The 288,358-nt window shown below is 39.0% G+C and overlaps 1 protein-coding gene across 1 annotated transcript; it reads right to left on the bottom strand.

Moving 5' to 3' along the window:
• Positions 1-4,972: 4,972 nt before the first annotated feature.
• Positions 4,973-207,281, bottom strand: ANK3 (ankyrin 3). Its single transcript, XM_051619726.1, has 48 exons — positions 206,795-207,281; positions 150,105-150,206; positions 149,542-149,640; positions 149,066-149,164; positions 144,103-144,201; positions 140,523-140,708; positions 139,944-139,967; positions 138,646-138,744; positions 125,673-125,771; positions 118,384-118,482; positions 113,608-113,805; positions 111,514-111,612; positions 109,501-109,599; positions 108,139-108,237; positions 105,904-106,101; positions 105,291-105,389; positions 104,450-104,548; positions 100,558-100,755; positions 98,248-98,346; positions 88,179-88,277; positions 87,991-88,089; positions 87,501-87,596; positions 84,346-84,418; positions 84,082-84,144; positions 76,766-76,889; positions 73,755-73,857; positions 68,884-68,990; positions 64,912-64,944; positions 61,235-61,459; positions 58,033-58,187; positions 51,323-51,534; positions 49,383-49,590; positions 48,720-48,816; positions 47,312-47,540; positions 46,626-46,751; positions 45,787-45,909; positions 45,262-45,288; positions 43,461-43,542; positions 31,759-39,459; positions 31,040-31,114; positions 30,079-30,210; positions 28,920-29,063; positions 25,879-26,551; positions 23,925-24,303; positions 12,296-12,379; positions 12,115-12,174; positions 10,237-10,329; positions 4,973-6,371 (listed from the first exon to the last, which is right to left on the bottom strand). The coding sequence occupies exons 1-47, from the start codon at positions 206,906-206,908 to the stop codon at positions 10,261-10,263; spliced, it is 13,806 nt and encodes a 4,601-aa protein (XP_051475686.1). The 5' UTR covers positions 206,909-207,281; the 3' UTR covers positions 4,973-6,371; positions 10,237-10,260.
• Between the last annotated feature and the right edge of the window lie 81,077 nt (positions 207,282-288,358).

A 288,358-nucleotide genomic window follows, 5' to 3' on the forward strand; every position in this document is an offset into this window, starting at 1 on the left:
AACACACATGTGCTCTTGGCTAATCTTACCTGGCAAGTCCACGGCATGCTTAACCTTAAGCCACTCTTCAGACCTATCAATGTTAATCTTGAGTGGTTTGCTGATTTGGAGCACTCCGTTTTTCCAGAGGAGGTGGCCACTGCTCCTTCAGACACCAAAACTAGCCTGAAAACAGCCTGGGAGGTGCAGATGACATCCTCAGTCCAGCAACCAGGACAGTTCGGCTGAGCCAGGGGCTGCATCCCCAGGATCACACCGTGTAGCTGCAGGCACTGCCTCCAGCAGAAGATTCCCAGAGGTGTTGCAGATGGCAGGTATGGAGCAGAGGGATCTTGCAGTGAGAGGGGAGCTTCCCCCAGATGCCTCGCAGTCTCTCTCTGCTGGAGTTGCATTGCAGGTCTCTCTCCCAGCCAGCACGCCGACTTTCATAACAATAAATTATAACTTGGCACTTCTGTAGCACTCTCCATTTCAAAGCCATGCTGAAACATTATCTAATTAATTCTCACAATAGCCCTGGAAGGCAAGAAAGGGAGGCAGCGAGGTGCTGTACTTGCCCAATGACAAACACTGAGTCAGCGGGGGAGTGGGAGGAAAATTCAAGTGCCCTTGATGTTTAGATCTGAGACAGCATCCTTCTGCTCATAACAGCATCTCAGTCGTTTAAGAAATAGCACCCATATATTTAATTACAATTACAGCCAATGACTCCAAATTAATAGATTAAACAGGGAGAGAAAATTTTATCCTAATGAGCACCCCCAAGAAAAATCACATACTTTGCACATCTGTAAGATGTTAACCAAACCAATTAAAAAGTGTAACTATGTGGTGTAAGCACAATTAGCAGAACCCCCTTTCAAAGGCTTGGGGCACACGGCAGGGGCTGCCCAGCACCACAGCTTCACCCAGCTGCAAGGCTGCTCAGGGCACCCCTGCCAGGACCTCTGCCACCACCTATAGGTACTTACTGTATTAAAAAATCAATGCAAAACTGCAAGGGGAGGGCTTGGTCCAAATAAAGAATCTCAGAATGTCACCAGCACTGTAATAGTAGCGGAGCACATACTCATGTAAAGAAGAAGCAATCAAAAAGCAGGAATTTATGCATGGTAACTACCATTAAAGGAGATACAGGGCAATTAGAAACAGTATCTTCTGAACTCACATCAACAGTAGAAATATTTGTATGAAATACTTCTAGGCATGAGGGGTTATAAGAGGTACATTCAGAGGTTTAATATAATCCCCTTAATATAATTTCTGAGGTCCATTAATCAGCTGGAAGACCTTCTATAACAATACAATGTCATTAAAATATTCAGTAGTTATAGACTGAAGAGAAAAAGACCAACTGGAGCTAATTAACCCCAGGAAAAATTCTGTACAGTACTCAGAGTACCCGACTGAAATAGTGAGGGAGAAGATAAAGTTGCATTAAAATGGAAAATATTGCTGGGAAAATAAACTGAAGCAACATTAAAAACAATTGTGACCTGTATACAAGGGATTATTCAAAGGGGAAAATGAGTGCATATGTGGAGGTTTTGCCAGTGCAGAAGGGTTGCTGCAAGGGAGAAACCTCATTTTGAAAGACATTTATGTGAGCAGAAAACTCACTAATATCATGGATTAAGGTGTCTATTGATTCAGAACACAACATGTTTTCTAACAAGCAGTTCAGATGAAAATAAAGCCAAGCTGTTTTGCCTTTCTGACCAACAATGATTTAATCAGAAACCTGTACTAGAAAAGAAATACCTCTGCAGGACTGAGAATCTGAAAATGACATTTTGCTGCACGGAAGCAACCCACCAGCTAATACAACTTCAGCTCTGGGGCTTTGCCTTTGTATCCTTGTTTTCTCTGGGCATTTTTTTCAGAGTTCATACTAGGTGCCGTAACATTATCCAGCCTCTGGAAGCCTTCCAAGGAAGTTGGTGAACAGAGGATCGCTGTGCCTTGCTGTTTTATAGCCCAAATGGCTCTCAATAACTGAACATAAGTGTGATGGGAAAAGTATCAATGAAATTTTTATTATAAATCTTTGCCTTCCGCCAGGATTTAGGGTCAAATAAATAAAGCCATGCACGATTAGCATACTGTTTTTAGCATCAGCAGTTATGAAAAATGTGACACGTACATAAGATTTTTCTTGTGCAGCTCATTTTTCTGTCCTTCACTAACCTTTTTCTCTCCCAGTAATGGACTATTTTTATGTCAAGCACTTCACAGCAGGCTGGGTCTAACTTTCCCATCTCCCTCTCCCTACCTAGGCCTGCATCTCTGATGGAAAACCACTGTGCTCTCAACAAAGTGAGAATATTTTCCTCCTCACTGTCACTGTGTTTTCTCTCCCTTACTCACTCCAGGGTTAGAGGGGAGGTGAGCCAGGAGACCTTTCTCTTTCAGCCCTAGTTTGGTGGGATCTGCCCTGCAGACAGAGGTCCTGTTTACACCCACCCCATCCTGCCACCCCTTGGCAATCCCAGTGCATACCCCCAGGGCCAAGGATGCAATGAGTTGGTGCATTTGCATACACAAAAGATTAACTGTTTGTGGCTACCCTGCCCAGCATCCCTGCACCAGCAACCTCTTGCAGCAGCCCCCAGTAGAGCTCATCTCGATTACCTGCACAGTGCTTGCATCAGACAAAGCCTGTGTTAAACAACCCTCCAGGAAATTAGTATTAATAAGCAGGGTGTTGCAGTCCTGCAAGCAACTGCCATTTATCCCACTAATGTCAGCTCTGCACCACAGGAGCTCTTAGAATTTCTGACATTAAAACTATTACCAGCCACAAATAAAATGTAATTGATACTATTTCAGAAATGGGAAAAGTACAGGAGGATAATCCACAGCATTATTATTAGGAAATGCTAAATTAAATATCAAAAGATTAAAAGAATGCCGTATTTAGCATTCAAGTTTAATAGATTCAATAAGAGTCCCATGACTTACAATTTTGCCTCTAAGGGGAATGTTCTCTCTGGAGAAAATATGAAAAGACAAAAGCACACAATTAGAGGCAGAGCCCTCACTCACTCCAGGGCTGTCTCTGCTGTTTGTAAGTACTGGCAAGGTTTCTGTTTTCCTTCTCAAATGACTGTTTATGCTTCAACCTTGTTTTTCCCAAATATCCAGAGCTACTGTTGGAATTAATACCCTCAGTGCAAAACAAACCAACATCCAGAAAATCCTGTTTGTGTAACATTTAATGTGAAATTTCAAACTTTGCAAATTCAGCTACAGTGTTCCCATGCTAGCCTTTGCCATCTCCATTATATCAAAGCTCCAGGGGAGGCAGCAAGATGTGCCATGGCTGGCCTGCATGGCAGGAGCTGGAGGGAGGACTGGGAGCTGCCAGCAGTGAGGTCTGTCCTGCCTGGACAGCCTGAGAGGAGCATCTGCTGTGGTCACAGCCTGCTCGGGTGCTGAGCATTACCCATGGCTGGACCTCTCTGCAAAAAAGTCCTCTAGAGCTTCAGGTGAGCCAGCAGCTGCTCAGGGCTGCTGCCATGGTCCAAAACAACTCCTGAGCTTGAAGGTGCCTGCAAAGGCAACCCCACTTTTCTGTCCACATAGAGAGCTTCTGCCTGCCAGAACTACCATTCCAGGTACAATCACCACTTTCTTCCTCATCAGCATCAATAACTGGCAGGGGACCGGGCAGAGGGGAGAGATGAGTCAAATGAAACACTGCCTTTTGGATGCTGTTACAGGAAGGTGAAATGAGGCACTTACAGAGTGCTGCTCCTGCCTTCCTGCTGGTGGTCATCACAGCCTCGGCTTCCAACTGTAAAAAACGCCATATGATATTAAATACATACATCTGCACACCATTTACTGAAAACATTATTTTTCATATGGGTACTTGTGAGCAGTAGTGAGGCCTCTGGACAGCGAGGTCTCCGGGAGGCTGATCACTGCAGTTAGACTGCGACCTGCAACAGGGTGTATTTGTTCTCCAGTGGAGTAAGTGGCATTTGCCTTCCAGATCCTCTGGTGTAAGGACCTGAGCCTCCCTACTGTACCAGCGATATCTTGACTTAGGTAAAAATCTGCATTGCAATACAGACTGGCTGCTAAAATGATGAAAACCACATCATTACTGCCACTGCTTCAAAAGCTGGCAGCCCTTGTAACTCAGAAACACTGCCAATCCAACCTGTTACACTCTCCTGAAGCCAAGTGCTGTTCTCGCTTGAGAGAGCTTTGCTGACTGACCAAGGTGAGGACCAGTTCCCTGCATGGATCAGCAGATCAGAAGCAGTAGACTGAGCTGGATCTGTAGCACCCGTGCTTCCTCAGGTCCCAGGCTGGGGTAAGATACATCATCCTCATGTTGCCTTGAAAGCCAGGTAAAAGTGAACGCTGAGTAATAGGAACGATGCGTTGCAGCCGAGCAGAAGCCTGCAGTCCAGAGGAGTGTGTACTGATGCTGCCTTAAAACTTTGGCCACATTTATATATATATTTGTGTGTGTCAGTATATATATATAGTGGTCCATCACCTATAACATACAGGAAACATACACTTTATTTATACCATCTGCTGGAGGTTGGTGATTGGTCTGACTGATACATACTGGGGAGAAAACTGCTTTCAGCAGTGCTTTTCCTGGTTCTCAATGGGGCAAACAAAATAAAAGGAGGTCCAGAGTTAATGTGGGTTAAAGAAGACACTGTGGACACCCCTGTTGCACAGGTCCTTTCCCCACGCCTGAGGAGGTCTCCTGCATCCCAGGGAGGAGAGTTTTCCTTAGATTTGTCGAGGATGTGCTGGCTGCTGTGTTTTCCTCCCATTTCTCCCACCTGGGGACAGCCTGCCCAGTGATGGCCTGTCCCACTGGGCAGAGGAGGAGGTGGATCAGAAAAAAAGAAACAGAGAGGAAAAGAAGCAAAAAGCTGGTTCAGGGCTCTCCTTGTGAAGCTGCACATCCATACGGTACAAGAACACTGCCCAATACACATTATCCAAGAGTTTTAACACAATTTATTTTATGCTTAAATAATCAACTAGATCATCCAGTGTTTGTTGTTTTCATACATATGTAATTAGAGCTATTATCAATGAATGCTGTTTCCATATGAATATAATCAACAAATTAAAGTATTTCACCAAAACCCAAATAAAAATGCCCTTTAAAACACAGCAGCCTTAACGACCTAATATTACACTGCTAGGATGATTACAGATGATTGGCTTACTGAAAGATTCTACATCTTATAGCCAGTACACAATACAGTAATAATTTTACAGCGTGCTGCCAGTCTATTAGCTAATAATTTCTCTTCAGTTCATTTAAAAATATCCCAAACTTGTGCTCTTTAGAGCACCAACCCACTTCTAAAGCTGCAAGCATTACCCCCGTTATAAAGCGAGAACAGATAGCACCCCCCTCCCCATAATGCAACTACTGTATATGTTATGGGGTTTAGGTCATTTCATTGAAAAATTGGCAACAGCAACAAATATTAGATGAAGGGCTTTGTGTTTACAGATAAAATCTTATTTTTCATGTTGCAGTATAGTGTTTGCAAAACTGGAAAAGATTTAATCAAAATAAGGTGAAACACATGCATCAAAATATTAGTACTCTGAAGAAAAAATTTTCACAGAACTACAGAATTCCTCATTTTGGGAATCATTTAAATTTGCAGCAGATTTTAAAGATTTTTTTAAAATCAAGCTAGCGTTTTTGCATATACAAACATTATAATTGCTAATATACAAGAATCTGTGAAGATACACCCAGAATATCCCTGTAGGTGCAGCCATTTGAGACACCTATCCTGCTCAATGCATTTGCAATATTCTGTTTGTGATCGAAAAGGCAGTGCCTTATCAACATTTATTCTATTTTGTTAGAATTTATACAGTGTTATTTATTTACAGCAAAACTACTGATGTTTAAAAAAGAAACAAATAGTGTTTTATACCCTGACAGTTTGGGTCCAAGAAAAATAAGGCGAGCTGTTGTGGATTTTAGTAATTTTAGTGTCTTTCCATGGTTTAACTGTTTTGTCTTCATACATCCCTTCTGGCCACAGGAATTTATTTCTTTTGAGATGACATCAAACTGCTTGAAAGAAGCTGTTAACAGCATGGCATCTTGTATATACACTGCATTGGTAACTGTGCACCCTCCAATCCTGTGAATGAACGTGAATTTCCATGCTCTGTAAATTGGCTCATGCTAAATTAACTTTTTTGTGGGTTTTTTCTTTGTTTGTTTTTGCATAAAAACCATGCGGTTAATGTGTGGAAGCAGCAAACACACGCACACTTTTATAGGTGAATGTATAATTCCTGTTGATTTTTCTTCTGTGAGTGTCCCTCTAGAATACTGGCAGTAAAAGCACACAGTCCTACGGAAAGAAAAGAAGCACAAATCATTCAGAGTATCTCGTTAGAATCAATTCTGTGCCTTTCCCTGACTAAACAGAGAAGTTCTAATTGGCACTGTGGAATTCTGGATAAATCTCACACTTCCTAGGTAGGTAATGGCATCAGTTGAGCTCCCAGCATGAAGGGGAAGTGCAGCTGCAGATGTCCACGTTGCTTGTGAACTGATTTTCAAATACATTTAAAGCATGCTGCATTTCATCACCCCAGACAAAGCTCCAGCTCGTCAGATCCCGTGATGACAAGGAACAGGTACTCTCCACAGCAGAAGAAATGGCATCATCTCCAGAATTAAAGAGCTGCTGCTTTCACATGTTTATTGTTTGGTAGCATTCCCACAGTGGTGGAAAACCTGCGCTCCTTGCATGTCCACCTCTGCCAGTCGCTTGGGGAATGTGAGCCAGGAATGCAGAGTCCAGCCTGTAGGAAGCTTCACAAAGGACAAAGGGAAGAAGAGGAGCAGCCCCATCCATCTCCCACCTGGCTCACATGAGCAGCAACTGAGGAGACAAGGGGGGCAGCTCGTGCTGTCTCACCCACCCCAAAACAGTCGTCCAGCCATGCACATAAGGAAAGCAAGTGTGTTACATCTGTTGTACCCCAGGGGTGCCTTGCAGCAAGGAAGCTGGAAGCAGGAACACAAACACACTGCCCAAAGGGAGCTGAAAGACCTGTGGGCTCACCAGCACCTGGGCACAGGGAAGCCTGTTTGGGAGCACAGCTTGCACAGTGCCTGCGGGATCCAGGCTGGCATGGACATGTCTGGTTAGTAATCAGGTCACAGGTCCACACACATTCCTCAGGAGTGCTCACACTCTTCTCCTTCTATGTTAAAACAATCTGTCCTTGCCCACACCTACGGTTGCCATAAATCTGTCCTGCTGCTAAAAGCCACCTATTCACATTGCAGCAGTCACGCTGGCTCGCATAGTGCTGTCCTCCAGAAGTGCATGCAACAGTTCTTGGCTTTTCCTTTCAACCTGTTGTCCTGGTTTTAGCCAGGATGGGTATTACTGACTTTTTTTTTTTCTTTTTTTTTTCCCCAGTGAGCTCTCTTTTAAGTAGCAGCAAGTTTTCCAGCTAGTGGACTGATAACATTGGAATGTTTATACTTTGTGCCCAGAGACCGAGGACACTTTGTTCTGCCCGTTAAATCTAGTGCTTTTGACACTAAAGGAGCAGAAGACTCCTATCTACAACCCTCCCATAGGGAGGAGCAGACTAGATGGACAGCAAAATTGGTCAGAGATATTTCATATATGTATGTATATAACTGCATAGCTCTCAGTATAAATCCAGGGATTATGGAAGTCAAGCCTCTTCCTCCTTCCTTCTTCTTCTTTCCATCTCTTCCACCCATGGCCGGCATCCAGGGAGGACTCCATCTACCCATCACCATTGATCCCCAGGTTCATGCATTCCTGACCCTCACAACTCTCCCCTCAGCTCCTCTCTGCTCTGCCGCTCTCTCCAGCAGCTCTGGGACATTTCGGACTGCTCATAGCTCAGAAGATGCTGTGGGAGTTGCTGGGGTGGGGAGAGGCAATAGAGTTTTGCACATTCCTGCACATACATGTATATATTTGTACATATTTCTTTTATCATTAGTATTTCATTAAAGCTGTCTAGTTTAGGTTTCAATCCAGAAAGTCTCTCTTCTTGTTCTCTCTCTCCTTTCCCTACCTGGTGGGGGTGGGATTGAGAGCATTATTGTTGCTGGTTTAATTGCTGATCCTGAGTCAAACTATGACACCTGTATTTCACAATGGGTTTATTTGAAATGGTGACAAAGATAGAAAAAAAAAATCTAACTAAAATTGTGATTTTTTTTTTCAAACATTCAAAGGAAAAGCAACACCTTTGCCTCCCTAACAGGATTCTTTTTGTCTTTTGGGATCAAGAAACAAACTGGTTTTCTATCAGAATTCCCTGAGCAAATATATATGCTTTTGAATTCAGATAAATGGTCTTCAGTAGACTCTTGATAGGGCTCACAATTACTTCAAGCACATTTGGTCATGCTTATCATATCAAAGTTTGGACCGCAGAGATTCATCTTACAGGAGAAAGTTTCTCTCTGAGCAAAGATTTATTATCCAAGGCAGACTCTCTCTGAGTTTCTCAGGGCTCTAGCATGGAAGAGTTGCCTACTAGAAATCACAGGAAAAATGCATCAGCAGTTGTGGGAATTAATCTAGTTCTGAGGAAGTCAGACTCCAGCTTTCTGAAGGTCAGAATGGATTTCATACATTAGGCAAGGACTGCCTTATCAATATCATTTTAGTTGAAAATGAAATGCTGTTCTCTTATCCCCAATGGATGTTGCACCATGCTTGTATGCCAATAGGCTCTTTATTATCTGCACTGCTTATAGGGTTCAGTGCCCTGCCTTGCCTTCAGTGCCTTCTAATTCGCAAATTTCCACTGTTTTCCTCCTGCAGATTGACAGTGGAGAAGCATGGGACCAAACTTGGGACACAATTTCATATAAGCAGCACCATCCCTTTGGCTTTCTTTCTTTCTGTATCCTTGAGCTCCACGAGGCAGAAAGGCACATCAAAAGAATCACCTCCCTTTTCAAAACGTTGAATATTTTATGAGTATATTGAGCAGCAGGCCACGTGAAGCAGTATTGTTCTATTAGCACAGGTGGGGGGGCTCTCAATAAAAGCAGGAATTCAGCAGTTGTGATAGGTGAACGCAGCAGGTGCCCACCAGATGCTGAAAGCATGCCAGTCACCTCACAGCTCTTGCTCCTTAGGGCTTGATCCCATGAAGCCCTCAGGTAGACCCCACACAGCTGGTGGCCACTGGTCTAAGATGGCACAGCTCACATGCACAGAAAGCCCATACAGCCAGGTGGCTTTAGGGGCTACCTTCAGAAGGGTCTGTCTAGTGCCTCAGGAGAGACTCTGCTTCTGTTCTTTACCTCCACATCGCTATCCAGTATGTCTCCCAGGATCTGTTTATCCTGTTCTTAAATCCTATAGTTAATCCTATATAGAAGGATAGCACATAGACTTGCGTTTCATAAACTCTTCCTCTGCCCAATTCCTTAGACCCACCAAAGCTAAGAAAAGTTCTGCGTAGAAAAAAAGACACGAACATGGTAAACATACGCACTCGAAGCCATGACTGACTGACCAGCATTAACAGACACAGGCTGGCTCCTCCCATATTTGCAGGCACATTTGCTGTGTGACTACAACTCTGTGATCAAGACAAAGCAGCTTCTGGCTTCATGGTGCTCCAGCACGCTACTACAGAGCCCCTGCAAGGGTGTCTTAGGTTGTGGGTTTTAGTTTAGTTTTTTTAGTTTGGGAAGCCCTTATAGTGTCAGCTGCTGTTTTGTTAAAATCATTAAGGCTGGATCAATAAAATTCACAAAAAACAGTTGGTAAGGATTATTTGTTGGCAAATCCTGAGACACTTCAATGGCTCTTACAAGGACTTTGACTTGTGTAACTGCCCACAGGAGCAGAAGATTTACTTGTGTGCAGCTCCTTCCCCATCTGTGTTTAAGTTGACTTTTAGGAGTAGAAAGTGTCATGGATTACTAACACTTGACTTTAAAACTCCCCAAAATTTTGCACATGCCTCAGTATTGCTTTCCTTTATGTTCCAAGAAGTAAAGCTCAGTTTCTATACATGAACTCAAGGTAATTTTCTGCTTACAAGGTCAAGGGCCATCTGCTCAGCCTTGCAGCTCGAAAGGAATGTCAAGGTAGCAGAGACAAGCCATTGTGCAGCCCAGGTGCTGGTGCCCGCACTGCACAGTGCTGTGCTGGTAAAAGGCTTTAGCAATGGAAGAAAATTGATCACACTGACCGTTCAGTAGTTGGCTTTCAGCTTTCATGAGTAACTTTTCTTCTCCACATGTCTGATTTCTTTCTTTGTCTTAACCTTATAAGCTTCTCCCTGCTTTAAAGGAAAAGTATCAACATTAACACAGGCTGCAGAGTGCTCATAAATATAAACCTGCTTCCAAAAAAGATTCCACATTTTGCTGTAACAGGATAAGTAAAAAGCAGTTAAATCACATTAACACTTCATTTCAAAGATACACACAATCTGCTTATCCACTCTGCTGAGCTGCAAAAGCACAGGCTTGAAATATCAACTTCAAGCAGAAAACACAGGTCTACAATTTCAGCATGATCCCTGGGCTGGAGTGCCTGGCTGGCAGCTCTCCCTGCCACCAACTGCAGCAGGATTCACTGCCACCATCAAGGAAAATCTCCTTCCCCAACCAGCCTCCTGGGTCAGCCAGGACCAACAGACATTTCTGACAGCATAGACCATGGCTGCTGTTATGATGTTTCACAATGTCTGTGCTTTAAAGTGAGCAGGTTAGTAATGGAGTAAAGGGAAGAGAAAGAAAGCCAGCAAAAACCACCACCAAAGCAGCACAGAAGTAAAACCAACAACAGTGACAAGCAGCACAGGTTTCAGTGTCTTTAAAACAGTGAACCAGAAAATAAATTTCATCTTTGCTCATTAAAAATAGCTCAATAATAATCTAAAAATAAATACTCTAGTAATCACAAGCCTCATTCACATCAGAGATAGGCATCTGTTTATGGGTGGTTATCGGCAGAGTTTACCCCTCAGGGGATCTGCATTGATGTATTTGTAACTATTTGTAGTTTCCAAGTAATCTAATCTGGAGCAGCAAACTGAAAATATTTCCCCCTCACGGGGCAGGATTTGTTTTTTCCCTGATAAAGGATTACAAAAGATGGGGTGGAAAATATGTTTGTTTCATCTCTCCTATTTCTGTGGTGTCATCACCCCTTGATTTATTTTTCTTTTTTTATTACAAGCAGGTAAAGAGCATTTATTATCTTTTTTTCTGAATCTGTTTTCACTCAGACAAAAATTCCATTAACCCAATGACAAGTTTACAGGAGCACAACCTCCCAGGGCCATGTGCTGGGGAGCAAGGCATGAGCTCCCTGGAGCCATGTGTCTCCAGAAGCATCCTGGGGACAGAGGACATCTCGAGGGACAACCTATCCATGCCTTCCTGAGCCCCCAGGGCCCCCTGCAAGAGGGGCTCAGGTGTGCTGGGGCACGACAGGCCTGACCTTCCCACTGCCCTCCCTTCTTTTGGGGGTGCTGAAGCTGGGCACAGTCCAGACCTTCTGGGCTTCTGATTTTAATTGCCAGAAACAAAATCCTGCCTTGGTGTTTGCTTGTAAAGGATAGCATTGCTTGGTTACGATTCCATCCCCCTGAATTCTGCAAAGTCTCATTCTCTAGCACGGGGACATTATGCAGGTAAGCGAGAGGCTGGAGGGGACCAGACTGTGGCTCGTTCCTTTGGGCTGGTGACAAAAGTAAAAAGGTACACCTATGGGTGTAAGGCACAAATTCTGCAAGGGCTTAACCATACCCACAGACAAAGCTCATCTGGATGTTACAGAACAGGCCCCACATGTATGGTTCAAGTCTGCTGCCTGTTATACAGAATGAGACATTAAAGCATAAAGAATTCAGCCAGGCCCCCTTGACACAGCCCTTGCCCACACATAGCACAGAGACTGCCCTGTTACCCTCCCCCACAACTTGTCAATAACCACAAGCACTGCACTTTGCCAAGGCTTCTTGTTAAATGCAGACCTCCAGCCCTTTAGCAGCACTTTCTAGCAGTCAACACAACCCTCCGTGTCTACCGTTATTTCCTGGCAGTCCCCATTCCATTACCATTTCACCAGCTTTCCTCTCATGGGGAATAACAACACGTCTTACTACCTTCCGGGTGATCTGCGGGAAGCAATACATGAAAAGCATCGGTTTTTTTCCCCTAGATTCTAAACGGAGAAAGTATGTTAAAAGAAGTTACTTGAATGCAAAGACTTAGAGCAGTGATGTAATTCATGATTACTTTTCTTGTGATGACGTTGCCTTCTTCATCAGTAAACTGTTCCTCGGTTACAGTTTCACCAGGAATGTTTTTTGCTTCCTCACCCTAAAGAACGTGTGATAAGATTAGCAATATAACCTATATTCTGCCACACATATTTCCACACCAATCCAAGCAACAAGCACATGCTAGCTTCAACTTTATGTAACAGGTTGCTTTATGTCACACACACAGTATGAAAGCCTTGCTCATTTAGCATGCCAATACCTGCTCATTTGTTCTACAGAATGTGTCCTTGAAGCCTGTAGTGAGCTTCTAGCATATTGCTCTTATTAACTAACTCGTTACAAATCATCTTGTGGTCAGTCTGAGTCCTATGAGATGGAGGCACAAATTCATGATGATTTAATTTCTAATTAGATATCCATCAGCTTTTCACAGCTTCTCAGTGCCCAGCACACAGAAACAGGGTCTAATGCCAAACTAAGGTGGGATTTGATGTGGGAATTAAAAGGACAGCTCTGCCTGTAGCTTGCTAAATACAAAATCTTAAACACACACAAAAGACAAGACTTCTCAGCATTTACAAAATGGAGAAAGGTATCTTACATGGCACTTTTCCTGGCTTGATACCACCTGCTGACCTGCCGAGGAGGCTCAGCAGCCTGGAGCACAACTCACTGACATGGACAGCCCCTCCTGCCATCACTGCTCATAGCATCCGCAATTTATAGACCAGCTTAAACAAATCTCAAAGCAGTTTCCTAACTGCTATGCGAGTGACTTACTACAAGAATTACTGTTCACATTATAAACAAATGACATTACTTTAGGGTTAGCTGGCAGTCATGAACTTAAGTTCCAGAAGAACTTCAACAATTTTACCTCATAAAATCATGTTTCCAAACCCAGATGCTGAAGTAAGCATTGTATTTGATGCTTCAAAAATATCCAGTCTGCTTTTTATTTCATATAAATAAAACAAATATAATAATAATGTAGTTGGCCTACCTATCAAAAATTTCCACATGTAGATTAATAACCATTTAAACAAAACAAAAAAAATCCTTACAACTTTTCCCCTCAAGCCACTTTGGAAATAATGGCAAATAGAGGGAGGAAGTAGAAAGAAACATTGTACAAAACATGTTACATCCATACAAACAACAAAATAATACTTGAAATGAGATATTACAGCTCAACATCAGCCTTTCATAATGCTTCCACATAGTAAGCAGCACATGGCAAATATAACTCCTGTTTACTGTGGTGTATACAGTACAGAGTGGTCTACACAAGCTCCTGGCACTGCTCTATAATATAGTGATGCCATGTTTACTTTAAACTGTTTTCCATACAACCACAGCTTTTTTAATTCGTACATTACTTGTTTAGGCTTGTATGCTATTTCTAAGGTCTAAAGCAAATACACTTTCCCTTTTGTTTACAAGCCATTTGGTTGGTTCCTATAACCAAGCTTTTCCATTTTCCTCACTTTGCAGGGACTGGAGCAGGCAGGAGCCAGAGGGGAGTGCTGAGTAGCAGAGTGCAGCTCTCCCACTAACCAAGCTCCTGATCAACATTTGTCATTAGTCAGAAGTACAGAATCTTTGCTTATTTCATATTGAAAGCTGTATGGAAATCACCACTTGATAATTAACTAATCTGTTAACTAACAGTTTTGGACATTTTACATGTTTTTTTCTCCACGCTTCCACAGGCTATAAAACTTGTTGAACTTTGATTCTTTAGAAAGCATCACTAAAAGAAGGGTGGGCTCCCCAGCCAGGTGGATGTTGATGCATAGGGACATAAGGATGAGGTCCTGTGTCTGAGATACAGCTGGGACTGCAGGGAGCAAGCCCAGGCATGGTGGCATCCCTACAAGAAGAACAAGCAGCTGTTGAAGCCTTCAGATGAAGCCTGGGCTGGGCCCATACAGTTCATTCTCCAGAAGAACTCTGCTGAGGAGTCATGGGAAGGAGAAACTGCATACCTGCCTAAGCACCCATGTCAGGCTACGTGCAGGAGGAGGGAAGTAAGAGGCTGAACCCCTGGTGAGCAGGGCCCCAACAACAGGAGGCTGCTCCTTCCTTTCTCATGAGTGAGAGAGCAGAAACAAGAGGAGCAGGGGGACTGCTGCTGCAGCAGTGGGGCGATGGCTGGGTAAAGGTTTTGGGAACTGAAAGCTGTGGGGTTTCCTAGCCACAATGAAACGGGGGAAATACTGATTCTGGAGGCTTAATAGTTTACTCAGAAGTAGAGCAGATGGGGAACTAAGAGCACAGTTTCTTTCCTGGCCCATCACCCATGGGCTCTGTGACTCTTACGTGGGCTGCTGCATGGTGCTCTAAGGGACAGAGGAGAACCCTGACCCAGACATCCCTCTCACACAGAAGCATGGAGAGGTTCCCTCTTGTCAACAGGGTCTCCAAAGCCACTACAATAAAACCCACTAAAAACAGAAATAAGACGACATGGCCAGTACCAAGGTCACCAGACTACCTGGCACACAAGTACTGGTTCTGTGTACTGTCCTTGGACTTCTTCCTGCCGCTACGAGCAAGGTTTTTCCTTAAAACAAGCTAGTGAGAATTACTGTGTTCAGCTTGAAAATGAAAAATGTACTGATGCACTGAAAGATGTCTCCTGGAAGAAAATATACTTGTAAAGGTATGGCAAACCTTGGGTTTTAATTAGGTAAATGCTGCTTTAGCACAATTTCAGGATAAATGCTGTAAATACTCAGCAGTCAGCATGCATGAAATCCAGGTTTCACAATTCTCTTGCTGGTGGGTAGTTAAACAAATTGCAGGAGGGCTCACATTTGGCAGGAGGTAGATCTGATTTACTGACATTTCTAACCTATGCAGTTATAAAGATGGATGTTTGTTAGGGACAAAAAAATCCACACCTTACCAGCTCACAGTTTTACCTGCCAGATCTCAAACCTGCTTTGGGTTAGAGCAGCACATTAGATGACCTTGTCAACAAAAGCTGGTTTTAAACATAAAACTGGTGCATCTGCGTCACAGATAAAGAATTAAATTCTTTCTGCTGCATCAGACTTATGTGGGCTTCATTTTACCCTTGACTGATCAAAATCACTGTCACAATATCAAGAGCTTTAGAAAGACAGGGAGAAAACGCTGTGATTACTGCAAGTTCAGTTATATCCCTGGGACTAAACCATACAAAGGCTGCAATCTGCAAGCCTCAGCCCTAGAACATGCCAGGAAGCTTTGCAAAGCAGAGTGCTTTAATGTCACCCTGCTCATTGGAGTGTAGTCCTGCCAAAACCAGCTGGTATCCTCTCCCTGCTGCTCTCCAGGGCAGGAGAAGCAAAGAGCAGCTTCTTCAAAGCCTTCCACCAGCTCCACTGGTTTTCTTAACAGTTATTTGCAGATTATGGGTGTTCCCAGGGACCTCCAGATAAATGGAGTTACACAGTCAGTGCTGCAATATTGTGCCAAAGTTCACTGCAGATTTGTTAGAGCTCTGGTTTTCTCTCATGTTTTGTTACTAGAGGGATAATATAATAGTCCCTTTTATTTCTCCTATATATCTACTGTTCTAATAGTGGAGAAAAAAGGTGCAGCTGGATGTCTCTTACCCAGATGAATAAAAAGGAATTTAAAAGCAGACAGAAATAAGCAAGGTGGAAAGATCCTAAATATTTAATTTTGCCAAAGACCAGGGGCAATGCTGCAATGGGAACAGGAGCTGTACAGACCTCTTCCCTTACTGGCCTAAGCTGCCATTAAGTCATAATCCTTTCAGTCTCAAGATCAGATTCTTGTAATGCATAAACAGCAGCTGTGCCTCGGTCTCCTTGGGGTCTCAAGCCTCTGTGACAGTGGCAATAGAAATAAACATCTTTCATTAAGGTCATTTTCATTAGTGAGTTCTGCCTACTCAGGGAGACCTTGTTAATCAGATGCTGCAACTCTCTGCCTGCGCCTGTGCTGAATCCGTACTTGCTTGTTTGCAGATGTATTGTTAAAGCCACGGGGGGGGGGGGGAACCCCAACAAACCAACAGGCAAGCCCAGGAGACCTGAAAAGAAATGGTGCTGTAAATGGGGCAGAGAATAGTCCAATATTGGGAACCAGGTCAGCAGGTCTGTTGCTTGTCGCATGGAGCACAGCATGATGAACAGACCTTACAACAGCACTTGTAGTCTGTGCTTTAATTTACCTCTGCATTCTCTTACTGAGGCCAGCAGCTCTGACCTTGGCAGTCCCTCCTGGGGAGAGGCAGGGTGAGGGCACTTAGGGAGCCGCTCAGTTCTGCAGCTCTAAAGCCTGGGAGGGACTGCAGTGGACAGGCTGTGCCAAGATAAATACACAAATCAAAATGCTTCCCATGTGCCTCTCATGGGGCACAGGCCCTTAATTATTCTCACCTACAGGATGGCCACATTTTCTCTTTCCATAAATAAGTTTCCTCTGAATAATAAGATAGTGAAAGCTGCTGGTTCCCGTTCTGAAAGACTGCTGCTCAGGCTCCTGTGCCACTCCTCCAGTGCAGGCTGAGCCAAACCCTTGGCAGTCAGTAATGGGGTGTTTCACGGTCAAAATCCATGGATAGGAATAAAAAATGGCAAGAAATAACAAAAATACAAGATACAGAATTACATCAGATTTGAATAACCCCTGCTTAGAAATCTATTTTATTTTCCATTACAAAATTCTACCATAAACTTTTTGGCAAGAATATTACTAAACAGTTTTTGCCAAAAATTTGTACCCATGAAAGATTTAACAACCTCTGAAAAAGCATGAAAAATTATACACTGATTTCTGTCAGGGCTGAGTAAGAGGAGCTTTGGGTCAGGCTCTGAATGTGCACATTGTAGCAGCAATCTTATTTTTCCCCTGTGTGCTAATTGCTTGCATTCCTGCACTACCATAAAAACCCATTTCTTTTGCAATGCACCATCCCATCAGTCCACCATTTGAAGAGAAGAGGGGAAAGGAAGCAAAAACAAAAACATCTGCACTACCTTGAGGTTAGAATACGATCCTATTACATGTGGAAATGGGCATCAGTCCTTGCTTGTCTGGTTTTATGGGCTCAGCCTTCTGAAGTGCTAAATCCCATGGGAATGTGCTCAAGAGCACGGAACACTTGACAGGATTCAGCTCTTGGACTTCTGGGAAAATACCAGGGGGGGAGAAAAACCTTTCTCCGTATTTCAGCTAGGACAGAGAACTAAGGTAGCAGTTAAACAGAAATAACAGAGTTAGCAATAACACAGAACAGCACCAAAAGGAAAAAAAAAACCAACAAGTTGGGAAAGAAGAACAAAGGTAATGAAGCAATTCACCCCCAACAGGAGCTGTAAAGGCACATAGCAAATTCTGTTTTTCCAGACGACTCAATTTATCCTCAAGATTTTGGCATTACCAAACTTTATCCCTGCAGGCTACATGAACTGCTGTTAGTGCAACACACAGGCAGTAAGGAACATATCCTTGGTAGATTCCACATGCAGCTCTGCCCAGTGGAGCCCCCACTGCCATCCCCTCCCCACTGCTGCTGTTGGCTGGCAGGGTGGGCTCACAGCATGGGCACAGCACTGCCATCCATTTACAAAGTCTGGGCCCAGGTTTTTCTTATTCCAGGGAATGCAAACTCAACAAAGATTTCCAGGGCTGGCTCCTAAGTAACCATGATGTAAGACAGTATAGGGTAAGTACTCCCTAGCCCAGGCATGACTGCAGAAAAGCACTGGGGCATTTCACAGTCAGTGTGTGGCAGCCTTGCTGCCTGGGGGACAGGAAGGCTGGAGGGAAAGCATCCCTGCCTCCTACTCTGCATCGCCCCTTAACAGCTATTTGGCTAACCAGGAGTGTGAAAAGACAGCAGAGTAGGAGAGCCTGAGTCCCCTCTTGCTATTGCCCCATGCCCGTGACGCCAGCCCCGCTCGGTGTGAGCCCCAGAGAGGGGCTCTGGGGCCGTGGGGTCGGGCCCAGCGCTCACTCCCTGGGCCCCCGGGCACAGGCAGCCGAGCACCGGCAGCTCCTGAGCGCTGCTCGCAGCCCTGCGGCAGCCACGCGGGAGTTATTTTCACTCTGCAGGCTGAGAACATTGCTCTGTGCCTTTCGGCACTGTATCCTGAGACCTTTTCCCCACCTGAGGAGCTGTGCCTCAGCTTGTGCAGACTCTCATAGTGATTTCAGTCCACCCAAAATGAACCTCTGCTCCCAGGAATGAACAGAAATTAAAGTCCAGATCCCGACCAATGTTAAGGATTCATTCTTCCATTTCATACCACCTTTTTGTGACCTTTATGTGATCAAAATATGCCTTGAAATGGTTGTTTCCACTATCAAACTCTTTCTGTAAAAGGCCCAGTGATGGCTGCTTTGAAATTTTTTCTTGTTCTAAGATTATCTTGAGATGCAGAGTCAGGGACAAAAACACCCCGATATATCATCAGAAAATGACAGAATATTACATGTGTTTTCTAATCAGGAGACAGGTACAGCTTTAATCCAGTTCAGATCAGACACATTCCCAACAGAGCAGGTTCAGCTGCCTCCATTCACCATGCACACCCTCCCAGCCACAACTGCACTAGCTGCCCATTACAATGCAGTATATGCTGCTTTACCATTACTCTGGTAAAAGTTCAACCCCAAATTATACCACCACATTTAAAAACAATTTTCTATGCCTTCCCCTAAACACAGCGGATGTACTTGGAAGCAAGTGAAGGCTGCCTTTTATATACTTTCCCTTTTTCTGCTCCAGCATTTCCTGACTCCAAACCAGTGGACTGTAAAATAGTTCAGACATCAGCTGGGTAGAGGACCTCAGCCACAGGCCTTTGAAACTTTCAGCCAGCCTGTGGATACTGCATGTTTTACCAGAAGCTCTCTTACAGCATTCAAGAGTCTGCTATTGCCCACAAGCTGCCTGCCCCATTTGAAAATAGAAACCACTCTCCTGTTTCTGACCAGTCATGTCTTATCTGCAGAGGGAATTCCTGATGAAGGGCTGTACCCCAACCTGAACAGGGCCCTTCATGGAAGGCAGCAGGTTCTACCTGTAAAGATGAGGCATTGGACACAATATTAACCTCTGCTGAGCTCATTTTTGCAATTCCTGCCTTGTCCTACACAGGAGCATGAATGACATACTGAAGAAATTCAGGGTGAAGACACTGAGCAATGTCCTGCCTCTTCTGAAAGGGTCTGTAGATCATTAGCTGTGCAGAGCAGCCTGCCTGCCACCCACATCCTACAGAAGGTGCAGTGCCTGTGTACAAACTCTGCTCCTCAAAGCATGCAAATAACAGCAATGTACATATACGCAGTGTGACGGATCATTCCTAAAGTAAAAATTGCATCTTAGACAAACTCAGCTAGTGCTGTAATAGCACTATGGTGGCTGCCTGTCTTTTTCAAGGCTTAACCATACAATTTTCTAATGAGAATCTAACAAATCTTGCAGATTACCAAGGGATTAATATAATGGTTTCTGAGGTAGAATTATTTTCTTACACTATATGCTGCAGACAAATAATGCTGTACTATATGACCATACAAGAAAAAATAAGAGGGTAAATGTCATTATGACTATGCCATTGTTACCAGTATGTAAAGTACACTGTCCTGTAAATAAAGAATTATCTGTAAATGAATACATTAAAGTCTACTAAAGGCAATGCAGAGACTTGTATTAACCTCAGTAGGTTTTAAATAGTGATCACTTGCTGTTTTCAGGAGGTTTTCCAGAACACTTTAAGCACTTAGGACCACAAGTTTCAACCAGAGTACATGGATTATACTCTCCTATATCCCACTCATATACATTCCTGCAATTTTTTAACTTGTAATTTAGAATTTTTTTAGAAAATAGAATTAAAAAACAATGTCACCCATACTTGTCTGCAAGTAATTTTGCTCTACATCAGTTCAACACACTGCATCTAGCTGCAGTCTTTAAGATGTCATGCAAAACAGTATCAGGGCAAGACACAACATGCCGTGCAACACAGTTGTTTTCCAGCAGAAGACAACCATAAACCTCTGGTTAAGCAAGGGAAGGCCACCTAGCACTTGGTTATAAATACATACTGACAATGAAAAGCACACTACCAGAGGGACTCCAGTATGCCAAACTGCCATTCTGACACAGCAGCCCAAACCCACACCGATGCCGATGTCGCCTCAGCGATGAAAATCACAAAATACCTTCAGAATAAACCGCCGTCGATAAACTCTTGTAGTAATTCTCTGCTCTTCCTCTGAGCTGGAATCACTCTCAATCTCACTGTCACTACATTCCTAATAAATGCAGTTTTAGTACATTTGAACAGCACATTTGCAAGACAGAACATGCTGATCAGGACTAGGAGAAGAAAACAAGTTATCATGGACAGTGTTTTTCCTGTCTATTATGTACATAATGACTTGCAGTCATTACTTTGCTCTTAAAGTATATGGTGGGAGGAGGCATTTTTTGCTCCTTGGCATGCTGTAGCATGATAAGAATATCCCAGCAGCTCTTAAGACTTAGAAAATGGTATTTGGAATGCATCTGTCCTGCAGAATTTCAAATGTTATGAAGGTGCTAAAAAATTTGTGTAAAAAAACCCCCACCTTGCCATAACTGCTTGCTTTTCCTCCTCAAGAACTAATGTTTCAAATAAATTGTATGGATTCACAAAGCATGGGAAGTGAATTCCCTCATAAAGAAAGAGAAGGGTCACACAGAAAGATTCAGTGAAGCACCTCCATGTAGAAGATTGCAAATAGGCCTTTTGAAGAACTTTTTCATGTAAGTGGCTTTCCTGCTCATATTTATCTTCTTTTAAGTTGCAGACTGTAGTGTGAAGTACAATAATTCTGTATTTTTTGAGAGGAAAAAATTCTCAGTAATTACTCACTGACAGCCCAAAAATTATTTTAAAGCCATGAACAGTGGATATTGCTAACTGCATCTCTGTTTCTCTCTTTGAATCTGGCCCAAGACATCCCAAAAAAGAAGTATTTCTCAGAAAATAAGAGTAGGCATAGGTGGGTGGAGGAGAAAAGGACTATACAACAAAAAGCACTGAGGCAGGATGACAGCATTCATCTGCATGTAAAGCCTCCTGCTGTCCTCTGATACTAGCTAAATATATATACAAAATAATTATAATCCAACCCTGTCCTGAAAAAGTAACAGTAAGCAGGAGAAAATTCCCAGAGGGCACGAAGGATTTGGAGGAAGAGTTATTATTAATAAACAGCTTCAAGAGGTTTATTTGGGAAGGAATTCTGAGAGTGAGAGCCACCTCGACCACGCAGTGGACATCACCACCTTTGGGATAATAGCACAATTGTGCTGTACTCCTTTCACTTAAAAAGATAATTGGAATCCAATACTTGAGTATTTGTAAAGAATTACATGGCCTACACTGTCACTGCACTGCTTCTGTAAACTCTGGGTAATTTACGTGGACTTGGGACAAGGCCAACAATTTGTTACATCCACGTCACAAGGCAATGGCCCAATATCAATTGTCACAGTTTATCTCTTGTTGCAAACCGCATGCCAGAACACTGACGCAGCCCTCACCCTGCAGGTGAATGTCCATTGCTTCTCAGCTCTTCCCCAAGGGACACAGAAAAAAAAAGATCTCTTCTTTGGGAAATAATTTTGTTTCCCCTTTCTTTCCACATATATAAACCTGCTTCTTCCATGCTTTCCTCTTTGTGCATAATTTCTGAAGAATGCCTTGCAGAAAGACTGCAGTTGAAAATAACTTTGTTTTCACAAGAGGGCATGAAGTGTCTCACCAAGAAATGAACTGTCTTAGTAATTGAACTATTGACTTCAGTTTAGGTTGAATTAGAATATATTCTTGAAGAAATATCAACCAGATATTAGAAGCAATTTGTTTTGTCATTCTAACAAACATATGGGCTTTGTGAGAGACTCATGTTTAGAAATCACATTCTTTCCTCACACCAGTTTATTTAAAGAACATGTCTATTAAAAGACTTGTTACTTAGAAGATAAGATTATCACCCTTTACTGATAAAGTAAAAGAAGTGAAAAAGCACGCAAAGGAGCAGTACACACTTAATCTTCCCAATCCAGATGGGCTATCCAAAAGTGAAGAGCACAAAAAAGTGGATGATAGCTTAACCTTCTCCCTGATGGCAATCCACAGGGGGAGGTGCACACCCTCAGCACATTACAGGGTTCATCTACGCTTATCCCTGCATTTAAACTCAGCGTCATATCATCAGCTGAGGGCTGCTGCAAAGCCTACCAACTCTAAAGGAACTCTGCCATCTGCCTTCAACTGCCTCTGCAGAAGGCTCTTTCTTACATTTTTTTAACTATTCCAGTAATTAGTGAACTTTAGGAAAGATTTTTACTGCTTTAACTGTGTCATGAACTAATAACAAGATAATAACAATCATATGCTCCGTAACTGCTCAGACTGATTATGTTACCATCTCATAAAAGAGCTTTAGGTTGTATAATCAAAATAATAGTTTAAAATGAACTAATTTAAACTGGAGTGATTTATTGCAGCTCACCATAGCCCAACATTTTTATTGAGCTCCAATTAAAAAAAAAAAAAAAAAAAGCTGTACCATGTAGAAGCAATTCTACTGAAATGCCTTGCTTCTAGAAGTTATAATCTCCTCCAGTATTACATCCAGGAAAAGACAATCTCAGCAGAGAGAGGAATATAGCAGAAAGTCTGCAATTCCCTTTTTCAGCCTTGTTCTCTGCCTGCCCTGTGGTCTATTCCCTGGCAACCCTCCCACTGCTGGTGTGCGAGGTGCATGCAGCTACGGGGCTATAAGCCATTCTTTGAACCAACTTTACTTTTAAACTTCTGGGAAATAAATCAAAGCCACTGAGAAAATGATTTAAAACTTCCTAATAAAAAAGCAACTTATAACTGAGATTCTGCAATTAAAGATGTGCAAGCTGAGCAAGGTAGAAACAACAGGGAGTCCCTCAGCAGTATTTTAGGAAGAAAGAACCACCACCTGGGAAGGCGCTTTGCACATTTGGAAATCTTTTGATTTCTTTTGGCTGGATGCACTTTGGAATAGGGATGAATGATGTAATGAAACAAAAGCATAAGAATTACCTGAAATTTATTTTCCTGCAGCTGAACAGAGTTAAAAAAAAAAATGCAGAGGGTGTTGGGGACAAGGAGCAGATTCTGGGCCAAGAGTGTATCTCTTTGCTCGCTTCAGTGTCACAAAAAGAGAGGACATCAGTGGCATCACTTTACTGGAAACAGATGGAGGACTGCTGAGGTGTTTGGCAGTGTTTGCACAGGTGGTATGTCAGGGCAGGAATGCAGCCTGTTCCCCAGGGGCGAGGGACAGCAGTCCCAGAAGCTGCTCTTAACCTCTTCCAAGGCTTGGGGCCAGTCAGGTGAAGGATTACACAGCTCTGCTTGGCTCCTCTGCCTGCCGAGACTCTCCCTCACTATCCACATAGCAGAATATAAATTTCCACTAACTTCCATTTTTCTTATTTTATCAATAAATCAAAAAGAAGGATTAAAAAAAACCAAACCTGTGACAAACAACATTACAAGTCCTACAAAAATTTGTCAAGCACTATGTCAAGCAACAGGGACTCGTCACACAGTTAATAATTACAGGACTCACTGTACCTTCTGTTCAGACATTACTGCTCCCTCCTCGTCTTGGATGCCTGTTCTTGGCTTGCCATCCTCAGAAGTACTCCAGTTCATCTTCTTCACACTGACAGGCACAGATGTTTTGTTGCCTTCTGTTGTTGGCTTGGTAGTCTCTTCCAAAGATTTTTGATATGCTGCTGATGATAATGTTTGCTCATCAGTACCAGCTGAAGTTTGGGGCTTTGTTCTCAGGGCTTCTTTGTCACTCTGTTTTCCTACGTCATTTAAAGATTCCTGGATGCAGGATTTAGTTTTTCCTTCTGTTGTGGATTCAGAGAGGCTTCCATTTGTTTCTGGCTTCCCTGCTTCTCCTTTGCCATATGAGGTAACAGAATCCCTACATTGGTCCGAGCTACAAGAAAAAAAGAACAGGCAGCTGTTCAGTGCTTAAACCACACGCAGAAGGGCAAGGCTGTAGCCTCTGACTGAGCCTTCCCTCTTAGCACAAACTTTTCAAGTAGAGAAAAGTAAAATTTAATTTCAGTTCACAAATACAAATACATTTAATGGTCTCATCTTCTGCATCATGATATCTTTTCAGAAGCAACAAGAATATGGTGAACCATGTAAGCAAGGCCAAATATTTTATATTAATTCTGTTCCACTGGGAGGAGAGAAGGAAAAAGAGGAAGAAAAATATACAAAACCTACCATTTCTCTCCTATAATCACAAGACAAATCCCCAAGGCACTAATTTTTTAACCTGCTCTCTAACCAAGGAGGTGATGGAAGTATCTGTTACTGTGCAATTACTGGTAATAACCAAATCATTGATATTATTTTTTCCCCAAACTACAACATCGATACTCCAGACAAGTCATACCTTTTTGAAAAATACTGGTATCTGAAAACAAATCCTTAGACAGCGCAGAGTTTCAATAATACACAAAGCCAAAGGCAGGTAAGGTTGTTATGATTACCCACAGACAGGTTTAACCCACACTTCTGATGCAAAGTTTTCTTCTCTTTCTCTGCATTTTTGGTTGCTTTCAGATAGGCACTACAACAGTACGCGTGAAAACACTGTAGCTATTTTCTGGCAAACTCTTATTAAAGGCAGCAAATTGATTACATCTAGTTAGAAATGGGTATGTAATCTTCTTAAGAAAGCCCTTTTATTTCTAGAAATCACCTATTTTACTAATTTAACACAATATAAATTGCAGATTAACAATGCTTGCTTAACAGAGTAGAAATCACACCAGCAGTAGATTGAGCGCTTTACAGTTCTGAAAGACAATCAGTTTGCTGTAATTAATGGCTGAAATCCCTCTGGATTCAATAAGAGAATATCTGATGCTACCTGGAACCTTAAAATATCCTGAGTGAAAGCTGCAAAGGATGTAAACTGCTGACAGACCAATGATTGCTCTGCAGATAATAATTCTCTTCTGCTTTACAGCTCAGGCAGACCTGGCTCCTTCAACTGGTAATCATGGGAGCCACATTCAAATCAAAAGCAGGCTTATGGGAAAATTAACGACTATCTGAGGGAAGGCAACAAGATGCAATGAAAAGAATGACTGCTAAAAACGTACATGAGAATTAAGAGCATCCTGATTTCAGATAATGCACATTTTATAGTCCCCCATTCCAGTTACATCTACGTATCACTTAGCTGAATTAAAAATGGAAATACACATGATTAAGAACACGGAAAGTAATTTTACCTACTAAACATAGTATAAACTAATTCTGAAATACCTATATTAAGAATGAAACCTGATAAATACACATTTGTAAAGACAAATGTCTGAGGCCAAGCTGAGTCATCTATTAGTTTTCTTTCAATACATACATACATATATACATGCATATATACATCTTCTCATAGAATAGTAAAACAGCAGCCTCAGTGCTGCTCCTGAAGGTGAAAGCAGCATGGGAAGGCTTCCTTGCACACACACTCTGACATCAAGGTGCTCACCTCTCATCCAAGCGATCCAACAGGCTGCCACCTATTCTGCGTCCCGACGTTGGGGGGTCGGTGACACTTGACGAGTCAGGCTGCCAACCTGTAATTGAAGACATTTCATGTTCTGCTTGTTGAACACTTTTAAGAATTGACCATACTCTTTCTTCGGTCATCTCCTCAGACTCAGCTCCTTCTTCCAGATGAATGTCCTCAAACAGAGATTTAAGCTTTTCTTCTGTCATCTCCTCATCAGTACCAGACTTTTCTCTCTCAGGCTGTTCAGTCCTTACTCCTCTTTTACTAGTCTCTTCACTCTGCCTTTGTTTAGCAACTTTTGATATCCCGCCATAACTACCAAGATACCGTGGAAAATCCTTAAGGTCCACTTCCTCCAACTGGCTCTCGCCTATGGAAATATCTTTAGGTGTTCCTTCTCTAGGCTCTGAGAAATCGAGTTTGCTGTCATCCAGTGAAGTGTCTTCTTCAGTCACCACTGGCGGTGCGGCTGCTGTACCATCTATGTGTCCCTGGGAGGTCACTAACACGTCACTCAGTCTACTGGGAGTTCTAAGGGGTGACTCTAGGCTAGAGGTGTCGCTAAAGAAATCATCCTGATGGAAAGGGGTGGGCGGCACGAAGTGCAACCCAGTGGGAGTTTCCAGTTCCACTTGAATGGTGGGATAACCTAAAGAAGACAGCACATTTGGACTGACTGGGATGAAGCATGGAGCAACAAGTAAGCAAATGTCAAATGATTCATGAATTACTTGAAGTATGAAAAGTACGAGGAGGTGCAGGTGTGTAAGAACAAATGCAGTTCTGACAGATTTCTTTACTTTGTCCTAAACAGATGGAACAAAAAATGAGCACTGCCAGTGAACAGTACAGTGAAGCCAATACTTTTGACTATTTTGTAAATAGTCTGTAAAGATTTCAGCAACTGTTTTTGCAGCCATTTTAACATTTTCAAGCCATAGCAGATTGGCTCATGAGCATGCAATAAATCAAACGTGGACAAGGGTGGTTGTCCCTTTATATCCAACACAATCTCTTGCAGTCATATTGTGCAGATCTTTCTTTGCCAGTTGTTTTGTTGTGGGTTTGATTTTTTTTTTTTGTGGTTTGTTTTTTTTAGACTTGGAAATTTAATAAGTATCTTTTAAAGACAGCAGTAGATCATAATAGAGGACAGCCACTTTTTTTGTCAGTAGGTATAATTCCTAAAACAGGTCCACATTCCTAACATACTTTTATGTAAAAATACACAATATTAGCAATACAATGCTCTAATATATATATATCACCAATTTAACCACAGAGCCACACGAATGTAATAAAGAATGAGCAACAGAAATGGATCCTAATAAGGATACTAAAGAGTAAGAAATCTAAATACAGAGCAGGATAAAAAACTAAAAAAGGAAGTTAAAAAAGGGATAAGAGAACACAAACACAACAAGGGAAAGCTATATGAATATTTCAGGTACAGTAAAGTTATACAGGTGAGAGGACTGTGGTGAGAAAGGAGATCTTGGTGATCTTGGAGAGTGAGGCAATCTTGGTGACATGGGTACAATCAGATACACTGATCAAATAAAGAGAGAAAAGAAAAAAAGATGAAAACATGGAAAAAAACATAGAAAAGGATTACATTGAATATAAACATAAAAATGACAACAAAATCTGAAGGTCACTTTCCAGCCAATAGTAGGCTGGGTAACCTACAAAAGCAAAAAATACATGCTGTGAGGTTAACTTGACATTGTGCTGCCTGCAAAGGGAGGTACATTAATAGGGCTTGATGTTTTTCTTTCCTGAATCAGCTGAGAGAAAGGCAAAGGTGGTCTGGTCTTGGTGAGGAAAGGAAGCTTGAGGAAGGTTCAGAGAAGAGGAGAGACAGAAAGCAACGGCCAGGAAGCGTATTTTTTCATAAAAACATTGTTGCTACTATTAGAAGGCACAAGCAACATTTCAAGAGCAACTTTCTTAAAATGTCAACAGAAAATTATTTCTGTTATGCAATGATTCAATGACCAGCAATGCTGCTCAATAATGGAGGTACACTAAGCTTATATGCTCTAAAGTAAAAAAAATCCTAATAAAATACAGAGAAAGCCAAATACATACTTGAACAAATTACAAAAAACAAAGGAAATGTTACTTACAGAAGATAAATCTTATTTAAGGAGCTATTTATAATACATGTGAGAAAAATCAAAGTAAAGCATGTAGCAACCCAGTGCCTGTTAACTAACATTTAAAAGAAGAGAAAACAATATTTAGCATCTTTAGCATATTGATAAGTAATAACTATGGCAATTCTGTTTTACAAGCAGAATTTCATTTATCTTTTTAAATCTGGCTCATAATTAACCTGCACAATTCTGTTCTCAGTTGGCATAGCTTCCATGTGAAAATTATGACACCATTTTACCCATTAGTAGAATGAAAAAGATATTATCTCATGCACTAGTAAAATATTTTCTGTTTTTCTACTGCCATTGTAGAAATGGTCCAAGTGAAAATCATAAAGTAACTCATCGTCACTTGTCTCAAAAAAGCTTTGTAGTAAATTGCACATTAATTTATCCAATGCAATTACCAAACACTATTTTTTCTTATTCTTCTTTTTTTTTTTTTTTTAAGAATTCTTATTGCTACTTATCTAGACAGGAAGTCAAAAATTAAAAAATATTTTTACCTAATTTGCAAAGCATGTACATTACGTGTACATTAAAAAAAAGTACGTGGACAAGCCTCAAAGTACAACTATTCCATGAGAAAAACACTCATGTCTTGTCAGCTGACACTGAGGCTGGTAGGGGCAAGCTTCTTCAGGCTTATGTCTGTGGGATCCTGGGCTTATTCTTCGAGATATGAACATGAAACCTACATATCGTACCATGAACCTGCTTTTAGGAGAAGAAACCTCTTTCATATTAAACCAAATTATTTCTGTAGAACTTTGTCTTTTCTTTTTAAGTCTAGTTATACAACATTGCTGTGCTACTGGACATGTCACTGAAATAAATACAATCATGGAATTCAATTACCATCAACGGGATCATGAAAAACGTTATTTTCGTCTGCAAAACTTCTGGTGCCTGAAATATTTCCATAATCAAATATTGGTCCTTCCAACAGGGTCACAATATCTATTCGATTAATTTTTGTCAATACAGAAGTTAAGGCATCAGCTGAAAAACAATCAGAAAAAAGATCAGCATTGCAGAACTGTGTAATTGTCTTTCATAGGTAAATTCATAATGCATTAATTATAAATCGCTGGCTTATGTTTCTGGCCCAATGCCTTTGGTTCTAGCAAACCCCATCATTTGTCTAAGCAATCATTCTGCTGCCTACTTACTCAAGATATACATCTATTAAGAGTCTTACCTCCCCTCCTCCCCCTACGTATTGAAACACAAAAGGCACAAAGAATCAGGTCAGAAGTTCGTAAAGAACACATTTGCTTGCTACCAAAATAAAATACCCATTTACTGGAGCAAAAAGAAGTGTCAAAATCCTTTTAACATTCTGTTTCAAGGAACAACAGAATAGGTAGCCAGGTAGGGAATAACGCATTGTAGGGCTACTCATGGAATACATAATGAAATCTCATTTACAGTAATCTTGTTGTGAGAACACAGTAATACTGGAAATTACTTTTACAGTGAAAGAGACCAAAGAATATTCAAATACTGTGTAGGGTTGTGTGGATTAGAGGCTGGTAATGAACACCACTGACCTAACAACCTCTCTTTCCATTTGAGCAACTCAAGTAAAACACACAGATAAAATCAGAAGAATCAGCACAAAATCAGCATCTTCATCACTCCTCACAGAAGGGGATTTAGTCTTTTCTTATGATCTTCAATACTACATGGCTATCTAACTTTTCCAGGCAGCTTATTTCCATGTTTTACACTCCTTGCTATTGGAAAGTTTTCCCTAATATTTTCTTTGCTGGAACTTAAATTCATTATTTGTCCCATCAATTATGGATGTGGAGAACAAATTCCTTCTGCTTATATACTGAATAAATTAAGACACATTTCTTACTTCTGGTAAAAATAGAACTGAAACTTTCTTTTCCACTAGTGTTTTATGAAAGACATTTATAATGTTTTCTTAAATTTATCCTGTTTAGAGCAGGTAACAGATGAAATGTGCTATAACTTATAAACAAAAAAAATAACTACTTGAACTTACTTGTAGCATTTTTTCCATCTCTGGTAACCCACTTTTTTAATAACATGAAACTTTGAGCAATAAGGGAGTTTGGGTTTTCTACTCGGATTTGATTAATTTCATCCACAGAAAAATTCAGTTCTCTTGCCAGTTCTATAAAGACAAGAAAAAAAGCAAGAAAAAAACCCCCAACAACAAAAACACCAAACAAAGCACAAAATCTTCAATCATCCTGTCAGGCTTAAAAATATTCTCTTTCTTGGATCACACAGATGTCAGTAAAACTACATGACACAAACTTTATAGCAAACGATGAACATGATATTATATACTCATACCTGAATTCAATAAGACAAACAGAATTTTGAATTTCCATCATCTCTGTGAGCTATCATCATATTTATATTCAGTAAGCCACTTAAACACAGTAAAAGAAGCTCTGTGGAGGCTAGCTCATCACCACTAATTTATAAAATCTATTTTCTGGTGACTTACTCCTTTGTAAGCTCACTGTACAGCTCAGCCCTGGTGCTGTTGTCACCTGTGCACAGGTGAGCTGGCTGCTGCTGCAGCTCTGCCCATCAACATATGGAGGCAGGGCAGTCATACAGCTGGGCAACCTCACACCTTGCTGGGCTCCCTGCAGCTTCCAGAGCTTTGGGGAAACAATTGTCCAGATACAGAGGCAGCCCTGAGCTTCAGTGGATAGATCCTTCTCAGCACCTAGGGTGAATGTCTTGAGAGGAGAGATACTTTAGTTATTTTCCCTAGAAGTTTGATTTATTGCAAGACCAAGGGGTAATTCTTCACAGCTATTTCCTATTTGGAATCTCTGCCCAGCAATGTGTTGAATGTTTTGGGAGGCTGGGGTGCACTGTGGATTCAGAAGAGCACGATGCAGCCTTGCTGCTGCTTTTGGTAAAAGACTACCTGAAAATGTAATAGCAAAGGCTACTTGCAATATTAAAATAGAAAAGCTTACCTGTCCAGCTAAGTCCTAGGTGATCAGCTACAATTGCCATCCTTATATCTGTCCGTTCACATGGACTCTGTGGACCTGTGATTTACAATTTCTTGATTAAAAAGGTTTTGCACAGAAAACCACAACACTGGACAATACTTCATTATAGATAATAGCTTTAATTTGACTAAGTTGCTGGTGCTTATATTGTTTACTAGAATGCTTGTGTCTCCTAATAACCTATAAAGTAATTTTTTTTTCACAGCTTTTATATTTTCACCTGTGTAAAGCCAAATGTCAAACTACATGATGTCGTGTAATGAAACCAAACATGCTGACAATCTAGCTGTGAGACTATACACAAGTTGTTCAATTACTGGTGGGAACCACCAAGACCAGATTATCATCTCTTTTCTCTAAGAACTTTGACAGAATAAATTTGCTGTCACAAAAGAAATCTTTCAATTTCTGAGTTACATTAATTTCTGAGTTACATGAATGTCTTTGGCATGCTTGACTAGCTTTCTACAGTAACAGGATTTATTTAAAGGAAGAAAGAAGAGTATAAGACAGCACATACAGATGACAATGACAGGATGAAAACTACAGTTAAGTCACTCCACAGGCAATCACAACAGTTCATGCACTAAGATCAACAAGTTGAAAGTTTTACAAACTAGGCTTGATCTCCACGAGGTGAGCCATGAGAGCTCCAGAAACCTGACTGCCTTCATTCTCACCAGTCCTCTTACTCCTCCTCCTCTCACTGTCGGCCTTTTCACTCTTTGATTTTATAGATGCTGCCTCTGTTCTCATGTCTCTAGCAGACTTCGATGTAATGGAAGGCTGGTAAACTTGAGTAGCTTCTGACAAGGATGTGTTCCTTGATGTACTGTCTTCTTCATCATCATCAGAGACCTCTGACTGCATCTTTTTCTCTTCATCAGATAGACGATCCACAAGCTTTAATGTCTCACCACTAATTCCCTTAAAATATTCAATAGAATGTTTACATACCTCCCTAAGCTGATTTTTCCTTACTTTAACTGTTGTCATGGTGACGGAGGTAGATCTTACCTTTACTGGCAATTTAGAAGGAAGCTGTTTTGGTTTTTCTTTCTCTACCTGCTCTTGTTTTGGCAGGGCTGGAGTTCTTCTAGCTAGATTACTCCTATGGGTATTTTTTACAGGAATCCTAGACCTTGCTTCTAGACAGGGAGAAGTATTTTGTTTTGTTTTGTCAGGCTTACTAGCCCCTCTCACTTTACTCCCTGTATTGTCTTGGAGATTATTTTGTGAAAAGACTTCTTTTACTGAGGTGGCCTTTACAGGAAGCTTTGATTTTCCTCTAGCCCCTCCCAACTCTGTTGACTTTTGCTGCTCTCCTTGTGGTTTTTGCTTATCTCTTACTCTGTGTCCTTGTGTTGTCCCTGTACCTTTTCCTGAAGTACATTTTGCTTGATTAGCTTTCTGGAGGGAACATTTCGGTTCCAAATGTTCTTCTAGCACTACATTACAGGTAATATCATCTGTAGGGACAGCAGATGAATCCAAATTGTTGTTGTTATTAAAATTATCTTTTGGAAAATCAGTGTTTTCTGCTTGCCTACAGCTTGTCTGGCTAGAAGCTGTGCTCACAATCACTGCTACAGTTTCATTTTCTAATCCCTGACCACTTGGCATCACAGCTTCTATCTTATCTGTAACTTCGCCAGGGCCATCTTTCTTCAGAGTCATGGTGGAAGCAGAAATTCCCATTTTAATTGGTGTGCGCAATTTGGGATCAACTTTAGAAGCGTTTATTGCTGCCGATGATTTTTCCAGTGAGTTACTACCAAGTGTTTGTTCCATGCAATCTCCACTGGCCTGGATGATGGGCTTATGTTCAACTGCTGTTGTCTCTACTGGTCTCTCTAGGTTTGTTTCTACAGTGCTGTCCCCTGCCTGTGGCTGTGTGATGGCAGTGATTGTACTTTTATCCCCTTCCCCCTTGTCCCCTGACTTCCCTTCAGAAGTATGCTCACCAATCTGAAAAAATTGGAGTCTTTCTTCAACAAAATCCCTCTTGCTCATGTCAATTGCACCACTGCGAGTCATCTCAAACATCTTCCCTTCATGAAATGGGAAGGGGTTGGGCTCGCTAGTTGGCGTACTTTCATCTGTTGGAGTTCTGGCTGGAGTTGTATCAGGTGTTGTTGCTTGAGATCTGTCTTCCACTGCCAGACCAAATGGCTTAGCCTCATCATCCCTTGATTTAGTCTCAAACACTTCATCATCACCTCGGTTACTGGACCATGGATCAAAATCTAGACTCTTGGTGGCCACTGTTTTGAAAGGTGTTGCAAATTCTTCATCTACTTTGTAACTGAAATATGTATCAGGAAATACAGTCCTATCAGGGTGTCTGCCTTCCAAAGTGAAAAACTGTGCCCCTGACTTCTGTTCACTCTTATCTCCAGCTTTTTCAGAAGTTGGACCCTTGGAAGGCGCCTTGTCTTCTTCAGGGCCTACCTTGCCTTCCTCCTCAATGACTTCAAGCTTACTCTGGCTAAAGCAGCGATCAGTCTGCTTTAGAATGCCTTCTGTAGTCCATACATCCTTTTTGGTTTCAACTGCCGGACCTGCAAGTTTAGAATCACTCTCAGTTAAACCATCATCTTCATCTTGCAAATCATAACCATCAAGAGAGTCAATCTCGGTTGCATCGGTATCATGGGAGAATTCTGCAGTGGTTGCTATGGAACACTCTGTGACAGACTGGTCATTATTATTCCCATTTTGCACTACATCATTCTGGGGTGAATCAAGCCCAATGTCAAACTCATTAGGCTTCCCTGAAGTGGGATGTCCTAACTCTTTCTGCTTCTCAGTTTTTTCAGGGGTTCTGGGTTTTGAGGTTTCTTTCTGATCATCTTCCAGTTCTTTCAGTTTGAATGTGTACTTTTTAAGTGGTATAGGTTGATAGAGAGATTCATCATCACTGGAGTCACTGACATCTGCTCCCGGTGGCACAGGAGATGGTGGCTGCACTCTTATGACAGGTTCAGCCAGTTGGCATTTGTCATGTTCATCTTGCAAGTTCACTTCTGTCATCTCCATTTCACTCTCAGTGGAATAGTGAGGCTTCTTTTCCGACTCGCCTTGGTCTGCATCCAGTGGTGGAGGAGGAGGGAATTCAATGTAGGCAATTCTGTTACCTTTGGGTCTTTTGTTAGAGTCCTTATTTATAAGGTTAGGTAATGCTTTGTCAATCTGTGGTTCCTCAACTTCTGCCTGTTTTACAGATGCTGACTTAGCCTCTGCTTCCTCTTCTGATTCCTCAGATACCTCAGGTATAGGACTGGGCTTGCCTGGGATATAAGCTATTAGTGAGTCGGGTGTTTTAGATGTAAACTCGTAACTCACTTCCTCTGAGCTTGGTGTTTCTGGTGTCAAAGGGCTTTTACCAGAGCTATCTATAAAGGACACTTGTTCTAGTGTGTCATCTTCTGGACTACCTTGTGGAGAAGGAGGTTGTTTCTGCTGTCTAGCTGCATGAAATGTCCCTCTTGACTCTTGAACTGTCTTACTCTCTTGACTGACAATTTTTTTAATACTTCCTTGTTGCACCTCTTTCTCATATTGCTTTCCTACTTGAACAAAACTGACATACACAGGTAAGGTCTTAATGTCCTTTCCCCCTTCAGTGCTTACTAGCGGTGCAACTTTATTCAAGTAATCACTAGCACCGGCATCAACTAACTCACTTGAAGGAAATTCCTTGCCTGGACTACATTCTAAGGAGTCTGGTGATTTGCTAGGGGATATCTCAGTTTCCTCAGCAGGAGGACCTAGACCTATTGAGCTCTGCTGCTTGGTGACTTTTCTGATTTCTGAATGCTTTGTTTTTTCATCTTCCACATAATCAATCTGCCTCTCAACTTTCTCCTTAATCACAGCTGATTGGGATACTTTAGCTGAAAGTTCATATACACCATCAAGCATGGTTCTCCTCTCTTCAACAATTCTGACTGGAATATGGGATACAGCAATTTCTTCTTTCCTTTTGGTTATTTTATCAGCCACTTCACCATTACGTTCTCCCTCTCTGACAACAAATTCTCTGTATAAAACCCTTTTTGAGGGAGATTTTACAGTCAGTTCCTTCACTTCTTCTGAAAGAATTCCATTTGTTGTTGGTTTGTGCTCTGTCACAGTGATGAATTCACTTTTTTTGTCAGCTTTAGCTTCAGCATGATCAACATGGTTTTCTTTTACTGTATCTGGAACCAGCACATGTGAAAGTTTTTCTTTTTGTGTCTTATGATTAGAAGTTCCAGGACTTTCCCATGTCCTATAGATTTTTTTGTCCCAGTGTCCCTTTGTTGTTGAATCTAAGCCATACACCAGGTCTTTTGCCTGTGGTTCTGAAAAGTGCTCTGGTGTGCCTCTACTCGTCTCAGTTCTTTGTTTTTGTGTGTCTGAGGCATGAAAGTCTTCAATAGCTTTCCCTTTACTCGGAACAAAATCTTCCTTTGCTTTCACCTCTTTCTGTAAAGCTGTGCTCCCATCAGTGAGCTCTACTTGTTTGGCATGTTTCTCTCTGGAATAAAACTGATACACTGGTAACTTACTTTCTTGCAATTTCTTTACTGGAATTTTGGACTGACCATCCAGCTTTTTTTCTTCTTGAGTTACGTCCTTACTCCTTGGACTTATACTTTGTTCAAATTTAAGCCTAATGGAACTGAGCTTTGATTGCTTCAGTTGAAATCCAGTCTGTGAAACCTCAGGTGCTCCAGTCTGCTGAGCACTTCCTTTGTGTTCCATAGTTTGTTTAGAGTCCTCTGCAGGTTGCACAAAAATCCTTTTTTCAGGACTGCTGGGCAAACTGGATGCTTTTCTTTCATCCACCTTGGGAAAGCATTTCCCATCACGTGCATAGTGCTTCACCTTATTCCATTCGTCACCAGACAATGGCAATTCAGAGAGCAGAACTTTCTCAGGGCTGCTGCTGTCAGAGCTCTGGCTAGAATGTATTTCTTTGCCATTTTTTTTATGCTGCTTTTTCTCTGGAGACTGTAGCTCATCATTCAACTTCTCTGTTTTATCCCGAAAAAACTGTGATACTTCAGTCAGTTTTTCTTCTGCCTCCTTAACAGTCCTGTCCACCCTGTCTTCATATATCAACTTTTCTCTACCTCTGTCTAATCTGTCCTCAGTAAAGCGCATCCACATTGCATGTTTTGGACTACTAACATCTCCAGTGTAGTGTAACACTGTCACTTTATCATAATGATCATCTTTAGACATTTTACCTATGCCATTTTCAGATACATCTTTATAGATTTTGGAGATAATCTCTTTTTTGGGGGCAGTAGCTACTTTTTCTCTGCCTCGTTTATCAGACCCCTGTAACTCTGAACTAAGGGGTAGAGCATGGTCAGTAACTGACTCCTCAGTATCAGAATGAGACACATCTAGCTTTTCTGAAAGGAGCATTTTCTCAGCAAACCTGTAAGACTCCCCTCTTAGTTCTGACAACTCATCATCATGGTATTCTATTGAGTGCTGACTCAAAAGCTTCAATGTTTTGTAAGAGTCATCAGACATGAGTTGAGCAGAACTAGGGCGACTGTCTTCTTCCTGGGACACAGGAGTGTTAACTCTAGAGGATTCCAGATAAGAAGGAAGTGACTCTTCAGCCGTGAGCTCCTCTTCTTCTTGCTGACCTTGTTCGTCTGAACAAGGAAAAGCATCATGTTTTTCCAACTCTTTTAAGTTAATATCTCCCCGAGGTAAGTCTTTCTGATATACATACATTTCTTTTTCTGGATGCTTTTTTGTTTCTCTAATAATGACTTCAGTAGGTTCAGCCTGATTACCTTTTTCAATATGGACCTCTATTATTCGCTCCAGTTTGGGTTTCATTTTGCTGTCCTTCTCTGCATGTTGTGGTGAAGTTTCAGCAGACTTGCTAACATCGGATGTTACTGATGATTTATGTTCAAACAGACCTGCCAGTTCTTTGGAAGGGTCACGTCCAGACTGAAAGGCTTTCATTATGTCATGAACAGACATTGTTTCCTCAATTCTTTCAGACGTACTTTCAGTGCATGGAGGTTTATGATAAACCATCCTAGTCGTTGTAGTTATATGTGTTTCTTCTTTTACTCGGACACCTTTACTAAGGACACACTTGTGGTCATCATCTTCACTGCTGCTGGCTTTCATTTGAAAAGCTTTAACCTTCTCTTTAATAGACGTAGCAGGCTTTTGCTCCAGCTCCATAAATGTAGGGGCAGGTTTAGAAGCTGGTAGCTCCTCTGCTTTCTGCTCTGGAATTTCTTCAGATGATGGTTCATAGCTGCGGATCACATGAACTACTTCAGTTCTTGTTTCTGTGATGACGGGAGGGATGGGTACATCATGGAAAAGTGGTTTTGGCCCTGTGCTTTCAGCACTTTGTGGGGCAGAAGGTGTCTTTTCACTCCTGGTTTCAAAGCCACTGTCAGATAAGGGACTTTTATCTTGATCATGTTGTGAAAAGTCATCTGGAGACTCTAAAATAGTATCTGTTCCAAAAAAGGAATCTGCAATTTTACATAACTCCTTTTCTGATGTTGAAGGCCTCATGGAGGCTGGAGGCATTTTAAGTTTATGTTCCTGCAAAGCAATAGCTGGTTTTAAAACACGTTTTTGTCTCTCTTCACCTTCTTTTTTCCCCTCTTCAAACTTGTACTTTATGTTTGTTAATGAACTGCTACCGATATCATTTGCTAAGTAATCAATAACTTTTGACAAGTTATAATCCTTTTCCGACACCGTTTTAGTTTTAATTTGAACCTTCTCTGGAACAGACATAGGAGGGCTTGTCAAAGCTTGCTGTCTCGCTTCATTAATCTCCTCTGTACTGAACTCTACCCAGTCATCCTCAGATGGGTGTCCTTGATCACTTTTGGATACTTTAGCCGACCCTTTACTTTCTAAACACACATCTTTTTTCAGAATCTCACTAACTTTTACTAAGTCCTCTTTTACTTTCTCAACAATTTTAAAGGGCTCTTCATCATCAATTCTACCCTCTTTCGGTATCTCAGGTTGGAATGGTTTGTCCTCTGTGACATCTGTCTGCAATATTGCAGTCATCCTTATAAGATCCTCTTTCATTTCAGCAACATCTTTCAGTATCTCCTGACTGGACGATAAAGACGACGGTGTGGACAATTTGAGAGCAGAGGGTGCTAAAAACAAGGATGATTTTACTGGAGATGAAGTTCGATTAAAGGGAGGCTGTGTGCGTGGCTCTGTAGTCAATGTTTTAATAGGTGACAGTAATGCAGCAGCTGATTTTGTAAGTGAAGACGACTCTGGGAGCTTCTTTAATGCTGGTTCAGACAAAACATTGACTACAGAATATACTGGCACTGTTATTGTTGATGAAGTTACTGATGAGGTAGTTGCAGATATTGACCCAAGGGCTGTGTACAAAGCACCTGCAGGAGGAGTTCTTATTGACTGAAAAGCTGATGGTGCTGAAGACACAAATGACCTGAGTGGGGAAAATGACACTGTTGTAGCTGTTGAAAACACTTTCTCAGCTGTGTCAGCAACTGCATTAGCAGCACAACTTGCAGAATGTGCAGCTGCAGCAATCTTGTCTTGAAAAACAGCTGCAGTTTTGGATCCATTTATTAAGTTGGCAGAAGATGGGTATTTCAGAGGTGACACAGATCCATTAAGCAATGGTACATCTGTGTGCCCAGCTACATGTTTTGCTGGCGACGAGAGAGATGAGGCCATCATGACTTTAGAGGATGTAACAGTATCAACTGCTGCCTTAGCAGGTGACACCACTGACTTTAGAGGGGACGATAAAAGTGAAGATGCTGATGTGATGACTGATTTAAGTGGCAAACTTGAAGAGTACATGTTAATGTTGGATTTGGGCGATGCTGGAGGCGTCATGGTTATGGATGATCTCTCCAAAAGAGATCCTGCTGTAGTCACTGGAGATGTCCGAGAGGGAAATGTGGTAGTGGATGCCAGCCCTTTTAGACTAGCAGCTTCTGTGACTGCAGGAGCTCTGACGAAAGAGCCTGAAGTAACCTGCATATTGTATGGAGGCTGTGATACCACAGTTTTTATTGGTGAAGAGATTGTCCGAAATGATCTAATCGGAGATGCTACATCACTAACAGATTTAACTGAAGATGTGGTAGAAGCTCCTAGTGTGGATTTGATTGGAGAAGCAGAAGAAACAGACCATATTGATTTTAATGGGGAAGCTGTAGGAGTGTTAGAGGAAGAGCTTGATAAGGAAGTGAAGCCTGATTTGGTTTGCCCAGGCACTGTAATTGGAGCTGTTGTCCATGACTGATATGGCCGTGTTGAAAAGAATGGCTTGTATGAATAAGTAGCAGGTAGGGATCTTGTAGCTCCTGCACTCCGTTCAACTGTTTCTTAAATTGTTAAATTAAAATTAAACATAAAATCAACAAAAATGATTGAAAAACAGAGAGACCAGAGAAGAAAATTGGTCAGTATACGTTGTAATATTATAAAAAGCAAGTACAATTGTTTGCGTGAGTTAGGATGAAGGAGGCAAAAGAAGATTTATAAAAGGAAAGAAAAAAACAGGAGTGAGCCATAGACTGATGACTGGTCTAAACTAAAAAGCAACATGAAATGAAAGACAGAAAGCACAGAGCAACCAAAACTGCAACCAATGAAGAACAGAAAACACAAAGAAGGAATCCATATGGGAAAAAAAAAAACTACATCAAAATTTCTTCTCTTACTTCCTATTGACTTTCTGATGTGCTACTTCTGAAATATTTGTATCGGTTCTATTTTGCCTGTTCAGGTATGTCTCTGCTTTGCATAACTATTAGAATTATCCTTTTAATAATTTATACTGTTGTTGTTCTATTCAGCTATTGAACCTATACAAAATATGAAGTTGTATAAAATGACATTATATAGCTAAAATCTTTTTTTAAAACCACTCAGAGGTATTTCATGCAGAACCCAAAATTTCATTAAGTGACAGGCAATCAATGTGCAAACTGTGAAGCAACTGGAATAAATTCAAATCTGTATCTTCCATGCACAATTCGGATATGCTTCACACTCACAAAGCCAATAAGAGCAAGAGCTTTTCTGAGTCAATATTTTGAAAACATATAAAAATAAATAAATTAAAGGAACTTTTGCATTTGTTTCTCATGCGATACTACTATTGTTTGGTAAAAACTAAAGTAAAACTTGTCGTGAAATGATTTTAAGAAGCATATGTCATACATGAAATATGGAAAGTATGATCTATGATAAACGTGAGCAAGCAAAGCAACTGAATCAGTTTTTATTCATGCACAGTAGATCATGTCAAAACGAGCACACAGATTAATTTTTATGCTGTATTAAGCACAAGTATATAAACCTTACAAAGTCATTTCACAAGAAGCCATTAAAAGAAGAGTACACTTTTTCTACAAGATGTAGTGTCTTGGTACCTTTTGAGGAGATTTCTTGTATCAGCTCAAAGACAGACCTGTTTGACTTTACATTTCTCAAAAGGTAACATTAGAAAAGCAGTCAAAAACCGATATATTATGCAGAAACTTCCTGGCAAGGACAAACCTGTTGACTATTATCATCCCCCAGAACGCTCAGCTTATTCATAGGCATTTTGAACAAAATTATCATCAACCACATTTTCATTGCAGCAGGTACTCATGCCAGAAGCCAGTATTTCTGGGAATCCCATTGCAGCATACATATCCTCTGACACAGCAAGAACACTCAGAGAGTTGACACTGAAATTAACTTAGAGAGCTTTTTTTTCTTTAAAGTTGAGTTGTAAATGGAGCTAAAATATCCAAACAACTTATTCAACATACCTTTCTCTGAAATTACACTAATAATTTGTCAAACCTCCTTGATCTGTCTTATAGACAGACAGTAACTTACAGTGAAAGAAGCTTAACAAGTCTAATACTAAACTGTTAAACTTAAAGCACACACACTCTTACAGAACAGTGAATATTCAGTATACCACAGGTTCATATCCTGCAAGGAGCAATGTCCTATAGAACCCAATCAAAGCCCAGAAGACAAAATGGATGGCTGGGGATATTGCAGTATGATAACATTTAAGTTGAAAAGAGCTTGACTAGGCCTGACTCGCACAGCCTATGTCAAAAAACATCCATTTTTCCTTGCAATTTGATTTTTAAGTGCAAACATACTTCTTTTTGTTTCACCCAAAGAAAAAAAACATAGTGTACTTCATTAAATGAGCTAGACTCTATTATGAAGATTAATTAGCAGCTGTTGACATTCACCAAAAGTACATACAGCTCTAAGTCCAAGAAACAAACCCCGAAATCATTCTGCAAAGAACTAACAGCAAAGCAACTTGTTTAGCAGTTTAAGTTTGGAAATGTGTTCAGAGGGACTCCACTACACTGTGATGAGCCAGGCTATGGCAACTGGCTGGTGAGGTAATCAAACCAACAGGCTTCCTTCTTAACTGCTCCTTCTCCTTTTAAATCATGGATTCAGGCATGTTTAAGATTATTTTTCTGCACTCTTTATTGCAGATGAGAAGAACTGGTGCAAAGAATACTGAGTAATTTACCAGTGTGGTCAGCTATGACATAATTCAAACAGTGGGGAACTGGGCAATTTTACTATTTTGAAATACTACACAAATTCCCACAACCATGCAAGACTTTTGAGTGGGATAATATTCTAAAGAGTGGTTTTCTATAATGGCCCTTTTTGGCTACTTGACACTCTTGGCCTTAACTGTTTCCATTACTCTACATCCGATTTTATCAGAAAACAGATGTTAGTTATTACCTTCTGTGCAACAAACTACACTTCCTTGCTTGCAGTGAGCAATTGCAAGCATGGAGTGAACCCAGACAAGTAGCCCCAGATTAGCATTGCTCCTCTTCAGCTGCAGCCAGTCAGGACTGAGCAGATTTAACCACTGCTGCACTCCTTTTCTATGAGGACCTCGTGGCTGGGAAGTTGAGGGGCCCTTTGGTCCTTTTTTCCTGAGCAGGGGTAAGGACAGGGAGGCAAGGGAATATCCCACCTACCTCACTCTCTTCTGCACCAGCGCTGGCAGGGGTGCAGAGAGAAAAAAATCTCTATGTATGCATATACACTGATGCATGTGCTTATGCAAGTAAAACAGAGCAACACTTGCTGCTACCAAAATGGTGGGAGCTGTGCCATCAAATTAATGGGAAATGAGTAGAGGTACATCACTCGTATCCAATCACTGGAGCAAATCCCCAGTGGTGTGAAGCAGCCACAGCAACTGTCCTGGCTCTGTGCTGGGCAGTGTGTGCTCTCTGGAAGAGCTGCACCTCCAGGATCACATCCTCCCCTCGCACCAGCACGGCGTAGGTGGTAATGACAGTTGCTGACCAGATGCTCAGTGTGCACAGGAGGTGGTGCTCAGGCTGGTGGTCAAAACACTATCTACAGTCTTGCCCAGCAAGCAATAATTTTTGCATACTCTTTTGGGTAGCCCACAGCCTTAAGCCATTGCCAAAAGGGGCAGATTAGTTAAAAGAATGGTCAGGAAGTGAAGTCCTCTTCCAGGCCTGAGAAGGGCAATATATTCTGGAGCACATCTGATCCAAAGAAGCCACAGATCTTATATGATAATTGAACGGCAGCCATCCAGTGAGAACTCTCAAGACCTGATGAAGTCTACAGAATTTATGAGATTATAACAAAGGGTCTGCTGCAGGGTAGCAACTAAAAAGTCACAAGGGAAAAAAAGGCAAGAAAAGGCCTGGGAATGGGAAACAATAGCAGTCAACCTCAGACTGGGAGGTGAGGGAAGAACAGCTATGTCAAACACATTATCTATTTAACAAGGAAGGAAAGCAATGCCATAGGTCTGGTCAAGGGGAACATCAGGTTAAGAGCAAGCAATGTTCCATGCCAGGCAATAATAAGCATCTGCATGGAACAGAGGAGAAAGAGAAGGAGAGGAGAAAAATGAGGGAAAGCATAAAATATGAGAGAGCCCATTTTGGCTGAGCATCTGAACATATAAGCACCTATTTTTCCAGCCTTGCTGAACTTCTGCATATCACTCCCTTCTACAGTAGCTCTTTGTGATCTTTCAAAGGGAATAGGAACAGATTCTTTTTGAAAGGAATTTGCAATCCTCTGGAACTACACAGCAGTTTTAAAAATTATTATATTTTTATGTAACTGACACATATCATTTGCCAGTCAGGACTCTTCAAGCTCTTACAACCCAAGAGTTCACAGACCATCGAAGAGTTTTGTTTTCAATAGGTGGGGTTTTTTTCTTTTCTCTTTTTTTTTTTTCCTAAAGTGACACCAAATACAACATTTATAGAAAAAATGTCTCTTCTTATGAAAAATCACATATATATGGTTTAGTACTTTGGCAAGAGCAACTCACTCATTCCAGGCTCAGTCAGATAGCTGTAGCGCTTACGTAAAGCAAGGGAGACAAAATTCTGGCGCCGGTCAACCTTCTCCATCTGCAACAAAACACAGTACTGGTCAGTGCCTTTAGTATCCCCATCCTGCACCTGAACAGAGCAATCATCAAACCTCAGCATGATGGGCCAGTTTGCTGTACACATCCCCACCAAGGAGAACGGATGTTTCCGTTCAGCTTCAGGAAGACATGTGGAAGTCAAATTTGGGCAAGCAGGGAGGGAATGGAGAGAGTCTGTCTCCATTCTTGTCTGCCATATAATGAGTGTCAGGCATTGTGGAATGGGAGCATGGCTATCAGGGTGGCAGAAATCTGCTGCAAATGACTTCCCTTCTGCAGCAAGCAGGGAAGCGACTGCAACCCTAAGAGATGGCCCCAAGGGTTCATTCCTGCTCACAGGATCTCTGCTTATGGTGGAAAAGCTCAGACAACAGATGTAGCTTAGGATCCTGACTAAAGTATTTCAATACTGTATTATCCCATTATCACTCAATAAACTGCTTCACACTAATAGAAATTGTATGCTATTATTTATTCCCTGTAAAATAAACCACCTAGAAACAGATCAACACAAAAGACTACAGATACAGACATAAAACATTCATAAGAGTACAGCTTAGACTCATCAAATATTTCTCCCCAAATTAATTTGTCCTGAAAGCACATACACCACAATGTACACTGGCTTTAAAGTGAATACATTAAGGACAAAAAAAGGCATGGGGGGCCATTTTTTAATAGGGACAAAATGCAAAGATGCAGATTAGAAAGCAGGCTACTACTGTTAACTAATCAGTTGCATTGCAAGCTGCTGTGTCCAGTGGCGTAGCTGCTCGTGTGGTGCCTTACATATTAGAAGTCCTTCAGAGATCAGCTCACTTGATTGTGTGGCTAAAAATATGGCTTGTTTAGAAAGAAAACTATTGTTACAGCTATATAATAGCTCACTGGGAATAAATCCTGTGGAGACAAGGTGATGTGGTTGCTATTACTATTTGTAACACGTAAGGAGTGTTTTGGTAGGGTTTTTTAATTATTATTTTAATCAGCAGGTGACTATTGTTACTTATTTGCCACCAGGAAGGGAAGTAATTTTTTGCTGCTAGGCAAATGCATACATCCATGTAGGTTTTTTTATAAAGTGATCTTATCTACTCCAATGAGTAGAACATACTCAATTTCCTTACAATCTAACATTTAAGTTTCCAGCAAACAGTGGATTTTTAAGCTGCAAATATCTGAGGTTTATTTGAAAACAGATTTGTACACAGTATTTAGAAATCACTCTTGTTTTTTTTTCAGAAGAATCCAGTTTATTTCCAGGAGTAAAACATTATAGGTCATTGCTGTGGCCTCAGCAACACTTCTTTCTTTCTCAGAACTACATGTTACCAAGGCATTGTTGGTATTACTTCAAGAGGGAAAATCATATCCACTGAACTCTTCTTGGTTTTGCCAAAAATGGACTTTGTTCAAATTTTATTATTATATCCTTATTCAAAAGAAAATTAATTAAATTTTAGACTGCTATTATTCAATGCTCAGTTTAATTTCATAACATGTAACTATGTTTTTCCACATTTGTGCACTTCTGCTGCTTCGTAACAGACTATCAAATATTGAGGATATGGCCAGGCTAAGGATTCTGTAGGTATCACTTTCAATGCCATAGTTAAAAATAGTTTGTTTTTACTATAACATATTACTTTTCTTCACTAAATCTGAAGGAAATAAAAACAGAAGACAGTGTTTATATTACCTCATCATCTTGATCTGACTCTGTTTCCTTTTGGTCCCAAGATGCATTGCAGAGACAAGGAATATTATAATGGACAGCAGGGAAAAGAATATCAGGATATGAAAAGGACCAAATTGGGAGCACAAAATGCAAGCTGGTTTATAAGGCAAAGCAAATCCAAAATGTCAACACAAAAAAAAAAAAAACAAAAACAACTTACACCCAATGCAAATCAACACATGACATTACTGAAAGCATAAACCTATGACTTGCAGGCTGAAGCATGAGCTGTAAACAGAATTATAAAACTATAGAAACTTGACACCACAGTAACAAGAGACTTTAAAGCGTTCTACATACAGGAAACTAATAACACATCCATTTAAAAAGCCTTTATCTTATTCCAAAGCATTCTCATGAAAGGGGTTTTTTATCACTAACAAGAAGAAAAAAAAACACAACAAAAACAAAAAATAAAAGAGCAAAAATAAAACCAAACCAACCCTTATGGAAAAAGTTTAATTATTATTTTTTTTTAACAAATACCTTTTTGTGTGCTGGCAAAGTGATATTCAAGTTGCAAACAGCTGTTTGTGGCAGTCCTTTTGTAGTCTTTGGTTCTTTCAAAAATGACAGTCGACCACAAGGTTCCTGGCTGGTGTCTCTTACCTGGAAAATAAGTTTTAGTACAGTGTAGTAGTATGTAGAAATTCAGATGCCTAAAGGAGGTTTTTGAAGAGTTTCTTTCCACAAGAAGCTATCTAATGGGCAAAACCCAATGTTACTGAGCTGGAACTCAACCTGAGTTTAGATCAGTCTGAAACTCTCTGATGGTAAATCCATGCAAGACAAGATGTTGAGTGTTTCCAATCAGACAGTGTCATACTGGGATATTACTGAGAGACATTTGCTGCTCACCTTCTTATTTTCTGCCATCTTTCTCATTTGTACTCAATAAACTGCTTAAAAACTTCTTTTGCATAGCAGCTATGACGAGGCTAAGGAAAGTGAGTGTCCATTCATAGTAACTTAAGAGATGAACAGTCTGTGCACATTTTTTTGGAGGCTGTTCTGCTGTACAGTGTGTTTTTGAATCCAGCTCCTTTACTTAGTTCCTGGGAATTAGTGATCTTCTGGTAGTATTCTGGAGGTCTAACTAGAGATATAGTTTTAACTAAAGGCTCTGAATCCATACTGGTCCCAGCTCTGCCAGCAGCTCTTCATGTTCAGTGACTTCATGCAAGGCTCCCACTTTGTGTTATTCTTATATTATACAATTACACTTATATATCCTTTGGACAAGTTAGTTCTATTGGGTTGAAAAAGTGTTATCATGAGGCAGTGGGGAGGAAATAGCAGAATTATTTGTCTTGTTTTGCTTTTACCTTGATAGAAAATGGCAGTCTATTTTCTTTGAAAGCATAAAAATTAAAAACAAGCTGCTGTCCTCCTTTAGTCAAAGGGGCCAGATTTCCATAGCAATCAACGTAAATAGGTTTTCCTTCCAGAACCTATCAAAGCAATAAATAAAAGTTAATAAAACCTCTTTTTATAGTAAATCCATGCATATAAGTATATTATTATATCCTCCATCATAGTTCCCAAGTTTAGCACAAGCCCCTACTCAGATTAAATTCAACAACAAATTAGAAAATCACTGTGCAGGCAGTTTGGGAAACCAAGAGATACGAGCGGCTTTTCTGGAGTAAGAATGCACAGATTTCCTTCAAGAAACAGTGTGCTGGTGTCTTCCATATTCACCACAAAACAGCCCTACTCACAACTGTGTGTCTGTGTGGCCAATAGGAAGAAATTCCAGGTTAGCTAACTGCAAAGCACCACCAGGGCTCCATGACAGCTGTGCATGCAAAAGCCACTGCAGACTGGCCTGAGGCATCCTCTTGGAGAAAGGTCCTCATCCTCTCATTGCCTTGTCCTCTTTTGGCCTCCTTTCAAGGTATTTTTGGCACAGCCTTGCTGTGAAACTTTATTTCACTAGGCTTATCAGGACCTGTTGCCACTTGGAAAACATTGTCCATTTACAAGGGGAAGCTATGAGTAAGAAACATACCTCAATGTCTTTGCTTCTTGCAACTTCTTCGAAGTTCTCTTGTTGCTCCAAAGTTTTGTCCACTTTGTCATCAGTCATGCAGAAGCAACGCAAATTAGATTCCACAGGGTCATTCATTTTGGCAAATATCACAAACTTTGCCATGTAAGGAACGCATATTAATTCTCTGTATAGCTGTGTTGCCAGCCCAACAGTCTCTAGTACTTGATGGCAGTCAGCAAGCCAAAATCTGAGTGGGAAAATGCAAACTATTAAATCAGCTTTTCATTATGCTCAAACATTGCTTAAGCTTTTAAAGAGAAACCATGTCCTTTGATCCTTGGCCATTTTTCATGTGTACTGTCTTTGCAGACTTCCCAAGTAATTTTCCTTCTACTTTCAGTGGATTTTTAACCATCCAAAAATGGGAACCCCCGGCAGTGAATTGTTGATATACTTAATTGACTCTTCTCATGCTGGTATCTCATAAAACTGTTTATTTTAAGCCTCCTTTGAAGTCAAAGAGGAGAAGCTCTATTTCTTTGTAATGTGCTGATGCTTCACTGTAGATTTGATTTGCTGAAACAACCTCCCTGATAACACATGCACACGGCAAAATCATATCACCTATATAGGGTGAAACCCAAAATGCCCACAGTGAAGTTTCCCAAAGAGATAGATGTTATACTATTATTTTCTCATCTTATGATTATGAGTGAATGAAAATTTGGTTACAAGCTATAAATACTCTAATTTGCAGTTTGTATGAGTCTTTCCCACAATATTTCAGCCCTGATCTATTTGGCTCATTTAACAATTCTCTCACTTTATAAACCTTTTTATAGATGCAAATGTTACATACCAATAAACTCTTTACCTGGCTCACCGTGAATTTTCTGCACTAGGACACATGCTTTGTACAGATCCTATTGAATGTCTCCAGTCAGCATATAAGTCCACTAAGTCCATCAAAATTAATTTCAAACCATGATTATTTTTTTTTTTGTAAACAATATTTTTGTGGAAGTAGTTGTCAATGAAAAAGCCCATAGCCAGAAACAGAATGTCTTTAAATTTTTAAACAAATATGTTTTTATTAATCCCTCAGATGTTTTAATTGCATTAATTTTTCATTCTGTTGCTCTTTGCAGAGAAATAAACCTCTGTGTGGTACTGGCCTTTAGAGAAACAGCATGTGTGATTGCCCAGAGGTATCACCAGAGCAGAAAACGCAAGGACAAAAGCTTCGTGTGCAACCCTGGCTGTGTGGGATGCTGATACACAGTGACAGAGAAGCATGTGGTCCATTACTGCTTCATCAGTCTTGCAAAAGTCTTACAGGAAGCCAAAAAGCAGCCCCACAACTAGGCACTTTGTTAACCAAGGGAAACTACTCCCTAAGTGCATTTGGCAGTCTCTGTTACCATACCTGGCTGAAACATTGGTTGTGAATGAGACACAGTCATTTGAGAACGTCAGCGGAGTGGTGCCTGTGATATCCTCCCACTGCGCAGGTGAAGTACCTCCTGTGTAAACACAACCCACGGAGATTTTCTTTCAAACATCCAGCATATACAGAGTACATAAGTATCTTAAGTTACTTTGTTTCACATATAAAAAGATAATGTGTCCAATAATGTCCTCCAACTTCTGAGCTACATGTTATACATTACATCATATGTTGCGCACTAGAAAGCGACGCTGTTGTAAGTAAAATACATGCCCACAAGTCAATAGCAAACCCCACCTTGATATCAGCTAGGAGAGAATTATTTCTGCAAACTACTTTGAGTGACAACCATGTTTAATAGCCCAGGCTGAAATTCTTTGTCTGACTACATATAAAATAGCATTTAATATCTGTTGGCAGAGTTCTTTTACAATGGCATGAGACCAGATTAAAGCCCAGGGAATTAGTAGGAGCCTTCCAGATGACCTCAGCTGGCTTTGTGCTGGAGAACTGATCTGAACTCTACTGGACCAAGGACACCAATGTTCCCTTAGTGGAAAGCAAGAGTTGTACAGTGATGAGAATGAGTGCAGAGGCATTGCTGTCACAGAAACCTGTGCAAAGTGCACGATTTTCTCTGACCTGTAATGCTACATAGAAGTCGAAGGCTGGGTGTTGTGTCTCCTTTGTACCCATTGGTTACACCTTCTCCCGACGGAGGTGGCACAGGAATTGTCATGGTTATTGGCTTATGAAATTTTCTTCTTCGTGGCTCCACAGTGACAATGGGACTGAAAGTTGCTTTATTTCCAAGGATTTTTTTGACGATCTCCTCTGGAACTGGTTGAGCCTGTAAACACAGGTAAAGTATTTAAACTAGAGCTACAAACTGGCTGAAGACATGCAGAACTGTTCTCCAAAAGATAACTCAATTTTGCTTTTATTCTGGTTTGGTTTTTTTCCCCAGATAACCTTCTCCTATAGCTCTCAAGGGTGATTATTAGTCCAATTCATATTTAGTATTTTTTCTCAACAACCCACGTACTATTTCCTAATAGGTAACTTGTAGAGTAAAACTATAAACCTCAGTATTTTGAGAGAGGTTTTCAGAGGATGTTTGATTTTGTTTTTAATTTACAGTAATGGGTGATACTAAATATAAAAATGCAAAAAGAGGGCTATTTTTTCAGTCTTGAGAAGTGAGGACGAGACACACTGTCTTGGAGAGGCTGAGTAATTCTCACATCTCTGCCAAACAGAAATTCATGCTCCTGAGGAACACTGTGTACTCCAACATACCTTTGTACTCAGTGCTTCCTATGCTATTTCACTACTGATTATTAGGAAAGAAATATGTTTGGGTCAAATTCACAGAATGCATTCAGCTACATCAGAACTAGAAGCAAATTTCAGACTTTCTACCTCCATTTTGTGCCTTGAAAGGTTTCATAATTTTATATGGAATAAAGGAAAAATAGCCAATATGGAAGGAAATACTATAGACTTTATGTAGTTTTTACCATGTAAGACCTGAACTTAAAAGTGACAGACATCTTACAGGAAACTTTTTTTTTCAAAGCTTTCAAGTCTGTTTCAGCCAGGCTGATCTGTGACTTAGTGACTTGCTGCATTATTCAAACTGTACGAAGTATTGATATGTATAGAATATGGAGCTACATTGCAATCTCAGCAGTGACAACACTGTATGTAGAGACATTGTGTCTCCCTCACACTGGATAGCTCTGGAAAGGCAGCTGTATAACCACACTAGCAGAGCTTCCATCCTCTCAAGATTAATCTTCTCTAGATGTGAAATACCATTATTAACAGATGACAAATGTTCCAGTGTGAATTCCAAGCACTGGAATCCAAACCAGCATCCCTGTTTCATGAACCCATCAGGCTTGTCAGGTTATTATGTAATTTTAAGTGATAATTAACAGAACTCAGAGAAAAAGATATCTCACATGGAATATTTCTCCACTTTCTGTGCGATTTGTTTAAGGAGAGCTTAAGCTATTTGTTCTTCCCAGATTCTATCCGTTCCTAGAAACACAAATGGTGCATGCCCTAAGCTACAACAGATATATATGGGAGGTCTTTCACCCAGAAACAGCTGGCAAACAGCTGCATGAACTCCTTACCAAACAGATTGCTATGGCAAAGGACAGTCCAGTAAAACTAATCACAAGTTACCACTTGGCCACAGGAGGCTGGGGCAGCACAGAGGCTGTGCATCTCATAGCCATCATGATGATGGCAGACAATACCATTGAGGCTCTGGTGGCTCCAGGCCTCTTCATTTCTCTCCACTCTTCAGATACTAAGCAATACTCAAGGTGACAATGAAAGGGGAACTGGGCTTTTGCCATGGAGAGGAGATCTGCCCCTCACCTGCACCAGAGGGGCACTGAGAGGCAGAGAGCGTGCCCAGGCAGCCACATGCCAATTCAGACCTCAACTGAGAATAGTACCCACCTTGCAAGCCCCTGCTAACGAGCATCAGGTTCCTCAGCTGTAGGCCACTAAGATGGCTGACACACTTTTACATGCTGTGGTTATGAAAAGGAGGGCACCCTTACCTGGAGCCCCACGCGGATCCTTTTGGTTAGAGCACCCTCGGGGAAGGACGCCTGGACGCGCGGCACTGTCGTGCTGCTCAGCACGCCGCCCTCTGGGCCGATCTGGTTACTCTCCTGCTTGATCCGTGAAACCACTGCGAAGTACTGAGGGAAGTCTTTTGTGACGATCCTGCAGATCCGTTTCTTCTCCAGCTCCTCAACACTGTCCAGCTCTGTTGGGAGAAGACAAGTTAAAACATTAGGGCATTACCTGACCTGGTTCATACCAGACACACATCTGTGAGTTTGAGGGTTTGACCGTGCCTTAAAATACTTCAGAAGTTTCATTTTTATTTACTACAGGAGAAAAAAAAAAAAAAAACCACACCACACATTCAGTGCTATTAATTATCAAGCCTTAGTTTGGTCTGTGAACTTTTGCATAATCTCACCAACAGCACCACACAAACAGATCTGCCAGGACACCTAAGCACTAGTGTATGACAATCTCTGCAGCAGCAGCTGCTGCAGGATGGCAGGTTTGTCACACAGCACAGGAGTCCAAGGAGATCTGGAGGAGATGCTCAAGATTTCCTCTCATCTGCAAGCAGACAAGTGCACTGAACTTTCTGTGCACATCTTCAAAAGACATTTATTTCCAGCCTCTTTCCTCACATAGCTCTGACATGTAGAAAACCAAAAGACATCAAAGCCAGTTCATGATCTAACTTCATGTCAAGTTTGTCCAGTTCAAGGCACTTGAAAAAGTTATCTCCCAGACTGGCATTCACACAATCCTGACCAGACACTGAGCACTCTGGTAAACTGTCAACATGACAGAGCTCTGTTTGCCAGCTCTACTTATGAAAGCACATCAAGGATCCCTTTCCACATCAGGCTTTCAGCCATTTGGGTATCTGCCCCAAAAACCAGGTCATCAACAATTAGTGCCCTCAGACACATTCCCAGCTTGTAGGGTCATCAGGGCTTAGATAGGTGCATGAAGTATCTACCCATATTAACTAATTGACTAAGGAAATGACATAAGCATATATGCACTGAGGAAAACTCTGTGATGTGTCACAAATATAACTGATTATGCAATTATACGTATGTGTGTACATGTAAACACTAGGGAAATACCTGTGATATAAACAGTATTCATAAATGGAGATAATTACACCACTGTCATACATTTACCCTGTAATTTCTTGCACTTGGTCTTTTTAACTATTGTAACTGAGTTCCATTCCAGCACTCTACAAGTTTCCACTTATTTTCCTCCTTTAAAAGGGCACCACGTTCCTGAAGAAGAAAGTCCATTCCTCAAAAGACAGCTTTTCTATCAGATGCAGCAAGACAAGGCAGGAGGATCAGAAGTGGCAGCAAGACAAAAGATGCTTGTAAAATACTTTATGTGACAAACATTTTTCTCCTCTGAACATGTAAGCTCAATTACAGCTCCAAAAGAATTAGAACATAAATTCAGTAAAATGTCAGTTTTCCATTTTGAAAGTTTCAGTAGATAATTTGAGTTAATTGCACATTGTTGCTGTGGATCATATTTAGCTAAAAGAAGAGGGTAATTTCTTATCATAATGTCAGCTTCCATTTACTTTGACTCAGAGATTAATATCTGAAGACCTCTAATGAATTAGGTATGCTGCCTGCAGCATCTGGAAGCAATGGCTTGCACAGGAGACAAACTGGATTCTTAAACTCCCAAGCAGGTATAATCTTGACTGGTAAATCCTATGCATTCTCCTGTTTGTTGCTAGTTTGTTGCCACCATTAAATATTCACAGAGATGAAGGATAATTAAAATTATCCTGAAGTAGAAAGTTGGTGTTTTATATAAGAACATTTCAAAATCTTTCAGCCTGGCAGGCACTCTCCTTTAGAGGAGGAAGAAGATGTGAAGATTAGAGTGGCAGAACAACAGGTAGGCATGGAGATGAGTTGGACTAAACACAGGGAGATTGTTTGGTTAATACATATGTAATCTTCTATATGAAGTTGCCCAGTTGCCCTCTAACAAAAGAAAAAATATGATGAGCAACCAAACCGCCTCTCTGACTGCAATGAGAAATCCAGAATTAACATGGCCAAATTAATAAAACAGGGAAAACTAGTCCTGGGAGAGATCACGTTTCCTGAACACACCTCATGCATTTTATAGAAAGAGCTCTCAGCATTACCATTTTCCTCAGTTGCTGACGTTTAATTCCTATGCAATACTCCATGTACGCATACTCCATGTATATGTCTTCCCCTGCCACTCAAGTGTATGGTGCATTTGTCCTAAGGTGGCTGGTGGGAGTGATGGAGGAGAGATGAAATGGAAAGAAGGGAAGGAGGGAGGGAAGGAAGATCACTCCTCCCCACTCTCTAGTCCATGCTGTCCCATTTTCATTATGTTAAGGCTCCTGGACAGGAGAAGAGAAAGCCACCTTCCAGGGTCAGAGCGGGACCTCAACTAGGGTGGCTCAGGTCAATGAAATCAATCACACCAGTTTTGTCAAGTGAGAGGCAGTTGTAGATCAAGTTCATTCCATGTCTAATACCTTATTTTTACTTTCAGATAAAGTAACATGGAACAAGTGTCTTGTGGCTGAAAACTGAATAGAGAAGCCAGAGAACATTTGGTTGTTTCATGAGCTTCAGGGTGTCTCTGTGTGATCTGGTATATGACTTCCCTTGTGAGGCCCTTGGAAGCAGGTCTTCTAGCACTGAAAAGGCAAATCTCACCTGTAGCTAGCAGACTGAACAGCTCTCTGAGTTTTGCAACACTCTTGCAGTACCAGCTAGAGTAAAGCTGGCATTGTCACTGTGCAGAGACTGAAAGGTGGGATGAGCACAGGAGACCAGTTTCCCCCACACAGGGTGTGCCCACTAAGAAACTGTTGCTCTAGAAGTGGGGCACACAGGAGGCAGTGCTCCCGTGGAGAAAGGTACAGGAGAGAGATGGAAGCAGAAAGAGCACATAGGAAGGGGCAAAGAGAAGTAGAGGGCCATGAAACTTTTCTTAAAAATGCTGATAACTAGACCCACCCTCCAAGCTACAGTATTCCATATATGTAACTAAACACTCCCAGTGCCACAAGGTCTCATCCTGAAATAAGGCAAAGAGTCCCTTTTGTGCTCTTTTGTCTATTTTTGCACAGTCTCTTATCTTGTCATTCACAACATGAAGTTTAACAGCAATATGTTTACAAACTTTTCTTAGAAACACATCAAATTCACTGCATAGTGATTTATGGTAGTATTTTAAACTTCAAACATAAACAAGGTCATACTCTGGTTTGATCTGTAGATTCAGAGAAGTAGTTATGTAAAAACTCCTGCTTCCAGTCTGAAACCACACCATGCAGCTGCAAGAGTATTGTAGCCACAAATATTTGCATTTGCTGGCTCGCTCACTAATTTGCAAATGCCTGTCAAAAGATGCACCCTAGTGCATACATTTATACCCACAATTTGTCTACAAAGGTGGACCCTTTGTCTGTAAAGGGTGCAGGAATGTAAAAAGCAAATACAAGTTACAACCCAAATAAAAAACTAACAACAACAAAAAAACCCCAACAAAACATTATTTTACTTGATTCAAGTTTAAATAAACATAATATGGCCACGAGCTGTGAATTGCTACCCTTGTGTTTGGAACAAAACTCCTCCTGTTCCTAAAAATGCCAAGTTTCCTGCATTCCCTCAGCCCTGTATTTGCCTAAGCACAGCACCATCTTTAGAACAAAAAGTATTTATGCAGAAACCTGATGGCAACAAAGAAAAAAATCACCCTTTAAATCACAGGTCATTGTTCTTTCATGATAATAAAAGCAAAGTTCTGCTATTATTTAATCCTGCATTTAGTGCCCTGAAGTGTTGCCTCCTGCTCTCGGTTATTTTTCCAGCAGATGGTGCTGCTTCCAGTAAAGAACAGACAGGTTTACAGCAGTTGCCAAGGAGGGCAAGGAGCAAAGATGTCCTCCCTCTCATCCCCAGTAGGCTAAGTGGAAGAGCAAAATAGGAAAAACGAAACAGACAAACAAACTGTAACTTTTAAAATTCGTCACATTAAGGAGTTGAGAATATAAGTCTGACTGCCCTCCTTCGCTACACTGACAGGAAAGAACAAGTGAATCACAGCAGGTCTAACACAAAACGAACCAGCTGCTTTTAAAAGAAAACAAGGCACTCCTGCAGCATGCTACAGCACTTAGAGATGACTGTGTAGATGAATTAGCTTGCAAAGACACACTAAGCTTCTGGAAAGTACTGAATAAGTGGCTGCTTTTAATTCCAATTTAAGATAGCTTCTGTCTCCAGGGTTTGTACCTGGAATAAAACTTCTTCCAGAGTTACAGCTTCTGAGATGTAAGATACTGCTTCAGAGCCAAGTCTAATTATGGCATTTTACAACAAACCAAAAAAAAATCAGATTAGAAAACCCTAACACACTCTTAATTCTACAAATTTGTAATTTTGTCATTGCTCAGAAGACCTTTCACACACTAAAAGTGCCATCTAACCAGAGCAGAATTTTGTCAAGACCTGTATAGTGCTTTAATGCAGGGGTTTGGTTTTTATTTTCCTAGCTAGAAAAGGATTAAGCTAAAATGAACTGAAATAATAATCAACACAATGCTCTGGGTCTGCCTGCAGTATTTTTTCTCCTTTGCCTCATAAATTATTGCCTGGATTGGTAAAAGGCATTTCTGCAACTTGGCTTATAAGGTGCCAAATATTTCCACTCTAAGGGACAGTCCAGTGTCCATCATACTTTCTGTGATTCACTGTCTGTACACACACTCACTAACCTCAAAGAGCTCTCCAGAACAGAAGAGCCACCTGAAACTCTCAACAGAGCAGAAAGTTGTATTGTGGCTTCAAATTGTGAGGCTCACTATTGTAGGTTGCAACTACTGGTGGCGTCATGCCCACCTCTCTCAAAGCAGTTTTATTTCTTGAGCTCTCTTCTCTGTAAAATGGGAATTTGTTCATATGGCATCTCTGCAGAGCTCCTTCATAAGCAATGCAAGTTGGAGCACTTTAGAGCAGTGTTTTTGTGCCCAGATTGCCTGTTCCAAAACTGACCTAAGCTCAGCTTGGAAACCACATGAAGCAAATAAGGAAGCTGCTGATCAGTTCTGACAAAGCACTGATACTTCACCCAAATGCCAAATCATTACTTCCTATCTCATGTCAGTGCACAGAGGGGAAGGGGGTAATGGGGAGATTTTCCTTTCAGAAGGGCTGCAACTACTGCCTTTGATCCTGAAGCAATTTTTACCCAAGCAATACTACCCTGTCCCATGGTGGTTCTTTTGCCTGTTCCACTGTTTTTAGGGACTCTTCTTTGATGAGATTTATTGTATTTTTCCAAACACACTGATGGAAAATTTGCAGTTTCTCTCTTTCTGCTTGATTGGTTCTACTATATTTATTTTAAAATAAATAGCTACAATAGATCATCATATAACAAGCAGGTCTTTGCCATTAGTCCATATTTGATTGGTTCTATTATTTTTATTTTTAAATAAATAGCTACAATAGATCATCATATAACAAGCAGGTCTTTGCTATTAGTCCGTATTTTTACAAGCTCATATGCAGCTCAAAATTACTTCAAAGTGAAAATACTACACAAGCCCGTTCTGTTGCTTCCATCCCCAGGCAACCAGGAAATCAGTAAAAATGTTAAATCTCAGACGTCCAGGGAGCCCCTCACAACAGCACTACTCTGCTTTCCATGCTCTCAAACCATACCTTTTGCTGAGGTCACCCTCTTCATACAAGCAGGGGCCAAGATCAAAGGAAGACCCTGCTCACAGATGCCTCTCATAGGGGCCATCCACAGCCTGATCCTTTGTTTCAAATGCTTTTGCTGATAATGAAATAACTTTCCTGTGGCTTGTACCCCACCACACTGTGACTTTCTGCAGGAGCTTATCCAGAGAAAATCCTGTGGATAAACCCTTATAGAAAATCGAAGTCCAACCCAAAAGCTATTTCATTCACACTTGGATGCAAAGAGCTCAGGCAATGGTTTACCAGGACAAGTACTGAAGAATACTTGCTAGTAAAAGAAAGCAGTGGCGCTGAGGGATCACTGCAGGCCCAGTCTGGCTTTGCCCAAAATGTGTCCACAGGGATCATCTGCCACAGCATCTTCTGACAAACAATGTACAGCTGAGTCCTCTCATCTTAAGGGACTCCCACATAAGCAGCAACATCCAAGCAAAAGAAGGGAGCCAGAGTTCCCAGATGGGCAGGAGGAAGGGGGTTGTGTACTTGTAGAAGGCAATCTCTAACAATACCATTTCAAAGAAGAATGGACTATGGGCTGAGGTCTACATCTGTGGGAAAGTCTAATACAACTGGTATTTACACTTCATTGTTGGATTGAAATAACCTTCACATGGCCCTGCCTGAGCAGCAGAATGCTTGTCCAGCTGGGAGGCTCTTCTCAACTTCATTCTGTAAAACAACTGTACAACTTTGCTTAAACTTGGCAAGGTTTCAGACCAGAACTTACCTCCTTTCAGGATGTCTCTAGACCACTGCTGAACAATTTTTCTTTACACTCTTTCCATTAGTTTAATATGCAAGGCACACTATATTCCCCCAAGTTAGATATCCCCTGCACTGTTTTACTTTAGGTTGCTTTAATATGCTCATGTGAGCAAGCCTGCACAAAGGCAAGGCTTGTTAAGGTTTGAGAAAATTTTTACCTTCATCCATGCCATTGAGTATTTCAGTTAAGTCTTCATGTTTGCTGTCATACTGGTGCTCCTTCCACGTTTCACCATTTTCACTCCGAAGGACAATTAGTTCTCTTTCTTTTCCTCGCATTGATCCAAAATGGGGAATTTCCACTATGACAGGGCTACAGAAAAAGGAATCATACTCTTTTTGATCCTGTATCTCCTCACTGCCCTTAATTTCCTATGGACATTAAGTCTTTAAGAAAACTAGAGTAATTTTAAATGGTTAGCACTGTTACGGTAAAAATGCTTTTAAAATTGCCAAAGCTGCACAATTCTTTATCACTTAAACTATAATTAACAGATAGCTTGAAAATACTAATATATAGTTCATTTTTAATGTAAATTTTCTGCCTACACGAAAAAAAATGATTACAACTTTTGCTAGGGAGAGTTCTGCCTGCTCAGGTATGCCAGAATGTAGGCAACCCAGCCTGTCTCCAGCACTCAGAGCACTGCTGACTTTTAACTGGCATTAGCATAGTCAAAATTCAGAGTTGGCTCAAAAGGATTTACAGGGGCAAAGTCAGCCCAGAAAGAGTCCAGCTATCCAAATGCATGCAACAGCTACTGCCTGCAGAGGTTTTAAACTTCAAACTAAGTCCCAAACTTTTCAAAACTCTCCCTGGCTCTCTGTTGATGCAGCTTCTGCGAAACACAGTAAGTTGTTTCTCATTAGCTTCATTTTCTGGTTCTCATGCCCAAAATCACAGCTGCAACACCTGCACTGTAAACATCACTGGGGAATGTGTAGATTCTTTCAGAGTGGATTTATCCAAGTTAAGCAACACCACAGGCACATTTATATTAGTCACTGTTGAACATTTTGCGGGGAAGGAAAGGGAATGAGAAGGTGGTTAAATAATACACCTGTGTCGCCAGACAATGTACCTTCAACAGAGAACTACAAGTGCAATACTGAACAGTTATTGTGAACAACCAACAGAAACCACCATTCACTTCATGTGCCATTCCTTAACAAAACAGACACTTTTGCCAAACACTTCACAGCCAGGATATGCATTTTAAAGTATGCTAAGACAAACTGACTGAAATCACACAGTAAGTGAACAATTATGGATTATGCAGCTTTAAGACATTTAAATAGACAGTATCGTTATTTTCCTACAGAGGTTGTAAAGGATTTCACTGCTTTGTAATAACTCAGCTAAAAGTAGCATCATATGGTGGGAGAAGTATGCAGCACTTCTATGGTACTGTACACCTGCAAGGTGTTGGGGGCATTAACCAATTCATTACCTGAGCATGGAAATCATAACAGCCATCATGAGGACTAACATAAAACTAGTTGGAGGTCCAGGTTTCACATTAACTACCAAAGGGGAAGAGTTAGTATTTTTTCCCATGAGAACAGAAAAAGACAATTCACAATTAATATGCATTTTAGGTGGTTTTTAGAACACTCAGGCTATTACTCTAATCTGAAATCCTTTAACATGAAATAGGAATGTGGCTGCTGTCTCCCATAGTGTACAGCAAATAAATACCAAAAATTCAAATACATTGCTTAGGATATTTACTGTCTAGTTCAAAAAGAGTATACACTGAAAGTTAACACTGTAGTACAATCTTTGCAGGCTAATATTTCAGATACTGTCTCTGAAAATATTTAGAAATCACACAATTTTGTGCATGACATTTAACAAGAATACTCAGTGAGAAGGTATTGAACAGGTTTGGAACACCAAACACCAATATTTTGAAAACTTAATACAATAAATTTCACAATATGGTTTGAAAACAACAGTCAAAAATATATGGAAACATTCTTACATGTTTAGACTATACACTGCAATTCCTTTGAGTAGCATACTTGGCCTTAGAAATTTATTTTAACAAGATGCCTCTTGCAGGTTGAAAAGATTAGCGTTTCTCCAACCTTGTTGAATGAAGTCATTCACCCAATGACATTTTTTTCTAAATTATGTATATATAATATACTTCATGTAATCAGGTTTTACAAATGCTCTTCCCAAAACAACTCACTCAAGGCCTGTAAATACCTTCTCTACTACAGGGTTGAACTTAAAGGACTGTCACTGTGTATTAAAATGCATTTGATGCAGTTGAAACACTTTAAATTTAAAAAATTACAAAAGCACAGAAGTTATGAAAGCAGAATGTTGGCAGTGAATTTTACATGCCTATAAGCACAAGGTAGTAGCAGAGCTATATTAGATCAAGCCACTATGATTTTCTTTCAGTGACATAAATCAACTGAAAGCTTTAGAAAACTAAAAAAAATAAAATGGGAATAACAAAAAATTGGAAACAAAAGAAAACTGTAGACATTCTGTATCTTTCCCATACATATCCTACCCAATAAATTTTGTTCCTTGTGGACCAAGCTGCAGGATTCGGCTAACCATGCTCTCACCCTCATTTAGAGAGGGAGGAGTGTTAGGAAGATGCAGTTTACTGAATAACATCCATGCAGCAGGAAGAGAAACGAGAAGGGGAAATTAGGAACAAGCTGTCATTCCCAACAGAACCGGCAGTTTACACCAGGGTGCCACTCATGGTAATGAACAAAATTTATAACTAGAAAAAAAAGAACCACATCATAGTGGATTGTTTCCCCTATAAGAAGCTTAAAAAAAATGGTCAGTTCCTAGCATTTTTACTACTTAATGTCCTACAGTAAGTGCTCCACCATCATTCTCAGTGGCTCTGTTCCACAGGACAGAGACAGGCAGTAACTCTGGCAGGGACCCTTCACGTGCCACGGCATAGGGATCAGAGCTCATTATTTGGGTCTTTGTGACTTTAGGACACTTTTTGTGACAGTGATGTTTCACTGATTCTCTATGTGCCAGAGGGTCAAACCCTGCTCTGGGTTACAGGCATGTGACTCTCCTGACTTTAAAGGCAGGTTGCATGAGTAGAATGGGGCAGGACCTGGTCTTTTCATGGCTTTCCTTACCTTCGGCTCCACCCTGCAGTCACCATAGAGGCAAAGCTCCCCTTAAAATTCAAGGGTGTTTTCTGGAAGGAATGGCAGGTTGGCATTTTTGCATATTTCCTGTCAAGTGACCTATTTACATGCTCAAATGAGGCAGAGTCAATGTTTAACTATTTAGATCCACAGGATAAAGGAAATGAAAGATGCAACATGAGTGCAAACAATGAAATTCAGGGAACAACTCACCCCAAAAATTGTGCCCCTGCTGGCCCCATTTCCACAAGTCTACTCGCTAATCCTTCTCCTTCAACCATTGGTGGTGGGCTGGCCAGTTTATGCCTCTTTACCAAGCGGCAGGTGATGCGAGTTGGTGCTGTACACTTGCGTGGTGGGATAATTATTCTCATTCCATGATGGCGACTTCCCCTCATCGAACCCCCACGTGCATCAACCATAAAACTAACCAGGAAACTGTAGGAAAAGGAAACACATCAATGAAAATGGTCACAAAAGAAGCAAATGATCAGCAAAAAGCCAACCGCCAGTCTTAAAAAAATTATTAGAAAAGTCCTCCCGATCCCAGCTAAACTAAAAAGACCATGAAGATTCTTTTAAAATTATACTTACATATTAAACTGTTAGTTATCAAAAGCAGGAATTGCTAAAAGTCTAGTAACATCATGGTGAAATGAGTAGGTGCTACCAAGTAATTAGGATTAAGGGAGTGCACAAGTAGTGTTTTAGTAGTACTTTATTAGTATTTAAAAACATCCCTTCTATTACTGCTAGCTTTACTGTTCATAAATAAGAATAATTAGCCTCACATGCAGAAAGGAACCAGTGTGTAAGAGTTAAAAAATGCTTATTATTTTTGAGCTCTCAGTCTCCAAAACCTCCTCACAGTCTCATTTCCAAACTTTCCCAATGGCTGTCAGAGGCACCATGAGTGACAGTTAAGACAGGCTACTAAGGGCTTCCTCTGATGGAGAGTGAGTGAGAACATCAAATACATAATTTCTTTAGGCTGCTGGCATGGCACTGTGGAGGAAATTACTCTTCTGTGAAGATGATATTCATTAGCAAGAAACTACAATAAAGAAAAATCACATTTGCCAGTGTCATTCCAACGCATATTTTTCCATTTAATAATAGAAGGGCAAACACTTATATTTAAGTGGCGAATGGCAGATTTAAAAATGAAATTCTTTTTAATAGTAAGGGAATTATTATTATTAACAAGAATAAATAGCTGTGCTTTGTTCCATCTGTGAAATGCTGAGAAGCTGCACACGCAAAGTGTTACTCTCTTTGACAAAATGGTGACAGGAAAGTGGGGTCTCCTCCCAGGGCCAAAACCAGACTGCATCCTGTTTCAAAACTCCTCCCAATTTATGGGGACCAAAACATAGAGCTTCCTGCAGGGCTAAACAGTTATCAGGGGGAGGAGGGTGTCTCCTCTGGTACTCCAAAATATCTTCCTTTTTCTCGTATCAAAAGCTGCTGGGAGAGAAGAGCGTCAGACAGAAGATACCGTAACAGGGCAGTATCAAGAGGGACAGGGCTTATCAACTCAGTCTTGATGCCAATACATTTTTTGTTTGCTTCTTCTGACTGATCCGCAGACTCCGACACAGCCAGCACATCTGCAGTACACTTTCAACATTTCCAAGGTTGTTGCCAAAATTTTCAAACCTTAAGAGCTAAACTTTCATATGATTAACAGGTGAATCTTTTCAATTTCCTCATTCCCTACTGTAAACTGAGCTAAAGGTAAGAGACAATAATCCAAGGGGAGTCATGAAGATTCTTTAAAAGAGCCCCCAAGTGCTCTGAAGTATGAATGGGAATTTGTGTAAGATGGTTTCATTTGCTTTTGAGACCAGCAGGGTATCAAGTGTAACAGCTGACAGGCATTGGCCAGGCATGCAGATAAGCTGCATTCAGAAGGGCAGCCATTGTGGGTGGGAAAAACCTGCACAAAAGCAGAAGTGCAATCAAAACCTCATATTTAGTGGCCTGCATGAGACAGGCAGATAGGGACACAAGCTGTAAATTTATTAAGCAGGACAGAAAGATTGCCCAGCTGAATTCCAGATTAAAAATTTGCTACACTGCCTTTCTTCCAGCCAAATTAAAATCCATCCACCATTTAGCATTTCAGACACTTTACAATACTGAAGCACACAAGAAAATTCACATTATTTCACACAAATAAATGGTATCTAACTTTCTCTCCTAGATAAACATTGTACACTAGGGCAACCCAATTCCTCATAAGAGGAATTATTTCTGTGGGGCAGGATCTTTGCTGAATGGCTAACGAACAGCTTTCTACAACTATTAGACCTATAACAAAACCAATATGCTCAGTCTTTAAAGTACGGAGTATATAAGTTAGGTTAATCTTAATGTTTATAGATCACAAGATCTTACATGTCTGTAAGCCCTGTTGACTGGAACACTTTTCTGTTTGCTGACAAAAGGCTGTAACAAGCAGAGATGCCAGCTCTAAAGAGCCTGGACCTTTGGGTTTACCTCTGCCTTCTGCTCACCAAGCACTACTAACCAGTCAGCATGTTTATGTTGTTTTTTGTCCCTGCAACTTCTCTATATGGTGAGTGGTGAAGGCTGGTGGTGGGAAGGACATGCCATGTGGCATGTGGAAGGGTAGGCCAATAGTTGGTCTTGACTAGCTGTGAAGTGAGTTCAAGACAATCTGTTAAATTTACTATGAAGAAAGAAAAATACTAAACAGGGACATGCAGTTTTTGGCCATGGAAAGGAGAATACAGAAGGAAATCTGTTACAATTGGTGCTTTGGCGACCTTTTAAATATGTGTACATTTTTCATCTGCAGAGAAGATGAGGCCATTTCAGACTCCATGCCTATGGAAGGGTACAGGGTGGAGGGGTGGCTGGCTGGTGCATCCCTTCAGGGCTGATGCAGCAGCAGCTCTGGGGAGGCACATCTGGTCAGTGCACCATGAGGAGCCTCCCAGGGAGCTTGGCAAGGCTGGGCTTGGCCTTATGGCTCCATGCAGAGCAAAGTTTTGGAGAGCTGCCTATCCTGTACGTGATTACTGGCATGTTAAGCCAGCTCATAATTAATAAAAAAGGAGTTTTTCATCTGATGCAAAAATGCCAAAGCCTGCACTCAGATGTTTTCTCTGTATCCAAACTATGACGCAAATATGTCAAAGTGGATTTTCAGAACTATCCAGGCACCTAAATCAACTGACTTAAAATAATACATAAACCAATGAAAGTTAATACTAAATAGCTATAAAAATCAGTCCCCAAGTTCTCAGGTACATTTAGCCTGTAGATTTCAAGGTCGTGCAGAGATAGCTGAGTTGGGTTTGATGACAGGCACTGATATCAGTCCAGCCTTGGCAACCCTGGGCAAATTAGCACTGCTAATGCACACTGCTCCCAGCAAGGGCAGATTAACCCTCTACTAGAATTTATGCCCCACCACAGGAACTAGCCCACTACAGCCAGTTTTGGTGTCTAAATCACACCGCAGCCTTCAGTGAAGACAAAACTTTTATCAGAGCAGCCCTTATGTATATTGCTCCCATACAGAAGTAATAATAATCAACAGCATATTAGTTATTTCCTTGCTTAGTTTTCAAATTAGTAATGTACCATTTAAAACATTAACAATAACTCCAAGCAGTATTTCATGCACTTTCTATCAAAAAGATTAGTAGCTGATGCTTACCTAAATTAATGCTGCACTAATAATGGAAACTACAATATGATCTCTAAAACACAACACTAAATGCTAATGAGCATTTCTACTTGAATACATGGAAGGGATGAGGATATGGGTGGATGCACTACAAACATCTACACACACTCTGTGGGAAAAGAGTTAAAAAAAATAAAAATGAGGTTCACAGAAAGCACAGAGTTATCACCTTGAATCATACTGGGGAAGTGGAGAGGAATAGCTGCAAAATAATTTAGAAAGCAAATGGGAAAATTAATGTAAGATAATTAGAGGCAAGCAACAGAAAATATCAATAATAAGCGCAAAGGAAAAGTAACAATCAGAAAAATAACAAAAGCAACATATTTGAAGGCAAACTTTAGAAATTATTTGGCTTTTGCTTTGCATATTGTGACTTATGTCATATAAAATATGCTACACATGGAAAAAAAAATCCAAAAGGAAGTATTTATTAAATTAGTCAGCACAAATCCACAATTTCTCTAAGAAATGCAAAAGCACATGGAGAAAAAAGCATTTGCAATTTACTTGGGTCAACAGAGAATTTATTGTAACACAGATTATTTAATTTCCACTGTGCCATGGAAAATAAGTTCTTGCACTTTTCTACAGCTGTTTATTTTTCAAAGTACAATGTATGAAGATATGTATGGCAGGATACCTTAAAGTAATATCAGTCTATGCCATTCTTTACACTTTCAAAAATGAGTTCTCTGTGTACAGGAGGTTGGAATAAACTATAATTAATCTGATATATTCCACCTCGCAAGACAGGATCCAGTATTTCTGAGTTTCTCAATATGGAAGGCATTGTAACATTGATTTCCTTCTTTCAGCTAAGAAAACCAAGGAGTTAAAAAAAGACAACATAAAGTGAGCACGCCCACATTTTATTTCAGGAATGTAACCTTACATCTGGAATCTGAAGGTCATTTTGGTGAAGGGTCTCTACCCTTCCAGAGGCCTCAAGATTCATGACACATTTCACTGTGCTGCTTATAATGGACCCTATTCAAAATATATGCTGGCAAAATAACTTTTCTGAACTCAAAAAGAGAAACATGAAACATTCTCTTGGCATAAAAAAAGGAAAAACCCAAAGAGCCAAAATGATTTCCAACAATTCCTTCTTTCTTTCCCTTTCACTGATTTATCGCTGGATCTCCACATCCAGCTCCCGAAATTTCCTTCTCCCTCAGTTAAGAAATAGGAACAAACTTTGATGCCCTCTTCTGACAGTGGGTAAATGGGGAAAAGAGCAACCCGAGGAGCAGGCTGCAACGGGGCTCCCCAGCAGGGCACAGTGGGGGGCCCGGGGCAGGATGAGGAATGCGAAGGGCGGCGGGGTCGGGCCCTGGCTGCAGGGCGACCTGGGACACAGGGGCTGCTGGGAGCAGGCAGCCCCAGCCTCAGTACCTCTGCCTGAGGCCACAGAAAGAGCTGGGAACAAGCCAGGGGATGAAGGAAGGCAAACAAGCAGAAAAGGAGTTGCTTTTCAGGGGAAAGAAAAAAAAAAAAAAAGGTTTAAAAAAAAAAAAAGAGAGAAAGAAAATGCACAAAAAAACCCCTAAACCAGCAGAAAAGTCATGAGCCTTTGCATATCAGATGTGCTCAGTTACTGGAAGATGTGAAGGGAACATCTGTTGATTGCCTCTAGATTAAGATAACATGGAACACCAAATACTATCATGCTACGGTATGGGGCTACAACCAAAAAGAAAATAAAGGATGAGTGAGCTTTTGTTTCCTTAGAAAGAAACTGAGTCATCACAGCACCATTTCTGATGGATTTTATCTGTCACATGAGAAATGTGACAGGTCAGAAAGACTATACCTCTCTGGAGAATATTTTGGTGCTCAGTTAGCAAGAACTGACATACAAAAGGAGAAGATCTGAAGTAGTTGATGAGAAAGAGCCTACATCCACAGAACGTATGTTTTGGAGGGTTGAAACAATGCCTTAGTGAGCACGCTGGAGAGCTAAGGGCAGACAAGTATTGTCCTAGAGGACTGGCAGGATGTACACATCAGGCCTATTTATATCAGGATGAAAAGGAATCAGAAAATTCTAGATTGGTCTACCCAAATTACGATAAATATTCAGGAAAAGATTATCCAACAGTCAATCTGTAAGAGCCTAAAGGCCAGCAGAAACCATTGCCACCCAGGCCTCAAAGTAAAAACAAGCCAAAATATAAGTGGCATGAATAACTCATGTCAAATAAGTTTAACTTCCTTCTTTGACAGAGAAATTAACCCAGTGGATGTGTGGAACTACTGTCTTGGCACTTCAGTAAGCTATCAAGGTATAGTACAGTTAAGGAAAGTGTACAATCATCTGAGAAGTTACCTCAAAAGAGATACATTCAGTGCTTTACCGTTAAATTGAAAGGAAATTTCAAGTGGAGATTATACTGTACTGTCCTGGGCCAGGTACTAAGCTAGTATCTTAATTCATTATTTGAACATTGGACAGAAAAAAGGTCTGATAAGTCTTTGGGAAATAGGATCAGAATTAAAATTATCTTGCATATAATATGGAAAAAGGGTCTGGAACCAGTGAACTGACATACAATAAAGGTAAATGCAAACAAAGGGAGGAAGCCAAATGTGTAAGTACAAAACATAGAAAAAATAACCAGACTGCAGAATTTCAGAAAATAAACAAGAAATTCTAGTAGATCACTATCATCAGTCCACAGAAACTCCAGTAACCAAAATGATAACTCTCATTGTGGGATTGCTTAAGATTAGGTGTGCCATGTGTGAGACCAAAGGTAGGAATCCTGGCTTAGAAATAAGATACCATCAATGAGGGGAGAGCAAGGGGACAGCAGGAAGAAGGCACTGAAATGAGGAAAGCACTACTTAGGAGAATCTGGGACATATTAATCTATAAAAGAGAAGACTACATATCTTCCAACATATAAAATGATGTTAAGAGACCAATAAGATATTGTTCTCCATGATTCCTATGGATATGACAAGAAACAGGCTTAACCTGCAGCAGAGAACTTTTAAATTGAATATCAATTGAAGAAATGCTGCAACAAAGGATGGTGAACTACTAAAGATGGAAGACTGGAATCTCTTATTTTTAGTGAGTATGAAGAAATTAAATGTAATTCAGCAATGGCTTGACTACATTTTATCCTGCTGTAATGCAAATGCCTGGACTACCAGCTCTCTGAGGTTCTTTGCTGACATACCTTTCCACAATAAGCAACAGACTTCAGGTTTTCATTTTGCAACTCTTGACATTTCATTTTTGTCACTGACCATATGCAGCATTTTATCAGCTCAAGTCCCAAAAATCCCCCATGTATAGATCTGTTCAGCAGAAGCAGGTGTTTACATGTATTGTGAGACTGTAGCTTTAGATTTGTGGGACTTGCTGCTGGTTTGGAGCTGAAATCTTTAAGTATGTGCTGCACTCATTTTCATTATAAGAATTAACTAGTCACAAAATGGAGAAGTAAATTAAATAGGGTACAAAATTTTATGTCCTGATGTTGAAAATTAAACAAATATTTATACTAGACAATCTCATATGCAATTATTCCTTTCAATTACACATTTGTAAATGTTTACAAACCACATTCAAACTTTACTACTATTGCATTTAAATCAAGTCTATGTAGTACTGTTGAGAAGCTAACTACAGTGATGACTCACAAGTAAAAGAATAGTAGCACTAAAATACTACAGATACCGGAAAACAGGCAGGAGTTTTGAGGTATAAATAATAGGTTAAATTAAAGCCCCAATTTTTTCCTCTATGAAAGAACAGAAAACATAACAGTATATCTCTCATATTCCAAGTAATTTAATGCAATTTAAACAAAGTCACCTTATAACATTTAAAAGTGCAGCATAAGCAACAGAAAAAGTAAAACAGGACTATTAAAGAGAAGGCTGTGGGATTACAAAGTTCTGGCATTCAAAAAATTAAGTGAAGAAGTAAGTTTTTGGTTTGATATGCAAGAATTTAGAATGACTCCTGTTATTAAGCATCCTCATTGAAGTCAGTGTGAATGTTGCCACTGGCTTCAACTGGAGCAGGAACAGGCATGTTATCAGCTGTTAGAGCAGGCTGTATTCTTCAGCTAACAATACACTTCCACATTTAAAGATAAAGGAAATCTGTTAAGTGACCTACCCGGAATGGATGGGACTTGAAACGAGGTTAACATTGTCCAAGGTGTCTGCAGCCCAGCTATAGTGTCTGAGTGAATCAGAATCAAACTCCCTTTGAAACGTCAGGTGCTTAAAAATATAATTTAAAAAAAAAAATAAATTAAAATTAACGTTAAAAACACTTGTCTTAAGTACAAACTTGGTAATCTAATTCTATTAAATTTAGATCTGGCCCCTTTCTGGTTAACAGTGCTGATATCACAGGTGCTAAATTACTGGAAATCCCACAACAGAAATGTGGAATCCACAGACAAATTAATCTTACATATCTTCAAACACTCTTTTTGCCTGCTTCTCCCACTTCCTTCAGTTACAAGTATGTCTCTCTCCAAACTTTACTTAGATCTTAAAAAGATTGAAAAGAAACCAACATTACCATTTGCACTGCAATCATAAACCATATAGGCAGGCAGTGTAATATTCCCCCACAGAAAATGCCATTGGACAGATCCTTATTCAAGCAGAACCTGTGAATAACTTCGCTGAGAGTTCACTGAAGCTGTGAATGCATGACCAAGCTTGCAGTGTTTAGTTTGTCTTTATACCCCTACAACCAAAGGAACACTGTTTTCTGGAGTGCCACTGTCCCTGCTCATCTCTATAAAAATAGCTTTAACCCTGTGAAGTGCTGGCACACTTGTGCTATAATTAACTGCCCCATCTGACAGACATTGAGATGTAATGTTGTTCTGGGCAGCCCATGGACATGCGCATGCACACTCACCCTGCAACAAGGCCTCACACCAGAAATCCTCTTAGCTGTGCAGCAAAGCCATTCTAGTAAAATGGTCTTTTTTTTTTCTGCCTCTTTTTTCCCTAGGAAACTAAAATCAAATCTTAAAATACTGTATGTCCCTATTTCCAGGGTGATACGAAAGCTTCTAAACAATTTAAGATGCACCCTCAGAAGTCATGTCAATAAAACTAAGTCAAGAAGCTGTCATGCATTACACATAGACTATCTTCACCAAAGATGTTGTTAAAGATGTCAGTGTTTCCTGAAAGTAGGTTGTTTTCTGCTTAAAGGCAAATACATCTAGAGAGAACAGAGTCTGTCAAAACTAAAACCAAAACCTCATAGGCTGTTTTCAAGTCAAACTCTATGGGTTCAAATCAAACCTGAGCCAAGCAGACACTTCTACACAGGTAAGTTTTATTATTTCCACCTATTTTTTTTTTTTCATGTACTGGCACATAGAGTTAGTGCAAATGAATTCTATTGAATGGAAATACCAGCATTAGCAGTAAATCTGGCAAAGTCTGTCATAAACACACAAAAATACTTCTGTTGAGAAGCTTACATAAGGTAAGCAAGCAGATAGTATCTGTTATTGGCTAGATCCTGCAACCCTCCCACCACTCTGGGGTGTCCAAAAAACTCTCTTTAGACATTTCTTTTATTTCAAATAAGAGCTCATACTGAGTACATTCTTACTTTTGACAACAACAGTGTGCGATCCAGACAGTTGGTCTCAGAAGTTGTAAAAATTTAAATAAACAAAAGTACTCCTTTGCTCAGTGATTTAACATTATCATCAAAATAGGACAAAACAAAAAGAAACAGAAGAAGTGCCATAAAAAGAACAACATCATTTAGTGTTTGTCATTCAAATGCCAGCTAAGCCATAACAGTGTCACTGCACTGAGGCCCAGGCATGCACCAGGGCACACATGGCAACAAGGAAACGTGGCATCATGCTTGCTGTGACAGATGAAAAATGCTAAAGTTCCTTCAGCAGTGTAATATGGAAAACAAAACCTAGGGTCACACTTTCCAAGGAAATATCACCACTCTAAAGTAATCTTTGCTAGATAGAGATGCTACTATGCTCACCAAGTTGCTTACATGCATACATTGGGTTCCTTGGTCCATTCCTGAGATACAGTATCAGGTAACTGTATTTTTGATGCATGCCTCTGACAAGTGCGCCGGAGTAGATCTTTCAGACACATTAACAGCCAGCAAAAGCACAAAGACTGCAGCCAATAATTTTGGCAGGGAAAAGCAGGAAAAGCTAATACCCAGGCACATGCATCTTACACACAGCACACATCTGTTGATCTAATTTTGTCAGTCTGTCAAGGTGCTGTATTTTCCAGGCAGGCAAAAAAAATCTTCCTATATAAGTTGCAATATAAGCAGTTCAGATGATGTTACACCATCAGTGACACCAAATCACAGGATTCATCCTGTGTTTGGTCAGGCCCCAGTGTTCCCTGCCTGGACTATGGGAGATTTAATATGCATTGCTGAAGGGAGTGGCATTGTTAGATGCAAATGTATGTGTGAAAACCACTGATAGGTCTGCTGATTGCATAACTGAGGACCTAGGCTGTGTAATATTCGGAGTTCAGCAAACAGAAGAATTTATGCTTCCTCCCAGATGAATTTATCCAGACAAGAAGAGATTCAGCAAGCTGCTATGTAACAGACAGCCTGATTCATCCTGCCTTTGGCCGATTAAATTCAGAGCCTGATGTAAAGTCTTCCATGGAGAAAGTCAGTTGGATTTTGTCTGAGTTGCTGTATCCATGGTAATGCATCAGGACATAGAAATTTTAACTTTGCTCCAACCAGGTTATGAGGCACAGTATGGCCTGGACTCAGACTTCTGTGCTTATAGAATCATAGAGTGGTTTGAGTTGGAAGGGACCTTAAGGTTCATCTAGTTCCAACCCCCCTGCATGGGCAGGGACACCTCCCACTAGACCAGGTTGCTCAGGGCCCCATCCAGCCTGGCCTTGAATGTTTCCAGGGATGAGGCTTCCACAGCTTCCCTGGGAAAGCTGTTCCAGTGTCTCACCACCCTGACACTAAAGAATTTTTTCCTTATGTCTAACCTAAATCTCCCCTCCTCCAGCTTTAATCCATTACCCCTCATCCTGTCACTACACACTCTGCTAAAAAGTCCCTCCCTAGCTTTCCTGCAGCCCCTTCAGGCACTGGAAGGCTGCTATAAGGTCTTCTCTTCTCCAGGCTGAACAGCCACAACTCTCTCAGCCTGTCTTCATAGAAGAAGTTGAACAGGGTCATCAATAAACCACTGAGTACAAACAATGGAGACAATATCTCAACTTCTTGAGGAATTCTTCAAAACTCTTATCTAATGCCCAATGTGTCATGTCAGGTTCAGTAAAGACTAGTTTCAAACCTTCCTCATTTGACTCTTCTTACACTCCCAAGTCTCCCAGTGATCCTGGGGAGAGTTTGCCCTGAAGTAGAGCTCCTGTGCATACAGTCATGTCACTGCGACACAGCCATGTACAGTAAGTACTTCATATTTTTCTAGTGGAATTTTGCAATACAAAACAGGTTAACAGTGCACACTTTGAACAATGTTCTTTAGGAGTTATTCAGCATAGTGCTAGTTTTAAGTTTTGCTATTTGATCAAGTGCTCCATAGTTGCTAAATCAATGCCATCTACTTTGATGGTAATCACAAAAACAGCCAGAATCATAAAATGATGTATTATGTTCTCAGACTTAAAGGCATTCCTCTCCTGTGAAATTTCCATCATACCAAGAAAACTTAGTGAAGGATTAGGAGTAGGAAGTGTCAACGTAACTCTAGGTCCTCAGCCCTGAAAATAATTTCTTGTTCCTAGTGGCAGAAGTCGCAGAGTTTATTTTCTAACTTAAAAAACAAACAAAAGCAACAAAATTACTTCTAAGCAATGTTCAGAAATTCTCCCTAGCTGGCTGTTGCAAATCAAGGTTATTGGAAGTTTACAGCATTTCACTTGAAAACAAGAACCTATTAATAATTCAATTGCTAAAGAGAGAATCCAGTCTCTGCCATTGTCATAATGTTACCAAAACTGTGCAAAAGCTGTAGTAAAACTGAAGAATTTGTACTTCACTAGAATTCACAGACTAATACAATCAAGGTTTAAAATGCCTGAGTCCTGCTCTTTGGGTCCTCTCCCCCCATGAAAGCATCCTCTGAGATCAATAACCCCAGGTGCAGGAATACTTGCTGCTGCTGAGAGATACAGAAAACCTTTGTTTCATTACAATCCACGTTACTCTCTTCCAAGACATGAACAATACTTGGGAATTAAAGGACTGTGGAGTGGAAAAGATTTTTAATCTAAATTTTTATTCAACTTCCAAGCAGATCTCTGGCTTCTGTGTATCAAGAAACTCTTAAGAAATTCAGTTAGATTTGAAAACCTGAAGCAGTCTACCAAGCAAAATGCTGAGGAACTCACAAACAGAGCATGCAGTACACCCTACAACCTCCAGCATCAGCTTTTAGGAAGACTTTCCAACACTAATCAGAGCAAAAGATTCTGCTTTTGTTGTATTAGTCAATGCACAAATGTTTGGAAGGTACACGAACTGGTTAGTGCATAATAACTTAATCTTTAAAAGGCCAAATTATTCCCAAGGGTGGGGAAAAAAAGGAAAAAAAAAAAAAAAAAAAAAAAAAGGACAGCAGTTGGAGTCCTCTCCATGCAGCTAGAAAGGGGGAACATAATCCTGGGCTATACAGCAAAAGGTTGCTCAGTGTAAAACACCCTGCTCACAGCTTACCAAAGCTCATTGAGGATGCACGTAATATTAAGCTCACAGATGCTCCCACTGACTTCTGTGGACAACCTCTTACTCAGAAATATAACTGATGCCTTAAAAACTCTTTCTGGTTTGGAACTCTACCACCATGTCTCTTGCAGCATAAAAACCACAGTGTGGTAAACCCACCATTTCTCTCTCTCAGCTCCTTTCTTCGCATCTTTCAATAGTTAAGAGAGTAGCAATAGTCTCTGCAAGGGTTGCAGACTGTCATCCCTTGGGACCCAAAGCCCTGGTGTCAGAGATGCAGAACGTACCTGATCCTTTGCTGGTACCAGCAGTTCTTCAATCATCATGCTGTCTCGGGCATAAGAGCTCCTGTTCAGCGTGTAGGACCTATCCGAACTGAAGGAGCGGAGGCTGTTGTATTTACCAGTTATCATAGAAAGTGCAGATGACAATGAGATGAACAAAAAATAAAAACAAAAAAATTAATACATGCAACTTCCAGGGACAGCATAAAATGGCAAAATGTACATAATCTGTGAAATAAATACAAGGGAATAAATTGAATACAAAGTATTTTACTGTAGTTAAGTATCTCCTTTCCTACAATATACATAAGCAAAATCACAACAGATGTTTACTGCTTTGGCAGTATTGCCATGGCTTTAGAATAAATCCAGAACAGTGTATTCTAGCATTTAGATGAACTTTGATAAATGTCTTCATGCCCTAATCCTGAAAGGAGACCCATGAGGGCAGGTCCCAGGAGAGCTGTGGGTAGGCTACAGGCTCAGATTGCTGAAGCAGGTTTAACTAACAGCAAATTTTACGTGTTGTTCTCTTTGTGGCTGAACCACTTTTGACTTTGTTATAAACACCTTAGTAGTTATTCCTTTAAGTTAGAAAAAAAGGACAATGATTTTGAAATGAGAGAAGAAAGAAATTTGCTTATTGATTACTAAATAGAGATTCCAGTGCTTTGGGGATTATTTTATGCATGTTAGACTATTTAAAAATACCAAAGAACACTCTGAATATGTTGCAATTAAATCAACGTAGGAGTGCATTACATTTAACCCTGGAAGATACATTATGGTATGTGCTAAAAACATGCTGCAGGCCTAGACATGCTTGCTACGTGACAAAAAACAAAGTAATAAAAATGTGAATAAAAAGCAACATCCGACAACATATTACACTTCTGAACTAGCAATAACTTTTCAGACTCAAAACTCTAAAACTAGTTTCATGCATTTTGTAGCTGTTAATCAAACTTTTCTAGTCCCTTAGCACACGTTCCTCCTTGTGCTGGAAGGAGGACTGGGATCTTAATTACACACTGTAGGCATATGTTAAGCAGATTTTAACATGACAAATGACATAAAGAAATCAAGCTATATTTGTTATAACAGAGGGATATTCTCCCAGGCTGAGCCCACCCCCTCATCCAAAAATAAAAGCATGTCACTTTCTAATGCTGAATAAAATGGAGATGAGAAATGGCAGCAGCAGAAAGATGTAACACGATGCCATGCCTTCTTACCTGACTTTTGGACTAAAGCAATTTACAGTGGAAAAGAAACAGGAGAAACAGAAAGCAAAGAATCAGACGGGAAAAGCAAGATGTTATGGCTGGATGGCTTATATATTTCATGTGTTTATTTCTTAATGTTACACTCAGAATCAGTACATCCACAAAATGCTTTTTGCTAAATAAAATACTTTGCAGGAAAAAGGCTGTATTTGTCTCCTCTGAGCATAACATGTACAACGTAAAAAAATGAATTACGCAGCAACAAATAGTAATGGCACTGCTAAAATCAGAAGCATGGGGATATTCGATTTCTCTCAAAGAAAACATGAGGTTGAACCTCAGATCTACCTAACATATCTTGCCTGTGAAATTCTGCTCTCCCACTTGCACAGTGAGAATTTAGACATGTGCAGGAAGAGTACTGTAATGAGCAAAAGGTGTCCTGTCAACCTGTGCCCAGCTCTGTACACCAAGTGCACTCCCTCTCCACCGCCACTGTGCTACTTCAGACCAGACCACGGCTGATAGTGCTGTATGATCACCTCGCTCACGCCAGCTTGTGTTTGGAAGCAGCATGTCAGCTCTGTTAATTAAGTTTACAAAGACATAAGATTCTCCTTTTAGATCTGTTTTGCTGATTTTCTAGCTACTGGACTATTTAAAAGCATTTTGGCATTCCTTATGAATGTATTATCACCTAAACACTTCTTAACTTACCTAAAAATTGTAAGTGAAGCAAATCATGGCTGGGCACTGCTAAAGAGCAAATTTACACTGCATGCTTGCATTTCTAACGCAACCATAACAAACAAGACTGAAGAGTAGACATCTAAGCTTTACCTTATGGGAGTTGCCATTCACTGCCAGACAATGAACTCCCTTTTTAAAACAGATCTTTAAACTACAGCATAGGAAAAAGTCCTCAGGGCTCCAGCTTATGAAGTTTAATTATTAGCTTCAGAACGATTCAACTGTCAGTAAATACTCTGCAAATCCACAACTGTGGAAATAATCTCTGCTCATACAGCTTTAATTGTTTTGAGCAATGCATGCTGCAAGGCTTTAGCAAGATTCAAAAATGAAATCTAAAATATAGATCTAGAAATACTTGAGTTGAAATCAACATTAGTCAGATATTAAGATTACAATATTTCATCAGGTTCACAGAAACTTTGCCCTGCTTCTTGTAACACAGAATCTGCTCTCTGTCAAATGGAACCCTATACCAAATTAAGGGTACACCTGCTTTTTTATTTTTAGGAGCATTTTTCTTTAGTATCAGCTAGCTCAGTTGGATTACTCACTAGCACCTTTAAAGAAATAAAAGCATCAAAATAGCAAAGTGATCATAATTCAGTTTTTCTGGCATTTACATTCTTCAGCTAAATTAGTCCATTAAGGAATACTCTAATGTGATTATCAATCTGACCAGTAGTAGTGAAAAGCAAACTGTTTTGGCTGGCAGTTCTAGATCAGTTTCTAGACCAGTTGCAAACTACTAGCACAGAGGTGCCTTGGAGATGGTCACAGCATGATCAGATACCAGAAAAAGTGAATAGTTAGTTTTCTGTATCACTGCCATAAGAAGCCAGCATGAATAAAGAATATGAAACAAAACTGCAATGAACATACACTTTAAAGGCACAGTATTACTGTAACACACAAGTACACCCCCCTCTACTTCGTTTGGAAACAGACTCTAGCTTTGTGTGAAGGAGTGTGCTTGGTTTGTAAAAAACCTGGCAACTGTGGTGACACACAAACAAGGAGAAACAGCAAAGACATTACCTGGCGGAGCGGGCTCCCAGGCTAAAGCCCATGTATCCCTCAGCAGGCAAAGAATCATCTCCCAACTCTTTCAGATCCTGGGGTCCGAGGTATTTGTCCGTATCACCTGTCATTGCATCCTCACCTGCCAGTACAAAAGCCAGGCTGAAATCAGAAGCTACAAGTATTGTAAATGTTTGTGTGCTTAGTAAGTCATAACGCCCTTCTCTGCTCTCCAACCAGGAATCAATCCTGACACCCCCACTTTCCCCAAGGCTCTTTTCATGTAGGATGTCAATCATCCACCCTCTGAATAGGCCTGATAAATGATTTTATAGGGGGCAAATGTAAGAAGCAAAACTCCACCTCGACGTAAAACCAATAAAGTTATATGAGGGATACTATTGCCCAATCGTTTAAGCAAGCTAAAGGGTTCTTCTGTACTTTGCACTATTGCACTTACTTTTGCTTTCTTTACCAAGACGCCCGAGCTGACAAACTAAAGCCAGGTTATTCTATCTGTATGCAAAATAAAAAAAAAATAAAAATAGAACACTTGTGGTGAAAGACAGCCTGGGTGCTCATCAGTACTGAAAAGTGCAGCAAGCTTGAATGAACGCTGAGTAAAAGAAGAGGCCGGCCTTCCACCCCAGGTGTTTCTCAATAACTCAGGAACTTTTGCATGGCCTTTTTTTTTTTTTTTTTAAATGAACTGCTTCACCCTCCCAGGTTGATTTTCCGAAGGTAAGTCCATGAGGCAGCCCCTTGGCGGCCCCGGCAGGGGGGCGGGCAGGGCTGCGGCGGCCCCAGACCCGCGGAGCAGAACAAAGCCCGGCGGCGGAGCCGGCAGCGCGGCCCGCCCGAGCCCCGCGGTGACTCCCCGAGAAACGCCAGACCGGGGATACGCGGACATCGACAGACAAGTAGGTTATTAGGGTTTTTTTAGAAAAAACACCAAAGGAAGGAAAGTTAAATCTTATCAGAGGACAGATGCCGCAAAGGGTTAACGGGGCAGCTCACTCTCGCTGGGAGTATTTGCATACCATTACATCATGCAAAACTACATTCCTGCACTGACAGAGCAAGTCCAAAATATGCCTTTTGCGGTTGTAGGATTTTTCCCCCCCCGTTCCCTCTCCATCACAGAGCAGAGCTCCCCGTACGCGCATGCCTTGCCTGCATTCATGCTCTCCTCCTTTGTTGTGAGCGCGTTTTAGGTGTGTAAAGTTGCACAAGAGAACTTTAGCAGCGCGTTCTAGAAGGTAAGTGACTTCGCAACCCCAGCTATACGTTTCCCTCTTTCATTCATGGAGTTTAGACCAGTTTCCATTCACTTCACTCAGGAAACCACAGGCGAGCTCTGGTTTTACACTAACAATCAATTCTAAAAATACCCCTTCAGAGACTGCTCTGCAAGCGGCAAACAGGCAACTTTCTCCTCAAGCCCCAAAACACCCAATATTTTAAGTAACAGTTTAAAAGCTAAAATGTTCGTAATATACCAGAAAGCATTAAACAAACAAACAAACAAACCACAACCAGAAACAGAAACATTACATATGAAATTAAACTTTAAAAAGTCTTACTGTTTTGGAAAGCCATTTTCACCAGTCTGGTCTATAAGAATTTTTTCCCTGATGTTTCCAGAATTCCTATTAGTCCTATTAGTCCTTAAGCAGTGATTTAGAGTTAATCTCCAAACCAGCACAAGCAAACTAATCCCTGTGGGTCATATTCGCTTTCCACACAACAACTGAGATCTTCTTAACATCTTGATCTCTTCGTATGTATTTTAGGACATGTGTATCTTTGTCCTCTCAACTCAGATCAAAGTTCTTTGCAAATATGAAACAAAATAAAAAATAATAACTACAGTTTAAAAAAAAAAAACTATCTCCTTTTAACACTCTGCAGACATCCTTTTAAAGCTTCTGCTGATTGGATTACAGCCTCCCTTGGCAAGCCTCTTGAATGGTGACATAAATGCAGGCACTCCAGTTATTTGTATGTAAATAGGGGTGCTGCGAGGGTGTAGTTTTTCTGTAACTTGATACCGGGGCTGAGCAGGGAGCGCGGGGCTGCGGGGCAGGCGCTGCGCTCCGCCCGCCCAGCCGGGGCTGGGCCCGGTGCCTCCCCTCGGTGCCTCCCCCCGGCCCCTCCCCCCGCCCCCGCGGCCACCCCCGGGGACAGGAGCGGGGGCCCGGAGGAGCCCGGTCCCCTGGGGACAGGCGCGGAATGAGCCACAGCTGCTCCGTGGGTGCCAGTGGCGAGGTCTGGGTGCTGCCCCCGCTCCCGTCCCGCACCCCCCGCGTGAGGAGGTACTTGTGTCCAGAGAGAAAATTCAGGTGCTTGGGGAAAAAAAGCTGCAGCTCGGGAGGGAACGAAGCGGCCCAGAGAGTGTCCCAACTACTAACTGGACCAGTAACATTTGGAAACTTCGGCCTTTGCAACACCTGAAGACGAGCGCTGCGCCACTGTAAGGAACAGAAGAGGCATTTTCTTTAGCAGCATCATTTGTCAAATCAAGGTGGAAAATGCAAAAAGCCACCCCAGTTGAGCTACAAAATACATTAGATGTTATCCTGCTCTGCAGCTAATCCAGCCAGAGCAGGATTACTCTGATGAAATGCTCTCATCAAAGGAAAAGCTGCATCTAGGAGTGGTAATTTCAAAGAATTCCAGACATTGTTTTGTGATCGTGGGAGGCTGGAGCAAAATGGGTGGTGCACGTTTCAGCAATCCTGCTCTGTTTAATTAGGTGCCACAGCCTAACCCTCTGTGTTTCAGGTAACCAACAGTGTTTGCTCACAGCACACTGTATTCCTGCAGAGAAATATCCCACGGAAAAAGTGAAGGCAAAATTCATAATTGAACACAAACGACAGAGAAATGCCCAAGAAGTAACGCACTGAGGAAAAAACACTATAGAGAATACTGTATTGCTTTGCTGCCGTTGCCATTCTTCCCTTCATAATCTTACATGTGGAAAAAGAGATGATGTCCTCCTCACCAGTGGGCAAACACAGCTATCACAAGCATGGGAAACTGTTGAAAATCCAGGAAAGCACAGCAAAGCTGGGTCAAAGCCAAGGCCCATCAGTCCTAGTATACCCTGTCTCTGACAGCAGCCACACTTCACCAAAAAAATATAAGAACATGAAACAGTGGAAGTCCTCCAGGACATTTTTCTAGCTGGCAGTGATCTGAGCTCACGTTTCTAAAGCCACAAGAAGTATAGTCATGAGCTGCTATTTCCCCACCACCACCTTTTAAAATTCTTCCAATTACATTTTGAACTCATGGAAACTTTTTGCATTCCCCCCACCAAAGGTGTGCCAAGGAGTCACACAATTCAATAGCTGTTGCAGGAAGAGCAGCCCTTTCAATTTAAGCTGAACTGCCTCTTGCCAATTTCACTGATACACTTCTGGAGAGGAAGCAAGCATCACTGCAAACTTGCCACCGGCTGTTTTATACATCTAGTCTATTCCTCATTCAGTTTTGTTGGGTTTGGTTTTTTGTTTTGTTTTTGTTTGTTTGTTTGTTTTTTTCTGGGATAGACAGTCCTACTCTATTTACTCTTTTCTCTCCAATAAACTTTTCCATACCTCTCATCACCTTTTCCCATGTTTTCCCCATTTTTCTGGGTACCTTGGTGTGTCTCCTACTGCTGGGAATTCCGAGAGTGCAGAGTAAGTGCTCTTTTTAAAGGCCAGTGACAAAATACAGGCTGGCAGCAGGAGAGAAAGCATCATGTGTCTTGGGAAAATCCCAAACAAAACTTAATCATAGCCTGGGATCCAAATAGGCATTTGTCGCTGGTTTTGCTAAAGATCCCCAAAGCTTTTGCCACTCCCTTGTCAAAGCCCATCCAGAGCTGCCTGATGGCAGAAGAGATAAAGCCACAGGGAAGAGCATGATGCTTCCAGTAGTAGCTAAGGTTTTGGTTTGGAGAAAAGCCAGTACCAAACCACTGAAACTTCCATGAATCTGTAAAATTTTCTGGAGACAAAGAAACTGAAAAAACTCTGAGCGTAAAAATATTGATTAATCAAACCCTCATAAAATGATCAATAACAGACTTTTATCCAATGGGATTCTCTGTCCTGTCTTAAATGCACTTAAAATGTTGTACCTCAGCACCTACTCAAGGATCAGGCAGTGTGCACTCATGTGCTGTTAGGACATCTGTCTAATCTGCCAGGGTTTCATTAACATGATAGTTAGTCCTACTAAGAGGGATCTCCATTAAATGAGCTTAAAACAGTGTCCTTACTTACACCCAAAAGTTTGTTATCTACTGAAGACCAAATTAAAAAACAATAAAAGATCAACAATTAGTGTTTCTTGACAGTGACTGACTTAATTCTCAATACCTGAATTATTTTATTCTCTTCACTGCTCACATAGTCTCACACCACTCTTTGTACCAGCTTCCATTGCTTACTGTCCCTTCCCCTCTGAGACAGCAGTGACAGATTTTGAGGGAGACTGTTGTGACAGAGCTCACTGCTAGGTTGTGGCAGGGCTTCAGCTTCCTCCAGCAGATTACAGCTCTTGCTCTTGCCTGAAGGAATGCTCCTAGGCCAAGCATGCCAGGAGGTTCCCTCCAGGCCTCCTGCAGATGTCTGGAGCTGTGCTTCAGCATGGCTGATTCCTGGCTCCCCACCAGCCCTGTGGCCATGGGCACACCACTGGGGCTCCCAGCAGCTGTGCAGGGTGTGGGCACACACCCTGAGACAGTAAGAGGAAAGACCTGGTTCTTGTAGTCTTAGGTTTCACATTTATAAGTTTTGCAATCTCTTTAAAAATAAAGGCAGAGCACATGTTCAGTGTGCATCAGAATTGTTGTATATTCTTCTACCAACTTTCTGCTACATATGAAGATGAGCCCACAGAGTCATCTTCACATTTTTTTAAAAAAAAACAACACTATTTCTGTTTTTGGAGTGTAGCAGTTTCCCAGCACTTAACCTCATTTGGGCAGAATTGCCAGAGCTCTCTAGGAAAAGGTCTCCTCTCTCAACCAGTCTGACTCCAAACCAAACTGTCCTTAGCAGGGAAGAGAAATTACATAGTATCCATGTACATACTTATTTGGTGGGCACAGCAAGACACACAAAGGAGCAGTTTCCTGATTTTTGTCTGAGCTCTGAGAATCTACATTTCGAGCCTTCAATTCTCTTATGAGAGAACCCTGAGGATTGTGGAATATCAAGAAATCATTAAACAAGTTTCTCTCACTGAAGAATTTTGGCTGATAACATGAACATTAGCCAAGTGAGGGACAGCTTGGATTTGTGTGGCAAATTTGTGCCCTTTTCTCACTTGGAAATCAGTAACCCAGCTCTGAAATTTGTCAGAGTGCATTACCACATTTATTTCTACTGGCAGAAGTGGATGAATTGCACGTAAATACTCTAGCAAGCACTGAGGAGTTGTGGGGGTGGTATATGCAAGTATATATATTGGTATATGCAAGTCAGGGAAGAGAGAGGCCAGTGGTTACTACCTCAAAGCCCGTAAGTCATCGCATGCCTTGCATACTGGAAAGCTTCAGCATAGATTAATAACATTATATTAATTATGTGATTTGAGAGCTCTCTTTCAGTGTTAGGTTTGAAAATTACCCTGTTATACATAAGCAAGCCTCTTAGCTATCCTAATAACAACATGGATGCAGAATAATCTCTAGGCAGGAAATTAATCATACTACCTGCATTCTCAATTTTTTTGTTTGTCTGGTTTTTTAGTTAGTTACTATAAAAATGTTTCTCAGATCACACACACCCCTGCAGGCTTTGTATTTGGCCTTAACAAATGATCCCATATATTGGAAGACACATTTTACATCATTGGTTCTAATATTCACATTCCATAAACAAGTGCTTCTAATCTGTCCCTTGCTGCATGCTGTGCAGAGGGACAGGACAATAGTTACTGCTCTGTTAACTAACACTGCTATGCGTCAACGTTCCTGTCAGTTAAAACAATACAGCATTTTGAGCAGTGCAACAGCCTAAGAGTTACTTGTAACACTCAGGTGCCAGGTAAGAACACTGTCCACTTGCCAATTGCAGCAAAGGGAACACAATGACAAACTGGAAACAAACCAAAAGCCACAATGCATTAATTAAACAAGAGCTGTACACAATGAACACAGCTAAGTAGCTTTTCCACCTTACTGTTTAAATGCCATAAAATTTTAAAGCAAACCTATCAAAAAGGAAGAAGAAATATTAAACACACAGAAGAAAACTGAACGCAGTCACTTTTTTTCCTACTCAAGAGGAAAAAACTGCAGCTCTAATGCAAGTGAATTGGGACACACAAAAAAGCCTTCAGGTCACTGCTGTTCTCTTCCTCAACTGAAGACCTTCCTTTTTCTGAATGTCACCTGGGAACCTAATCCTGCTGTGGCCTCTGGCAACCTGCAGTTCATGGTGAAACTCACACAGACTCCTGCACAAAGAAACCAGGAGAGGTCTGATCTAACAGGGGATGCTAATATAGGGGAGGGAACGAGTTCCTAAAGTAGTTTTAAATACTTGGGGACCACAGAAGCCGTATCAAGCCTGCCCAGCACCAAGGAGTAATGCTAGGATGGCGTGGCTGCTAGCACAAATAGCTCAGGAGACTTCCAAAGAGGCACTGAAGAGAGGGGTTTATAGCCACTCTCAGATTTCACATCACTTTGCAGGATGATACAGATGAAATCTCAGCTACAAATTACTTCCTTAACACTAACAAACACCAGTGTGTTGAGTCCGACCCAGCATCTTCTTTATTCAGGACAAGAGTAGTCCCATTCGGTTTTGCTGAACGTCATGATTGAAATATTATATATATTAAAAAAACCCAAACAAAACACAAAAACCCCATCCTGAAGGTACTTCTTTCTAGGCCAATTCCACTACCAATGTTAATCAACCAGCTTAATCCACATCAGAATTTAAAATTACAACAACAACAAAATAATTTCTCCTGCTGCTCACTTTCATTATCAGTTATTTCTTCCAAAGTGTTTTGATATTTGGCCATTTTGTCTGATATTTTATTTTTCAGTTACAATAATAAAACAATTATCCACTTTTTAGAAGCAGCAGCAAAAGACAAAACCAGAGGCAATTTGATTAAAAATTGGGAGTAAGAGATTTAGAAGAAATTAGAGAATAAACAGCATTAGCTCAAAGAATGTTAGAAAATGTTCTTAATTGTAAAGCAGAAAATGTTAGTGGGATAATAAGAACATTATCTGAAAGGATTTATTTTCAGAAAGATGAATTAAAGGAAGAAGCTTAAGTTAAATATCACTGCAGTAAAAAATGCACAAGTACCTTCTTCAACATCTGACAAATATTCAGCATCGCTGAGTATTTCAGGGGCATTGGCTTTACGAACTGCATGATTTAAATAAACAAAATAATTAAATAAAAGCATAGACTATCAATGAGTCAACAAAACAACCAATGTAAAATAATAACAAATGTGCAAAGACCCAATCAAACAAATACTGCTTGCTTGTTGTTTTGGTTATTTTTATACAAACATTTCTTAAAACAATGGAAGACTGAAAAAAACCAGGATTTTTAATTTAATACCTTCATCATCAGACATATCAAGAACTTCATTCATGGTTTCGGGTACATTCATTTTGTGCTTTTCTGTAACAGTCTGTCAAAGAAAAAGATAATTTCAGAGTAGAGGCATAATTTTTCTTAAAATTATGGCTGATTTAATAATTAAATGCAAGGTAGGATATATTTTTATCTGCAGTTAGTAGAAGATGATTTAGTTTTTTTAGCTTATTCAGTTCCCTTCTTACAGAAGCATTGAACTATACATTAAAAAACTACATGAAATCATACAGAAGGAGGCAACAATATATGTGTTTTAAACTATATTTGAATTTTCACAGCAGGAAAAACATGACCTGAAAGCCTAGAAGGTGATGATATCAGAGAAGAAACAGATAGACTGAGAAGAGTTTCATGTCAAGGGTTCTAATACGAGCTCTTTAAATAGCCCTTTAAATTTTGAGCAGGAATATGTCATCTCTATTTAAACTGAACTCTTGGAGGGATGTATTTCTCCTTTGTCATTAGAAAAATGCTGCAATTTGGGAGCAGGCTTAATCTGTGGGAATTTTTTCAGAGGTACCTCAGCGTGAATTGTGTGGTTTTCCCACAAGTGAGAACAATTGTAACCACATGCAGGGCTAAATGATACCTCTTAAGGAATTTCTGCATGAAAAACACTCAGAAGTGGTTGGTTGATTTTCATTCTGATGTTTATATTGATTCAGACTCAAGGACCAATATAAAAAAAAAAATTAGAAGCAGAAAAAAATGTTATGAATTCCTGAAATTTGTTCCTACAATACCTGTGTATCCCACAAATGACATGCACATTTTAGTCTCCAGCTGGGGTATAGTGCAACAAACACTGGTAAAGTTCTAGATCCTGCAGGAGACCCTGCAGAAGTACCATTCAAGAAACACAGTGAATTTAAAAACAAAACAAAAAAGCCCAACCAAACCAATCTCAGAAAATAAAGCCTATGCCAAAAACCACTCCCATCTTTACAGGGCTTTTATAGCATATTTATTTTAGCCACCATTACTTCTTATCCTTCAGATACAAATACGAAATAATTAGCAAATTCAGGAGGACAAAACAGCTTTTCCGTTTTCGTTTATTTTAACATGTTTCTGTTTTTCTCTGGCCTCATAAATACTCAGTTGGCAGTTCATGTTTCTTGGGCTATTGCCATCACTTCACATAGGCAGAGCAGCTCCTGCATGCTTAAACATCACAAAAGTTATAAAAATCCTTACACTTCTTTCATTTTGTGGGAATTATCTGCAAAGCTTTTTAGCACATTGCTGTTAAACTATCAAAATCAGAGGGCCTTTTTTTTTTCTTTTTTTTTTTTTTTTTTAGGTACTACTGGTTTTTTTTATTGGTGTTTGAGTATAAATTGTAGTAAAATTAGCTATGTTCATCCCTGGTTTCATTAATTTTACCTTTGGGAGTTGTTTAGCCAGAAGCCTCAAAAAATAAGTCTCAGCAAACTGAGTTTTTGAGAGTCTCAGTTGTGAATCAGATTTCATGTCTAGACTTCCAAAGTCTGACAATTACACACTTGTGAATGATGTGCAGCATATTTTTATTTTAATGGAAATTGTTTCTGGAATTGAGAGTAGGTACTTGGGGTACTATAGTCCTTTCAGCATCTAACATTTCTTCTAGCACAATCCACAGCCTGACCCACTGTCTCTCTGCTCTTCATCTACAGAATATAACTGATCAGTCACATTGTGCAGCACTAACTCCTCCAGCTTCTTGGTTCTACAAGCTAAGAATGACTTTGTAATATTAGGAGTTCTTAAAAAGTGGGGTTTTACTTTATTTCAGCTTCCTTGTTGTACATTAGGTGATCACTCAAGTTTATGCTACTCCATATAAAATCTTCTCTATGAAATTTTTAAGGTTGTGGAAAATTATTCTGGAATCTTTCTAGAGATAAAAGTTTTTCTCAGAAAACCTAGAGAGAAGCTATGAGGAAAAAAAAAATAAATTCTGGCATATTCCCTTATATTTTATTGTTCTGAAATTTGTCTTTCGTGTGGTGTATTTTCTGTAAGCTACTGAATTATAGACCACAGCCAGGAAAATCAGAGGAAGAAAACGCACATGCAATAGCAGAGCTAAAATCTGTTCGTCATCCCAAATGCTCATCGTATTGCAACCACCTGCTTGCACTGACAGACCACACAAATGGGTGATGACAAAACATGGAACACACAGTAACTGTTTTCCTTCTCTAATACATCTAAAAATACCTCTGCACACATACTTAACTTTTTCTTTTTAATCAAGAAAAAAAGTTGCAGAAAGGAAAAAGCAAATTTAGAGCCAACGCTCAGAATTTATGCTCCTAAGAACCAATTCTGGCTTTACTGGTGTGGTGGTACATTGGAGGCTCCTTGCCTCACAAAAATGTTTTCTTCGCAGAGCAATTTGGCAAAACATAACTGAACAGAAGATCTTTGAGGAATATTTTGGTTCTATGAATCACCATTTATCTGATAGCAGGCAGTATTCGACCATTGCTAGTCCCTTTAGTCTCTCCCGGCTAATGCTGCAATAAGTCTTTCTGAGATGCAAGAGAGACAAGCTGGAGTTCAAGTATATGTCAGTGAAGAGATACCTGGGCTTGCAGGAGGTGACTGTGGCTGCTTGCAGAGGGCAGCCTTTCACCACCTTTAAGAATATGCCAGAAACTACACAATGAGGTGCTTTTAAGTGAATTCCAACCACTTCTTAGGTTTGAATAGGTTCTCTTAGCCCAAATACAAACCATGATACACCAGTCCCTTGGCAAACCCTCTCAAAAGGCAGAAGGAGCTTCTATTTACAGAAGACTGTAGGAATGTCTTTTCAACTACAAACCAGCCTGTGTTCCTGTGGTTTGTGCCCTAAACAGCAAGATCTGAGGAAAAACATGGCAGCTATGACCAGTCAGTTACACATTCTGTTTGCTGCTTGGTTGGTACTTTTCCTGCATACATCTAATAATGTGTACTGCCTTAAAAATATATTGCTCATATTTGACTTAATATCCACTTTATACTACTAAAAGGAAATAAGTGGAAATTAAACTGCAGTCTCAGTAGGCATGTAACTAAACAAAGCTGAATACACTGGCTTAGGAGAAATTCTTCCATTCACTGCTGAACTAAGCTGTACTTACAATTGTAGTCATGGTCTCTTCTGTCACCACCTTCAATGTGTCAACGACTGAAATGTAGCCAAGTCGCTTAGCAATGGCCAGGGCAGTGTTTCCATTCTAGCAATTGAAACATTTATAACAACAGTTGAATGTTAGCAAGGCTAAGTGTAGAAACCGGTAATTGAATGTGGAAAAATGCACAATACAAGTAAAATAAATATTTGCATTTTGGTGATTTAAATAAATATTTTGAGAAGTAGGGTATATAACTAAGTTTTTAAATCTTTATGGAAATAGGATGAAAGTGAAAAGATTTTCACTGCTTGCTGTTCTAGTTTTGGAAGAGATGATGGCATAAAGGATGCAGGGGCAGTGGGAATAGCCTTCCTCTACTCTTTTCCTTTCCCACCACATTTTTTCCACGTTTCCCTTGCTCAAATGCTCTGTGGGGGGTGGGACAGCTGAGCCTGAGAGGAGAGGGGTGGCTGGGCAGCAGTGCCCCCACACTTACCACAGTGAGTTCGTTGGGCGCCGCGCCGTGCTGGAGCAGGACGTTGATGATGTGGGTGTGCCCCTGCTGCGCAGCCTGGTGCAGTGGCGTGTACCCGTTCTGCGGGCAGAAGAAAAGGGAAAGCCTGTAGTGGGCACAGCACACAAGCTGCCTCCGCAGAGCCAGTGAGGCAGAAGTGGAAAACTAACCTTTGTTTTGGCATTAACTTTTGCAGAATGTTGCAGAAGGAAGTTCACAATTTTTATGTTTCCGTAGTGGCAGCCAACGTGCAAAGGAGTGTATCCCATCTAGAACAAATGTAAGCAATTAGTAAAGGTGACTATTCCCCACATCCCCTGACAAAAAAAAAAAACAACAGACAAGACACAGAAAAAATCCTGCTAAGCTTTAACTTCTTTGGCCTATGTTATAAACTTTGCAACCTTGGAAAAAACCCACACTTCTCATTAATGTCAATTCAAGTCCCGTTCTTTGTGAACCTCTTGGAAAGCCTTGTATCCTGCACTCTTCAACACGTGCAATGCTGATTCAAGATTTGTTTTCCTCTCCAATGTCAGACTGTCAGGTCTCTAGGGCAGAGCCCCACTTCTTGTGTGCAATGCCTTACACAGTCAGGTTCACTCCAACCATGTGATAATAAACAAATAAATAAAGTAAGTAATAACAACTTGCTAAGAACCAGGCACAGCTGAGGGCTGCCTCAGCCACAGTGCAGTTTGCAGCCCATCCATTCTGACTGAAACACCCGGAAGGCAAATCTTAAACAATGCTAATATAAAACTCTGCCAGAACAATATAGTCCTGCAGAAACTGGAACACCAGCTGGTGAATTGATGCTCTAAGACAGAAAGGTCTAATTTTTCATGTGTCTGGCCTCGTGTGATACAAACTGAAAGAATTTGCTTTTTCTTGGCAACCGCAAATATGAGAAAGTTGAATGTATCCTTTTTGTACCTAATACTTATTTTTCATTACCAGTGGACAGACTAAAAATATTTGTGAACTTTGGGACTCCCCCGCCAAATGGTCTAAACACAACTAAATGGCAATTTATAGTAAAGTATACACATTTTGGGAATTTTTCTAAAAAAAAGTTAGTACAAGAAGAATATCACTTAAAAAACTGACAAGATTTTTAAAAACAACAACTAGTTCTTTAAAACTACTTCTGGTAGCAAAGCAGGAGTCATTACACTGACTCTAAACTCATTCACTTTTAAACTCATGTATTCAAATTAAGTTGAACAGCATGTTGAAACCTGTTAATCATCATAAACACTTTAATCAACAGTTAACACTTAACATACAATGCAACAAAACTAAGAGGACCAAAGCTTGCTCTTGCTGCTCTTTTCTTAATCTGTTAGTCCATGGGAACATTTTTAGCAGTTCTGAAAAAGTGGGACTTGCTTGAGATGCTTTAACATCTTGGAAATTATACTATCTTTCTTGAAGTAATTACCTTTTCCTGCCTCATTCTCCTGCAAGACAGTACTGTGTTGTCATCTTTAACAAAAATAGTCAATTTAGAGCTGCACAAAGGACAGTTGAGGAGACAGCTCTAAATGGGACACCTGCTACTTTTCTGCATGGCATGGAGAGAGGCAACTTTTCCCCACACTTTCCCTCCACTCACACTAACAGCTTGATGGCTTTCCAGCAGAGTATTTGCTGGGCTCACAAAGATCGATTAATGGTCTTTCCCCTCTCTTGAGGTTCATTAATGAGATCCCTTTGCCCTTTAAACATCAGGTTTCATGAGCACACTTGATGGGCTCTGTAATGCCATTTTAGATCATGCTCACATGTGGCTTCACTATTTTGCAAGCAGGATGAAACTAGGCTGCCAGCATATTATGTCCTTTTGCTATTCTGAGGGACTTCCAATGTGGTATCAGCCCCACGCTCCATTATCAATTTTTATGGAAAAATCAATCGCTAGGCTGTGAAATTCATATCTGATATGAGGAACACAAATACACTAAACACATGGTAAAATGCACTGCTGTTAATCTACAGGAATTCTGCTTTCAGAGAAAAGGTAAGAAGTGAGGCAGTCAGAGACTGTTAATTCCAGCAGCAGAAAGGAAAATTATAACATATATGGGGAAACATGGCCATAGTGCACGTCTTGTCCAGGTTAGACAACTTGGTCAAAAGCACTGAGGAGGCAAGTCTAAAGCCTGAGATTCAAGAGCCAGTACTACACCACATGTTAGAACCATGAGGTCAAAGCTGCTCTGAAGAAAGGAAAAGTAAACCTGAAGTATTAACTATTTCCAATACAGGGTAGTTTCAAGGGCCCAAGAGTTTAGACACACCATTTTCTTCATGTCACTTTGCCTTTCATACTACTTTACACAAGCTTACCTAATTTCAGTTGTATTAACACATGCTAGGATATGGTAGTTGTGCCAGTTACTTTGAGTTTGGGTGTGTATTTTTTCTGCAGTTAATTATATAACTTTTGCCATCTAAAGAATCTACTAGCTTTGACAACCAGCACAAGTTAATCATTGAAAAAACCAGCGCTGGATCCAAATTCCATTGGCATCAGCAGAATTAAACTTTCCATTGACTTGCATGAACATTGGAGCAGATGTCAAATGACTACAAGGAACTTTCCTGCAGAACAGTTGTACACAGTGGAAAGAGCCTGAGCACCAGCTAAAATATAATTATCATGAACTGAACAATGGGACCTCATTTTACAGTTACTGTCAGTTTATGGTTGGCCTAATAGCTTCCTAGCTGTGCCCAAGGTCTGAATCTGACAGGGCTCCCCATAAGCTGGCCAGAGTCTTGAGTCCTCAGCAGAACACTGAGCATATTCACGCAACCAAATGCCTCAAATACCACTTCTGCAGTCCCTGTTCCTACATGTCCAAAGATAAACTTAGATTAAAACATTGCCAAACTACCTAACATCAGTTAAAAAAATAATAATGTTCCTCATACAAAACCTTAATTCCCTTCTCTCCCTTCAAAATACAGGTCTCTTAACATGACCTACAAGGTCAACAAAAAACAGACTTCATAAAACCAAATGGACAGAGGAAATCCAAGGCAAGGCTCACATGCTGGGGACCCCCTACTAATAACCCAAAAACATTAAAATCTGGGGAGTATCAAAGAGCCAAGACCAGCTATTTGCTGCTTCCCCTTTGAAGTGATCTGTAAAGGCTTCTCTCTACAGACTGTAGCAATGAATATTGATGAAGGAGCTATCACACCCATGATACTGCAGTACAGCAATTTAATTCTACAAATGGTATATATGAATATGTGGTACCTTCATAAATGGCTAGAGTAAGTAATTATTTTTGCCACCTCTGGCCAGCCTGCTGTTTAAGTCAGACAGCAAGTGAAAACTTTTCCTCTTTCCCCTCCAAATGCATGATAGAATTCATGGCTTTTCCATAATGACACAGTCACTATTCTCCCTGCTACAGCCCTTGATGTCTCAGAGCTGAAGCTGAAGGAGGCTTCCTCTTGGTGTTGCTAGCCTGGTCAGGTATGGCAGCTGGAGGCTTGTGCACCAAAAGGCAGCTTCTCTGCCACAGTCATCCTGCATGTCCTGGGTAGTGACGTGGGCACCTGCTAGCCTGGTGGCAAAATACTAGTTTCATGTCTGAACACCCTGGAGGGGCCTGGGAGCTCTCTTTTAGGTTTGTCATACCCTGTGGTCATCTCAAGTCATGTCATGTTTGATGAGGCAGTGCCTAATGCAGCACTCAGTCACTGACAGCAGACTAACAGAGATCTGACACGGCCAGTCACATCTCACAGGGCATGAATCCTCCTCAGTCACCAGAGGACAACTTTCACATTTATAGTCAGCAACATTTGTAGTGAAGGCATTGCCCAAAATAAAATTTATTATCAAAATGTCTTTTTAATGCCTGAGACCCAGAACAGATATCCTTTGCTTCTCAGCTACAATACAGATTCCTGCATTCAACTTTTTCTAGCTCAGGAAGGTATAACTTTTATATTTATATCCTAATATCCTAATGGAAAACAGATATTCTGTTACTTTTTCTGAAACACTCTGGAAGATTCTACAACTACACAACCAAATTAATTACAAAAGTACTTGTTCTCATGACTACTCAAGCTTGCAGGTTTCATTCTCTATAGAAATGTGTCTAGGAGGCTGAAACATTTTGTTTCAAAAGCTATTATTTTTAAAAACCCAACAATCAAACAAATCCAGCCCCACAATTATACACATCTCTGCACATCAGTTAAGGTTCAGGATTATATTTACTGGCAAAGTGCCAAAGCATCCTAATATTAAAAAAATTACTACCAAGAAAACCAGGGCTTTTGTTTAATGCTGCTCTAATTCCTATCACCCTCTGGCAGTCAGCTGCCATGCTGCTTCTAGCTGTTTGAAAGAATGAGCAGCAATATGGGAGTTAGCAGCTGGGAAGGGCTTATCAAAAGCCACAAGAATAAGTGCTAAAAAAATAAATCAGAAATACTGAGCTTTTCAATTCAAATGGATAAACAGAAAACATTCCTTATTCTCTCACTCTTAATTTTTTTTTTTTTTTGAGGGAAATTATCACAAGCCTTGTATCCTTGTATATCATGTCAGTGAATTACTTTAATATCCTCCACTGGTAATAACCATAAATCTTAACAGCTTGAATTACTGCATCTTTCTAGTCATGCTGACTCTCAAGCTGCTCTGTTTTTGCTTTTCTGCTGTAAGTGTCAGGCAATACAGCTACAATATTATTGTTGACAAGGATAGAAAATGATCTAGATCCAGAGATCACAAAGACATCCAGCCTTGTTTGAACGAAACGGGCAAACATATGTGTACATACACACTGCACTGCTTTGCTGAATCAGGGCTTAGCATGTTGAATGATCTTGCAGAGGTTCATTATTGCACATTATTGGGTTGGACATTTCCATACAAATGCCCTGATAACATCTGAACACATAACAAGTGCCAAGGAGAGAGAAAGGTACCATGAAGAGATACTGAACATATCTGTATATGAGCGTTTGTTTGGTATGAAAGTGATTCTTCTCAGTAGCACTTCCCACCCTCCCCATCTCCTTCCTATTTCTTTCTGCATCTGCAAATTGGATATTCCAATGGAAAAAACTGATTGCAGTTATGAGCCACTCAGGTTGGTATGAGGCTCCTCTCAGAACAAGGCAGGAGACCTGAATTAAATCTCCCTTAATAAATTTGAAACGACCTTGCAGTCACCATTATCTCCTATCAAGACTACAGTTTCAGGAACAAAAGACAGTTTAATACTGGCTTTTTTTTCCAGACTGTCATCAACCAGGGACTGTGAGAGTTCCCCCTGACAAAGGCCCAACACCAAGTGCAGTGTAGCAACCATCTGACTGAAACGACCTGCACTGAGATCAAAGCTCCAAATCCTGCTCTTCATCCTTGTCTGGACCAGCACTCTTCTCTTGTCAGTCTTCTGTTTCCAGTCCATCACAGTAATGCTGTATGCTAAAGAACACTATCCAATGGGATAAACAGTTGCATAATGACATGTGGAGAGCTGCTGAACCATGAAACAACATCTACTTGCGCCAACTCTCAGCACAAAAGCCCTGCAAAAAAAGCACCACCACCTGTACCACTACAGCTTTCACACAACGTGACCACCCGAGAAGGAACATCTGCTCACAGCCATGGCTTCGGATTGACTTTTAACTCCCAATATTATGTGTAAGATGAGCACTCCTTGTGTTAAGCATGATATTGCATAGCACAGTTTCAGCATTGAAAACTCTTTAAAATACCTAAGTTCAGACATAAAAATGTAACATGAGAATGGTCATAAACTGCTGCCTTTGCAGTGGGACCCTATTATGCCTTCCATAAAAACTACATTCAGATTTTAAAGCTTTCTAAACAACAGGGGTTTTGAAGCAGCTCTGAAGCTTCACCACCTAAAGTGCATTTTAGTCTTCCTACTTTTCTACCATTCTATTATTTGCTTCTTGTGTATTAAGGTGTTTTCTGTGGTTTATCAATTGGAGCTCAGTTTAACATAGCTAGGCTTAAAACCACATAACAAAATTCTGTCTTCAAGTGGCAGGAGCAGCTTTGTGGCCTTCTAAGCACTAGTTCTGGCACAATAAGCCAATGTTGTTTACTCTTCAGTGTTGACTGAGACAGACTCCTGCAGCTCTGGGATTAGAAGCTATTTAGTTAAGTGATGCAGCAGAACCAGACGGGTCCCATAACACCATCAATAAATGGACTTAAAAACCAGCAGCTATTCATCCTTTCATGACTTTTTCTACAACAAAGCTCAGGAAGAAATTTATTGGGAGGCAAACTATCCCAGGAATGGACCAATGGTTCAGGTCTGAGAGAAATTTTGAAAATGCCCCTAAGTTTTAGTGCCAGAACTTATCTTAATCATGCAGACTAATCTCCTGCACAAGAGATTTTCTGCAGTATTGGATTTTTTATTTCCCTGCTATAGCTTCAAGGTACAGAATATGTTTCTTCCCAATCTTCTCCTCTAAGCACCTGAAAAACCCCAGCTGTGCATGGCTCTCAGAGCTTGAGCAGGAATAAGAACTCCCATGTGTCAGAACTGCAAAGTCTAGAAGTCTTCACAGGCAGTGTAAGTTATATATAAATGATGATTAAAGAACATGTACCAGAGGTGGAAGATGATAGCTTGTTGGTCTCTACCCAAGAAGTTGAATGACCTGCTAAGATATTAAGTGTCCTCCCTCTATTGACAGATACTGTGCTGGAGTGACATAACTGATGCTTACTTAATCTGGTAAAATTACAAATATGATAAGGACAGAATTCAAACTAAGTAAAAAAGACTACTGAATAGTCATCTAGACCGCAATAACTGAGGTAACAAAAGTGTATGGACGTGAAATGGAGAGAAGAACACAGAAGGTTAGTGGTGACTCTCTGGTATCAGAGATCCCCAGTATAATGTCAATCTAAGCTGTGCAGCTTTACTGACATTTAAGGCACAGATGACCACATCTCTGCCACTGTATGTCCAAAGTCAAGAATCTGAACTGGACAATGCTGGATGGTATTGTGCAAATATGCAAGTGTAGCAACAGTGCTTCTGAAGCCGAATCAGCTGTTGCTGTATCTTGCTCCCCAGTGCCTCTGGTTTTAGAGGCAGTATGCACAGACCTTTTATTCCCATAGAACAGTTAATAGTTAATCCATTTAAATAAGTGAACTTGTAACTACAGAGCTGCTATTTTACAAGCCAATCACCTAAACTCTACCTGCATAGAAGATACGGTCAAAGTATAGTAGTTCTTACAGCATAATATTTTTCCATCATTGTAGAAGTTCAGAGCTTGTCAGCTCTTTCCTTAGGAACTCAAGATGACCATGAATGTGTCTAGAAACCATCCCTTGCTAAAATACATGGTACTGCACTGGCCCTTTTCTTACAGGTGGCAGTTAGTGGCTCTCTTGCAGGTGAACTCCCTGTGGCTGTGTGCAGCCTGGAGGGCTCACTGCTGCACAAATTCAGCAGATGGGACTCTGCAGAAGCCAGTGAATAAGTATCAAGTTCACTCCTCTCTAACACAATCCTGCAAGGCATGTGGGCACTTTCTTCCTAAGGAGCAGACAGTCCCCTACAGCAGAGAGGGCAAATTAGCATGGTAAGCAGGACAAGCCATTGTGGGCATTCTTCATCACAGTCACCTACAGGATTAATAATGCACACTTACCCAGAGAGATGATTTGTTACACCACAAACTCATTCTGCTTAAATACACCGTGACTTTGCCTGACCTCTAAGTCCCTGCCCAACTTCCTGGCAACTATGGAGCAGTCCTATGGAAGCAATATGTACTGGGAAACTATTCTTCATTTGCACTAGTTATGTGTATAACTGTCAAATGAAGGTGAACAACAAGGCATTAGCTGTTTGGTTGTTTTTTCTTAAATTATATGTCTATTACAGATGGCAGTACTCGTGCTGCAGTCAAATAGACTGCATTGCTCCCTGTACGTGGTTTTACCTAGTGAGCCATCCAGTTTTTAAAGATGCAATGAAGAAATTCAGCTCCACCCAGAGATCTCTGAATGAGAAACTATAGCCCCTTTTCTGTGTGTCTGTAGAGTCACTTGCCGGCTCCACACTGCCACCATGCCAGGCTTGAAGTTCAGTACAGAGCTTGTGCAACTGTGCCAGGCTGGTCCAAAGACCCAACAAACATGCTTTGCCTCTCAGCTGTGACAGTATCTCAGACATTTCCACCATGCTAATGTGACTAAAAGGCCACTAGTCCAGAACCAGATCCTATTTGGACATTGGAGAGGAGGCAAAGGAAACATGTGGCTGCCTGCACCTGTTGATGTAAATGTTTCCTTAGACTACGTACTATTTGTGGGACAGAGAAGAGTTGGAGAAAGGCAGACACTCACAGACAAGTTTTACAGGCTATTCAGCTTTGACCAAGTCAAAAGAGCAGGTTCTGAAATGTCTTGCTATGGAAACCAAACCACGTAGGAACTATCTCCAGAAAGGCAAGCATATGCATCTGAGGAAATCTTCAAAGAATGGACCAGGGCAGTTCTCATCTGCTTCTTGATGATTTAACAGATGATAAAAACCCAGGCTGATTAATAAGTAAAATATAGGCTGAGGATATGTTGCAAAAGTATGAAGCTAGAGAAGCTCCTGGGATTTCAGCAGAACTATTTCAGTTTCATATCAGAATAATTGAAATCAGTAACCGGTACAGTTGAAAGTATACAGTAGCCATAACAATGACTTTTTCCTCTGCCATGGATTATAATCAGCTCAGCTGCAGCCAGAGATGATAATGATTTCATTCCTTTCCGAGATGACATTGTAATGACAAAATGATAATAATGCTGGAGACTCTGACACAACAGGACATTTCTGGGGTGTAACCACAGCACCGAATTTGTGGCACACACCTAGCAAAGAGTTGTGAAAGCTGCTACTCTACAGAAAGGGTTGAGGAGTCAAACTGTGAGCCTTGGTTCCTTTAGCTGTTCAGCTACAGCCCACATACTTGATCACAACTGATTCCTTATCTAGCTAAAGGAAATACTCTAAGATGTAGACAACGCATGAAGGAGGTAAGTAATCAACACTGAGATAATTATCACTAAATTCTGAGCACCGTATATACTATTAGTGAGCATAAAATCATTTGTATGGAGGCTCTTGAAATTTACTCATGACATCACTCTTAAAACCAGTTCTGTGAAGTGGGAGGCATCATTGCTCAGGGTCTCAAAAGCATCGCCAAGAACCTTGGAAAGTCAGGTCTCATATTAGAAGTCCCCATACTTACTTTAGGCAAAACTATTTTTAGGCATATAAATTTGAAACAGACCACCATTGCATATATTTCATATTAGAAATAGTGATAAAGAATTTCAAATTTGTCCTCATGAGTTAAATGTCTCATCTCTTTTATTATTTTTGAAGGTACATTAGAGCAATATTTACTGTCAACCTGACAGTTTAATGTTTACCATCAGGGGAACAATGTTCTAGTCTGAATTTGGAACACCAAAAAAGACATTTGCCTAGAATGTATCCATATGATGAGACAGTTCACCTCACTATGCTTTGCAAAACAAAGCAGCTTAGAAATTCAGAGGTGTCCAGTCATGATTATCTTGCAGAATCATGTCCATGTATGGCTATTTAATATCAGCTCAGGGAAAGGAAACTACTGCATTTCATAAAGTCTCTTAAGTCATGGGAAAAATTACCAATCACTCAATAGCCAGGAATGTCTACACTGCATTCATATTGTTTCTCTTGCTGTGAATACTGATGTTTTAAGTAACAGTTCTCCTGCGTTTTGTTTCTACTAACAGCTGAATGCAAAGTACATGCAACATGTAAAAAACACCAAAAGGAGATGAGAGTATGCCTATGGTGAAAGATTACATGACTCTCTGTAGAGAGCATAAGCTTTTCTGAAAGTTTCCTTCCTTACATAAAAAACAGATCAATCCCACTTACCTTCAGTGAAACACAATAGTAGGGGACAATCTAAATCTATATTGATCTTAAAATTTGGCAAGAAATTAGCTTACATCTCAAAGATGGAGCATAACACTAAACATCCAAGTTTACATATTTTCAGAATATATTCTTTAATAATTTATCACAAGGAATGTTTCTCTGCTATTTCACCCTGAAATCAATTACTAGTCTAGCCCTACAGGCTCAATGTCTCCCTGAAAGGGAATACTGACAGTGGTCTTTGTACCTTTGTCTGTGCATCAACAGCAGCTCCTTGGTTAACGAGAACCTCTGCTACATTGACTCTATCCTCTTGAGCAGCCAGGTGGAGTGGTGTCAATCCACTCTGTAAATTACAAGCAACAAGTAACAGTCTTCAGAGGAGGCACATGAATAGCAAAATACAAATTCAGGTATCAGTAAGACCTAAAACATCCTACTGAATTTAAATAAATTATAATTTCCAATTTTGCTGCATAATGTGCTTCCTAATTATATTTGTTGATTTGCAAGAAAGTACAATCTGAAAGCCAGGAAGATAATGTTGTTTTGGTTTTTTTTACAGAAGGAACATCACTGCATGCAGCATTCGATGTGTAATACCAAATTATAACACTCTAAGCAAAAGTTGCACCACGGTTTTTTACCTTCTGAATAATTCACTTCTTAGAAGGGGTAAGATTTAAGAAGAAATATTGAATTAATGTTTATACTTCAAGTTTTCTAAAAGTAATGTTCGCTCAGATTTATCCCTGCCTTTGACTCTTCTATTTGATCATTTTCAAACATAGAAAACTACATTTCTCTGAGATCAGGTCACATAAAAACCTCAGGTAAAAGGTGTAGAAGAGAGTATCTGCTGAAGAGATGTTGTTAGGCACAGGAACTTGCAAATTATTGTTCTTTTTCTCTCCTCCTGCTCCTGCTGCCTTCAGCACCCGTGACAGAAGAGCAGGTGGCAGCAGCTGGCACATCAGGCAGACACACTTGCTAATCTTCCCACCTTTGAACCTAAACTCATGTCTCCAATGAGCTCACTACCAAAGGCAGTAACTGCTGATAGCATCCTGCTATACTGCACTCAAACATGCAATCCTGATGACAGTGCAGCTTAGGTAGGCCATATTATGCAAACATGTAACAGTAACCAATTGTATATTACTTATTGGAGGCTGGATATTATGGGTCAAGCTTTCTAAAGAGACTTAATAAGTGCTCAGAGCCCACACTGAGGCTCTGAGTATTCAGCTCCCAACCATTCTGTGGATCTTGAAGAAAGCAAATGCTCTTTTTATTCACATTGTGAAACTTGAAATGTAGTGTGCTTCAAGTGTCTGAATTCAAACACAGGTGATGAGCTCGGAGGAAATATACATCCCCAATATGAGTACAGGGGGACTATTTTCAAAAGGTGGTGTTAGAAGTATAAAACCCCCCTAGAGATTACAACTGAACACTAAAAGACTGAAGGATGTTGTAGGCAATTGACCCTTGGTGGGACTGAATCAAAATGCCAAGCAACTGCAATCACACTCTCTAAATTAGACTTAGCAGCAAAACCATGATAGCCAGTGAGATACAGAATGTGTATGTGGCAAATTACCCTGTGGGGATAAAAAGTACATCCTGCACTGCATAAGCCTACACACTTGATTGAGACTGGGGAAAAAAATCAAGATCTGCAAGAGAAGCTTTCTGACAGAGGGCCCCAAAATCACCAAACTGTAAAGTCAGAAACAGGAAAACACAGCAGCCCCATGCAGCATAGCACACAGCCTCAGAAGACACTGAGTCTTTCTACCTGCTGAGAATGAGAAAAATTTTCCATGGAAAATCTCTATCTTGCCTTTCTACTTTAGCCACATAAATCCATACTGAAACTCTGATCATCATGTCTGATGTCTAATGGGGCATTTAAAAACTAGGGCTGCACATTGCTAGAAACATTACTATAGAGCAGAATTAATGGCCTTTAAATTCATACATATAGAAATGAAAATCTACCAAATTCCCCTTCCTGCCCCCAGGAGAAATTACACCAAAAGTCATTGTGCTCTGAGGAGCATCCCCAGTGAAGGAAGCATCATGTATTTAGTGAATAAAATCTCAGGCAACATTGCTATTATTATCCCATTAAAAAAAATCAGCTTCCCCTAACAAGTTACTAGTTACCATTGCTTTATGGGGAGGCATATATCTAGAGGCTCATAAATGGCATGCACCAACCCCACTAATTGCTGGAGGGAGGAAGAGATTTTTCTCTCTGGTCATGTTTCGGCAAACTAGAACATTGTGGAAGGAAAGGAGATGGATTAATAAGCTACTCTGCAGCATGAGCTATCATCAAAACTTGGGTACTACAAAATGCAGTTCATTCAATGTGACATGGCATGCTGCTCTCTTTGCTAGAAGAAATGATGATGTGTATTCAAACAACTGTAGTGGTTTTCAAAGCCTGCAGAATCACAGTGGACAAAATTTACTTGCAGGCCCCTGTCCTTCTCATCACCATGTTTGTTTATTGCCTTAGCACCAGGAACACCAGGGGGACACTTACCTTGTTACTGAGATTTACATTAGCATTTCTTGTAAGAAGCAATGACACCATGTCCACGTGGCCATCCTGAGAGGCAAGATGCACAGGGGCAATACCCTGTCTGGTTACAGCATTGGCATCAGCACCATATTCCAGCAGTGTAGTTGCTATGTCCATCTGGTTTTTCTTGGCAGCAATGTGCAGTGGTGTGTAGCCGTTCTGTCAACAGAAAGCACTTCAGCGCCAGCTACTCACTGAACAATGTGATGAATCACTGTCCTGTCCCTACCCCACTCTAGGACTGCAAGCCATTAGTTCTAAAAATTGTGTCAAACATAGTCAAATACAACAGTAAACAGTTGCACAAATTAATTTATCAGATCTTTAAGCTATCTGTTTTTGAAAGTACCACTACAAATCAAAGGATTCTGGACTAAACTTTCAAATTTGGTGAAAAAAATAATCTGTTCAGAAGAGCACAACCTACAGCAATACGAATTTGAGTTTCATTTCCCAGATGTTTGCTGCTTTTCCATAAATGTACATAAAATCTTTAACAATGGAAGACCAGGATGTGTGTTCATAACTCAGAACAGCTGTTATTGTTTGTGTTTTTTTCCCTTTTCCCAGTGTGAATGAAAGCATTATGTACATGAAATATGGCTTTTCTTACAGCATCTACCCTGACCTTACTAACAGGCTCTTTCTGTTCAGATCAAATGAAAATTACAGGATATATCTTTGAAGTCTTGAGTTCTTTATTTTTTTTTTTTTATTCCTTCCAGTTTATGTACTTAGTGAGGTGACTACTAAAAATAAAAATGCAGTGTCTATTGTATAAGATTTTATAATTCTAAAAAAAGATGGATTTGGCAGAAAATTGATAAATAGATATACAGAATAACTGTATGAGCATAGAAAAAACAAAACATTAACTAAGGTATGACCAGATTTTGGTACTGGCTGTGATGCTGCTTTAGCCAAGAACTTTCTGCCTTCTGGAAATACATTAGCCTTCATTCTAAAGCAAATGGCAAATGTGCACACATATGCACACGATTAAGGAAGAAGGTGGGGATGAGACCCTAGCTGCAGAAACCATTTTGTATGGTGTCATAAAGTACCGTGTGCAGCTCAGATTACACAGCCCAGTAAACTTTACCTAAAGGCACAAGCATTCACCTGGCTCTGCTCCTCGCTCTGCCCCACAGGGCAGGGGGGCTGGACTACAGGGGAAGGCAGGTCACAACAGATGCAGGGCAATGAAGGTGGGAGCAAAGAATAAATACATAGGGGCACAGAAATTATTAATAAGAGAGCTTCAATAGTAATCTGGAAGTTAGAGACACAAAGCACTAACTGCAGGTGAAAAAGGTTCTGTAACCTTCAAAATTCAATTCAGATTTATTCAGACTTTTGATACTAAGATATTTCAAAATTACACCCAGGAAACTGTCACAATTACTAAGAGAAGTATATGGCCACTGCTTTTTCACTGTGAAGATAAAATACTTCCAGAAAAACAAACACAATCCACTCCCTTAGACTTTCTGCACAAGACTGACATGTAAAATAACAATTGCCACATAAGCACCTACTAAATCCTAAATACTACATGCTAAATCCTATGTATACGCTAAACTCTCTGTATTTTAAATGGAGCTTATGTGTATTTTGTAAAATAACAAATACATTTTTCAAGCCTTTTCCTCAGAAATGGTCACATATTGCTGCCAGTGGAATGGAAAGCAGCAGGTTGCCAACAGAAGGCAAAAAGAGCTGAAAATAAAAGCTGAAATTCTGCTCAGTCTCAGTCTGCATCTTGTCATGATAAGGGTTGCGCTCTGTCACTGTACATAGATGCAGAAGGGAATGGAGAAGTTTTGAAGGAAGGGTAAGGGGTTATTCTGACTGCCAGGGAAAAGAAGTAAAAAGGCAAAAAGGTTAAGATGAAGGGACAGAGGCAAAAAGGTTAATGATGACGGGACAGAGAAAAACTGAGGCTTTGGGGACAGAGCAGGAGAGGAAGCGAATTGTTGTAAGGAGAGAGCCAAATTAAAATTAGGCACAACCCTTATTTTGGCTTATAAAAAAGAAAAATAGTTCATCTGAATAACCGTTTGCATCTGACATGGCCACTTCCCATACCCTTTCACCCACCAGTCTTCAAGGCAAATGCTGCTGGGCTAGGCTAATGAGACAGTTCTAAGATCAGTGTTGAAGGCAGGAGTATCACAGAAAAAGCAGCTGCTGCTGAAGGTAACTGTGGAGCCAGTGATGAGACAGGACATAACACATTTATTTATTAGACCACATTTACTACAGAAATGGGAAATTATCTGCTGTTACCAACATCATTTTTCAGACGACTGCATAGTGGGTGCCTAAAGCAACAAACATGCTGCCATTGATTTTATTTAGTATTGACACTCAAATCAGTGTTGCTGTGGCTCACTTGGCTGCAGAATACTAACAAACGCTTTCTTTTAGGAAGACTTAGCAATGGCACTTGAAGACCTGAATTGATAGCTGCAAAACTCTTCTGTTACAGAAGGGGAAGCTAAGATGACGTGACACGAGTCTGTGCAATGTTATACCATAGTCTAGAGTGCTTCCACCTTGGTTTGGACCTCCCAAGCAAGCCCTTGGCAGTGGCTGCTGCAGTCCCTGCCCCTATAGGATGCACAGCTTCCACTGGCAGTTTTTCAGTGAAAACTAGGTCAGTGTCTTCTCATCTCCTTCAGAAAGCCCTTTCTTCCCCACAGTGGCATTTAAGAGTGCTGTGTTGCAGTAGTAAAAGATCAGAGATCACTCCAGTTCCCCTCCTGGGGCACTGCTCTGGCAGATTGCCACTATCGACATTATCAATTTTAGCCTGTGCCATTGCTGCTGGCTATCCCTGTTTATTTAACTTCCCTCTCTTTTGCACTATAAGCTCTGGGACCTACCATGTGTGACAGACTCTATCCTCTTCTTCAGGCATGCAAAAGGCCTCTAGTGTTATGGCTGTATTCAGTCATGTGTGAGAGGAAGGCAATCGAGGAGAGCTGTCTATCTATGATACTGGCTTTTCCACTAGCTATCCCCTTTCCGCAGTGTTTTTTTTGCAGTGGTTTTAGGAACATATTTGGGCTGTTTCAGATGGGGTATTCACACTGAACTTACCCCACTTGAACCTACATGTGCTTCCACCCTGTTTTACTGATTGTTGCTGTCCAAGTATAGCTTATTGATCCATACCTAAAACTGGGATGCACAAAGGATCCCAGTTTTAAACTTCTCTAAATTATTTCTTCTACTCAGAACTAAAATATATTTAAATACTTATTTTTCACATCCCCTGACATCTCACACTGTGTGTTGTCTTGCCTACAGTAAATTGCAATCAAAGCAGGGCTGTGACTAGTTGTGTTATTTTCTCACCAGTCCATTTACACTGTGGTAGAAGTATGATGAAGTACATTAAAAATTACCTACATTGTACTGAGAAGCATGTCACACCCCAGAAGTCATCCCGTGGCAGTACAGGAGAATTACCCCTGTTTAGCAAGGCATTAACTTCAAGCTTGCTCTGCACAGATATTAAGATACAATGATAAAAATCTGGCTGGCTTGGAGAAGGTACTGAGGAGACTGGACAAGTGAAAACAAAGGTCAGTATTCACCAAGACTGACCTTTTCTGAAAAAAGTAATTTTAAATGTTTCTAAATTTTTGCTTTTTTTTTTTTTCCTGCTATTTTATCCACCTGCTGAATTATTCTAATGGCTTTATATGATTGTGAGACAATATTAAAGTCACTGAGCCCCACGTAATTGCAAGCATATACAGTTTAGAAAGAACAGAGGCAGACAGGGAATAAAGTGACACAAAAAGCCTACGTATTGTTCCCCCAGAGCGGCCAGTACTTGTACCTTGGCAGATGCGTGAGGTGAAGCTCCCTGGTCCAAGAGTAGAAGTGCCACTTTTTGGTTATCATAGTGTGCAGCTACATGCAGTGGTGTTAAACCGCTCTAAAAACACATGCAGAACAAACAAGTGCTGTTACAAACCCTCAACAGGGAAAACTTAAGAGTTTGGAAAATAGGAGTAGATAAGGTGAAAAAACACATTTGTTACTTGTTCATGAATCCAGGGTCTTTGATAACTTCAGAATCAAAAAACTATGCAGAGATTTGAAAATGTGTACTGAGTTGTGAAAGCTCTCTTCACTTTTCAGGAAAGATGAACAGAGAAGTACATGTGTGTGCTGCCCATAGGACAGAGCAGATAAGGAATTTTGACCCTGAGGTCACACCCTCAGCAATGTTTTTCTTTTACTGCAGTGGATGAGTAAACTGTCCCTTGGATCTGTAAGAATCTGAGCTGAATTGGCTTTAAAAGCTTGAGTTCCTACTGGGCTTTGCCCCCCCATCATGAGACCTGGGGGAGAACAGCCAGCTGCTCAAATGCTCTGATAAGGATTGTAAATTGTCTGGGCAGGAAGGCAGGGGAATGGTTTGTCTCCATTCCCCTGAATGGGTACAAAGAGCAAGTAATTTTGTTGTCAATTAAAGACAAATAAAAGTCACATTTATCGAGAATTTGCTGACTTTTGGCAGCCCCACAAGGGATGGAATATTACATGAAGGCCCTTCTGGTTAAATTCAGGCTGTGGATACTAGTGTGTTGGTAAGCAGATAGAACTATGTTATTAGACTATTATGTGCATTTATATATTTGTTGGGCAAGTGGCAGTGGCTTCTTCTGTCCTACCTTTCCAGAAGCATCAGGAGATGCATTCTTCTGAAGCAGAAGGTTGGCGACCTCAATTTTCCCATATTTTGCAGCCACGTGTAGAGGAGTAAATCCTTTCTGTAAGAGAAAGCAGTTATCTAGCAGACTTGTTCACTCTTTCAGGGCAAGGTTTCTCTCATGTACAAGGATACTGCTGTTACCATCTGTCCTCTTACACAGTCATGAGTACAGGCAGCAAGCCTGCAGCTTCCCAACTGTCCTGGCAGGTCCCTTGCAAGGCAAAGCCCTAACTACATTAAAACAACTGTTAAAAAGGAAGAGTCAGTTCCCTTCTTCACACCACCAAAGATCCAGGGACAAGGCTGGGTAAAAGCTTATCAGCTTATCAGCTCAGTCAGGAATTTCTGCCCTGCATTCTATTCATTCTGAGAAAATGCATGTCTAATCACCAGGAGATGTTATATGTCAAGCTCTGGGATAAAAGCATGAAGCTTTGTAGCCTTTTAAGAAAATATAGCTCATTGTTACAGCATTTGCATGTGTACATGACTTTTTCAGCATTTCATTCAGAAGCAGCACTTGGTACAGGTATATACTACTATTGAAGCCATCACTTCTGCAACTCCCTTACCTTGGTAATGATAGATAAAGATGCACCATGATCTAAGAGAACAGAAGCTACATCTTCATGTCCCTCTCGAGCAGAAAGATGCAGGGGTGTATAGCCAGATGTTGTAGCTGCATTTGGAGATGCTCCTTGCTGTAGCAGCTGCTGTACTATATCTGCTTTTCCCAGTCGAGCAGAAATGTGCAGCGGTGTTTGGTCATCCTAAACATAAACAAAACAACACCATCCTAAATAAGGAAACTAAGGCTATGATTTTGGTCAGATTCTATCACTTTTCAAAATTGCAGACGAGCATTAATTCTACTGAGGTCTTACCTTGTGGATTACTGCATGCTGGCTTTCTCTTTGAAGCATAATACAGATATACTGTGCTTTGTTGATGCATCACAAAATATTCCAGACATGTACATAATCCATAACAGTAAATAAACTGATCAATATTCTTCATCTGGATTTCCCTTACGTGGCTTTATCACTAAAATGCATTGAGTTTCCTGTTGAATTTGAGACCTTTCCTGAAGCAAATGTACAGCTCTATTCCTTACATCTTGATCTCTTTTATGATACCCAGCAACATTTAACAGCTAAATCAGTTGTTTGGGATGACTGAATTCTTAGCCTTGTAACTTGCATTAAGTAGTATATTTTGTGGTTTTTTTACTGTCAGTTTGTTTGGTATTTTGCAGATATCTTTACAGTGGATGTAACAAAGTGAAGCATGATGCTCAAATTCACTGTCATCTTCTCACTGCTTTTTTTGGAACACAATAATCTTAATAGTTCTAAGCATAGTTCTACAACCCTATTATGAATCTCATTGTTTATTTCTTTTCCTTCCATGAAAATATTGTTGTTTGTGACCTTATTCCAAGTGGCTAATATATAATTTCTTCCTTATTCATTATTTGGTTTAGTATTTTTTTCCTCCCTTTCCCAGTTGTACAACCTTTGGATTAAGCACACTATTGCAACAGTTTGGCTAACAAAGCCCATGAGCTTGTTTTGCCTACTCCTCCTAAATCTATTCAAATATCTTTCTCTCCTTATTTTTCCTCTGCTAAATTTCCCATCTTTTGAGCACTGCTACCCCAGGTCCTGCAGCAGAGTAGGTGTTCTGGGGTGTTCTCTGCCAGGGAGACTTCTGCCCGTGTCCGTCCTATAACACTGACTTAACTCCTTTGGGAGTTCGGATGAGGAGTGTCAAGGTGTGAATGCTGCTGCTCTACAGTGCAATTTTCCTCTGACTGGTGGAGAGCCTTTATGATTCTTGAACATTTCCAGTTTATGCCTGTTTACCACAAATTTTTCACAGCTGATGTTAGCACTGGTGTATAATCTGTTACTTGCATTTAGTTGTTATTTGTGATAACAAATAGATGACAGGCAATAGAAGTCTGCACAAATGAATTAATTGTGTGAAACTGTTTAGAAAATACTTGCTGACTGGGTTTCTGAGCAAGAGCTGTCACTTTCATACAGACCATGTGATTCACTTCTATTGTCAGACTGCTTGAGTACGAAATATACCTACAACAGATATGTAGTCAGAGTTCCTTACAAACAGATATTCTTACTAGTAACTTCCTCTGTGAGCTAATTTCCAGACTCCAATTTCACAGTGAAAAATAGATTTATTCAAAATTGTACTCATTTAACCACTATCTGAAAAAAAAGTTCCTGTTTTTTTCTATGAAGACTGCTATTTATTGCACCCATTTATCTCCTTCCCTTGTCTGTTACCTAGACCTCTTCTATTTCTATAATTTTGTATGTTTCTTTAGCGGCTCTTGACTATTTTTCCTTCCCCTTTATCTTCCTCAATTGCAATTGTTTCTATAGAGTTTGTTCCTACGTCACAACTTCCATGCTATGACCCTTTATTGTGCCTCCTGATTTTAGGAGATGTTCTTTAGAAGTGTAACTTTCTGAATGCATACAGGCTGATGATTTAGGGAACTGACACCAGCATGAAATTTACAATTTTGCAGAAACAAAAGCAGATTAAAAACATTCCTCTCCCTTCTTGCTTCTCACCTCAATACAACACTCTTCAAACACAGTACAGTTTACATTAAAAGTACATACAGATCACTGATGACTACATTAAGAGAGTATGTAACAAAATACCAGCCATTATTATGCCAAGACCCTTGGCTTCACCTCCCTTTCTCTTCCCAAAAGACACACCTGAAATTAATGTGATTACTTGCTTTGTTAAATATACCTGGACCAGCTTACCTTGGCTTTAGCCTCCACCTGAGCTCCATTTTGTACCAGGTACCGAACAACCTCCGTCTGGCCAGCCCTGGCAGCCATGTGCAGTGCCGTTTCTCCTCTCTAGCACACAAGACCAAAACATCATTAAAAACACACCGCAGGAAAAACAAACCCCAAAATGTTTCATAAATACAAAAATACTAGTGACCCAGTTCAGAATAATTTCCACTAGCATCTTTTGTAGTAGTTGTCTTTGAGCAAAATGGGAGATTAAGTCAATATTTGACCTCTTAGCTATATGCTACAAAACAATTTATTTCAGGGTCAGTTTCCCAACACGATAGTGTCTTCATTACTAGACTTTTCTGGAAAGGAACAGTGCAATTTTTATATTTACTAGCATTTTACTAAGTGTTAAAAATTACATCCATTTAAATACAGCCAAATTTAGTCAAACAAAATATGTATTTCAAATTTTGTATATTCAGATATATACATTTTTTTGCTTTCCTCCTGCTATGCCCTATGCCCCCAATATCATTTGTTATCTGGCAAGCTCTGAGATGAGTGAACAAGAGGAAAAAAAACATTACTGAGTACATTAAGGCTTCATGAACTTAACAAAATACAGATCCAAGGAAACCAGAATGAATTTCCGGGAGAGGAACCTGTTTTCTACATTTTTGGACAGCAGTATGCGTTTAAGTACAAACACCTACTGATTTGCAAATGGTTTTGCGTTTTTATATAATCTAATAGAACTAGCAGATAAAGACTTTACTAAATGTAACTGTGAGTGGAAGGTGAAAGGGAGATTTTGAGGGAAAACTGTTAAACAGAATCAACAAGCTTCTACATTCCTCCCATTTCTGAACTTTCCAGTATCCACCTAACAATAACTTCAGCTTTTACACATGCCCAGGGAGCCTTGGGGCACACAGTGCACATCCAGTAGGAAAGCACACTTGTGCGGCTGCATGGGCACAGGCAATATGTCCCAGCAATCTGCTGCAATCTGTTGATAACAGTAGAATTTCCCTTAAATGGTAGGCCCCCAGGGTCCTGGGAAAACAGTGCTCAACAGTGAAGCGCCAATGTCAAAACCCTTATATGAGAAGCTACAGTATGTCCTCATTCCATATTTCAGAAAATAAAGATAATAGACTCTTCTTGGGGTCCATATCTTTTTAGACTTCCTCAAACTGTCAAGCACCTCCCAAGCAGGAGACAACAGGCTGCATTTTCCCATGACTCCAGCAGGAGCCATGATGACGATGGAGGTGGATGGTGAACCCCAGAATTCTGTGCTTCACAGCAGGGCTGCTCCCAGATATTATAATGCAGTCACAGCTCTGTCATGTTTAAGAGAAAGCTGTTACTCACCACGTTGGTAGTGTTGGGTGATGCTCCATGATGCATTAGCTGTGATACAATATTTACATGTCCCATGAAGGCAGCAACATGGATTGGAGTTAGGCCCGACTGGAAATCAAACGAAAAATCAGACTTAAATACCTGCTTCCACACTCCTTTACAAGAATGCCACAGGGAAATGAGAAGTCACGCCAAAGCAGGCAAACCCAAGCACGTGATTTTCTCAGAGAATCTTCTCAAAAAACATTTACATGTACATAAACTGAAGGGCACATAGTTGGAAACACCTACATGTATGATCCATGAGCAAACAAAAACATTCGAGGAATTCAGTCATTCATCAATTAAAATTGACTATAGCTAAGCAAGATTTCTTCCTGAATTTTTTTGCTAAATATCATTTTAGACCAGGAAAAAAAAAGGGTAAAAGTATTCCTGGTACAAAGATAAGACTTTCTGGAACATTTAGCTAATGCAAAAAAGATTCATTGTCCATCATCTCCACCAAATCCTGTTCTGGGTGAATAAAAAGGCCTATTGACCCCAGTGGTGAGCTCCATCCCTACCATTATTTTAGAACAGAGGGAATTCAAAACCATGGCATCCAGTCAGGGAGGCACAGGCATAGATGACACAGGCTAGAGAGAATTCCCCCTTCACTCAAGACCTTGTGGCACCATTACTATCACAAATCTGTACCACTGCCCTTATATAAGGGGAGAGGAAAAAAGGGAGCAGTCATTTAGCAGAGCATGACCTCAAGGATTTTGCTTTGGAAATCCAATCAATAGTTAATATTTCTCCAAGTAGCAGTACCCTAAAGCCTCTTCACAGCTGCTTCTGCACAGCTGTAGTGACAGTCAGCCAGAGGTTCCAGAAGGGAATTTTGCTACTAGGAGAAATAAGAAGCTCAGTGGATCTCTGGAAACCTCCTGACTTAGTCAGCTTCCCCATAGATCTACACAAGTCCCAGGAGAGCAGAGATGAGGAAAACACACTTTTGTTCCTCACCCATGCAGAGCAGCAAACATGAGTAGAAAGGCAGAACAACTGGTTATGTGATTTCTTTTCCCTGTTTCACATCATCTAGTAAATGTTTTGTTAAATAATAGACTAACATAGCATCTCTTCTGTTAAGGTTCTCATTTACCAACATGACTTCAACCTCAACTCTGCAAACTGCATCTACAAACCCTATGGTTTTCAAACACTAGCCTGGAGATGTGTGTGCTGTAGCAAGGGCAGGTTCAGTTCTCTTTCAAGAACACAGGAAGGGAGCTGTATGATTTATTACTGAATAATTAGAAAAAAACCCCCATGCATTAAATGAAACTCCATTTTGGGGATATCAACTGCTCCCAGTTGTATCTTGTTTAATCAGTGGAATTGTTTACAGTTTTCTAACCTGGCTTCTTTGTCAGTGGACAGACATTCATATATGTGACTTTTTTCCTAACGTAGTAGAGTATACACACACACATAGGTATTTAATTCAACTCTAAATTGTACCAATAACGTGTAGACCATATCATGACAATTAAAGTAACCGCATATTGATTTCTGTCTGATTTGTCATGACCTCTGATGGTTTCCTGTGTGGAAAGCCAAAACAAGGTCTGCAAATTAAACCACCTTTCAAAATAGGACTTGAGTGAAGCACAATCTTTACCATGAACTGCTTTAACAGGGTGAATTTAATCTGTGCATTAAATTACAGGGGAAGTTTGGCAGAAATGAGATTTTTTATTTAATTTGTTAAAAAATAATTTAAAAAAAGATTTAAAACCTGCTAAGTTTCAGTTTTTAACCCCACTGTATTTCCAACACACATGAAATGTTTGGGCGCTGTGATCCATTAGGGCAACTGACTTTATTATTAAGTTTTATTATTTGGTAAAATCTACTGGAAAATAATTGTTGACTTGTAGTAGATGATCTTTCAGAAATACATATATTAAAAAATAATCAATATAGTCACAATGAAATTTGTAGGAAAAACAAACAGGAAAGGTCACTTTTTACCTCAGTCACAGCTTGAATTGATGCACCATGCTTCAGAAGAAGCTCCATTACTTTTATTCTGTTCTTTTTGCAGGCAATGTGAAGAGGTGTGAAACCATTCTGTAAAGCAGAAAGAAACTACTTTTTGATACCACATATGTCATTAAAAAGTAGAATTGGGCATGGAATTCAGATAAAACACTCCTCTCTTTTAACAAAACACCTCCCAGATTGGTTTTGGCTTCACTAACTTGTTCATATAAAAGCATGAAAAAACTTCTAAAAGGGTGCACTTCATATATCCAGTTTTAATTATGAAATGTATTGCCCACTTCAATAAAAAATATTTCTTAAAATTCTCAATTCACATAAAGCTATCAAAAGCTTCATTTTTGCTTAAGGATATTCACTGCTAACTGGGTTGAGGGTTTTTTGGGGTTTGGTTTCCTTTTCATTTTTCAGAACTGCTGATTAAAAAAAAGCACTTTATGAGCTCTGGCAATTGGATCCTCTTCTAAACTAATCTTACTATCAGTTTTTTAAGTTCATTATGTGCCAATGTAGTATAATTACAATTATTTTGCCCCTCCTTTGAAAAAAAAAATTGCATGTGCAGCAGTGTGAAGTTTTAAAACTACGATCTCATTTGGCATGAAATAATAAAACTGAAAACAAGTAAAACAGGCAAATGAGCTGTCCAGATCACCCATGACTAGTACAATGACATTAGTGCCCTGAATGATGCTGATGCCGCTCTGTATATTCATCAAAAATCCTTTGCAGAACAATTCTGAAAACAGCTGACAGAACCAGTCCTTCAGATCTGATAAAAAACAGCTTTTTTACCTGCCATATAGTAAAGAATATCATAAACCTTCTGTAAGGTGATGTCAGTGCAATTGTCTATTCCAGTTTAAAGTGAGCAACTCTCAACTATCTCCTTAGCAGTGAACAATGTCCAGGGTAAGCTCAGATGTATTTCAGGGAAAAGTGAGCTCTAGCTCCAGGTACTCCACTCAGAGTCCTTCTACTTAATCATCCTGAGTGGGGATCAGGACAAAATAAAAAGAAACACTAAAAGATTTAGGAAAAAAAGGAAATTTGTGCCTAGGTTACCAGAGCAATGGGAAGCCACTGTCAGCAACCCTGAGAAGCTAAACCTGATGATTATTTGATTATTTCAGAAGGTGAAAATAAATATTACAAGCCTACAAGTCTCCCCACTTGTTGTTTATGGTGAACAAACCCCATACATCATAATACCTTGACCAAAGACACCTGACAGCAGGTTGATCTGACACAAAAACACAAAGGGGTTGAGAGAAGGAAATCTATGGAGCCTGTGCTGTTATTGAGAGAGTCAATCCCACCTGGCATGTGAGGGTTTCAGGAGCTCACATAGCATTTCAGGAATTGAATGAGTTAGTAGCATCAGGCTGTGAAACGAACAGTCAGCCCAATTAGTATCAGAATGTGAATTTATTTGGAACAGTTATTGAAGAACAGATCAAAAAGACATTTTAAAAACTAGAGATTGCTAGTATGATTTAGAACAAAATGCATGAATGCATTCACTTAGTACGCAGTTTAGTGACACTAACAGATTTTGTTGCTGAAGTTGTTTTTAAAGTAGAAAGGCATGTGACTCCATTGATTTAATTATACAATACCACAAACATTCGTTATGTAACTCATTCCTACTTTTTATTGTTTCATATCTTTGAGAGCTAATAAAAATTCTCTCTGTTTTAAGCATTGCTGATTATTTTCTCTTTACAAACATTTAGAAAATCAGAATTTCCCTTTCCAAAAACTATAGCAGTTACATATGCAGCTGCTTCACGTATTCAGAATCATAACAAGATACCAGGAGGCACAAGTGCTCTAGTTCACTAGCAATTCAAAAAACACTGTTGACGATCTGTAAGCAAAGGTCTGCTCTGACTGCAAGATACATTATTAACACTTAGAACCTTGAGCATCCTCTCTTGGGCTGCAGCAATACAACATATCCTCACTGTCAACCATCATCAGGCAGAAAATAATTCTCAAATAAGTCCCACTGCAAGTTTGGAAGAACACTAAGCTGTGAATAGCAGCCCACTGTGTACTCACCAGTGCTTTGGCATTAGGATTAGCTTTCTTGTCCAGAAGAACCTTGGCAACTTTGTAGTGGCCACAGTGGGCAGCAACATGCAGCGCAGTCAGATAGTCATTGGTGACATCATCTACAGGCACGTTGTGCTGAATCAGAAGCTGAACACAGTTTAGATGATCTCCTTGTGTTGCCATGTGCAACGGAGACAAACCATTCTGCAAACAAAAAGACACGCTGATGGGTTATAGAGTGCTCAGAGAAATGAAACTCCTTCACATTGTTCTTACAGCATTTGTAGCATGAAGAATTTCACAAGCCTAGAGAGCACCCAAATTAAACTTAACCTGTTCATTGTAACAATTAGGGTTCTCACTCTGCCAAAAGCTATGTGGAACTCAGACAGAATTTGGTTAGTTTGTGGTCAGCTTTACCTTAAAAAAAACTTTTATGCCATACCAGCAATGCTCTAAATGTAGCTTATTCATCCAGCACAGCTCAGGTAATTTGCTCAAGTTAAATGAGTTATGTGAACAATGGCATTTTTTTACTTCAAATACTTGCTGTTTCTGAAGGCTGTATTAAAATCACTGCTCTTATGTAGCCTGCATATACCAGGCACAAGAGAGCAAGTCAGAGCATCACTCAATACTCACCACAAACCTCCCTCATCCCTCCACTAGTGTTTTCCTGAATTTGGCTTGTATACACACCTTACACCACATTACACATCTGTGAGGAACATTCTTCCCCCCAAAAAAAAATCTGAATGAGACCACAATGATGTGACCTACCAGCAGCAGTGGTAAAGGTCTGTTTCAACATGGAAACACCTGGGAAAGATTCATGTTTAGGAACAAAACCTGTTTCCAGAATTGTTTCTTGCACTGCTTACAATAGCTGATCAACAAGCTGCCAACATATATTACCTTTCCAGAGTAAAAACACAAGAGAAATAATTCTCAGACCTTGAAAGGAACGACCCTATTTCATGACAAAAAGATTTAGAAATATGCCAAAATAAAAAAGGTCTTGCTAGCAGAGGTCCTGAGACAAACCTCAACACATCTTCCATTAGTATTATTATTTTTTTACCTAGACTTTCTAATGCCAAAATGAGATTCAAATATAGGAGCTATTCTGGTAGCACATACTAGTATATAATCTACAAATAACTGACAGTATGCAACTTTTACCATCATGAAGAAACTGAAACTTGTGCTCACAGATGCAGTGCCCTCATGTGACTGCAGACAGCAAAGGCAAAGATGCAGCATAAACCCAGCCCAGATCTCAGGCTTTCTGAAACAGATTATTTCTTCTATCTCCCTTCCCCTGACTGCATCATGACAGTAATTAAAATCATTAAAAAGAAAGTGGAAATATGCAGAGAAATAATTTTTGAAAGTGACATAAAAGAAGGAGAGAGAAAGCAAACAGAGTAATAGTGTCAGAATTTGAAAGCAGTTTACGTTCAGTGCTGAGCAGCAGACTTTCTTGGGACACAGTTATATCTTTCAAGTAAAATTATCTCATGGGCATCTCACATTTGATTTATGTTCATTTAGATAACCTTCTCTACCATTCCCAAAGGCTACTACAGCACTTTTCTGCATGGAAGCTGGATACTAACAATGCATTTTAAATGTTTCCACTGTCTTCTTGTATAGCTAAACAGTAGAATAAAAATATTATTTTCCCTCAGTTGCCAAGGCCCCCTGATAATAGTTTATAACTGTCTATGCTTTTTAGGTGATAGTAAAAAATTCATGAAACTTCACACACTGTTCTATTAGATTTTTACAATAAAGATCCTTCTGGTGAAAAGTCATTCTTAAAAATAACAGCCAACAGCAAGAAACTGAGAAGATGACATGGCACTTCCTCATAGGAGAGACTTGTATGAAAGAAGCTGACATTGATGGAAAAGAAAGGAAGAAGCAGACCAGCCACACACCCATTTGGGAAAATCAGCAAGATGCTCAACAAAAATCTGTCATGTGAAAAGTGCAGCAATTACCCAGACTTTACATAAAAGAGCAAGAGACAAGATTGGATGCTTAAGAAGTTGTTGAAGATAAATAATCCCTGGAATATTGTCTGTTGTAATGACATAAACCAGGCTTGCTCTACATTCTGTTGCAGCAGAAGATACCCTGTAACCTTAGACAAGTCTTTTTGATATTTCAATGCCTCTGTCTTCCCACTTCTAACATAAAATATTACATATAACAATGTTCTCCTGTCCCATGTCTGTGTTGTGAGAGACAACCCACCAACGACTGCAAGAAGTGTTTTGGTATTTCAAGATGGAGTCACTATATAAATGCTGTTATATTACTGTTTTTATGAAGATCGCCAAGAAAACATTAAAGGTGAAGAAGTTCAGGATGAATCAAATATGATGACAGTTACATGATACCTTTAAAAAAAAAAACAGAAGAGGACCACAGAGATAGAGCATCAAATGCCTGGCTGGGCAAAGATAGAATTATCAGTGATACATAGCCTATTTTGTAGCTGTGTCAAAGGACTTTAATCAGGGGAAGTGTCATTAACACTGAGGAGAGTGAAAAAAGTAAAGGAAAGAAAAAAAGGAAAAGGGTCTAGAAAAACAGCAATTTTAAAAAGATGGCAATTGATACACAGAAATGTCATTTCTCACAGAAAATTGGTATACTTAGGACTAGAATTCAGGTTTCCTTTTGCTTGTAGAAAACCTCAGATAATCCATTAGGTCACTGCCTTTCCCAAAAATAAACCTAATTTACACAAAAAAGGGCCAGCACTACACTAAACAATCTAGCAGGAGATGGCTATCAAACTGCAGCCTGCTTATTCTTCTGAAAGAGTTTTATATAACAAGAGAAAACTTTGTGAAGTTCAAATTCTTTCAAAGATGTGTCCTATTACCAATAATATATGACTTAATTTAAAGAGAATAGAACCACTTATTTTTGCAGAGGACAGTACTGTAGTTTAATGCCAAATGAATGGCTTCATTAATGCTGTTCAGAGGTACTGCTGCTTCTCAGCTCACCTTCTGAAAACAGCAGAACGAACACATCAGAACGCAACTCAGGAAGCTCTGCACTTTCTTCTGTTCGCTTTTTAACACATTACATAGTTTTGTCCCTTCCAGAGAGGAGCTCACGTTTTGCTGGAGGTGTTTATATAAGACTCTGCAGGTCAACACCCGAAGTGTGTCTTTTCAGCTTTGGGATATTTCAAACCCACCACTATTCCCCATGTTCTCATCTGCCTGATTTTGGCTAGTGAACTCTGGGCTAGGCTGTGTTAGCTTCCTCAGGAAGAGGAACAGTTCAAAACCCACAGGCCTGCAACAGCAGGTTAAGCTTAGGGGTAACACCTGAAAATACAAAATCCATGCTGCCAAGAAATGTATCTCCTTAAGAGAGGTTCACATTTATGATGGTGGAAACGATGATAATAATATGTTTATTTTCATAATGTTTATGTTTCTTTAAGTAATTAATTGAGCTATCAAAGAATGCAGAAGAGCCTTACTCTCTGTGGAGTATGAGCTCTAGGCTCCGAGAGTAGCAGCGATGTGGAGATGTGCCCTGGAGGCCTCCTGGCCACACCTCTGCTGTCTCCCCCTTCTTGGGAAGTTTGCAAGTCATGGCTGTAGGAATCCATGCAAAGGATGGGTGGATCCTGTCTGTCAGATTGCCCGTGACAGTACTTGCCAGTGACTCACTGAGCTAAGGAAAGCTGGTGCCAACCTCCCCAAACAAACGCTAAATATATTCCAGTAAAGGGGAAAAAAAGAAAGAAAGAAGAGGGAGGAGAAAAGCAGAATATAGAAGGGCACTGAGACAGAATAGGACAGGATGACAGAAGAGAGAAAAGAAGTAACAGAAGGAAACAAGAAATGTTGTTGGAAACACAATGCTTAGGAACAGAAAAAAAATGCAGTGCAAAGTTATATTGGGAAAAACCCTCAACCCAAACATCAAGGCTGAATGCAGAACTCATAGGTTGTAGTAATGGTAGAAAGCAGGCTGCTGCACTGAGATTTAAAATCAGCAGTAACAGCACAGCAGAGACCACTGCCAGAAGAGTTCTGGCAAGTGTGTGCTTTAACGCCAGCCCTTAGGTCTACAGTGATCTGTGCATCTTGGCACAGATGCTTTAAAATTCCCATGAAGAATTTTGCATGATAAACTGTAGAGAGTGGAGAAACTGGTAATCAGGCTAAGTCCTAAGGAAATATGAGCTGTCTCTACAAAGAGACATTGCTCTATTTTTATCTCTTATCTCTGTTCTAGCCTTAGGGTAATTTGGTGCAAGATGGAGATATATTGTAAGCACCACGTATTTATTCCAGGACAGATACAGAGATTTTCAACCACTAAAATTCTGAGGGAAAAGGTTACCATACATGCCATTGTGGTTGGCATAAAAACCTTTTCTTGTGTATCTCAATTTAACACATTTTACATATGCAGACGTGTGCTACATAGGGCACTCACTTTGGAGATCTCCCACATGGTTACTTTAAATAGCTATGATATAGGAAAGTTATTGTCAAACCCTTAAATATATGAGACATGCAGAAGTACATTAAAAAAAGGAATAATTATTATTTCGTTTAAGCTGTGGAGTTTAGTTTCCAACCCGTAAGTCTCTCTCCCTTATTCTCTTTCCTCCTTTCCCTCTCTGAGAAAGAAGAAGAGTTAGTAGAGAGCATCTGGCATTCATTTAATTGCTAGCCCAGCATTAAACCTTGACAAAGTACAAGGATTATTCCAGAAGAAAACAGTACCACTTACCTTGGTTTTGGAAAGAATAGGGGCACCACGATCCAGCAGCATTTCTACAACCTGTTCATGGCCACTTCTTGCTCCACAGTGGAGTGGTGTCAACCCATCCTGTGGGATACAAGCATAATGATCTCTTAGTTTCAAACACAGTAAAACTTTGTGCAATTTTATAAAGACCTGCCATGTCCTAGCAAACTAATTAATTCCTGCAGGATGCTGCTCTTATGCAACTAAACAGCTGAACTTGTTTATTCAAATGGGCAGAGTACATTTTAGCTTTGATTTTCTAAACATGTAAATAATCATATCAAATCAGTATTCATGCAGTGGGCTACTTCCAGGCCCTCACAGTGAAGTGATACATGGACATACATGAAAAATATCATATTGCACATCAGGCACTTTTTGTCTTTTCATTTGGTACTTTCATTTGTCAGTATGCATCAAAGTCAATGGATAACCCTTTATTTCTGAAAGAAAAATAATCTTTCTTACTTAAGACTTTCTTTATCACTTTGATTTTGACAGGTGTATAGCAGGTAAGAAAACCATCTTAATGCCAGGTGATAAAAGTCTCTTGTCACATAAACCATACTTGTGTGACTTCCAAGCTGAATGACTGGTCTACTATTAAGAAATACAGTCAATACTCCTTTTAGAGTAGTTTAGTAATCGTTACCATCACATCACACATACATTCCTCAAATAAGAGGAAGACTCTTTTTAACATTAACAGTTATTTCAAACTGATTTTCTTATTTTTTGACCTGTATGCTGTTTACAATGCTCAAGTAACCGGCTGTAAACGAGTGCTATGATGAAAAATAGTGCATATACATTGAGTAACAACGAATAAAGTAACAGTTTTTCAATACTGTATGACAGTTCTTGTTACAAATAGTAATGTCATAGTTGCAAGAAACATGAGGAAGAAAAATTATTTTCAGAATTAGTAAGAGCAAACGTTTGATTTGATTTCTTAAAAGCAAAACAAATATGCAGGAGATACTGTCACAGAGAAACAATACTGTATTTTCACTAAAGATGTCAAAAGAGGAGCCTTTATATGAAAGGCTGAAACTAGTGAAGCAGAAAGATACATTTTTTTGTTTGTTTTCCAAATATAAGTCATGAAGGAAGAGGCCTTTTTCCAGTGCTTTCCAACAATCCTAAAAACACATATGTTCTATTGTCTAAAATACTTATGTCACATAGTTTTTATGAAAAGAATAATTTAAAATTCCTTCTTTAACATCCTGTGCTTGCCAATTCATGCAAACACATGCCCTCTCTGTATGGGAGATCATGTGCCTTAGATTTTTTTTTTAATTATTTTTTTTTTTACTTCCTGTAAGTCTCATATTCTTCAAGCACATCAGAGAAAGATACCCTAGGAGATCAAGCACAAAACTGAAAGGCAGGGATTATCCCCAACTCCTTTCACAAATACATCACATATATACCAAGCTCACAGAGAATGAGACACATTTGAACAGCTACATGGGCTAGACTAGACTCTTAAAAACTACCTCAGTGCTCCCTAGAGCACAATGCCCCAACCCTCTCACATTGCTCGGGTTTGCCCAGCTTGTACCTACAGCTGACAAGGTTTCTGTGGCACAGGAGGCAGCAGGCACCCGTGCTTGGTCAGCTGGAGCTCATTCTAATCCACACAGCACCACCAGGAGATGCATCACACAGTGTGACACAACATTACAATGTAATGTAGGTGCTTGTTGGGACAGCCATTCTGTAGCTATTGTTAATATGATGTCAGGGCTCTCACCAAAAGGAGCAAATAGACTTGAAGGCAGCACATTCTGCTGCAGAGAGCTTATTTTGTATTCTGAAAAGACACTGTCTATTCACCTGGCTTGGTTAATTGCTGTGTGGCACTGTAAGTTGTGAAGAAGAGTGCAAAAGAGACTGCTCTGAACTCAGCAAAGCTTCACTGGTTTTGTCAGAGTTTCTAGTTGCTTATTTATTGTTCATATAGATGATACTATGTGAAGCATAAGATACATTACACGTACTAGGAAGCAAACTTGCCTTAATATGATAATTTGCAATGGCTCAGAAAAAACATTACAAATGATTATGACAATAATCTGCAGATTAAGAGCTCTCCAAGTATGCACTGACATGATAAATCATATCAACTGTATTACCTATCCCTCTGGAGATCCTGAGGGCAGCTCCAGCACAACCGGGAGGACAATAGGAGGAGTTTTGCTTGTGTGCAAGCTTCCCTTAACCAATCTCTGGGGCTCTTTCTTTAGCTTTTATTTCAAACACACACACAAATAAATGAAATCTAAGCACTTTTTCTGGTCCCTGTTGAGATTCAGATACCTGTGTCACTCCCTGATTGTGTGACACTGGGGTCACAAATGGCTTGAGAATAGTAGATGATGGTGCAGTTAATTGAGTGTCCCTGCTACAGTGTGTCTCCCTGCCACATGTGGCTCTATGAATCGTAGGATGTTTTGGGTTGGAAGAGACCTTAGCGATCATCTAGTTCCAACCCCCCTGCATGGGCAGGGACATCTCCCACTAGATCAGGTTGCTGAAAGCCTCGTATCCAGCCTGACCTTGAACACTTGCAGGGAGGAGGCATCCGTGACTTCCCTGGGCAACTTGTTCAGTGTCTCACCACCCTCACACTTAAGAATTTCCTCCTAATGTCTAACCGAGATCTCCCCTCTTCCAGTTTTGATCCATTACCCCTTGTCCTCTCACTACAAGCCCATATCCCACATTTTTATGCAGGTAAGAGTGCTGGCCTGTTACTTAGCTGCAAAATGAATAGAATTATGATTATAAACACTTTTTGTTAGCCCAGGCTAAAACACACTTGCTGCCTGCTTTGGACACAAGTTCATTTTGGCATACACAGCCAAAGTAAATCAAGTTAATTTAATCAACCTCCCTAATTAAACTTAAAAAAATAAAGTCCTTTCTGGGGTCAGAGAAAAAATAGTTAGAGCAACATTCAGTAAGCACATTACATAAGGCATTAATAGGTCTTTGCTTAGAATGTTAGTTGAAAATTTGAATGATGAAAGCTGCCCTGCATGCACAAAACCAGCACATAGTTCTTGAGATGTACCCCTAAAAATTCAATACAAAGTCCTAATTACCAGCTGCTAGACATCTCACACAAAAAAGGAAGAACAGTGAGAAGATAAACAGCTGGTTAAAATAAACTATATGATATAAGCAAGAACTACAAGGAAAAAAAAAAAAAAAGATGGTTGAGCCACAAAATAGTTGTAAGATCATTTTTGGAAATAACCTCATATGTTTACATGTTATCTGAACTTCTAACTGCAGTTTGCAGGTGTGTGACAGTCTTTAAGGTGCTCATCAAATCCCAGTTCTAATAAACACAGAGAAATTGGGAACTCGTAGATGACTTTTACAAAAAATTAAACAGGATAAGGTTTTAGCTCTTCACATTAACCTTTTGTGCAGTACTTCAGCACTGCAGTTTCCAGGACCATCTGCCAGCAGCATGCTCATGGAAATGACTAAGGAAAATAAATCATTACCCCAACTTATCTAATGGTCAGGAAAGGCTTTATGTTAATCTATCCATAAAATTAGTATGTTTGTGTAAAGTAAAAATAGATAATATGTGGAGCATGTTTCCAATACACCACACAGAGAATGGATTGCAGGAATAGATCACAAAACCACAGCTGAATAGGTAAATCTCTCATCTAAAAGTCAGAGTAGTAAATCCTGGCCCTGTTAGTGTTTGGTCAACAACACAAAATGGTATCACCTGCATACTTATTTCAAGGTGAATTACGGACTTGATAAAGGAGAATCAAAAACTTAAGAATTTCTGTCTCTGAGCAAAAGACACAAGCCATTTTCAAGAGATTTTGTCCTTTCATATGGGTACAGAACCTTTGCCATTCCTATTTTAGAAGGTATTTTGTATTCCATAATCAGCATTTGCACTAAATAATAGTATGCTGTCCAACACAAAAAACTATTTTAATCAAACAAACACATCTGCTTCTTTCTGATCCACAAAAAATTCTGCTCATCTCTTTAAAACCTCTTAAAAAAAAAAAAAAAAAAAAGAAAAAAAGAAAAAAAAAGAGATCTCACATTTATACATCTGGTAACAAGATCCTTGCTTATTTTCACGTGCAAATCCTATCTGTTTATCAAGTTGTGTGTGCTCTCAGGATCCACACCTGCCCCTGACAGAACACCATGGGCCCTGACTGGCCATCCAGCTGATAAGCATGATTTGATACATGTAGCAGAAAAGACAGCTTTGGCTGCTCTTTGCCTTTTGTTGCAAAAGGGTATGACTGAAGCTTTTGTCATTCCGTATTTCCACAAGGCCATCCTATGTCTAGGACTCCAGCAATGCTCTGCCCTATTCTTGACCATGCAGATGTCTGCTGGGTTCAGTGAGTGTCCTTGGCAGAGAGACACACTACCCAGACCACAGGCTGGTCAACCCTTGCCAGGATGAGTCAGTGCTGCCAGAAACAAAACTTCCACTCAGGCACTAACTGCCAGAAAATGATGCTTCTGGTAATGCCAGAGAAGTGCAATGCTGGGTGACACACATACAGCACAAACAGGAGAAATTATGCAAATCTCTTCTGTTTTATGAAGGGAATGGGTGTTTGGGGAAACAGGCAGTCTCTGGGGGAAGCCAGAAAAAAACTCCACCACTTAGTGAACCACACTCATCCAGTGCCTTTTGCCTCACTGGGAAGCTCTGCCAGACTCAGGAGCTGTTAATGCTTTTGCCCTCTTCCTGGATCCTGTTTCCGTTCCAGCCTGTATTTTTAGTTACAAAAATTATCCGAATGCCTGACCCTGGAGCTTGTGATACAGAAATGAAGCAGATAATTAATTTTCTTAATTAAAAGTAAGCCAGTGAAGACTGATGCAAAGACGTCATGGAGAACCTCAGCCTTCTCAATGTCTTGTGTAGCTAGGTCCCTCATTTTTTTCAGGAGAGGGCTTAAATTTTCCTTGGTTGTCCTTGTTTCCCCAACATACCTACAAAAGTATTATTATTATTATTGTTTGCATCCCTGGCAAGATTTAATTCTATCCAGGATTTGGCTTTCCTAACCTGATTCCTAGCTGTTCAGACAATTTCTCTGTAGCCCTCCCAGGGTACCTGCCTTGCTTCCACCCTCTGTAAGCTTCCTTAAGTTTGAGCTTTTCTAGGAGCTGCTTGCTCGTCCATACCAGCCTCCTGGAGTTTTTACCTGACTTTGTCATAGTTGGGGTGCATCGCCCTTGGGCCTGGAGGAGGTGATCCTTAAATATCAGCCAGCTTTCATGGGCCCCTCTGCTCTCCAGGATGTTATCCCATGACACCCTCGAGCAGGTCCCTGAAGAGGCTGAAGTCTGCCCTCCTGAAGTCAAGGTTAATAAGCTTGCTGTGAGCCCTCCTTGCTGCTCCAAGGATCTTGAACTCCACCATTCATGGTTAAGGCTGCCCTTGTACTTAATGTCCCTCACCAGCCCTTCCTTGTTGGCGAGAACAATCTGGGAACCTCCTGGAGGCCCCTCCGGGCTGTCTCCCGCAGCTCAGCTCTCTGCTGCAGCAAGTCCTTCACCTGCTCACACTTCCGCAGGCAGGCATCCCCCTTACCCCAGCCGCAGGGGAAAGGTCCAGGCAGCCTCCACAGGCGGGGGTCTGCACAGCAGCCTCGCCCCTCCGCAGCTGCAGCCTGCCCTGCCCCGCTTGCCCGCCCTTTCGGCCGCGCTCGTGCCCGAGGGGCTCGTCCCACAGGAGCTGCGGCTGCCGGGAGCGCGCGCTTCCCGCCCGGGGCCGCCTCTCCAGCCTGAGCTCTGGACCCTCCGCTCCGGAGCCCTTCACCTCCGCGCCTCCGATGAAATGCCACAGTATTCGATGACAGCAGCTGGAAGCAGGGACCGGGAGAACAAAGTACCCCCCTGATGTAGAACAACAGGTTCTGTGCCACCTAAAGAGCCTGAAGGTGCACAAGGGTATGGGACCTGAGGAGATCCATCCACAGGTCCTGAGGGAGCTGGCAGATGCAGTTGCTAAGCCCATCATATTTAAGAGGTCATGAAAAGTAATCTCTTCCATATTTCCCAATTAGAAAAACAAACAAACCCAAAACAAAAAGTAAAAACAAAACCAGAAACATTTTACAAAAAGATCATGGGTGACTTCTAAAGGTAAAATGGAAAAAGAACTAAAGAAAAACACATGGAGAGAGTGAGATGATAAAGTAAATTAAGTCAGTTTCTGAATTTGCTACAGAAACTAAAAACACAAACATGCCTCAACAGTCTGGAGGGAATATCAGAGACTGCTGAAACACTAGAAAAACAAACAAATCTGTGGATACAGTAATAACTACAGAAAAAAAACCCAAACAAACAACAGAAACAATCTTAGCTTTTGTTTATAGTTATTCTGGTGGAGATTATACAGAATAATTTCAAATGGAAGATGGGTGGGTGATAAGCTAGTATTTTAGAAAAATGACAATTGTCAAAAAGTTACAAGGACACAGCTCCTGAAGGTTACCTTATGTGCACAGGATCATGTTGCAAAGACTGCCATGAGACCCCACAGCACCACTAGTTCCACACTTGCTTTCAAACATTTGAACTTTTTCCTTCTCTCTTTGCTACTGTCTAAGTAAAATATTCCTAAACTCTTTTGGTTGGGTTTTAACCGCAGCACTTCGATGTAACCATCTGCATTGAGCTTTTAAGTCACTCAGAAACTCAAGTCAGGTGTTGAGCTGATGGAAACCATTACTTCCCCTGGCACATTTGCTGACAAACCCAAGCCAGCAGCTGAGCACCCTCTCAGACAGAGACTGAGCTGCATGAGACTCAACAGCAACATTGTGCTCAGTGTCATTGCCCTGTGGATAATGAAAGGCAAGCACACACTGCAGTTCAAAGTTACTCTTTTAGCATTTGAATTCTGAAATATCTGAACTGAATTCTTGTCTTTTAGCATTTTCCTGTACATTCACCTCTACCCCCAAGCAGCTAGAAGAAGCTCCTACTTAAATGCTCTACAGAGAACATGGAAAATTTTTGGTTCTGAGCTTTGCCATACATGGTGTTTTTCATACACTGTTTTGAGAAATGTGAATTGCTAACATCCTACTGCAACTATTTTATATTTAAAAAAAAATAAACAAATGTAGTGCAGCTATGTTAGTCCACCAGGAAGATGAATGGTTTAAGCTGTACAGTAACTAACAGGTCAGAGGCAAGTGTTCCACACAGTCACTCAAAGCATTCACATTTAACCTTACCCTTGTTTTGGCATCAATTTTAGCTCCTCGATCAAGTAGGAGTTTGACCATATTTGCATTTCCCCGCTTCGATGCAACATGTAATGGCGTGATATCATTCTGTGGAAGAAAAAAACACAAAAGTAAATATACATATATCTTTCATGAACCTCACGATCAGTTTGGTCACAGAATGAATTATGCCCAATTTGGTATAGCATAACAGTTTCATTTCCTTGGGAGCACGAAAGCAAAGGGAAGCTGTATTTATCCACATATGTGAATTACTGGCCTGATACTTTGACATCTATATTATGAGGACAAACATTTAAGTTGTGGTTGGAGTTATAATATGATATGATGTTGCCTCAGTTCTCAGCTTTTGTATGAGTTAAATTTCTGCAATTTTACTGACTAAATGCTAGCAATTTAATTCGACTGTGGTTGTTTCTGAGCATGTGATGGCAATGATTCACACCCCACAACTTCATTTGCCTTGTTGGAGCCATGGAAAATAAATAAAACCATTACATCTGTAGGTCTAAATCAAAAGCAACAAGATGCCAATGCTATTTACTTCTGAATATTATCAACAGACTCTGAAAGCCTCATAAGCACCTTCGTTTCAGTTACACCACTAATTTCCTCTCCTGAATTTGTTCTTCTGATCAATGTAAGGGTCCTTCGAGTGAGACTGTGAAGACGTGCCCGTGCCTCTCTGAGAGGTGCCTGGCAGCCAGCAGCATGCAGCTGTGCTGCACAACCAGGACACTTGCATAACCAGTGCCTGCACACTCACATACACACACACTTTTTTAAAAAGATGCAGCTAGGATGCTTCTTCACGCTCTGATGAATCCATTATCTTGTGGTGTATGAAGGCCACGTCCTGTATTTCATCATACGGAACCAAGCAAAAATAAAAGGTTTTAAATAGAGCATGCAGCTACTGTATGAAGACAAACAGAATTTTAAAGAACACATTTCTGTGTATTCAGGGGCAGGACAAACAGCTGGCTATATAAAATCAGTTTCACTGCTGAGCAGAAAGCAATGTATTTTAGTGAGCGTGTGTCCTATGGTTGACTGAATTGGAAAGGCACCCATCACCTTGAATAGCTGGAGAGCAGCACAAGTGTATTGCCTGGCCAACAGACCATTTAATAGCGCTTCCTCAAAACGGCAGGTGAGTGGAGTGACAGAGTTCCAGCACTGATAGAAGATCCCCTCTCAGATGTGACAGGCTGACTCACAGCTTAATAATAATGCCGAGTGCCTAATCCAGCATGCCACAGTTTCATTTACACACAATTTCACTGTGAAGCTAATGCAGAGCTTCTAGAAAGTACTAATGAATATTATCACAGAGGTAAAATACAAATTATCAAGATGAAATGACAGTTCCTTTCTCCATTATTAATGATCACACTACAGCATCAGTGTGACTATTATTCCAAGGTGGCATCACATTTCTTTAAAAAACAAAACAAAAATGATGCTTAACACATTAAACTAAAAGTATACTATACCTAGTCCTCCCAGGCATGTAAAGCTGTGAGATTGCTTAATTTGCAATTTGTGAGTTGGTTTTGAAAAAGTAATTAATTCTATTTGACTGGGAGTTGACACTGGATATGAGGTCAGTATATTACTTTATCAGTCACAAAGAGGTTAGAAAATAGAGAAAAAACTACAAGGATATACTTTCTGCTTTTCCTCTTTCCCAAGAGGAAAGATGTTACCGAGGCCAGAGAGAGAAAGAGAGATTAATTCTACTTTTCTAAGGAAAAACAGAAAAGAAAATAACTTTCAGAGTAAAGGAAATAACTTTCATGACTTCAAGTAAAGGGTACTGTAGGTAATACAGACTGAAGAACCACCTTTCTGTGTTTGTTGGGGTTGAAGGGGAAAGAGGTTAACCTTGTCTAATAAGCCTTCATGGCCTGTTAATACATTACTACTAATAATTTACTGTATCATACACAGACTAGAAGAAGCCTTTTCTAAGCATCAATGAATAGAGGAGGAAGTGACAGTATTGCAAAAGGTAGGACAAATACTTATAAGAAGTCTGGTTCTCATTCATCTTGACACCAATCTAGTGCAGTACAGGGGAGGGTATAATCACACAAGGATCTGCACTTTGTACCTTATTCTTTGCCAGTCCAATTGTTCAAATCCCCTGTTACTTTAAATGAAGGAGAGTGGATGAATGAGCACAGGCAGATACACACCTCAAATTGAAAAGATGTCTCTTCCAGTTATTGGTTGAGGTTTAGGTCACACTGTTTTCAACAGGCAGGAAAAAGATAAACTCAGTTTTTGTGGTTAAAATGGAGTTCTGTTCAAATGACCTCCATATTTCTGGTTTATACTGAAACTAGCAGAACCTGATGGCTGCGCAGTTGTCTCTCAGCTTCTGAGAGGAGACAAGCACACTGGCTGAGAATATGGGGAAATTCTCCTGCACCTAGTAAGGACTGAGCTCACTTCTGCAAGTTGGAGAGTTCGCAGTCCATCTTTCCTCCATTCGATCACCTGTCTTTATGAAAAATATATACATTTATGGCCCCTAGGAATTTGAAAACTTTAGTTAAATTTGGTTGAAAATAGGCAGCAGGTTCACACTAGGAAGAGGTGGATTGATAAGAAGTGTGATTACTTCAGATACAGCTTTATAGGAAAACCAACTACACACAGCTATCCTGAAACAAGGAATTGAGCAAGAGGAATCATGCAGACCAAACCCTACATGCCCAGTGTCCTTATGGACAAGCTCCTTTTCAAGTTGAGCTCCTTTTTCCTGAGGAAATGAGCACTGCAGCACTCATTCTCTGGGAAGGAGAATGCAGTTTTCATCATACTCTACTAACCCATACAGACAGTTCAGCCAAAGAATTAAGAGACAAAGAAGAAATAAACACGTTTAGCCTTATTCAGTCGTAACAGCTCAGGGATACACAGAGGGGAAATGAAGGGTAAAAAAGAGAGGGGGTAGGTTTCTATTAAGAATTTAATTTTGTCACTTAGCTAGTTGAGCTTTTACTGGTAGAGAACAGTATGAAGTAATAATATTTGTGCGGGCTGAATAGAGGAAGAGATGCACTGCATGAATGTTTGAACAATTGTACACTGAAATTCAGGGCAAGCAACTTGTCTTCAGTCAATACTGTGTTGTGCCAAGGCTTAAAGAAGTATACCTAGATAAATCATGCATATTTAGCCCCTTTCCCTTCTCTCATTTGACATGAAAGCAAACTGAGAAGAAAATAAGCCTCAGACATCATCATTAATGTTTCCAGTGACAAAAACATAATGCAAGCAACTCAAAATTGAGTTGTTTGTACTTGTCACAAGAAACTAGAAGCAAAAAATGGCTTCATAATATGTGCAGCTTAGCTGCAGGTTATTAACACTGAAACTGTGGTATCAGCAAACAATATAGCCACCAAATGTAAAGGTCTGAATTCTTCAGTAAATCAACAGCATCTGCTGTCTTTTCATTCTATTTTTATCTGTTTGATCTCCTATAAATTTCTCCCTTTGTTCTTCAGATAGAATAGTAAATCAGGAAACTTTTGAAGATGTTTTTCTGCAGTAATAAAGCTGAAATGCCTTCCAAAAGTTGCCATTCAAAGATGTGATTCAGATCTAGAGTATCGGTTGGAGTGCTTCTTGCCCTCACTATTGAATGCTGGATAATGTCTCAGGTAGACATCTCAACTCTGAGATCCAACTTGCCATTCAACTTGAGAGTTAGCAAATTCTACAGGAAATGCATGCAACCTTTTCCTATGCCTGACAATACTGTGGGTGGTTGTTTTCCCTTTATTTCTATCCATTGCCTGCTGCAGTCACCACCCACTCACACAGGGCCTGTGCCTTTCTTCAGAGTCTCATAACATCCAGAAATAGGGTGAGTGAAGAGTGACCATCTTTTTCATTCAGTGGCTTTTGCTTGTGCCTGATCAGAAGAAGCACTAAGTTCTTTAAGCTGCATCTCTATATCTACAGCTTCACAAGAAAACTCAAAAACCTTAGAATTATGCTGTGCTAAGCAACAAGCCACCTACATTTCCCATCTGAAATGAGATCGGCTCCCCTCTTACACATGGTGTTATCCACAGTTCACCACAGTCAAGATTACTCAATACTATTACAAATCAGTAACACAAATGGTGAGGAAGTCAGAAAAAAATAGAAAAAAACCTTAAAACTGACAGAGTGCAAACACAGTACCATCTTGCAGTGTTATTTTAATGCATTTAGAAAATAGTTTCTGGTACAAAATGCTGTTCAATAATATTGTCTCTTTCTCCCATCAGACAGTCTGAGTTTACAAGCATAAGGATGCTAAGAATAAACAAGAAAAGTAACTGTTTTCACTTACAGTAACATATTTGGCTCTGAAGTGTAACTTTAAAAAAAGCACACACACACACAAAAGTAAAACTTTTGTAGTTGTGCTCCATTGTTTTAAATGCTGATTGGCTGGCAGATCATGTAGGAACTATGAAGAACTATTGCCAGCATCATGGGGACTTGGTATTTCTTCTCACTACCAAGGAGAGATCTTATCTCCAGCTCTGAGCTCTCTTCCCAGCCCCTTAAAAAAATTCACATCTTTGATTTAAAAAACAAACAAAAACACCAAAGGAATTTCATATCAAAATGTCCAGATTAATTTGGAATTTAGCAGGATTGTCCTCAGTTCTCAAGAGAGAGCAGACTCTGGAAACAGCTTAAAATTGACAAAGAATGTGTGAATAAAATAGAAGGTGAAAATCAGACTGCTAAAGCAGAAATTTCCTATATAATCTGGAAAATCCTTCCATCATTAGAGGTTGTTAAGGAAAGACCATTGTACTGGTTGGTGGTTGTCACAGACTGGAATTGTCACCAACACTTTATGGATATTACCACTACTACTAGTTCCTGAAGGTATGGAAGGATTGTGCTGTGCATGTGAAGGCTGTCATATGCAACTAGACAGCTACTTCTATACGTTGTATATGAAAATACTCAATATTGTCTCCTTTATTTTTTGTTCCAGAAAATGTAGTTCCATTTATGTAGTCCATTTATGTAGTTCCAGAACTGGAACTACAACACAGCAGAACTCCTGCAGAGAAGTCTTTTCTTGTACTAGCAGTTGGGAGGTTCATTTAGACTTGTATGGGACTTTCAGAATTTAAAGAAATTCCAAATAAAACATAAAAACACACAGCTGATGCTTTCCAGGAAACCTTACAACAGCACATAATTTTTCAGCTTTTTTATTATCTACTTAACAAGAGTCTTATATTGTGCTAATCTAGTTCTTGAATGCTTATATATTTATCTTTCTTCAGGCTTGAGATGTATAAAATGAATCCTAGAAGAAAACAAGAAAGAGTATAGCAAGGAGCTGTTATGGCAAACTACCACAAGGGAGCTAAAAAGATGTTTTTCTCTTGTGTTACTGTCACTTACATATTGCCTGCTCTTTTTGATGGGCTAATGGTATTCTGCTCCTCAGCTGCAGGGTCATCATTAATGCAATGTTGTCCTCACACCACCCCCTCAAAATTGCCTAATCCCTTCTCAGCCTTCCAGTAAGCAAACTTTCTGCAGGCAAGGCCCAATCCCAGTGGAACTGAGATCTCTAGAATAAGGAGTACAGTATATAAGGAAGGCTGTTCACAGAGCTGGATGCAGTTTTATGGCACAGTGACTATGGATTGTTTGCTTTGGCAAGAAAGATATGGGCAGAGGTCATCTTCATGTAGAGGATTCCCTTGCTACCTGAGTCTTCTCACTTGCTGAAATACAGAGTGGATGTGAAGGTCATGGAGGTTTCTTTCAGCTGTTGCTCTGGAAGCTGCAGAGAGCAATTTCTTTTTTTCCTTTCTAACCATTGTACTCATCAGACAAAGGTGAAGCTTCGATGGCATTCACCTGGACTAGACAGATCTTTCCACTGGAAGATAATGTCAGACAGAGAATTATATCTGAAGACTCTGCGACCAACCAAAAGGCTACCTACTTTTACCTAACTATAATTCCCAGAAAATAGAGAAACACTGACTTGCACTTTCTCATTGTTGAATTAGCACAGGGGCATCTGGACACACATCTCCATCGCAGCTGGATGGGAACAGCAGCAGGTAACACTGCCTGCCCTCCCTGGGCACTGCTCCTGGGGGTGCCTGAGCGAGACCTCAAGGGCAAAGGGTGAACACCCTGCAGGGGGTTGATTTATAGCAAAGGAATTTTCTTGCACATGATTTCCTATGTATAATCAGACTGCAACGGAAACTGGTTTCTCATTCCTTCCAAAGGCAGTTACTTGCTTTAGTATGTACCTAGATATACCTCCCAAGTCCTAGCCATCAAATTGCAAGGCAGTCTAGAGCAAATTTGAAGGGAGCAGTAGAAATAAAGAAGAAATCCCTCTGTGACCTGTCCTTTTTCTCAAGCACCCTAACCATCTCCAGGGTGAAGATGACCTGATTCTGGTAAAGAAAGTCAAGGCCACAGCATGAATCCCTGCAAGAGGCACCAGCTCCAGAAACAGCAGCTAGGATGGGAGCACAGCAGCCTTCCATACATAAGATAACTTGGTGGGTATTACTTCTCCATACTAATACTAGGCTGGTAGTTCCTGAAGATGGGAAGTAGATACCAGAAGTATTAAAATTCTAGGCAACACACCAGATACTGTTTGATTCAAAGGCACAAGTGGGTGATGAACAGGATTTTTTTTTAATTATGATAATTACATTTTCTTGTTGAAAAAAATTGATCAAATAGATTGACTTAAAGGCTTTTGGCCTTCTTTCAGTTTGTAACTAGCGTTTATCCACACATCTTCAGCATCAAGTGCCATTGCAAGCTAAGAGAATGGTGTCTGGAATTGTTGCAATCCTTCAAAGCCCAGGTAGCACCTGCACTTGCATGTTAATCTGGCTAAGAAAGGAAACTAACTTCACTCTCAGTTTCCTTTATTCTCTTCCTCCACTTCTTCAGCCCATATGTGATTGGCTCCCAGTTCAACAAGAGTGAAATTTGGTGATCCAATGACAGGATTTCTTTAGCTTTGAAGGGTTTCAGAATGTAAAAAGGTATTACAGAAAAAGGATGATGAATAGACATAAAATGACTGTTACTTCTTCTATGCATACTCTGCCAGTAATTTTGACAGGTTTATTGCTGAGTTTGAGCCCAAGGAGTCAAGCAATTTGGAATGAGTATTTTTCCTTCATAACAAAATGGCAATCATCCAAGCCCAGTAAGTAGATCCTGTTTCACTTGGACTGAGGTTATGAAGGTTTCTGGAGCTGTCTCCCTGTAAATAGAGTCAGAGACATCACAAGCTGATTAACTGAAATTATCTCCATCCATCCCACAGGGAACTTTCCATGTTGTGCCATCTTACCTGTACATGCAGTAAAGCTAGAGAAGAAAGCACAGATATAGAAATGTAGTTCAATGGAAGAGCTGGCATGAAAACAGTTGCTGGGCTGAAAAAGTGCAAACCAAAAGCAGGTACAGATTCAACCCTCCAAGGCTCTATGGTCAGCAGGTACACAGGCTGGCAGACACTGTAGCACCTGTAAGAGCTCCTGGAGCTATGCCTATTTGTCTTACATGCAATGAAAGAAGGGAACAAGGGATTATATGACAGCTGAGAGGTAGCCAGGTGTATACTAGCGGGGGGTGGGGGGAGCAGCTGCTAATGCATATCACTGGGGACGTCATTTACTTACAGTACAGCACCACTGCTCACCTCCTGCCAACACACCCAGAGCCATTATTAAGATCCTGTCTTTCCCTGCCTTCATTGCTGGAACCTCTTTCTTCTCTCAGGCCTCTCAGAAATGCACTGAAAACACAGCAGCTGAAGAGATGCCCTTGCCACTGGTCTGCCCTCCTTTTTCTTACATCCTTTCACAAGCTCCTCTTTACACTACAGTCAGCTGTGCCCATAAGGTTCAGAGCCCTGCCTTCATCTTACATCTCCATTCACATTTTCTCCAGCCTTTCCCACCTTCATACACTAAGTGTGGGAGCAAACTGATCTTACAGTTGTCTTCATGCTGCCCCCTCCACACAAGCATCTTCTGCTACCGTAATCCTCTGCTCTTGTTCAAATCTCTCTCCAGAACATACTTGTCTAGATTGAGAGATAGACAAGTACTGTTGATTAATTTTTAATGAGAACAAAGAAAGAATGTTTGGAGATTTGCAAAAGCACAAAGTGCATTTGACACCCTCATTCTACAGTTTGTTCTTTGTACTTCTGAAAGCTACAGTGTGTACATTCAGTATTTTAGTTGCGTTACAGCCATTCCATATCTTTGCTCTGTTGCTTGTCTTAGATTGTCAAGAACCCTTCCTCCAGAGGAGAGATTACACACAGTGAATGTTGTTTACAGAAATTAAAACAAGAAGCAATGAGGTGGCAGTGGGCAGGTTGTACCTGTGTGTCATTTTTAGTACCTGTTCTAGTAGTTCCTCTAGTTGTTTTGCAATTTGGACAATCAAGGATCAAGCAAGGGCTCTGTTACTTGGTGCTTACAGTTGTACTTTACACTCAGCTTGTACTGGTGCTCTGTTTGTCTACACAAATTCAGCGCTCTACCAGAATCTGGCTTATCTTTCTTTGTAGTGCTTTCATTACCCACAGTCTGATAAGCACTAAAGAACAGAATTCAACTCCGTATTACTGCTATTTATGCTACAATTCCTTCTGTCACAGCCACTTTATCTAGGTTTGCAACCACCATACAGCAGAGACGTGCTCTGCGGCTGTCCCCGTCCAGCTATCCCAAGCACAAAGAAGCCGCACAGTGCTGAGTCACAGCGTCAGCCCCCTTGCTCTGTCGGGCTGATGTTCTTGCCTCTGCACCCGCCCGGTCACCCGAGCAGCCTGCCCCTCTCTGCTGCTGGCAGCAATGCAGGGAAACCCTGACACTTCCAGATCTTGAAAAGGAGGAGAGAATGGCCACCTTAGTTTGCATGTGTCCTCCATCAGTGCCCCTAATCCACAAGGCAGCTGCTGAAGCCTGAGATTTATTATTTTATCAAACAGGCACAGGCAGTTGATATTTACGTGTACTGGTACTAAATGCTGCTCGTTACTAATGTGTAGCATTGCTAATCCCTAATCTTATTTCTGAGGGGGCTGAGCCAAAACTCCATTCTTCTTCGTTGCTCCTATGATTAGAGCCTGTCAAATACCGAATGCCAAAGGTTATGACTGTTTGAAAGGCTTTAATGCTCTAATTTGGTCAACTTAAAGGACTTGGGAGTAAGAGGTCAACGTTTTCAGTGAAAGCAAAGTCCCAGAAACCCTTAGCACCCAAACACACTCTTAGCTTGTGAACTTCATGTGGATCCAACTTGGGATCCTTCTCTCGCCAATAACATGAAATACATGTAGTGATGAATGTGATTTGAAAGGATCATTTGTAGGGGATATATGAGCATTGATCCTTACCTTCGATACTCAACCATCAGCTTGACCCAATATCTGCTAGTACTCTTCTCACCAGCCATAGTGGGTACCAGATCATGTCTCATAAAAGCAATGTTTAGCTTTGAGGATATACCTTCAATAATAAACCACTGAATTATGCTATGTTGAATGAATAATGGCCTGTACCAACACTTACAGTGCACCTGCACTCCTCTTTACAATTTAAGGAAAACCTGCTTTTGTTTTTGTTCAAAATTTCTATTTTAAAAAAATACCCTTATTAATCACAATCTCCAGAAAAAAAACAATGAAACTGTTCAGGTTTTTTTGAGGGGTTTTAAATGGGAGAAGTCCTATAAGTAAAATAGTAATTTCTATGCTAAATAGAAACACTATTATCATATTGTTTTCATGGGTTTGCAATGCTTATCATAATCACTTACCTGCATGTAAAAATGTTCCTTAACTACAGAATAATTTGGTTTTAAATATACAAACTATCTAAACTAAAAGAAAGTACTACAGTGTGCTTTTTGCTATTTGGCAAAGGCTCTAAGCAGTAAAATGGTACTTTTCCTCTTGTAAAAATAACAAACACAACACATTACAAAAAACCTCTGAAAAGGAGCTGCTGAATTATCCTTGCCAAATAATTTCGCTCATAAATATCATATTGAATGTACACTGGATTTTTTTTTCCTACTTTAATTGAAAGGCTGCTCCAGAATCTCAATATATATATTAATCATTAAGCAATTTATATTTAATTCTTAATACTTAACATGTAAGATCTAAATTTCTAGAAAACATTTGAGGCCAGTTTACATCTATTAAGTCTTAATTTGGCATTAGCCTTCAGTCTGAATACACCTCTTGCTCCCTTGATTTTTGCTCCCTATTTTCCCAGGGACAACTACCACATGTCCTCCCTGGCTGTGGTTTGGTAAGGTTTGCTGAGCCAAATCCTTGCACAGTCTCCATTTGTTTTGGTGGGTTTTTTTGGTCTTGTGGGGTTTTTTGGTTGCGGGGTTTTTTGTTAGTTTGTTGGGTGTTTGTGGTTTTTGGTTTGGTTTGTTTGGTTTTGTTTTTTTTTCCCCTGTGGGGCTGGGGGAGTGTGTGTTTCCTATATCAGAAATACCTTGAAATAACCTGAAATCTCATTTATTTTCTTTCTTTCTTTCTTTCTTTCTTTCTTTCTTTCTTTCTTTCTTTCTTTCTTTCTTTCTTTCTTTCTTTCTTTCTTTCTTTCTTTCTTTCTTTCTTTCTTTCTTTCTTTCTTTCTTTCTTTCTTTCTTTCTTTCTTTCTTTCTTTCTTTCTCTCTTTCTTTCTTTCTCTCTTTCTTTCTCTCTTTCTTTCTCTCTTTCTTTCTCTCTTTCTCTCTTTCTTTCTTTCTTTCTCTCTTCCTTTCTTCCTTTCTTTCCTTTCTTTCCTTTCTTTCCTTTCTTTCTTTCTCTCTTTCTTTCTCTTTCTTTCTTTCTCTTTCTTTCTTTCTTTCTTTCTTTCTCTTTCTTTCTTTCTTTCTCTCTTTCTTTCTCTCTTTCTTTCTTTCTTTCTTTCTCTCTTTCTTTCTTTCTTTCTTTCTCTCTTTCTTTCTTTCTCTTTCTTTCTTTCTCTCTTTCTTTCTTTCTCTTTCTTTCTTTCTCTCTTTCTTTCTTTCTCTTTCTTTCTTTCTCTCTTTCTTTCTTTCTTTCTCTTTCTTTCTCTTTCTTTCTTTCTTTCTCTCTTTCTTTCTCTCTTTCTCTCTTTCTTTCTTTCTTTCTTTCTTTCTTTCTTTCTCTTTCTTTCTTTCTCTTTCTTTCTTTCTTTCTCTCTTTCTTTCTTTCTCTTTCTTTCTTTCTCTCTTTCTTTCTTTCTTTCTCTTTCTTTTTCTTTCTTTCTTTCTTTCTTTCTTTCTTTCTTTCTCTTTCTTTCTTTCTCTCTTTCTTTCTTTCTCTTTCTTTCTTTCTTTCTCTCTTTCTTTCTTTCTCTTTCTTTCTTTCTTTCTTTCTCTCTTTCTTTCTTTCTTTCTCTTTCTTTCTTTCTCTCTTTCTTTCTTTCTTTTTCTTTCTTTCTTTTTCTTTCTTTCTTTCTTTCTTTCTTTCTTTCTTTCTTTCTTTCTTTCTTTCTTTCTTTTTCTTTCTTTCTTTCTTTCTTTCTTTCTTTCTTTCTTTCTTTCTTTCTTTCTTTCTTTCTTTCTTTCTTTCTTTCTTTCTTTCTTTCTTTCTTTCTTTCTTTCTTTCTTTCTTTCTTTCTTTCTTTCTTTCTTTCTTTCTTTCTTTCTTTCTTTCTTTCTTTCTTTCTTTTTCTAACTATACCACATACTCCACCCAGTGACCAACTCATATAGACAGGTCTTCCTCTTTCTTGTTTGGTAGATTATTGGAGAAACCATTAGGAAAATAAGTGCAACACTTCGATCTGTTTTCCACTATGAATTTCAACACATTTCCACGTTCTGTTGCACACTTTCTGCATTGACAATTCCTGCCATTGTGTCGGCAGAAAATTCCATACGCATCTTCTTATACAGCCCAAGCCATTATTGAGGATGCTAATGAGCAAATATATTTTTAAGAACTTCAGTAGAAATTTCCAGCTCTAGCATTTTCCAGTACTAAACTATTCTTAATGTTAGTCCCTTTTCTATTTATCTGTATGTCCCTAATCACTCTCCCTGCTTTTTCCCTCTTAAAGCCCCCTACATACTCTCAGGGCACCTGTTCAGCTTTCTGTCCACATCCTCTCTACCCTACCATTCTCTAGCCTTTCATCCTTGCCCATTACATTTTATGGTACCTCTGTATTCACCTTTATTTTGTCTCAGGTCTTATGCCTGGCACAATCTCTTTCCTTGCCCTTCATATTTCTCTAACCCTGTCTATATACATTTATTTATTTCATTGCTTTTCCAACTATATATAACTTCCCTCTGCCATCTTTCGTTCCTTACACTTCTGCTTACATTTTGTTGTTCCCATATCCTCCCTACCCTGACCACACTCCTTCACTCTAATATTCATCTTTGGTCTTCTGACAGACCCACCCCTTGACACCAGATACAGTCAAGCCCATTACCAGCTCCCCTCCACTTCTAAAGCTCATTTCATTTTCTACCTCTCCAGATTCTCACATCTCCTTTACACATCATCTGACTCTTGCATATGCAGTGAAGGCACAGCTGCTTTACTCACTGGTACATCCATACTTCATGTTCACTGGAAACAACTGCATAGTGAGGACTATTCAACCTGCCCTATGTCAAAACCACAGGTAGAGGCATTCATGTCACTGAATCCCAGCCTACCTTTTGTGACACTGGTACTATGAAAATAGCACCTGTTTTTGATTAATACAGAAGTCTTCAAAGGTGACGAGAGCTCAGATTCAGTTCAGCAGCCAAAGGAAACTCCCTTTACACCATACAGTAACAGAACAAGAGCAGTCAGGCCAGGCCCTTTGGCTGACAAAAGCAAAGTCCTTTTCCTCATCTTTGTGGAAAAGTATTTTCAAGTGATGATTAAGCAAACTGAGCATAACTAAGATTTCACACTTACCCTTGCAGTGAAGTCCACCGCAGCACCCCGATTTAACAGCAATGTAGCTACATTGATATTTCCATAGTGAGCAGCTATGTGAAGGGGAGTGAACCCACTCTGGAAAAACAAAACAAAACAAATAGTTACTTATTTTTTTATATTTCATTGGTACTCCAGATTTTGTATTGCATCACTGACAAAAGCTAGCAATAGGAGTCTGCTGCAAGTCATCATTCCAATTCTGTACTAGTTTTCACTTACTGGCATTTATTTATAGACTCTAACAGAGTCTAAATAAAATCATATTGCTATGCAGGAGGGAAAAAAATTAACATAATTATTCTAAAAGACCAGACATAGAATAAAGCTTTCAGTTATTCTAGAAAAACAACAGCAAAACATTTGAGTATTACAGCAGTTATCAATCAAGAAATTTGTTTCTGACTAGAAAGACCTTGTTACCAGTGTTATGTCAGTCTTGCAAGTTTAATCTCTTAGAGATTCTTTGCAGAAGTTAAGATACATATAATTTAATGATACTTGCTGTTTTTTATAAATTCAAAGTAGATGAAAATGAAAACAACATCAAAGACAATTTTAAATTATTAATATAGATTTTATTTTTTTCCAAGGGTTAGTAGCACAAAGATCAGTCTCCCACTGTGGGCAATCACCCTGAGTTATGTTCAAACACCATGATTTACCACCCTAATTAGAAGATGCCTTACCGATAAAATCACTTCAGCAACTTATTTTCATACTTAAGTAGCTTTGCTTCCTTCTAAAATAATGCTAAAACATGCAGCAATTCCATCAGTCCTGCAAAGTATGAAACCTTATGGGAACTAAATGCATTTCTAAATTGTTAGCAAGCCATGCTAGCTGCCACTACTTTGCTGTGGGAGTTTTGCAGATACCAAATCCGATCATTCTATTTGCTGACACCATCAAGGTTAAGTGTCATGCAGAAGCCTAAAATCGGACCTGGATGCACAACATGACAGGGTTGTCTGCAGCTCTTAACACATCTGATAAACATGTGCTCCATGAGAATCCCTGAAAACTCCATCTTATGTAATATGGCTCTTTTATGATGACAGTTAGTTCCCAAGAATGCTTACTCTTACTTTTAAACCCTAGTTTCAGCTGCAGAAAGCCCTGGTATCTAAACTACAGTCTTCTCTAGCACATGCTACTTCATTTCATCTAAAGCAGGTATCTATCCTAGGAAGGCAATGCAAAAAGGAGGAGGGAGAAATGATGCAGCAGCACTAAGTCATGGAGGAGTGATGATGCATATATATATTTATATATACCTCTGTTGTTCTATTCACCATCATCTAGGTTAACACATTTGGAAGCAAAGAGGGGGAAAAAATGGACGGTTAGTTCACCACTGGTGATATGGATGCAAAAAGCTTCATGATTGCTAGATGGCATGGCAGCTTGGATGACAGCACAACTGGCACACAAAGGAAGCTCTATGGAATGGAAGCTGAATGATTGAGTATTTTGATTGTTAATTGTTACATGTTTACCAAAGTTCTTAAAGTAGCGATTGCAGAAAAACTAATCAAATTACTGAATTGTATATACAGCACACCACTGCACAAGTGGCTTGCATGCCCAAGATAATAATTCTAAACACATTTTGCTTGTTACTTTCCATTTGCAAAGTTCCTACAGAAGAAATTAACCCTGATTTAAACAAAAAGGGAATGGGGCAGAAGGAGGCAAACAAAGCAAATGAAACGTTATTCTCAGTAACCCACTTTAAGAGAAAGCTACGTCTAACTCTGTAGCAACATACTTCACGCTGAGGGAGATGTTCACTGGATGCAAGAGAGGTGGTCAGCACTTAATAGCATTAAACTTTTTTCCTTCTGACAACTGACCTTTGACTCCACATCAGCATTGTGGTCGTTCTGCAGGAGCAGAGCTGCTGCCTTCGTATCATCCTTGCGAGCGGCGATGTGAAGGGCGGGAAGACGGACTTTCCCCTTCGTATCGTTTTCAAGCAGCAGTGAAACCACCTGGTCATGACCTTGCTGCAAAGCTACTGCCAAAGGTGTGAAACCGTCCTGCAACATACAATGTACAACTCTCAACACATGTTCCAAGCTTTCCAGGGGGTGGAAAAGGGAATAGATTTCAGCATTAGTAACAGTACTGGGTCAAATTCAAATGTGAAGTGTAACATGGTACAAATTGAAAATGGCTTGCAATGACACAGAAGTTAGCATGAAGTGTTGATGAACTAGGTCCTGAATGCTCAAAACACTTTTCTGGCACTGTAGACTAAAACACAGAATTATAAGACACAAGCAAACAAAAACGACTGAGACTTGAGAAAAAAAGTGACATTATATAAAAATTAAGTTACATAAATGTGTATAGTAAAGTGTATAATCATGTAAAAAGCTATTAAAAATGAAATATTACAATTGCAACTGTTAATGATGTCTCCATAGCAAATTAACATCCATTCCCCACACAACTAGAGGTGATAATCTACATTTTTTTAAGGAAAAAAATCCCAACACTTCAGCTCTATCATCTGATATATTTTATATGTGGATTTAAAATCTAATAATATTTGCATATGAACAGCACATTTTTCCAAAATACCAATTCTTTTACTACAACTTCTATTTATGAAAATGTATATAGATGTGACAGACAATCCTCTTACAAATAGAAGTTATTTCCTTTCAGATTAGCAAATAGTCAACCAAAGTAGTGCAGAATAAGAAAGGGAAGATTTTTTTGTTTAACAGATTTTAGAGTTAATCTCCTAAATACATGGAAAGTACTCTCTGGAATGTTTTTATAATTTCATTTTTATGGTTTCTCAGAAAACAGAAGAGTGAAAGAGCTGCTATTTAGATTCTGTGCCTTCCCAAACATTTAAGTGGCATTCCAATCCAGGAACACATTCAGTTTTGTCCAAGATAATATCCATAAATCACTCAAAATATCACAAATGAAAATTGTTTTACTTAGGATATTTATTGCATTTTATTCTTGATCAATATATCCAAAGGTTTTATTACCAAGTTTCATTATAGTTTAGTAGGTAAACACCTTCTTTCACATTTCCACTGCTTTTGTCATCATGAAACTGTGTAAGTGTGAAATTAAAGTGCAGAAATGACACAAAAGAATGTAGATCCTCATCTGATGTCAAGACTGCAGAATTCACATGTTAGATTTGTAACGGTTGAAAATAAAAGTAATACTTCCAGTAAGAAATTTCTCTGTCTGGCTTACCAAACAGGGACTCAATTTAGGAGGATAAACAGGAGGAGATGCAGAAAAGAGAATTTTTTCAAAATTGTGGAGGAAAAAAAGATGAAAAAAATAAAAAAAAATTAAAAAGTCAGAAACTCCTTGGGTCCTAACAAGATTTTCTTTTTTCTTTCCCCCAATGAATTTTTTTAAAAAGTAATTTAACCACAGCCTTCCCTTTGCCTCTGGCTCACCACCCTCCAGTAGTGCTCTGGGCTGTGGTCCTGGGCCTCAGACTGTGGGCAGAGAGCGTCATAGAGCATGAAAAATACAACAGCTCTGAAGGGCAAAACACTCCATGAGCATCCCCACAAGAGGGCTCTGGCAATATAACTACACTGCACCTGCAGAAATCGAGGCTCTTGTCTAGAGAAACCCCGAGTCCACATCTCGTGGCCCAGTGACTTCCCAGGATGTCTATGCAGTCGATGGCAGCAGCACAGTCAGCTGCTTCATAAAGTGGCTTACCTATCTACAAAGTCTTTTCTCATTGGGCTTTCTCTTCTGCTAAAATTGCTGGTAACAATAATACAAAAGAAATCCTAGATAGATATTTTCTCCTATCCTTAGGGAAAAGAGGGAGAAAAAACAGGAGGGAGCACTTCATTTCAATCCCAGAACATCTGCCTTCCCTATACTTCCCGTTTCCTAGCTGATGAGAGTAGGTCAACATTCCAGTGTGCAGACATCACTGTACCAAGGCCAAGCAAACTGCAACCGAGAATATTAACACTGACAAGAATGCATTTCCACCACATGCTCTCTGAAGATGCCAACACACAAAAAGCAATTCCAAGTACTGTGGTGGCAGTGCTTTAATTAGCAACATAACTCTAAAATGTAAGGCAAAGCCCACTTAAGAAAAAAAACCAACAAGCCACCCAAAAAATTAAAAACCATGTAAAGAAAGTGTGGTTTTTTATTTTATTTTATTTTTTATTTAGATTAAATAAATCTTTGTTAAAGAGTTTTCTTTGTAATGAATATTTAGCTAACTGGCAATCACTTAATAACAAAGGATTTTGCACTTACAAAGATAAATCAGCTCTATATGAAAACTTGGACAAAGAGAAAATAAGAAAAACATCCATAAGCAACTCTCATAAACAAGTATGGGAATAAAGTCAACATTGTTTTGTAGCCTGGTATCTTCAAAGGAATTCTCCATGGATAAAATTAGATTGCACCTTATCATCAAGCTGAATTGGAGAAAAGTACAACCTAAACTGACACAACACACTCAAGAGAAAAACAACACCAAGGAAAAAGAACTAAGTACCCATGCACATTTAAAAAAGCCCGTATTTTTTCAGAAAAGCATACAGTAGCAAGAATATTGTCAAAAGTCTGAATCTATTGTACATCTCTGGGGGTCCCGTGACTTATTTATTTACAAGTTTTTACAAAGAAATAGAAATTAGTGTTATGAAAATCTCAATTTTCAATTAATTTTCCAGATTTAAAATATTTCATTTTGGTGTTTCTTGACTCTCATATTCTTTAGCATTTCCAGGAAGTAGTTTGTAATGCACACTTAGTTATAACTAGTTATGACTAATTTGTAGTGATTTTGAAAACACAATTTTGACCCATTAGTGATTTATTTTTTACAGTGCTAACCTTTAGAATAGAAGAAAAAGATACCATACATACCCAATTCTACAGTGATACTATGAGGTACAGTGATGCAATAAACTAATTTTTTATTTTCTATTTTGCAAAAAGTAGGAGTTTTTCAAATAAGCATTATTTCCTTCATAGAGTCAGTTAGATGGAGCAAGCATAATTTAATAAGTATTAGAGAGCACATACTGAAATGCCTTTTTTCTTTGCTAGCAAAATCTTGGAATTAAGACTCAGTATTTTTAATGAAAGCACAGAGAACTTTTATATTACGCACACAGATTCCCTGTTTGAGCACTTAACACGAAGATTACCAGTTATGACTAAGAGCATTTCTAATTTTAGAACTGTTTCTCGCTAGTAATTTTTTATTTTAGAAGTGGTAAGAAATGGTTTAAATAGCTGCAAAGCCAGTAACTTGGCATTCATTAGCACACTTTGCAAAGAGAATTTTTTATTGATTTTTAATTTTGTATTTAAAAGACTAGTTTGATAAAAGCTGGCAAGAATCACTGCTAAAGCACATTTGACTTTGTTCATAAAGTGCGAAATTCAAATTTTTACCTCTGTGGCAAGGCTTTGACTGGCACCGTTGTCAAGGAGAAACTTAACAACCTCCAGGTGGTTTTCTTGAGCTGCCATATACAGTGGAGTGAAACCATTCTGAAACAGCAAAACAAGAGCGTAAACACTCTGCAAACATTTCACAGATACCACAGATCTGCCAAACTTGGGTAGATTGGGAGGAAACCAAAGATACTGTGCTCACATGCTAGCTAAAGGCATGACTTCCCTTGATTTAAGCGAGGGTAGGAGAAAGGTTATATTACTTAAAAGGACACGGGAATCTTTCAGCTGACCAGATACAATTCCCACAGCTAAATGAGACTGATTCCTTTTACATCTCTTGTGAATTCAAACTAAAAGCCAACCTGATCACACCATTTGGTAGAGATGAGCTATGATTCCCAATAAATTTGGCCACAGCAATGGAAATGCAGAACAAGACAGACAAATACAAGTCTGTAGCACAAGGAAAATAAATTATTCTTCACAACACTTTCCAGTTTTTTCTCTTCCTTCTGTTAGCTTTGACTTCTGTTTCACTTGTGCCAGCTACTTGCACGTTTTGTCTCCTCGAATGGCTGACTTCTGAGCATAGCCTGTTTCAGGCAACAGGAGGCCTGGAGATTGTTGGTTCTCAGTATTTTGAGACAGAGGTTTATCAGTGTTTCCAGCCACATTAAGCATTTCTCAAATTATGCTTGAGTGAGTGATTTCTATCAATGTAATGTAAGTACTAGAAGCTGCGGAGCTTAACTCATTCTTTGGCAAGTGCTTTGCTCAAATAGACAATGTGCTCGTATACAGGCCACAGCCTTTCAGGAGTTGCATTACTGGGGACTAACATTAAGGCCATCTATTTTTCCCTGTTGTTCCATGCATTTCTGAAATTCACAGCTTTGGCGTCACTCACAAAACCAAAGCAGCAAAATAAAGTCATGAAATCTCCTGGGAACAAGATACCTCTAAATGAATACACAGAAGTTCCAGATTTGCAACCTGAAATTGCTTGGCTTTCATACAGCACCACGTCCCTCAATCCAACAGCAGTGTGAAACAGTGGTAAACACACAACTTAAAATATCCGCATACTTCTGACTGAGCAGTTTGGTACTGCTGAAGCAACCAAAGCAGCATCAGCAATAAGAACCACAATGGCTTTCTCCTCTGATCTATAACAGTACATTTTGTTACCCTTCATGCATTATCAGACATACCACTGCTACATTTTGTCTGATCCCTTTCCTTATGGTACCAGCACAGGTGATGGTGCTAAACGTTTAAACATTTTGGCCAGGAGGTCACTGAGGTTTCACTGGGCTCTTCTCACTGTTTTCCAGATCTCATGCCACTGGGAATTCTGTGAAACTTGGGCTTTCCTTAAGTAAAGTTCACACAGAGTCAGCTGCAATAGAGGCAGCAGCTTCCCTCTTTAGTTGCTGCTTCCTAAGATCCCCCCGGAACTCTTGCTCTACCACACACTTCTGCTGATTATTCTAGAGCATGTGGGGGATTAGGAGAAAAGGAATTATGAAACAAAATAAGAGGCAAGGCCTGGTTAAAAACTACAGGTAAAAGAGAAAAGAGATTTCATCTTTCTAAAATAAAAGTTGAGGAAGTGCTTCCATATGATTGAGTTTGGCCAAGAGTATCAGCATCGTCATGTCTGCAACATGACCAGGACAGACATTGTGGCATGGTGGGAGGTGCAGGGGGAGCAGCTCAGCAATTCAGCTGGAACAGTTACAAAGGACACTGATGTAGATTTTGCAGGAAACCAAAGGAGCCAAACAGAGATGAGCTGAGAAGAGTTTGGCAGTATATTTGCATCAAAGAAAAAAAAAAAATCAATATCCTGGGATCTGGAGGGAAACTGTAGCCTAAGACCTATAGTAGTGAATTTGGAGTGAGTTACAGTAGCCACAGTGAAAACAGCTGAGAGGCATGTGCCTGTCACAGCAACGGGGCAGATTTCCAGGGCACACATCCAACACAGAGCACGCAGAGAGCACAGGTGACCTGAGGCAGAGGTGACCTGACTGGCAGCAGAGACAAATAGGAAAAAAAGACAGTTGGAGAGGAAATGGCATGAACTGGATGTTTGATCCAAGGGGAACTTCACCATCAATAAGCCACTGAGCAGCTATGAAGCCACATGTTTACAAGGCTTGCACAGGCTGCAAAGTCTGCTGCTGTTTTAGTATTTTGATAATTTGGTCTCTATTCAGGAAAGCATCACTACAAGCATAAAGCAGATGCTGAAGTCCTACTGGAGCCACAGCCTGAGGCTGGCAATGAGTTAATGCACCTGCCAGAACCAAAGCCTAACAGTTTAGTCAACATGCAGTCAAAACTCTGCTTAATGAAAAACAAAGCCAGAAATCAGTTAAGGTACCCAACATGTCACATTACAGATTATTATCAGAGGGAATGGCATTTTTCCCTATAATTTCATGGCATACTCAGTATCTATTTACTAACTCGGCTGGAAACAATTTTTTTTTTTTTTTTTTTTCTGCTTCAAACATTTGCCTTTAGAAAGGAAGCAGGAGACACTTCTGAATAATTAGTTTCATAAAGGAATTAATAGGCAAAAATTCTCAGAAACAAATATTATTAACATTTGTAGGCACAGTAGAATTTTTTTCTCCTATGTTAAATTATTGTACAGTTTTAAACATCTTTCCCCTATATTTGTGCTTTTTCTCTTTAGAAAGGGGCTGAAATTGTCAGCCACAAACCTAAAGAAAGCATTTTGTCTTCAATATTTATAAACAGCCATTAGAAGAGGTACAAAATTCAGACCGAGCAATCCTTTATTATAATTTGTTTTTAAGGACAGGAAGATTTTATTAGAGGAGGCTTTACATCCTTAACACTGGTGCTGTCAACAGGGTAGAGCTGTTACCTTCAGCAGAAGAGGAAGTAAAGCCAAACTCGCAGAAAACAGGGTCAACAACAAAACAAAGACATCTTTGGATGGTCTCTCTGTGGATAAGCCAAATTCTGCAGAACTTCATTCAAAACCTTAGGAAGGCTCAGGTGCTGCTCAGTACCACAAACAAAGCTGGTCTAGGGACAGTTTGGTATTAGGGAGATCCAGGGACCTCCCAAAAAGACTAATCCTAACTGGAATATCTCGCTTCCAGGTATTAGTGAGAACTAGCCAATATGAATGTGCCTCAAGCAAAGACATCAAATGCTTCCATAGTGGGGGAAAAAAAATTAATAAAATCTTTAATTCTCATATGCTAGAAAATAAGGGCAACGTGGCAAAACCATGTTGTGTGGTGTATGGGCAATGCAGTTACACAAGATGTTTACAATCTCAGATTATTTTTAGTTTTAGGCTTGAATACACAAGTTTTCAAACACAAGCAGAAAAGATCCTTTCAAAGTCATCTTGATTTCTTTAACAGGGAAACCATTGGAAATATTTCTTCTCTGTTTTACTTCTTAACAGTCATGGATGGCTTAAAATGACTTTTTTTGTTGTTGTTCTCTTTAAATTCAAATTATATCATGCCTGGAAACAATTCTTGCTGTATCTAGCTAGTATAAAAAAAAAATAAAAAGGAAAATTGAGTAGTCTATTTTATTTGTCCAGGTGAAGAAAACATGAAATACAGATCATGAATAACTAATTTTGTTGAAACAAATTCTATGAAACATTTTGTTTATATTATTTGAGGGATAATTGTAAAAATGTTTCTTTAAAATGTACATTTTTAAGATTTTCCTTTTTAGCAAACATTGTCTATCATACCCACATCTTTATAATACATAAGAATGGCAGCACTGGGCAGATGAGAAGACCATCTCTTAACCTGCTTTATTTTCCATGACGCTGCCTGCCAGCCAGCCACTGAGCAGGGATAACCAGAATGGAGCACACATGCAGGGACATCCATGGCACAGCTACCCAGCTTTCAACAATCTATGGTTTATGCATTTTTTGAGCCAGAATTTTTCTCTGTTTCATTTTGCTGCTTTGCTCATAACACCAGTAAATATTCTGTAATTGACCTAAATACTCATTCAAAGGACTTGGCCAAACTCAAAAGCTCTGCATATGCTTGCAGTACCTCTTTATATGAGGAAAGGGCATGAGCTCTACTAAGCCTGAGACATTGAATCATGTGAAACAGAATCCCTTTCATTTGAGCAAGTTCTCTCTCTCTCTCCTGGTCTACCAGTATCTCTTCTGACTCTGTAACAATTAGCAGCTCATAGGACACTGGAGGGCAGATCTAAGGCCAAAGGTATGTGCTTTGCTGTGCTGCCTGTCACACAATCACTTCCAGTGTCCTGCAAACACTCCTGTATGTGCCTTCAACTTATTCACCTCCAGGGATGTGTGTCTGTGAGTCTTCAAGACAACTTAAAACAGAGATGCTATTTCTGTCTTCTCCATTGCTGAATGAGATGGACAACTCAGAGTTAATCCCAAGCCGTGGTTAACATCCCATGTTGGAATAGCCCCATGTGTTGGAACACAACCTGGAATTTCACTGTGATGTCATGCCTATGATGGAGGACAAAACTTAATATACCCGTTATGCCTCTTGGTACACTCTGATCACCTGGAAAGGGGCAGGGCAGAATTGGGAAAGCTGGAAGCATTTAAAGTTTACATTGTGTGTTGAGTGATGAGGTGGGAACTCAGCACTACACTCACTAAAATGCTTGTTTCAGTAGTAAAATGGCAGCTGTGTGTTTCAACTTTGTCCTGGCTCCTGGCTCCTGTTGTCAGTTACCTACATGTGTGGCACAGCCAAAATTATTTATTTTGTTAGCAGGTTACATTCATTCTACTGACAGTATCAAATCTTGTTATCAAAAGCTAGCATTAACACAAGGAGATCTACCGAATACACTTACTAATATTATCGTTTCTAAGGGGAGAAGGGTTTTAATGTCAGCAAAGGTTTTGATAGCACCACATGGAGAAATATTACTTTACCTGAGACTGTGCATTGACATTGGCCCGATTTGTAACCAACACTTTGACTACTTCTGCTTGTCCAGCGAGGGATGCTATGTGCAATGCTGTGTTTCCTTTCTGAAATGAGAGAAGATGATATTTGAAATGAGTAAAAATCCTGAGCTTGAATACATGACAATACTATCAAGACCATATTTCACTTTAAAGCAGAGTATTTCTTGCAGTACTTTTACTGAATAATTCTAATGGGTAAGTTATTCTAGAATACAAAGACAGAAACCAATACATGAACCTACAGTTTGCTCAGTAAATCTCACCCCTAGTAACCTGTGACTTTTACTATAAACTAAACAGTTTCTATTAAACAATTATTGAGACTGCTCCACCAGTTGAAAATGGGCAATAATGGCTACAGTAATGTCTGTAATCAGTTGGCTGACACCTTGTGCCCATGCCAGTGTGAACAAGAGAACAAATAGATAGGCCTGGCCAACCTTTGTTGCTGCATCCACACTGGCACCTCGCTGTATCAGTTCAGAGACAACTTCTACATGCCCTTCTTTGGAAGCAAGATGGAGAGCATTCAATCCATTCTGTTAAGAAAAAAAAATAATTAAAAAAAAAAAAAAGAGGAATGGGAATGACTGACAAATTTTTCCAGCATTGCAAACATATCAGGAGACAAATTATTATATTCTAGTGAGAAGACTGCTTCCAAACACTTCTCTTACATTAACTTTACAGGAACCAGTTTATAAAGAAGGAGTATAAACTAAGTCAGGATAGACTAGTTCTGGGGTCTCAAGTTCTCTGTGTTGTATTATGATCTCATTTAATGCAAATAGAATGAAAGATAATAAATAGCACAACATTCCCCAAGTGAAAGTGAAAATGTGTCTTCATAAGGAGCAAGGAAGTTTTAATTTGATACAATATGTAAGCATGGCTCATCAAAAACCACATCAGTTATCACTGATAATAAGTGCAAGCATACAGAGATTTGAGAAACAGTGAGAAAGGTATTTATCCAGAAAACTTAATTAAAATATTCTTCAACCTGATTGGAAATATTGATATCCACTCCATTTTTTAAGTAGTCAAGAGCTTTTTCCAAGTTGCCAGCACGAGCTGCTCTCAGGTAACTTGCATTTGTGTCAGACTACAAGAAAAGAGGAAAAGTCCCATTAGAAAACACAGTACAGTATAAAAACATATTCCTTTGGCAAGTAAGTTACTAATGATACAACACATTGTACTTACATTCAGCTAGATATGAAAGGACCCCAAAGTGCCTTATCAAATATGGGTCAAATCCTGCCCTATTTGCTTATACAAAATCCCTCTGATGTAAACAGGCAGTGTGCCTGACTTCATATGCAAACGTGACTGATGCAGCACTGTCCAACATGCAGGGGAGCAGCCAGGGACACATCTAGTACCCAACATGGAGGACAAACAAGGTTGAGGCTCAGGATAGGACTCCATGGAAACCACTCTGCTCTTTCCAAAAGTGCCACACCACCTTTAATATCCAAGCTGCACAGACCAGACCAATACTGTGAGATTTCACTTGACAGGTTTTTTAAAATCCAAAATACTCAATGTTGAAGGACTCAGCTACCTGAATGAGAAAACCTGGTTCTACGGATTAATGCATTTTAAAATCTAAATTCTGATTACATTTTGTTTTACTTTCCCTGTCCTCTCTATCTCATGGCACATTTTGTTTATAATATCTGTCCATACTCAGTGCAGTAGCCAGAAACACCTAAGCACAGTGCCATTATCTAAACTGCATTTTTCTTATTTTCATATCTTGTTTTAAAGATAGCTGTGCAAATTTTCTTTATGATTATTTCAGCTTGAACATAAGGATGGCAGAAAGGATGGTTAAGTCATGAAAGGATCACTGAAAGTAATTCCCATCCCTGAAGGGTTTTGAGAAGATGTTATGCAAATAACCACCAAGGACAGTTTAGATAATGCTGATCCTGCCTTGGAGCAAGCAGAATGAACTGGGTTATCTTTCAAGAGGTACAGACCATATAATCTTTGATTTTTATCTGTGCTATGGGTTTCCCTGACTTCTTGGGCAATCAACACATTTTTTGTTCCCTCTCCCCCATTGGTATAACAGGAAATGCCTTTTTCTCTCTTTTTTTTTTTTTTTTTCCCCTCAGGGTTGTTTCTTCACAGGCTCACATCACTGCAATTTTAAGTGCTTTATGATCCTTTAAATTTCTAAAGAGTAACAATTAACTTTAGAGAAAAATAAAAGCAATAACTGCTGAGAGAAATATAAAACACCCTGGCACCAAAGCTCAGTTTCTTATCCAGTGCTCAAATTTCTTTTTAATTCCCCATTTTCTGGATTTGCAATAGACTTTTCTCCTCTCCTGTCAATGCAGTGGTTGCAAACTGGATTTTCTGTTCAAGCATTGCCTCAAGCCCATCTGAAATGGAGCAATCTTGGGCACAGTGACAGCAAAATGGTAAATGGGCATGAAGTCTGCTTTCTTCTTTGTACCAGTATAAGCTACAAGGCTGTTTTACTAGAATGTCAATAGAACAAGATCTCTCTACTCAGGATGAAACCATTACTTCAGAACTCTTAATTTTCTCCCAAGTTTTGCACTCATGGAATTCCACTGTGTGATGGTACATTACTAGCTTCCAACCTTCCCTGCTCTCAGTCATTATTTTCCAAGCAAGCCACAGTGATCATTACAAATCAGCTTTTGAGATGTGCTTCCTACAAAACAGCTCCCGAGTGCCAATGTTGAATTAGGCTTTATCAGAAACTAGTTGCTGCTACAAACTATGTAGTCAGAACTGTAAAGACTGTGGGGAAGGATATCTGCTTTGAGAGGTGTGGTAAAACACTTTCATTTGGAAGATCATCTGAACTGTACAATACAGATTATTACAGGAGACAGGTCATATTCTCAGTGCTTAGCAACAGCAGCCACTGGGGTAAAAAAAAAAACAACAGGTCAGCATTTCATCAGCATTACAAAGGTACAAGGGAGGACTTAATAGAACGGGAGCCTTTTTTGTCACAGTGTAGTGGCATGTCTGTTTGGCACAGTCAGCAGGTGGATGATAATCAACATCAGCTGTTTAAAGCTGCTTCTGGGTGGGAAGGGGTGCACCAGAGAAGCTTGCTATGGAAAACTGGGTCCCACCAGTCACATTAATGCATGCTAGACAAGAACTACTGCTCATACTCAGAAACACTAAAATATTTCTGTTTGTTCACACAAAATGGAGGTGGGGAAGGGGGGAATGCGGGGGGGAGGAGGAGGAGGCAGAAGAAGTGATAAATAGCTGATATTCTTAAAAATAGCTAATTGCTGTTTGAATGTAGAGGGAGAGCAATGCCTGTGTCTTTTAAGGACTTCTCTTGGAAGTATTTGCTTGCTAACAGGAGGAAGGATAAAGGTTAGGTCATACTTACAGCCTGACGACAGAAAAATGTTTCAAATCCAGCTATCTCAGGTGCTGCTAATGATGCACAAATGTAGTTCTGAAACTGCTCAAGCAAACAGCATGCCCTCCTTTGCCAGTCACCACTCAAAACTCACTTGTTTTGCTCAAACCATCCAGAAACATCACTGACAGCAGCAATCAGGTTGCCACCTGAGCGGTGGGGCTGGTGGGGTGCTGGGCACAGCACCTGCTCACCCACCAGTCTGGACTCTGACTGCTCAGCCAGGAACAGGCTCCCAGCACAAGGGGCACTGTACAGAAAAAGCAGCACTGACACATGCAGACACTGCAACAACTAGGAAGCACTCAGAGAAGCTGCCATTTAGCAGCATGTTGGGGATAACACAAACTCTCCCACTCTTCAGCTGATCTGAATTGGCACTTCCAGTTTTCACCTTACTGGTTTCCATTTTCTTGAACATGATGTGAGCTAGTGTGTGGAACTGCCTGAGCTGCCCTACCAGCCAGAGTGTAACACACCCCTTTGCACAGAGAAAGGGAAAAACCTTTCGGACCTTGGCTAAAGCTCCTGAGCCCTCAGACTAGGTTAACTCACCTAAGGCTGATTAACTAGCCCTTTCAGGGCCACGAGGCAGAGAAATTTTGAGATTTGCACAGAGGTATAACAAAAGACTGAGGCTTGTACAGTTGTGCAAAAAATTCAGTGGGGTTTTTGGAATTCTCATCCATTATGATCTCTGACATAAGAAGAAACAAACAACAACATTAGAGAGAAAAGAGAACCAACATCTTTGGAAACCAAAAGCAATTCCAGCCTCTCTAAAAGTAGCATTGCCAGCTTCCACTTTCCCTCTAAGGCATTACAGCAGACTTGCTCTGGGAGAGAGCAGACTTCAAAGCTTTTTTCCTGCCTTGCAAGATGCCTTGAATAACCTTGTTTTTAAGACATTCCACTTCCAAAACCCAGAAGAACCAATGAATACTATCAAACTTTTACAAAAGCTAAGCATAGGGGTCAGGAAAAATTGATCAAAACCATCAACCCAAAACTTTCACCTTTCTAAACCTAAATTTTTCTCAACATTATATTTCTATTTTAAGCCTTAATTACTTTTTAAAAATATAATTATAGAAAAAATGTAATTTCTAATAGCACTGTTTTGTTCAAAACAAAGCTGTTTGGAGTCCCTGAGAGAGCATGTAATTGCCTCTGTACTGCTCAGACCAGAGCAGCACCAGGGCCCAGGCTCAAATCACTGAAGAATTTAAAAGATCAAACAAGTGTAACAATAATGTTAAATCAGTATTTATGTGGATTGCCATCATGTCTGCAAGCTCATGTCAAAGACTGATCAAGGACCTGTTAAACTAAATGCATTAAAAAAACTATGATAGGGAAAAAGATGATTTTAGGTTTCCAGCCATCACCCAGGACACACACAGGTAAGTGCTCTGTCCATGGGCAACTAACCTTGATTACCCACTTCCACCTTCCACGCTACTTGGCATCAGAAGCCATTCCTTAACAGACCTAATAAAAATCTTCTCCAATACTAATTAGTTGAACCTGGACATGCCTGAGAGAGGCATTCTCTACACTAGCAATCTATTCAGATCCCTTTGTTTATTTCTCTTGTTTTGGTTTGGTTTTTTGTTTTTTGTGGGTTTTTTTTTTGGTAATCAATCCCAACATGAAATGAAGATGAAAATTGGCTTTTGATTCTCCACTGTCTTGAGAAATACCAAGAGAACAATAGGCATGGGACATACATCAAAGCACCCTGGATCATAGATATGCTTCCAGACAGTCACAAAGTTTGCAACCCTTTCTATGCATTTGCACAGCATTCCTGTTGTCAGGCTGTGAAGCCTTTCCCTTCTCCTTATTGTGCTCCCTGGGGATGATACCTTTTCAATTTCTCTATACAGACTCAAATTTAAAATAAAGATTTTTGCAAGTGTTTTACTTCTTGAAGTGATAGACCTCAGATCCTGTGTATTGAGTTCTGGAAAGGCTATTCAGGCAATGTTTGATAAACATGGGATATATGAGAGTACCAGTACTGATGCATGTATATTATCAAGCTTTTTCTTCACAGATGGTACTGTTTCTCCCCTCTTCCTCTGTAATTTCTTGGAAGAAAAAGGGACTATTTCTACTTTTAAGAAATGTGTAAATGCATATGATTGACCAACGAACACAGGGTTTTTATGCAATATGTGTTTCTTTTAAATTTATATATTTCCCTTTAATGTTCTATCCTATAAAATTCAATTCTCTACTATGAAGCAGGCTGATGAGCTTGCAGACTGCAGGCTGCCTGCAGCCCACAACAGGTTTTCTAGTCTGGAATTAATTTCAACAACCTTCGTGCCAGAGACATCTCTGGAAAGAGCTGAGGCTGAATAAGCCACAGTGGTAGCAGTACTCTGTTCCCAACTGTTCTTTACCCTAAGGTCCTCTAGTCCTGCTGCATGATGGATGGCAGAGCCTGTGACATGCAGGGGTAAGGCCTGAGAACCATTTCCCCATTTTGAGGAAAAGCAATATGAGTAAAAATTTATTTTACAGGAAAGACTGACTCTTAAGTCACTTGGATATTATCTTAAGCCTCCATTTTAGAACAGAAAATGCTGATGCTGACTCAGGCTAGCAAATACATATTCACTATATTTTTTCTTCAAGTACTAACAGTGAAATAAGAGACTATTTATCTTGAGTAAAGACAAAAGCTATTAGGAAATTTGCACTGTCAGCCCAGGGTTTGGCCTGGCTTTTCTATGGGACCAGAGAGGGTCTTCTTATAAAACAGAGCCTATGTATTATTTTGTGAACCTCAAATGAGCAAAGCCACTCTTTTCAATGCTCACAGGCCTCCTCCCATGCCATGATAGTGTTTTTTATTATGCTTGTCTCTCTCTCCTTTGTGTTCTGCTTACAGTGGCTTCTTTTTCAGATTAAAAATCCAGTCTTTTTTTCACGTTGGGAGCAGGCTTTTTGTTTTTCACTCCATCTTTAACAGTAGCTGTTGTGAAGGGAAACCCCCAGCAGGTTCCCATTGTGTCGGAGCAGGATGCATTCTGGCTTGAGTCCCAATAAAAAGATGCTAACCATGCCTAACATTTGTTGTGGGGGGAGGCAATGACCTCATTTCAAGGGATGGACTTATGTGACTTCCATTTGGAAATGTGCTCGACAAAACTAGTCTTTCAGCAGCATGATATAAGCCAAGGAAACAGATGATAACTTTTGTGCTTATTTTGATAAGGTGGGCTTACTGCAACTGATGGCTTTTTTTTTTTTTTTTTTTTGCAGTTAGGTTTAACTCTGATGGGCAGGCACTAAGCACTATGCTGGAAATTGGAGGTCCTTGGTGTTTCTTAGATTTTGCTCCTATGTTAATTTAGAATTTCCCTCCAAGAAATATGTGACATCACCTACTAAACAATGAAATTTCATTTCAAATAAACTACACAGTCCAGTTAACAGCAATGTCTGAATCAAGTGAAATAAACCAGCCATATAGTCTTAGGGAGACTCTTCGTCCATCCTCCACACATCTGTATCCTTTGCATCTCCCTACTACTCCAAAAATAAATCTGTATTAAAATATTTCACTGTATCTTTATACAGTCAGGGGGCTGATTGCACTGGGTGAGATCATGATTGTTATGCAAACAACTACAGCTGAAGTCATGATTCACATACCATACTACCATACATGTTTTATTCTGATAAAAATATGACAGCCTGGGGCCAACTGCTATCTGCAGTTCTGCTGTTAATTATCCTTCAGAGAGATACTTTTGGTATCACAAGCCCTAAATACAACCACAGGGCAACAAGAAAAGCTCCGTTCCTACTGCCTGACAATTCAAAGGAAACATCTTTCAGCCAGGGAAGGCCAGCTATTTTGCATATAACTGCAGAATTAGAATTAGGAATTATTTAATTCTTGGTCAAAATACCTTTTACTGTTTTCCTTATCATGCAATTTATTATACCATTTGGAACGTCCCCATTGGAATCAGCCCAATTCCAATTATCTATGTTATGTTTTCCACAAGTTAAAAACTACACTGCTTTCAGGCTGCATCAAACCCTGCTTCTGAGGGGGTTCCAGCCAGGCACAGGAGCAAGTTGCCCAGGGAAGTTGTGGAAGCCTCACCCCTGGAAGTATTCAAGGCCAGGTTGAATGGGGCTCTGAGCAACCTGATCTAGTGGGAGGTGCCCCTGCCCATGCAGGGGGTTTGGAACTAGATGATCTTTAAGGTCCCTTCCAACCCAAACAATCCTATGATTCTTGGTCACACCAGTGGAGACAAAAACACCTCAAATTTCTGAAAAAAAATTGCATTTGAATCTATAATCAACTGTATTTGCGATTGAGGCTCTATCCCTGTACAGTAGTCAATCTTAACATGCTTATACACAACATATTTTTTGAATATTTTCTGAAAATCACACATTTAAGATGTACAAAACAAGAGTGGAAGCCACATTTTAGTTTCAGTTCCTTCTTTCTAGAAATCCTTGACCAAACCAGAAAAATATTAAAGCAAACAAGCTTGTTTCCTTGCTAGACCACTTTCAAGATCACTTGTGCCACTCTACCTGTTACAGTCTGCCTTGGCAAAATGCTGAATCTGCACTCGCTGTTACCACTGAAAATGAACCACCTGTGTCTAAGTGGAAGATGGCTGAAAAGGACCCAGAGTCAGAGATGTTAGGGCTGGCACATCTAAGAACATTTCACAGCTTCCATGACAAGAGGTATTTATCACTGCCTTTAACAGCATCAAGGGGCATAGAGTGAGCTGTTTGCTTGCAATAGCAAACAACTTCTGCGAAAAAATAATGCAGCTTTCTTACTGTGCAGGTTGCTGAGATTTTAAGTACACAGTCTTCTACAGCAGACTATAAATCTAGTCAGTCCTGTGACTTATGATGCAACTAAACCAGCCTGGGGTGCGCTTAAATGCCTGAAAGACCACTTCCTAAGGAAGTTCAAGCACAAGGTAAAAATGAAAAGTAGCTGTTATTCTTTTTGTTTTCTACAAAGAGAAAAGGGCTTGTGATTCCCAGGTCCCAAAAGACACAAACAGAGGTAGATGGGAAACCCCTGCCTAACATCCACATGTAAGAGGTATAGCATGTTGAACATAACATCCAAATCGAAAATGTCCCTAAAGCTGTCATCTCCATATTATTTACTTGTCACCACAGGTACTCAACAAATACAAAATTATTTGCAATTCCAACAAAATTAACATCAGACAATCCAAAAGAAAACATCTAAACTGGGATCAAACCCTCCCACAGGGGAAACGTTCAGACAGGAGTTGAGGGACTAAGCTACTTCCAATACAGTTTGCACAGTTGAGGTTTTGAGATTTCAAAACATAAGTTTGATGGGTCAGATTAATCTGAACAATTTATGAAAACAATTATTAGCATGAGTGTTTTAAATTAGGAACACCAAAAGCAAGATCCTAATTTTACAGGACTACAATATTAATGTACATCTGCGTGACATGCACAATCTAAGTATGCATGAGCAACAAGTTACAAGAACTATTTTCTTTAAAGGGAAAACAAGATTCCTTTAATGCTGACTTTTCAGTTATCAGACTGCCCTGTATGAAAAGACAAGCTTGAATGACAAGGTACTTGGAACACACTCTGTTCAAGAGCCTAAAAGCAGTGAAATCACTGGTTTCACCAGTGAATCACTGTACTCCATTAGAATTGCAAAATCAAAGAACCAGGCCCTTTGTGACCAATTATGTATAATTGATGTATAATTAACAAAAAGGACCCCAATACAATTGAACGCAAAAGATACAGACATGTAAAATTCAAGATTCTTTCTCCAAGCTGACAGCCTCAACGGCTGGGAGCTTATTTAAACTTTGAGAAGAAACTCCTGAGGGTGTAATGACTTATTTCTCACTCTCTGAAGTTTTTCTGTCATGCACTTACCAGTGAAAAATAAATAACTGGCTTTTATAACTGCTACCACAGTCACAAAGAGCTAGAGAAGGGCTGGTTGTGCTTTGAGGGTTCTTATGTTTCTGTTCACCTGAAGATACTAATTCTGATATATGTCAAGCTAGATGGATGCCACTGATCTCCTCACTGATACTTTTCTCTCAGAAACTGACTACCCAATGAGCATGGAGATAATTTCAGCACATCTCAGGCTCAAGTATAGAGCCATTTCCATGCTAAAGTCACATTCGTCAGATCAGTGCATGTATTATGTCAGTCCATCGCCTGTTCTCTGTGTGCACCTGATTTTAAAATCAGGATTTTAAGAGAGGACAGGAAAAAATTCAGCAACCTTTTCCAAAACATTTTTAAAGCGTATTTTTTGTCTATTGTTTCAGTTGGGAAAAAAAAAAAAAATATATATATATATATATATATATATATATCAGTAGAAACCTAAATCAGATATTGCTGATTTTAGTGAAGGAGATTTTATTCACTTAAAATGAGGTCACTACAAAAATATTATGTAAGTATGCTTCAATAAGATATGGCATACTGGAAGTTACTGGTAATGAAATGGAACAAACTGCGTGTTGCTGGAAGTGTAACACACATACAATATTCCCTAAAAAATACTGTAGTAAACAAGCTAGAGGAACTATAGGCAAGATACATAATCTCTTCTGCATATAGACAAGTTGTTAAAGGCTTTCACTACAGTGAATTCTGAAGTTTCCTGATCTCTTTCTGGCTTTCTACTTTATTCCTGCTTTAGAATGCATTTCTCATTCAAAATTTAAATAATTCTGCCTTGGAAGTTTGCAAATCGTTAAATTGAAAGATTGCTTGATGATAACTGGTCTGGCCATTTCTGAGGTAAAAATATACGCAGAAACACACCAATGTACATTGCAAGTATTGCAAATCCCACACATCATTAAAATTTACACTTTTGTAGACTTAAGAAGCGTTTGAATGGCTAGTTTTAAAGCTATCTACCAGAGTTTTAATTTTTTTACACATTGCTCGTGATTCTTACAGAAATTACAAACCCATCAGTGTCTAAGTGTAAATGCATAGGTTTCCATAGCTAGGATTATGACCTCTGTCAGAAGCAAAGAACATTGTACAATTTACGCACCTGACTACCTTGTCGAAGAGAGTGTATAGCTGGAAAAGACCATGTAGCTCATGGGACAAGTATAGAATCTGAAAGACAGTGGACTATCTAAAGTTTTCAGATACTAAGAAGACTCCCAGGGTAAGATTTACAACACAGCCATAAACCTGGTATATGGATATGAGCCAATAAGTCCAGATCCATTCTGTTGTCCACCGCATTACTATAAACCATGAAGGCAAGGCAGAGCAACCCAGAGTAGGCATTATGCAAGCTGCTGTTTGCTACTGTTATCAGTTGGCTTCTTTCTCTCAGATGTGACGCCATATGATGTGGCCAACAGTGCTGTGTGGCCTGCACAGAGCTGTTACAGAGCTGTGGGGTTGGACACAGGGAAGCCACCAGCCTTCACATTTCCCAGCGCTCCCCTTCTTTTCCTCTTGAAGAGGTGATTTAACACCGACATTCACTGCTGAGAATTTGTGCAATGGCATGGAAAGTTCTGTGATAGCATCTGTTGGGACTGTCTGGATGAAATTTATTCAATGGTGTATGCAGCACATGTAAATTAGTTTACAAGTGTTTTGTTTCTCACTCCACATGCTCAAGATTTGAGGATTATCTCAGATTCCAAAGAGAAAATTGCTTTTCTCAGCCCAAGAACCAAAATGTGTGAGCAAAACCTACAAATCAGAGCCCTGCAGTTGTTACCAAGAGTTTTAAACTAGAATCAACTTCTGACACTAACTACCAGATTCTGTTTTGCAACAAAAGGAAGAGTCTAAATCACCTCTGGGGCAAGGCTAGAACCAGGATTTGCAGGTACAAACAGAATGAAAACAGTAACAGTGAGAACAATCTTAGGTACATGGGAACTTTGAGATGAACATAAGGGGAAAGAAAACACAACATAGATCACTTTAATTCTTAAAGTGAGATAAAAATACCAAATACTCAGGTAAATCACTGCAGATTAGATGGTGCCTTTTTAGCACTGTCACTTTTTAGTTACAAAACTGCACTAATATTTTTCTGGCTTTCAAAACGACTGTGCACTAGAGAGATGGAATATAGTAAAAAACCTGTGGTGATCTGAACATCTCAGGAGAGATTTCTAAATTTTCTACAAAAATAAAAACAGCAGAACTATTAAATGTTCTGTGTTTTCCTTTACATTAACCAGACCTCACATTTTATTTTAATCTGAAAACTACCACTCTTTCTTCACATCAGAACGAAATATGTTTGGAAAACACCTAATGGTTCAATCAAAAAAGTAATAATATTTCACTAAGGAAAGAACATTTTCCAAAATAGGTTAAAAGACTTTACCTTGACTATTTTAATAAACACAGGTTTAGAATTAGTTTTCACTTCAAACATTAGAGTGAAGATCAGTTTCTTATATGTTTTCAGAACTAAGTTATGGGTAACAATATTGCTTACCAGCCCTATGCAGTAATCTCCCCTAACATTAGATGATAGAATAAGCCATTACTAGACAATGTTAAAGAAAGTAATCCTTTTGAATAGCAAATCTACAGGATAAACATGTAGTGAAGCACTTTTGCTTCTCACTTACAACTGAAACATTCATGGCAACCTAGAAGAGGTTTAAATATGTATGGAATGAAAACAGAATTTACCAAGAACACCAGTGAGCAAAACCAAATATATACTGTACCCTTTCTCCATTGCTTAACTCCATTTCAAACAGTTACTACACCTTCAATAAACAATGTATATGCTAACAGAAAGACCAGCTTCTACGCAAATTCTAACAAAACGCTGTACAGCACGATTAAATACCATTCTATTGCAACCTAGAGGTGCAGAACGTACAGCAGACCAGCACATTGACAACGCCGTGGCTTGAGGGCAGCCAGGTTTTCAGTTCCCTCTACTCTCTAAGCTGTTTCATACAGAAACTAGCAGGATTGCATCAAATTCTGTGCTACTGGGGCTCTTATAAAAAGCATCAGCAAAGATGATTATCATTCTGAAGACTGATTTTTGTGCTACAAAACAAGAGAGAATAAAATTACCCAGACTGAAAAAAGAGTTTAACCAGGTACCATAAAATATCTGAATCTAACAAAATCTTCTCATAGAAGAATTTGCTTCACAAAGAAAAAATCCCAAATAAATGTTTACATAGTTTTGAAATTATTAATGGAAATTAATTTATAACCAATAATATCATCACCAGAAAACAACCAGAGTTTCCAAGATGGTGTTTAACACAGAACAACAACCCGGTTCTGTGTTGACAGCAAGTAAACAACAACATGCACCTTTAAAAGAATTGGCTGCAGTATTTTTTTCAGAAAACAAAGCTGTTGTTGACATGAAAATTACCTAGTAAACTGCTGGGTCCCATCAGTAATATCTCTTAAAAAATACTGCCATTAATTGACCCTGCCACAAACTTTGCCCTCATCAATGTTAATAACATGAGACAACACTCACCTGGGAACCTAGTATTTTAATTCTGCAGTAAAGCAGCCTGGAGAACAGTTATTTTAACTTTGTGGCTTTTAACTTAGGTAACTCAATCTATTAAAGAACCTCAGAGCCTAGTTCACAAGGATGTCATTTCACAGCAGCTTACTCAGTTGAGGAATTCTTAAATCTCACAGGGAGCACCCTGGATGTCACTGGGACTATCCCTGAGAGTAAAAGTGATACGGGTACCTCCTCACAGGTCACCACTAGCGTATTACTAGCACTACAGCAAGCTCCTTTAGAAGTTTAATTTACCTATGGATTGTCAGCAGGAGGGGAGTGCTATTTGATAAATACACCTTAAAACCAAAGATTTTAGTTAACTTTTTTCAAAATATGCAAGATTTGCTAAAACATTTAAGTGAACAAAATTATTACATATATCTAGGTTACCCATGGCCCTGATCACAGAGCAAAATAGTAAAAAAAGTTTCTGCAGTTTTAATCAGTGTCTTCTACAGTGTGTCCCGAACCAAACATAGCCATTGGTAAAGAGACAGAAAACAAATAACTCCATACCTCAGCCTACACTATAATCCAACCATCAGTACACAAAATAAACCAAACAAGATGAAACATCCCTCTTCCTACATCCAGCTTTGTTTCATACAATCAAAGACTTAAAACACTAATAGAAAGAAACTCAATATGCAGATTTCACTCTTATTTTAGAATCCACAAATGCTTACTTGTTCTGGAAAGCATTCTCCCTCTTCCACTGCCATTTTCTGTGGCCAGATTTGAAACCTGATGACTCAATTAGTTAACACTTTGGACCCTGCACCATTGCTAAATTTAGCAGCCCCAGGAAGTGGTTTTCTTTTTCTTTTTTTCTTTTTCTTTTTTTTTTTTTTTTTTTAATAAAGCAACTAAGCACAGTCACTTGTTACACTTCCCTTGGCTATTTAAATGGCAAAGGACAAGTGATTGTAAGACTATTAAGTTAATAACGAAGCGTGTCCCAGGATTCCTGGCTTACTTACCATATTTGCTGCCTCCAATCATTCCCTGTGTATGTAATCATGATCTGTGGAATACCCAAAATAGCTGCAGCATCAGCTGATCAGAAACCACTGCTGCTTGGAATCACTCATGAAAAAAGCTTTTGTCATTCTGCTTATCAGCTCTTTCTAATGCAGACTACTTTGAACTATTTCTAAAGGCAACAATAACATTTTACACTCTGTGTGTTTTCAATACCACATATGCCTGCCTCCTACTCCATGGCAATTTTATATTTATTCAGATTTTCTGATGACTAATTATGATAAATTTGTGTTGTTGGTTCTAGAGGCTATTTTCCTGAACTAAAAGACTGCTCTCTATATACTTCAATTTCTTAAACTGGAGAGATTAAAACCAGTACCAAGAGCAAAATAATTTTGCTTCGGAGGGAAACCCAAAGAGAGGTTCATCATTTCAGTGAAGTAGATCTCTTCCTTTTCTATGGAAGTTATTGTCAGGAGCAGGGATTTTCTGCATGTTTCCCTACAGTTACTTACATTAGAATCTTTGAAGAATGTTGGTCTTCCAAGAAAGAATACTGAAATCTTTTCAGTGCCTCACAAGCACCTGCACAGCATGCAGTGCACTTGCCTGTAACACATCTCATCTCACACACATAGGCTGTGCAGATATTCACTGGTACAGAACAGTAAAGGGTAAGAGAAGGGAAAAAAATAATAATTGAGGTCTAATAATTTTGTCAGACAAGATATGCCCAAGATCTTATTTATCTTTTAAAAGACATAATCTATATGTAAAATACTATAAGGGTAATTTGAAATTGTTAATAAACTTTTCTCCATGTTTTCATTGACTAGACCCCAGCCACCAGGTAGTAGCTTCTTGCTCTTGGTTGTAATGCAGCACTTGTTGCTAATCATCTATGCAAAATCTTCCAGAATGTGCAAGATTTGAGGCCCCTTTGTATCACTAAATTAGTAATGTAGGCCATGCACTCAGGTGATCTAACTGGAAGTGACTTCATTAATGTCACCGATGATAAACAACTATTAATAACTACTCTCTGGTTTTGCACACTTTTGTTTATGGCATTATAGTAGCTACGACTAAGACCCAGTTATGCCACTAACTAAACACAGAGAAGCTAACAGCTGTCTGCAGGGGTGGAGGAGCCTTCCACTTCAATTTAAACACAAGATGATGACCAAATCAGTTTATATGAACTTACCTAACTGACATATCTGCCCTGAACTCCCTGTAGCAGAGATTTCAGTTATCTGCACCACAGCTGCCCAGGCAATGTTGTTATTGCAAGCTGCTACAACAACATGGAGTGTTTTGAAATAGTCCATTTCTAAAGCTGAATTCTGATTTAGCTTTACTATTTATTTTGATGTATGAGAACTATAATTTCAAAACAATAAAATGAAACATCACAGTTCTAGAAACCCAGGATCACAGAGTTACTATCCAGTGACTGAATTATTGTTTGTAACAGAAGAGGGGTTGCCTCCGAAGAGGTGTCTAAATATCCTTCTTGTGCCTTTGAAAGGGTGCTTGAGGACAAGGAGAAAGGAAATATTATTATTTCTGTAAAGGGATTCAAGGGAATCACATGAAATATAAAACTTGCCTGATAGTTCCTTTCTTAGATAAAAGGATTCAATTGGGCAGGATTTATGGAAACTCACAAGAGTATGTTCAAGGCCACTGTGGGGTGGTGTCCCCACACCAATAGGTGCCACTGACCTGCAGTCTCCTGTCAGGGGGTAATGACTGTGACACAAAACTAACAACCCAACAGATCTCTTAAAACTGATTGTTTGGAAAAGAGGAACAATGCTTTTAGAGAAAAGGATTCAACACAGTCTCTGTTTATGTGTGTTTTGCTGGCAGGCTGTGCTTTATGCTCCCTAGGCATCCCAGGTCCCGTGGACAGTGGCAGCATGGTTTGGCTGAGATCCTGCTCCCTCCAGGAGCTCCTCTGAAACCACTCTTCCCCACCCACTGCCTGCCCATTTATTCTGCTAGAGCTACTTTGCTTTTCCAGTTGCTGGCTCTTGTCTTTTTGAGTTCACATTAGTATGATGAGACCAATATTGCCTATCAGCCTCCACAGCCCTGTCCTGGCTTAAGTTGTGACATTCGCACAATAAGTTAAATTCTCCATTAATTTTAAAAGAGCAATGATAAGAATTACGAAAGAAAAGCACAAAGAGAAATTAATATCTGCCAGCACCAAAAAGTAGTCGCGGCACATTCACATCCATCAATTCAACTCTGATTACTGAAAGCTCATGCCATAAATCATGGTGACACTCTATTTGTGGATCACTTTTACAGCATTCAGTAGGGTTTCTCATGTGCATGCTATTAACAAAGACTAATGAAGGAAAGGAGCAATACTACTGGCAAAATCTATTTGTTAAAGATTTTGGTTACAATTTCAGGATCCTTTTGTTCCTTTGCTGAAGTACATGAACTGCAAATTTCTGTAGTCATTCTTAGCTTGAGAAAAAGCCTTGGATACAATGTAATGAGTAGCTATGCAAGGGACAAAAAATATCTCAACAATCAATCTGCTCTTCTCTTTGAGAAAGAAAAGAAAAAATCCCAAAACAACAAAAACCCCTTTACAATCTCATTAAAATGGCAGATTAGGTGCAGATGGAGGATTTTTTAAAACATAATAGTGGAAACGTTTTTTTACATTATCACTATTCTGCTCCCCAGCCAGATGGAGTGCTTATGATTACTGGCTTGGAAGCGACTTACAAACAAAGCAACACATGGCAGAATTAAGTAGAAAGAAATACATGATTTGACATGAAATACAAACAGTATAAATATCTTTCAAGAATGGGAAAGAGAAGCTTAAATAGTTTAAACCATAATCTGGAGTTACTGATCCAGATTTTGGGGGAGGAAACAAAAAAAAAAAAAAAAGAAAAAAGTGGTGTTATTTGTTTGTTGTTTTTCTGTTTTGTTGGGTTTTTTTCCCTGAAACTGCAGTGGATGACATTTCAGACAGTTTGGAAAGCTGAAGAGTCAGCTGAAGCCTGGCAGAGCAGGGGATTTATAGGTCTGTGGCACTTCAGGCACCTTTTTCAGAGAGCAAATAACAACAGTACAGATGGGTGCTTATACAACTTACACATATGAAGGGTCCTCAAATTCTTATATCAACAGAAAACCTTGGTAGTATCCAAGATATTTAATATAATGATCTAAAACTCTATTTTAATAATTCAAATAATGGCTGAGTGCCCCAGATAAGATTTTAAAACAGCAGTTTGAGTGCAGACATGCAAAGGCTACATACAGCAACAAGATGTGCATGAAACAGTTTCCTGAGACCCACAGGTTCATGTGCAAAGCCAGTAGAGATGCATGTTGCATACAGCAAGAGAGGGATAGTGAAGCTCATTGGACAGAGACTCCCCTTCTCTTCATATAAGAGACTCCATCGCAAACACATTACACTTAACCTCTATCGATAGCTACCAGGCTTTTACAAAACTACTACCAAGAGAAAATGCACATTTACTCATTTATACTTTACTGAAATTATGGACACTGCGAATACACAGCTACAAGAAAAAAAAATCCTTTCCTAGGATTTCCTAGAATAATTAGCATAATTTGTGTATTACTTTTTTTAAACCTGCCTGTTCAGTCACCATCCATCTTGAAAATTTTATATTTGCTATAACACCATTCAAATGTTGCCAGCTCAGATCATTTGCTAAAACATCCACAGTGTTAGAAATCTATAGCCAGAAGTATACATTCTCTTTCAATAATACACAAAAATCAAATATAAGTATAGGAAAAAAATTATCCAAATACTGATTTCACACAAGAAGATGAAGATACACTTTTTTCCCCAGAAGATCTCCTTTATGCTCCTACATAATCTATTGCTCTTGAATAGAAAGTATCCTCAAAATCTGTAAATCCTTTAGTTATCTTTTTTTCTTCTTAACTTTGACAAGGATATTCATCTGCCATAACACCAAATAATCTAATGCTCTGCAGACCTAAAAAAAGGAAATCCTGTAACTTCTGCTACAAGATACTTAACATTTCTTTATAGAGGCTTTCCAAATGAGTGAACACGAAGCCTGTGGTCTCATCCTGTTCTTCCTTAGCAGCAGCTGGGATCAAACCTCAAAGACTGAAATGTGATCACTTTTAACAGATAGCCTGCAGTAATTTTTCAGAAGTCTCCAACAACTTTGAAATGTGCTTGAAGCATGCCTCAAAGCCAGCTGTGACCTGCAAAATTCAGCACATTATAGACACTCAAAATGCCCATGAAAGACACACACTGAAGTACTGCAGTGTTTACTCTGTCAAGATCCGTAACAGCTCCTGTTACCTCACTCTCAGCACTTCTCCCCAGTATGTGCTGCTCCCAATAGCAGAGCAAGGGGCTCTCAGGATTAGGGGCTAAAACAAATGATACATTTATGGTACGAGTGTATGCCCAAGGCATCCAAAGTGCTATCTACAAAACCACTTAAAATTCTGTTTTGTCAGCCTTTACTCTTCCCTATAAACTATCAGAGTATATTACGTATTTTCAATCTGCAGTGCTAATCACCTCAAGCTTTCTGAAAGAGGACTTTTTGTTTAATTTTCATCCATTTTATGTGCTTTTCATGCCCAAGTTCTAAAACTCCTTAAACTTCCAGCTACCTTAGAGCTAAAACACCCACAGATTCTTCCCCGGAATAACCGTGACCTCTGGGAATAGAAACAACTGCGACCAAGTGAAATATAGACTATTAGATAAACCCAAACTTCCTGTCCAAAACAGACGATTTTTCCACCACTGAGACTTCAGTAATTTCTCTTCCTCCTTCAATAGCTTGCTTCTACAAGGAAAAGGTGCATCTTCCACCTGTGTCCTAGAGAAAGGTAATTTTGCAAAACCACTGCCACTACATCACAGAAATTTCATAATCAGCTGATGTGTGAAAATGGAAGCCAAGACTTAACAAGACAACTTCTTGCTGCCAAGACCACTCTATATTCTCCAAATCTTAAAGAACTAAAGAGATCAGCAGAGTTTCATTATACCATCCTGTAAGCATCAAGAAAAGCAGCTTCAGTTAAGCCAACAAAAACCTCCTGGCTTTGTTAAGACTTCCTTCTCTCCTATGCACCACTTAGAAGACACTCGTGTCACTGATCTGCTATGGACAGTACCTTTGGAAAATACAGAGGTAAAAACGCTGCAAGCTGCAAGAAGTGTTTACATAAGTACCATGATCGACTCCTGAGCAAATTGACTTGACACTATCATGCTTGAAAATAACTAGTAGAAGCCAATTAGGAAGGCAAAAAACAAAAGTCAGGGATTCTAGGCAGCCCTATGTTCAGTCAAACTACAGACCTCACATGAACTCTCATGGAGATGAGGGAAAGAGCAAGGGCAAAGAACTATATATGGGAAGCACAAGGAGACTTGATATCAGATCTTCCTACATCATCTTGAAGCATTGCTGATGTTTGAAATTCTCTGCTGATTAATCAGATGGCTTGTTGCATGCCATGCATCTTATTCCAAGTCATGCTGAAAATTGGGATTTTGTACATAATGGAAACAGCAACTGCCTTACTCATCCTTTGGCATACCTCAGAGGAGCATAGGATTCCAGGAAGTAGAAATTCCTTAGATCTGAACAGTAGAGTTCAGTATTTTCTCAAATATGGCACTTCTATTTATTAACAGGAAAGAATACTAGCTGGCTAGTGAAATCAGAAGCTGTTGATCTCCTTATTTGTGTAGGTGTGTAAACACACATCTAGATAGGGAAGTAAAAATTACATGCTAACCTTAGTACTACACCACAGCACAGGAAAATAACAAACGGTTTGAATAATTTTTTCAGTTCTTTAAGACTTTAGAAAAGCAGTAATTGAAAGTATCAGAAGAATGTTTCATAAAGTATACTGTCCATTTATATATGGTATCCATGTGACAAAAAGTTGGCTCCCAGTTTGAATCCTATTTCTACCAATTTGCAATATCCCAGGATTGCCAGGAGCAAAGAATTAATCATTAAGATTCATGATGACAGCAGAAAGTATCTGCTTTATTAGGATGAACTAAAGTAGACTTTAGCACCCAAAATGCAACTGCTGGAAAATAAGCCCTTCCAAGCACTAGGCTTATTTTGAACATAACTGTGATAGGAAGAAATGCTCAGATGTGCTCTCTGCACAGAAGAAGAAAGTTCTAACATGAAACATGTCCCAAGAACAATACTGCAAAAGCAGTAGTTGTCCAGGAAATCTGACAACTGATGTATTCACACAACCTTAGCCAAACCCTCCCCCCCCATACTTTTAACAAAATATTTTACTATAGATCTTGACTTTGCTCATTCCTCAAGGATCATCTAAAGGAACAAATCAAATTAAGACAGAAGTAGAAATACCAAGAACAGTATGCAAGTGTATCCACTCACTATGACTATATAAGAGGATGTCAATGCCCTGTGAAATTAGCACAACTTAGCACAGCAATCATTTAGTGTCCAGTGGCTTACTAATCTTTGTTTATAGATGTTGCAGGGCACTATTCAATAAAAGTAAAATGGAATCACCTGAGTATAACTAATCCTTTGAATCTGGTCCCAAATTCAATGGAGACAGTTTGATGGAGCAATATTATGACCAAGACTTTTAAACCACAGTTAGCTTGTTACACCAGTGTACAGACTACAGCCAGATTATCACACTGTAAATACGTATGCAGACACAAGGCTAAACTTGAATGAGAAAACTAACATAAGAATAGCTTGCCTCTGAAGTGATGGGACTTCTAATGTGAAGAGTTCAGGAACACTGGACAAAAAATAGAATAAAAATAAGAAACTGACAGGAAAGACATAAGCAAAAACAATTAAGGATTAAGGTAGACAAAGGGAGTTATTGAAATCACATACAACCCTATTTCTTATCATTCTGTGACACACAAGAGTGTTACAACTCCTCTGCAGGCAAACCACCCTTGGCATCAGAGTCAGTGGCAGGTTAAAACCAGAGGCCATTGAACACAAGCCCCAGCCATGTAACATCAATCTGAGCACTGCCTACAGATGCTGTATGTGAGAACATGCTGCTCACAGGGGGTCACAGCCTGCTGGTCTTCAAGGCAGTGTCAGGGCTGCTGGACCGTTCATGCTTTGAGGCTCAGCATTTCAAAGCACTCTAAAATTTCTTCAAATTACACTTTGGAAGGACTTTCAAGAAAAAACCTGCAAATTTAAAATCTCTCATAATCATTACAACTATGTAAAAATAAGATGTTACAAATCAATGAACCCAAAGAGAAATGAATGACTGTAACTGTGGTTGATTTCATCAGCTCTCAGAAGTTAACCCCAATCTCAGTATTAACATAGCCTGGTCATTAGAACACACAGAAACTCATCACCAGTGGTCAAAAGATCGCTATACAGTAACCATTAGCAGTTATAGGGTGCTATTCCCCAATAAAATATTAACCTGTATTTGTTAAGGAAAATGACCAAAATATAGTTTGAACCCCCAGTGAGCGTTCCATTAATTAGGTTCCTCTCTATCCATTTTCTTTCATAAGGCACTATTATTTTCAACGAAAACACTACACAACCTCAAGTGTACTGTCCCTTTTCAACATAGCCACAGTTAAATCTCAAATTATTTCACTTAGCTTTTACTCTGAGCTACTCTATGGCATAAAATCAAGGTGCAGACAAATTATAAATCAGTGTATATAACTCACTGAATTTCCAGCTTCTTAGAGGTCAGTGCTCTGATCAAGTACAAAACTTTCTCTTGGATTTAACTTAAGATTGAAATGTCTGTGGTAAATACAAGAAACTTCCACAACATTTTCCTCCTCAAATTTTAGGCAGGACAATAACTCCTATTGCCCCAACTTTGTTACTACAACAGAGTTGAGGCTGTGAACAGCTCTTTCCAGAAACATGGAGAGCATCCAGTTGTTGTATGTAATAACCTCAAGACTATTATCCCAGGAAGGGGCAAACGCTCTTCTGAATTGGGGTTTGGCAGCAATTTCCCCAAAACAGAGGAAAATTAATAAAATGAAGAAAACTGATTTCATCAAGATAATTTATGACATGCTGCTAGGGGATGAGACAGCTCTGCAAACTGCATTCCAAACAGGACTTACATTTGTCAGCACAGATGTATAAAAATGTCTGTCAGTTCTCACTGTAGTGCTGGCAGCTTGGCTAAATATTAATGCTGTCCCTGAAGCTCTGCTACTTATTTTGCACCCCTTTATGTGTATTATACACATGAGTTGCTAGCTACATTTAAGATGCATGTTTTCTGAAGTTAGACCTACAAAGAAAGAGAAAAGGGCAGCTTCAGAGACTCCATCAATGTTCACATGACTCCCTAGGAATTATGGATGGGAAAGCAAGAAGAAACTGTAGGATGCATAATTCCTAAAGGTGGAGCTGAGCATTATCTATAGCAATTTGATAGTGGATTATACTGGGTTATAGTTTCTTTCCAGCTATACTGCAGCTATTCTAAACAGCAACAAGAGAAATTGCATTGTACAGTAAAAATGTTCTCTTAAAACTTGTTAAAAAAATCAGGGTGCCTTTTCCTATCTTTATAGGCAAAATACAAGAGCCACAACTATTAAACATCTTTATGAAGGAACTATATACCTCTCTTTGCACTGCCTTAACTCATATGCATCACACTTTGTATCTGGTAGTCAAGCTACACTTACCAAAATGCATTTCAAACAAAAGATTAGAATATTACTACATTTAGCCCTGGCTGGTATAGTTTTAATCTGTGCTACATCAGTGAAATGGTTTCATCAAGTTTCTGATACCTGATTTCACAAGAAACACTTTGAGTGGATGCACAAATAAGCCTTGGAAGGACTGCATTATTCATGCAGTCATTGCAACAGCACACATGGCCATATTCTGTTTTGTTTTGGTTTAGGGTTTTTTTTCCCCAAACTTGCTTAGCATCGCATTTCTTTTCCTTGGGAGAACCTTCAAGTCTCTAGCTACCATTGTGGCTAGCTCTCACATTTCCTTTCTCTTTGTGAACTGCTATTTCTTATCTGATGTTAAACAGCTTCCACAAGGCCTCTAAAATTACTGAATAGCAGCAGTATTTCTTATATCTGCATTACCTACATGATGCTTCAGGAAAAAGCAGTCCCTTGACAGGGCAAACCAGCTGGTGTTCATACTGCATTATGGAGGAGGCAGCAGCTGCTATATTTAGGGTAATAAGTATCTTCCATTATAGAACTCTTTTACAGATCACAGAACTCACTGATAGGGTTCTGTCTTTTCTGATTGATGAAAATCCTATTTAACTTGAATTTATAACCCAATCATTAAAATAATTGTCACTAGTTAGTTATTTGCCTTAGTAAAATAAAAATTATATACAGAATCATGTTGAATATTACTAACTGAAAATGTAACTAACTCCCATGAGCTGCCAGGACAAACCATCAATCTTGTATCTATACCTCCTGTGAATAATCCCAGAGTCGAATATTTTTTTCTACATTTCCCAATTCTTCTCTCCAGGACAGCAGCTAACAAGCTTGAATCTTACTGAGGCCATCTCAGATGAGCTAAGGCTTTAATAATGTATTTTAAATGTATCACCAATCAAATTTTCACTTTGGATAAAGTCATCTCTCCAATAACTTACCTATCTTCTCTGTAATGGCGGGAAATGTAACAGATCTTACCAAAGACTGACCATGTTTAGACAACCAATTCTCTGTGCATACACACACACACAGAGTTTGTGTTTGTTAAATATCTATGAAAATATTCACCATTTGAACATGCAGGCAGAGAGCTGCTGAAAACTGCAGAGGAGAACATTGATCCTGAATTTAAAACAGAAGGAAGCCACAGACTTCATCAAATAGATTTTACTGGCTTTAGGAAAGAGGAATAGAGAAGTAGCATGCTTCTGAGACACAAAGCAGTATAACTCTAAAGTAAAAGACTTATTTTCCAATTAAGAAAGACTGCTTAGATTTGCACTTGTACCACTCCTGCTCAAAGTTACAGCAAGGCACTTATGAATCTGAATATAAAATTTGACCCAACTCCCACATGACTTATTAAGGAATCTCATTTTTAATTACTAGGCATTATAAATCATTTGACTCCATAAACTAATGCAATAAACACAATCAAAAGGGAAAATTAATTAATCAGAAACTGTACTTTCCTAATGTATTTTAGTATCTATGCTTCAAGCTCAATTGTTTTTTCAAGCTGTCTAAAAAACACGTAGTTTGTAGCACACAAGTACTCTCCACAGTAACACTGCATCTCATTTGAGATTCAACAGCAGAGAATTTAAGAGGGGAAATACTTTCATTTTGATTTGAGTTGTAAGCACCATCTTGTGGAACTACAAAGCCTGCAGTTTAGAAAAAATATGGGTTTGCAAGTTCCTCTCATAAACAGACTGGAAATGCCACCTAGACATAAAACAAAGAACAAACAAGAATAAAACTATTTCTCTCTCATCCCCCAGAAGCACAATAAAAATGAAAATAATCTTTTCTTCTACCCAAAGCATTAAGGCAATTCTGCCCCTACCTCCCTGCATACAAAGACCTGTGGGCAGCAAAGCTGATCTATATATTCATTGGTAAAGAATTGTAGATTGTGATTTCTGGGGCTGTAAACATCAGTCCTGCCATAATGTAGAGTTCAGCTCCATTTCCCCCTCTTCTCTTCCCTATCTCACAGTACTATTATAAACTAGCATTTCTCATTTACACAGCAAATGTCTTTCTCCCTACAAGTGGGCACTTTACTTATCACAAAAGCTCAGCTCAAGCACTTAGAAAAAAAACAATTTGGTAAAATGAATGTGCGTTGTGGATGCATATGCTAACATTCTCCAGGTTATATCTGGTGTTAGAGTTATGGAAGGTGCCATCCAACAGACAGGATGGGAAGGCATTTTCCTTTCAGGTTAAAATAGCAGTACACATATTGCAAATGAAGGAAAAATCAATAGCTACAGGATTTTATAGAATAGGGCACATGTAAACTTCTACGATCTATTCATTTCCTTAGCACTGATAATGGTATTATTATTTTTTTTATTATTGTATCCATCAACATTCAGCAGACAATTTTCCCACACAATTCCGTGGAATTATTTGAAATGTAGATAGCAAAAGCAGAAAAGCTCTTCTACAAGGGCTAGTTAATCTACAAATAATAAACTAAAATGAGCCCTCCTGGGAGCTCTGACAGACTGCTCCAGGATGGAAAACCATGTCATTACTGACATGAATCATATTTCTTAAAATTAGTGGCAAGAGAGTACTTATTTAAATAAGCTTCATCCATACATCTAATATCAAATCAGTATGTATCACCCAAATGAAAATTATTCTTGTTCATGTTATTAGGATTTTTAGTAGATATACAAGTGGAATGTAAGTAACTAGCATTCTTTATTGCTACTTCAGCACTTGGATTTAATCTTACCATATGCATACAAGGCTATAAAAGCTTCTTAAAACTTACAAAAGAGGCAAAGGAGGTGGGCAGCAGCTTTGCCTCTTGTGACAATGGTGCTAGTGGATGCTGGTGGTGTACCTCTGCTTAATTTAGCCCATCATGTAAATCCATACTGTGTGAGAATATTAACTTTGATATCAGGAAAATCACTGCACTCTAAAGAATGATTAAAACACAGAGAGGGTGGGACTACTAAGATGACACATACAGCCTTCAAATATCAGCAAGATTTGGGAATTATGTTGGTATTTAATTGCAAAAAGATTGTGCAAGTGCAATTACCACTTAAAAACTCACTGGATATTCATACAGTACCTGCCTCTCACTTTATCATAGAACCATTTAAGTTGGAAAGGACTTTTAAGATCATTGAATCCAACTGTAAACCTAACACTGCCAAGTCCACCACTAAACCATGTCCCAAAGCTAAGCACCATATGTACACATCTTTTAAATAGTTCCAGGGATGGTGACTCTACCACGTTCCCTAGCCCAGGAAACAGCCTGTTCAAATGCTAACACATCTGTATGACTGCATAAATTTACATTAAAAAGCTTCCCCATGTTTTTATACTATTAAGTTTCACCTTACAGTCTTCAAAGATCCCATCTTGCTTTTGCAAATGTAGAAGTAAATGGATGCCAGGAATGAATTCCAGTTCAGCAAACTAAGTTCTACTTGCCCAGTTCCCAAAGTAGTGGCAACTACCTATAGTAGTAGTCTTTATCTGCTGACCTCAGCCATTGGCTGCATTTGTTGCTAAATATTTGACATTTTCAGTGCCAGCACTGTAGGTTTCTTACTATGTCTTTTTCTTTTACTTTTTATGCAAATGAAAATATTTGATATACACAACATACTATGAATTATTCAGTTAACAAAGTCCTTTGGGATTCTTCAAATGAAAATTAACACTTTTTCATTAAAAATGTATAATGATAGAAATCACACAGGAAAGATGTAATTCATAATCACAGATCTGACTGCAAAATTATTGCAAATAGCCTGACATGCTTGACTCACATTTTCCATTGCTTTTGAACTTTCAGGGTGCTTGGTATACCTTGAACACATCCAGTATGATCAGAAATTATAGCTGTGTAATTTCATTTAAAAGTTACACTAACCTTATAAGGCTGAGATTTCTAGCAATAGAGAAGAACGCACATGATTTTTTTTTTAAAGACATCAGCTTTACAGCTATGTAATATATAGAAACCAAGGGGCAATATGGAGAATTTGTGAGGATTAAATGCAAAAATAGAGTTCCTTCTCCTTTTGCTAGTTTTTAAAATGATGTCTCAAGAACTGCAGAATGAAATACAACTTACTGAGAGAGATTAATTTCCCTCACACACACTCTGCAGAAAGTGCCAACTGGAATTTCCAGGTTTTATATTTTTATTTTATATTATATTTATTTTCTTTTTTAAATGCAGTCAGCTGACAGTGGTTTAAAAAACATCCTTGCCAACTTGGATCCATCCTGCACAGGCATTAACTTCCGTTAAGCTGAACAGCAAACTCATAGACATAAAGCAAAATGTTCTGATAAGCTCTCTCAGGCCAGCGGAGCCATACAATAGCCACTGGGATGGGATTTGACTACATAGGTATGAGCAGTGACAGCTTAGACACCGGGAAGATGAATACCAACACACACAGAAAAGCACAGTGAGACAGACCCAGGTTGATACTGGGTGACTTCAGACATTCAATCGAGGTTCCTCAGGAAGGTCAATAACAGCACGCAGGGAGAGAGGTTGGCTGAGCTGTTCAAAGATGTCCGAGTCATTGTCACTCACTTTCCCTGGATTACTGAGAGACATCAGGATCCCAATGCAGGTGCCATGAATCTGATCCTGGTGAAAGTTGAGGACTAGATTAACCTCACTTTCAACATTAAAGATGTTAAAAACCTTCCCTTTCCTCATTTTCTGTATGAGATGGACATCTGATCTGAGAAAGTACCCAGCTTTCTCAGTTTATGTTTTACCAGCATCATAACAGCAGCAAATAACAAGTGCTGAACTGAAACATATCATAGGGATTAGAATACTTCATTTAACAGTCACTTTTAACTGTGAAATGACTAATGGGTTAATTTCCTCTTTGGCACAAAGCCTTTACTCAGTGAGTATGTGAGACTTCTTCACAAGCTGTTTTCAAAAAAACATATGGGAAGCAGTAAACTTGTCCAGGTTATGTACAAAATAGGATATTCTGTTGGAGTAATATTTTAGATAGTGTCCTTAGAAAACAAAAATCAATCATAGTAGGTTTTAATGTTCCATTTTGGACAGCAGCTGAATAAACATAATTATGATTCTCTTTCCTTCCTACTTAATTCTCCTGCCTTCACAGGCACTGAATCCTTGCTCTCCTTCATTATAAAAATTCACACCTGAGATGCTGATTAGCATCCCAGATGCTTGATAACAGGGACAGTAATCAATACCTTTTCTTCAGTCTTTCTGTGGAGGGCATTTAGTTCCTTTGCTTTTGCATAGAGGTTCTGCTGTTGTGATCCACAGCTTTAATATCACCTCTATATTAGATGAGTGCAGAGCACTCTTCTTTAGTTGTTCCTTATCTTCCCTTAATACATAGCAACACTCTGCCACAGCTGTTGCCTGTTTGCTGAGTTTGAAAGCAGGAGGTAAAAAACCTCAAGCTCTAAATAGTTTTTAATCATGCTGCCCAGGAGAGACTTGTGCAGCCAACCCATTCCACAGCAGGGAGTGACCAGAGCTGCAGCCCTTATCTATGTCTCTCATATACATGAACTGCTGCCACTTCGTTTGCCAACTGTTCTGGGGTTGTGGTGGGGTTTTATTTATTTTAGAAGCCACAGTGGAAAAATACTTTCTTTCAGCAAGTTGAGAGCTACAAGTGTCCTTTCCTTTGGGCAACTTCGAAAAGGAAGACTTAGGTTTTGGCCTGAGTTTTGCAAACCACGTGCATGCTTAGCTTTAAAGACAGAAGCTAGCTCCCTGAAGCTTAACAACAGCCAGGTGCAGAAACATTTCAGCTAAAGGCTAGTGTTTATTTCCTAGATGTTTAATTTATAAACATATTCTTCTGTATTGGTTCTCCATAAAACAAGTATCTTTAAAAATCTTGTTTGTGTAACTTTTTGAAAAAATTCGGTACAGTAATATCACAACGTGCCTGCAGCCGAATGTATCTTCTACATTGCAGCTTTTACTGCATTATATGGCAGTCAATTTTAAAACATCAATAATTTAGAAACTCAGCTATGTGCAGCAGCCTAATTGTATTATCTTTACTTGGCAATTTTTCAATAAGATATTAGCTTCTTTATTTTTATAGGAATGCATCGATGGAGATCTTTCAGTAAACCCATGTAACACACCATCAATAGACAGAAAACCACACACAGTTATGAAATCTTTTTTCAGCAAGTACTTTTCTTCTCACAGCTTTGGAGTGCACTGTTCAAAATTAAGGTAATGCAGTAAATCAGGTTTTGACACAAAATATCTCCTAATCTTGAGATTTAGAGAGCCTTCTCTAAAGAACAGCACAGCAGTTGGCAGCGTCACCACCTACAGACACCAGAGAGCTGCTGGGACACAGCCCCCATTTCACTGTTGGAACTTTCTCATGATGCTTGCCTCCAGAAAAGGACACTTATAGCTCTGGCTGCCTGAAGAGGTCCCTTTTCACGAGTGAGCTTACTGGGCAGGAGTGGTTCAAACAGTCAGAGCATTTTAAAGGCCAGTTTGTCTATACTGAAGTCTAAACCAAAACCAAACCCAAAACACACATTAAAAAAATCCTAACTTAAAACCAAGAGTAGCTGGCACAAGGAAGCTGCTCTTTCTAGACCCCCAGAAATGCACGTATACAAGACTGAGATGGTTCCTTGTGTGCACAAGTGCTAATGCAGATGCAAGGTGGCCCACTCCGAAGTCCCTGTATGTTCTCAGATTCAAAAAAAAAAAACCTGTCAGGTCCAAGGATTATCCCACTGGGGCATGACAGGCCTTGATTTGTCTAAACTGATACTCTCTAGATTCAAGGCTACTCCCTGTTTATGTGGGCTGCAAACCAAAATGGTTTGCCAAATCAGAGGGATGAAGCTGTGCCTTCCTGCAGGCTGACATTCTCTTCAGCACAGATAGGGGCAATGTGGAAAGTCCCTTCATTGTCTGAATGCGGAAGGGATTATTTGGGCCAAAGATTTTAATTATAACTGACAGTGCAGGCATCCTGCTGATGGCAGCCATTTTACTGATGTGGCATTATCCCTAGTGACACTGACAGTAAGGAACAGCTGCCAAATGACCCACATTTGTAGGTAGGTCCTACTGACCTGAGGGAGGCTGCTCAAGCCCAGCATCAGCTGAGTCAAGCGACTTCGAAAGAGCCATTATGGAGCAAGAGATTTCAAGTAACTGTGCTGACCGATGGGTGTTCCTGTAGCTCCTACTCTCCCTAGCACGGATGCAGAAGATCAATACTGGCTGCTGCACCAAGCACATGCAGTAGGTTGGGATTCCAGCTGCTTCAAGATCTGCACGGGAACCACTCATGCTGCCAGATCTGCATTTCCCGAGCCCATGCATTTCAGCAGGATCATGAAGCTGAGGCTGAAGGTGGTTTTCACTGAAGTTTGTCTTCTCACACAAGGGACAATGCATGTACAGGGATTGCACAGTGGGTGAAGTTAGATCTCACAATATGTCCCTTTCAAGTTCAGGGTCATATGACAACAATCTCTTATTTCAAATAATCTTGTTGAGTCTTCTTTTAATTGTGCAGATACTCCTTAGCTCTCTGTGAGTGACCCAGCATGCTCTATAGCATTACAGAAATCAGGTATTTTGCACTTATTTTCATTTAAAACAGCAACGAGAGGGAAAGATCACTGCAGCAGCAAATACTCCATGGACCTCTAATAGTTTACAGATGAGTGAGTGAGACCCATTAATCTACAGACTCAGTATGAATTCTGGGTAACGGTAGGAAGGCATCAGTAGAAGTTTCCACTACAGAGTATTTTCAGACCTGGACTTGAGACTTCAGCTTCTGAGACGGGGTGAAATTAGAGGCTAGACTTCATATGACAAGAAAAAGGCCTAGTTTTGACAGATGCACAGCCAGAACACAAGAATATGTCTTAGCAGCAAACTGTTACCTTACAAAATGCCCTGAGGTGCACACTCTATGCAGTATGCTATTTAGAATGTCCAGTAATGTATTCTGTAGAATCATCCCTGACTTCGTTCCTCAAGCTTAAGGGCTCACGTGGAAGCCAAAGCATAAGCAATGTTACCAGCAATGCATGAAGAACCATGGGCAGAGAAAGTGTTTGGTTTTTTTCTTATCCCATTTCCACCATTTTTTTTGAAAAAAGCAATAAACCTATTTTTTGAACTATGGTTCATTTTGAAAGATTGCATCTAAACACTGCTTTCTTGCACAAAAGATAAGAGAACCATGTACCCAAGAGCTATATGCTACTGCTATGTCTGCTATCTTTCGAACTCTAATGGCCCTTTAGAATTTTTAAGATATTTCTTGGAAAGATACAGCAGTAGAAAATTATCAAAAATGACACATCCACACTGCAGATTAATATGCCCGAAGACATTTCGGAAGACTGGAAGTGAATTCATATTCAAAATGACAAACGCTATTACGACTAGTAAAATAAATATTTGTAATTAAGCTGTTCACAGGGCAATTACAGAAGATTTAAAAAATAATAATTTTTTAAAGCAAAATTAAGCCAAAATTTTCTTAAAAAATATTCAAGTAGTGCTGAGACTGAAGCTCTGAACCATCATGAAGGTAAGAAGCAATTTTATCAAATTGTACTTCTAAGTTTTCAGTCCTTTGTTGCACTGTTTCTTTTGGTCTCACCTCAATATGGAAAGTGCCGATGTCATTTCAAGCATTAAATCCCACCACTCACACAGGTATGTTCTCGAAAGCCTATTAGAAGCGTTTTTTCCCGAGCATTTGACTCGGCATAGTTTTTACAATGTCTTCAAGTGTTTTACTTATATATAAAAATACAACATATATCTAGTGTGTAGAGGGAATAAGATCATGTACAGCTAAAGAAATAACCCTTGATATTTGCTTTTACGTTAAAGGAGAGTATATTCCATGAACAGAAGTGGATATTGCAAACTGTCACTGACATTGCCTCCTGGGGAAATCAGATGAATTCAATCCTAATACCGTAAGTGTTCACACTTGAAATTCTAACACACATTGAACAAAATTTTCTGTATCATAAAGAACATGCTCTTCCCTAGACTAAGTCCATATTAAAATTAAATCTCTCAGTTTCAACAAGAAGAAACATTTAGCCCAAAGATGTACATGCTTTGTTGCATGTTTCACGGTCTAAAATGATCCCTTGTCTCTGCTAGAGCATGGAGAAGAAAAAAACCCAACAAATGCAAATCCCATCCTTTTGGCCTATCTTTAACACAACTGGAAGTCCACTTCTCAAAAGAAAGGCATTGAAGAAAGAAAAATGGAAGACAGGAGGAAAGAGAATGGGAAGGATGGAAAACAATATCAATTATTCCCCATACTATAGACAAGTTTTGGACAAAACCAAAACAAAGCAAAACAAAGAAAACTAGACAAACTCTGTAACATACACCCTATCTTGTCATTGAGTTACTGGATATGAAATCCTCAGGATTAGCATAAAACAGGTGTTTCTCTCCATTATATATCTTCTTCAGTTTTGAAGGCAGGAATACTTCCACACTTTCAGTTGCAACACATCAAAAAGCAGCAACAGTTCCATTATATCCCAGGTCAATTATTTTTTTTCTCCCTCTGTGGCTGCAGTTTGTGAGTGCCTGTAAAATGGAGCCCTGGAGCCCCTGCCTCAGCCGGACAGCAGGAGTACTGAGGGCCCACAGGAAGACTTCCTGCTTGGCATCACCACTGTTGGCTGCCACCAGAACAGCCAAGTGGGAAACTGTAGAGAGACTTGACACCCATTTGCTGCTTTGCTCCTCCAAGTGGCCTTTGAACACAGGGAACAAGGCACCCCTCATTTTCCTAGGTTTATACATTTATGTAGGTCACAGAAAATCTTTGGACATCTGAGATATCCAATTTCACTTTTCAACAAGACTAAAAATTCATTATAATATATAGTCATGCATGACACAACAAGAAAATCCTTTTAAGAAGCTTTTGCAAGGATTTTGTGGCTTTCTTTAAAGAAATTAAGACCATGTTGTTCTAAATGGCTTTTGATACAAATCTCCAAGAAACAGGGCTTGCAATATATCCTAGAAGACTACTATTTTGGAAAAAAACTGAATATTTGACTGAAGATGTCAAAGGATGTTTCTAATGTGACAAATTTTGGTGAAGGAATGCTGTGGAGTACCTCAGAAATTAGGTGAAAATTAGAAAGAGGTGGCTGCACTTTTTCTTCTTCCCTTCCAGTCCAGTATTTTCAATAACTAGTAAATAAGTCCCCAGATGCACTAATGGCTGACATCCAGGAAATGCATCTGCTGTGTTTATGAGATCTGCAGTTCGTAAATAATTGCCAAATATAGAATTATTCACTTCAGTGCTATCAGAGGCTGTTTTATAAGAAAAGAGAACATACCAGAATTCCACTTAGGAGGTATATAAATCAGTTTGATTTAGAATTCATGTGCGTGTGTGCTAAAGGTTAGCTTTTGTGGAAAAGGACCGATACAATATTATATGAACTGTCTGATTGGCAAGTGAAGCTTTCTGAGCCAAACACACTGCCACTGACCCACTTGCCATCAGCAACCCTGTGTAGATGTACCTGTGTGGGTACACCTAAGGGTTCAGCTTATGAAATCCCTATTCCTGGTTGGTCATGCCAAATATCACATGCTGCCTTTTGTGGCACCAGACAGAAGGCTTGTGAAAAAAAACCCTACTGATTTCTATAGGAATTGGTTCATACCTGAGCTGATCCAGTAATGCAGAGGTACAGCTGCTTGTATGCAGTTCACACATCTAAAGAAAGAAATTTTCCCAATTGTGATCAATTTCTATCAAATATTGGAAAGATAATACTGAACAAAAAATTCAGACGAGAGAGGAAAAAATATACTGAAGGTACATATGAAAAAGAATTACAAGTACGATAAAAAGAGCTAAATGCTTCATTTAGCACTCTGTCCCTGATTTCTACTTCCAAACTGAGTTCATATCAATATTTGCAACAAGCTGACAATTTGCAGGGTGGGTAGTCTTCTGCAAATAAGCCTGTGTTACCTTCACCTTTGATTCCAACTGGTTGGACCTGAACTTTGCTGTGAAGGCCATTGCATCTCTAGATAATGCTGTTGTCCTAGCAAGGCTCTCCACATTGACTTGACTATTGGGTCTTAGGAACACAAGAGTCTGCCAAGATAAAAAGCCATCCAAATACACTCATAGTCTACACTGCAGCCAGAAGGCTTGAGTGAAGATTTTCCATGGATATGTTCAAGTTCTGGGCATATGAACAAGACTAGGAAAGCAGCACAAATAACATGCAAATGCAGTCCCCATAACATTTAAAAGGGTGTCTAGGAAGGCAGCTGCAACAAATACTCTCATAAGTGTGAGGAGCTCACTCTTTGCAGTCCAGACACCTGCAACATGACATACCTAAGAGCTTCCAGTTGTATCTGGCAGGTAAGCCACATGTTTCTGGTCCCTTGTCAGGTACTAGGAAAAAGCAAAAGTCTCAAGCTTCCAGACAATAAAATACAGAAAAAGCATCTGAAGTCTGAGAGGCCAACAGGGGTCAGCCCTGCCTTAGCACAGAGGCAAAGATGAACTGAGTAACACACCAATTCCATCTCTGTGGCCTGTGGTGCAAGGCAACCAAAAGATACATTTGGAGAATACACGAGGCTTGAATAACTAGTGTTATAAAGCAACTACAGGCATGAAAAAACAATTAAACGTGGAAGCAGAAGCCTGCCTGAGAAGGCATCTCAGCTCTCTGACATTAATCTAAATTGATCTCAGCTCTGCAATTTTGTACCTCAAAGAAGCATGCAAGAGACCTGGTGGACTCAGTTCTCTTATGTCCACACGCATTCAGAAATAGTACCAAGTTCCTTGTTTGTACATCTCATCTAGTGGCTTCAACACTGCCTGTATGTGGCAACTGAAGTGCTGGCTGTGTCCAAAGAGATCACCCTTCCAGGACAGGCACAGCATGAATAAATCAGAATGGCACCTTCAACAGTTGTGAACCTCACTTATAGGATGTTTGTTTACAGGACAGTAATTTGCTAAACTAAATAATATAATAAAAAAATCCTGCTGCATGAGAGACTCCAAGTAGAGTTCATAGATGCATCTAATATCACCCTCAGCCAGCTATATAGAAATATATGCAAGGCACAAAAGTGTAAGAGAAGCTCATCCACTAAACCTGCAAGCAGCTCAACATACAAATAGACAAGAGGTGGTTGTGCTTGGTTTGGATGTCTCTACTGATGTGCTAGTTTCAATGCTGAAACACAGCAAGTGCTTCAGATACAGCAACGTGCCTCAAATAGGCACGTACAGCTCCCACTGATTGCAGTAGGGGCTTCACGGGCACACTGGAGAGGAGAAAGGAGCCTTTTGTGTCATATCAAACACTGGAGCATCCACCAGATGATCTACTTTTTAGTCACATTTTATCTCATGATCAGCTGGGCTGAAACACTGAACACATTGTCAATTGTTTAATGATGAAAAAATAAAGCTGCAGTTGATGTTTACTAAAGTGTTAAGGAGTTACTCATTTTATCAGGGCAGAAAGTACTGCAGAATAAATTGCTGGGAAGTGTTATCAAATGTTGAAAAATATTGAATATTGGTTTTATGTTACTATGGCTGTGTTTTTTCATTGGTACTTTGTGATAAATATACAGCATATCCAGTAACTGTAGTGAGTGAACACATACATATATGTAAACTCATACAAATCATAATTTATATTGGGCCATAAAAAAATTTACTGTTTCTGCTTTAAAAAACTGGATAATACTAACCCTCAAAAGGGGCATAAATGTTAGTTTGCCTCAGATTTCCTGTACTAACTGAAACATTGAGAAGTGAATATTCCTAGTATATACTATACACTACAACAACATTAAAAAGATGGTGACAACCCTGTAAAAAAGTTTTACTAATTCAGTTAAAACAGCCACTGTACTGCTCTTGCACTAAATTCCACTGCAGTTCTGCAGCCAAAGTGGTCTCCCAAGATCTACTACTTATTCCTACCTTCTGCTCAGTCTCTTGAGAACCCACAGGCAACAAACCACGTTACCCGTACAAGGACTTCAGTACAACATAAAAATTTCAAACCTTCCCCTTTCATTCTAAAATGAATAAATTAAGAAACAAACCAAAGGAAACTCAGAAATTCTTCTCTCTTATAATTATCAAGAAAACCCCAGGCCAGATCAGGAATAGGGCAGAAAGGCTTTCAGTTTCAGTTTCTGAAGTCTTTAGGAGTTTATATTTGCTCACCCACCAATATGTATCTGATTATATAGCTTCACTGTATTTACACTAAAAAAATTTTTCATTTGAAGGTTGCTTCCTTATGATACAGCAAGGAAATGCAACCCAGCCTACACAATTTTCTTCCTAGAGGAACCCTGGAATCACTTATTCCTTTGGAAAAATGTTCATGTTCAGTATCAAAAGAAGATGCAACAGAAATTAAATGTATTGATTCTTTTTCAGATACTAGTTTCTGAAAGAAAGTTATATATATAAGCAAAATAAGGTCACATGGTTGCAAAGAAATAATACATTCCAATTGATCCTAAATAATGATGTCTTTGCTTGGCTATTCCGAATCGCCATGATTCCCTGTTCTCTTTTTCATGTGCATGCTTGTTGGTAGGCTTAAATGGAAAGCTCTTAACTCTCTCTTTGAAACATTAAATAGAACAAACCTGCTTGCTGGGGTCTGTTTCTTTGAGGTTTTGCACTTAAGAGACACATTTATATCAGAATCAAGAGGTGAAAGACTAAGCATTAAGCATAACTTAGAAAGAAATTGAGTCTAAACTCTCCTGTCCTTTAATAAAAATGACATGAGGTGGGGGAGAGGGAAAGTTTAAGCAACTGCTCTTGGTTATTTTTCTTCTATCACAACTAAGAAACCTCAGTCTCTCCTTCTAAATATATTTTCAGATACATTCAAATGATAGCTTACGTTACAACATCATTAAAATAGAATAGTACTAGTCTACCTATCAATTTGCCCCAGCAGAGCATTTTCTGGCACTTGGCAAGACATTCTTAGAGGACTTATTCAACATTTGGCCAAATGTTACTAGAAAGCAAATCAACATATGTTCAGCATGATGGAGGAAAGCAGAAATTATTGGTAAAAGTCAATGTCCAGTAGCACTCACTTTGTCTTCCACAAAGAATCAAGGTCAAAGATTTTACACCTTTGTCTTCACCCCTATTGCATTTGCCTGTAATGCTGGGATAACAGTTATATCTAGAGAGTTTATAGCTTTATCATGAGCTTAAACCTCATTATTAGTAAAGCATTCACCATATAGTCAGTCACAGCTGCCCGTGATTCCTCCCAGACATATTATTTGTACCTTAGCAAATGCTTTGAATGTTACTGATTCTGTGAGTCATGCCTCATTGCACTGGGAAAGCTTTATCAACCAGGTTTTTACAGTTCCTTCGTAAGAGAAAATTAAAATATTTTAATGTTAAATCTCAGAGATTTAACAGCAACATACCTTTTAGGGTCAGATTTTCAAAACTGTTTTGCTTTTTCAGTCACTTATAGGACCAAGATTACAATCAAGTTCATGGAAATGAAAATAACTGGGCTTTAAGCTTCCAACACCTGCATAATCCACTGCTGCACAGAAACAAGAGGACAGCAGTGAACCCTAAAGCTAAAAGCAAAGCACTGCCAAACCATCAAGTTCTGGAAATAGGGTTCAGCAGTGTTTTCCTTCTGTTTCCTTATAAATGCAAAGAAAAGACATGTGACAAGCTGGAAACAAAAGGAGTTTTTGCAGGTGTAAGTTTCCTACCAGCAGAGGTAGCAATTTGAATTTCTGATGACAACAGGGAGAAAGCAGAGCCTCAATTTAGCCTATGGAGATTTCACTTATGCTCCTAATCAAACTGAAGCCACATTGATCACTCACATACATAGTTACAACAAGGGAAAAAGATGGTTCTTTCTTCCAGGATTTTATCTGCTACTACCAGTACAACAACGGAAGGCATGCCAGGCGTAATTTTTTAATTGAATAATATTGACTTGCTAGTGGGTGAGGTTATGGAGAAACTGAAGATATTATAGAGACAACAAATTAACAAAAAGCCCACAAAACCTTTAGGCTAAACAAAGACACTGAGAATGTATTTTGAAAATGTAGTCTTTCTACCTTACACTTTTACAACTGTAACTACCAAGAGCTCCCACACAACCTGTGACCCAGCTAAGTGTTAGAGGCTGATTCTGCTTCTATTCAACAGAAAGAACCAAACCATACGAAATATGAGGAAGCATTTTAATCTGAAAGTTAAGCTGTGAGCCAAAAAAAAATTTGTTGCCCCTCCTGCCCTCTTCTAATTCCCAGAAGGCCAGCACACCATTGTGTCTCCAAACCATTGGTGTACCTCCAAAAGCGAGTTGAATATCTGCAAAACCAATATGCAAATAATGGGTGTGGTGAGATGGTTGGAGAAATAGAGGAGTTAAGCCCTGCAGCTTCCAGTGACAAGTGGCTCAATGAATCTAAACAGACTGTAGTCTAAGGAAGACTAGGCCACACTCCAAGACCGCAGTGAGACTACGACTAGGTCTCCAACTTCTTTTCATCCATTTTAACACCCTAGTTCTTCTCCAGGGCCATCAGCATGTGACACCTCATAGTATAGTTACAGATACTCTCTGAAAGCCGGAAGAGAGATGAGCCACTTTGTTTTAAATTAATCTATAATCTAATTTTTTAGCACACAGTATTCATTTCCTCAATAATCAATGCTACTAGTTACTAAGAAATTGCATTGCTGGTTGAGGAACTAATGTTGCAGGTTTTCTTCAGCTGTATTGATCAAAGCTTTCTTGGTTTGTTTTCCAGAAATCCACTTTCTAGGTGGAAGGGCTTCTTGCAAAAAAGTAATGCATCAAGCCACAATTTTTATTAACTTTATCAGGTAAAAGAATATTACATGTCCTCTGCAAAAAATTTTGTTCAACTAGTGACTATGTTGTACATTTCTTAGAAAGAAAAATATGCATCTACAGGAAGAAACTCCTTCAGATGATTAATGAGATTTAGTTCAGTTGTAAAACCTTGCACGTTATTTTGGCTGGTAGAAGTCAAGGAGCGCATTCCTGACTTCATGCAGAACTGGATCAAGGACAGTCACTTCAGCTTTGAGCAGTCTAGTGTGTCCACAGTGAACAATGAAAAGCCCTTGCTTAGATCCTGGAAGCAGAACATGTGCATTAGGACAGCACTGTCCTAATTCTATCAATACAGGATGATGGGAAAGCTGCTGTAACTGGCTTTTAAGGAGCAATGGTTTGATAAAACAATCTTGTTTCTGGTGCTGCCTAGTGAACAACCAGCAGAAGAGTCTCTGTCTAGTGATCAGTGGGTAACAGACGTTTCAAAAGTAGGACAAATCTTCCTCTATGAAGATTTCCATTTTAAACCAATTGAAACAGCAACTCACAATTCTCTGCAGAGTTGGACCCTTGTGTTGGCTAACACAGGCTCCAGACACTGATTAGACCAAGCCTTAGCTTCTCAAACACCAACCTTTCAAATTATAGTGCTTTCAATTCCCTTATGCTGTGAAACATACTAAAGATAGCAAATCCTTTCTAATAGCAAGTTGTCACACGTACAACCTCTGTAAGAAGCTGTAGCTTCATTCAAGGCAAGACAGCCAACAGAGCCAAGTGGCTCTAAAACTAAGCAGGTGGGAGGGGATATTCCGGATCCAGGGAATCCTCCTCAGGGCTCAGTCTGTGGAAAGCTGAAGGCACAAAGATGGACAAAGCTTGCTACCTGCTGTACCTATATACTTGCATGCCCCTGCACCTGCACCCAAAACCTGTTAGATTTTCTCTCATCCACTTGATTACAGTGAACAAAAGAGCATTAGCTCTATGCAGCCAGAGCTCCAAGACCTCCAGGCCTGGCTCCTGTGGTCTTCCTTTCATGATGTTCAGCTTGGGTCTGTGTTCTGTGACCTTCATACAGGAACACCAGGGATGCTTCGGCCCATTTGCTGCTCTTTGGTCAGAGCTCTACACATGCTGAATGCCTGAATGCCTATCCAAGGTGGGAAAAGATTTCACCAACTCCACACTTACATTGCAAAGAGGAGAGAAGCCAAAGCCTTTAGTACCTAATGATTCAAAAAACACTTTCAAATTCTTAGTTAAAAGCATTTTTATCTAAAGACAAACATAGTTTCATAAACTGCATCTCAGGCTGTAAGTATTAAGGCACAGGTAATGTGATAACTCACAGTTTAAAATGGAACATACTAAGACCAAAAGACACTTAATAATTGAACAAGTCCTACCAGAAATTCTGTGGATTTATCTGCCTAAACTCTATTTCCCTTTGTATTTAGACACTACTCAAACTAGTTGGTAATGTTAGATAAGAATGCCTGAGAATCAGATAATGATCCTACAAACAAAATTGTTATAACAACATTTAACAGAATGAATATGAATAACCATAGAATTCTGAGGATTTTGCAATTTGTTTATTGTTTAACAGAGTGCTACTGGCAGAGAACACTTGATAAGGATGCTAGGAATATTAAAAGTACTATTTGAACATATCTTTGTAATTCAAACAAACCGCATCTCCTCTTACAGTGTTGTATCTGATTGAGTCATTCCTACTTCAGGAACAATTTTTAATAATTTCAAAACTAATTATTCAGACATAATAGTCTTTAACTAAAAAGCTCTTCTGTAAGTTACTGCTTCTTTGAAGTATGCATGTTTTGAGAAGGACAAATACACACAGAGTACAGAGGTAAAACTCCACCTCTCCTTATATAACATAAATTTTACAATGCTTTCTTTCTGCAAATGAATTGTCCTAGTTCAAATGCATTGCCCTTGAGGGTATCAAGTAATATGATGAAATAATGAAAGGTTTCTGCTGTTACAGTGAAGGTCAGTATACACTGGACCATTTCTTTTGTCTCACTTTTCAGGATGATCAGAGCACTGAGGCGATAAGAGGGAAGCTGGTGCTTTTATGTGATGCAAAATCATCAAGCTGGATGTCCAGTCGTTGCCTGGTGCTGCACTGCAGCTTCTGAAACAAATCCTTGCCTGTCCCCAATGACATTAGGAGAACTTAAGGTCTGCTTCTGTTTTAAAATGATGGAAGCATTTTTCCTTTAAGGTTGAAAATATTTTTGATCACAGTATCTGACACTATTGTTTTGAAAGCATCATCATAATTTAGAATAGTATTCATTTATTAAATTTATACTTGTGGAAGCTAAATAAAGTGAAAAGAAAAAGTATAAATAGTGTGTATGGAACCCACTCTGAATCCAGATGGAATTTTTATGGTTCACCTGACGCTTGTTTGATTTAATGAAGACAATAAATTGCATGGCACAGTAACTGCATTCCACACTGCATACAGCATCATACAGACACAGTTACTGGGGACAGATACTCCCTTTCTTCCAGCTTTACAATATTGCCTCTGACTTAATCATCACATGGGATATTGGAGAGCAGTCTCCAGAATATGGGAGAAAGTCTGTAACATAAGCATACTAGCTAAATGGGTAAGAGGAAAATTACAAGGAAACATTCTTTTTTTTCCCTCACACTTAACCTCCCAACAGAGAGAAGTTATAGAACACATGAATTTTTTGTCTGGTAGCCATGAAAACCAAGAGACACAGCCTTGCCTCAGAGGAAATGATGTTATGCTCACACAGTGAATAAGAAATGAGAGCTGCATGGTCCTACCTCAGCAACACAAAGCTGAGTCAAAAAGGAGTCTTTCTAAAACCCAGGCATGTGTGGATTTTAATCAGCTCTGTTTATAACCTATGATCATAGTTAATTGTTCATTAATTCCACCATGTTATTTGTTCAGAGATTATACCCTCCACATAATGAATGTTTTGCAGGACTCTCCAGCAGAGGAAATGAAAATAGATAATAGCTATGATTTTAAATAGTCTTCTTGGCAATCTTAGGTTTGAATCCATTGACCTAAACTAGTTTTTAAAAACTTTCAAAACAAACAAAAAAAATTGTCTATTCTCTTGAAAAAGGAGACGCATGTGTGTAAAATAACATGCCTACAGAATCTATCCGTTCCTCTCTAGCACTGGACCTCACCCTGACAGCTGCCTCCACACGAAGCTTTCCCCTGCCAGGGATGGGGAGGTGGAGGGCTTTGAACATCCAGGTGCATAACTCACCCCCAGTTCAACAGGCAGCCCCGCTTTTAGTTACTTGCAATTAGTATAAATAGCACTGAAAACACTGATTGGACTAGAGTCACTAAAAGAGCAGCAGACAGCATGAAATGCCTGTATTAATGATAATGGAGAGGTTCATGTTTCACCCCTGGATTTAGGAAAATACTTTAGTAAATTAACTTACTCCACTTTACAAGATGAGACATGCTTGTGCAACATCACAAAGAACATGTTCATCTGAATAACACTGATACTTAACTACTTTACTGCCTGTTTGAGTCTCCAGAATCATGATGTGTCAAGAATGACAGTACATGCCTAACTGCCATCACCATGGGCTTGTATTTAATTTCTCTTGCAGTCTTAGGGTAAGATGATCCTTAATAGTTCTCACAAGACGGAATTTGCTGTAGGGTCATAATGTATTTGGAGTGCTGTCACAAAGAGAGCCGTGTTAGTGATTGAAATGGTTCCCTTTGCTCCCAGCAACAAAAAAATCTAGGAAAAAAACCCCACCAGATTACACAAATTATTTTAGGACTCCTTGGTTGAATATAAATGATGCACCCTAATCAGAATTTCCAGCTTTCTGAAACACTTACCAAAATTTTTTAAACACAAAAAATTAAAATAAAATGCCTTTGGTCCAAGATGCCAAAACAAAGATTTCAATGGACTGATTCTTTTTTTTAGTTTTCAAAATATAAATTGGCATTTTATGGATTTTTGGCTTGGGTTGGGATTTTTGTTGTTGCTTTTTGTTTGATTGGTTTGTTTGGGTTTTTGTGGGGTTTTTATTTTGTTGGGGGGAGTGGGGGGTTTTTTGGTTGTTGTAGTGGGGGGGGGGGGGTTCTTGTTTGTGGTTTTGTTTTTGTGGGTTTTTTCCAGAATGTGTTCTTCTTGTTATAAGTTTGGTGACCTTAAATCAAATTTGTGACTTTAAGCATATAAAACTCTATTTTTCCATTTAAGAATATCTTATCTGGAAACATTGGCCTGAAATAGTTGCTAGACTTTGGCCAGTATGTTCCAAATTTGCATTTGTTTGTGACATATGGAGAATTTACATACTTATACTTTACACATTGGATTAATACCTCTGTAACACCAGCCTTATAATGAGTTAATTAGCTGCTTAATAAGCAAGATTAAACCAATAACATGACTGCAATTATCAGCTGTGCCTTAGTCCTTGTTGGCCTTCCTTGCCTTATTTAATGGGCTGAACATTGTTCTCATCTTCAAGGTTTTTCTCACTGCCAGCCTTTCACCATTGCTGATGTACAAATATAGGTAACCTGAGTTTAGAAAAAAGCATGTATGAAGTAAATAATGTCTTTGAAATGACAAATTTTGGAGTTAATTTGGATCCCCAATATTTCAATTTACAGTTTGAGGTAAATGATGTTATCTGCAGCTTGCAGGTGCTCACAGCCAACTTTGTCTGCACAGAGCTGTGCTAACAGCATTTCAGGATGGACCTTGTCCTCTGAAAACTCACCCACTTCTGATGGGGTAAGCACCATGGTCCCCATGCAACACATCGCCTGAGACTAGACTCAGCTTTAAGCTCAGTGCTCCCCCTAGAATTAACTGAATTACAAATAGGCTTGAGCTTAAGTGCAAACTCAAGTACTTTCTGGATTCATGCCAGAATATTTGACACTTTTGACTAACCAGACCCAAGAGGTCATGCAGTCTGCTTAGTCATTTGTGATCTCTGAAAAGCAATGGTGTGCCTTTTTAGTGTCTCTCTTTCTGGTTGAAAGCAGAAGTAAAAATTAAATAAAGATTTCAAACCCAGTTCCTGCCAGTTCAACACATAAAGCTGATCAGCCTATCTAGTTACAAAATATTTTGCTTTCTGAAACTGAAATCTGCAGCTAGCACATAACATCGATTTTCCCTATGCATTTCAGTTGCAACAGCTAGTACATTTTTTGCAGCTAAAGGTTTTGAAAATCAAAGCACAGAGAACCTTTTCCTTGAGCTAATGCAAAGTAACTTAGTTCTCTGGAGGGAAAAATTCATTGAATTGCCTCTTCATTATGAGACAGGTGAGTTTCCCTCATGTTGCAGGTTACACTAAGAATGATTTGACTCTCCCACATGCACTCCCAATGCATTTGGCAGCATTGCTCAGGAAAGGCAACAGTGCCATGGCCCATGGGTCAAACATTTTAAAAAGTCATTCCAAGTATAATTAACAGAGCTTAAGACATGCAGCATTCTTTTAAGTCAAATCTAAGTGTTTGTAATCTATCAGACTGGAAGAAAAGTAGTCTCTAAAATACCACCAGTATATTACCAGCACCAGGCTGAAGGACCAGCTGTCCTCCCCTGACTTCGTTGGACTGTTACTATGCAGTGCCAGGACAGCCATCAGCACAGTTTCCCACAAAATATAACTGTCCTTTTCTCATTACAGAAGGAAGTCTGAAATCCAGGATTATCACCACTGCTCTGCTATTAAACATTCTGATTCTGCCATTTCACAAAAAGTGCGTGTTGTAATTCTGAGGCTGGGTAATGCACTCTTTCCAAGTTACCTCTGACCTTGTCCTCTCCTGCCACCACTCTTCCCCTGAGCAGCCATTAACATGTCTTCATTAAACAGCAGGATATATTCAAAATAAGGTTGCTACATATCAAAACTAAATGGTACTGCTAGAAAATCCTCCCTAAAGCTATGCAGCTCTAATCTGTAGCTGCCAAATATAAGAAGTACAGACAATTGTGTTTACTGAATTACAGTAACCATCTACCCGTGAAATAAAACGGATGGCAGGCAACCCTCACGTTAGTAACACTTGATATATTCAGTTTATGTTTGCATGAACAAAACTATCCAAGAGGCAAAGGACTCAATATTCATCTGAACAGTAAGTGCATTAAATAACTACTATTAACAAAATCAACTGCCAGTAGTTAACATGCATGTTTTTAACAAAAAGAAAAACCCAACAGTGTTTTGACTAAAACCAGACGAAACTGAACCCATGGGAAGATCCAAGGTATTGTAAAGTTCCAGTCAGAAGCCTCCAAAACTCTGGTGGGGCTTTTGTTGGTTAGCTTTGAAAGATCTGTCCCCAGCTCCCCACTCAGTTTTATTTTTTCTCTCTGCATATTTCCTCAAACTTGCATTAAGATATGGCTTAGTTTGAGTATGATTATAATCTATGACTGTTTTCCTTTTGAGATATTACCTTTGCTCCTTTTCAGACAACTATTTTCTAGGAAACAGACACAGGGAACATGTCTTGTGAAAACTAGGACAGAGATAGTGACTTGTCAAGATTTTACCACAAAGGAAAAACTCACAGAATGATATGAAGCTTATTTTTTATTTTCACCTCTAAACTTTAATAATTAAAAAAATACATTTTGGTAAGCAGACTGCTATTTTAGGGAACAACTATTATTTTGTAGATGTAAATTAATTGCTCAACTCCATACCAAGCATATCTTAAACTGACAAGCCCCGATTAATTTGTGGTCACCTCTTTGCATGTGAACCTTGATTAGGCTACATATTCGTGGTATAAATTCTGGCAACCAGATAATGGATAAGAGATCTCATCTTTTCAAGGACTTAATCAGATGCAACCTCTTGGATGTCCTCCAACCAATTAAATTTTACACTCTGCTATATAAAGCTAGAGGGTATTCACCTTTTTGCCTACTTCCATGCTTGAATTTCTCCCCCTAACAAGCCAGCATCCCTGTCTGGGGAGGAGGTGTTCACATGGACAACTGCAGTCCCACCGCAGCAATGCAATCAGAGCAGCAACCCTGCAGACAGCACTGTATTTGCTCACTTGCAGTACAACCCATGCTCACAGGGAAGAGAGCCATCCCCTTAGCCATCTTAGCAGACATGCATCACCTTTACTGCCCACAGAGCCTGTCTGCACCAGACTGAAAGGAACAGCAGGACTCCCTGAACTCAGCAGGGTTTGGAGTCCAGTCCCCAGCACAAACTGAATTTTTGCTGGCTTTGTCCTAATTCTGCTCCCTCCCCTCCCAGGTTTTATGTACTGAATCAGCCTAGGCAGAACATTGCAGGTGAATAAGGAGCTCCTTAGAACAAGGGGTTCATCCCCTAGCAGCTAGTTACAGTCAAAATAACCCCAAACTTCTGGGTCTACTGCCCCAACCACTTGTCCTGTATCTCCCTTTTAATCACTGCTGCCATTTCAATATCAAGGCCCTTCCTAATGCTTGCATTCCTGCTTCCTCAACTTCCTTCAAGTTGACTTAAAAGTGCACCAGCTTTGTTTGCTCATTAGCATTTGATAGCAAACAAGGAGAAAGGGGAAGCTTTGCTGTTGGGAACAAAGGGCTACAATTTTGAACAGCTTCTCTGCGGATCTTGCTTGGTTACAGCATCTCTTGGCTTTCCAACCTAAGGCAGATTGTGCGTGTGGCCTTTCAAGCTGAATTTATTGCATATGTTCAGTGGTTTTTCTAATTGGACCCATGACTTGACCACAATTCAGTGAGTTTAGCTTCAAGGATAACAGGCACATAGGTCAACAAGAAGATACATGAAACATTATAAAATACACTCCTTTTCATCATTTCTAAAACTGGGATTTAGACAATTTTCCTGTATACTGAGTGGTCTAAATAGAAACAATTTTGAAAGTTTTACAAACTCTTTGTAAATAACACATGTTTCTACCTGGAGCTTAATTATTCTGAACAGTCATTATAAAACAGCCTTTAGCCAATGGCTTGGTATACCATATAAAAATAAAATTAATCTGAATAACAATAAATTGGATGTTTATACTGAATACCAAGAGCCATAATTAGAATTATTACCAGATTAATTTCTCTCCAGCAAAAGTTTTTTAAAAGCATATACTTCTTAAAAATGATATTTCTCTGCCAGAATTATGGCAAGACATCAGCAAAGATGTTCCTGAGTGCTGTGAACACAGCCAGTAGGTCACACACAAGGACAGCACTGAGCAGCTCTGAGGACATTAAAAAAAATATAAATGCTGCCCAGGCCTTATTTTGTAGCAATGGTCCTCATGCAAGGCATGCAAAATATATCCTGTATCAAGAAGAGAAAATTGTCAGTGCTTGCCATTAGAAAAGAGATCTTTAAAATGCACAAGAAAAATGTGATATTTCATAGGGAGGAAAATGAGAGATTAAATAAACTGCTGAAGATCAAACTGGAAGAGTCAGTGGGAGAAGCCCCTACTCTTTGTTTGTTGCTTGGAAGACTTGGAAGTTTGCATACTTTTATCTTTTACTTGGGTAGTGTGTGTCGAGTGTGCAAAACATTTATTAAGCCTTTTTAAAGCATAACCAGATATTCTGATATTAAAAAAAAAAAAAAGTAGACAGAAAAATATCAGACAGGAACATCAAAAACATACACTTTCCCATAACTATTAAAAAGTGTTGGCTGTTCCTCAGGCTGCCCTACTTAGAAACTTTGATTGTGCACCCACTGTCATGAGAGATGTTTTCCTCTCAACATGTTTTTAATCTTTTCAGACTTATAGAAAAACAGCAGTCTTAAGTTATCAGAATTTTGATGTTTAACAGCTTCAAAGTGCTGGTGGTTTCAAATTAAATCAAGTGGTAGGAAAAACTAGGACTGCAGGTACCCAGTGCATTCACTGATTCTCCTTGAAGATTATTTCTTTGCTTAGATGGTAAAAATGTAATAAAGGAAGCCTTTCCACCCACTTCTCAGCAATATTTCACTATGAGATGTTTCAATTTTTCAGAGTCTTGTGTAAGAAAAAGGAAACCATCCACAGCCAGTCTCCAGAACATACTGTCTGCTACTGCCTGTCCAAAAAACTCCTCTTTTGAGATAGGCTTCCTCAGCACTACAGGAAAGTGCTGCATCTATTCAAACATAGATTGAGGCTCTTTTTTAACTTTTTGCGCTATGAAGTGCTTGGTACACATATCTCTCCTCTTGGGGATCTTTCCCCTCAGGCGTGGAGAGCACTCCAGGCTTATTTCAAGGTCTAGTCAGCAGTCTATTTCTGAAAAATATCTGCATTAATTTTCCTGCAGTCTGGGCATGAAAATATTAGCCTGAGCACCAGAAATGATTGCTAGATTCATACAAATCTGTAGGGGGCAGGAGGACAGGTTACAAACTCAGATCAACCAGACACGTTTCTTCATGGGCCAGTGGTAAATTCAGCTGATGAGATGGTTGCAAGTGCAAATGATTGCAATTTCAGAGATAGTATGGAACAGTGCAGAAGGAGTAGTGAAAATTATTCAAACTATGGAGGAATCCCATCTAAAGCTGTGAATGTCTGTATTTATAGGATACCCTGATTACAGTCCTGGAAAAAAGGACTTGAAATTTATGCATAGCTAGATACAGCCAGTGGCTCAATTCTGCCTTTGCCTTCAGTTAGTAAAATGCCCAGTAAACTCAGGTTGGGAAGTGGAAGAAATATCTGTCCAGTGAATATTGCACAGATCTGCTTTTATACAGGTTCCCAGAGAACACTGGATGGGTAAGCTTGTGAATAACATCACTGGGAAGGACAACTGGCTGGCCAGCTGTGACAATCTTGCTTCACTGGAGGAAGTCAATGATGGAGCTATTCCTGACATTTAAAAGTAATCCTCCAGAAAATTAACCAATGTGCTGAACATAAAGTGAATTCCACAACTATATCTTCTACCAACACCAAACACAGCAGGTGAAAGTATGGTTTCTTATAGAGTACAGACAAGATAGTATCACCGTGTTTTCTCATTTTAATACTGCCTTTAAGGGAAGCTCTTCAGAAAATGCAAATTAGTGTGCTCTAACGGAAAGGTAGATATCAACAACTGCACTGACTTGTGAATTGTTCTGAGCTCTGTGAACTCAGAATGGAATGCAGAAATTGCTGATGATGCTATCATTTGAAGAATTTCAAAAGAAAAGGGGCAGAAGTCTGAAAAAGACCCTTTAACTTTTTGGTCAGTTCTGCCTAATAAATTGTTCTTTCAAACTGTCTTTACACTTAAAAAAAAAAAAAAAGGAATTGTAATTCCTTTAAGAATCAGTGACAGCAATGGAACAGAATCTCATTGTAAATTACATAAATGAAGGAACTAATTATTTATACACACTGACATAGTGTACACTTCTGAAAACACTACTAACAACTTCTTGAAGAGATTCTTCCTAAGAACCCAGACTGGTCAACAGCACTGGCAATGGGCTGAGCCTGGCTTTCCAGGAGCTGCTGCACAGGAGCAAAGGGAACATGTTTTCTCTGAAATGAAACCCCTTGTAGCAGTCCCTTCCAGTCTAAGTGCTTCCTACTACAGAGGAGACTCACTGTGGGAAGCCAGGACAGTTTGGTGGTGCCCAATTCGGTGCTATGGATGGGCTGGTACAAAGCACACAGGTGAGAAGTCAGAGCCAAATTCCTGACCATCACTTCCCCTCCTGCTCTTGCCCTGCACACATGTAAACTCACTCATGCAGTATGTGCATTACATATATAATTAGCTGTGTATAAATCCTTTACTTGTAGAGAATAAGAGTTTTTGTACTCAGGCTGAACTCTGCACAGAGAGCTGAGATACCATGCAGGCAGCCATTTACAAGACCACCGTTCCCAGCATGGCAGATCAGATAATCATTAATGAAGAAGAGTATATGTGTTACAGCCCATGGTTGTTCCCCAGTACTAGTGAATTATTATGAATACTTTTATTCAGAATGGTTACCAGTTGCTTGTAGTCTACTAGGGTTCAAGGATTCGTGTAATCATGGTGCTTACTTCTAAAATATGATTATGCAAAAACAGCCACTTGAGCAGCTCCAGGAAATCTTTTCACAGCACTCAGAATTCAACAACTACCTGTCTCCTCTTCTGGTCTCCGTCCCAACTTTCTTACTCCAGCTGAGACTGGGTACTTAGTAACAACATCTTTCAAAAGGCAGAGGCCACAGGGTTAAGGATAGGGCTGTAGCTCAGAGTTGAGCTCAGCTGACAAGATTTCACACACACACAAAAATACCTTTTTCTGCTTTCAAAAATACCTTCCATATTCTACAAGAACACAAATAATTGACGTATTATACCCTCATCCCATCTATGCACATGTACATACACTGAGACTACAAATGAACGTGGAACACATTAATGTCATCCAAGCTCATTTAGTGACCAGTGATTTTCCCTCAATATGCACCAAAAGTGAGAGCTTTTCAGAAATCTGCCAAGAATCTACAAACCACTATTTTCTATAAGCCATCATGGACTTCTTTGCAGAAAGCAGATGGTGATTTCCACTGACACTGTATCATGTATCAAAGTGACTCAAGTCCTTTCCTTCACAAGAGAAGAAAGTGACAAGTTTTTTTGTATTGACAAATTATTCATTCCATGAATGAAGGACTACCCTCACCTGGGAGCCTAACTGGCTCCTAGTAGAGACCGGGTCACCAGAAAAACCAAGTCTAATGCTACTGGTGGAATTCTTCAGAGGTAGCCTCCATTAAGTGCTAACAATACATGTCATGTTGTACCCATGAAACAAATGCAGACATTGTATCTGTATAGCTTGGTATGATGGGGTAGTAGATACCTGTTAAGGTACAGACCTTAATTTCCTTGTATTGAGAAATAACTACTTCTGTAAAGTCTTGTTAATTCCAGCTAGAAAAAAAAAAAGGAGTAGGATATGTTCTGCATAAACTAGGATACCAGAAGCGTAAGTGAATCCCTTCTTCCTTGCAATTTTGTCTTTAATTCTTACTGATTTTCAAAGAAATATTAGGAAGATACCAAAATGAACTCTTGAACTGACATTTAAAATAGATAAAAACCATGATGGTTCAACTTAAAACATGTTAGACTCTTCAGCTGCCAAATAAGCTAAGATCAAAAACTGTGAATAAAATACAGGTGAAAAACCAAGAAGTTAGGTAAAAAACATCATTCAAGTCATTAAAATAAATCATAAAATGTTTCCAAAATAATGCTCAGATGAAGGCGACTATGCAGTTTGTCTCTTATGTTTCTGCAACTACAAAGGCAAAATTAGGTTTTAGTCCTAGTACATAATACAAAGACATTAAACCACTTTTGTACATCTCAGAGCACTAACAAACTTATGTGGGACAAACTGACACTACAAAACAGACAATTTTATAAATCATGGAGAACTTCAGATTATTGGCAAAATTATGATCTCTAAAAAAATTAATACATCCCAGAGTGAGTTTTATTTTCAACTAGTAAAACAATCTTATTTCAGCTTAGCAATGGATTGTTCACCCACTAATAGGAAAAGTGGCTTCATCCTGGCTCAAACCAGGACATTCTCCTGTCCACATTAGTCTGACTTGAATAAATACTAAAGAAACATTCTGTTGGATCTCCCTTCTGAGTCATCATTCAATGATTTTAATCTCTGTGAAAAATAAAAACTAAAGCTGACCTCTTCCACAGAGATCTGTAAGTAGCCACCTTGTGGAGCGCTGGTCAGCAAAGCAGAGCTCCACACAAATAACATGCTGAGGCAACAGGCCTAAGAGTATGATTTTTAGAAGTGTTATATGATCCAAACCATCCACCAGAGGTGCCAGGGCCTGATCTGCAGAATGCCCAAAGCTCTCAGCTGAAGCTGGAGAGCTGGAGGATACTCGATACCTTTGAAAATGAGGACATTACTTTAACTTGTCTCACTTACATGGACTGAATTATCCTCTGAAGGCACTTATTTTTTTCCATTTAATATATAGGGCTATAGCCTGAGTTAGATAACTGAAGTCCTGAACAGTGTGGGTCAGCTGTACCATTTCAGCTGAGCTCATTACCTGAAAGCATGCCCACACATCCCAGTCTACCAGGAAGACATTCTTTTGTAGAGTTGCTAAAAGGCCTAAGATTTTTCCAACTTGACAGGCATACTGGGTCTGATTAAACCCCTAGGCCCAGTACTTTACAACACAGTCCTGCACTAGCCCTCCCGCCTTAGTCATAAAATTCCTCTACCAGTGGCCTAAACAACTGTACAAATTACTGAATAGCAGCAAATCCAGTCCTTTATTGTCTGAACTTACATTCAAATTAATGCAAGAATGCATCAGGCTTTGTATGAAATTCAGTAATATTTTATTTTTTTAATACAACTTACAAATCAGACTTTTTTCTTCTCTATTACTTTCCTCTACCCACATCACATACACAGAGAGCCTAGTTCTTATCTCTTGTTCCAGTCAAACTACATCTGATTGAGTCTAACACTCAGTTTTAGCAGGTCTCAGTCAGTTCTGCTAGTTGACAAATATTTTGGCTCACAAAACTTTTGATGAATGACCAATGGGAATTATATCAAAGTATACATGACTTATCCTAAAGTCATCAATTCACTCAAATTAAGACCTTAAAATCAGCAGTGCTTTGAGTTTTGGCAGAGGGCTGAATATTCATAACTGCATAAAAGAAGATTTTTGTATTTATTTTTTTTTTTAGTCACTGTTTACCAAACATCATCTTCAAATTTTCTTTTGCTTCAAAAGCAAAAAGAAAGCAATAGAAAAGATATTTCCTTCTCCCTCTCAGCTCTCCCAGAAAACCCCAACAAAGCCCAGCACGGGTGGAAAAAACAGAAGGATAAAAGATTCAATTTAATACCAACCAGGTAGTTGAAACAGTATTGATTTACATTCATTGAGCACCCAGCTCTAAATCTAGCCGCTGAGCAATCTTCACCCATTGTTAGTCCTCCCTCTTCCCCACCTCCTCCCACCATGAGCTGGTAAGGTTAAGCATAATGTGGTTTATTTACCAAACTGACATTTGCATAGTAACTAAGGGCTATCCATTCTGATAGCACAAACCTGAGGCATCAAGAAGGTGAAGAGGAAAAGGTGGATGTTTTAAACCTGCATGCAAATGCATAAAAGTGCAAATTATTTTCTGGCTTATAAATAACAAATTAACACTGAGCAGTGCCTGCTTCAAATGATGCTGTAGTGCTACCCACACATTACAATATAACCTTTTCATTCCTTCGGGGGTCATCTTCAAAGAAGGAATTGTTTTTCCAACTGAACAGAAACACTCTTTCACTACCAAACCCCACACTGGTAATTCAACACTGCTAGTAGATATCCCATCCACCAGTGCCCCTAAACATCTATCAAAAATATCTTTCAATTATTGAATCAGATTGACCTCTGACAGAACATCATGTCCAAAATCAAGGATGACTGAATTTATCCTCACACTTAGGAAAGATTCACTGGTTTACCAGTTTTTCCTTTAGGCCCTAAATCTACACCATCTTTTAATTTGCCAGACGTCATGTTCCCAGATGTTAGAACAACATCTGCCTGGTTTGTGCCTTAATACAAATGAGTTAAGAAAATAATTTGTGCCCAACCTATCTAGGTTCTGCTAATGTCAAAATCAACTGTTCAGAAAACATGAAGTAGATCTCTCCAATCCCGAGTTTGTTTAAAAAAGAAAAAAGAAAAAAATATATATATTTTTTTTTTTTAAATGGATGGGGATTTGTACTTGTTATCTGAATTAAAAGCCTTGATAATCACCTTTCAGGTCTTACCTGATAACTGGTATACTTGTTCACCTATGAAAACTACACCAATTCCAACTCAAATTGCTTTTTAAAACCATAAGGCAATTCTTTGCAGGAACATGTGCCTGTCAGAGACTTGTCCCCACTTTCTTTAAACCTGCTTAATTATCACTGTGAACCAAACTGATGAAGCCACTTGCACTGATGCTGGTCTTCACACAACCCTTTGCTTGGCTTAATTATGTGGGTGCAGATGGTGCATTTTTTCAACTTCACAAGACACATACTGAAGCCTCAACACAGCTGAGATTCATAAAACATTAGACAGCCCCAAGAGAACTGAGGGGAAAGGAAACTGTGGAAGTCTCCCAGCTAGGATATGATAATGCCCTCCTGGGAGGTGTTTCCAGCTCTGTTACCTTGGGCAGTTCAAGCTGTCTTCCACAGGCCCTCACAGCTTGGAGCAGAGCCCAGCCCAGAAGATGCACAAGCTCCCCAAAGCCACATGAACAGCCTCTCACCTACAAGCTGATCATTCCTGACACAGCATTTCAATTTATACACACTAGGAAATTGCAGGGCAATTTTTCCAGCATACCTGAAAGTTAAGTTCAGCCTTCCAACACTGCAAGCCTTATGATGAAATTACCAGGATTTACGACATTGGCACTTTTATTTTCACTGCTGCCACAAGTTTGCGGCAGCAGCAGTGGATGTGACAGCAACAGCCTTTGGCATGTCAGAGAGAGCTGCAGTCAGGCTTTGCATTATCATCAAGCTACTCTGTGTTCTTCTAGCTCCTAAGCACTACATGCAAATGGAAACCACTTCAGTCCTACTGAATATTGTATAAAACATAAATCATTGAGTATGTGCCAAGACCTGCCCTTGTCTTCTACTATGTACTGAACAGAGAACACAAAATTTCAGAGATTTCACCTTTGTTTTAGGAACAAGACTGACTAAGCAACTAATTTATTTCCAGAGACTGCTACAGGAGAAAATTTCTATTTTTCACAAACCAAACTGCAAAACAGAGCTGCACTACAAGGAAACAAGCAAGACATCCTATCAATCACTTATTATTAAAGGTGGCTTGGATTGTTGCATGATACCATTTAAGGCTCAGGTCTGTCCTTGAGTGTACTCAAACTGTTTGCAGTGTAGGACACTGCACAATCACTCAGAGGCAGAACTGCTTGAAGCCGTAATCTAAACTTGAACAGAATAAAAGGGAAACCTATATAATGCAGGGCTTTCGCTGTACTCACTTCACTTGCTGGCACCATCCTTTTGCCTTGCATGTTAACCTGTTTAACCTCTGAACCTTTAGAAATCTCTTTAATTCAGGCAAACAGAAAGAGTGTGGTGGGCCCACAGGGCACAGAAGCACAGTATCTCTACAGAACTAAGTGCACCAGTTAGAAAATATCTCACCTTGAAACTAAATGGGATAGGATATAATACAGGGTTTCATTTTGTGTTTATTTTTAAAAAGGTCATTTCTCTGGTACAAGTACAGAAGCAAGCCTTAACAGAAACATTATTACACTGTAAATTGCTTAATCAGTCAAAGCAGTGAAATATTACCCTCAGACTGCAATCCTCAAACTAAATAGGAACATAAATCAGTATGACTGTTGCTGGTATCATCAAGTCTAGGACACTAGGTGCTCACACCAGCCTTACTTTCTAACCATTGGCTGCCTTAGTCTCCTTAGTGTATAGATTATCCAGAAGTGTTAGCACTCTCTATTGTTTCAATGTGATTGGAAGACCCTAAAGAATATTTCTATATGAAGGGGTAGCTTTGTGCAGTAGCATGTGATTGAGAAAAAAAAAAACAAACCCCGAGTACTGCTTGCTTGTGGGTGGTGCAGAGGAACAAGAAGTGACTCACAACTCATAGTGGAAAAATTGGGGGGAAAACGTTTTAAATAGTCAGGAAAGTACAAAATGGCAAACTGCAATTATTGGACTTCCTACGCCGCATGTACTGGGTGGCAAAACCATGTCTTTGCTATGACAAAACTGATGCCCAACTGTATCAACATTAGATGAAGTAATTGCTGCTTTTTGCTCCTTTCTTTTAGTAGAGAGAGCCTCTACATGCCCTGAATCAGCAAGATCCTAAAGAAACCTAGAAAGAAACAGAAATAAAGCTACCAAATTCCAGTGTAACATGAAGGGGTTAGGGGGAGGAACCCCAAAAAACCTTTGGTGGAGCAAAAACTCTCTATTTTATCTCATTCTTAAAATGTAGAAATAAAACACTGAAAAAAATCCACATATTTAAGATTAATAGACTGATATTTAACCATGTGCCACTCTAGTTTCTAAGAGATTTCCTTTCTACAGCACTGCATTGTATAAACAATAAACCTTTTTTGTCCACAGAGCAATTGTCTCACCTCACTGAATCAAGAGTCTCTCACTGTCACATCCTTTCTATATTGTTCTAATTACAAACTGCACACTCACACAAAGACATTATATGAATTTGATTGGGCATGCTATTGTTAAACTTGAGCGCACAAAGTACAATGTGCCCTCCTGCACCATAAGTAGAGTTAGCTGAGAGACTACATATTTTAGGTCACCAGCCATAGGTAAATATGAGTCGACAAACCAGCTCCTGAAATTCTAAACTGCTGTGGTCATTTTCAGACGGGGTGTAAAAAAGCCCACCCTCACATCTACATTACAGACTTGCACATAAGCAAAACAGCAGACAAGGAAAATATTACTAATTCAGCACTTCACAATTGACCCCAAAGGCAGAATCTTCTTTTCACTTTCCTTTATATTGGAAGATGATTAAGAAGATCTGTATGTATACATTCACATTGAAAAAATATACCTACAGTTAACATGCTGCAGTACATTCTCTGCAGCCATCCAAACAGTCTCCTAATGTGCTCACTAAAACAGAAGGCAGTGGGTTTCTTAGTGCTTTTCATCACGTATAGTACTGCCATGACAGAGAAAAAAGGAGAAAAAGGCAGGAAAAAGCTGACTCTCACCCAACCAAAATATGTTCATATGTTAGAGGCAATCTACATGTCATTTGGGAAGCACATGCATCACTTCTCTGAGCATATGAAGATTATCCAGTCCCCCCTTAGGGGGATTTCACAAAGGCACACAGAAATACTACAAACCCAGGTTTCCTGGCTTCTGGCTTCTTGATTTGTTCTTGAAAAATCATAATAAAATACAGCCAAAGACAAAAAAAGCATGGCAGGGCCTTGTTTCTGTGGAGCAGAGTACAAAGTGTCATTTTTAAGGACATATCCACAGAGCTGCCAAGGTGGCTGGCCTCTTTATCTGTCGTTATGATACAAACCATAAGTATTTTGCTTTATACCTTAGAGAGAAACAGTAGACTGGAATCACAAAGAGGCTCCTGAACTGAACAATGAGCAATGCAGTGCCTACTGAATTTTTCAGATCCTAGTGTGCTGAAGGGTTCTGCAGCTAAGATAAATCTACAGCAGAGAAAAAGCAGGCTCTGTAATCTTAGTGACATATTTCTCTAACAAAAGAAAGTTACTAAAACCAGATTGTTACAGCTCAATTCTGTATAACAGCTCACCCTTGGGGGGGGGGGGGGGGGGGGGGGGGGAAGAGTAACATTGAAACACCTTATTTCTGTAACATTATCCCAAAAATGGATGTATCAAGCCAAACATGTGACACAGTCCCAACACAAAGAAAAAAATCTGCCTCCACACACATCTCTTTTAAGTACATATATGTAAGGCTAAACTATTATACTGTTAAACCTACAAGAAAGCTCAGTGTCACATTATGGTTACAAACTATTTTCAACTCACAGACAGTCTGCATATCAGAGTAACACAAGTTATTTATCTGGGAAATGAATGCACACCTTCTGCAGCATCCCTGCAATCAACTAATATCCAATTAAACATTCAATTGCTCTGCAAACCCCACAGCCGTGGTTACTAATGCTATTTTATAACGTTAACAGATTACTCTGACAGCTACCAAGTTACACGCAAGAACGAGCTTTGCTACTTCAATTGCAAGGTAAGGAAATTAAAACAAAAGAATCCCTGTCAGAATTTGGCACAGATTTAGATACCTTTTTCTTCCGATCCCGGGATCTTTTCCTGTGTTTTCTTTTTTTCTCAGTTTCTTCATCAGCATTAATCTCTAAATCCCTGTTTTTCTTTAACTGTGATGCTGCGTGAGCCATAACGCATTAAAAATCCTTTACAACAATGCTCCCTTGTAAAAGGTGATTTCCTCGGGCACCTCTAGCCAGCCCTTATAGCAAATGTTCCAGTGATTGGAAGGAAATCTGTGACCAGAGCCAGGAACACATTCAGGATTCAGAGATCTCACAGGAGCTTGCAGTCACTACAAAAATACATAGCTGCAGATTTCTTCCTATACCTTTCTTGTACCTGAAGCTTCACAGAAGAGTGCAGCCATCGTAATGCATTTACCGTAATGAAAAAGACAGCTGGGACAGAGAAAGCTGTATTATGGCTGTATCCCCTGCCACCAGCTGGAAGTGTCTAAGTGACTCCACTGAAGGGGGAATGCTGAAAAGGAGCACTTTCTATTTAAAAAAAATCCAGAACAATAACATATGCTGTATTGTATTTTCTTCATCAGTTCTAAAGCATGTTTTTAAAATCTATTAAAAAATACAATATTAATGATGTACGTTTCTCAGCTAGTTTTGTATGGTAAGCAATTTAACCTATAATGAAATGGAGCAGCTCCTACTTTAGGTTAACTGCTGATGGTGACAAAATATAAAATAAAAATTTCTTTTTACCATGGAGACCCTGACTGCATTATGTAGAAAACAATGCATGCATTGCCATATCTTAACAGTGTGTCTTTTATACCCATTTTTCAATTCCAATACATTTTTTGAGAGAGGATTACAGAAAGCCCTGTTGTCTTTTCTCCCTTTTTTTTTTTTTTTTTTTAACATACTTATTACAACACATCATACAGAAAGAGAGATGCAATCACACCAGTGTGTGAAACAGGCACTTAATTCATGGGAGATTTCCTGGCACCATTCTTTTACGTGGTCAGAAAGGGAAATCAGCATTATTTTCATCTAGTTGGAAATGTACTTTTAGGCTTTCATGTCAAGGCTTGCTTCAATCATCTTACTATTTTTGCAACCTGAGTCCTCAATGACTGCAGCTTTTGAATATTCATTATGGGAGGTAAAATAGCAGCAGTATTAAGGCCTGCAGGAAGATCTTTTACTAGGATAAACACAGAGCAAGCACCTAGTAAATAAGGATCCATCTCTTTTTCTATACAAATATGAACAATCAGCAGCTTGCCTTGAGATTGCTGTTTTTAACCTTTCCCAGTATTTCAAGTAGCATACTTTGCAGTAATGAAGATTAGTATTTTAAGGTGGTCTGAGTTCTTTCAGATAAGAACCAAAAGTCTCCACAAGTGAAGCTGGCATATTTTACATGATACTAGCATTTCCTTCTGGAAGGTAGAAACAAAATTCTCTGCATCAAGATTGTTGAGGTCCAGTAAGTGACATGCACCCATTGTTTCAGTTTTCACGTAACATGGCAAAAAGTAAAGTAACTTTTTAAATATCCAAAACAGAAACTACTTTGAACACTCTGTATGTTGCCCAAAAGGCAGCACATAGTGCACTGTTTGTCTACGGTTCACAGCCTAACAAACTAGGTTTAAAAAGTTGTTTATTTTGGAATGACTTAGAAAATGCTCAAGGTTTGAGACCACAGTTATGTGACTTCAGGGACCTTTCTTCCTGATGCAGTAAAATCACAGGTTCCAGTCTGTATCTGAAACTCCCTGTACCTACACACCACCAGATACCTCTCCCTACTCTTCCTGCACATCTGAAAGACTTCTGAGAACTCATATAATGCTGCCTTTGGAAAGCTGTGAAAAGAGAAATGTTGCACTTGGGCAATACCTGGTTTTTAACCAGAAGTAAATTCCCGCTTGTCTATGTGTTATAGAAGCTTGAATAAACACATTTCTATTTTAAATGTTCTAAGAGTGTACCCAAATAATGCCCAGAACATGCTTTCAGCTGTAAGGCATAACTGCAAGCAAAGGCCACATTTAGAAAAATAACTGGACTTTGTCCCTGCTCTTCAGTGAAGCACAGGTCAGCAGAAAAAAGACACTATTTTAACACAGGAGCCCTACTGGAGAGGGCAACTGGGCGAAGATGCTACTTTAATGGGCCTAGAAAAGGTATCTCAAGGAGGCTGTGCAGAAACTATCAGTTTTGGTGGGAAATTGAAGACTGCCTGGTGCTTATTTGGGGGCGGCCAGGGGGTAAAGAAGCAAAAGAGAAGCAACCAAGGCTTCACTTTCTAACTCACAAGCTGCCTACATGACCCTGCTAGTTACTCTCTCTGAAGCTCAGTTCCTCCTCTGTAAAATAAAGCTGACATTAGTTTCCCTGTCTGACAGGATGCAGTTATTAGCAGGGAAGTGTTTAGAAAATACTACAGGATAAGAGCTGAAAATGGATTCAACAAAATCCAATAGAATTGGATCCCTCTTATTTCCAGCACATTTCATCTGGATTTGGAAGACTCATGAGCCTTTGCCTTGAACTTCTTATTCGAGCCACAAACAAAGTGAATGCTGCTGTCATTCACTGCTTGCTAGCTAATCCTGTGACGTTCGATAAACGTTTTAACCATATTAGCCCTTAATTTATGTCTAAATAACCTCATTAAATGGAAATACAAATAACATGTTATGAAGTATTATATATTTAAAATACTTGAAGTGTAGTTTATAAAAAGTTGGCACAGAGAATAACATGCACATATGCAGTTTAAAAGCCCTAATGCCACTTCATGCACAGGTGATATACTACGTAGGTAAAAAGCAGCCCAAGCTTTTGGGCTTTTGTTAATGCAAATAATTCTAACAGATCAGGATAATAACTCACCCAATCCCATGAGTTTTACATAAATGCAAGGATTTTATCTGTTGGCCAAGTCTGCTCCATCACAAGTATTTTTTTCAGCTAATTAACCAACTGGATCATACATGTAGTTGCTTTTATCATGTGGATTACAATCCCTGCTTGAACTGCAGAGTCCAAACTCCTCCTGAATTGGATTTCAAGAAAAAAAAAAATGCCTTTGCAAGCTAGGATTTTGAGAAATTATGTTTTATCTAGGAAAGTAACAGTAAAAATAAATAAATGAATAAATAGTCAAAGCAATACTAGGGAGATTTTGTGTAGCTTGCAGGCTGGAATAGTCTCAAACAGAAAATAGGTTACAAAAAAGGTGTGAGAAAAAATTCAGACCCCTATGGGAAAGAGACTTTATATGTATAACTTCTGCTTTTGGGGAACTGGTGAACTGGCATCATCCGCTGGAAGGTGATAGGGCACTGCCAGATAAATTTGGATGAAGTGTGAAGGTTTTCATGCCAGGTGCCATAACTCACTTCAAGAGCATTAAGTACTGGAAAACTTCATTATATGCTTATTTTCAGACTTCTGTAAAATAATTAAGCTATTTAATTTCACCCTTAACTACAAAGTTAGCGAAATGCCAATGAATGTTTCAGCACAATCCATAGGGTTCTGCTAAAGTTATGGAACTACCTTTACTTGAACAACAGGAAATGTATACTTTCTGTTAGAGCAAGGGTAAGGTCTACTTAGTTTCATCTCTTCACAAAGTAATAGTGGCTGGGAAGTGATTTTTATCAGCTTGAAATTGTAGTGTGTCATTTGGTTAAGCTTAAGCTGCTAGTCCCACTGTTAAAACTAGACTCAAGAGAGACTGCAAAATGGCATTAGCACAAAACATTGAGACAGATCTTGCAAAAACACAATATGATAACAGGGGGAGGGAAAGTGTTTGCTATCTAATTATTGAAGTTAATTTATCAGTTAGTCAGCAGCTTATGGAGCAAAGATGGTACCATCACTTTTACATTTATTTTAAATAATTATCCAGCACAAGAAAAAACTATGAGACAATAATTGGAATACTGGTTTACTAAGAACATACCAAAAACAGATCTACAAAAATACAAGCTCTTTTAAGGAACATGGAACACCAGAGAGGCATTAAACTAAATACTTAGATTAAAAAAAATTAGTATAATCACACACAGAAGGTCACTCTGACAACTCTTACTGGTAAACAAAGTATGTTTACATATTCCCAAATATGAAAATAAGTGTTACAGGTAGAACAGAAAGAGTAAAGAGCAAAGGAAAGGGAAACAACTGAAGAAAAACTAAGTCAATTCTTAGGTTACAGGTAAATTCTTAATTTCTGAAGCACCTGATACAGAACAAATTATAAAAGGGAGAAGGCAAGTCTGTCTTTCTGCCACTATAGTTCTGCTCTATATTATTTTGTTGAGAAATGCAATGGAAGTGAGAACAAAGCAAGAAAGAAGAACAAGACATACAAGAAATTAGGGCAATTTCAATTTACCAGTTCATGAAAATAATACTTTGAGAGAAAATTATACAGAAGAAATGTGTTCTGGTTGTTAAAAAAAAACCAACACAACAAACCCCCCCAAAAAACCCAAAAACTAGCAAACAAAAAACCCAACAACAAAATCCAAAAAACTATGTGAAAGAGAGAACCCTTCAAAAGAGTCTCAAAACATTTGTCTGCTCATGTGCTAGACTAGGCTTGTGTCTCAAAATCAAACAAAACAACAAACAATACCACAACATTAAAACCTTATTTAGCATCTAGTTTTACTTTTATGTCCTCTTCACACATCTGATGTCAGGGCAGGATGAATCTATGTCCAAACATCCAGAAAATCAAGGCGACTAAGTAGCAAACTAATGGAAAATAAGAAAGGACTTGTTTTCTCCTTCTCTTTTGTTGCACTGAATTTCCCCCCCTACCTGCACTTTCTACCAGAATTCTGCTTTGGCCGTAGCAATCCCATAGAAATTCTGAGGAGAAGTCAGAAAGGGATGTATGTGCTACACAGAAGCAAATACCCAAACTGTATTTTATAGACCACTTTTATAGTGCTCACCCCTTGACTTCCTTGAACTTACAGTATAAAATCTGGAATTTTCTTGAATTACATTTTATTTCTTATTTAAATTATTTAAAGTACAACAGCTTAAAAAAAGCATTGGAAATTACACAAACTCAGGGATGCGGTGATAATGGCCAGATGTTTGAAGCTGAGGGTATTGGTACTGGCTTACCAAGAGGCTTACTACTTCTTAAAGGAGCCTGCTACCGCCACTGGAAATTTAAATTAAAATGGTAACAATTGTAAATGTAAAAAAACCCACCACCATAGAAAAATCTCAAAACCCTCCAAAACACCCACAGAGAAAACAGTCCTGGAATATACTTTTCACTAAGCACTCTCCAAACACATCACTTGCCTTCTGAGCTTAAACAAGCTCAAAACAGCAATCTTATTCAAGTTCACAGAATTAAGCGCAAAACTATTCCTCTATGCAGGCATGACATAGTTTGGCTTAGCTGATGAAGCTATATCTCCCACAGCCCAGCATGCTCCCAATACAAGGATAGCTGACATGTCTGTGAATTCTTCAATAGCTTCTAGTTTGAGGCATGACATTTAAAGAAAACAACTTCTGATTTTGATTTGCCTTTAAGACTTGCATTGTAAATTGGGACCATTCAAAAGCTGACTGGAGTCTCACTTAACTCATGGCCTCAGAGGCAGAAAAAATTGGACAATAAATCTTCAGCTGTCCCAGGCGACCACACAGGCATGGTAAACCTGCTTGCAAACAATCTGGAAGAGGGAAACAATGCACTCATGTACCAGCAGACAAGAACGTATGGCTGTAGAAGACTGCAGAATACCCAGGACCTGGAGATTATCATTACTGACTTTCAAAACAGGATAATTTTCTTTCAGGCCTACATGGAGAAAGGGAACTAAAAGTGACAAATTAATATTAACTGTTCTGCAAAGATGGTGTTAGGAGTTTCGTCTCTGACTCATAACAAGCTAAGAAAAAGATACTGGTGTATCTTATTTATAGACACACAAATTGGAAGATAGATTTCGAGTAGGTTTGTGGATGGAACTGCTGAGGAGCCCAGGAAATGTATCCAGTGCAAATAACACAGTAAGATATGTTATCTCTAAATTTTAGCCTGGAGAAGAGAAGGCTGAGAGGAGACATTATTAACCTATACATATTTAAAATGTGGGTGCAAGGAGGATGGAACAGGACTTTTCAGTAGTTCCCTGTGATAGGACAAGGGGTAATGGGCACAACCTGGAACACGAGAAGCTCCATTTAAATATGAGAAAATAATTCTTCACTATAAGGGTGACTGAGCACTGGAACAGGGAGACTAAGGAGGTTGTGGAGTCCCCTCTGGAGGAATTCAAAACCTGCCTGGGTGCAGTCCTGAGTAATGCGCTCTAGGGGATCCTGCTTCAGCAGGGCAGCTGGACTAGATGATCTCTAGAAGTCCCTTCCAACTCTGACAGTTCTGTGATTTTGTGAATTTTTTTCTGAGCAAGCACACAAAAAACTTTCTGTTCTTCCTCCACCAAGAATACTGTTAAAAACCTACACTTACTGGGAATGATTTAAATTACAATGGCATGTGCTTAATTTTTTTTTTTCTAAATTTTTGCCTGCAATTCAAGGGACAGACTGCAACCAAGACTGAAACTCACATATAAAGTATCAGTGGCTGAAGGATGTTGACAAATACCACCCTGTGAAGCCTAAATTCGTTTCAAACATGTTTATGGATGGATGTCATATCCAGGACTGACACTCAATCAGAATTACTGAAATTTTTCAATCCTTATTTGGAGATGGTCAGTAATGCTTTGAAACCATAAATTCAATATATTAACATTTCCCCTATTCCTAGTTTCATAATTACTCTGCCTAGTCCAATGTGCACTCCTAGCTTTGCTACTGCAAACCTCAGTACAACAGGGGGATCAGGTCAGTGGGATGGGGCTACACAGCATCAAACTGAGAGTTTTGTTTTGGGAATTATTAGAAGCCTCTGTAAATTACACCAATGCAAGCAGGAAACGCTATCCTGGCATACGGGATTAAATACAAAAATAGGCTTTGTGTCAGCTTTGCACTCCCACGCATACAACTTGAGCACCGTTGCTGATATGATGGGAGAATCTATCTTCTGGTGAGCTTCAAAATAGAAATACAAACATACATTCATCAGGATCTTATGGTTCAGCTACAAACTTCACCTAGAGTGGACAATAATCACTGCTGCAGCTGCTAACATCTGCTCCAACACGTGGAAGCAACAGCCAATTTGCCAACACATCCAGCGAACATCGAGGGCATGAAGGGGTTTCCTTCAATGTAGTGAAAGCACATAGGGAGGAGGTCCCTGTGTGGCTTTCAGAAGCACCTCAGTCACATCACCTAGCCCTCAAAGAGGCAAAAGAGGACTTATTCCCTACTTGTCTTCGATGGAAAACACCTTGTCTCAGAGTGGTTTAAAAATAACCCAAAACAGCAGGAGGAAATATCTTTGTGGTTTTGGAAGTTACTCAGCATTAAGTCCCCACCTGCTGTCCCTTTTTTGGAGCAGAAACAGTCTTGTAATAATTAAAGTTACACAAAAAGCCACAGCATTGCAAAACTGCAAGGCCTGCAGAGATGTCAATAAGAGAATCTGCTTAAGCAAATGAAGCTGCCAAACAGTCCAATAGGACCAACATTCACAAACAGGTGCAACACCTTTACCTGTAATTAATAGATCATTTTTCAGTGCCCTTTTTTTCTTTTAAGGTTTCAGTCAAAATTCTATATTTTAGGCTAAAAGAAATTTTGACTAAGAGAGCCTCCATGTAAGTTGTTGCAAAGTGTGTATCCAGGGCTATCACACCCCTTTGCCTTTGGAAGGTGTTGTGACTAAGAAATTATTTTACTTTCCCTACCATGACACAGCCACAGAAGGAAAAATATACATAACTTTGGTAAAAGACAGAGCTTGATCACCTTATGAAATGGGTTGTTTCCTCCACCTGCCTTTGACAGTAGGGAGGCTGCACTAAGTGACCCAGTGACCATATATTTTCCTGTTGCAAAGCTCTCTGCACATCAAGAGCAGCTTTCTTGTTGTTTTATTTTTAAATAAAAAGTTGCTGAATAAGTGTAATAAAGGATCCATCAGCAAAGGTCACAAGAAAGTCTTTCTTTGAAGTCTCAAGCTTTCCCCAGTTGCCTGAGACTTTCAACTAGCTACTATTTTGTTTAATTTCTGTGGGGCAAAATTATAGAAATACAAGAAATGAAAAATTTTTTTTACTTGTTTTTTTACGGGAGATATTTTTCATTTTTAATTTCTCTGAACTACTTTCATAGGCAACAAATCTACTAATAACATGCAATATTGTACATGGAAAACAGGTATGTGTGAGCCAAGAAGGGGAGCTCCCTGTTTCAGTTCCTTCCCTGTTCAGTGCCACACTTGCATGCTGGTCTTAGGCTCCCTCAAGTACAGAGGAGATATTTAGTAACTCTGACCTAGATTGCAGACTTCCCATTTAAGGAAAACAAGTGCAGAATTTTCAGCAAAGACTCTAATTCCTACCAATGTAAATAGAATGTGTTAATTCTTTTAGGAAATGTTTAAAATCAAGAACACAAAAAAATAATGTAAAAAGCCTCAATTCACTCCAGCATAAAAAACTCATTTAATTAGACACCTTAATTATTCATGATTCCTTTTCCTATGTTCAAATGACCATCTTTGTCTCATTCCCAAAGGATCCTCTCCATAATTAAGTCATGGAATCATTAAAATCTCTACATGCTGCCCAAGTAAGAGTTCATCACTGCAAGTGTTCTGCATGCTCTATGCAGCAGTTACTTGACTTCTATAGGAAAAAAGTGTAAAAAGTAGAATCATTATCAACAAGAGGCAAAAGGCTATGAAATGTACGTTTCATATGACAACACTCTCATTTTCCCATAAGTAAATTAATATACCTGTCTTAAAATCTACAAGCTGAGACTTCACAGAGTAACATACAAAATTTTCAGGTTTCTGAAAATAACCCGTATCAAAGATCATTCAGGATGATTATAGAAACAGAGATTTACATTTATTTGGCAAAGGGCGGGGGGGGGGAGAGGGGAAAGACCATCTAATAGAAATTCAGTGCCAAAATCCTTCTGGAACAAACCTTTGGAGAAGAAAAATAAATGTCAGACACTGGCCAAAAGCAAAAAAAAGTCACTGCCACTACAAGAATTCTAAAATGTTGTTTATGGATAAATTCAGCATAAAGCTAATCATGTCCACAGGAGGCCAAGTTCTTTCTTGCCCTGGCAAGAGCAAGCTAGCATATGACAAAACACACTTACTTGTATAATAACTGTAATTATCACAGAATAGGTGCATTGATGTGGTGCCTGAAAACCCAGGTGATGTCAGTGCCCTATTCAGAACAACACAGTAAGAAGCAGCTCCTACCCTGGTCTGTTTGTAAGCTAAGTACCCAGTATACAGGGGGTGAGGAGGGATGTGTTACTTGTGCTTCAGAGAAGGGTAAGTGCCAATTGGAGATTGTGAGAGTGGAGAGTTTGTCTTGTTTGTATTGTGTGGCAACCTGAACATAAGCTAACAGAAGTCAAATATAGTATTGGGGATGTAAAACACAGAAGGAACAGCCTTGAAGACACAGGAAATAAATCTCTCTCCTACAAACCTTTGCTTGGGTCTCAGGTGGAGCACTGTGTCCTATTTCAGGCACTAAACTTCTAGGAAAAAGTTGTCAGCTAGAGATACAAAACATTTATTGCTTTAACTCCAAAACCACTCTTCTTTACAAAACAATGTTGAATGTTTCTCTGAATCTGTGTTTAGTAACAAACAGCTTTGGACATGCCTATTCACACACACTTAGCAAAGTCAAATACCTTTCAGGACTAGTCTTGCGTATTTGCCTTCCTCCCCATCCTGCTTTTTCTCCCAAACCAGTCAAACCCATATGATTTGATACAAACCTGTGTAAGAAATCAGGGTAATTAAAACTTTTATTTAATTTTATTTTTCTTTCTATTCTTATGCTTTATTGTAAAGTAGTTGGTGGAGAGTCTGGGAAGGAGCAAGGTTGCCTGGAAGTTCTAGTCAGAGATAAACACATTGTTGCTCTTTTAAAGATAGCAAAAACTCTACTTAAGTACTTTAAATAATCAATACTAAACAGAGCAGAAGATTAGAAAACATACAAGAATTGTCACCCTAGAACAGAAGTGGAACAGCTGAAAGGATACTAAAATAGGTACACAATAACAAGATTAACTTCATACCGTTCATGCTAGGACATCTGGATTACATAAGCTTAAGATGGAAGTCAAGCCACTAAGGTATTTTGGAGGGGTTTTGCTTTGTTTTTTTGTTGGTTGTTTTCTGTGTATTGTTATTTTTCTTTTAGTGAGGGGGAAGTGAGTTGTTTTTAGGACCTCCTGGAAAAGAGGCAGGGTGCTAAAAAACTGTTGAAGTGGAAACTTGAAATAATGAAATGGGGACAGAAAACTTCAGGGAACAGGAGATAAAAAAATTACACCTTAGTCCAGTTAACTTCTAGACCTAGAAGACTCCTCTATCCAAGAATCTGTCATCATGCTGAAGGTAATGGGATGAACAGCAATTAATCTGGGTTTGTCAAGAGGAAGCTGTATAAAATTAATGTAATTTTGTTTTGTGAAAGGGTGACAGGTGTTGATGACAGAAGAAAAGCAGTACTTACACCTGACATTCTCATAAGGCAAGTAAGGGACATATGTTGATGAGAAGATTGTTACATTGATCCAAGAGGGAAATGGTGACTGAACTCAGGAACAAGCTAGTAACATCCATTGTCAAAACGGTTCTATAATCTGCAAGAGTCTGTCCTAGCTTTGTTTCTCTGCAGGGTTTCCATTAATGACTTGGGCAATAGAAGAGAAAGTTTGTTACCAACGCAGACAACAGGAAGCTACCACAAGAATCTGCATGTTAATGAGAGTAGAACTTAGATCAAAATGGTAAGTAAGACCAGATAAATGGTTTGGGGAAAAAACCCACAAGCAAAACAAAGTAGGTTCATTTCAGTTGGAACTATACAGAGGAAAAAAACCCATTTACACAGGCTATGGAACAAATAATTATGACTCTTTTCAGCGTGGTCTGGAGGGTATAAACATTACAAGTTCAACATGGGACAACAGACAAACAGCACAAAACAGACGAAAAGAAAAGATGGTTAATGGAACATACCAACAATCCGTAAATCCATCAAAGTCTACTAAGATGCAGAAGGTAGTAGTCTGCTCTCCACCATTACTATGGATAGTAATAGGAGTAAAAACTCTTAATTGTATCAATGCAGATTTGGGTAAGATACTATGAAAATTTTTAACAATATGAATTATGAAGCTTCACAGCAGAATGCAAAAGAAATTTGACAACTTCATCATTGACCTTTAGAAAAGACATGTAGGATTCATACTACTACAAAGGCTCATGAAAGTCTGTGAGTGACTACAAAAGCAAGAAAACGTGCACAGACAGCTACTTAGCAAAGGGCAAGTGCTAAACACTATCAAAGTTCTTCATACTTAAAAGAGAAAAACAAAACTTCAAACCAAACCAAAACTCAAAAACAGCCATGATTCTGTCTTGTGTGTCAGACAGTCCCTAAATCTGAAGAAAGATAGCCTGTGTCTTAGATAAACACATCATCTACTTAATGCAACTTAATACATGTCAACATTAGAAGACTTAGTGCATAAGTAATTGTCTAAAACAAAACCACCAACTACCTGATTAAGTGTATAAATGCTGGAAGAAACTGAACACTCCTGCCCCCCTGCCCCTTTCCTAGACTGGAAATCTGGAGGAATGACACTTGATACTGACAAGACTAGGTAGTTGGCCTTTTACAGGCAAAATCTTGGCAATATAAAATTCTAACCATGACCAGAATGGAAACTTTACAGCTTCTTCCTTCTAAAAAACATATTTGGATCCATTTAGTAATATTTATGTCAATGACACTGATTACCATTCTGTGACCGTCATACCAAAAAGACCACAGATATCCCAGCTTCCAAAAGTCTTTTTTTAAATCAAAGTTACTGCAACAGCGCAAAATTATTTTATTGATAAGATTGGACAGTTACAAATATATTTTCAATTTCTAATATAAAAACTGTGACTCTTAACATGTTTCAACTTATCAGAAGCATTTGCTGCAGATACCAGAGTTCCAAATGAAGATCCAAAGCAAAAGAGAATAGTCACATGTCTAAATTATTCTGGTGAGTATGAAAGTCTTAAAAATGTATTTCTTAGCCTATTTAAAATAGAATTAAAAACAATAGTCTACAATTAGTTCATGGGTTTAAAAATTAAGATGAATTAAACACAATAAACTATGCAGAAATATACAATGGACCAGACTTCTCAGCATAAATTACAGGCACATTACAGAATTCTACTCTAAAGAAAATGATGGGAACCCATTAAATGTCCACTTAAAACTGAGCTAGAAAACATGAAATAATTGTGAAGAACAACTCTACTTTGTTAGGATAATGGCCAAGATGAGCTAATAGGCTTTTTCCTTCTCTTATTCTATCATCACATTTTGATTACTTCTGTGAGTAGAAGTCCTAGTTTCTTTCTTACACAACAAGATGTTCTGTTCTGCTGGACACAAAGAATTGTCTCTTTATAGAGACTACAACTTTTTTGGTGTTAAATTGCAAAAACACTACATAAAATTACAGCTGTTTAGAGATGTCAGAGTGATTAGTAATGTGTCTCTTCTGAAAGCATATTACTTAACTTATAAAAGCAGAAAAAAATTGAAGTTTAATTTGTAGCCTTAAAGCTACTTTCTAGAAGTATAGTGAATTTCTGAAGGGTATTTGCAGACTGCACAAAGAGAGGATAAATATGGTGCAAGTTTTAGAAGCCACAATCCAATACAAAGGCAGATTGATTAGATGTACAGCTTGGCAGAGGCTAAAGATACAGTGATAATGAAAAGCAAATTTTGGTCTGCACCGCAAGAACTCTGTTTGTGAACAGTAAATCAACAATTTACATCATATTCAGTGGAAAAAATAAACCTACCCAGCAGCACTAACGGGAATCAGCTACTGCACATAGGCTTGCACTGTGTAGGCTGGATAATTGTCTCATCAGGATAATAGCCTTTCTGAGAACCATGATCTCACCATCGCACTCAAAGATCCACAATGCTGCTGGTACTCGTACACCCACCACAAGACATATTCAGTGTCTGCATTTGAAGAAAATCCTATTCTGCAACTTCAACCCTTCTGTGGTAATGCAGGCAGGGTGTAAATGTTATTTTTCCTGTCTTTACTTTTAAACCACAAAATCTTAAGATTTTATTTGGAGAGGGAAAAGCACAGACTGGAATTCCTGTTGTTACAAAGCACTTCCTATGACACCATTGATTCAAAACAAATAGAGTTATTGGCAGCAATGAAAACTACCAGTGTGTACCTCATAAATAAAAACTGAGATGCATTTTTATTTTCTGTAGCTTGTTTTTGCACCTATTTCCTGCTTCACAAAAGAAGCAGGTTAGAGTGTATTCTGCACTGAACCCAGGGAATAAAACATGCCTTTTGCCACCACTGCCTTCTCCCTGTACAAAAAAAGAAAGGCAGAAGCCAGTTTTCCATTCCTGATGAACAGGCAAGAAGAGCATCCATGCTGCAGTGTATTAACACCATATGCTGACACGTGGTCTGTCTTCATTTCTTCTAATGTGGGACAGAAACTGCTGTCTCCATGATCAATGTATAACAGACAGCATATACACATAACTGAAGCAGTTCTCTTTTTGTCTTAGTAAGATATTCATGCATTTAGTGGAGTAGTGACTGAGTTCACACACAAGGATAAGCAAAGGGAGAGAAGCATTTGAATTTGCAACAATTTAAAAGCAGTTGACATGATTTTTCACCAGTAGGAAGCGGTGTCAGGGAAGGCTGTGGACTACTGCCAGCTGGATTTCTACCTTACAGCCTCCCCCAGCCTCATTCCCACCTGCTTTAAGCACTGGATATTCAGTGTTGCCCTCCAAAACTTCACAAAAGTGTGTCTGTTCTCTGCAGTTTTTACAGCATGGGAAGTCTTAGCCGGCACAGTCTTACTGCAGAAGAGAATAACTGTCACAATGTCAACATGCACCAGTTCCTGGAATGCTGCTGGAGCCAGCTCCGGGTCAGCTAGAACCTCCCTGACGAAAGCTGGCTACTGCTGACTGTCTACATTAAAAAAAAAACTCTCTGACAGCTTGTTGCCATCCTGTCTGGAGCATGGGCAGGCCTGCCAGTACCTGAAAGATATAAATAGAAGCTGCTCTGAAGAACACAATTCTATCATTAAAAAAAACAAAACCAACAACCCGAAATCATCACTCTATGCATTACATAATCAGTTGTATGTGCATGATAATTCATGTGTATTACATGTATACTCTCCAAAATCCCACATAATTTTCCAAATTTAAACACTTTGCTCCCTGAAAAGCAGAGATTATTAAGTAGGTCTGACTCTCTGTGTCACAATCGGATCATACATCTCCACATTAGTCCTTGCACAACAACTTTAGGTCCCCACCATTCATTTTAGGCTATAACTTTATGCACAAAGGATACAATTCTAATCTTACTATATGAGTATACAAATCAGTAGCCAGTACTGAGGTCAGTGAAGTAATATCTAAGTAACTGATATAACATAAAGCAAAGCAAGCCTAAAAGGATGTTCTCAGAAATGCCATCAAGTCAAGAAAAAAGTCATCTGCAAATGCCATTTTACAGAAAAAAAGGCTGAGCAACAGAAGAATGCTCATTTACTTCAGGACAACATTGAGTTGGAGTTTCTGGAAGTGAAAAAACAGAAGCTAGTAACATCTTGGCAGAGGCATGAGCAACAAGATATTCTCTTATCCAGGGGTTTGGCAGCATGTCAATAAGAAGCTGGAACTTGCTTGTTTTGTTAAAACCATCAGTTAAATACAATCCAGCTGAAAAGTCACCTTCAAGTTTAAAAGGCTTTTCCCAATGATCTGCTGAAACAAGCAGCAGAGCACAACATGTCTAAAGAGCAGGGGTAAAGCAATTTAAAAGGTAAGGTGATCAACTCTGGCCTCTATTCTATGACTAGTTTCCTAGCTTTACAATAATCTGACTTTTGGATGACTGAGCATAAAACATTCTGAACTGCTTCCAGAGACTTATGGTAAGCTGCTGAAGTTTTATGGTAATAATATTCTGCATCTTGACCAGCTACATTAAGGTCTGATATCTGACTTTTCATAACTAAAAAACAACAAAAAAAACCCCACCAAAACTGTGTTGTCAATGTCATTTTAAAAAAGTGAAAACAGAAGAGGGTTGACAATTATTGGAAAAATATAGCACTGCATAACTGTGTAGGACCTGCCTTGCTTAAAATAATCTAAATATGTATTAGTATAAGAGTTAAATCCCAACTAACTACCGTTTTGTCTGAATTTAGCCTTTACAACAATAACTACTTTTGGTTGTTACAGTTCCACACAGTCCTGATCTGACTGTTTTTATGTCTGTATCTGATGACTGCTGAGTTTACCTTAGCTCTTCTCTCAGGTACAAAAGAGAAGTCATTACTTGCAATTACACTCTAACCTGTCTGAACCCAGGTTATGCCTTCTCTAGTATGAACACTTTCCCTAAGCCTAAATGTAGCCATCACAGGTCACAAGACACAGCAAACTTCAGCTCCATATTCAGAACAAAGAAATCCAACTCAGAATTTATTCACTTCCTCAAAGCAAGAAATAGAGTGCTTGTCATCACTGGAGTCTCAAACCCCCTTTACAAAACTCTGTTACTAAGAGCATAAAACCAAATCTTTCTCACTCCAATTTCAAGGCAACATTTTGGGTTTGTTTGTTTTATTCTTATTAAAGCAAAATCATCCCACCTGAACTAATAAGAACAATAGTATTCTATTATGTTTTAAGTCTTTCTCAGGGAAGTTCTGAGTAATCTGAAGGCTCCTTTCTTATATTTTCTTTGTCAGGGAATAAAGCTACAGCACAAGTGTAAGTCCAGGTATCACAGACATTAATAAATGCAGACAGTCTAGCAACTACCACTATCTTATATGCATATGATACTGAAAAAGGCTGACTTGACCCCATCCTCTGGAGGATTTGACTTGTCAGTTCACCTGTTCATCATGGTGATGAAACTAGTGCTCCTAGGATCAAAGCAAGCCCTGAGGGTCTTAAACTAATTATTATTATTAATAATAAACAAACATAATAATAGTAATAATAGAATGAGATTATGTTCCTTTAAAGGAAAAGTCCTCAATTTTTAAGGATATACCAAGGCCAGTGCAAAGCTATTGTAAGAGCACAGATTAGGTTTCAACACAGCCACTCAAGACTTGGTCCAAAGCAGAACATTTCTTCCCCTTTTGGATCACACTGTTTTTTGGACATGCTGTTCACACTGGCAACTACAAAGGTGTTATGTCATATCTGGCACAGATAAAGGCATAGGCAAAAAGACAAGATCATGTAAGAAAGGACAGGTGACAGTGGCCAGGGGAGTTGAGCACGTCAGAATGTGAAGCTGAAGCTGTGAATACTTGCTGAAATGCTTCAATAACAAAGTATTTCCAGTTGGCAATGTAAATTAAGCAAAATAAGGAATTGAGAGCAAGCAAAGCTTTTTTGTTATACAATGTTCAACAATATGTACTAAGTATATGGCAAAATTACATATAATACCAACTAACTTCTATCAACATGGATTTCAAGATATCTTTGATCAAAAATGACTTTTTGCTCTGATGATTCACATTATTATGACATCTGGCTGAAATGGGCAGAGTTAAATGTCTGCTGCTATTTTCATTAAAGACTATTTTATGCCTCAGTTGCTCAAAAAACTGATTTTACTTTAAAACTAGTCTTGGCAGGCAAATGCTGTAGCCAAATGTGGGTTAATAGATCTGTCAAAGTGAAAAATATCTAGCAAAAAACCAAGAAAAAATAAAAAGGAAAAAATCTCACAATAATATCTGATACTGAAGCTATTCACAAAGTTCCCATTAAATCCAACTATCACCTATTCAGAGAGATACAAACTGGTATTTATTAGCCAGCTTTCCTGTCATGCTAGCACCTTATCTGCCAGCAACATACTGTTTTTCTATAAAAACTATAAACATCCAGACAGGTATAGAAATCAGCATTCTTGTTCATGTAATAGTACAGGTAATAATGACATCCCTTGAACACAGTGTACACAGGCTTTAGGATTACTAGGGAAGTTCAGCTCCTCAAATCTGCAACTCCAGCCCAAGCAGTTTAAAGACTTAAAAATTTGTGCCAACCTCTGGCCATTGAATACCCTGTGGTGCACAGACCATGTAGCTGTAAAAGACAAGGTGTGGGAGAACCTTCCCTGCAGCACGTGTAACCTTGTCCAACATGTGTAAATCCCCTTTTTGCAGGGGGAAAACTGCAAGTTCAGCTGCTTGGAGAAAATGAGATAAACAGCAAGTTGTTGAGAGGGAGGGAACGCCAGTGTGGCATCCTAGAGGGGACACTCGCAGATTCCTGTCTGAGCAAGACTCACTAGCAAACATTGCTTTAGGACAATTTAATTTGACAGTTCAGCAGTGAAACTGACAGTCAGGGAGCTGAAAACAGGGACCATTCACACCAGTAATGCTCACTCCCATGCTTCTCCCACTAAGACAGATGGAGAAGGTAAATCCATTCATGAACAAGATAGGACAGGATTCCTTTTGTCCATTTCTTGGTTGGACAGAAGTCAATGCCACTTTGACCTAGTGGAGGCCAAGAAAAGGACCAAGGTTCTTACAAACCTGGGACTACCTGTATTTACACCTCTAATTATTCAAGAATTCTTTTCTGTATCATCATTCCTGATATTGCAGGACTCCTTTTTCACCTGCAAACGGGCACAAGGATCCGTCCTTGTAATCCTGAGCATAGAAGAGATAAAGACTGGAAAAAAAAAAAAAAAGGAAAAAAAAAAAAGGAATTTGGCTCATTCCTTTAAATGATCACCTGAAGTGTAAACAGCCACCAACACATGAATGGATCTGACAAGACAGCTGCAAAAAATATTAGTAAACTAGTTTAGCACAATTATTCACAGCAGCTAAAGGTATAGATGCGGTGCAATCCTAACACTGATGACAAAATTTTTATTGACTTCACTGGAGTCAGGTTTCATGAGAAGGCCAGAATTAGCTGAAGGAGGCACAACAATACAAGCTTAGAAGAATGGAAGAAAACAGAGGGGTTTACATCCATTCATCTACCCCAAAACAATGGTGTCTGGGAAAGCAAGCTGCAAACACAAGGAATAATCCATAGTGTTTCCCTGACAAGTGGAAGCTGTAGCCAACAGAAATTATCAAAGTTGTCCCCCCATGAAATCTTTCATACTCATATTGATATCAGGGATTTTTAGGAATATTCTGAAAGTTAGTATTTTTGATGCACACTAAAACAAATCAAGTAAAAAATTAGCTTATCAACATAAATATTTAATCAGTAAGGTTCTGACACACAATGTGTAACAAGGGGAAAAGTTAAACTAGAAGTTAACTATGCAGAGTCCCACCAACTGCCTGAAGTTTAATTCTCAATTGTAAGATTTTCTTCCAAAGGCAGAGAATAGATGCACATAGCCTTTTGAAATGATTTATTCAACTGCATAACAAGCATTAATAGGAGTTACCAGATAAATTCCAGTATATCTGCTTGCAGTGTTTATTACTTAGCCTAGCTGAACCACAATCTTTTTTCTTCTATTTTTTTGTTGAATTACTAGCAAATTGAACAGAGGTTTTTAAAAAAATTGTTACACAGCATAATGTACCAACAGAGACATAATTTTGGTGCACTACCATCTTGTGGACTATCTAGGAAAAACAATAAATGGAGTTTAATATATACAACCAATTCACATTTAGAGTATATGCTAATCTGAAAAAATGAAAAGGGCACTAAAACTGCATTAGGTAAACATTACAGAGAATTAGGAATGGTTCATTGTTTTCTTATGGCTTGGCAGATCTCATCAAACCTCTTTTGGACAGTTCAGCACCAATACACGTCACTAGCATTTCCAGGGAGAAAGCTCTCACCAAAAACTGCGAAATTATACACAGCAGCTGCAGAAGATCCATGAAGCACTCCTCTCCAACTCCACTGCTGCACAATTTCAGGCTTTCACCTATGCACACATGGAAGTTTCCCCTGTAGAACTGTAGCCTAATACTCAATGCCAACACTGAGGATTTGCTTAGGTTGGTTAAGCTAGCAATATTTTACAACACATTTTCATGTATATACATGCATGTAAGACATTGTTTACACATGTGTGTATATACAAACATTGTGTGTATACACACCTATAATCTGTATATATTTGAAATATGATAAACTGCTTCTATCCCTTTTGCAGCTAATTATTGTGGGTCTTACCATGCCTCTCTACAGTAGAGTCAAACATCTCTGATGAATCATTCTTCTACATGTCTCTTCCTCATAAGATATCTCTTGTGACTATCCAGAAATATGCTTACAAATTTAAAACTGTGGAGAATGACAAGATCTTTGGATTTAACTCAGTGTAATGAAACAAGTATAAAAAGAACAAACCCACATCAGACTTCTAGTTCACTGCTTGTTTATATTCAAGTTTTCCTGTTACTAGTGAATCGAATGACATGATTTTAAAAAGTGCTAAGAACATTAAATGCCTAATAATTTATACAATCTACAGGTAGACAACATATTTTAAAAAGCATTACCATGACAAACTCTGGTTGTATTTCTATAAAATCAGTAATATTGTTAAAAATACCATAGCATAAAGAATTCCGTTACTTGTACTACTTTCATTCAACTGCTATGTACAATTTCTTGGTAGAACTTGAAAGTACTTTGAAAGGATACATTATTAAACAAGACATTTCACTCTAACTCTGAAAGATTAATTACCAACAAAATTGCAGCAGCAATGCCAACTAAGTGGGCAACTGCCAAAGCTCTTCAGGTATGCAGTGATTCAGCACAACTCCTCTTTGGCCTTTGCCACCCTGCCCCAAGTAGAGTTGTTGGCCCTCTCTCTGGGACAAGACTACAAGGATCTCATTGCTACAGGAAGGCACAGATTATCTTTTGGTATTGATTTCACTGAGTCTGTCTCTTAACACTGCAAGGGCCAAGGCAGATTGATCAATACAGATAAAGGCCAAACACATTCACACTATTTTATTAAAGACCAGCTTCATCCCTTACTGCTGAAGGTCAAATTACACTTCCTCATAGTTCTTCATCTCTAATCATCCAGCACCCCTTGTGAGGCCATCATTTAGGATCACTTATGTTAACTCACATCAAGATGCAAACAAGCCATGGCAGGGCTAGATGAACTTTGGTGAATGCAGCCAGTTGGCTCCTTCTGACCAAGACTAAATCCAAGATTAGAGCCCCCACCTGTGAGGGCAGACTACACTGTCTCACTCACTCCTTCAATATGTTCCATGTGAACTGGCCACAGCCACTGTCAACAGCCTGCTCCCACTCGGCAAACTTAACAACCAGTTTCACATTCAGGGACATTAAAGATGCAACTCTATTTCTTTCCCCAGTGTCAAGGTGGTATCCTAATCCTTTATACTTCTGTGATGATTCTCAAAATCCAGAACTTTCTTACTGTTCCAGTTATCACTCTTCAGTCCCTCCTCAATTATTGAGAAATACTTCGTGGTTTCCCTCTCACTTGATTTGTACAAAGGCCATTGCTAAACCCCCTTCATCCTACTCACCATGATCACATAATTACCCTGAAATCTACTAGCACCCTTCCTTTTCCGCCAGCCTCTATTTCAGGGGGAGATATTGAGCTTGGGAATGAGCAAAACCTCCAAACCGTCCACCCAAATAATTTATATTAATAAAATACAACAGACCTTTTGTTGGAAATTGTGTAAAGCTGGGGACCATGATAACTTAACATAGAGTTCTAGGATCACCCAGAATTGGTGCAAAAAAACCACAAAATGTCCTTTTTCAAAATCACATCACCTGTTGCAGTAGCACCAGTTTTCCTGTTGCTTGCAGACAGATGCCTTAGGCCACAAGGAATTACTTCAAACAGAACAAATTCTAATAGAGTCCCTAAAGAAGAAAGAGGTGGGGGAATGGTGCAACACCATCCTTTATAGTTAGTATAATTTCACATTGCATTCCTAGAGTTGCATCCTTTCAGATCTTCTATAAAAGAAAATCATAAATAGCACAGCTTTACTGAGAAGCAAATGAGCACAACTTAAACAGAATTGAAGCTTATGGGAAGAAAAAGTTAGAATCTTCATGAAGGAATACGATATTCCATCAACAAAATGTGGTTAAGCTTCTACATTTTATCAAAAATAACATCACTAAAAATTTTATTTTAGAGTAAAATGCGATTGTTTCCAAAATTACATTTAGATTGCATTGTAGAAATGTTTCTCAGTAACAACACAGGAATTCTAAATATTGCTGGCAGCCCTTCCACAGCATGCAAAAATTCTTCTAGGATTGTCATGTGTAACAAGCCATCTGACAAGCCCTGTAACTGATCAGATATTTACAGGGGTCACCACTTGTCCCTAGGGTACTGTGGAATATATTATTTATAGGAATCACCATTTGTTATTGAGGTAAGGCTACAAATGTTAACACATGTGGCTTCCTACTTTTAATGACTTACTGAATAGTAATAAGTGTTAAAGATCAGACTGAAATCACAGATCAGAACTTTGTACCACCTTATTGATTTTCATGTTATTTGCAGGAAACAGTAACAGCTCAAAATATAACCATCACCGTAAGAATCAATTCTGATGCGAGCTAGGACAGTCTCAAATCAATTGAAGCACATGACTGGGAAAAGCCAACATGGATTTACCAGAAGCAAATTGTGTTTGACAAACCTGATCTCCTTCTATGACAAAGTAACCCTCTCGGCTGACGCAGGGCGAGCACTGGACATCGTCTACCTGGACTTCTCCATGGCTCTTGGTACAGTGCCCCATAGCCTCTTGCTCGAGAAATGGACTCATTACATCCCTGACAAGTGGTGTGTGCAGCAGGTGGGGAGCTGGCTGACAGACCGTACATCGTGACAGTGATAGCAAATAGTTCCTCCTCAAACTGGCAACTGGTCACAAGTCAGGTCCCTCAGGGATCGATATTGGGCTTAATGCTGTTTAACATCTTCATAAGTGACCTGTATGTTTGGATCAAGAGCACCCTGATCAAGTTTGCTGACAACACCAAGATGAGTGGAGAGACTGACACTCCAGTAGTGAGAGCTACCCTCCAGGATGACCTGGACAGACTGGAGGAGTGGCCTAGCAGTTCAATGCAGAGAAGTGTAAGCTCTTGCACCTGGGAACACATAACCGAGGAGTGCAGTTCAGACTGGGATTCCCTTGGCTGGAGGGCAGCCCTGTGGAAGGGGACCTGGGTTGATAACAGGCTCAACAGTCACAACCAGCACCAAATGTGAGAGCCCAAGTACATACAAGTAGTCCTTTTTTATTTCAGAAGCCTGTAGGCACATACATAAGCAGTCACTAAATTTGATCTAGCTGTAAAGATATTGGGAAATGCCAGCAGAATTTAAAATTATACCTAATGAGAAAATTATATCTACATTTTAGTTTGGGATTTGAACCAGGCTCTTGATTTTATTTCAGATTTTCACATTGTACTGTTCTGCTGGCAGAACAGTAGCAGGCAGCCTTGGAATTTTTGTAACAATAAACGTTTCAGAGAAGGAAGAAAGAATTTTTATTAAAATATTTTCTTTTAAAAACCACCAATTTTTGTTATTTTGGGGCTTTTTTAATGGGAAAAGCACTTTCTCTGCTGATACTGCCATCTGCAACTTTCTGCCTTTTGCAAAATTTTATAATTGATGAATCAAGTCTGATCTTTTAAATACTTGTTTTAAAAATATTTTTTTAAAATTCACTATATTTTTAATACATACAAATTAAATTGGGAGCGAGATCTTTTGCCCCAGAATTTTCATTAAGTATTATTTAATGATACTTACAGCAATTAAATTTTTCAAAAATTCACACATGCATCTTTTATGCATCTATATTCAGAGATTATCAGTACTGATAGCTCCAGAGCACAGAAATTTGTCATCATTAACCACAGGCAAATACAGATGCAAAGATTTAGTAGTATTCAAATAGCCCAGTTCCTACAGTGTTCTGACATTCAAACAAGTGTTTGAAGTTTCTATTTAAAGAATTTATGCATAATTGTGATGGTTCCTTTTAGAAACATTTTGAAAACATATCTTTGAGGGTTTCAATACCTAGACCTTTAAAGGTTTTAATCACGAATGTACCATAATATTTGATTACATACATCCTATGATAGTACATTTCCATATTTTTAATGTAATATCATTCTTCAAAGAGGAAAAAATAGTTGTAGGCTAGCTCAAGCAACAGAAACGCCAGAAGAGAAATGGGCTTGTTAGTGGGCAACAAAAAAATCAATAAAAGAAATAACTTTCATGTGAAAAATTCAGTATTTTTAAAAACTATTTTTATGAGATGATATTTCACCATTGAAAAAAGTGAAATGTTTCATTGCTGATTGTCTACTTCAAAAATAACACAACTAATAATTAGGAAAATCTTCACAGATGCACATATGGCAAGCACATTCTGGCATCTGACAACTATTCCAGCCAACACAACACACACCCTCACTCATGGATGAAACCACCTCTCCATCTGAAGGAAAACCAGCTCTCAGATGTTAAGGGAGATGAGAGGTCACCAGAGGGAAACCAGCAAAGATGAATAGGGACAGCAGGAAGCAATATCAATGTATCAGCAGGTACAAGCAAACCAGTATCAACATTCTGTCACCAAGCTCCAAGAGAGGCAGTGAGAAAGATCATGATCACTGAAGGAGTTATGAGAGAAAAGAGTCTGGCTAAAAAGTACATTCTAGCTAAGCACCTAATGCCAAAATATTGGCTGAATCACAGCTGCTTTGAACAGAGTCAACAAGGTCTTATTCTGCTTCTGGTTTAATTGTGCCTTTTAACAAGTTTCTTGTATCATCCACAGATGCATTCTCAATCTTTACCAGTAAGCCCTAATAGCAACTACATTTAATTAATTACTGACTTATGATAGTTTTGATGAAAATGTTATTATGAAAGCATTGTAGCAGCAAGCTCAGAGATAACATAAGTTCAGAGAGGAAGCTGTGCACTGTAACACATGCAAATAACTCAAACATGGCTTGTTTCCCCTACAGGAAAAAATTGGTGTTGTTTATAGCATGCTTGACACACTGTCACATTACACCATTCAAACATACAGAGTTTTATTAAAAATATTCCTAACAAGACACAAGTTTTCTTTAGCAATAACCAAAAGCATGACATGCCACATTGACAAGTAATGTGACAGCTCCTTTCTAATCAAACATGCTCAACATAAATAGCAATTCACTATGTCTGACACTCAGTGACAAGCTAAGAAGTCTTTAAGAGCAAAGGCAGTGCTCTGAGAATCTCATCAATACATTTTAAAAATAGCTTATGTTTTACTTCCATCAAAGCTTGCCTGTTCTATAACATGAAATCTCTATTCTGTCATGCCACATCTCAGTTCAAAAGCCGTCTTGATCCTCTGGTATACATATAGTCTGTCACTAGAGGGTGCAGTAGTTCTGTTTCTTAGAACAACGTTATTTACAAATACTGAAATGCTAGCGTATGACTAAGCTCTTCCAGTGGTTTTATTGAGCTACATACATACTGCATATATTAGGAACTATTTTGATTCAAGCTCTCCAAATAACTAAACTAGGAGATAATATACATTATCTACAACAGAGAAGACTATCTTGGTTTAAATTCAACCTGATTTTAATACTCTTGACTTTATTATATAGAGTAACACCTAAATTTATCAAACTAGCCAGGTTCAATCATTGTTTGTTGCTATTTGTATGATTGTTTTTACAGCAGTTGTGTGACTTATTTTCTATCCATTATTCCTACTGTTTTATCTTAAAAAAGACATGATGTTTTAACAGTAGCCTTGCTTTGGCCCTAGATCTGAAACTACCTCTGTTGAAGTGAACATCAGAGCACATAGGAAATGTGGACCATTGTATAAAGACAGATGTAAGTAACTCACCTTCATATTTCTGTGCCTGGAAAACCAAAGAGGTGAGTTCACAGAGTCTATCCTTTATCAGGACAAAACTACAAAAGATTTGAGAACCAAAACAAGTTTGGGGTGCTGGGAGCAGCTGTGTGCTTAGTGTAGGCTTAACACACCAGAGGTGCAGGAACACAGAAGGGGAAGGCTGGTGGTCCCCAGGCAGTGGGAAGCCATATTGTACCCAGCACATTCACATCAGGGTTTGTAAGGACACTCTCAAATGCATGTCCTAAGAGAAGGCAGGAGCCTCTGAATTCTTCCCCAAAAGGAAAAGGAGTAGGGAAACTTCTGCTAACATCTCCATCAGATGAACCTCTGTCTGGAAGAGCAGTCCTGGGGCAGGGAGAGACACAAAGTCACACAGCAGGTAAACAGAGATACATTCTGTCCGAAGCTAAAGAACAGGTTAAAGTGCTCATAAGCACAAACTGTTTCCATCAGCCTTCAGTGGAGTTATATTGGCAGAATTAATACAGGAGTAACTTCCTCAGTGCAATAACAAAATATCATGCAGGCTACATAATCAATCATGCCAAATTTACCCTGTGGCTCAGCAAGAAGGAGACCCTGATGTCTCACACTGCAACAAGTATCTGGCCCTCCAAGGGAAAGCCACAGGCTTCTAGTCTTGGTATCTTGGTACACCCTCCATGTCATCACCTCATCCTCTGTATCCTCACCAGCTATGACTACATGGACACAATGGTGCTGCATACCAGATTAAAAGCGAACATTTTAGATGCCCAGCTTTAGAAACACTCACTTAGAGAAACATTGCCAAACTTAAAACTGGCCACGTTATTTTATAAAATAAAAAATCTTTTCCCCTTACACCTCGAAAAAATGAATTTGGAACATCTATATTCTCATCTGCAACAAAATACATTACCAAATTGCAGTGCATAGTTTTCTATTTTATTTCTCTTATTTTTCGGAAAATACTTCAATTCTTCTGTAAAGCCATCCACAAGTCAAGTAAAAACTGTCTTTTCAAAATATATGTGTTTTCCTCACCAATATACTCATAATTCTTCTCTGAAAACTGAGAAACTATTCCCAGCAGTCATCTGCAATTAACGTCTACAGGAACCTCTGACAGCATCTAAACCTACAACTGATTTAATCTATTTGACAGACAAGCTTTTTTCCCCCTTGTCTCTGCCATAGAGGTTTGCAGATCAACAGAAATCAGGCAGACTTTCCACTAAAGATAGTTCAGTCCTTCTCCATCAGATCAGCTTAATAACATCCAAATTATTTTCCACTTAGGTTGAAAACAGGGATGCGCATGCCAGCATCATAATACATAATACATGGCTAAGGAAGAGCACAGGGCTTGCCTACCAACATCTTCAAGGTAAACCATGAATGCTGCCATGAAGATAATGTCCTGAGAAAGGCATGACCAAGTTCAGGGTCAGGATTAGTGTTTGGCTTCTAAGAACAAGATATGTGAGATATATAGCAAGAGGGACTCAGGAGCAACCAAACATCAGCATGGGCTGTGACTGACAGTATTGGACAAGCCTGGGGTGATCAGTGTCCCACCACCAAGGCAAAGGATGAGGCAAGGCAGTTTTTACTTTGGGGACAACAAAGTCCATCCCTACCAGAAATTTATAACTGCTTCTGAGTCTCATTTCCCTCCTATGCTAAGCATAGACATCACACTTCTGCTATTAGGATGGATCTGTGGCCTTCTGAACTATATAACCGAAATTCAGTGACCTTATTTACACTGCTGGGAAGGAGACTGAGTACTCAAGCAGCCTGGACAGCACCCCAAGGCTAGAAATGAGAGAGAACTCTCAGCTGCACCACCTGCAAACTCAGCAGCAAAGGCAAAATAGCATGTGGGGCTTCCAGTAGACCCACAACAAAAACACTGCAAAAACAGGGGGAATCTGAAGTGTGAAAGTCCATGGGAACTCAGGATTTCTGAAATTTTTAATCCACATAATCCTCTCAGTTTTCAACAGGAATTACAAAAAAACAACCATAAGACTTTACTGCTGCCTTTCAATACTTGAAGGGGGTTTGTAAGAAAGATACAACCTGTAGTAATAGGATAAGGGGTAATGGTTTTAACCTAAAAGAAAGTAGATTTGCACCAGATATAATGGAGAAAATGCTTACAATGAGGGTGGCAAAACACTGGAACAGGTTGCCCAGAGAGGTGGTAAACACCCCATCCCTGGAAACATTCAAGGAGTCAGGTTTGATGGAGCTCTGAGCAACCTGATCTAGTTGAATATGTCCCTGCTCATTACAGAGGGGTTGGACTAGGTGACATTTAAAGGTCCCCTCCACCCAAAATATTCTATATCATGCTTCCAAAAAAGTAATAGAGCTCCTAAGATCACAATCTACATTGAAGTAGGACCCCAAGTGTGTAACACAGACATGGGAAGGAGGGCTAAAGGAGAAAAGGATACTGAGCTATTTGAGAAAAAGAAAAGAAAAACCAGGCAACTATAATTTTGATTAAAAATAGACTCCCCAAATCTGAAAGCTGAGCATTGGCTGTGGGTTGTTTTTTGTTTGTTTGTTGTTTTTTTTTTCTGGTAGAGGATCTAATCCATTGTTATCATGGCAGGTAAAATGAAAGTAATTTTTTTGTTTGTCCTTAGCCTGGTTAACATTTGCTTTAACACTTCAGCTGTAAGCTTGCCAAACTGTTGCACTCAATCATGTTACTTTCCATCATTTCTTCAGTCAAGGGCTTTGAGATATACTTACTGTTTTATTTGTGGTACCTTATCTGAATAGATCTTATTAAGAGGATCCATCAGGTATTTAGAAGAAACTGCAATATTCAGTGAGTTTGGTTTGAACTACATTTAAAAAAGGTAACTTTTCACTGTTAATTCTATATAAAGTAAGAGTTAGCTTAAAAAGTAACTAATACTTTGAAATGAAAAAAGAGGGAAGAAAAACTAACCTCCACTTTGTTTTCATACATATTTATAAAGCAAAGCACACATACAGAACAATTAATGGCAATATATCAAATGAGAGTATTTTTACAGCTCTGAGCAAGTTGTTCATATCTAGAACAGCTTCAATTTCAGCAAACTGTCTTTTTCCAGCAGCATTTAATGTAGTCTATAAAATTATTGGGATAAGAGGTAGTTAATAACTGAGGAAACCAGGAAGCCATTGAGATATATGACAAGCCTCACTAACCTGTAAACAACTGGTTATTAGGGCATATCCAATGGGTGTGGGTGTTTCTTCACATAAATGTCATTGGCTTTTGATGAAACAGCTACTGAGAAAAGCATCTGGCAATGCAAAAAGAGAACCCAGTTAACAGGCTTTACCTATTTTTATTTTTTAACTGGTCCTGAATATGAATATGTGTTTGAAAGCTGCATGTATGTATGTAGCACTCTAGGCTCACAAACTATACACATCTGGAAACAGAGAAAGTGAATTGAGAAATATCTGGAAACCAGTTGTAGAAATTGGCATAAGTGAAAATTACTATTTTTATCATGTCCACCTTAATTTTTCTTCTTGCAAAGCAGTAGAGATTAAAGTAGCTGATCAATCTTGTAGATAAACAACCAATAAGTAATAATCAGCATTTGAGTCACCACAGCTAAAAGAAGTTGCGAGAAAACAAAAAACTCAGTAGACTGAAATATGGAAAACATGGTTAGTTAAATATAAATATTGCCAAGAGCTGTTAAGAGGCAAGATAGAAATGATTCATGTTCATCTACCAAAAAAACGCATAAAGTCAGTTTCTACTGCTTTATTTTTTAAAGGATGGTATGCTGCAATGAAAGCTTCCTGTTTTTATTACAGCCAGAGAGGAAAGCTTAATTCAGTCATCAGGTTCACAAGATGTTAGTGGCACAGTTTCTGCATTTAGAGGAGAGCCATAAGGTCTGGTCTCTGGCCTCCTGGGTTTCGCTGTAGTGTTGGAGCCAAATGTTTGAGGGGGCAGGTGGCAAGAGGCATTAACACTAGTTTCATTCAAAAGCAAAGTCTATTCATCTGCCTTCCAAGCAGCACCCTTGATGAACAAGGGCCTAAATCACAAGCACAAATTGAAAGACAAAATGTTTAAACCTCTAAAGGTCTTATTTTTATAATTCAAGTGTCCCACACACATAAAATAAAGCACTTTATTAAAACAAAAACACCCTGCAGTGTTAGATGTGTCATTCCCAAAGTAAGTCACTGGAAGCACAAACACTGAAAGTAGAAAACCCCAGGAAAACAAGAGGAATACATGGATAAATCAGTCTCAACGGTAAGTACAAGATTGCTTTTAGAACATGAGAAATGACGCAGAAAACAATGAAAAAAATCCAGGGCAGGGGAATAATTTCTACAACCAAAAGCAATGTGATAGTTGCACACGATTTTTAGAACCTTTACTGCAAATGACAGGAGGAGGCTGATAATCCATATTCACATTCATTTTGGGGTATTTTCACAAATGTTGTCTCCAGATATATCCGTATGTTCAACTTTATATTGAAAAGGATTAAAACAGAACCATCATTTCAGACCCCTGACTCTCAAGAAAGGCATTTCAAGCTTACAATAGCAACCAGAAATGTTTCAGGGATTCTTAAATGGTCTGAAGCCCTACAGTCAGAGTTTACACAAAAATCTTTTCTGAATTTATTAACAAGAAAGGGGAGGGGTAAAAATGTGCATGGCACCTAAAAGCCAACTAACAAACAGCATAGAGATGCAGATGAATTTGCTCATTCCTTTTCAAACAAAAAGGTAGCAAGCTAAGCTGAAAAAAGGAAAAAAGCTACAAAGTAGATGACTGAAAGCAATCACGGGCTTTGACTTTCATTCTAGGACTTAAAATTAACAATCTAGATTTCTATCCCTCATTTCTGTTTGCAAAATAGGCTGCATCACAGTTCATTTCATTAAAATGGTGAGAAACTGGAAATAATGCAAGACAGAAAACAGATTAATCTAGAATTTGTGTCCATTTCTGAAAATAAATGCTTCCTCTGCAAGTAGCTCAAACCAAATAAGCTTGTTGTGTTGTTCTACCTGGCATTCAGGAGACTGGAACATAGAAAAAAAATGGGCAGAACTTTTAAACACATGTTGGTTATCTAAAGCATTGTATGGCTATTTCATGGACTACAAGTTAACAGGTCATCATACACAAGTCTCTACACTGATCTTGCAAAGGCTTTATTTTGGACAATATGGAGCCATGTTTGACCCCAATGTCTGAAAAAAATATTTGCAAAAATAGTAGATTTAATCCCTCAGCAATATCTCTTTCCTCAGAAAAAACCTTCTGATACATTTTTAACAGGACATCCAATTGCAAAATCAGCTATTCAGACTAATATATCAGCAAAACGACAGGATTGCCATAGTTGAGGAGAATTTTAACTTTTCTACACCAGTATTTTTACTTTTCTATCAGCTATTATATAACTTTAGCAATAGGTAGCAAAGCATAACAGCCAAAGGCTCTTATCTCATTGCTACAGAGCATGTATATAGACTGCACAAGGGAACAAAGCTATTGTGCTCAGATTTTCTTAAAATGGTGCTATTACTCCTCGCCTCCGACCAGTGTCAGATATTTGAATTGCTAACAGGTTTCTGCTTGCTGATACGGTTTGTTTCTGTAATCAAGAGTCACAGATATTTTTCCTTTAGTAATATTAGAAAATAGACAATAATAATCTTTTTGATAAATAGGATGGCTATTTGCTACACAGAGCACAAACAGCAGATTGCATGTTGCAAAAAACTCTGTTGTTGATACCTTCACCAGAGAGGAGTAGCTGCAGGGTCCAAAATGACTGCCAGACTTGCTGATGTCTGGACAGGAACAAAGCAGAATATAAATATGCCTGAACAATAGTTTGACAAGTGAAATAAGTCTGACAGTCATGATGGGATAACGTGACATTGGAAGGAGAACAGCATCCGTGCCTATTAGCTGGCTTTTTTTAACCCAAAGTTGTTGAGATCATATCATTGTGCACTCTAATTGCCAGTCTCCAGTAGGCTGGATAACAGACATTTAGTTTTTAGATACAAAAAAGCCACCCTTATCAAATACTGATGTTTGAACACCAAAATCTACTTTGGTGCCATCTAATACCATTCACACCATTCTGTAGGACAGGTACTACCATACCATTCTGCTTCTGAACTTTTATGAACAGCAGTTTATGCATTTATGCATTTTTTTGTGTGAGACACTACATAAGAATACTACTCAATACTTCGTGTTCTCTGTAATTAAGCATTTACAAGTATTTCAGGTACAGACCCATTAGTGCATCTGGTTTCTTCTTTTTCTGATAGCCTATGAGGAGGAGGCTCTGTGATCCAGCTGGATTGCTTTCTGCCAGACATATTGAAACCTGGTTTGGTTGGTTGGCTTTTTTTACCCTGGAAGTTTGCTAACCTTTCTCAAGCTGCTTGCAAGCTGGCTTACTAACTTCACCAGCTGTGACTGCCTGCCTAGGGCTTAAGCTCCAGGGCTCCAGAGGACTAGAGAAGACATTTATTTCCCATAGAGCTCTGCTTTCATGGTTTGGAATTGTTGTATTTCTTATCCTCACCCCAGCCTACCAGTTAACAAATTGCTTGTGAAATACTTCTTGTTCTAGCTAGGACTGCAACCAAGACTTCATTTTGTAACTATGAATTCATTATTACAGTTCTTGCTGGGACAGACTGACAAAAATATAATTCTTACCACCATCCTTCTTTGTACTGTATTAAAAAGCGGAGGAAAGAGTTGAACTGTAGGTGCCATCTGGCACAACACATTTTTCCACTTAATTTTCATTCAGTTATGATCTGTAGATTGGCCCAGAGCTACAGTTTTTCTTTCTCTTCCTATTAAGTCTAAGTCATCATCCAAAGACAAATGGCATTGATCACACAGCATGTTTCAGTGCTCTGCCATGCTGCTTTCATGACAATGAATCATCCACAAGAAGGAAGCAAAAACCATGGCTAGCAGCACTTCTATTTCAAGAGAAATCATGGTTGCTGTGATACAGCAAGGGTAGAGGCCAAAGTTTAAACAGCCTATGGAAAAATAACAGTCTTTGGTTTACTATGAGAATACACATAACAATTATATTTGAAGTTTCAAGTATCTACCCAAAACTACAATAACAGGTGTAAATAATAAAAACTTACAAATGTTAAATTTAACAAATTGAGACAAGCTGAATATAGCTTTAGCCGGAGAAGCCCTATTGGTAATTGAGCAGTGATCTTGCCTTCAAGCCTGCTGATGGAGCTGAGTACTTAAAGTGAATCAATATAGATAAATGGTCTAAAACCAAAAACAATCACAGAAAGCACTATTTTCTCATTATTCAAACTGGGCTGAAAGAATATGTATCTCAAATGGCCTCCACCCAAACTTTAGTATTCTCAACATGCTTATAAACAAATACATGGGAATTATATAAGAAAAAGCAGCGCAACATTTCCCCAGAACCACTGCCCCACTATTCCAGACTTTTATAACATTTCTTTCACCCTTCAGAAAAACTAGCAAAAACAGGACTCATCTTCCCTTTGTTATCCAAGGTCACTTTGCTTTTAAGCAAGATACAAAACTAGGATCGTGTCTGCTGATGATTAGCAAGAAAACATCTGCAAGAGACGTCTGTCAGAACAGGATGTGCAACCAACACTCCCTTGTCAGTTTGAGAAACAACTCTGTAAAAGGACAGCAATCCAACAGCTGGATAAGAATGGACAGTGTTATGAGTCCAGAAAGTTTTGTTGTTGCTGTGACTGGGGTCTGGGGAGAACACTAGGAGCTATGAGGCTACCAGTGCCAATACAGAAATGTGTTTACAGTATGCAAACGTTTTAAGTTTTCTGAACCTCGAGCCCAATCAGCCCCTTCGCAGTTTTATCACGTTCACAAAGCTAGACAGACAAATAAGACTGCCTCAGAGTAAGTCTGTTTTTCGTGTGCAAACATCAACTACAATGCCCTGCAAATTAACTGGGAAAGAGGAAAAGTACTTTTTCTGTAACACAACTGAACTCTGTTACAGGATCAGTGGGGGTGGCTAGTGTGAAATCTGCACCCATTCAACAGCAGCAAATCCAGACAAAAAGTGCCTGCACAAGGCAGGGACAGTAACCCAGCTAGGCAAAAACAGTGTCCCTTGGCAGCCAGGGAGCCAAACACTGGCTTTTCCAGCTCCGTGCTATGAGCAGGAGGTGCACACATCTGTAGTCAGCACTAGCTCTTGACATTGACACCCTCTCTTGTACAACTCTGTTTACAGTTAATTCGTCACTGGGCAACTTTTCAATAAAGAAGATTTGTTACAACTTCTTCAAACAAATAGTCTGTTTCCTCTGCTCAGTGAAGCCTCTGGTCAACACTCAGCCAGCACAGGAGGATACAGGCTGCTCACATCTGGTCCCCAGTCAGCAAAGTAAGCCAGAAATAAAATAAATCCCATACTCCACAAATGACTCCTACACCACTATATAGGTTGAGGGGGTTGGGTGTGGTTTGGTTTGTTTAGGATTTTTTTATGTTTGGGGTTGATATTTTTAATTTTCTTTTTTTTTTTTTTTTTTTTTTGCGGGGGGGCGGGGGGAGAGTTGTTCAGTTGTGTGGGTTTTTTAAAAGGAGGAACAAGAAGAGAAGATAGCAATTATCAGCATTTAACCTGTACCTACACTGACAGCTCTACCACATACTTGCAAAAACCATGGCAGGCATTTGCCCTCAGACTGAAAAGAGCTGTTTTGAAATGGTTACAGAGAACAGTGAAAGACTGATCTCAGATTTTTGCCAATGCAATATAAAATGTAAACAGCCAACTGCAAATTCAAACGGTATTTAAAATGGTACAGAGATTATAGTTCTATTGTGTAAGTATCTTGTATTTTCATGTATTTCAGCGTCTCCCCGGGGTTCTGAAACGACGAAAAAAATCATACCATGCATTTTCTGTCCACAGGGGGGCAAAAATGGGTCGCTCTACAGAAAAAAAATCCTAACATTGCTAAACAAGTGTGTAATTGTACGCAACTTTCTCCACAGATTTTATTTCCTTATTTCTAATCAGGTGACTATATTATCCAGTTTTCCAAATTACCCTTATTTTTTTTGTATTTCATACAACGTTATTATAATATTCTCATCAAGCCACTTCAACTAATTGAAGTGCGCTTTGTCTTTACTCCTCACAAAACTATTTCTCCCTCCTTCATCTGTTTCTATAACTTTTGTGAACCGATAGATTATGGATAAAGAGCAACAAGGGTTTCCTGAAGTTGTCTTCAAAGTGGTTTAACAACAGATGTGTTTATTGACAGCTTTAATATTCCAGCAACACTGCAACACAACAAACTTATACATAATTTTTGTCAGAACTTGCAAAAATATGCTGGACCTACTTATATCGCTACATATCCTAAGATCCAGTTCAGTAAACGCCACATTACATTTACAGTGTTTAAAGACCGCAAAGCATACTTTTCCCTGAGAATCTGCTTCCAGTAGACCTCAATTCTTTTTTTTTTAAAAAAAGTCTAGTCTATCCAGCTTTCACATGTGTAGCTGGCACAGAAAATACAAAGGAATTTATGTCCACTTTCCACTTACAGAAATTGATGAAGCTTCTCAACAATAGGTTTATGAAGAATTCCTTAAAAATTAGCAAATAAGTGTTGGTGATTCTAAGATAAAGAACCAAAACAAAGAAGGCTGAATTTCCAGCCATTAATATTTTTCATTGCACACTGCTACCTGAACCTCACACTGTTTTTACACATACAATATGTTAGCAATTCAAAATCCTGTGGGCTTTAATAAAGGATGCTGTCCAAAGATCTCAAAGCATAAAACATATTGCAAATTAAGTGAAAAGCACAAAAATCGTGATTAGACAGAATCCTGATTGGAGCATGAAGACCAGAATTCAAACTCAGAAATACAGCTGAATTACTGTTCTGCCATGAGTACTTATCCAAATGCTTGGATCGTTAGTGACGGTCTACAACTCAAAAGCCATTCTTCTGACTAAATTTGGCCACTGTTTCAACAAACAAATCCTTCTGGGTGGATGACATCTACATTCCCTGAGATATTTGTGGAGTTAGCAAGAATTCAGCAGCAAAGGCTTTAAGACAAACTAGCCACAGCCAAGCCCATGAATCTACATTATACAAATAACAGCAGCTAATAGCACAGTCAACTTTGGTGGCACTAAGATGACAAAAAAGCATTGAGGCATTTCATAAGACTGAGTTTTAAACACATCTGCAGTCACCATTAATTCAGCCAGTAAGATTTCACTGTACTGTGGCTCATAATGAAAACATGAAGATGCATTATCCTAATCATCATCTCAGTAAACTACAGGGTATACTGCTGCATCTTGTCAATTTACATTATTTTCACTGACATTTCTAGTTAGTAAAAAGAAGACTTCAGGCAAAAAACCACACTCACAAACATTGGTTATAACAAGCATGTGGCCATTTTCCCTGAAGATCTAGTGCTATCTAGCTATTACTTTTGTTCACAGCATCTTTTCTCTAAATTTGCTTGAAGAAAAAAAAATTCTTGACTTCTGCCATCAAGTTGCATCTAGATAATTTTTACATTATTAGTAACCACTAATTTTACTGGATTATTCAATATCTATTTTCAGCAATTTTTTTTATATACAAAAGCCAATGCGCTTACCTGAAATGCATCCTACAGCATTTTGACTGTCCATCACAATCTTTAGTAGCAATACAATTTAGCACTAGCAGAATAACAGCACTTCAGTTGTAAAGCTCAAAGCAAATATCATTGAAACAAAGTGAGGGACAAACACAGGCTCACCTTCAGCATGCAGGTTGTTCCGATTCCCATACAAATACTGACATTTCTAAGAAAACTGGCAAAAAGTAAAACGGGAAAAAGAAAAAAACTTAAACCTACAAGCCTAGATCAAATCTCTTCTCTGCACTTAAGCCATAAACCAGTAGGCAGCTGTTTCGTGAAACTGAGGCCTATGAAGTGTTACTCATATACAGCATTTCATGTGGATTCTGCACTTGGAAAACAGTGGGACTCCCATACCCTTAAGGCTTCCATAGGAGTAAGATCTACAGAGTATAAACTGTGTTTTCCAAGAAACATGTATGTCAAATCACAGGCATCAGCCATCGAGACTTGCTCACTCACGCTTCCTCCTCTGCTACTGCCATTTTCACAGCATCCTTGCATCCACCTGCATGGCATAGCATGGGAATACCATGAGCAGCAGAAAGGCTCTGCATGGGTTCCCATCCAGGACACACTTTTTCCTGCAAGTCAATGCTGAGTGCATTCTCACAGTAGGTAAACAAAAAGGGTAAGAGGTTAGAGAGGAAAAGAAAAAAATGAGAGACTGGAGATAAATCCAGCCCAGATAAAGAGCAAGTCAGCTCAGCAAACTGTACAGAATAGAGGCTCTATACATAACATTCATAGTTTGCAACACGTTTGTGATCCCCCAAAATAAAACCTGGAGTCTGGTGTCAACCAAGTCACAGTCAAATGGGGGTCTAAAATTCAAAGCATTTCACAGCTACATGACTATGAAAATTCTAGTGAATTAAATCATTCACTCAAGATAGTATGTAATTTCATTTTGTTGCTCCTGATCAAGCTTAACTGCTAAACACCTTATTAATGTGGATGTAAGAGGTTGTAAGGTATAAGTTTTCTGTGGTAGGACATTTTTTAAATATCATAAGGGAAAAATATTTTTTTAATGCACATATCATCACTTTTCAGCTTGTGGTCCCCAAAGCCAGAACTATTTTAAGGGCACAGGTGAAAGAAGCAAGGAGAGCACATTCTCTCTATATGGTACTCACTTGCAGTGACAAAATATGGACATAGTCATCCCTCTGGTATAACATTTACATGCAAAAAAGAATATACAATTTTTCTGTCTCTCATACTTTTTGTTCAATAATCCTAATCCCCGTTGCCATAAAAACCTAATCTTCAGGGCATGGTTCTCTAAAAAGTGAGACAACGTGTACTTCTTTTTCCAGAACTATTTGTGACTGAAATATTTTGAACGCTGTTCTCCTCAAGTGAGCTAAGGCATCACTGTACAGCAACACCAGACTGTGTTTCAGTGTCTTGCCTTTGCCAAGTTGCTTTTGATTTCTGCTCCTTAGCAAATCAGGGTTGAGTATTTTTGCCCCATTTCATAAGAGCAAAACAATTTCTCTTGTTCTGTAATGTATTTTATATCTAGCAAATAAGCTATTAACTATTACTTTGCACCACAGCGTTATAGAATTAGCTGGATCTTACAGTCCAACTGAACTCTGTGTGTATGAAGCCACGTAATATGAACTTAAATGTTTGGACAAATCCTGTTCTCCAAATGGTTCTCTCTTACCTATCTTGAATATCAACAAAACATATCCAAGTTGTAGTAATTCTTGAGTCGCAACTCAGCTGAAGTTTTATCAATACTTTTAGTCTCTTCCATTAATTTAGTACTTAAAAAAACCCCCTCATTTTATCTCAAAGCACAAAGAGAAAAGTCTTCTATGCCATTTGGATTCCTTATCCAACACATGCTACACATACTGAGAGCAGCTAACAAAGCAGTCCAAGCGCCAGAAGTGTTTCCAGTCAGCCATTGTGAGCTCAAGACTTCTAAATGGGCCAGTTCCCATCCTTAAAAAGATACCAAGACAGAGGGAGAAGACAGAAGCACAGTGCCTGACATCCACAGTTTATCTCTTTGCAAATCAAAAACTAGCTTCAGAACAAACTGCAGTGCCAATCTCTTCTTGTCTCACAATTCCTTATCTCGGAAAGCAAAATACAATCAGAAGAGATGACAGGTTTCCTTGGGGCAGATGGCAAGCACAGGCCTGCCATCACAAAGCTCTTGCCCTGTGCAGCACTAGTGAGGGCATTTGGGCAGAAATGGCAGAGGCTTACCAGGCTGCTGAGCCTTATAAACGCAGGTTGCATGATCCACTTCTTAGCAACAGCATCAGTCCTTTAATTTGTCTTCCATAGAATCCATCAACATTTTCCTAAACAAGACTGGACGTTGTCTTTCACCCAACACTAGACATTTATTTGTTTAATCAGAAGCTACTGCTACAGAGGAATTAATCATGCTTGAGGCCACTACATCATGTGGGTTTGTTTGTTCAGTCCCTTTGCAATTGTTGAAAGATCTGGGAAACTTTTTACCTCTTGGACACACTGCATTAAGACGATAAATTACAGAAATATTGTCTACACACCTGTAAACTCTGCAGCTATCCAGCAATACCCCGGTACATCATTTTTCCTACCCAACTTGGTGCCCAGCAATTCCTTAGTTTAAAGGCAGTGTGGGATGTGTCATGGAAAATACCAGACATACAAGACAGGGCAGGGTCAAATTCCAATCAATCTTCTCCCAGTAGCCAAATAATTTTGCCAACATCATTTTCCAAGTCACATTTGGCACTGCAGTGTTCAAAGAAGAAATTAATAGGAACACAGTAAAACACCTGTATTTGTCATGGTAAAGGCAGCTGGATTTGTCTTTACCACCTGAGTGAGCTTTCAGCACCATGCACTAGTAATGGAAGATGTCCAGAGAATATATCTCAACAGCATGACAGGGTATAGCACTGCTGCTGGCCTCTAACAGCTGACAAGGGTATAGAGGGAATCACCAGTAATTATGAGATTTTGAGTCTACATTTGTCTAAAGCAGCTTACTTAACTATGACTTGGTTAAATCATTTCCACAGCATGTCCACCTCAGGTGACACCTTGCCGTGAATACAACAGGTTAGCATGAAATTCAACATTGTTAAAAAAACACTGTTGAAGAGCAAAGCTCAAAAACTGTTAGCAAATAAATATCTTGGCTGTTACAAATTCACATTTTGTAATCACAAGTTGGCAGAAATGGGATGGTTTAATATATTTTTGCTTTAGCCTTTTCTAGTCTAAACACAGTTCAAGAACAATTAGAAAGCAATTTCTACATTGCATATTTAGAAGCAGAAGATTCAAATATGGTTAAATAGCCTTAGGCTAGATATGTTAATATTTACAGCTTTGGTGTTATTTATTAACTGAAGTTACAGGCAACGTAATTTGAAAAGGCAGAAAAACTAGCCTGGTTCAGAACTGAAGAAAACACATTTTCAGCAGCCTCACTAAAAGAAGAATTCACGTGTGCCAGCATTTCACAGGATCAACAGCAATTTGCAGGACCAGTTTCATGGGATCCTTTCTATAGGTAGAGCGAGCTCCTTAAAGCCATTTTCTGACAGCTGAGAAGCCACTGTAAGGCGTGGGAGTGTAGAGACTAAGGTCAGTGACAAAATGAAGTTTTGAACCTGTCATGTAAGGAAGGATGTTCCACTCAAAAACTGCAAGAAGGTGCATATGAATGTGTACATGATTCCGTATTTATAGACATTAAATATTATACATTCTATTTACTCACCTTGCTACATTCATGTCTATCCATATAAAAAACATTTGTGCTTATTGTCAGTTATTGCATGTTATTATATCTCTTTTTCCTATACTAGCAGCTCTTGGAGACAGCTAGCCTTTATGAAATAAGGACTTAAGGGAAGCCATATATATATGACAGAAAACTTATTAACCATAACTCATAGATAATGCTATATACTGCAAAGCTGCTGTCTCTTCAATAGTCATGGACCTGCAGTAGTTCTTTAATGATATTGTGGCTTAAGTCTATGTTTGGAATGCATAAATTCTAAGGATAGGAAAAAAATTAAGAGCTTCATTCTTTTTTCATTATGAATGTTACTTCATATTGGGTCTAGTGCTACTATATTACTTTATTACTATAGACACTGATAACAGCTATGCATGAAAAGGATATTTTCCAGCAAAAAGAATAATTCTGGTTCTCTTCCTTTGACTTGCATTGGATTAAGCTCAGAAATCCTACTGGCAATCACCTTTAATAACCTGCCCAAAACAATCAGAAATTCTGGTTGTAGTATATTGCACATATTGCAATGGTGTCAGCCACAACTCTCTGCAGTGCTGTGTGCTATTAAACTGCCATTTAAGAAAAAAAAACCAAAAGAAACCCACATGATTTCACTGTCAGGAAAGAAGAGAGAATAATGGTAAGATGTCACAATTATCCTAAGTTTCTCTGACAATTAGTTCTCCACAGTCTCTCATCTCCTCAAAAAAAAAAAAAAAAAAAGCTGGGGGCGAGGGCCTTTTTCCTCCTCTCTATTCCCAGCCTGAAGTGTGCACCGAGCTGGAGCAAATTAATTGACCAACTGAAAATTAAGCATAAAAAAAAAAAAACAACTTTCAGCCTGATCAGTTCCTTCACCTAAGCCACCAATGACTGCATAAGGAGTAGTAACAGCATAAGGAAGGCAGGAATGGGTGGTTGGAAAGTGGAAGAAGAGTAAGGCCAAAATTGCCTTTTCAACAGTAGCCAAATAGAGCTAAAATTATTTTGAAACTCCAACCTGAGCACATCTAGGAGCACAAGAAGACAAACATCTGCATCTGGGGTAGCTGCAAGGAAGCAATACACAATCACACTGAGCTACAGCAGACAATTATCTTCAAAGGGGATGTGACAATCTCTGTTATGGACTTTTTCCCCTTCTTTAAGTCTTCAGGTCTATCAGTGGCAATCACTAAGAGTATATCTCACAGTCCCACCTCCATAAGCAGAATGTCATTCACAAAACCTAGAAGCAAAGCATAATACTCCCTCTGCAGATGTCAAACAGTACCTCCTACAATATCCTACATACATCAGCTCCTCTATGTTTTTAAGCCTATTAACCAAGTAGACTTCAACAGGCAAAACACCCAGGAACCATTTCATCATTAACTGTAACTTTATTCTCTGACCTTCTCCATAGCCAAAATATTTGCTAAATGACAAGGAAACTCTTCTGTGATGGAGTCAAGTATTCTTTATCATTCAGGATGTTCTAACTGCTTGTATGAACAGGCTCGGTTTTCCCAAATACATATTCAGAGTAATGCAACCTGTTTCCTTGAAGCTACCAGACTGGGCCAGACAGAAGGAATATGTGGCTTAATGAGCTCTGAGGATCATCATGGGGAGGGTGAAGGGGGGCTAGCTGGTGTTAAAGAAAGTTAAAAAAAACAACAAACCCTTCTGATATGACAACCTAACTTGCCAACCCCTCAGTAATTTTCAAAGAGGAAAAACAGATTTACCAGCCCCTGAAAATCATGCAGCTCAGTCAACGCAGAAAAAAAAAAGTCAGTATATTGTAAGCAGGAGGTCAAAAGCCTCAGATAAAAGGCACTAGAAAAGGGCAAAGAGATGGCAAAAAACACGTGACGTGCATTTGTGAAACCATCTCTGATGTAGAACACTGGGCATCTGGGAAATAAACCCTGATGAAGAAAGGGAAGAAAAGAAAAACTGTGAAAAAAGGAAAAGAGAGCTAGGGGGTTTTAGTCCAGGAAAGAGTAAAAGAGAGAAGCCTGAGGCTGTAACAAAACACAGAGAAAGCAGGGTGGAACTTACCTAGTCTATGACAAAGAAGAAAAGAGAATTCAATCTGAAGCAAAGAAAAAAAAATCCACCAGACCTTCCAAAACAGACCTGTATTTTACAGGATACATACCGAAAAAAAAGCAGAACTATGAGCAAGTGATACAGGAAGATTTCTCAAAATCAAAGATAAATTGGGATCAAAGAAAGACGGGCAAGTGGTCAAGAAACAGTTAGGCATTCAGGCATATTTCTTTTTTTAGGGATAAAATACTTTATCGTTGATTACTTCATATCTCCAAAGATTCCAGATATAAATCTCCCCATATATATACTGCTGTGTCTTCCATTCTGAAGCTATTATATTGTCTCATCAGTCACTCTTGAGTTTAGCAAATTAATCATGAAAAGTGTAATATTTACATATATAATATTCTATTCTATTATTTTAAAATATCGATCAATATTATACTATAAAAAAGTGAAAAATTCTAAATAGAGAACCTGAATCTTTTCCTCTGAGTTGGAAAGACCTGGTTTCTCCTGAATTTGTTTTGCAAAAGTCACATCTGCATTTTGGTTTACTTCAAAATACAATGTTGTCTTGTGAAAATTGCTACACACCAGTGTTTCTAGGGTCTAGAAAGCTTTTGTTGGGTTTTTGGGGGATTTGCTTTGGCTTGAGTTTTTTGTTTTGATTTAGTTTTTACATCCTTCACTGCTTCCTATGAGTTTACTTGCACCAAAATATTCTGTGGTTTTCTGATGATCACATTCAGCAGAGCAAGATTTTAGTCAAATTAGAATATTTCACCACACTTTCATATATTTAATCTATGACTTTTCTATTTCTAGCCAGTATATTTACTCAGTGCAACTATTTAAAGCTGTCCAAAATTAACTAAGATTTACCTTTTCAATAAATATAACTTCCTTCTATACGACATTAAGAAATAACATGATCCAAACAGTGCCTGTTAGGTGTCATTCTGGAAGATAATAGTTTCCTGGTGGCAGAAACTTAAGGTATTTTTCTTCTGTTTGGCAGTCATACTCAGTTGGTAGAGGCAGAATTTTACCTCTCTACTTACATGAAGCTTTCCTTACATCATTACTCACAAGAAGTTCCAAGTGAGTGTTTGATGAACCAGTTGCAGTATAGTTTCTCTGCTTTCTGAATCTTTCTTGAGGAGAGTCATTAAACAATTTTTCTAGTTACTTAACTGTTTGATTGGTCATAGCAAGCTGATATTGCAACATGCCCAAATTTCTATTCACAGACAAGCTCCCTGTTAAGAACATTAGAGTCCATTATCTGAAACAGCCTGCCTGCCCATTTGCTTGTTTGCCTAGTTTATGGTGGTCACAGTGTCACTGTCTGACAGTGTTTCCCAGAAGTCCCCATGAGTCATAGCCTTTCTATAGAGACAGTCCAGGAGGACTCACAGGCAAGCTTTCAGCTACCTCAGCATTCAGGGATACAAGCAATGGCTTCCATTATCAGGTTTTTTCTCCTCTCATTTAGAGGAAGCTCTATCCTTGATTTTCAGGCACAGACTCAGTCTTCAGTTCAGAGGGCTCTCCAGCTGCCCTGCTGGGACTGTTAGACCCTGTGTCAGTTAGGATGAAGCCATCACGCATTTTTAATTTGCCTGCTTTTGCTTGCAATGTCGCTTTTCTTGCCTGCTGCTAAGGAAGTCTTTGTAGCCTAGCACAGTCACTGATGTCTTACAGCACCTTTGGCACTCCATTTCCTGACTTGTGTGTCACTGACTTTTCATTGCATCTGATATTAATCTGAGCTTGAGCAAAAGTCATTTACTTTGCTGTTTTGAACTGCTTTCATGTCAATATATGCTATCTTGTCCTTGTGAGTCATTGCTTGCCTCCTGCAAACAAGGCATTCCTCAGTGTAATGATTTTTTCTGCTACAATTACTCTACTTTTCTACTCTGAGGACTATCTTAACTACTATGTTTTTCTCTGATGGAGCCAGGTTCCAACTTTAGCACATTCTTTGTCTGTTTTGTTCTGTGTTTGTACTTTGCCAAAGCAAAAAAAGTTATGGCGCAGGATTTTCATCCTCATCCTGCAGTATCTTACGAAATTCCTGTCTGCCATCCATACTTTGTGGTTATTGTAACCACTGTTTTAAGCTACAGGTTAAGTCAAAAGCTTTATTCTAGTCTCTTTCAGAAGCTTTAGCATGATTTTTGTATGCTTTCTCAGTCATGTCCCTGAAGATTCCCATTATAATTTCCCACTAATAAGCTTAACTTTCATGAAGATACAGTTGCCTGAATCAGTTATCTTGCCCAAAGCAGGCAATACAGTGATCTGTTTTTCAGTTGTAGATGACAACTGTTCAAAGGATCTCTTGTACACATTTATGTAGAACTTCATATTTTGTAATGATTTTTCTACTATAAAATCCTCAAAAAAAAGCTCCTCTTTTTAATATTAAGACATTTGCAGAAAGCTTTTTGAATTTTGTAAAGCTTTTCCCAGCCTACTGCTTGTGAATCATGCACCAACTTTAATCTCTCTCAACTGAAAAAAACATTCTTATTCTTTCTACCAGTTCATCACAAGTAAACATCATAAACTACAATTTTAGATAGTTTCTTCATAGCCACGTTAGTGAACAATGGTCAGAACAGTGATTGGCAACCAGGAGAACAGTGTTAAGGCTTCAGCCTCACTGCCCACGAAAGCAAGCACTTCTGATTCACAGCCACCATTCTTGGAGCACAACTTGCTCACTTGTTGAGATGAACATAAATGTATTCTTAGCTCCATGCATAAATTATCAGATTCTGCACATACCCTCTTAATCTTACAGAGATTTCAGTGATTTGGAATTCATGGCTCATCTCTGCTTCCATCAAAGCTCATGAGGAAGCTGAAAATCTGAATGAAAACAGAAGTAGAACAAGCAAGGAAGCATATTCATCTAAAATGTACAGAAGCCTACAGGGTACAAGTATTTGATAACTAAGAGTATGGTAGTGAGCCATCACAAAATTTAAGCTACAGTGTGCTGCCTTTTGAATCCTCCACTCCCCAAATTATGTTTTGTTCCACCTAGAATACAAGGAAGTAACATATTTTAACAAAATAGGAGATGGCTTAAATCTCATGTAATCATGCTTCTGGAAATCCAGTACCATTTCCCCTCTACAGACTAATGGAGACATGAAGATGTAAATCTGAACCTATTTTTAAAGAAGCAAATGTGCCACACTGATAACCACATTCATTGACTGTAATCCTTATCATGCAAATACATATGGTGCAAGCTGAGACAAGACCATTCTCTTGCACTTCTGTATAATTTTGTGTTGAAAAAAGTCATTACATGGTAGCCATGGTTACCCATAGAAGATAAGAGCAGCGTTTTTCATCCAACAATGTCAGAAATGTGCATAAATTCAGGATCTGCACTTGACGTTTTTTTCAGGCCTACCCATCTGCACATTTATTTTCTGCTGCCTGTTTATATCCTTGAACATAATAGGATTCTAGATATTTCAAGTAAGAGTTCTTTTTAACTCTCCTTAATCTAAAAAGCAGTTTTCCCTGCACAAATAAAATGCAAATCTTTTCTGAAAATCAGAATCTAAAGCTTACATAAAAGCTTTTAAAACAATTGCCATGCCCATAGTAAGGAGGCTCAATTTAACATTTGACACTTATTTACTGAAAAACTCTACTGGTCTTTGTACCACATGGTACAACATTGCTTTCTTTTATTTTCACATTACAGAAAAAAAATATATGCTAAAAAAGCCATTAACTTATTTCTTCCAATTAAAAAAAATTAATGTTTTATGTAATGATGAACTTACGTAGTACAACTAACTCTATGTGGTTTCACCACTTTACTCTTCATATGGGTAAAGTGGATACAAAATATTTGTGAGGTATGAAAACTAGCTTAGCTTACCACTAAGTTTTCCAAAGACCAAAAGTGTCAAGTCAAGCGCAGTGCTGCTTTAATTGTGAGTGCCTTTTGCAGAGCCGGGATGCAGGTCATGTGCTATCCAGGGAAACACTGCATTTGCTCTGTAGGGCTCTTCCCTTAACAAAATAATCTAATCCACCAAAAGTAAAGATATCTTCCAGAAATAGGAGAGATGTAATTACCACTGTAGGTAGATGAGAGACTGTCTACTGAAGAAACTTTTTTAAAGTGTAACTGCCAGGGAGATCTGCTACCAGCTCACCCCAACCAGCTACTGCATTAAATATCCTGAAGGGCCACCTTCAAATTTAGCTCCCAGTGTTTCTAAGGATCCCTCATGGAAACAGGATTCCCAGGATTAAAAAAAATAAAAAAAAATAAATCCGGCAGCCCACTACTCACAGGACTGTCTGCAAGATACTGGCAATCCTATCTCAATGCTTAACAACATGTCAGGAACACATAGGCAGCCTTCCATGGTGATGGATACAACACACAGCATAAACTCCTTTGCCAATTGCAGGAAGAATCTCTTCCCTGCTCCCAATTTCTGGATGGCCCTTTTACCTGCACAGGTGAGTATTAGTGTTTTATGATCCCTGGTGACAACAAACAGAACATATTTAATGGTGTGGCAGCTGAAGGATATAAAGCTATTTGAAAGTCATGATAATTTAAATCCAAAAAATTCAGCTTCAAAGGGATGCTTATCACCAGCACAATATCCCATGCCTGGATCAGCCAACAGCAGCAGAGAAGTAAAGCATGCCCCTGCATGAATGGAGAATCATTAGGAGCAAAAAACAAACTGAATTCTATACCTTATCTAAACATGACTGAATAATGACTAGTGTTGGAAGAAACCACTCAAAACAAAGCTGTCTCAGTGAGATACATGGACACAAACTAACATGTCACTTGAGCAGGATGGCAGGGTACAATGAAGAGAGGAAGTCTACAGTCAGCGTCATTTGCCAGAGAAAAAGGGCCGCAGTCCAGCTGGGCCAGGACAGATCCATATGTGAAGCAAAATATATGAACGAGGTATATCACACACCTCCAAGAACCTATTATGCAAGAGGTTGTCTAAGGCAATCCTACTGCTGTGCTTTCAAGAGGAGAAAGAGATTATGTTCACACTTGTGCAGAGCTGAACATGTAAGCTTGGGATGTTTTGAAAGCCAAAGGCTGAAATGCTGACTTGGGAGTAGATTTGGGCAGGATTTAATCTCAGAATTTTACCTTCAGGAAAGGAATGATGGCTGTAATACAAAGCTGCTCCCCTAGATGTGGTGATGTTTTCACCAAATACTATTTCCTACATCCTTTTGTGCAGCCCTCTGTTTGTAAGAGACTCTGAATACTTTCTACACTAACATTCAAGTATACATTGTTTTATTAGGCCTACTGAAAAAAAATAATTTTTTAAGATGTCAAAATAAAGAATATTACAAAAGAAATAATTTCCATGTTTTACATGTGGTTAAAAAAAAAAAAGTGGTTTAGGGATACCTACTTATGTTTTAAGTTAGAGTAATCGTTGCTGGAAGATAAATTCATTCAATATGCAACAATTCTAGCACAATATTCTTTCTCCCCCTCAACAATTCTGGAATTGAGGCTCACTGAGTCTACTGTGATTTATTTTAATTGAACAGATCTTAGTGATAGCCAAAGCTTTATACTTTTTTTGTTTTTAAATCAGGATATTCATAGGTCTAAAGTTTAAACTCGGACCTAGCTGCATTCATACCTAGCAATAATGAAAATGCAGATAAATATAGGATGGATAAGTATTAACATACCTAATTCATGTATTTTCTGTACAGAAGAAATCTTCAGGGTAGGAAACAACTTACATAGTAACTGTTACATAAACTGGCATGATGTTAAAGATGAACCCAGCATGTGAAGCACAGTGTTCACAATAATTTTTCACACACACTACCAAATGCCTTAGTCTCTCTCCATTCATACTCCATTTTAGACAATGACTATTTTAGACATCAGGAAAGATCTGTATACTTAAGACTATCACATATTTACAATTCCATTTATCTTGTCAGATTTTTTTCAAGTGATACACTTTTTTTCCTAAAATATTATCTGTATAGATTAGCACTTCAGTTATGTAAGATAAGAAAATTATTTTTATTATTATTGTGCTGACCTGTACAATGTTATCATAGGTCTGTGCTGGAAATTATGTAGGAGACAGAAGAGAAATGGCTGATTGGGGTGTTGGTAAACCAGAGCTCTTCACAGCCTAAGGACTTCTCTGTAAAATGCCAGAGGGATAAGAAAACATATTTGCACTTCTTGAAAGCTGACTAATGCTACTTATTAACTTGACAATGGCATTATGCTTCTGAAACTTGAAAAAGGGTATCTAAAATGAAACAATGATGGAATGAATACTATTTTTCTTTCTGGCATAGTTCTCTAAGGTATGAGTCAAGTGATTAGCTGGTTTGTTTCTTTCAGTGAACAAAAGACTCTTTACTGACTCCCATTAGAGTCTGCTGCCTGTCTCTCAAAGGTGTGTACATACACACAGATCCAACAAGGGAGACTCTAAACAGTTGTCTAGGGCTTTGGCACAATACACTGGCAAAGTAAAATTTTTTAATCTACAGCAATACTTGTATATTAGAACAAAATTCTCCCCAACATACATTGTGCAAGGTGAATGAGCAACTTCTGTAACACACTAGTTTGTGGCAACTAGAGAACAGCAAAAATACCAGCAGAAATGTCTGCTTAAAAAATAAAACCTAATGGCTGGAGAAGGAGAGAATAAAAACTTCTGACGTTCCACTGTAATAAGTGTGTTTGTCCTGTATAAAGTGTTAGTATAACAGCTCTGTAATTCCTAAAGTAGTTTGAAGATGTCACTTAACATGTTTTCTAAAGACCAACAGAAGCATTACAATAAGATTATTTTTTCCTTCTTTTACATGGTAACTAGTGTCAGTTCACCTGAACCTCTAATCGACTTTGGCTTTCAACTTCACAATTTTGACATCTCAATATTTTATTATTTTTTTTTACACTTCTCCACTAATAAGTGTGCATTCCTACAATCTTCTTCGAGACATGAAATTTTTGCATGTTCAAAGTAAAGGTCAACACTTAGAAGCAGTTGCTCCCTTCCATTACTGGACAACTTTCGCATATATCTTTTCTCACAAATGATACATATACTTTGTGGATACTCAGCTGGTTGCTAATAGCTGTAAGTACAGCACAAATACTCATATCAGTAGATACCATGAACACACTCAAACCAAGCCTAAGAACTGCAGTCACACATTTCCATTAGGCACAAAGACATCAGAGCTCAGCATTCATAAATGGCAAAATCTGATTGAGAGTAATGGGAAAGGTACACTGAAGGCAAAAAGCTCTAAACTAGATCAAAGCAAAACACGAAATAAATGTATATCCGGAAACATCAGCTTTCATATATAACTACAGGGAGAAGTTCTGTATTAAAAAGCCCTGACTTAAAAGAAGATTGTGACTCATCCCATCTCACAACTCCAGGACACTGTGAGGAAAAGGAACAGTAAACTGAATTGAATTTTAATGTATTTTTATAAAATGTTTAAACCTAATTGACTACATTAAGCTTATAACCAAATAATTTATACTTTCAAAGGGAAGTAGAAATTAAGATGTTGTTTCACACCCTTGATTAAACAAGCTAGTCTGGCCACATTCACATGCATTAACAAATTGTTTTGTTGATTTTTTCCAGTTTATTTATCTGCAATAATTCAAGTGCTTTCTATATGCCACTTGGCTCAGGAATGACATGGAGTTATGCTCTATAAGTTAAACAGAGGACATTGTCCTGGATCTGCTAACAGATTTTCAGAGTGGATCATCCTGACCCAATTAATTTGTTCTGTTAAACTGATTGTTTTTGTTGAGATGCAGACAAAATATTCTTAAAGCCAGGCTGCATGAAGCAACATGTGCTGGCATCCTTAGAGGTGAAGATTAAGAAGAAATGCAAGGAAGCTCCATCTATTTTACACACCCCTTAAGGTCATGAAGGGAAGTCCCACTCAGCCACCTGAACAGTAGAAATTACAATAGGCAAAGCCCAGGCTGTGTTTAATTTTGCAGTTCTACAACTAATGAGGTTGTCCCATGTTACCTCCTGCAAACAACAAACAGGTTAATCATGCGCAGCCAACTTCTGTTGGACAAGGATGGATGTTAAGGAAGGGAGGCAGTTAAACAGCTTATTGTGTCCAGCACAACACCCTGAAGTCAACATTTGAAATATCTCTATGGGAAAAGTAGTACTCACCGCCATGAAAGCTACCCTGGGGTTTTCTTACTCTTGTGCGTGCACACGCGCGAGAGATCTGTTGTGTACTGACGAAGCTTGGTTTATAAGGAAAGTTTTCTCTTGGAAATACACTTCAGTCGAAACCATGAGAGTTTGAGCAAGACTAAACAGTCATGATTAATGCAGATGAAGGGGCTTAAAAATGTATTTTCATTCAATAATAAAAAAATCCCGGGCCAGATTCTCAGCTGCTGTAGTCATCTTTGATCCACTGACTTCACCAAGCTTGAACTGATTTTAATCTCAAATATCCCCTAAATCTCCTCCTGTTTCTCTCTGACAAAGTGCAGCAACACCCGTGGAAAATGCTGCTGAAGGAGCTAAGCACAATCAGTGGCGCAATTCAAGTAACTGCTCACATATAATGCAGAAGCACAGTGGCAAAGAATACACAGATCTGTGATGCTCAACTACATGGATCAGACCCTGAACGAAGCTTCATGAGTCCCACCATACTGCTGTTACACAGCAAAAATGAGACGGGATTTTGGTCTTGCTTTTACCTAGTGCATGCTCTGATCCTGCAGGCAGCCGCTGGAAAATGGCCATGCCCCTGCCCACGCTGCTCCACTCATGGGGTCAGAAGCCAAATTTGGTAAAATTGACTCAAATCAGAGCTGTAAAAGGAGATCTGAAGCTTTTTTCAGATATTTCCTTTTCCTTGCCCATGCCCAGGGGCAGCAGAGGACTGAGGGGTCTCTCTGAGGAGGGGCAGGGGCTGCCTGGGGTGGGACATGCCCGGTTCCTGCCAGGTTTGGCTAGTTCCAGCTGCCCCTCAGGTGACGCCTCAGGGGAGCAGAGAAAAAGAGGCGGGAAAAAGCACCACAACACCACAAGGAGAGTGAGGCAGAGGAGCTGACTGTGAAGCAGGGAGGATGAAGTTGGGAAAAAGGGGATCTAGCAATGTTGCCATCCATCCCCCCATATTTCAGGTACTGTCAGGAAAGCCATTACAGATTGATTACAAGAACTTCTCTATCAATTTTGAATCCATGCCTTTTCGAACACAAACAGCACATGCCCTTTCTGTCTTACATTTTCAAATAAATTTCTGAACACCAAATGGAGCACATAGAAATTGCTGAGGGTGGAATTTTGCTTTCTGAAATAGAGGCCTATTTTTAAGAGGTGAGAAAAGCTCCTTGTGGATTCATACTTACATAGGGGAACTGAAGCCTCTGAGAAGAACCAGTTTCCTAATCAAAGCCCACCTCTTGACAATAAAAATATCTTCTCCAGAATGTTAAAAAGAGGGAAGCAATTAGCTGAGTATTTAAAGCAAAAGCAGGTATTTGAGAAATACCTTTGAGATAGTGAACATTTGAAATTACCTTGTTCACTTTTTCCCCCCAAAAGCAACCTTTCCAACATGCATACTACTTTTGTTTCCAGGGTAATAAGACACTGAAGACAGCCAAAAGCCTTTATGTAATTTCGATTAATGAAACAACTTGTTCATGTCTCAATTCAGAGCATACATTCCTGGCAAAATTATAACAGTGAAAGTATTTCCTTAAAAAAACAGCTTACCAACACACATAGTGAGCTCTTTGTCACTTGAAACCTCATTTGAAGGCTAACAGTCTTTATAAAAATGGTATTGCAATTCAGGTAACATTATATACAGATACTATGTTCTGCTTTGCAGAAAGATCAAGACAGGTTGCGTACAACGATCCTTACTTGCCTTAAGAAAACCAGTCAATTGTATTTAGAAATACTGTATCCATTTTCCAGTATCAGGTGCCAAACTTCCGATTTTGTAATGTTAATAGATGGTCCTTTTTCTGTTGCCTTCCTTCTTACTATCTCAGCTGTGAACTGCACATGGTTTATAAGCTTAGCTATTTTTACATGTCAGGTTTAAAAGTACAGTGGCCTTCCCTTCACAGGAGGGAAGCTGTGCTATTTATGATGAAAAACACAAATCCAATTTCTCAACACTCTGGAAAGCCCAATAGTATTAAGCCTCAGTATTCATAAAAGTGCATCCCTTCAGTGCAGATTCACTGCACTGTACCTTCTCTGCAAAGGTAAGGGATACTTCCACATTCACTGCTTTTGCACCTTATTGAGAGTGAACCTTTTGCAGCATTTAAAACTCATTCCCACAGGTAAGGGGAATTATTCAGAAAACACAATGTTCTTTCTAGCTTTTCACAAAATATCTGTCCCGCACAACATCCTTGCAAACTTCACTGTATGTCTTGCCCATTACAACTTTAATAGTAACAGCAACACCACCACATTAGCCTAAACACTCTAAGGCTTCTTACTCCTAGTTTTTCTCCCATGTCTAACCAGGAGCTTAATTCTACTAGCCAAAAAACTTGGCCATAAATAAGCGTGTTTCCAGTGTCTTCTTGCAAAGTACTTACTCTTGGCAAGAATTCACTAGGAGAAGTTATGCAACTCTCATTACCATTATGTTTTCCCACATTTTGTTACACTTGCTTTCCAGTAACAATGAAGAACTGGTGCTATCATGAAAACATTACCTTACAAGAGCAATTCCTTGGACTTATATTTTTCTAGCTAAACTAAGCTAAAGCATCTTACTGGGATAACAACAGCACATACAAAGCATTGCAATACTAAAAATAAGAGATCAGTATGGATATGTCTCCTCCACCTAATTGAAACAATGTACAATCAATATAAAATTGTGCTAGCTGCACAGGCCACTTTCTACAAACATGGGCAAATCTGCATTTCATTTTAAAATCACTATACTTTTATTTTGACACAGTAGAAAATGCTGTGCCATTATTATAGAACTAAATTCTTCTCAGTTGAAAAGGATGGAAGTATACAACTGAGAAGCTGCAGCAAAAACACAAACAAGCCTCAGGTAGTACTAATTAAAATCAATCCAATCATCAATGGCCAGTGTCTTACACTAAGTTAAAAATCACAACGAAATGAAGATGGTTATAACGTGGTAGCAAGACAACAACTGCATTAATTAAAAAGTTAAAGGTCAGGCAAAATTCCACAAAACCTAGGAATTACATTCATAGCTCTCTCTAGTACTGGAAATGAATGCTCTTCGTTAATTCAATGTGAATTGACAGGACTTTCTAAACCTTTGCAAGGGAGTGTCTGTTGTGCCACCCTGGTGGTTCCTCTCCTCTGGGGGGAATGCACCGGGGATCTCCTTAGTGCACCCCTTGGGACAGAGCTTTAGCCAAAAACAAGTCACATGTAGGAGCAGAAGTGCAGATAATGCAGTGCTTTCCCTGCTCAAAGGAAATACTGAGCATTAGTTCTTCTGCCTTGAAACCCACTTTCAGTCCCATTGATGTAATCATCCTTGATGTAATCATCAAGGAAACCATTAACATCATGCCTCAGGAATGAGGGGTAAAACAAACAAGACAGAGCCTCAGTGGCCAAGTACCAGACTATGTGCTTTCCAAGTCTTGCCCTGAACATCAGCTGGACCCCCAACCCACACAGCTCTCACCTTATCTGCTCTCCAATCTCATAAGACTAAAAGGGAGAGACTGGAAGGGCTTTGTAATTTTTGTTCCATCCTAACTACCCCCCAACAAACACAATGGATGAAGGTAATTCTATCTCTAAAAAAAAATAATAATTCTTTTTACATCCACTTTTCTATTTTTGTAATTATCACCCAAATAAGCAGAATACACACAAGTTTCTGAGAATATACAAGTCATATCATCATTATGATAAGTTTATATCTAAGATTTTCTCACCTCCACAACTTTAGCAAACACCCACATGACTCACAAACAAGGATTTGCCAGTTTTTTTTTTACTGGAGGCTAAAAATTTATTGTCAAACATGCTGAATTGGCTACCCCCTGCCTTAATCCTATAAAAACACAACAGGATAGAATTTTTAATATGGGCAGCCTTCTAACAAAACAGCAAGGGTACTAATAACTGTGATCTGATTATAAATCATTGTAATTTTGTATAAGGAAAAACCATGAATACAGTGGAAAATAATCTTGATGTAATTAACTACAGACACACTTTAAAACATAAGATTATAGTGAAATTTAGCTAAATGGAACATTTGCAAAACACTTAACCAGCCATTTTCACCTGAAGAGGGTTGGGTGAAAATGAAAATTAAATGTAACTACTGATTTATTTAACTACTGATTTATTCACTTATTCTTGAACGATCAGCCTCTGTGGGTTTTATTTCTCAGTCTGCAAATTTAGTTCTGGAGCTCCAAATTAAAAATTACAAAAGTGGAAAATAATGAATAACACAAAACCTCAGCCAAACCCTCAGGATCATGCATGACCACACATCCACAGTAGTTCACAAGTTACAATACCAAAAAACTCAAGAAGGAAAGAGGTGCGCTCAGTGAAGTTTCCATTTCTGAGACAGACAATGTTGACATTCAATAACAATGCCACTATTGGGAAAGCTTTCCACCTTCACTGAAAATTACTGGGGGGAGACCAGAGGGAACACCAAACAAAAATCCCTAAGCACAAATACTACACTTTTCTATACACCTTTATTGAAAGTAGCTTCTCAGGGTTTTCTTATACCAACAACTGTAGAGTCTCTGTTTGTGCATGTTACTAGACGAGTACTCTTAAAAAAATATACTTCTAAATAAGCTGTCAAGTTCAGATGTGAAGTAGTGAACAGGTATCTAACATACAGTTATCATTGACAAATAGCACTTCACACCCATAAGAAAATAGCATGGACATACAGAACAGGTGGAGTCTCAAAAATGAATGCTCATTTATCATTCTTATTGCAAATAATAGCTTCTATACACAAGTAAATTAGTAAAAATTAAAGATAAGCTAATAAATTAATACTTTTCAAAAGCATAAAATAAGCCAAAGAGGATGAATACAGACCCATATCCAAACTAAGTAGTATGTTTGATTACATATTTAGTACTAAATAGGTATCTTTCAAGTGCATTTATATGTATAATGTCACTAGGTCAAATCTATATACCCAATTGGCATCTTGTGCACCTGGCAACAGACCTCGCTTTCAGGACAACACCGTGGCCAGAGCAGATTATTAGACGGCTTATTTCCAAAAATCATTAGCACTGTTCTAAAGGTAACCAATAAACGGGTCAGGAAAATATTCCATATATCTATCAGTTTAACTTGCTACAATCTACCTGTTACACTGCAGTTCAAAAACAAGAAGCTTTAATGTATCTGTATTAGTAGCTCAGTTACTTTAGGAAAAAACTGGGGGTTTACCAACCCGTAGGTAATCCCCACCTCCTGACAGTAACTGATTCCCCAAAGACCTTTGACTACAGAATAGGAGACAGGACTAGGGAGAACTGCCATCCTGAACTGTTATAAAGCCATTTGAGGCTTCCTTTGGCAGGATCTTCTTGCAGTTTTAGAACTACCTGCATGTTGTGGAGGTTATCTGACAAGAACACCAGCAAATCTTTAACTTATTTTTTAATAATTCAGCCCCAGTGTTTATAGGAGCTTTGCAAAATTTATGCAAAAAGAAAAAAATCAAGTCTGCATATCATCATGTCAGTCATCACTAAAAGCTGCAGAACACTATACGACTTAGGCATTCAGCTTAAAGAAAACGCAACCTAGACGAGCCAGGGCACTTGTGCAATTCTCCCATCTTCATTATTCTAGAAGTTCTTGATTTAGTTGTCTCTGATGAGCACAACTAATTGTGTTTACAGCAGCAGAAAGAGAGGAAAGTTTGCCAAGAGAGTTACAAGTTTCCTTCTACAGAACAAAGTCAGTAGCTCATCCATCCCTGGAGTTTCCCTGAAAGTTAGGACAGCCCAGAACGAAGTTTTGTTCAAGTGATTTACAACTTTGTAATGCTCTAATAAGAAAAGCAGGGGCTTTGTGACAGCTTAGCTTTAAAATATGACAGCTTGACAGGTGAACCAGTGATGTTCACCAATGTAAGTTTCTGAAATAAGCCTGAGGCACAATCCATGCAGCTTGTAAAACAGCCACATCAGCTTGAGCAGACAGACACAGGTGATGTTACCTGAGTAACAAAGATGTGTTTTTCAGGCTGGATATCACTACAGGCTCCACTATCTTTTCCAATTGCATTTCTCCCTTCCAATAGCACCTCAGTCTCGTTGCTGTTGAACAAGCTAGTTTTCATCCCAAACTCACTCTCCAATTGTCTCACTCTATCAGGTGTTTCCAGGGGGATGGTCCCAACACACTTGATAGCCTTATACTCCATGTTTCATTACACACCTTCCCCTTGGCCTGATGTACACATCAAATGACAACAAAACAATTTTGACATCTCATAGAAGGCAGAAGAATAATTGTCCCCAGCTATGTTTGAGGCCTCTTCTTACTTTTCTCCTCCCTTCCACTCTCTCCCCCTCAAAAAGTTAAATAAGAACAATCCAAGCTTCAGGAAAAAAAAAATCATAGTAACGTTACAAAAGTGAAAAAATAGATCTTTACAGTCAGACACAGTCAGCTCCAAATCTTTACTGTTCTCATAATTCTGTCAGTGAAATTATTTGTGCATGTTAGTGATACTAAAAAACAAAACCCCTGACATTTTATAGCATTTTGTGAATCATACCAGTTTTAAACAAGGAGAGCTTATAATAGCAAATACTCTGACCTATCATGTAATGTAAGCCATCTATTCACCAGATGCAGATGATATGATTAAATATTCTGGAACTATAAATATTTATTTCATGTATATCTCAGGGGTGGTTTAAAACCCACATTTGTACAGGAAAAAACTATATTATGCAAATATATTCACACATATATATAGACAGCATAAAATATCATTCTATAAAACAAAAAGTTTATGAATAAATAATTACCCCATGGGAATTGCAGTAAGGCATTCAGGGACAACAAACCCAGGTATTTAGTGCTTATACCTTTTCTTTGTAATCTATTGTATTTTATTATGGTATTCAGGTATTTTAGCTCCCGTAAAGACTCTGGAAAATGGTTATGTAAATAGCTTTAATGTCGTAAACAGGTTTTCAGCTATTTTTTGCCATATGTTAAAGATGACAGAAGATGTTACAAGTGATGAAATTCATTCACAAAGCGGAAGCTCAAGAATTCATGAGGTTTTATGCTCTAAGGGTAGGAAATAATTTTGGCTCACTCCCAGAATGAACTGTTTAATCAGAAAACATGTTGCACTGAATTAACTAGTGGTTCCATGACTCAATGACTCTTCCCATTACCAAAATTCTAATTTAAGGGATAAACCTCTTCTCACTTAATTCATAGAAATACAGGTATGTGCAGTTTTGACTGTTAAGGCTAAGTGATATTTTTACAGACACTAGTGTATCAGTGTTACAGGAATTTCTTTTAACTTTTAGAACATCCCAAGAAAACTCCTCATTTGCCATTGTCACTAAACTGTAGAGAAAGCAACACAGTAGTCGGTAGGTTGGCTTTTGGGTCCTCCAAAAGCGAAAAAGACACTGAGGGGTTAGGAATTTGTATCCCTAGGTGAAACCCCTTAGGATACACCTGTGAGCAAAGCAAGGACTGAAGAGGACATTACATTTTCAAGGCATTCACTCAGTATTAATGTTTCTAGAGATCCTTACTGTAGACCACCACATTTAAAACACTGTCCTTATTTACAAGGATTTAAGTAGACCTGATGAAAGGCATTCATATATCAGATTATTAATAGGTGCTGCTGTAAAAAACAAAATACATTTTCCCTTCTCTGAAAATACAGCATAACACTGAGATCACCTGGAGCTCTATCTACCTTAACACTGAGATAACAAGCTCATTATTTTAGCTTTCCTTTAAACATCTACTTACAGTGGTATATTTCCATTTCACTGAAAAATCTCCCCTGCATTGTGCAGCTCCTGGAGAGCAACTGAGTAAATGCAAAACCTGACTAATTTACAATTTATAAAAAGTAATGCAATTATCTTGATCAAATTAGATTTAATTACAAAGCCTGCAAGCAGTCTAAGGATATTTTCTTGACACATGCTCAGCTGAAAACTCCCATAATTTTCAGCAGGGTACCCAATATCCATTTCTGGTTGTATCTCTCTCCTTTTGGTTTGATAATCTATGGTTAATTTCACCATCCTGGAACATCTCTTCCCAGCTCGACAGTTACTGTTTATTTATACCACCCTGAACACCTCCTCAAAAGGCATCCAGTTTCCAAATGGAAGCATCCAAACTCAAAGGAAAATACTAATAACTTTTCAGAAAGAAACATGTCCAAAACTTCTGCAGTCCAGGGAGAACAAAACAAAACCCTGCAGAAAATTAGTATCCACCAATCCAACAAAGCAGCTCCTTTTTTGTCCTCCTTTCAGCAATGTCACATAGAGCTGGTATCCAAGAGCACAAAAGGCTGCTGCTAGGTGTCAGCAGCAGATTAGTAAAAATGCTATGATGGTGTATGCAAAGATGGAAAACATCCCACTTACCATCTTCCTCAGAATATATACGCCAATAGCACCCACAGTACCTGCATGTCAGTATTCTCTTATCGCCTTTATTGTTTTCCTTCCATAAATTGATATTGGAAATAAGAGCCAAAGAAAGTGATAATGTAGACAGGGATTCTCAGTGCCACATTCACTTACCTGCAAAAGGAAAAGCACAGGGTTTGAGCTCACCAATCACTAAAGTTAGCTAATCTTATTAGATGGCTGCTAATTACCTCTGGCACAAAGAAGGATTACATGAGGCAAAGAAATGTAATGTTTAGTAGACACTGATGGGTTATATTGGGGGAAAAAAAACCCAAAATATTTTATTTATCAAGAGATCATCAACATTTCCCTTTCTGTTTGCTGAAAAGCAGATGTGACAATGAAACAGGTGGTGGAAATATAAACACTTTTAAAACCTCCAGGGTGTTTTCTCAGGAAGTGTCTAATGATTGTCACTAGATCTGTTGCGACATTTACTTTATAGGCCAACATGGTGCAAGTAGTTGCTGGGATTTTGCCAGTTATCTCCTAGGCAACTGGCTGCTCAAAGGAGCCACAAATAGAAGCAGTAAACCCCACTCCCGATTTCAGTCTCAAAACATTTTGCACTTGTAACATTCACATTGCAAGAAAATATACATCCTACAAAGGTATGGGTGATCAAAGAAGCATGCAATCCCTTTCGTGGGATACTACAGCCACAGATGTTAGGAACAAGAGAGTCAGATCTGTGTGTGAGTGACAAGAAAATAACTCAATAGCTTTCAAGAAAACTCAACACTTCTTCAATAACAGTGCAATATGAGGATCCCATTTGGACTCCTTAGACATCAGAGGAAATTATATTGTTTTAAAGGTTTGTTACAATTTTGTGGTGCTGCTTATTTCTGTTTAGCTTTCAATACAAGTGTAAATGAATTAATTTTAGGTCACTCATGCATTTTATTTAGTAAGACAATAAATAGGCAAGTGAAAACCTAGAAAAAATATGCTGTCAGCTGTTCTGAACAACCAGGTCATACCTTACTTACATCTCTCTAAGAATAACAATTCATCATTCATGCTTGCTCATTAAATACAATTTTTAATTTCTTCAGAAATTTTCTTTTTAACTCCCTTGTAAAAATAGTGAGTATTTTATAAAGAGGTATTAGAATTATTAAAATATTATTTTAGAGTATCTACACATCAAGTTTATTTATATCTTAGTTTACTCTGTATTTATATAATATTTTAACATCTTACAGAGAAAATTAACCATTCCCCAGAAGAGACTGTGTAAAGAATTAAGACTTCTCTTGATAAATCAAATGAATTCTAGCTTTAAAATATATTTAAATTTAAAATGTGGATGCTTTCAGGAAAAGACATTCCCCAAGTTATTAAAACACAGAGCACAGATGTTAGTTAACAGCAGCAGGCATAGATTCACCAACAAAGTAAAACACAATCAAAACATAAGAAAATCTCATGCTGCTAAATAATGTTGGTGTCATACTGACAAAATCAAAATTAATTTTAAAGCCTCCTACAATCTTAACAAAGAAAGTATCAAGGAAATATATAAGTAAACAAATTAGTCATAAACATTCCTTTAAAACAGACACAAACACATCACAAGCGTATACAATTTTATCATTTTTATTTTAATAAATGCATAGCTCATTCTTAAAATTTGCAGCAGCTTTGCAGTTGTGTTTCACTGTATAAGAAGAGTCTTACAATATCTTTTTTAGGCTAAGTACAGAGTTTTACTATAACTTGGAATATATTACTTACATATTTTATTTAGAGCTATAAAGACGCCTGATTGAAAAGGGATTCATTACATGCAGCTTATACTGCATGACAATAGAAAATGAAGATGTACGTAAGGTAAACTGAGTATCAGAAACAGCGTAGGTAACACCACACAAAACCTGAGTTTAGTACTATTTGCTTTTCAGCTGTGTTGCTTCTGAAATAAGTTGAGCAGAGATTTCTGTTACGCCTGCATAAGGTTGTATTTTATCACAGAGCCAAAGTGACCCATCAGATTATCTCATTCAACCTCTATTGACACAGGGTATGTCTCCTCCAGATACCTGGTATTAAACTGTTCCATAATGCCTAACTACTGCATGAGGGATCCAATTCTGAGTATGTATAGAATCATAGAATTATTCAGGTTGGAAAAGACCCTTGGGATCACCAAGCCCAATCATCATCCCTACTCTACAAAGTTCTCCCTTAAACCATCTCTACCAACACCACATCCAAATGACCCTTAAACACATTCAGAGATGGTGACTCAACCACCTCCCTGGGCAGCCTGTTCCAGTGTCTAAACACTCTTTATGTGAAAAAAACTTTTCCTAATGTCCAGTCTAAACCTACCCTGTTGCAGTTTGAACCCATTTCCTCTTGTTCTGTTGCTAATTACCTGTGAGAAGAGACCAGCACCAACCTCTCTATGAGAGGTTCAAAAAAAGAAAACAGCAGCAGATGTGCTGAAGGACATAAAGCTACTAGAAAGAGAAAATGGTAGAGAGAGAAAATCCAGAGAGTACCATAATGAATACATGTGAAGCAAAATCTTCTGCATTAGGACTCTTCATTGCACAGACATCTTTTGCATTATGTCATTAGACTGGAGAAAAGAACAACTACCTGCATAAATTACAGGAAACTTTTCTTCAGTGTTCAAGACCAAGTGCCTGCACCATTTCTCCAAAGATTAATGAATGGGAAGTTGTTCTTTGCCATCAAAGTTATGCTGAGGAAACCAGAAGCATTATTAAAAAAAAACCCAACAAAACACACACACAAAAAAACCCAACAAACAAACAACAAACAAAAAACTAAACACACAAATGGACCGTTGTCAAAAAACGTTCTGAAGGACAGATGAAACTGCACTCATTAATTCAAGGAGAAATTTAGGAAAAGACCTTACATTATACATTGAAGGGACTAGTAATGAAGCTATTTGTAACTGCTGCATTCCCAGGGAGCAAAATTCCTTGCAAGTCTGGTAAGGAATTATAAAACCACAAGTCTCAGGTTTGTTTCTTCAGCTACAAACAAGGTACCGAGGATAAATGAGCATGATTTCTACAAGTAACAAACTAAGAATTTTCATTTGCTTTCCAGTCCCTAGTTTTCCACTGAAACACAACAGTGAAAAATTACACCAAGTTTATCATACACATCCACCTGCCTGAAATGTTCTGTAAAGGAGATGAAGGGAGAACCAAAAGAGCTGGCCAGCCAGGCACCATTAAGAGGAAAAAAAGCCAAACCAAATCAGCTAAAAGTTATGTAGGAGACCTCAGCTAAGATCTCTGAAGATATGAAAAGAAGAATAAAAGATACTATATCAGCTGAAAAGAGAGAGCATAGAATGGGGGCACTGCCTTCAAAATCAGGATACAGATTATTAACTTCATGCAGAAAGACAGAGATGAAAAGAGCAGCATGGCAAAAGCACATGCCAAAAACCTGGCAAGCCCAGGAGAAAAAAGGTAGTCAGAGCTGACAAGAGGGATGAGATTACAACAAACCAAGCCAAGAGAAAACCATGACATAAGCCAAATTTTTATCAGTAGAAGTGAACAGAAAGTGACAGATTTTAGAACTCTGCAGTACAAAAAACCAAGCCAAGAAATGACAGGAGAAGGAAAAAAGGAAGATTTCCCAGAGCACAGTCAAGGTTAGCACAGGATAGGTATGAGAAAGGAACACATTACTTTTCCACCCCAATTAAGGCTGACCCACTATTTTCTGATGTAGTACAAAAAAGGCAAGAGTAGCTACACCTGGGTAAGGAAAGCAGTTATTTACAGAGTGGAAAGAAGAGAAGCACTAGTTAGAATTGAAGGAAAAAAGCATCAGAATAGAAGGAAATCTAGGAAAACAAATAAGAACAAGAAAAAAATATTTTGCAAAGTTTGAAATTACAGTAATCAATTTCTGTAGACTGGGGTAGGATATGAAGTGAGAAGGATGGAATTTAATGAAGTTTTGCATACAATATAATGGCAACACAAAAAAGCCTAGTCCAATGGCAAAGTGTCCTATCAATGTTGTGTGAAGGACCAGCACAACTTTGAGTTCCATTTAGCTGTTGTATCTACAAGTCAAAACTATGCCAATGGCATGGTACATTCTCTGAAAATGTGTAGGATTCTGAAAATTAAGACTTACAGCAAGATAAGTAGATGCTGTCACAGATAGAGGTGATACTCTCTGAAGCAAGCAAAATAAAACAATAATCTAAATAACCAAATTAAAAACTGCTACAGTTTAGGGAAACACAAAATCAGTCCCTATTCCAAACATGTCCAGTGAAACTTTGCACTAGCTCTATGCAGCTCTTAAGTTATAATCCTGCTGCCTAGGCACTGCTCTCCAGATGATACTGTTACCTTTCTGCCGCTAAAAAGAGTTAAACAAAAATTTTTATTTTTTCTTGCTCACATACAGTAAACAGGAAACAAACAAAAAAATCATTGTACTAAACTCAAGAAGACATTTTAATCATCGAACCAAGAATTCTACATATTATATCTAAACAAAACAGCCTGAAAATTAACATGAGTTTCTCTGGTGTGCAGAGAAGCAAGTGTCAATGAAGGTTTGCATCAGCATTTCACCTGAAACTCCAGACATCTCATAAAAGTCACAATCTACTGACAATTCAAGCCTATCTTTAAGGAGCAACAGCTCACTTCATAACTGGTGGCAGTGCTGACAGGCACATGCACCTACAAGAGCTGATCACAAGTTCCTAAGAACTTTTCCCTCATTCCATCAGTAGGCTGGGAAAGGAGACAGATTATTAGACACCTATTTTAAGTCCCTAAAGGTAGTATAGAGCCTGCATCTGAACAAGGTTAACCTCTGTCCCAGGACATAAAACACTGCAAATACCAACAAGCAGTGAGTATATATGCTGGTGCATCAACTCCTATTGTCTGATACTTAACATGCTGAGCAGGGGCCTGGGGTTCACTCTGGTAAGGGTGACTGTAAGGAGTGAATTACTAGACCTTGAAGCATTGGCTCTTGCATCAAATTTATCTTTAGCTTTAATGAAGCTGAACAAAACTGTAGATATTTTTAATCTGATTTCTACCAAATAAGTTAGCTTTCCTCATGTTCACTTTTTTTGATTTTATGACATCAATACACAGTATAGTTCCAATTTTTACTATCTGAAGTCAGTGAAGAAATATAAATCTGGGAAGTTTTTTCTATTCAAAAGTGACTACTATCAATATTGTGGAATGTTGCTTGGGTCCATTTACATTTCAAGGTTTTAAAAATAACTTTCCATGCCCTGCAGTTCACTGTTAGGAAAGAACTGTTGAGAAATAAGTGGTATACAGAAGGCTGCAAGACAAAATAAACCTTTATCATTTAAAATAACACATGACATTTTTGAAACAATGACGACTTGGTAATCTACAGAATAGGAATACTATTTACCTCATGAAAGAAACTCAGGAGTCATGTAAGTCACTCCTGACTAATGTTGCCAGAAGAAAAAAAATCTCTATGTTGCAATCAGATAAAAACAACTAGATTAAAAATTACTGAGGCAGCTGTTCAAAAAAAATTCCATCCGTAGCGAACTGGTCTCATGCCATTGAACAGTTTAGAGAGGCTGCAGTTATAAAACATATCCACCCTGTACATTTTTTTTAATCATGTGTGAACAAGTTCACACATAGCAAAGGAAAAATGCAAAGGCTCCATTAACAATGCCTGACGTGACATTTTATCCTCCTAGAAGACATGAGTCTGCAGTGAGTCTAAAGGCAAAAATGTCCACCAAATAAAAAAACAAAACTAACTAACAAAGAAAACCCAGAATAATTCCTGAAAACAAAAGCTCACTACATATAGAAGTACTTTATCATGAAAAAGAGTAGTCAACAAATGCTTTTCTAGAGAAAAATGTGTTTGTTTTGATTCACAGTGAGCAACAAGGATAAAAAAGTAGCTGCCCTTACTGTTTGGCTAAAGTAAAATATTTCTGCCCAATAATCCTGTGAAGGCACACAGCAATAACAGATGCACAAAACAACGTAGGGTTTATCTCCTGGTGTTTAACTCTTTAAAGTGATTGCAGATAGCTCCAAATTTAGTTTACGGAAGTTTTTAACAAGGTGGAACCATGAGAAATTGGGACAGAAGAAAACTTATTTCACAATAAAATCCCAGAAGAGCTGAGCATAAATTTACATTTTAGCAGAAATACATCATCTGACCACATCACAGATATCCCCCACCCAATCTCTCTTTTCTCCTTGCTCTTGGCTAGGTATCTTTGGGCCAGGACTCTTAAACAATGCAGACAATTGCTAAAGTTGGACCAAAATGGGAAGACTGAAGATAAAACCAATGCTGGATTATTTTTTTTTCCACATAATCACTGCACTTATGACCTAAAGCCTAGAAAGTTTCTGAGCAAACCTGATGCCTTTTTACTAGGCTTCTCTTAAGGACAGGTAAAGACTGAAAATGTAGTGAGAGACTTATAAATGATTCCCCAAAACTCCTGGACACGAGTTGTGCATACTGACAGCAGCACTTACCTGAGAAGGATGATACAAAACATCATTCCAAATACATTGAAAAGAATATATTTTACACTTACATCAAAGTTTTCCCTCCTACACTCTTCTCTATTTTTTCAGAAAACCAGTGGCTCTATAGCAGTTTTAATGCCTTTTTCACTAAAATAATTTCTAGCTTTTGGTACAATGCTAGCTAATTCCACAGATGGAAAAAAAAACCCATGAGCTTGCTTTTGATCCACTACTTGCTTAATGAAAGGAAATACCCTTTCAGTCACAACACAGGCATTGTTTTCCATGAAGTACCATGTCTTATTTGGCATCAAGACAACACTTGGCACTTTATCCAAAAGTACAAAAATTTACCACATGGAACTGGCATTCACAAGTGTTATATATCCTACAATTATTTCAATAAATACCAACTTGACCTCATTAACCAGCATGGACAAGCATATCGTAATGAAATATGCTGTTGCCAAAATAAAATAAAACCACATCCAATTTGCACTTAAGGAAATTATTTAGTGGAAAAGAATAATTTAAAAGTACAATAGAGTATTTTAAAAGGAAAATCAGACACATTTCTAAAACACGTACTTCTGTTGAACTACAAATTATGGAGCTGGTTAAAGAAATCAGAGTGAAATTCTCTGTCTCCTGCTGTGGAAAACTTTAATAACCATGATTCTTCTTGGTTCCACGTGCTATGAATTTATGAATTTCAGATAAGTTAAGCACACTTTGCAGATCCTGGAAGAGACTGAAATTCTTATAGGTATTAGCTCTAATATCTGAAGCCAGCTGGAGCTCAGAAAGGTGCTGTATCCATCTCAGAATTTGCAACCATGGAGGCATCAGACAGAAAGAGTGGGCTAATTACAGGTGGGGAGCAGTTTAAGGGTCCTACAAAATTGGGTTTTGGCATTTCGATGCCTGTGTTTACTGCAGTCTTCCTATGAAACATTCCCCAAAAGGTGAATTCAGGTCAGAGCACTTACCTGCATCAAAAGTCTTGCTGAGAAAGAAGTATACAGCACATGTGGTTCTGTGCTATTGTGAAATGGAGAAAGGCAATTTTGCAGCATACTAAGAGTAGGTCTAATAATTTATTGACTCTATTTTGCCGTGGTTACCTGGATTCATAAACTGTGAGAAAGGAAGCATTTATTTTGACACAATAGGAAATTTGGGAGGGTAATATTAAATATTGATGAACTAGATCAGATCAAAGTATTATGTGAGAAAACCACAAGCTGCTTTAGGAAGCCTAGATTAAAAAAAAAACCCAACAAACTCAAACAAAACAACAAACAAGACAAAAAAAAGCAACAAACAAAAAAACTCCACAAACCAAACAAAAAACCAACACACAAAAAATCCCCAAAATGACACAACCCAACCAACAACAAAAAGCAAACCTGCTAAAGACTTTTTCAAAGCAGTGACCTCTACTACTAATGGAAGCAAAACACACAGCAACCAAAAATGCTATTCTTGAAGAGCTGGACAGTTTACTAGGACTTACATTTCTGTCACATGGAGTACTTTTACCATATTTTTGCTGGAAAAGTCCTTCAATAATAGAAAAGTGTTTGCTACCTGCTGCAGACAATTCCATTAGGTCTTCTGCTTTCAACTATGATATATTCCCACATGTGTGAAAAATCACTGAATTTTTTATTATTTCCTGTACTTCATATATCAGTTCAATATTATTCATTTTATGTAGATTAATAGCTAATTACACATTTCCATTTATCTGTTCTCAGATAGACTGCTATACAGCTTGTTTCTCTAAGTTATTTAGGCTGTTACTCCCGCTTCCTTTTATACAATAGCAGCAGACAACTCAAGTTCAGTGATATAACCATTCCACAAGTGAGATTCAAACTACTGGTACTTTATTTAAAGGATGCCACATGGTTCACTGTACAGTGTTGCTGGCAAACATTTTTTTGAGTCAGTTAAGAGCTCTGCACAGATCAAGAGAAGAGCACACCTCCTTGGCCTACCAGACACCTAGAAAAAAATATTTTGCCAACAGTATGGTTTGAGTCCATTAATAGAAATTAACTTAAAAGTTACACTAGACTTCCAGACACAGTACCATACTAACACAGCTGTAGAACTTCAACACTACAACTGAATTTCATCAGCCAGCTCAGACTGGACATAGTGCCATCTGCCCTACTCTGTACAGACATAAACATGGAGATCTAGAAAAATAATTATTTTAGGACGGAAGAATGGGGAGATAGCAAATGTTAAAAAAAAAAGTATTATTAAGCCACACAGATTATTTCCCATATCATACTACTCTTCTCAAAGTTGCAAAGACTATTTAGGAAACTCCATAGTATATTCAAGAAGCATGATGATGTGTACCAAACCCAGTCTGTATTGCTTCTAGATAGGCCCAGCAAAAGGCTTACTTGGAAATACAAAACAGAAGGATACCATTACAGCAGTCAATTCCAGGCCTTGCATTACTTATGGTAAAGAAGAAGGTCTCATTGCTTTAAGAACTAACTTGCTTTCTTTCTCCTAATAGCTACTGGTTCACTGATCACAGCTTGTGAAACAGCTTGCTTCTCAGTTCATAGCCAGAATGTCATTCAAGAAGGGCTAGTGCAAGATTTCGTATAAAAAGCTACAGCTATGACAACATGGGGAAAGTTTTGGTTCCCCATCTCCATTCTCACTGGTAAAAGAGGACAGAGCTTCCATGGGGGCTCTGGAGATCAGTTCAAGGTCTGCTGGCTAAACTGGAGCAGTCATTTGCCTAGAGGCTGCAGAAAAGATTTGGAGAAAAAAAATAAATCTAGCAAGACTTCCCAACCTGCAGACTTGCTTTGTAGGTCCTGACAAAAACCTCAGTCTTTTGGAGGAAACAGAGCTGGCCTCAGCCTGTCAGAATACCAGCAATAGTGCAATAGTGGTCACTCCATACCAAACTCTGAACCCTTCTGAGCTGCTTGGTGACCATTTCCTCCTCCTGACCTCTAGTCATTCCACAAACAGGTTTTCTCCAGCTTTCCCTTTTTGTTATTATTATTACTGCTTCCATCCAAACAGGTCTTCCAGATTTGTGTCTTCTAAACCAAAGACAAACAATTAAATGGTAAAATTTAGAGACACATGGAACCATCACAGTCGTTCTGCTCTCCTTGACCACATATTTTTCTCCTGGGTTTTTTACTGCTTAGATAATTAAAACGTTGAAAACAAAGACCAGGTTCTTACCTCACGCAGACTACAGCATAGAAGGCCTCTTACTGTAATTGTGGCTTTTTTGCTACTATTGAGAAACAATCCATGATTATACTTTATTAAACAGGAATCTCTCATCTTAGACTCTTCCACATCTCAAAACTGCAATGCAAACTAAAGGCTGTTATTTCAAACTGTCTTCCTTTGTTCAACTGCTTTCTCACTATAAACACACTGCTCTTTTCTTCCAAAAAAGTCCTTGAACTATCCTGTATTGTCATTTAATATTTTATGATGGCTGTCCAGTGAACAGCATATATGCACAAGATAACCATGAGAACAAATAATTAGCAGGTTTTGGCTGGCTGAATGCCTGCTGTGAAGAAAACAGCAATTCATCTCCTTCAAGAGACAAAGAAAAAGACTGAAGACATCTTGCATTAAACCATTATATTCCTTCCCTGCAGTGTAATTGCTTATTTAAACACATTAAGAGAACTAAGAGTTTCTGTACAGCAGAGACAGTGTCCCTACATCCCCTCCCCTTTTACATAGCTTTAAAGTCAGCTAAAAGAATGCAGAAGTAATTTCAGTGATAAGACAGATCTGTGTTTTATTTCTTTTTCAAATTAAACAGTCTCAGCTTAAACTAGTGACAAAAACAGAATTGGATTTTTCCATTTCTTAGATTGTCATCAGTTGTTTTTCCACTGTGGAGTATTTTCTGGGCTTCCTTCATTTTGCCTGAACATGAATGAAAATTAACTGGAACACAGAATGGAAGTGCCCCTCCACTTTATTAAGCATTAGCCCATGTTAGCTGGATTCTGTATTCCCTCTCTGCTTGTTATCCCCATGTACTGAAATTGGGACAAAAATGCTTTCTGTTTCCATCTAAGGCAGGAACACAACACTTCTATGAGGTAGCATCACTCCCTCATCACCGCATCACGAAGTTCTAGAAACCAGCTCCCAAATCCCACTGCTCTGTGGATCTCACAGAAGGAGATGATCTTGGCAGCAACCCCTGCTTGTGTATCATTGTGATTCCTATAGTCTCTTCTGTCACATACACAATAACCACAGACATCTCTTCAAAACACAGTGAGATTTTACAAAGCCATGGCCAAAATGCCAGCAGAAAACCACATAACAGACTAAATTCTGCAGGTCCTCCTATCTTCCTGTGCTAAAGCCCCAAACCCAGTGAGACCATGCAGGAGCAGCATAAGAATGAGTAAGCGGGAGAATACACCCTCAACACAGAGTATTCCCGAAATTCTGCTTGCATTGCCCAGCTCAAATTAATAAGTGGTTGCAAACCAGCTGGGCCATTCCAAAGCTAATACACATAAAAGCAGGAACCGTCCTTGTCCTCAGAGTCAGGACAGTCACCTCCCTGCCAACAGCACAAAAACACTAGCTGCCATGCCAGTCCTCTCCATCTCATATCAAAACCCTGAGAATTCAATGCATGCATCTGAGAGAAATAAGAGGAACAGAAATTTTAGAAGAGTTTTTTGGGTAGACAAATAGTACACTTCCCAAGATTTCCACTCCAATGTTAGCAAGCAGTGTCTCAGACACCCAGCGAGGTCTGCAATTCAGAGTTGGTAATTCCAGTTTCTCAGAAGCCATCATGCCTACAACATGTGCTTCTAAGTTCCTGGATGTCAGCCACCTGGGGACTGTCCACAAGTCACATGCTGCTCTAGAGAGGAGCCACTTTCCCAAAACGGGAAGGCTACGACTAGCTTCCTGCACTTAAAATGCCTGCCTTTCAGATAAATGGCACACTGAGACATATAAATTAACAAAGAGGCCAAGTTACTAATCAAGCTTTCAAATATCTTCTGTGATCTGTACTGAAAAAAAATATCACCTTTACACTGCAGAGGTGTAACGGGATGTTAAGACTGCACTGAAATTGTGTGCAGTACTGAAGAGCAGCAAACAGAGGAAGCAAGGCAGAGGAGTGAGAAGATGGGCAAATTGTTACTGAATATATAAACACTGCAAAGTGTTAATCAAGCATATTTCTCCCTATATCAAGTTCATGGCATACAGCACAACATAGTGTGGAAGTTTTCACACCAAGTGTTCCTCATTGTGAAGAGAAAGGACCAGATTTTGTTTCCAGTGAGATCAGGTCTTGTTTGAAGCCTTTACATCTGACAATGTACCAGTCAGAGAGGACAAAATTAGTATTTCTGTCCTCTCTCATATTTCCATACTTACAGATCTCCAAAGAAAACCAGTAATTGTCAAAATGTTTCCAGCATTAATATACCTGATCCTTTTAAATAAGAAGATGTATATGTATTAGTCACATAAAAGGCTTTAAAAGATACATAAAATCTGTAGCAACCCATGCTTATTAGCAAATCTGAGCCAATTTAAGAGGATGTCATTGATTTAGCTCATCAAATAAACACATTTACCATCAGCTATGTTTCTCCCATGTTTCCAGTATAAAGCTCAATAACAGATATATGATTAAGAGACTTAAAATGCTCAGAACCACCACTGATGACTTGTCATTCATTATTTCATGCAGAAGCTTCCAGTTGTAAGTCTCCATTTGCATAAATTCAAATTTAGGAATACAGGATTTCCAAGAATAACTCACTAAACAATCAGTTTTTCCCACCATTTCTACTTTTCCACTAGTAAAACAGACATTGTTATCCTCACCTCTCGCTCTGTGGTCCTGAGGATGATGTATTCATTAACGAATGCATTCTAAAAAGTGGGCATAGCTTATCCTACAGTTGGTTTAAATACATTATATATTCCTTTGAAAATTCCACTGAAAGAGAAAATATCAAGGGAGTACACTGAACAATCCAAGGTATTCCACATATTTTATTGAACCTTCCTTCCCCTCTGTAAAGACCATTCTCTAGCATTTCCAGATTGTTCTTTGAGATGTCAGTGAAGGGAGACAACTAACATCCAGACTTAATCCCATGAGTGCCATTGTCATACAAATGGTGGAACCTACAACAGAAGACAATGGGGCAAAACCAGGCAGTATGAATTAAAGTATTAACCTGCCACAACAGAGATACAGCAAGTTAGCTAAACACACCCTGAGCACATGCAGCAGCTTTTTGGCTGCTAATCCTGAGATGGTGTCAGTTTTTGAGAGTTCATGCTAGGAACAAGCACATCAGTGCTTGAAAGGTCTTTGTGGCTGGCCTCATCCTGTTTTGCTGCAGCAAGTCTAGACAACAGTCAGAAGTGCCCCTTACCACTTTTCTTTCAGCGCTGTCATCCTTTCACCTACCCAAATCAGCCTGTTTAATGCAGACATCACAGAATCAAATGTCTCCATTGTGACATTTAAATTATAAGGAACTTGCTACTATTAAAAGAGTTTTCTTGCTAGACTACAAAAATACTCAACTGATTTCAGAGTATACTCTTACAACCTTATTAAAGGCTAAACATTTTGGATAGCTAAGTGTGATTTATATTTGATCAGTTTACTTTGAGGCCAGTATACTGCATATAATGGCATTTGATGCATATCTGATACAGAAAACAACTTCACCACAACTTCTGAAATATATCACCTGCAATATTTTGTGCTACCTTTGAAGCTGCCAATCATAGAGTATCCCTGCTGATCAGTTATATTGTGAGAGAGGTTCAGAAGTTACAGCATGAGACTACAAATTGATCCTTCTTGAGTTTATTTCCCATTTTATCTGTGCTTTGCAATTAAACAAGGAGTACTACAACAACTACATTACTATACCTAGGACCTAGAGTACAGAGACCAAGTAAGGTACCCAAAATGGTGGAACACTGAGAACTGTAACAAAACCAGAATACAAGTATCCATCCTGGCCATTGGTTACCATGTAAGACACAGTCATACAGGGTATGTTGAAGTCAAACACATGTATATCTTGTTAGAGCAGTACATACACTTATCAGTGGCAACTTCCTATGCATTATGTGAACTACTGTGTTGTACAATATCAAGTAGTATCCTATATTTTAAACTAATGAAGATAGGATGCAAATTTGTTTTTCATTTTCATCCTTTCTGATGTTGACCACTACTTTGCCTCTCTGCTTAAACTGTAAACTAGGTTGTTTTTATTGCTATCACATCAGCTCTAGGCTACTTTATCTTGCTGATCAGAGTCCTCCTGTCACTCCTATATTTCACTGATTCTCAGACCCTTAGTGTCTACTGCCTGTTCCCTGTTACTTTAGGCTTTCTTCATTCTGCTGCTATTATTCCTTCCTCTATTCTCCTAGAAGGTGATCTGCCATTTTACTAGCACCTCTCTCTCAAAGTCTAATCTTTCAAACACAGGTTATTGCTAGGAAAGACTGCAAGTTAACTGGTTTGAAATTGTGACATGTAAGATTAATTGTTGTGAAGATTAATCTCTTGTTCCACAAATAAACAAATCATACTTTGTTTTCACTTTGGTTTTAGTTGACTTTGTCATATTGATCGCATGTGGTGACTAAGACAAAAATGCTGAGGTTTTTTTTTTTTTAAGTTTTCTATGGCATGAAGGAAGTAGTGCCATGGAAGCACTCAGAGAAGATCAGACTTAGGCATATATAATATTACTGAGTTAATATTGCCAATGTCCACAAAGGCAATAATGCCACTATGTCTAGTCATCAGAAATAATTTATGCAACTATTTATGCAATGTACAGAAATGTTACTTGAAAAGAATGCTTCAGTCTGATATATTACAAATGCAGTTTTAATTTGTCGAGGAAATAATCTGGAAAAATAGGCATAATGGTATACTGACGTGCTCTTCTTCCCCTTGTCTCCTTTTGGCCTTATAACTTCACGTCCGACTCATGAGCAGCTGAGAAAGAAAAGTACTGTTTCCTGTGTCCAGAAATTTGAACCCGTATCTCCCAGTCACCAGACAAAAAAACTCAGTTCAAATCTGTCCTTAACCAGCAGGTAGCAGATTAAGCACAGAATTTCCACACTATCTCGAGCTGGGTTCTTACTAGGTCTGAGAGCATTATTCTGCTTTGGAAAAGAAAAAAAAAAAACCAGCTCTAAATGGAAAAAAGAAAAAAAAAGAGTATAATTTGCTTTCAAGAAGGCAGAACAGAAAGGAGGATCCGATCCCTACCATGTTTTGGTGAGGGGATTATGATATGCTGATATCAGTAAGGAACCAAGCATTGATTAATACCTTCTCAGATTATTTTTTCCTTCTATACATGTTGCTATGGTCATTTCCACAAGAAAAAAACCTTGCGTAGCAGACTGATATTACCCCAGTCACACCCTGTAATGGCATCTCTCCGATGCCATGCAGGCTAATCAGCTCTGCTTCCTGCCTGCGGCATATTAGGTCATCCTTCCCCTGATAGCCCTGCTCTCTGGTCACATGGAGCACTTCAGACAGTCAGCAAGAAGGACATATCTGTGCATCTCCAGTCAATCTATATTAAGGGGCTTACACTGCAAAGCAAAGGAAATGCTGAAAGAGGGTAAAAATACATTAATATCATTACAGTAAAAGATCCTAGGAAATTAAAAACAGTCTGCTTAAGGAACATAGAGCCTGATGTGCTACAGGCATCCTCCAGAGATTTCACCATAGTAACCAGAATAGCCAAAATGTCTGCATCCATTAGGTATAGCATTTAAATTTGGAAATATTTTCCTCCATTTCTGTAACACATGATTTTGCACTTTGGTGAAGAACTCCTAACAGGGAATATAATAATAATAAAATCCTAAAGAAAATGTCTTTTTTATACAAAACAAAGGAGAGGGAGAGAAAAAGATTGAGTTCAGTAACCTAGTTTCTTCACACACTAGGGCCTTTTTCTACACAGGTATCTTAAATAAAATAGCTACTCTAAACAATATACATGTTGCATTCCATCGTAGATCATAGATATACAAATATCTGTGTGTAACGAGATCATTTATTTTGGTAGATATTAATACTAGCAAAAACACTTGTCTATATTTAGATATTATACTGAAACACTAATTCCCCGAAGTTTTTACTTGAAATGTACATAATCAACAGCCAGTAGCCAAAATAAACAAACAGATAAATTACAATGTATCCACAAGTGAATATGTTCTGATGTTTTTGTTTTCTTACTTTCAAGCTTTATGGTAAGTATTCATAACAGACCAAGTTGAGCAAATAAATGTGACACTTGTGTTTGTATTCTACAGTGAACAGACTCCTTTAAGCTCCCTTGGACTTCAGTCACACTCTCCATCTTGCATCTTTCTGACACCTTGTGCAGGCTATTTTGGTGATACCATCATGTAAAAAGGGACAAGGTTTCCATCTGTATGCTCACCTAAAAAACTTTTAATTCCTAAAAAATACTGCTGCTTTTTTTTATTATTTACATTTATTTGGTTGTACCAAAGCTAGCAAATGTGAGGATATATACTAGTAGCTGTACATCAGTTCTGTGCTACAAAGCATAAAGAGAATCACTATGAATCATGCTCTTGGTGTCAGAGGAGAGGAACAAACCCCAGGGACCATCATCACACTTCCGGGCTATTACAGCAGATGAGAACACTTGCACATTAGAAAGACTGTGCTGAGGGATGAGATCAGTGCCAAGCCCCTCTAACCACCTCTTGCCTGAAAGTAGCTCCACTGTGGCCGAACGTAGGTATGCAACTCAAAATGTAGCACATTTCCACAGAAGATTACTGTAGTCTGGCTAAGGCATTTTGCAGTTACAAGCATTTCTATATGCCTGGGGTTTGGTTCCTAAATTTCAACTCAAATGGAATGTACCTTTTTTCTTCTTCATAAGCATGCAGACCATATCATTTTTCACAACAATTCATTACAAAACAGGCTGCCAGCACTGCCATTTTGTGCTGTCACAAAAGATTTTGCTGAGATAGCCATTAGTGCTAATGCTTATTTTGGCAATGGATCATGCTACAGAATATATTTGCTTACCGTAATTATTTGAATTACTTAAAATTAGTGAAGTGCCAATCACTTGTTCAGCAGGGAGATGCATACATTCTCTAGCAAATATCAAAGCAAAGTTGTCAGACAACCAAAAGGCATTCTTGTCTTTAAATTACTCTTAAAGTTACAAAACATTTGAAACTAAATGTCACTTGAGCCTTAAATAGTCATTTAAGAAAAGTTCTAAGTTCTGAAATACTGATTATTAAAAACTCATGAGAAAGAATGAATTTACAGCAATTCTAAAGTATGTAACTCATGTAATTCCCCAAAACCACTATAATTTTCTTAGCACTATTTAGATATTCAACAAGCACTGGTATGCAGTAAAAATATAACACCTGGGAAGAGTGACTAAGTTTTGCACTCTGGCTACTATTTTCACTACAGACTGCATTGCCTCAGATGCACACCCTTGCCGCTAGGAAGCAACAGAAGTGTTGGAGATAAGTCAAAAATGTAAATCCTCACCGGATGAGCTACCAGCTGAGTTTGAACTCACTGTTGTTAAACACCCTCATATCAAGTTTACAAGTCATAAGAGGTCCTGGCTGTTAGCAAGCTACTACTTCTCGGGTGTTTATAGAGGCAAAAAACTGCAAGAGGAAACCCACAGATTTCTCAACATAGTGTGAGTGGCTGTTCCTATATTCATCATGGTTGTTGAATTCTCACTTTTAACTTTAATGGACAGTTCAAATATGAAAGCACATAAATAATTGGAGCTTAATATTTGTAAAGAATTTCACTGACCCTATTAATTTTAAATGAACATAAATACATACAGGAAATTACAGTATAATTACAGCAACTGTTAAATGCATATAGAATGCCCACACTTTCACAATCAGGTATTTATACTTCACAAACAACTACAGCTTGCCTTGAAAGTCTGTACCTTCACAGGATCTTGCATCTAGTTTTATGACTACTTATTTGAAGATCCCCCCCAAAATTGGAAAGCAAATGCTAGTATTAAGGTGACAACCCTTGGGCACCTTGTAGATTTGATTTCTTTTTATTCCCATTAAGACCAAGTACAAAGGAAATTAATGGCAAATTTGGGTTTGGAAACAGTATGTACTCACTTTTCATGGCCATAAATATGGACAAAAAAAGGCAATGGCTTGTCAGATTTAGATACTAATCCACTTTCAAGACAGATGCATTTCTTCCCTTGCCTCCCCAAACCATTGCTTACATTCTTTGGATTTTTTGCTAGCACAAACTGTTAACAGATTAAGTGTGAAAATTTCACAAAATCTCAAAAACCTGCAAATCACAAAAGCTTAAACTACCAACAGTGAAGACAGAGGCTAAAACACAAAACGTTGCATCTTAGGTAATACACTATATATATTCCCAAAAGTACCTCTTTTTTTGCCTCAGTGGTACAAATATAAAACTGTTGTGAACTACAATCATTTAAACTCATTCTGTAAACTATGGATATTACAATAACTTTCCTGATGTCATGGCAGACACTTTTCTCTTTTGGCATCAAAGTCTGACAGTTGCTGAGGTTAGTATTTGGTAGTGCTTTACTATGGGACACAATGCAGTCAGATGCAGATAGTCAGTTCTTTCACACTTTCTGCCTAACAGATTATTTCCATGAACAATTTTTTTGAGAAAAACTGAACCAAAGACAAACATTGGCTCCACCCCATGCTTAGATTTTTTTTTTGGTGGTGTTTTGTGGGGGTTTTTTGTTAATTAAAGAAGGAAATCAAGGATAGCTTGTCTCTCCTGTTGAATCATAGTTAAAATAACAGCTCTGCATTTCTTTTAGTCTTGATGGTGTCTAATTCACATATTCTAGTGATGGGGTTTTGGTTAGGGGTAAAGGCTCATTTTTTTCTTTAAATGATATGCTAATGGACTAAAGGAGTGATGTGTTTATTTTCATCATGTTAACATTATATGAAAATCTGACCTTAGAAGAAATGTATAATAATAGTATTGAGTGAATAAGATGACATTTGCTTATTTTTTGGACCACTTCAATTTCTGCATTAGTGACTAAATCCAAGTAGTGTGCAATATGAATCAATGTGTGATTCATTCTGCAATGAATTAATATGCATTAACTTAATGAAAAATCGAAAGGTTATTTTAAAATCCAACCAGGGTGTACATGTTCCAAGGATAAAATGAATCAGACTACATAAAGTTTCAAGACAGTCTCAATACTGCAATGAAATTGTTTTCTGCTCTTCACAACTTTGGTTTAGACAAAGGACCCAAGTGCTTGCTAACACTTCACATAGCTACTTAGCACATCAGGTGTAAGGAAGCAGTATTTCTGACATGGAAATAAGCCAGGCCTTCTCCATCCTCTTCCATCAAGTTTTGATCCAGATCAGTAGCTTAAGATGGCATGTTTGGATCCTTGTACATGGAGGGATACTGGCTCCCATGTTCAGCCAACAGCCAGCATGTGACCCATATTTGTCTTCATGAGGCCTGAGATCCCCTGCTCAGTCAACCCTCCTACACTATCAGTAGCTTACTGCTAACCCTGGTCTCATCAAAAGCAATGGAAATACTCCTCAAACATTTCAATATAACGTCATCTCTGCAGTTCAACAGTTGTAGGTAACTCAGCACAAGGTTGCATATTTTAAATTCCAACACTAGAAATACAAACCACAAGGTTGAACTTGCAATCTACCTAACACTAACAGCCCTCAGTCTCCATATAAACAACAGCCTCATTTACTGTTGTCTTTTATACAACATCAGGAAGTTATTTACTTACAAGATATGAGAATATAATGCAAGAGGCTACTCTTCTATACAGTTCTAAATGAAGTGTCCACTTATATCCTTAGTCCCTAATTAACCTGCAGAATCAATTCAGGTTTTTTTTGCAGTTTCATATCAGGATACATACAACACCATGCTTACAAAGAGGGAACAGTTCAGATATGCAATTCTCAGTGTAGCTTTTTTAAAACACTCTATTTATATACTTAAATATCCAGGCCTTGAAGACGCTATCTCTTCTGCTGAAATGTACAACTCTGTAATGAGATAAAAAGTAAGACACTTACCAGATCACATGTAACAGTGGTGGAATACTTAAAAAAAAACATTGCAAGAATTCCTGCAAAGAAAAATCAAGCCTATGACTGATTCTTTCAGCCTCTTCTAATCCTGTACATGACTCTCTCTTAACTGCAACTGAGATACTGATTCAGTTCATGAAAGAGATGACTGATCCAACTGAGTAAGGGGAGAGGGATGGAACCCACTGTGAGAAGAGGCTTGCCAGAACATTCCATCGTGCTCTTCCCAACAGACTGAGCACATGGAACCCACTGTGAGAAGACGCTTGTCAGAACATTCCATCATGCTCTTCCCAACAGACTGAGCACAGATAGTGCTTAGCTCCAGATGGACATATCACACATTTTCAGAAATAAAGATATAAAGTGAAATATGTTCCAAATAGCTACATTTTCTCCTCCCTTCACCCATGTTCTAATTATAAATCAATTCCTAGTTTTGTTGGATTTATGTCTACATGCTCTCTGCAGTACTCCTATAATTATGAATGGCAAAGAATTGCATAATGGCATTGTTAATATTCATTCATAGAAGTGTGTTGTAATGCATTTAAAAAACCACACAGGCTAAGTCGGACTAAACAAGTAGCCTGATTTTAAAACTGCTGAACAGACACACAACTCCCACTCCAGTGAAGCTGCTGAGTACTCAACACTCAAGAATTAGAGCACTCCATAATCTCTGCTCCTAGATTGCCATGTGAAAATTTTGACTTTAGACAAAAGCCTATTCCATAATAATCCCTACCATGGGAGTAAAATAAACAATTTTGGGTAGGAGCCTGCACTACTCTACCTTCATACCAGTTATGGAGCTTCAATATTAAATGTTCCTCCATGAGAGGGACAGCCTGTTATCTCACCATAAGTTGCAGGGAAACTTCTGCTTGAGCACCTTCTTACCCTTTTTCCTCACCAACCACAGGCACCGCTCTGCCTCTCCAGGTCAGGTCCTTCTCCTGCTTGCTTTGATCTGGTCTTATATCAGTTCTTTCACATCTTCATCACAGAGATGGCTCCTTGGCTGGTTTTGGAGCTGGAGGAGCTTCTCAATGTCTTACTGGAGCCACCTGTGGGGCCACTCCCCCACTACCAAGAAATCCACCAAACCAAACCAGCAAAATCACATTAGGATAACCTTTGGAAAAATTATTCTAATACCCTTGTTTCACTAAACTTCTCTATGACATCACTTCCAGTTCCAAATCTTAAATGGTGGTTAAGTCTTTTTAAAAATTTTGCGCTACAACTCCAGCCCCTCATAGATTAACATTTTGTTGCCTATTTTAGAATGAGTCCTGTTCCTCCCAGCTGTGAAATAGCTTCAGGCAGAAGTACCAAACATCAGAAGACAGAACAGTAATTGCATTTGACATAAAGCCCTCTAATTGTATTTTGCAATCTCACAGACAAAGTGTTAATGTGTATTTATTGTCTAGATTTTGAGTTCCAATTAAAGAGATTATATTCTTGATAACAGGAAAATGCACAAGTTCAAGTATAACGTGTGGGGTTTTTTCCTCATCTTTCCAGCACTCCTCATACATTGCCTCATTATGAACAGCCCAAAATGTTTTACATGCCAATCCAAATTCCCTTTATTTCCAAACTCAGGAAGACTTCTGAAAAATGAAAGAACAGAAAAGATTATACACTCCTGCTCAGTTCCTGTTTCAGACAAGAGCATGAACACCTGTTTGTTTTTTACAAATGTCTGCTCAATAAAAATCAGTAGCATTGTCAACATGAAACCAGTAAAATTAGGCCATTTTCTTCTGGAGTCATTTTATAAAACTAAGTTATTTAAAAAAACAAAGCACATCCACCCAACATAAAGCCTGAATGACTACAAAGAAGAAATGCTGACATTAGTAATGCAAAGTAATCACACTGTTTACTGAAATTTCGATCTTTCCAGGTTGCCCTACAGACACTTAGACAAGATGAGAGAAAAGGGGATTCTTTCAGGACCACTAAGACTGGGATCAATTGCAACCTCCTAATTGATTTCTCAGTGTACTCACAATAAATTCAAAAGGTGAGAAAAAGACCAAAGATTCAATACATACATTTATTCCTGAACTTATAATATCATAGAATGGTTTGGGTTAGAAGAAACCTTAAAGATCATCTCATTCCAACTCCCCTGCATGGGCAGTGACACCTTCCACTAGACCAGGCTGCTCAGAGCCCCCTCTAACCTGGCCTTGAACACTTCCGGGGATGGAGCTTCCACAGCTTCCCTGGGCAAGCTGTTTCAGTGTCTCACCACCCTAACACTAAATAATTTCTTCCCAATGTCTAACCTAAATATCCCCTTTTCCAGTTTTGATCCTTTACCCCTTGTCCTCTCACTACCATGCCCTTGTAAAAAGTCCCTCCCCAGCTTTCCTGTAGGCCCCTCCCGGTTTTATTATTACCATGAATATTTCTTATATATACTTTAAATGTCAGGGAATACTATAATATAGCAAACTGATCTAGCAGATCTATTGGTATCTAAGAGACTATTGAGGAAAAAAGGACTGTAAAGGATATGTTGACCATCCCTTACCTATGTCCTTCACAAGCAGATTTCCCCTTCTATTTTGGAGTATACTACAAAACAAATTTTATAATTTAAAGAATATACAGGACCTGAGAAGAAAAAGCAATATCAAAAGCAGTGAGTGAGCACTATGAGAACAGAGGGCTCTTGACCATCTGCCCCATCCTACTACCAAAGCACATCCTTGATTCTGCATTCCTCAAATCACCTGTCACAGGAAAATGGCACAATTTAGGAAGAGTTCTTGATAATTTTAATAAAAGCTGGAATATTTAAAAGACAAAAGGACTTTGGTAGCTGGCTAGTTCCTGTTCCTCCTTTTCCACATTGTCCTTGACAGCAGCTGGGGTCACAGCCAGCAGCCTCATGGGTCAGAAAAGCACAGCTCTTCCTATACTACATAGCCTGCCAAAACATGGATTGGCATATCTCCTTCAGTGTTTTTAAGATTCAAGCTAGATTGACTCTCTGTTTAAAAGCAGCCAGCTTGCCTGCCTCATACTAAAACTTATCTAGAACTCTAGCTTCCTTTTTCCTACTGACACCAACATTTGTTCGTATGCACTGGAAGTAATTTACTGGTATCAAGTAGATGGGTCCCTTTCATTTAATATAATTTCCAGAAAACGAGCCATGTTTAGCCCTAGTTTACAATTAGCTCTTGT

This window comes from Apus apus, chromosome 4 (assembly GCF_020740795.1).
Source record: "Apus apus isolate bApuApu2 chromosome 4, bApuApu2.pri.cur, whole genome shotgun sequence".
Classification (NCBI taxonomy): domain Eukaryota; kingdom Metazoa; phylum Chordata; class Aves; order Apodiformes; family Apodidae; genus Apus; species Apus apus.

Bases quoted from the DNA above. Each gene is read 5' to 3' on its own strand.
- ANK3 (XM_051619726.1), bottom strand. From the start codon at position 206,908: ATGGCTCACGCAGCATCACAGTTAAAGAAAAACAGGGATTTAGAGATT. The intron at 87,597-87,990 runs GTAAGTGTGGGG...TTCAATTGCTAG, and splicing joins CGCCCAACGAACTCACTGTG to AATGGAAACACTGCCCTGGC. The intron at 26,552-28,919 runs GTAATTGAATTC...TGTCTTCTTTAG, and splicing joins TTTTCATGATCCCGTTGATG to GTTATCCCACCATTCAAGTG.